Consider the following 288,358-nt stretch of genomic DNA (forward strand, 5'->3'; position numbering starts at 1 on the left):
GAATGTAGAATTCCAAAGAATAGAGAGATAAGAAAACATTCCTCAGTGATCAATGCAAAGAACTAGAGGAAAACAATAGAATGGGAAAGACTAAAAATCTCTTCAAGAAAATTGGAGATACCAAAGATGGGCACAATAAAGGACAGAAATGGTATGGACCTAACAGAAGCAGAAAATATTAAGAAGAAGTGGCAAGAATACACAGAAGAACTATACAAAAAAGATCTTCATGACCCAGATAGACACGATAGTGTGATCACTCACCTAGAGCCAGACATCCTAGAAGTCGAAGTCAAGTGGGCCTTAGGAAGTGTCACTATAAACAAAGCTAGTAGACGTGATGGAATTCCAGTTGATCTATTTCAAATCTTAAAAGATGATGCTGTGAAAGTGCTGTGCTCAATATACCAGCAAATTTGGAAAACTTAGCAGTGGCCACAGGTCAGTTTTCATTCCAATCCCAAAGAAAGCTTAAACTACTGCACAACTGCACTCATCTTACACACTAGTAAAGTAACGCTCAAAATTCTCCAAGCCAGGCTTCAGCAGTACATGAACTGTGAACTTCCAGAGTTCAAGGTGGACTTAGAAAAGGCAGAGGAACCAAAGATCAAACTGCCAACATCTGTTGGATCATCAAGAAAAGCAAGAGAGTTCCAGCATTATTGACTATGCCAAAGCCTTTGACTGTGTGAATCACAACAAACTGTGGAAAACTCTGAAAGAGACGGGAATACCAGACCACCTGACCTGCCTCTTGAGAAACCTGTATGCAAGTCAGGAAGCAACAGTTACAACTGGACATGGAACAACAGACTGGTTCCAAATAGGAAAAGGAGTATGTCAAGGCTGTATATTGTCACCCTGCTTATTTAACTTATATGCAGAGTACATCATGAGAAACGCTGGGCTGGAAGAAGCACAAGCTGGAATCCAGATTGCCAGGAGAAATATCAATAACCTCAGATATGCAGATGACACCACCCTTATGGCAGAAAGTGAAGAGGAACTAAAAAGCCTCTTGATGAAAGTGAAAGAGGAGAGTGAAAAAGTTGGCTTAAAGCTCAACATTTAGAAAATGGAGATCATGGCATCTGGTCCCATCACTTCATGGGAAATAGATGGGGAAACGGTGGAAACAGTGTCAGACATTTTTTGGGGCTCCAAAATCACTGCAGATGGTGACTGCAACCATGAAATTAAAAGACACTTTTTCCTTGGAAGAAAAGTTATGACCAACCTAGATAGCATATTCAAAAGCAGAGACATTACTTTGCCAACAAAGGTCCATCTAGTCAAGACTATGGTTTTTCCAGTGGTAATTTATGGATGTGAGCGTTGGACTGCGATGAAAGCTGAGCGCTGAAGAATTGATGCTTTTGAACTGTGGTGTTGGAGAAGACTCTTGAGAGTCCCTTGGACTGCAAGGAGATCCAACCAGTCCATTCTAAAGGAGATCAGCTCTGGGTGTCCTTTGGAAGGAACGATGCTAAAGCTGAAACTCCAATAATTTGGCCACCTCATGCGAAGAGTTGACTCATTGGAAAAGGCTCTGATGCTGGGAGGGATTGCGGGCAGGGGGGAAAGGGGATGACAGAGGATGAGATGGCTGGATGGCATCACCGACTCGATGGATTTGAGTCTGAGTGAACTCTGGGAGTTGGTGATGGACAGGGAGGCCTGGTGTGCTGTGATTCATGGGGTCGCAAAGAGTCAGACACGACTGAGCAACTGAACTGAACTGAGAGTACGTCATGATAAATGCTGGGCTGTATGAAGCACAAACTTGAATCAAGATTGCCGGGAGAAATGTCAATAACCACAGATATGCAGATGACACCACTCTTACTGCAAAAAGTGAGGAACTAAAGAGCATCTTGATGAAAGTGAAAGCTGCTGCTGCTGCTAAGTCACTTCCATAGACTCTTTGCGACCCCAAAGAATTGATGCTTTTGAACTGTGGTATTAGAAAAGATTCTTGAGAGTCCCTTGGACAGCAAGGACGTCCAACCAGTCAATCCTAAAGGAAATCAGTCCTGAATGTTCTTTGGAAGGACTGATGCTGATGCTGATGCTGAAACTCCAATACTTTGGCCATCTGATGAGAAGAACTGACTCATTTGAAAAGAATGTGATGCTGGGAAAGGTTGGAGACAGGAGGACAAGGGGATGACAGAGGATGAGATGGTTGGATGGCATCACCGATCAGATGGACATGAGTTTGAGTAAGGTCTAGGAGTTGGTGATGGACAGGAAAGCCTGGCCTGCTGTAATCCATGGGGTTGCAAAAAGTCGGACACGACTGAGTGATTGAAGTGAACTGATAAAAGAGAAATAGAATCACAGATGCAGAAAACAAATTTATGGTTACCACAGGGGAGAGAGGGAGGGATAAACTGGGAGACTGGGATTGACATATATACCGTACTGTATATAAAATAAATAACTAATAAAAACCTACTCTATAGCACAGTGAACTCTACTCAATGCTCTGTGTTTATCTATATGGGAAAAGGATCTAAAAGAGAGTGGTTTTTAGTGGTTTCTTAAAAAGAACCAGTTATGTATAATTGATTCACTTTACTGTATACCTGAAACTAATATGATGTTGTATTAATAAATCAACTATACACCAATAAAAATTAAAAAATATAACTTGCCCTAGAAGTAGGTTTATTGCTGGGGATTGTAAACTTCATTCAAGGTTCTCATATTATAGGATATGGTTTCTGTATGTGTGCGAAATCCTAAATATATAAAATATCAAGCTAATTTTTTTCCCTACCCACAGTGCTCTGACAAGGTAGGGAAAGGAAACTGAGAAAGACCAAGTCATTTGTCAGTGAATATATGGCGAAGTGGCCTGCAAATTCCCCCTGATCAGGATGGATGTGTGAGCTGCAACTCTCTTCTGAGGTACTCAGCTTGCTGAAATCATCCTGAATGATACAAGTTTCCACCTCATATTCTGTTTCTCATCAAGGGGGAGACCATGGAAGAGTTACTTACAAAGCCTTGTTCTGAGTGTGATCCTTTCTGCATGGACATGTCCTGTCAAGTCAGACATGTGTTCCACAGCAGTAGAGTCTTTTCAGTTGCAGACTGGATCTGTGTTATGGACTTCTGGACTAAAGGTGTTTTGCACCTGGATGGACTATGTACCCATATATCTCATAAATCTCTCAAACACTGTAAGCCAGAGACCTGTGAATTTGAAATCTTTACTATATCAAAATGACCGCAAAAAAAGAGGTGAATTTCTTTAAATTGCAGATAGAACTTAAGATTTGGAAAGCAGAAAAGGAATCTGAGTTTTTAAACACTTGGTGCTGGCCTCATATTTAAAATGGGAAAAGGCGAGCATCTTGCAGCCCTTGCCTCTGGCCAAGGGGAGGCCACAACATAGTCTCAAAGAGTCAGGAAATGATGGGCAGGATTACTGCTGCAAACTAGAAATCCACTTGGTTATTCTGCGGCTTTCAGTAGGAAGGTCTTCCTTTCTTGGCTTGACTGTGTTCACCACCCTCAAGGGACATTTAGAGATAATGAGCAATTACAAGCTTTGGAAAGGCAGATTTATAGCCCGATAAACAGCCAAGTAAAAATTGGCGGGTTCGTTTATCCTGAGAGGGTGTATGACGTGGAACTCACCCCGTCCACAGTCAACAGGAATTCTTGCCGTGTGCTCTAACAGTTCAAAGCGAAATCTCAGTTATCAAAAAAATCCTTGATTTTATACATCTCTGCACCAGTACTGTGATCCCTTGATGCTCAGCTGTGTCCAACTCTTTGTGACCCCAGGGACTGTAGCTCACCAGGCTTCTCTGTTCATGGGGTTTTTCCTTAGGAAGCCTAAATATTTTACCAGATAAATACTTTAGCAGATAAAGACCTTTCAAAGTCCATCTTTATCTCCCTTGCTGGACATCAAAGTGTCTCATTTGCTGTGTCTGACCAGCAAGAGACCCTTCCTCTCCCTGCTGACCCCAGGGCGATGTTGGAAGGGGTTTTCAGATGTAAATGAAACCCTTTTTTATACGTTGAGCTATAGGTATGTGGTAGTCTCTAGTCACAGGGTGATGAGACCTCTTCTTCCTTCTAGTAATAGAATTCTCAAGTGTAGTTGCATGTTGTATTAAAATTCTTAGTCTGTGATTTTCTTTTCTACAGCACTTGTCTCCAACAATAGTTAATAACTCCCCTTTTCCAACTCCCATCTATTGCTGTTACACTTCTGTCTCAGACGCTAGTAGATTTCATCTTTCAAACTCTCCCTTTCGGACTCTTCCTCTTTTATCTCTGGCTCATGTAAATTTTTTCTTCTCCTTCCAGATTTCCCTTCTAGCCTTTGATTATGGAAATCACCATGAAGTCCTTTTCCTCTAACAGCATATCAGCCCCCTTCTGTCCTTTCCCAGGGTGATTTTATTTTATTTTATTTTATTTATTTATTTATTTTTTTTAAGAGTCCAGGGTGATTTTAAACAAAACTCTTGGGACTTCCCAGAGATTGAGACTTTGCCTTCCAATGTGGGTGGGGTGGTGGTTGTGGGGGTTTAATCCCTGGTCTGAGAGCTAAGATTCCACATGCCTTGTGGCAAAAAAAAAAAAAAAAAAAAAAAAAGAAAGAAAGAAAACTGAACATAAACAACAGAAGCAATATTGTAACAAATTCAATAAAGACTTCTAAAATGGTCCACTTCAAAAAAAATCTTAAAATAATAAATAAGTAAAATAAACAAGTAAAATTCTCTGTTTGAGGATTTTTGGACTGCCTATTTATAAACACCTTGGGATGCAGACCAATGTAAGAACTGGTTATGGTTAAACCTGTCAGGAGTGTGTTTCTCCTTTAGAGGTACACTTCAGACAGGCAGTTTTTCTTGCAGATCTCTAAGGATATGGAATGAAAGTTTTATTTCTAGCTTATCCTTCAAGATGAGGCCTTTTGGGCTTCCAGCTTTGAGAGAGAGTATTTCTTACCATTCTCCTTACTTTACTTTTTTCCTACACTTGCAAGGCTGTGATAAATCAAGGATTCATTTTCTAGGATTAAGTGAATGCTCTCAGATGTAAGGCTAGCTCAAGTTCCATTGCTCAGTGGGTGTCCACCTTCTCTTAGTTTCTGGTCAGAGTGTTCCTTACTTTCCATCTAGTCCTTTGAGGCTTGGAAGATGATTTTAACAATCTGTTATCTTGAATTTTCAGTTGGTTTCAGAGGAAGCATCAGTTGGTGACCCTTACTACCTGCCTACCTGCCCAGCCCGCCATCTCATCAGAAATAATTCCTGACAAGATTTTCTGAAATTCAACCAAACTCTTATCCAAAAGAAAACCACCTTGGTCATGATGTTAGGGGAAGCACACTGATTGAAACCGCCCACCCTGACCAGGCACTATAGTAACCATTTGCATGGGTTGTTTTATGATAGGAGATCCTGATGAGGAATACAGAACTAATAAGCCATCAGCAACCGGAAGAGCTCAGAAAGGTCAAAAGGAGACACCGCGTGTCCGTCCACTTCCCGGAATCGCTCTCACTAGCATCCATCTTGGCTGATGCGTGCGCCACCAGGAAAGACTCTGAATTAGAATGATTGGCCAAAGACCACCCAGAAACTAATCCCATCACCATAAAACCTGAGACTGCTAGCCACGCGGCAGAGCAGTTCTCCTGGGTTTCCTTACCCTACTGCTTTCCCCTGGGTGCCCTTTCCCAATAAAGTCTCTTGCTTTGTCAACACATGTGTCTCCTCAGACAATTCATTTCCAAGTGTTAGACAAGAGCCCAGTTTCGGGCCCAGGAAGGGGTCCGCTTTCCTGCAACAATGATCTTTTTTTAAAAAAAATTCATTGCTGTATTTGATTTGCCATCATTTTGTTTGGGCTTTTGCATATGTGTTCATGTGTGAGACTTGTCTATTATTTACCTTTCTCGAATTGTCTATGCCTAGTATTTGTGTCAGTCATTTAAGCCTCACAAAATGATTTGGAAATTGCTCCCACTTCTTTTGTTCTTTCACAGATTCTGTGTAAGATTGAAGTAAAAATTTGAGAGATGATTACCGTAAAACTGACACAGTACTTCTTTGTGAGAAGATTTTAAATGGGTGATTTTATTTATTGGATTTAGGATCATTTAGACCTTCTATTTCATTTTCAGTCAGCTCTGTCTGATAATTCAATATTTTCTAAAATGTATCTTCTCACTTAAGTCTTAAAATTTGTTGGTCAAGAGTTTTTAAAACCTTGTGGTATTTTCATCCCTAATGCATCTGCGGTTGTGTCCCCGTTTAAATTTCTAGAATTATTTATCCTTTCTCTTTTTCCTGGACAATCTTTCCAGTGGTTTATCCTTTTAATTAATCTTTTCATATTGCTTACTTTTGGCTGAGTTATTATATATTTTTATATATCATTATATAATATTTTATATAATATTATATTTTATATATTTTATATAATATTATATTATTATATATTTTTCTACTTTACTAATTCCTTCTGCTATATTTGATATTTTCTTTTTAACTTTTTTTGAGCATATAGTTGATTTAAAACACTGTGTTAGTTTCAGGTGTACAGCATACTTTCTTTTTTAAAAAATCCTTCTGGGTTTATTATAGTCTGTCTTTCCTTTCTTATTTTAGATGCTTAATACCTACTTTCAAGTTCTTTGTTTTTCTAAGAGACTTGCAGTTGGGCTATAAATTTCCTCTAAAAACCACTTGAGCTATATACTTCAACTTTTGATCATTGGAAGCAGTATGTTTAAATGTTTATTCATTTCCATTTTTATTTCTTTTTCTTATTGTGGGTTTTATCTTAATTACATTCTTGTCAACTAATGCATCTTGTATGGTGTTGTTCATTAAGCAATATTTTATATTTGTTTTTATGATTTGGTTCCTGGGAACTTGTATAAGCATTTCACGTCTTCTCCAGTTGTTAAGTACAAAGTTTTACATGTATCTATTAGATCCAGCTTGCTAATTGTGTTGTTTAAATGTCCCCTACTCATGCAATTTTTTATTTTGTTCTGTTTTGTTTTGCCTACTTTAGGTATTGTGGGGGAGGACATAGCCTTCTCCTTCTACCCATCTTGGTTCCTTGGCTGGGGCTCTGTAAATTAGACTAACAAAACACAGATTAACAAGAGAAAAAGAAACTAATCAACATGTGCTTTATACACGTTCCCTGGTAGCTCAATGGTAAAGAATCCGCCTGCGGGTGCAGAAGACACAAGAGGTGACAGTTGACCCTTGGGTTGGGAAGATCCTCTGGAGGAGGAAATAGCCACCCACTCCAGTATTCTTGCCTGGAGACTCCCGTGGACAGAGAAGCCTGGTGGGCTATCATCTGTGGGGTCACAAAGAGCTGGGCATGACTGAGCCTGCACCACTGCATTATACATGGATTTGGGAGCTTTCAGAGATGAGTAACTTCAAAGGGTGGTTAGAATCTGGGGTCTATGCACCTAACTTAGTAGGGGAAAAGAAAGGGGGAAAAAGGGTACTTATGGAAAGGCAAATGATTTTTTGGCAGGATAAATGGGCCCTGGAAAATGAATAGAAATATGACAGCTTGTAACATGTCAGTCTGGGTGTGGTCGTCACTTTTTCTCTCTAAGGAGAGACGACTAAGAGTTACTCTGCTACTGCTGCTGCTAAGTCACTTCAAGGGTGTTTATGACACTTGAGCTCTTTTGGGAAGCTCTGCTTTTAGACATACGAGCTAATTGAAGAAACTCAAAAGCCTTCAGAACAAAATAATTCTTATGTCAAAGTGTCATATTTTGAGGTGACAAATCCTGATTCTCTTTACAATCAATCATTGAAAGAGATATTTTAAAATCTGTGATGGTATACTTGCCAATTTTGTAAGGTAGTTGAGAGATGTTATGGGGAGGGAGGTAGGAGGGGGGTTCATGTTTGGGAACGCATGTAAGAATTAAAGATTTTAAAATTAAAAAAAAAAAATAAAAATAAAACATTTTAAATCTTAAAAAAAAAAGTTCTATAAATCTTTATTTTTCCAACTACAATAGCAATACATAATTGTTATAAAAACTTCAAACAATATAGAAATATATAAAAGTTGAGACTGAGTATCCTCAGTATCTTCACACAATCATTTTAACCATTTGGTGTATAATTTTTCCATAATGTTTTCAACGTATGTGTATGTTTGTGTGTGTGTGTGGCAAGTGCTATTATTATTTTTTAATTGAAAGGCTACATTGTGACAATGTTTTAAAAGGAATGGCTATTGCCATTATTTCATAGAGAAAGGTAATTTTATTTTTAAATCAATTTTTATTGAAATTTAGTTGCTGTACAACACTGTGTTAGTTTCTGTTGTACAGCAAAGTGAATCAGCTATACATATATTAATACTTATAGCCCCTTCTTCTTGAATTTTCTTCCCATTTAGGTCACCACATAGCACTGAGTAGAGTGCCCGGAGCTGTACATGCCTGACCATAACACTCTCATCCCCAGGCCATGGTTCTCCTATATCAGCCCCTTTCCTTTCTCTTGGCCTCATAATTTCCACTGATGGCTTGCACTGCAGACATATTGTGAAGGGCCTGTTGACTTCTCTGATATTCTCTCACATTCTATTTCTGGTATAGGCATTTTTGTTTCTTAGTATCTGGGATCCTTTGACATCTAATGCTCTTCTGAAGTGACAAACAACAGAAAATTCATTTTCCTAATCTCAAAGAACAGGGCTTCCCATTCCACCCATGGAGTCTCATAGTGACTTTAATTCTCAGTCACAGAACAGTTTGTTCCAGAACACATAGTTTTGCTCAGTCACATCTTTTTACTAAGTTTGGTGGTGGACAGCACTCTGTCCTAGGAGGGGAAGGTGAACTTAAAATTGTGCGATTGGAAAGAACTGATGAGGGGTTTTCAAGTGAGAATAATATGTGACATAGCAACAATATGAGGCCAGAAAATTGCTGAACAAGAAAATGTACAAACTCTATAATAAAGATAAGGTACTAACATATACCTACAAAGTGGTTTCAAATGCATTATCTAATTCAATTTTCCAAATGTAAGAGCTCATTGTGTGGAGAATTTGTTTTGTGTTAAATTGGCTAAGTTGGAGCTATGTTTCCAGAATTTCCTTTCTGGTATGTGGCCCTGCATGGGTCATAATAGATTTACATTTTAATTTTATCTTATCTTTAATTGTGAGTATAAATACATAACATTAAATTAACCATCTTAAACTTTTTTTTTTTTTGCTGCAAAAAGCTTTATTGTTTCCATTTGCTCCAAGGCCTGAGAGAGGTTTTCAGTGTGTTAAAAAGCTGCCCAGTGACTGCAGAGAGGGATTTAGGCACAAGCTCTGATGTTAGTGGGGCTCCTCGAAGGCCACTGGGCCCCAGGGGCTCCTGATCATGCTTGAGGGTGCTTTCAAGGAGATATTCACCCAGTCCAGCCTGGGAAGCAGCCAGCCTGAGGAGGTTGGTCAGGTAGTTGCTCATCAATTTCACCTCCTTGTCTAGGAAGTGGCTCTGCAGGAAGTCACAGAGGTGGGGGTCTGTGCGGGCAGAGCGTAGGCCATGCAGATTCAAAAGGCCTGGTTTGGGGTCTTCTCTGTGAGAAGAATGGCTTCCATAGTGTACTGGGTTTTACCCCACTTATCTTGAGATGGCTTTTGCATGTCCAGAAAGAGGGCACAGCTGCTGCGCTGGTCTTGTATTTTCAAGAGAAGCTCCATGCCCTTGAACTTCTCCTTGGCCAATTTGTGTAAGAAAGTGGTCCATACCCTCCAGAGTCACATCGTTATGATTGAAATAGAAGCCCAGAGAGAGAGAGGTGTAGAAGGCCCTCAAATGAATGTTGACAGTGGCCTCACCTCGGTGGAATAATTCTGATGAATTTGGGAGCTCATGGTTGATCAGTAATAAGGAGTTAAGCTCAAAAAATGGTGTTGGCTGGTCCCAGTGATCTTGGACAGCTGAGTGGCTGATTCCAAAGGTTGCAGCTAGAAAACAGTTAGAGGGTGGTCGGAGGCTGGAGCAAGGTGTGTCCCTGCGTCTGTTCTGACCAAGCACTGTAGAAGCAAGATATGAAGCAAGAGACAGACCTCCGAGTGCACTGCCCACCTTAAGCTTTTTTAAGTGTACAGTTTAGCAGTGGTAAGTACAGATCTTCCTCCACTTATGATGGGCTTAACATCCTTGTAAACCCTATTGTAAGTTGAAAATGCATGTAATACACCTAACCTAATGAACATTCTGTTATTAGCTTAGCCTATTCTGCTTTAAAAGTGCTCAGACACTTATCTTAGACTATAGTTTGACAAAATCATCTAACACAAAACCTATTTTATAATAATAATGTGTTGAATATCTCATGTACTTTATGGAAACTATTATTGTACTGAAAGTAGAAAACAATGATCGTATGGATACAGTATGGTTGTAAGTGTATTGGTTGTTTATTCTCATGATCCAGTGGTTGCTGCTGTGGGGCATTGTGAGATAGGAAAGTAGTGCATATTGCCCGTCCATGGGAAAGATCAAAGTCCAAATTTGAAGTATGATTTCTGTTGGATGCATATCACTTTGGCCCCGTCATAAAGTTGAGAAATCATAAGTCAAACCATCATTAAGTTTGGGAACGTCTGTACATTCATCTTGTTGTACAACAGCTCTCTAGAACTTCCTCATCTTGTAAAACTGAAATTCTATTCCTTTTAAACACTAACCCTCCTCCCCTCCCCCAGTCTTTGGCAATTACTTTTCTATTTTCTATTTATATAACTTTGACTACTTTAGACATCTCATATGAGTGGACTCATACAGTATTTGTTCTTCTGTGACCAGAGTATATCACATAGCTTAATGTCCTCAAGGTTTATCCATGTTGTAGTATGTGATAGAATCTCCTTTTAAAGGCTGCATAATGTTCCATTGTGTGTATATAAGACACGTTATCCACTCATATATCAAAGGACATTTGAGTGGTCTGCCTCTTGGCTCTTGTGGGTAGTGGTGCAACAAACACAAATGTGCAAACATTTCTTTGAGAACTTGCTTTTGATTTTTTTTGTTATATATCCAAAAGTGGGATTGCTAGATCATGTGGTAGTTCTATTTTTAATTTTTCTGAGGAATCTCTGTACTGCTTCTGTAGTAGTTTGTACCATTTTACATTCCTAGCAGAGTTTGCAGAGAAGGCAATGGCACCCCACTCCAGTATTCTTGCCTGGAAAATCCCGTGGACAGAGGAGCCTGGTGGGCTGCAGTCCATTGGGTTGCAAAGAGTCAGACACATCTGAGCGACTTTACTTTCACTTTTCACTTTTATGCATTGGAGAAGGAAATGGCAACCCACTCCAGTGTTCTTGCCTGGAGAATCCCAGGGATCGCGAAGCCTGGTGGGCTGCCGTCCATGGGGTTGCACAGAGTTGGACACGACTGAAGTGACTTAGCAACAGCAGCAGTAGCAGAGTTTGAGGATTCCAATTTCTCTCTATCATTACCAATATTTGTTGTTTTCTGTCCTCTTGATGGTGGTCATCCTAATCGGTTTGAGGTGATGTGCTTATTTTGGTTTTGATTTGCCAAAAGAGAATTTTTGTGTGTAATTTGGAAGGTAAAAGTATAGTAGCAGTCATATTTTTATACTCTGGTAGCCAGCACAGGTAGAGTTACCTGTAAAATAGAGGATGCCAACTTAAGTTTGAATTTCAGATAAACAGAAATAATTTTAGTATAAATATGTCCTCATGCTGCATGGAATATATTTATATTAAAAAGGGATTTGTATGTAATATTTGGCACATATTTATAACTAAAAATTTCGCTATTATTTGCTATTTATCTGGACTCAAATTCAACTGGGCGCTCTGTATTTTACTTGCTAAATCTGGCAACACTAAATTCAGGGCACCCAGTACTGTTGTAGGTCAGGCACATTGCTGAGGTTACATGGGTTTATTCCTTGATGTGGGAATAGGTCAAATTTGCAGAACGTCTAACAACTGCCTTATCACTTCCTTCAGTTTTGCTGATAGGTGTCTACTGAGCTCAAGCGTTGAAAATTTCTTTCAGCTTCTTGGCTTGTACGTGTGGGTAATACGACACATTTGGGAGAAACTCTGTAAGTTCTTTCATATACGAGGTGTAGGATAGCAAGTTTTTTGTGCAGAGAACAGTTTAAATACCCTCACATTCTTCAGGGGCAGTTGTAATGCTACACACTCATATGACAGTGTAACTTCCAGTCCTACACTGTCTTATCTCTATTTTGTATGAGTCAGAATGGTGGGAAATCAGAGTATTTTGGTGGTCATTATTTCATTTGTCTGGCAGTGGGAGCTTGTTGTTTGTTGTTGTTTAGTCTCAAAGTCATGTTGGCCTCTTTTCAGATCCCATAGACTGTAGCCCACCAGGCTCCTGTGTCCATGGGATTACCTAGGCAAGGATACTGGAGTGGGCTGCCATTTCCTTCTCCAGGGGATCTTTCCCAACCAGGGATCAAGCCCCCCATCCCCTGCATTGGCAGGTGAGTTCTTTACCACTGAGTCATCTTGGAAGTCCCTGCTGCCCCCGGCAAGGAGGCTGTGCTAGCAACAGCTTAACTCTTCATGGAAGGACAGACAGTCCCTGACATATGTGTCCGTCAGTGGATGAGTGGAGAAAGACTATGTATCATATATAGCCAGTGGAATACTGAGGCAGCATTTTAAAAAGTAATAAAGGAGGTGGCTGATCCAGCAGGATATTCCTATCATTGATGCTGGAGTCTTGGAGACAGTGAAAGACGAATGTTGGTTCCAGAAGGTCTCATGGATTTCTCTCAGCCTCAGTGGTTCCTATATGTCCTTATTTCCCAATTTCATGCTTATCTCCTCTTCTAAACTGCTGACTTTGCAGACTTTGGGCTACAACAGCAGGCACAAAAGCAACAAACCCACTTAGATAGTCTAATCAGCTCCCACAACTGTATAAGATCAAATCTCTGAAATAAATCATTTGTCTATCTGTATATCTGTATCTACAGCTCTATCTCTATCTCCCTCTGGTAATTCTGCTTCTTGAACAAAACCTGAATGATACAGGCTGCAATGTGTTTGTATACATTTTTATATGAAGACACTGATCTTAAGATGTTAAATATCTTGTTCAAGGTTATATAAATAGCGAGTGGCAGAAAGAAGCAATATCTGATCTGGGTCTCTCTATCTCTAAAAACCATGGTCAGGCTAATCTATTTTAGGGAATACAGAGGGGCAATGACACATATGTGGAATATTAATTGATTGATGAATGTCACATTCCAAACAAGCAAGGTAATTAATCTAATTCAGCACTAGTGATTAGGTCTCATTAATGTTATATTTAGTAAGTGAGCATCTAATTTCTTTTAAGAGACATAGATAAATTGGAGAAATTTTACCAGAGAGGGCTTAAGAAGGAAGAAATGTTAATGAAATAACTCAAGCAATGAAGTATACAGCAAAGAATAGAAGTCCTGGTTGGAGCAAAAGAATCATAATACAGTTCACAGAACTGGGCAGAGAAAAGATTTAAATTCCAGAGCAATAATAAAGGATTTTTCAGAGGCTCAGGCTCTTTACACAACATCTGCCATTCTAGAGAGCTACAAAAGGTGGCTGCCTTGTACAAACTACCAGTTGAATACTCAAGTGCTTTAAATTATTTCAAACAAGTAAAATGGCCAGCCCCAATACCTGGTCCCACCACTTCCTTATTTTATCAGTTCTAAGATGGATTCTTGCTTTTTCATGGTTTTTTTTTTTTAATAGATTAATTTTGAGAGCAATTTTAGGGTCACAAAAAAATTGAGGGGAAGGTACAGAAAGTTCCCACATGCCCCCTCCCCCTACACATGCAAGACCTCTATCATCATCCCCCACCAGAGTGGTACATTTGTTGCAAGAGATAAGCCTACATTGTCACATAATAATCACCCAAATACCATAACCTACATTAGTGTTTATTCTTGGTGGTGTACATTTCCTAGAGCAGTTTCAGTGCCCTCAACTCCTCTGTGTTTCATCTGCTCATTCTTCTCTCTTAGAAACCGCCAAAGCATGAAACCATGAAAACTTTGTTCATGTTTTGACATCTTAGAAACTAGAATGTGTCTTATTTCAAATTGTACTCCATGTTTCTCAGTGGAATAGAAAATAATGGTGCCTCTTGCAATTGGTGATGTCTTAAAATATGTTAAGTATAGTCGTTTTGTGATCTTGGGCAAATTAAACCATCTGTGCCTCAGTTTCCTTATCTCTCTCATATAAGGCTGTTGTGAGGAGTAAATGAGAACACAGTATGAAGTGTTTGCAACAGAGTAAATTATCTATTGTCACAGTGATGCTGTAAGACAGACCACACCAAAAATTGGTGGCTTAAAGCAATAACCTACTATTATTTCAGCATAGTGGTTGTGGACAGCCAGACTCCTCAAGGCTCACTCCTGCATCTGTGGTGAGCCATGGGTGAGTTAGGAAACGCTGCTAATAACAGCTGGCCTATCTCACATTTTCAGCCTTGGCTAGGACAGCTCTCCATTTCACGTGTTCATTCATCTTCTGGCCGGTAACCTGGGCTTGTTCTCCTGGTGGAAGTGGAGATCCAAGAGTAAGCACAGAAGTCGAGGCTCAGAGGCGGCACGTCACTGCGCCTCTCGCAGTCTGTGGGGTAAAGTACGTCACAAAGCAAACCCAGATTCCGAGGGGGAGGAGATAGACTCCACTTTGTGACCAGAGCTCCAAAGTCACATCACAAAGAGCGTGGATATGTGGTAGGGTAGAGAAACGGGCCGTTTGGGGGAACAATCTATAACAGTCGGAGCCTGGCACATGAAGCGAAGTGAAGTGAAGTCACTCAGTCGTGTCTGACTCTTTGCGACCTCATGGACTATAGCCTATCAGGCTCCTCTGTCCATGGGATTTTCCAGGCAAGAGTACTGGAGTATGTTGCCATTTCCTTCTCCAGGGGATCTTCCCTACCCAGAGATCGAACCTGGGTCTTCCGCATTGTGGGCAGACACTTTATCCTCTAAGCCACCAGGGAAGCCTGGCACATAGTGAGTGCTGAATGAATCATACCTGTCATTACAATCGTCTTCATTAATGAAGGAAATCAATGATTATAAATCAAGCTGAACTGATTTAGTCCAACTTGGTCACAGGAGAGAGCACAGGTTTACCTTATGATGAGCTCTGGATGCAGCCCAGCCTGTTGAGGTGCCTGTCAGGGTCTCAGAAGCGTGTTGTTGCTGTTTATTTATTTATTTATTTTTTATTTTATTTTATTTTATTTTATTTTTTTTTTGTTGCTGTTTAGTAGCTCAGTCGAGTGACCCCATGGACTATAGCCTCCCAGACTCCTCCGTCCATGGGATTCTCCAGGCAAGAATACTGGAGTGGGTTGCCATTTCCTTCTCCAGGGGATCTTCCCAACCTGGGGATCAAACCCGCATCTACTGCATTGCAGGTGAATTCTTTACCACTGAGCCACATGGGAAGCCCCTCAGAAGCACAAGGTGTTAGAATATGAAAGATGGAAAGATATTCAAGTCCAACTACTCTCTCTTTACTTCATTGTGGGCAAAAAGGAGCTCAAAGGAGATAATGCACTGAAATGGCATAGCAGAAAAGCTTGGATGTCCAAGTCCCATGCCAATGCTCTTTATCATAAAATGCTGCTTCCTTTCCAAGTATAATGGTGAGAAACAAAGAGTTCTATTTCTTTTTAAATTCACAACAAAATAAAATGAGATAAATACAAAGTGTAATAAAATAAGATCTTAAACACACAATCACAAGTATATATTTGTTCTTTTTACCATTTGCAATGTAAGCTTTTTGTAGAAATTGTGTTCTTTTTAATGATGTCTAAATATCGTATAAATATAAAAATAATTTTCAATTTTAATGACAGTTATTTCCTATTTCATGTATATGCAATAAGTAGATTTTTTATTGGACTTCAATAAAAGTGGGTAGCAATGAAATTCAGACACACTTTTAGTGGAGGAGGCAGGGATAAATTTTTCTTCGTTTAGAGACAATGAAATGAACCATTTAGTATTTAAATACTTAGTAAATCTGATTTACCGTTTCAAAGGACAAATTCTATAAGAACACTTGAAATGATTGGTCATCAAAGACATTCTGAAAATACTTTTTGTTTAAAAATAAATTGGTTTAAAATTCACAAACCCAAGATAACACTAAAATGCTCAGCAAAATGCATTTATTACTTTGTCCCCTAATAAAAACCACACATACCATACTTGTACTTGTATGACTGTGTATATGTTACTTCCTTTACATATTCCTAAGTGTACATTAATCAGAGTTAATGGAGAGAACATTGGATTTGAATTCAAGAGACTCTGATGTGAAGTTGGCAGTTATAAAGCCCTGGTAGTCACATAAACTAGAGAAGCATATATTTTGAAGATTTCTTTGAAGGAGTTATGTGCATAGAGACAAACAGAAGTTCCTTGTCTTTCTATAAGATGTGTTTTGTTTTTGTTTTAATCTTAAATTTTTAAAAATTGTAGTAAAATAAACATGATAGAAAAAATATCATCTTAACTACTTTTAAGTGCACTGTTCAGTGATATTAAATACATTCACTTTGTTGGATTACCCTCACCATGATCCAACCATAAAACTCTTGTCATCTAGCAAAACTGGAATTCCGTACCCATTAAACAACAATTCCCCTTTCCTGTTCTCTTAGGTCCTGGCAACTACCAGTTTGCTTTTTATCTCTATATATCTGACTATTCTGACTATTCATATAAATGGAATCATACAGCATTTGTCCTTTTGTGACTGGCTTATTTCTTTTAGCATAATGCCCTTAAGGTTCCTCTATGTGGCATGTGTCAAAAATTCCTTCTTTTTAAGGCTGAATAATCTTCTATTGTGTATATTTATCACATTTTGTTTATCCATTTGTGGACACTTGGGTTGTATCCATATTTCAGCTATTGAGAATACTAAATATTTTTATCTGTGACATATTAAGAGAACTCAAACTGATGTTATTCTCAGTCAATATATCCATTTTTCAATTCATTGTGATGAAACTTCCAATTCATTTTAGCAAAACTATAGAGGCTTACAGACTGAAAACCACAACCACAGAAAACTAACCAATCTAATCACATGGACCACAGCCTTATCTAACTCAGTGAAACTATAAGCCATGCCATGTAGGGCCACCCAAGACAGATGGGTCATGGTGGAGAGGTCTGACAGAATGTGGTCCACTGGAGAAGGGAATGGCAAGCCACTTCAGTATTCTTGCCTTGAGAACCCCATGAACAGTATGAAAAGGCAAAAAGAAAGGACACTGACAGATGACTCCCAGGTTGGTAGGTAAAAGATTGAAGGCGGGAGGAGAAGGGGACGACAAAGGATGAGATGGTCAGATGGCATCCCGATTCAGTGGACATAAGTCTGAGTAAATTCCGAGAGTCAGTGATGGACAAGGAGGCCTGGCGTGCCTCCTTGTGTGACCATGGGGTCACAAAGAATCAGACACGACTGAGCGACTGAACTGAACTGAACTGCCGCTGTTGGCTGTTTAGTCGCCAAGTCTCTCAAGATCAAGAAACATTTTTGGAAGCTTTCACATGCTCCCCAGAGCTGAAGAAATCTCTGTGGGTTGACTTAAGTCTTCTCTGCCAAGAAATAGCCTGCCACCTTCTCGGATGCTGCTTTACCACACAGGTGCTGCCACCGGGTGCGGTGGTGACATCTTTATAAGTATCATCGCCAAAATGCGCTGCACTAGCTGAGGTCTTTTTACCCTAGTGAAAAGTGAAGGTGTTAGTTATTCAGTCAGGTCCGACTCTTTGTGACCTCAAGGACTGTAGCCTGCCAGGTTCCTCTTTCCACGGGATTCTCCAGGCAAGAATACTGGAGTAGGTAGCCATTCCCTGTGGTTCTCACTAAACCCACCGGTAATTTCTGTCATGCCTCGTTTCTACTTTCCCAGCTGTGAAAGTGAAAGTCGCTCAGTCATGTCTGACTCTTTGCGACCCCATGGACTATACAGTCCATGGAATTCTCTAGACCAGAATACTGGCGTGGGTAGCCTTTGCCTTCTCCAGGGGATCCTCCCAACCCAGGGATCAAACCCAGATCTCCTGCATCACAGGCAGACTCTTTACCAACTGAACTCTCAGGGAAGCCCCTTGTCTGCCCTAGTTCCTAACAGACATATACCAACTGTTGGGAGTATTTTCTTCTCTCAGAAGGACACCACACCTACTTATCCAGATTGGATTCTGGTTCTTCCACTACCTATCTTCCAATCTAGTGCTAGACATATAATCTGTGTCAATCTTTATGAAGTGCAACTTTCTATACCTAAAATCAAATTTCTGTGGGTTTTTTTTTTGGGCGGGGGAGAGAGAGAAGAAAAAATCCTGGGACTCATAAATTAAAAGAATATAATTTCAAGTGTGTTATTTAAACTGTGATGTTCAAAAAAAATAATAAAAATAAACTGTGAGGTTCAGGAGCAAATTCTGAAACTCCAAAACCAGGATAATTTTTTGTTCTTTGTATTCTTGTAATCCTCCCCCTCAGACAATGCATATGGTTGACTGCACAGGGGCAAGGTCAAAGGGAAAAAGAAAAATGGACCCAAGATTTTCACTCAGACCAGTAAGACCTATAGGTGGCTACAGAAGAGGAAGGGCAGAGATGATGAGAAATTGTGCAGCTGGGAATTTGAACTGGGTGACTGGAACTGGAGGTTGGGGAAGGCTGACTAATGCAACACGTGGGTGCAGCTCTTGTCTCTTCAGTGCAGTGAGGAAGGAAGTGGGAAGGAGAGCTGATGAGTGTATGTGTGGAGGGGGAAGGAGGCTGACTAAAAGTCATGTTAGTCTATGTCCATGCACACTGGATAAATTAGTTGATTAATCCTCATAACTACACAAAGCAGTATGAAAGCTGATGTCGGATTTCACATAAGGGAAATAAAAGGATTTTGAGTTAGAATCTTAAAACCCTAGCTAAGGATTCCTGCTTTGAAGCAGCTTAAGTATCCATTGACAAATGAATGGTTAAAGAAGATGTGGGACATACATACAACGGAATACTACTCAGTCATAAAAGAATGAAATAATGCCTTTTGCAGCAACATGGATGGACTCGGACCTACTGTATAGCACAGGAAACTATATTCAATATATTATAACAACATAATGGAAGAGAATATAAAAATGAATACTTATATGTATAAGTGAATTACTTTGCTGTACACCTGAAACATAATATTGTAAATCAACTATATTTCAATAGAAAAATTTAAAAATGAAGATAAAAGAAGAAAAGAATTCCTGTTTTTTATTCACAGAAGACAGTTCCAACACAGGGTTGCTCAGGAATAAAAGAAATCAAGAAGAAGGATGGATATTACTGATTCTTTAAAATGTGTTTATGGCTTCCTTATATTTACACCTCTATTTATTCAGAGGATAAACCAAGAGACAGGAAGGGCCAAAGGAAAAGACTTGCAACCTTTCTTTGGGCTAACTGGTGATCACCTGGTTTTTCCTCATGCTGCTGCTGCTCATCACAGGTTGCTGTGGAGCCAGAGACCAAACTCTGCACTGTGGGTCCCAGCTCCTGCTCTGACAGTCAGGGTGGGCTCCCATCTGCCTCCTTCTTCCAACTCTTGGCTCCCTGTATCCCTGCCTTGATAAATGGTTTTAGGGATGAAATTATATTCTGACAATTAGTTCAATAACTTGTATGTATAATAATATACAATATAATAATATAATATAATAATTATACATATATAATTATACAATATGGTAATAATATATGCTTGATATTTTAAGCTAACATTGTTATTTAGCTATCTATAATTTACAGTAATGAACTTAGAATATTTATACATATAAGCCTATAAATTCTTATTAGTACAATTATCTTTCTACTTTATAATTTTTACACAGACTGGTACTTGTTAAAAATATTTTCAAACTACCTTGGAAAAAAAATTCAAGTCAGATCATTGTATTAAAATTGTGAGAGGATGAGAGGAGGAAGAACAATAAAGAGTTTGAATCAAACCCCTCAGTTAAAAACCTAAGGTCCAGCTACTTAGTGGTGGATGCTTGGTCTGTCTGTCCACATTTGTGCCCAAAGACCATGTGTTCTCATAGTAATCCTGTAAGTTCCTAAGATGCTATATATTGGCCCAGTGGTCCTTAAGCAAATTGCTTAATCAGAATTTCTTTGCTGGTAAAACAAAGATAAAATAGTACCTAATTCTTGCCTGGAGAATCCTATGGATGGAGGAGCTTGGTAGGCTACAGTCCATGGGGTCGCAAAGAGCCGGACACGACTGAGCGACTTCACGTCACATCACATAACATCATCAACACAGAGTTGCTGGAGCATAAATAAGAAAATCTACATCAATTGCTTAAATAGTAAATGTTTTCATACAGAACAGGACATGAAGAGTATGGATCCTGTGACTAGACTGTCCATATTCAAATTCTGGAAACACTACTTACCCTCTGGAAAGACAACTTCTCATAGGAATTTACAATGATCAAATTAGCCAGTCTATGTAAAATGCATAGAAAATGGCTGACCTGTAGTAAATATTTAGTAAGTGTTAAGGGGACGGCAGAGCCTGGTGGGCTGCCGTCTATGGGGTCACACAGAGTCGGACACGACTAAAGCGACTTAGCAGAAGCAGCAGCTACTACTAGTCATACTATTAGCATTGTAATCTACCCCCCAGGATGTTTTTGGATTGTTTTTTACACCTATAATCTCTATTACATCATCGACACAATGTTCATAAGGTTCCATTACCAGAAAATCTTGCAACCTTCCCCATGCAGTGAAAAGATACAATTAGAGAATAGAAAATAATTTGAGGAATTCTTGGTATGCCCATATGTTAATTTCTCATTATTTAGTTCATTACTTGCAATTAACAGCATTTTAATCACAAGCCTCTCAGTTTCAAGCTTGTCCTTTTGCATTTGGTAAATGTCTGTTATTTCTAATAGATATTTGTATTATTTCATTTTTTCCCCTATTTAATTTATTAATGTACTTCACAAAATTGGTTCATTTCATAGAAGGCTCCTTAGAGTTTTATTAGTTGATGATTTCTTTGTTTTTGATAGTTGCTTTTTCATCCTTGGAGAAAGTTTCTACACTATTAATGGGAATCTAAATTGATCTTCTAACCTTCCTAGATGTCTAGGAACAAGCTTTTTGTAGAAGGATAGTGATTATAGAACCTTTCTCAATTTTGCTAGTCAGACACCTTGAAGAAATCAATTAGTAGGCAAATTATTAACTAATTGAGCATTTAGAGTGTTCTTACTTTTGAAAAATCAATTAGGCCTTTGCCCTTAGTTTCCCAGCATTACTTCATTATTAATTGTTTGAAACAGCAGTTCATCAGCTATGGACCCAGATCAGCTGACAGTTGTTTTTTGTTTATATTCTGTGCTTAATTGATTAATACAATGAGCTGAAAACCTGTAACATCGTTGATCATGTCACGGAATGCTGAGTAATTGGCTGGCAAAATGCGATTTTTTAAAATTAATGATTCGATGGTTCAAAGGTTCAATTCAACAGCAGATTGCAGTCAGCAAAAAGAGAAGATTTTCAGTATTTCTTCAACATGGATGATCTGAATGATAGGCCCACCTCATTCTTGGAGTCAATACTATTTTTCTGTCTTCATTAGTGATAATTTCTCGTTCTATATAAAGCCTAGGAGGTTGCATTTATTATCTTAATGACACTATTTCATTATCACTGGGTAAACAGAGCTTTCAATTCAAATTTTATAGAAATTGCCATTGCTGTCAGAGGTACATAAAAAGACATAAATTTGTAGAGTGCAATTCCATGCTTTATAAGATCTTCAAACGAAGGCAGTAGTTGGAAGTGGGTCTCAATTCAGTAATTTACTCTTCTAGAAAGTCTTTCATGGAGCAAATATATTCAAACTTCTGGGTCCCTTATCTCTGCTCCAATGGCTATCTAGACATACTGTTCCCTTTTTACCACCAAAGACTACAAACCCTCAGAGGTCATGGACTCACCTAAGTGCTTTTGTCTCTTTAGTGTTACTCCTGTTTTGAGAATAGAATTGGCATAGAAATGGTTGATCAATTGAAAGGAAAACACACATACATACACACGGTTTTTCATACAGTTAGGGAAATATATTTTGGTTATGTGTGTAAAATTCATTATTATCATTATACAAAATATCTATCTTTTCTGGACATATAAAAACAAAGTCCCTTCATCTGCCTGCAATGTAGGAGGCCCTGGTTCAATTCCTGGGTCAGGAAGATCTGCTGAAGAAGGCTACCCACTCCAGTATTCTTGGCCTTCCCTGGTGGCTCAGCTGGTAAAGAATCTGCCTGCAACATGGGAGACCTGGATTCTATCCCTGGGTTGGGAAGATCCCCTGGAGAAGGGAATGGCTACCCACTTCGGTATTTTGGCCTGTAGAATTCCATGGACTACACAGTCAGACACAAAGAGTCAGACACAGCTGAGTGACTTTCACTTTCAATTTTGATTTCCACCTTTCCTGGTGGCTCAGGCGGTAGTGTCTGCCTACAATGCAGGAGACCTGGATTCGATCCCTGGGTCGGGAAGATCCCCTGGAGAAGGAAATGGCAACCCACTCCAGTATTCTTGCCTGGAAAATCCCATGGATGGAGGAGCTTGGTTGGCTACTGTCCATGGGGTCACAAAGAGTCAGACATGACTGAGGGACTTCACTATCACTATCAGTCAGAGTCTTAGCTGCTGCTGCTAAGTCACTTCAGTCGTGTCTGACTCTGTGTGACCCAATGGACCCACCAGGCTCTCCCATTCCTGGGATTCTCCAGGCAAGACTTAGGGCAATGCTAAAACCATTTTAATAACCACCCTCTCTGTGTTGTCAAGCACTTTCTAAACTAAAAATTTAAACCAGTGTTCTCCGAAGTATTTTTGGTAGAAAAAATGCTCCTAAGATATTCCTAATAAAAAATGGTCAAACAAATTTGGTGAAACAGCAAATTCATCTCTTTTGGGAACGTACAATGTGCACTAGAATATTAAAGATTCTGAGAAGTTCAATCACAACTTTATAGAACCCAGGTTTTTTGACCCTAAAGCTTTTTTTTTGGTGGAGCATTCATTAACATATCTAGAAACTAATGGTGCATAGAACATGCTTTGAGAAATGCTACTTTAAACAATAATGTGAGTCAGAGAATGTGATTGCAGTTGTGCTTCAAAGTGGAAAAAAATTGTGGTGAGGAAAGTCAGGATCTCAGTGACTGCTCACAGGCATTCTATACCACCAGTGTGGCAACTTTAATTATTTCACTTTCTACGCATTTGTTGTTTTCTTTTCTACCAACAGTTTCTCATTGCAGAAAACTCAGAAAACAGATAAAAGTAAAAAGGGAGAAGTCTTTGTGGCTGTTTTGCTTAAAATATTTCATGCTCAAATAAATTTGGAAAGCAGTATGGAGTTTCCTCAAAAAACTTGAAACAAAGTTGTATGATCCAGCAATTCAACTTCTAGATATTTATATATATATAAAAAGATGAAAACACTAATTTGATAAGATCTACACACCCTTATGTTCATTGCAGCACTATTTACTAGAACCAAGTTATGGAAGCAACCTGTACAAATCTCTCGCTCTCTCTCTCTCTCACACGCGCGCGCGCACACACACACACACACACACACACACACACACACGCATAATGGAATATTACTCAGCCATAAAGAAGAATGGAGTTTTGCCATTTTTCATAGCATGGATGAAGCTGGTGAGTATTATGCTAAGTGAAATAAATCAGATAGAGAACAATGAATACCATATGATCTCACCTGTATGTGGAAACTAAGCAGGACAAAGGAACAAACAAAGCAGAAAGAGACTCATAGATACAGAGAACAAACTGGCGGTCACCACATGGCGTGGAATGGTGGTGGGGGAGAAGGATGAAGTAGGTGAAGGGGATTATGAAGTATAAACTTCTATGTATAAAATAAATAAGTCAGGGATGTAACGCAAACTTAGGGAATATAGTTAGCAACAGTCTTAACAAGGCTGAATTGTGACAGATGGTAACTAGACTTTCTGTAGTGATCATTTCATAATGTATGAAAATATTGAGTCACTGTGCTATACACCTGAAGCTAATATAATATTTTATGCTAATCATGATTCAATAAAAACAATACCATACCTAAAAATAATTGGGGAAACTTTGGTTTAAACGAAGTTAGACAAAGCTTTTCGTGCCTTCTCAGAGCCTTACTATGATCCATAATATGAAAGGTGAATCTATTTACAAAACAGAAATAGAATCACAGAGGTAGAAAACAAACTTATGGTTACCAATAAATTGGGGGGGGTGCTAAATTGGGAGACTGTGATTGACATACACACACTACTATATACAATATAGATAACAAATAAGAACCTACTGTATAGAACAAGGGGCTTTACGCAGATTTATTTTCTACATGGGGAAAGAATTTAAAAAAGAGTGGATGTGTGTATATGTAAAACTGATTCATGTTGCTGTATACCTGAAACTAAAACAAGCTTGGAAGTCAACTATGCGCGCCTGCTCAGTGGCTTCCATCGTGTCCAACTGTTTGAGACCTTATGGACTGTAGCCCACCAGGCTCCTCTGTCTGTGGGATCCTCCAGGCAAGAATACTGGATTGGGTTGCTCTTCCCTCCTCCAGGAGATCTTCCTGCCCAGGGACTGAAGCCATGTCTCCTGCATTGCTGGCTGATTCCTTAGCACTGAGCCTCCTGGGAAGCCCAAATCAACTATACTGCAATAAAAATTAATTTTAATAAAGTTGGCTCTCCGTTGGAGTTGTAGTATACAGCTCTTTAGGAAGAACTACTTCCTAAAGAGCTACATTGGACCATTAATTTTTAGGCATTTAGGGGCTAGTGTTATTGGAATTTACTGCCGATAGTGAGGAGACACATGAAAAGCCTTCATTGCTTGCTACCCAGTATCCCTCACTGAATGGAAGAGCACTATCCCAGGATGGTCGAGGTCTCCGAGAGTTACCCACTTACGCTTGGAACCCATTTCTCAACTTCCCATAACTTATTAGAGCTGTGTTTATCCAAGGGCTCAGGGCACAAGGACCTAGAGAGATTAGAGCTAAAAATAACAAAAATACAATTAATATGCATTTGGGAAACAATTGCTCAGGCAAACCAGCACACACAGATAATGGATTCTGTCTGAAACTTCATTTTCCAAACTAAGGAACAATAATATGCATATTAACCCAGGTGAATGTCTAAACAGATTCTTGGCAGCCTATGATTAGATAAAGGAGCTCATGTATCCTGAATGCAATTTATGTAGTTAAAATTAAGCTCTATCACCAAGCCAGGCATTTAAGTTCAACCTGAACAAATTGTTACTTTTATGATATCTTTTCTCCATCCTTTTACTTTAAATCTAAACATTAAACTATATGTATCTTTATATTTGGGCTTCTGTAGTGGTGCTAGTGGTAAAGAACCTGCCTGCCAATGCAGGAGACGTAAGAGAGGCAGGTTTGAGCCCTGGGTGGGGAAGATCCCCTGGAGGAGGGCGTGGCCACCCGCTCCAGTATTCTTCCTGGAGAATCCCATGGACAGAAGAGCCTGGCAGGCTACAGTCCCTAGGGTTGCACAGAGCCAGACAAAACTGAAGCTACTTAGCATGCACCCACACGTCTTTATATTTAAGGTGGGCTTCCTGTAGAAAACAGAGTTGGGAAGTGTTTGTTACTTAGTTAAATTGTTACTTAGAATTTTTCCTACTCACTTTCTTAATTCCAACTGGCTTTGAGGTTTAGACATAATTTCATTTTCTTTCCAAAATGTTTATTAAATCTGAGTTTTAACTAAATTGTTCATGGGCTTCTCTAGAGGCAGAGTACTGGCTCTAGAGTGTCAGCTCTAGTAGTTGGAGGGTGCCCTGTTACATGTGGGGTCTTAGTTCCCTGACCAGGGATGGAACCCACATCCCTGCAATGGAAGGAGGATTCTTAATCACTGGACTACCAGAGAAGTCCCTTAATTGTTGATTGTTCAGGAGGCTTAGGGCAATCGATGCTTTCAATTTCTTCAAAACAAAATTGAGGCATCTGCAAAGAAAATTAAATCACATAACCTTATGTTCTCATGAATTCACAGTTTAGGAAATATGCTACCGCCATTTGTAGATGCTGTAGTTGCTGGTAACATGAAATGACAAAGATCTTCCTTAAACAAAAGCAGTTGTGCATATGATGAAAAATTATGGTTAAAGGAGAGGAACTTGGTTTCAAAACATGTTTAGTGAATAAATAAAAATCTGAACACATAATTTTGGAATGGAAAGAAAAGAGTGCTTATGATTATAAATTTAAAAGCAAATGAATAGTAAAATTAAAAGGAATTATGGAAAAATAATAATAAATATTTTATTAAGTTAATGTATATTGTTAGCATTTTGCAGATGGGAACAAGGTATAAATTTTCAAGAGAAGGACATTTCTTGTGAGAGATGGTCAAAAAGTTATTTTTTCAAAGCTGATTTTTAAATAGGAATTATCATTTGCTAATCACTCACTAAGTAACAAACATTAGCTAAATATTTCATGTGAATTTTTTCACTGAGAACTGTCATCAATACGGAAAAAAGTATTTTCTTCATTTTATTTTTAACCTGAAACATGAGTTAAAGAAGGCACAGTACAGTAGAGAGAATTAGGATTTAGCACAGTTAGTGACTGGGTCTTATCCATTTTGCAACAAAATGATCACAGTATTACCATATCACGCTGTATTCTTCCTTTTGCATCAGTGAGTGAATCAGAATGCTGTATTTGATTCTTTGCAAGGAAGAATTTTCCTTGCCACATAATTCAAGACTTTTAATTCTTTATTTCTTAAAAAAGACATACTTCATCACTCAGAGTTCCCTTCTTTATGTCATCAGTAAAGAACAGAACAGATTAAAGCTTTTTTTATCATGTGAAATTATAATAATTCAAATCATAATCAATCTCTCCATTCTCTACTTAATGTAGCCTGGATAAATGAAGTTGAAAGTATTTTGTGTATAAAAGCACTGTGAAGAATACTGCCTTCTGGGAACACAAATCCATACGTGGAGGGTGATATGGTCCAGGTATAGTAGCTTCCATGATGGTAGTGGGCAAATGGGAGAGAGTCTGTATATTTTATTTTCTTCTAGTTCACAAGTAAGAGGAAAAAAATTAAAAAAAGAAACTAACTCAAATACAAAAAACATTTCTTTTATGTAGTTGTGTTTAATATATTGTCTCTCAATATCATTGTAATTTGAGGGGAAACCTTTCCCCCATAGAACCAGAAATGTGTGTGTGTAAACACACACACACACAGAGATGAAACTAAGTACACGAAAGAGCTAGAATATAATTATAGATGACCTTCATTTAAAACTCACATTTTATATTCACGTTTATGCAGGTGAGGTTTAAAAACACAAAAAAGCCATTCAATTCAGAATTATGGTTTCCTCAGAAATTGCAGTATAATTCTAACTCACATTTATTCATATGTGGATAAAACATATGACCATTTCCAAAACCTCTGGGTACCATAACATATTTAAAAATACCAGCACAATTACCAGGCTGAAAAAGACTACTAACCAAGCATTTCCCCATAGAAAACCTTTTCGCACAGCTACTCAGAATTATATATGTAGCCAAGGATTTAATATTGTAAATATGTAAAGAAATGAGTTATCCTTTCTTTGGGAGTCGTAACTTTGGGTTTTAGACTCCTATTTATTTATTATTTCCAACGTGGCATCTCATTTATGTAATGTTGGGGTGGGTACTGAATGTAAGCTTTGACAATAAACTGGCTCACCTTCACTTCCTTGAAACCAACACAGAAGTGTGTACCTGTTTTAATGTGTGTTGTGTTTTCTGCATGCAAATTAAGCATTACTGAACAATTCCAACTTTGTTTTTTGAAAGTCAGCACAGTTCAATGTTTCCCTTATTCTCTGAGTCTGGAGAACATAAATAATCATTCTAATTCTTGGGTAGACACCGAGTTACATATTCTATCAAGACTAAGGAAATTCTATTTTTTAAAATTTGCATATTCCTTTTATATGAAGAACCTGAGCTATGAATTAACTCAAAATGGTATTTAAAAGTTTTGACTAAAATTAAGTGTAGCACTTAAAATAATCCTTAATATTTTAAGGAAAAAGCTCTTGAGGCCGTTTGAAAAAGGGTTATATTGAAGAAGAGAGAGGCAGAGAGAAAGAAAGATAATTAATAGGATATTTGAGAGTTGAATTACTAAGTGAAAATATACAGATCTGCCAGAACCCAATGCAGTCGGAATAATATTAATCAAATCTTACCGACTCTCAGTTGGAATAATGAGAAAACATTCTTAGCCTGTTTGATCATGTTGGCATTTTAATTAAACTTTCTTGGATCCTAGAGAAAACAATAGTTTTTTTGTTGGAGCTCTTTTAAAGTGTTATCAAAAATACTTTTGAAGGCATTAACCAAGTAGTATAATTGGGGTCTTTATGTATAAAAACAAAACAGAACATGATGCCATTGATTCTTAACTTTATTTTTTTTAAGCTGTTTATAAATCTATAGGGCTTCCCTGGTGGTTCAGACATTACAGAATCTGCCTGCAATGCAGGAGATTTGGGTTCGATCCCTGGGTTAGGAAGATCCCCTGAAGAAGAAGACAGCAGCCCACTCCAGTATTCTTGCTTGGAGAATTCCACGGACAGAGGAGCCTGTTGGGCTACAGTCCATGGGGTCACAGAGCTGGACAAGACTGAGTGACTAATACTTTCACTTTCCTCATAAATCTATAACTACTAGAAATCCGAACAATGAAATGTAGACTTAATTAGAACAAACTTCTCCCATTTTCAGAAATAATGTTACGGTTATTCTTCTGTATCTTGTACCTAATAGAACAGTTCTGGTCTAGTGGAATAAAGATTTTCAGTAAATAAATAGTTGACAATTTAATATACTTATATAGCACACTTTGTGCCAAAGGTATCATTCTGAGTGCTTTGGAAATATTACCTCATTTAATCTTCATATCTACTTTATAATACAGGTAGCATATTTATTTCCATTTTAATGATGAGGACTTGGAGATACAGAGAGGGAAAACACTGTTCTGAATCATACAGGTAAATAGCTGCAGAGCTAGGATTTAAATCAGGTAATCTGATTTCAGAGTCTGTGTGCTCATCCCCTACACCAAATCCCCAACACTTTTCTAGATGCCTTTTGTAGCCTTAGTCCCATGATTCATTGTTAGATGTATCTCATCTTATTTCGTCCTCCGTGTAATTCTGCAAAGTAAGTATTATTAGCCTCATTTTACAGATGAGGAAAATGAGGCCCAAGGGAACTGAATAACTGGTTTGAGTTTAAATTACTAAGAGGAAGGGTATAAACTCACTTCTATCTGAATCTGAAGTCTGTGCTTTCCCGCAAAACTTTCTGATATACCGAAGTGGTATTTAGAGATTGAGGAATTTAATTCACCATCTTAACTTCAAGTTTTTTAATAAAGTTGAGCACCAAACATTTACTGAATTTTTATGAAGAACATGTCTGGATTTTATGGGGTCAGAACCTTATATAATTTTGGATATCTTTTTCTTAAAATATAAGTTTGTTTATTTTTGGCTGTGCTGGGTCTTTATCACTGGGTGAGCTTTTCTCTAGCTGTCGCGAGTAGGGGCTGCTCTCCAGTTGTGGTGTGAAGGCTTCTCATTGCAGTGGCTTCTCTTGTGGAGCACAAGCTTGAGGAAGCAAAGGCTTCGGTAGCTGGGACTTGTGGACTCAGCAGTTGCAGCTCCTGGGCTCTAGAGCACGAGCTCAGTAGTTGTGGTGCGTGGGTTTTGTGGCTCCACATCATATGAGATCTTCCCGGACCAGGGATTGAACCCCCGTCTCCTGCATTGGCAGGCAGATTCTTTATCACTGAGCCATCAGGGAAGCCCCGGGAAATCTTCTCAAGGATAAAGAATACAAAGAATACAAATTCATACATGTAAAATTAGGTATGTAAGTAACCACTCATCATGAATGAAAAGAAAACATCACAAATGATAATAACATCATTCCTTTCACGCAGTCTCTTGCTCTGACCTTTGTATTGATGTGCTGGGTGAGGTTGCACAGGGAGTGAAAGGAGCATTTGTTCACTGGAAAGCTAGTAAGAGACTGACTGTAGGTGGAGATGATTGCAAATCATGCAGTTATATCCCACCAAATACAAACTAGAAGGAGCCCGAGTCAAATTTTCCCTAGCTAGATTTTTGTTTTTCTTAAAGTCCATAGCTATTTCATCATCACCCTGTGTTAACAAGAGTATGTGCAATGGGAGAAGTCAAATTGGAGGGGTGGGGCCTCCCTTTTGCAAATTTCAGAAAAGCACGTCACCGTGAGCACATGTTGCTAGGGCCCCTTCTCGGGCTTCGTATTGGATGTGTGCAAGCGAGGGCTTCTGAAGCACGTTTCCTTAGCTTCACAGTAAATCCAGCATCTTCTGGCACCCACTCCGTCATGCCTCTCAAGAAATGTTAAACTTGCCAGCCTAAAGTAATACTATTAAACCAGCAGCATAAATGTGTGGGCACGGTGGGGTAGGAAAGTAGGTAACGAGAGAGAAAACTGTCCCTCATTCTTGGTCAGATTATACAGTTGTGGAAATTTGGAGAAAATTCACAATGAATTACACTTAAAATTGAGAAAATAAGTCTTTGTATTGTGCTTTCCTACCAGTTCATAAAGAACCTTGGTAGGTAGAAAGCCTGCTCAAGAATTTGATCTAGATCAAGATAGAAGACAATATTCCAAGCTTCTCTGAAAACCTTCTAGAATTAAGAATGGTGAGTAAGAATAAAGCAGAAGTTACTATAAAGGTCGCAATTTCTTACGAACAGGAAAAGCCCCATGGAACTTTTCAGCAAAATCACTAATTATATTGTTGTAATCAAAGTTATACATAATTTATGTTCTCTTGACAGTGACGGTCTAAAGTAACTTTCTCTTACTAAACTAAATATATAAGCCTTAAAAACTTTAATCATATAATGAACCACCTACTTCTTTTGTTGGCTTCTGTGTGTACATGAAAAAAAAACATTTTTCTGTTAATCTCTCTTTTGTCTAATTTGCAGGCCTCATAGACAAAACATAAGATGATAGAGGAAGAGTTTTTCCTCCTAGATGTGTGTTTACTTTTTCAGAGCTGAGCACCAGTTACTGAGTGGCAGACATACTCATCATTTTAAATGGAGTAAAATCTGGATTTGATAATTTTTTCTTAGAGTTAATTTTTTAATACAAACTCATTCAATAATGCACAACTTGGTATAATAAAATATAAGATTTAGGTGTAAAATTAGATGACTTTGGACAAATGTGTACTTTTATTTAACTACTATCTCACTCAAGATATTAAAAATTTCATCATCACAGAACACATTTTCTGTCTCTTTGTTTAGCTGATCCTTAGAAAGCCAGAGGCAACCACAATTTCAATTTCTATTTCTGTTGATTCATTTTATCTGTTTTAGTGCTTCATGTAAATGGTGTATACGATTTCATGTCTTTTTTTTTTTTGCTAGATGTAATGTTTTTGAGATTAAATCATTTTACTTTGTGTAGTTTGTAGTTGTTTGTATTGCTGAAAAACACATTGAAAATATATTTATTGTAGTTATTTAACCTTTCTCTTCTTGCTGAATATTTGGTTGTTTCCAGTTTGGGGCTATTATGAATAAAGCTGCTGTAAACATTCCCATACAATCCATTGTATGGACATGTGTTTCTATTTTTCTATGGTGAATACCTAGGAGTGGAATTATTTGGTCATAGGGTTGGACCCATAGGTTTAACTTTATAAGAAAGTTCCAAACAGTGTCCCAGAGTGATATTTTGTATGAGAATTCCAATTGCTGCTCATCTTTGCCAAAACTTGGAATTTCTATCTGACTTATTTTGACCATTCTTCTGGGTGTAAATTAGTATTATATTTTGGTTTTAATGTTCATTTCCTTGATAATAAATGACATTGAGACCCTTATTATGTGCTAACTGGCATTGCCTATTTTCTTTATGATGTGTTTTTTCAGGTCTTTTGCCCAATTAAAAACAATTGAGCTAGTTGTCTTTTATTCAATACTCAGTTCAATTCAGTTGAGTCGCTCAGTCATGTCTGACTCTTTGCGACCCCATGAATTGCAGCACGCCAGGCCTCCCTGTCCACCACCAACTCACTGAGTTCACTCAGACTCGCGTCCATCGAGTCAGTGATGCCATCCAGCTATCTCATCCTTGGTCGTCCTGTTTTCCTCCTGTTTGCAATCCCTCCCAGCATCAAAGTCTTTTCCAATGAGTCAACTCTTCGCATGAGGCGGCCAAAGTACTGGAGCTTCAGCTTTAGCATCATTCCTTCTAAAGAATCCCGGGGCTGATCTTCAGAATGGACTGGTTGGATCTCCTTGCAGTCCAAGGGACTCTCAAGAGTCTTCTCCAACACCACAGTTCAAAAGCATCAATTCTTCAGCACTCAGCCTTCTTCACAGTCCAACTCTCACATCCATACATGACTACTGGAAAAACCATAGCCTTGACTAGACGGACCTTAGTCGGCAAAGTAATGTCTCTGCTTTTGAATATGCTATCTAGGTTGGTCATAAGTTTTCTTCCAAGGAGTAAGCGTCTTTTAATTTCATGGCTGCAGTCACCATCTGCAGTGATTTTGGAGCCCAAAAATATAAAGTCTGACACTGTTTCCACTGTTTCTCCATCTATTTCCCATGGAGTGTTGGGACCAGATGCCATGATCTTCGTTTTCTGAATGTTGAGCTTTAAGCCAACCTTTTCACTCTCCTCTTTATAATCTATAGAAATTCTTAATACATTCTTGTATATAAGGCTTTGTCTGATATATGTATTATGCATATTTTCTCCCACTCTCTGACTGTCTTTTTGTTTTCGTAACGACATCTTTTAACAAAGAGAACTTTTACATTCTGCTGAATATGTGTTCTTTCAGACACTGTTGGGAGGATGAGTTTATGCTATAAGGGGTTCTTGAAAGTGGAGGGCCAGATTAGCAATCCCTTTTGCCCACATCTAAGCCTGTCCTGGCTCCTTTATTTATTGACAGTTCTCAGAGGAAACATCATGCTGTTGGAGAATCTCTAAACTCTGTTCTTGCTGATAACATGCTTTCATACTAATAAAAGGCTGTGTGTGTCTGTGTGTGTCTGTGTGTGTCTGTGTGTGTTAGTCATTCAGTCGTGTCTGCCTCTTTGTAGCCATATGGACTGTAGCCTGTCAGGCTCCTCTGTCCATGGAATTCTCCAGACAAGAATACTGGAATGGGTAGCCATTCCTTTCTCCAGAGGATCTTCCCAACCCAGGGATTGAACCTGGGGCTCCCACATGGCAGGCAGATACTTTACCGTCTGAGTTACCAGGGAAGCCAAATAAAAAGCCATATATTAATGTTATTTGATTGGCCAGAATGAGACTGGGGAAGAAGGAAGAATTTTTCTTGCTGTGATGGCTCCTTCTGGATATCCTCTGTATGGGGGTGGGGGTGGGGTGCGGGCGGTCAAGGTATTTGAGCTCTTGTACCTGGAGTATCCTTTCTTTACAAAGACCTGCAGTATGTTTTAGAGAAGGCACTGGTGACTCACTCCAGTACTCTTGCCTGGAAAATCCCATGGACGGAAGAGCCTGGTAGGCTGCAGTCCATGGGGTCACTAAGAGTCAGAAACTACTGAGCGACTTGACTTTCACTTTTCACCTTCACTTGGAGAAGGAAATGGCAACCCACTCCAGTGTTCTTGCCTGGAGAATCCCAGAATGGGGGAGCCTGGTGGGCTGCCATCTATGGGGTCGCACAGAGTTGGACATGACTGATGCGACTTAGCAGCAGCAGCAGCAGCAGCAGCAGAAGTATGTTTGGGGGCCTCATATCTGAGTCCTTTTAGTAAACAGTTTCTTAGTTTCCTCTGGAGCTGTTCTTCCAGAAGTCTCAGGCATGAGCAATTTGAGGGTGATCAGCTATCATTATTATCATTAACCAGGAAGCTAAGACCATTGGTAAAGAAGATAATGGTGACTGCCTTCAAAATATCCCATGCATGTACTGCTACACTCAGTGCCCCCAACCTTGCAGCAGGCCACCACCAACCCACGCTTCCGCTGGAGACTCCTGGACACTCACAGGCAGGTCTGGGGTCACTGCTCCTTTCTCTTGGGTCCTGATGCACAAGGTTCTGTTTGCACCCTCCAAGAGTTTATTTCCCAGTCCTGCCAGCTCTATGGTGGGGTTAATGGCGACCTCCTCCAAGAAGGCTTATGCCATACCCAAGTCTGCTGCACCCAGAGCCCCTGTCCCTTTGGCAGCCCACTGATGACCCATACCTCTACAGGAGATGCTCAAACACAGTTCTGTCTCAGTATCTGTGGGGTCCATTCAGGTATGACCTAAATCACATCCCTTACAATTATACAGTGGAAGTGAGAAATAGACTTAAGGGACTAGACCTGATAGAGAGAATGCCTGATGAACTATGGGCGGAGGTTTGTGACATTGTACAAGAGACAGGGATAAAGACCGTTCCCAAGAAAAAAAAAATGCAAAAAGGTGAAATGGCTGTCTGGAGGCCTTACAAATAGCTGTGAAAAGAAGATAATTGAAAAGCAAAGAAGAAAAGGAAAGATATAAACATCTGAATGCAGAGTTCCAAAGAATAGCAAGGAGAGATAAGAAAGCCTTCCTCAGTGATCAGTGCAAAGAAATAGAGGAAAACAATAGAAAGAAATACAGGAAAACAATGGGAAAGACTAGAGATCTCTTCAAGAAAACTAGAGATACCAAGGGAACATTTCATGCAAAGATGGGCTCAATAAAGGACAGAAAGGGTAGGGACCTAACAGAAGCAGTACATATTAAGAAGAGGTGGCAAGAATACACAGAAGAACTGTACAAAAAAGAGCTTCATGATGCAGATAAGTGTGATCACTCACCTAGAGCCAGACATCCTGGAATGTGAAGTCAAGTGGGCCTTAGGAAGCATCACTATGAACAAAGCTAGTAGAGGTGATGGAATTCCAGTTGATCTATTTTAAATGCTAAAAGATGATGCTGTGAAAATGCTTTGCTCGATATGCCAGCAAATTTGGAAAACTCAGCAGTGGCCACAGGACTGGAAAAGGTCAGTCTTCATTCCAGTCCCTAAGAAAGGCAATGCTAAAGAGTGCTCAAACTACTACCGCACAATTGCACTCATCTCACACGCTAGTAAAGCGATGCTCAAAATTCTCCAAGTCAGGCTTCAGCAATATGTGGACCGTGAACTTCCAGATGTTCAAGCTGGTTTTGGAAAAGGCAGAAGAACCAGAGATAAAATTGCCAATATCCGTTGGCTCATTGAAAAAGTAAGAGAGTTCCAGAAAAACATCTATTTCTGCTTTATTGATGCCAAAGCCTTTGACTGTGTGGATCACAATAAACTGTGGAAAATTCTGAGAGAGATGGGAATACCAGACCACCCGACCTGCCTCTTGAGAAATCTGTATGCAGATCAGGAAGCAACACTTAGAACTGGACATGGAACAACACACTGGTTCCAAATAGGAAAAGGAGTACATCAAGGCTGCATATTGTCACCCTGCTTAATTTACTTACATGCAGAGTACATCATGAGAAACACTGGGCTGGAGGAAGCACAAGCTGGAATCAAGATTTCTGGGAGAAATATCAATCACCTCAGATATGCAGATGACACCACCCTTATGGCAGAAAGTGAAGAGGAACTAAAAAGCCTCTTGATGAAAGTGAAAGAGGAGAGTGAAAAAGTTGGCTTAAAGCTCAACATTCAGAAAATGAAGATCATGGCATCCTGTCCCACCACTTCATGACAAATAGATGGGGAAACAGTGGAAACAGTGGCTGACTTTATTTTGGGGGGCTCCAAAATCACTGCAGATGGTGACTGCAGCCATGAAATTAAAAGATGCTTACTCCTTGGAAGGAAAGTTATGACCAACCTAGATAGCATATTAAAAGCAGAGACATTACTTTGTCAACAAAGGTCCATCTAGTCAAAGCTATGTTTTTTCCAGTAGTCATGTATGGATGGACTTCACAGAAAGTTGAGCACCAAAGAATTGATGCTTTTGAACTGTGGTGTTGGAGAAGACTCTTGAGAGTCCCTTGGACTGCAAGGAGATCCAACTAGTCCATTCTAAAGGAGATCAGTCCCGGGTGTTCATTGGAAGGGCTGATGTTGAAGCTGAAACTCCAATACTTTGGCCACCTGATGGCTGACTCATTTGAAAAGACCCTGATGCTGGGAAAGATTGAGGGCAGGAGGAGAAGGGGACAACAGAAGATGACATGGTTGGATGGCATCACCGACTCAATGGACATGAGTTTGGGTAAACTCCCAAATGACTGGGAGGCCTGGCATGCTGCAGTTCATAGGGTTGCAAAGAGTTGGACACAACTGAGTGACTGAACTGAACTGAAGAGCATTGGAGGCATGAAATATCTCGATTAGATGAGGGGAGGGCTGAAAAATGGAAGGATGAATTGGCAAGGTAGGACTCTTGAATAATTTTCTATCCCTAAAACACTGTCATTGTATGTGCGTGTTTTGGTGGGAGCTGAAGAGAGCAGCTGCACACGCCTCCCCTACCCTTATTCTGACTCGGGTGCTGAGAATTCCAGTGTATTAGACTGGGTCTTGGAAACCTTGCTGAAATGCCTCCCTATTCTGCTAGAATACTGTGGTCTCTCCTGGTGGACAAGAAGCAGTCTCCTTGCTTTTTGCTTCTCTTTAGTGCATCTTAGCCCTGATCACACACAGGGGTATCCCTTCTCTGTATTCCCAACTTACAATCATCAGAGCAGGAGAGGCAATGTGGGCAGTTTGCAAACACAGAGCATAATTACCAAACTTCGACAGAAGAATAAGGGGGAAAAAAGTCTCGTATCACAAACCATAGGAGGCAAAGGGAAAACTCGCCTGGCAAAGCTAATGGCATGTCGTTGCTCATCTAAGCAACTCAGACATTTGGGAGAATGAACACATGCATGCAAGCTCCAACGTGCATGAAAGGAGATTCCATTCCTCATTAGTGATGTTTTCTAGCTTTAATCTCTCATTTCACTTTAGATTCCTTTATTCTCATAGCTCCACTTTCCAGCAACCAATTAATATTTTTTCTGATAAGTGTTCCTTTTTAAGAGTAATTTGGTTTTGATGTTTAAGCTCAACATTCTTCTAGCTTCTAAGAGAAAAGAAGCTGCATAAGAGTAACGAGCTGGGGAGGAAAATTTAGGGTGTTTCCTGCCTGGATCCTGAAATATCAGCACCAACTAGTTGGATTTAAGCACTTTTAATTTTTTCTCTTTTATTTATGACAGCCCCTCACAAAGTTAGTCTGAATTTTAATGTATGCCCATATAGGGTAAAACAAAAAGGACGTAATTTGGAATCCACATTCATACATGGTTTTGCCTAGAGAATGAAGAATGTTTAGCTATGCTCAGTGTTCTCCAGGAAAATTTAAATAGAAATATAAAAAGAGATCTGAGAGGACACAGAATAAATCTGTGTGTTGTGCTGATTAAAATTAGTGCATGTTTCAGGGCAAACAGTGGGCTATAATACATCTAGCATTTAAAATAACTTATGGTTTTGTTAATTTTTGGAGACAGAGCTTGGTCTCACCATACTTCAGCCTCGAATTCAGAAAAGAGTTGTTAAAATCATTCCCAAATTAATTGTGAGATTTTCTGTTCTTTTCTATTTGAAGGAGGATGCCACTGCTTTATTTGGTTTTCTCTGCAAAGCAGGCACTGCTAGCCACTGGACTAGCCTGTTTATTGAAGATGTTGGGTAAGATGAATAACTTTGTTCTGCTCTCATTATGAGAATTTTAGTGGGTTACATCATTAGAGATAATGGTAACTCTGCTTAATCCACTGTAGTACAGATTACAGACCAGGACGGCATTCATTATTTTGTCTAACGATATGCTGTAGGAGTTATATCAGAACTACTTTGTAAAACCCTCTGTTCTTATCTGCTTTTTGTTAATATGCTTCTAGAATTAATTTTGCAGTTTATATACAGTCTTGACTTAGAAAACTGTGGAGTTAGACATGTTTTCCAGGCTATGAGACAATCAGGATGTGTCCCAGTGATCTTGATACAGATCTGTTTAGATTTTCCAGGACACTTTATCATTTGCATCTCATCAGAGACTTCTGATATTTACTTTCAATTGTTCTCAATGGACTCAAGAATAAAATCCTCCAATATTGGGATACAAAAGGTGAGTCCCCTCTATGATTTGGCCCCTGTGAGGTTCTTCACACATTTTAAAAATAAGATGCAAGTGTTTGTATATTTCAGAGCTAAGAAAGAAAAAAAATTAGACCTTCTTATCTTCTCTTTCATTCCTTTGACTTTGTAGTCTGCGGGCCCAAATTAAATTCTGTTTTTATATCTTTAATGATACAAGCATTCAGGGCACAATGAAAAATAAAGGCCTTATTACTTCATAATACGTTTGGAATTCTGCATAATTACGTTTAGTTGATTAGTTGGCTACAGTAATTGCAGGACCATAGAGTGACTGAAATTAGAAATGAAAAAGACCCATTGGGTGTCATTATCCTTCTTCCTGTCAAGACAAGATTGTTTTCTGACATGCAGTGTGTGTGTGTGTATGTATGTGTGCATGCGCATGCTTGAGAATTCTCTTAGCTACACAAATACACAATGCAATACACTTGTTTAGCAAAATTTTACAGGAACTGAGCACCACACCAAATACAATAGAACTGATAAAGTGCTGAGTTAAAGAACAGAAACCGACCATAATAGTAGTAGTAGTAGCAGGAAGGGGAGTAGTAAATATTTATATAACAACTATATACCATTGCTAATATAAATATCAGTTATTCCAGTCAGATATTATCGTTCCATTTTACACATAAAAAATGGCATAAATAAGAACACATGATTTAAATCAGCACAGGGAATTCCCTGGTGGCTGGGACTTAGCTCTCATTGTTGGGGACTCAAGTTCGATCCCTGATTGGGGAACTAAAATCCTATAAGTTGTGAGGTGCAGCCAAAAAATAAACCAGGACAGATGATTTGCAAAAGATCCTACAGCTGTTAGTAGCAGAACCCATATTCAAACTCTGGTCAGCCAGCCTCTAAGCTCTGTGCTCTCCCCGCACAATGGAAGTGAGGGAAAGGAATGACTTTAGCAGCAGTAGCTTCTAGGTAGGTCTACTAGCTAACTCAGGCAGAGAGTGAGAAACAGTGCAGCTGGATGGCGTCACCACGATGGCAGAGGAGGAGACCCCAGCCCCTGTCTCCCCACAAAGAACAATGATTGGGCAGCTACCCCTGAATGCAAGTATCTCTGGGAGAAGTCTGGAGTCCACTTAAGAAACTTCAGTGCCACAATGGAGCAAAACACCCGGGAATAGCCACACACATGAAGGAGGAAATGCCAACCCACTCTAGTATTCTTGCCTGGGGAATCCCATGGACAGAGGAGCCTGGTGGGCTACAGTCCATGAGGTTGCAAAGAGCCAGATACGACTGACTGACCAAGCAACAACAACAACAGCCACACAAAAAAGGCAGAAAGAACAGTTCCACTCTGCCTGCACCATCCCATACCCAGACCGGCACTATCCAGTGCCAAGAGGAAACTCCCTGGACAGAGAGACCTCCCCTCACCAGGGTGAGCATCCAGCCTCCCCAGTTATTTGGGCACTGCCTGAAACTTGCTTTGGCTTTACCATCCTCAAAGATTGGCAGACCGAGACATCTAGAGATGGACAGGAACAAGGACGGAGGTCACCGTTCGCCAGTGTCCGTCACAGGGTGCGAGTGACTGCAGCTCCCTGGGGCCCGCTCTGCAGAGCACCCGGCAGCCTTCACCACTGAGGACTTCAGCAGTCCCTGTGGCTGCTGAGGGTCCCTTGCAGATTTCACCCTTGAAGGCTCCATGGGTTTTTGCATTTGTAGACTTCAGCTACCTGGGTCCCTCTTTGCCCTCACCTCCTGCTAGAGCCCCCTGTCAGCCAGTGCTGCCAGAGGGGCACCTGGCTCTAGATCCTGGTATTTACTCTGTTGCAGCTAGCCAGCCACGCCTCTTCAGCAGTGTGTGTGTGCACAGTGCCAGTCCAGGCTCCCTGCAGCCAACCCTCACCATAACACGTGTGCCTGTGGCTAACCCCTACAGCCACACAGGTGCACGTATAAGAGCCAGACCCCCACGGCTGCTCATGAACTGGAAGCTGGCCGACTCCTGACATAAGCCTTCCCTGCTGTGTGCCTGAAGCTAACTCCTACAGCAAGAGACTTGCATGCTGTTGGCCCTGGCTGTCATATGATCGCATTTCTGGGTATATATCCAAAGGAAATAAAATCATGGAAAGATATCTGTTCTCCTATATTCATTGCAGCATTATTTGTGGTAGACAAGATACAGAAACAATGTTAGTGTCCACTGATAGATGAGTGCATAAATAATATATATGTTCAGTTCAGTTCAGTTCAGTTGCTCACTTGTGTCTGACTCTTTGAGACCCATGAAACACAGATTGCCAGGCCTCCCTGTCCATCACCAGCTCCTGAAGTTTACCCAAACTCATGTCCATTGAGTCAGTGATGCCATCCAACCATGTCATCTTCTGTTGTCCCCTTCTCCTCCTGCCCTCAATCTTTCCCAGCATCAGGGTCTTTTCAAATGAGCCAGACCTTCGCATAAGGTGGCCAAAGTATTGGAGTTTCAGCTTCAATATCAGCCCTTCCAGTGAATGCCCAGGACTGATCTTTAGGATGGACTGGTTGGGGATCTCCTTGCAGTCCAAGGGACTCTCAAGAGTCTTCTCCAACACCAAAGTTCAAAAGCATCAATTCTTTGGTGCTCAACTTTCTGTAAAGTCCATCCATACATGACTACTGGAAAAAACATAGCTTTGACTAGATGGACTTTTGTTGACAAAGTAATGTCTCTGCTTTTAATATGCTGTCTAGTTTGTTCATAACTTCCCTTCTAAGGAGTAAGCATCTTTTAATTTCAAAGCTGCAGTCACCATCTGCAGTGATTTTGGAGCCCCCCAAAAATAAAGTCAGCCATTGTTTCCACTGTTTCCCCATCTATTTGTCATGAAGTGGTGGGACCAGATGCCATGATCTTCATTTTCTGAATGTTGAGCTTTAAGCCAACTTTTTTACTCTCCTCTTTCACTTTCATCAAGAGGCTTTTTAGTCCTTCTTTGCTTTCTGCCATAAGGGTGGTGTCATCTACGTATCTGAGGTTATTGATATTTCTCCCGGCAATCTTGATTCCAGTTTGTGGTTCCTCCAGCCCAGTGTTTCTCATGATGTACTCTGCATATAAGTTAAATAAGCAGGGTGACAATATACAGCCTTGATGTACTCCTTTTCCTATTTGAAACCAGTGTGTTGTTCCATGTCCAGTTCTAACTGTTGCTTCCTGATCTGCATACAGGTTTCTTAAGAGGCAGGTCAGGTGGTCTGAATTTTCCACAGTTTATTGTGATCCACACAGTCAAAGGCTTTGGGTACATATATATATATATATGGAGTATTATTCAGCCTTAAAAATGTAGGAAATCTTGGCAATTGCATCAGCGTGGATGAAACTGGAAGACATTATGTTAAATAAGCTAGTAACAGAAAGACAAATGTTGCATGAATTTACTTATATATGGAATAAAAAAATGGTCAAATTCTTAGCAATGGAGGGTAGACTGGTGGTTACCAGGAGATGTTGGCCAAAGGCTTTAAACTTTCAGGTAGAAGTTAAATAAATTCTGGAGACCTACAGTATGGTGACTACAGAGTTAGTAATAATACGTTGTATACTTGAAATTTGCTAAGAGCAAGGATTTCAGATCTTCACCACACACACACGATAGTAAGTATGGAATGAAGGATATGTTGATTAGTTTGACTGCGGTAATTATTTCACAATGTATACCAGTACCAAAATGTCACATCATGTGCCTTAAATATCTATACTCTTCGTCATAATAAATACACAGAAATTAGAAGAAATAAAAAGGAGAGTGAGGAGCCCTTAACAGAGACTTGTTTTTGAACAAAGTTGAGTCAGGCTCCTTTCAGTACTCTTTTTGACTTGACTTTGTTCTAGGAATCTGTCCTTAGCCTGCATAGCCTTGTTTTAGCAAGAGTTCTCCTGGGTCAGTTTAGCAAAAAAATCCCCCACATTTGATAACATCACATTTCTTATTTCCCACCCTTAATATCTTATTACCTTGGCTTACCTTCCCCAGGGATCCTGTCAAGTTGGACTAGCTTTAATGTTTCCTGTTATAAGTATCCATCCACTGCCCTCCACTCTGTATGTGGGGCTGTCTCTGGCTGGTCCTATGTTGGAAGCAGGGGAAACATTTGGGAAGACATCAGTTATTAATCAAGACCTGGCCACTTGGGGCTGATTGTTACAGGTGTTTTTGTTTAGTTTCTTGGATTGTCACCAGAGATAACCATCTGGCTTTCTCCAAATCTGACTTACAGCAGGCTGGCTTCCTGGGCTGTTTATTGTATTAATAGATAAGGGGATTGACTCCTGGACTGATTGCTGAGGTGTGTGGGGTCAGAATTCTATTTTTATAGCTGGTCTGGCTGTTGTCCATTGGTATATTCAGTCTCTCAGTAGTAGGTCTAAGGAGAAGGGAAGCAAGGAGTGGCTATTTGTGGGGGTGTAGATGGAGCTGGAATGTGTCAGCTGTGGTGTCTACACACATTAGCATGAAAAGTTTCTTGGTCTGGGATGACACTAGAGGTGGAAAGAAAATGAGATCACATCACAGCTGGGAACTGGGGACCAGAGTTGGCAAGCCTTACATCTTCACATACCAGAGCAGAATTCTAAGATATCTTAGACTCACCTTTCAGTTGTAAGAAAGGAGTATTTTTTTTTTCAAGGCTAGAGGGTAGGACATATTTTATCTAAGAATTTGTTAACCTTTTCAACAACTTTTAATATTCAGCCATGTCATATATTGTCCTCCACTTCTACTCTTGTCCTGCAATCTGAAAATATAGGGAGTGGAACGATGCATAAGTCTCAGCCAAGGTCTTTGGTAAAAATCATGATATTGAGGCCCCTCTCATGTTACCAGTAACTGATCTCTCTTGTTGTTTGTGAGCAACACTGTCCTAATCAAAATGGTACCTTCAGGTTATGGCCAGGTCCATAATTTATGGGGTCAAATGAAAAATGAAAATACAAAGTCTTTGTTGAAAAAGCTAGGAAAAAATGTTAAAGGTGATAAAATAGGAAGTTTTTTCCTCACTTCCAGAGACTTTCTCTTGAACCTATATGATGTTTTTTATTTTCCATTTTATGTCATTTTAAGTAAGGGAAAATTGAAAAATTTAAAGTTCTTAGCATAGATTTTGCCATTCATATTGTGCAATATCATTTATATTGTATAATATCAATTTTAAAAGTAGCTATAAGAGCATTAATCTCATGTGTAGAATCACTAAAATGATATCACATTTTTATTGAAGTATAGTTGATTTACAATATTGTGTTGGTTTCAGGTGTACAGCAAAGTGACTCAGTTATACATACATATATATATATATTCAGATCTTTTCCCATTATAGGTTATTATAAGATACTGAATATAGTTCCCTGTGCTATACAGGGAAAGTGAAAGTGAAGTCACTCAGTCGTGTCCGACTCTTTGTGACCCCATGGACTGCAGCCTACCAGGCTCCTCCATGCATGGGATTTTCCAGGCAAGAGTATTGGAGTGGGTTGCCATTTCCTTCTCCAGAAGGAGAAGTGCTATACAGTAGATTCTTGTTATTTATCCATTTTATACATAGTAGTGTATATCTGTTAATCCCATACTCCTAATTTATCCCTCCTTCCCTGTTTACCCCTATGGTAACAATAAGGTTGTTTTCTATGTCTGTGAGTCTGTTTCTGTTTTGTAAATAAGTTCATTTGTATTATTTTTTTAGATTCCATATATAAGTGATATGGAAGCTGGGCATGCTGCCAGCCCATGGGGTCACAAAGAGTTGGACATGACTGAGAGACTGAACAACAATAAGAACAATAAGTGATATATATAATATTTGTCTTTCCTTTCCTGACTTACTTCACTTAGTATGGTAATCTCCAGGTCCAACCATATTGCTGCAAATGGCTATATTTAATTCTTCTTATGGCTGAATAATATTCCATTTGTGTATATATACACCACATTTTCTTTATCCATTCATTTATTGATGGATTTAGCTTCATGCCATGTCTCATAATTTGCTTCATAGCTCATACATGGATATTAACTAAAGGAGCTAAACAATGAGAAGAACACTGTCTTCTCAATGATCCCATGAGATGATTCTGTTTGAGAGGTTAGTTTATGATGTCAGTGAGATACTTGCATGGGTTTCTTGAATTAACTATGGAAAACTGCAGAAAGTAGGAAACCCCATAGGAAGAGATAGTTCTAAAATTAGAGACAGTGGGCCATCTCTTAGTATGATGTCCTTTTTACTCAATGGGATATGAAGACTAAGGGAATTTTGAATAAATGCGAGCAAAAAAGTCAAATAATAACCACTTCTTTATATTAATATTTCTTTCTAGATTCATTGCCAAAAACATCATGCTAGATGTCACATTTAATTTTTGTTCACTTATTTAATATGCTTTTTGGTTTCCTTATGTTTTAACAGCCTTATTGAAGAATAATTTACATATCATAAAATTTAACCATTATAACTATAATTCATTGATTTTTTAATGAATTTGTAGAGTTGTGCAACCATCACCACAATGCAGCTTTTGAACATTTTCATCATCCCCAATACTTCCCTTGTGTCTAATTGCACTGCCCCAAACCAGTCCCAGGGAACCGTTTATCTGCTTTCTGTCTCTATGAATTTGCTTCAAATATTATACAATATTGTGTCTAGCATTTGTGTCTAGCATTTTCCACTAAGCACATTGTTTTTGAGGCTCATTCACATTGTAGTATGTAAAAATAACCCATTCTTTTTTGTTAGTGACTAGTGTTTGATGCAACCCTGTGGAAAATCCCATCCATGGGATTTTCCAGGCAAGAATACTGGAGTGGGTTACCATTTCCTTCTCCAGGGGATCTTCCCGACCCAAGGATCGAACCCGGCTCTCCCACACTGGAGGCAGGTGCTTTAACCTCTGAGCCACCAGGGAAGTCCTCATATAGATATACCACAACTTATTTGTCTATTTATCATTGACATATATTTGAATTGTTTCCAGCTTTTTGGCTATTAAAAGTAATGCTGCTACGGTCATTTAAATCTTTGGGTGGATATAAGTTTTCACTTCTCTCAAGTCAATACCTAGGGATAGAAGCACATTACATTGGTTTCCAAAGTTTCCAGATTGTTTTTCCACAGCGAAGCATAGGAAATCCGTTTTTTCTGGTATCTTGGCTGGTATTCAGTAGTACTTTTGATTATAGGCAATCTATTTGCTCTGTACTAGTAGCTCATGTACCAGTACATGATGATTTGCTTTTCCCTGATGACCACTGATGTTGAGCACGTTTTCATGTGCTTATCAATCATGCATATATTTTTCTTTGTGTCTATTCAAATAGTTTATCTGGTATTTTTGTGGATTGTTTAGCATCTTATTGAGTTTCAAAATCTTTTTCATAACCTGAATAAAATTCCTTCATCATATATATGTTACAAATATTTTTTCCAGTCTGTGTGTTTCCTTTTCATTATTTAGCTGCCTATTTTGAATAAAGGTTTTAATTTTGGTGAAATTTATTAAAAAATACTCAATTCATCAGTTTTTAAAATTTTATGTATTCTACTAATGGTGTCATATCTAATCCAAAGTCATAAAGATTACCTTCTATGCTTTCCTCTAGAGCTTTTGTAGTTTTAGTGCTAACATTTATGTCTGTATTGCTTTCCTGGTGGCTCAGCAGTAAAGAATTTTGCCTGTAAGACAGGAGACTCAAGTTTAATCCCTGGGTTGGGAAGATCCCCCAGTGTAGGAAATGACAAGCCATTCCAGTATTCTTGCCTGGAAAGTTCTGTGAACAGAGGATCCTGGCAGGCTACAGTCCATGGGATCAGAGTCCAGTATGACTGAGCACACATACACATTTATGTCTGGGATCCATTCTGAGGTAGTTTTTATCTATGGTATGACTATGAATCAAAGCTTATATTTTTAGCATGTGAATATCCAATTGTCTTAATACTTTTCTTTCTCCATTGATCTGCCCTGATAGCCTTGCCAAAAAATTACTTGACCATAAATATGAGTATGAGAGTTCAGCTCCTTCCATATTACATTTAGTCTCCTTTCTTCTGCATTAAGAATTCTAGTTCGCAAGGACAGAGAAGATAGCTGAATATCCCACAGTACACTCATTCTTTATCCCGTACTATACCAACAGTTTCATATTAACAATACTTTTAAATTGAAGTATAGTTGATGTACAATAAATAAGTTACAGGTATACAATGTAGGATTCTCAATTTTTAAAGGTTATACTTCACTTCTAGTCATTATAAAGCATTGGCTATATTCCCTGTGCTGTGCAATATATCCTTTTAGCTTATCTTATACCTAGTAATTAACACTTCTTACTCACCTGTCCCTATATCAACTTCTATCCTTCCCTCTCCCCACTGGTAACCACTAGTTTGCTCTTTGTATCTGTGAGTCTATTTCTTTTTTGTTATTTCACTAGTTTGTTGTATTTTAGATTCCACATATAAGTGATATTATACAGTGTTCGTCTTTCTCTGTCTGACTTATTTTGCTTAGCATAGTACTTAGTACAAAAATAATAACAGTAATATTAACATACCAACACCAATATGATTTTCTGTTTATTGTTTAAAGTGATGCACTAAAATGCGGACTGAGGCTCTGGGGCAAGAGTGCAGCACCTTGATTACAGGCTTCACTTTTGTGTGATGTGGTTGCTGTGGTTCACTGAGAATCTCCCCCAATGCCCTGTCTATTGATCTTTCTGCTTGAGTTTCAGTTTACTCATAAAGGATTCTCCCATCTCCAGCCAAGAGGAAAAAGGGGTTGTAGCATAATAAACATGTCCACATAGCCCTCCTTTTGAGGGCTGCGCTTCCTTCCTATCTGAGCCTCAAGTCCCTGAGTCCTAGGTCTCTCTGGAATGTCTCCATAGAATAGCTGCCGAAAAAGAAGGCTAACACCTCTACTGCTTAATTGGTTCTAACCAGAGGTATACTGGAGCCTGCTTGAATCATCTCTCTAGAGACAGTGGGCTCATCTCATCCCAAGTCTATGTTTGGTAACATTATAGTAGAAGCTTGAAACTACCCATGGTGGGAGTGTTCATGCCATGGGCTGGCTTCTATGTTCCTGTTTTGCGAAGTTTGTTACGACCTGTCCATTTGCTCTCGTCTTAAAATTCGTTGGTGCTATCACTTTCCCCATCCCTTTTGACATTGTGAGCTTATCCCTACATTGTTATTTCATAGGATATTGAAAAGAAGCATGCACTGAGCACAAAGTAAATAAGTATTCACTGCACCAGATTTAAAGTCTTTTTTAGTTTTTTGCTCCCTTAGATCTACTCTGTAGTTATTAAAGGTAAGTTTAAAAAAGTCATTTTATATTTTATGGAAGAACACTGTGGAGAAAGATGTGAGGAAAAGGACTTCTTATGTTTAAATGAACAAAACGTAACACACTAAGGGACAAGATGTATTTTTAGAGGTTAAATGTTAACTACCTCCAGAAGTGGGATTTTTCTCTTCTTATTTCTATTTCTTTATTCTTTCTCATATATCTACAATAATGCTTTTTTTTTTTTTTTAGAAATAAGGAAAAAGTAAAAGTTATTTTAAGTTAGATGGCATCACAGATTCAATGGACATGAATCTGAGCAAACTCCAGGAGACAGTGAAGGAAAAGGAAGCCTGGCATGCTGTAGTACACGGGGTCACAAAGAGTCGGACACGACTGAGCAACTGAACAACAACAACAAAATTTTAAGTTCATAAACTCACACACACACATAGACACACATTCAGAAGAAACTGACAAATGTTAACTTAGAATTATTTGGGAGTTTATTGAGCTCAGACTTTATTTTTTGGGCTCCAAAATCACTGCAGATGGTGACTGCAGCCATGAAATTAAAAGATGCTTACTCCTTGGAAGGAAAGTTATGACCAACCTAGATAGCATATTCAAAAGCAGAGACTTTGCCAACAAAGGTCTGTCTAGTCAAGGCTATGGTTTATCCAGTGGTCATGTATGGTTATGAGAGTTGGACTGTGAAGAAAGCTGAGCATCGAAGAATTGATGCTTTTGAACTGTGGTGTTGGAGGAGACTCTTGAGAGTCCCTTGGACTGCAAGGAGATCCAACCAGTCCATTCTGAAGGAGAGCAGTCCTGGGTGTTCTTTGGAAGGACTGATACTAAAACTGAAACACCAATACTTTGGCCACCTCCTGAGAAGAGCTGACTCATTGGAAAAGAGCCTGATGCTGGGAGGGATTAGGGGCAGGAGGAGAAGGGGACGACAGAGGATGAGATGGCTGAATGGCATCACCGACTCGATGGACTTGAGTTTGGGTGAACTCGTTGGTGATGGACAGGGAGGCCTGGCGTGCTGCAATTCATGGGGTTGCAAAGAGTCGGACACGACTGAGCAACCGAACTGAACTGAACTGAACTGATTGAGCTCAGAAAGGCAGATGTAACATTAGAACATAACATGATTCTAAAAGGTTTAATTCCAAGGCATGTCTCTTGTTTCTGGCCTGACCCTCGCTCCTCACACATACACACTTTTGAAAGCTTCTGACAGTAGAATATTGTAACTCGGATCGTGGTGCTAAGTGACAAGTTACAAACTGCGGTCACTTTGAGTTTTGCATTTCTCAGAGTAAACAGAAGACGTTATTTCTCTTCCTTGCTGTTGTTTGGTTGCTAAGTTGTGTTCGACTTTCTTGCAACCCTGTAGATTGTAGTCTGCCAGGCTCCTCTGTCCATGGGATTTCCCAAGCAAGAATATTGGAGTGAGCTGCCATTTCCTTCTCCAGGGGATCTTTCCAACCCAGGGATCGAACCTGCATCTCCTGCATTGGCAGGCTGCTTCTTTACCTGCTCAGCCACCTGAGACACCCCATTTCTCTTCCTTGCCAGGTTAAAATTCCATGAACATTGAACACACATGTATACAGTAACACAAAAACTTTCCATGTGTTGTTATAAACTCTTAGGGTGGCAATATCATTATCTCTTTTTTTTTTTTGTAGAAATGTGGGGTTTTGAAACTCAAGACTTCTTGTTCTGAGGAAAACTAGGAAGAAAAACATGCTGAAACGGACCATTTAGTTTTCTGCTAATTCCAATTTTCTAGTCCCTGTCCCTTCTAGGGATGCCTAGTGTTTTAATTGCAGTAGAATTTTCAAAGCATTTCCTATTGGCTATAGTTCTACAAATGACTAGGCTGACAGCTTTCTCCTTACTTGTTAGTGTTAAGAACACATTAAAGTACGTTTGAACTGACCGAGAATGAGTAGCCAGAGTCTATTTTGAGTGACAGCTTTCAAATGCTGACAAAGATATAAAACAGACACAGAAGCATGAAGGATTTGTAGAAGTCAGGGAGTACAGATCTGTATGTCATTTGTCCCTAGAGGACCCATCCCTGACATCACCCCAGAGGAACAGTCTTGGTATCCTTTCTAGACTACACTCCTGAGACCAAAAGCCAGACCATCAGCTACTGGGCAGCACTGGCTGGAAGCATATTGTGTTTAGAGGAATCTGGACAGTTAGCCAAGAATGCCACCAACTAGGAGCTTGACATATAGTAGGTTAAGAATAATAATTCTCTTGTTTAAATGAGGTGGTTGGGGTGGCTACTTGTTCTCAGCAAATCTCTAAGGAGAGAAAAAATTAATTCATAGGGTTGAAAGGGTGCGACTAGGTGCTACGATTAGGGTCCAAGTCCTGAGTGGGCCAGCAAGAGGCAAGGTAAGCAGGGAGGCTGTGTGAGTCCACTGAGGACCTGCAGGCTCTAAAGAGGCTCCAAGTTTATTAAAATCACAGCTAACATGGGCATGCTTGGCCTTGGGCAGGCTGACAATGCACGCTTGTGTTGTGATTGCTATGATTAAAGGCATTGTCAGTATAAAGGCCTTGTGCTCTGTGCCAATGAGCAGCTGCTCTCTGCTCTTCTGGTGTCTTTGGGTTCCCTTTAGTGGCTCCCAGTCTTAATCTTTTCTTTTTCCTCTGAGCTTTTTTCTTTAAAGTCAATCTTAATCTAACTTCTTAATCAGGCTAGCTTCTCTTCTTTGAAATTACTTCCCTTTGACAGTATCTTAATAGTAACTAAGGCATCCATGCAGAAAATTAGAAATTCGTTGCCCACCCACTTCCCATATTCATCCCCCATGTAGTGGGTGGGCACTCCTGGCTGGAGCCGTAGGTTTTGAGAGAAGCATAGGGATGCCTGCAAGAAAGAAGAAATTATCATAGTCACTGTATCGTTCTTGGAGTCCATTTCCCCCTCTCCTTCCTCTGCTGCCTCCTCTTCCTCTTCCTCTTCTTCTCCTCCTCCTTCTTCTTCTGGTTATTAAGCAGCTACTAGGCAAGGAGCCTGGTAGGCTGCAGTCCGTGAGGTCGCTAAGAGTCGGACACGACTGAGCGACTTCACTTCACTTTCACTTTTCACTTTCATGCATCGGAGAAGGAAATAGCAACTCACTCCAGTATTCTTGCCTGGAGAATCCCAGGGACGGGGGACCCTGGTGGGCTGCCGTCTATGGGGTCGCACAGAGTCGGACACGACTGAAGTGACTTAGCAGTAGCAGCAGCAGGCAAGGGGTTCTATGCTGGGTATTAGAGATACAGAAATCAGAACAATGTATTTGTTTCTGTTCTAAAGAAAGACTCAGTCTGGTAAGAAAGCTGCTGAGACATAGGAATGAAAGATTTATGATTTGGAGTCAGAGAAACCGAGTTCCAATCTTGCTCTTGTACTTCCTGGCTATAGGTCCTTGGGAAAATTACATGCTGTAATAAACCTGTTTTCTCAGTTGTGAGATGGGGCACGTTCTTATATGGTTGTTCTTTGAAGTTACATGATATAGAGTGGTGTCTTATACATATTAAGCACTTAAAAATGATGGTTGTTTTTTAAGGAGATAGGTTGAAGGTATAAATCATTTAAATAATATAAAATTAACATTAAGTAAGTGAAAAATAATAACAATGAAAGAGCGACCATGTATCAGTTATTTAAGAAAAATTTCAGGAAGGCACACAGTAACATACATTTTTAAAAAATTGGTAATTTAGAGATTAAAAATTCAAAACTAAATTAAGTGTCCTAAAAGCTCTCCTTGCAAGAGTCAGTAATAATAATATGATTCTTCATTTCCTTTTTAACACTAAAACTCACTGTTACTTTTAGTGTTGCCATACTTGAAGCACGTGAACGGAGAAGTGTCCAAGACAATGTGGATGCAGGGAAAAAACATTAAAATCTGCAAAAGTGAAATATGTCAGAAGGTGACACCCTCTGGTAGGCTCTGTTTTACTTATCTCATATATGAGACAGCCCACTGAAAATGTCTTTCCTATAAAACTTGGTGTTGAAATTGAATAGGTGATGTTGCAATACACAGTGTTCCAGAGAATCAAGTTCCTGGTCATAATAAAAACCAGTGGCCCATAGTAAGTATATGCAATGTTTCTGGTCTTAAACTGAAAACCAAGAGACTGTCATTCTAATGAGCAACTCCTCTTTATTCCCTATTTAATTTAAAAATATTAACTCTGAGGATGTACTCTTTGAAGGAAGGGTACATGCCTCATACTGTGTCATCTCTCCATGGAACCCAGTCAGGTGCTTGAAATCCTAGAAGGACTCTTAGAGAAGAGTTCGTCAAAAGGTCTTGCTTTACAAATGCCAGACTTGAGACTTTCCACAAATATCTTGGTTGATTGTAGCACTGAAAAGCATACTTAGAAAAAAGTCTCCAGAAGAATATTAGATGCAACATTTTTTTGTTCTGGCCCATAGGAAGATTGCTGATAGAAAATCGGATAGATTATCTCATTGCATATCAATACATTTTGACTATCGGTCCAGGTATATTTTCCAGCCCATTTTGAAAAAAAGCTAGAATCTTTTTTATCTGCATCCTGAATCTTGTTCACAACGACTAGAGTAAATGATGGAATAAGATTTCCTACTCAAAGCTGAGAACAGGTTCTTTGAGCTGAAATAACCTCAGTAAATCAATAGAATAATTATTAATATCTGCTTAGTATTTTATAGACTACTCATTTCTTCAGTCAAGAAATGTTTATTTAGCATCTGCTATGTTCTATATTTTTTGTGTATAGAAATTTTATGTTCTGTATTTTTGAGCTTCCCTAATAGCTCAGTCAGTAAAGAATCTGCCTGCAATGCAGGAGAAATGGGTCAGGAAGATCCCCTGGAGAAGGAAACAGCAACCCACTCCAGTGCCTGGAGAATCCTATGGACTGAGGAACCTGGTGGGCTACAGTCTATGGGGTCGTAAGAGTTGGACACGACTTAGTGACTAAACCACCGTGTTCTATATTTGGGTTTCCTAGGTGGCTCAGTGGTAAAGAATCTGCCTGCTGATGCATTAGCCGCAAGAGACTGGGGTTCAATTCTGGTTCAATTACCGGTTAGGAAGATCCCCTGGAGAAAGAGATGGCAACTCACTCCAGTATTCTTGCTTGGAAAATCCCATGGACAGATGAGCCTGGCAGACTATAGTCCGTGGGGTCTCAAACGAGTCAGATATGACTTAGCGACTAAATAACAACAATGTTCTGTATTTAGCTACTATATACTATACTTACTTGTATCAGAGAAATAATAAGTTCAGTGTGTTGAGAAGTCCCCGTGTCCTATATTTTTTTCTGAGCTTCTTATTTCTCTTCAGTGGATCCTTAGGACACCCTTCCCACATAGCTAATATTACCTGCATATTATAGGTATAAAACTGAGGCATAACGAGATGAAGCATCTTGCTCAGTGACCACAGCTCATAAGTAATGGAGCTGATACTTAAACCCAGGTGGGTATTTGTCAGGCTCTAAGACTCTTTTGCTCCATGATAGCTCCCTTCCAGGGGCTCATAATACAGGGAAACATCAATCAGAAAAGCAATTCTGCTGTATTATGATAGGAACTAACACAGAGTTATGTGAAAATATATATGATTTATTTATTCCTTAAATGTGCATGTGCTTTATTCACAACGCTGCAAATTCTCGTGACTTTGTAAATTATTCAAGTAGTTGTTCCCCAAAATTAATATTCCCTTTTCAATCTCTTGCTATATTTTTGGGGGAGGAAACAAGTTTACAGCAGGTTTAATTGACAAAATTATCAGAGTACTAAGTGAGTGAGCTGGGATTCAAACACAGGGTTGTCAGTGTCAAAAACTACCTTCTATGGCTTTTTGAAGTGCTCAGGGTCTTTAGTGCTATGAGATGGTACAAAGGGTTTACTCATTCCTGTCTGGTGGAGTCCTGGCTGACAAAGCAGCTCATGGATTAAGCTTTGCAGGATTAGAAACCCAGTTAGTGAATGAGCAGATGGAAGGAATCTCAGATTGTAGAGTCAGCATACATAGACTCTCCCAGGAGAGAAAAGCAGAGCTGATTTGGGGAAGAGCATGTCATTTGCTACAGCTGTTGACATGCAGTGGCTTTGATTTCCCGTGACATCATGCATAAAGAAGCAGCATAGTTGAGAGAAGGAAGAAAGTAATGTTGACTCTAGGAGAATTATATAAGATCTCATAAGAGTGACATTTGAACTTGGAGGATGAGTAAGAATTGGACAGATGGAGATGGAAACGAAAAAGCATTCCACATGTCAGGAATAACATTAGAGAGAGAATAAATAAATATTCGGTCTGTGAACTGAAATTCTGACTAACCACTCAGTTTGACCAGACTTGGGGAAATAAGACTGAGAAGGATGCTTTGCCAGGGAAAGCCTTGACTATGGGTGCAGGAATTTTATTTTACTTGTAGAAACCACTGGCAGAGAGACATGATTAAAATGGCTTTAAGATGTTGGAAGTTGATATGTAATTAATTTATAACACCCTTTAATATAAAAACCATTGTCAGAATAATTTTGGTAAAAATTAACACTAAGACAAATAACAAAACTCTTTTGTTTTCCATTTTTTCCAGTTTCTGACCAGCTTCAACTAAAGATTCATTTGATCCATAAGCAATTTTGGATGCAGGCAGATAAGGAATCTCGAAAAAAAAATTTAGAAGATGTTCCTAAGCTCACTCTGTTCTTACAGAGTGTATTTGGATCTTCTGACTCCAAGCTCACCATCTCCTGAGTATCGTCATGGTAGGGACTGACATTTTACATTTCTTTGCCTTCTTCTTTAAATCATCTTGTTCTTCTCACACAGAAATTGATACAAGTCAGCAAGGTCTGTTTCAGCATAAATGATAAAAGCTAGTATAGGCATTATTACGGCACAGTGAAATACGTTCTCTGTGAACGAGGTAAATTAATCCTAACAACTGCTCAAAGAAGGTACCTTTTCCATTTTACAGCTAAGGAAATTGAAGCACAGTCCCACACACTTGCAGCTATTAAGTCTCAGAGCCTGGATTTGAACTCATGGTGCAGGGCTTGGGTGTGTAAACTTGTATCACCATGCTTAACTATTTTTCCAAGAGCAAGAGTTTTTTAGTGGGGGATGGTTAATATAAATGTAAATGCAAAATAAACAACATTTTAAAGATAAGAGAATTATTTCTGGGCTTGACAGAACATATATAACAATACTTTGCAAAAACAATCATAATGTAAATCTCTTCAGTGATGTATTTGAAAGTAACAATTTAGATTTACAGGTTTTCCATGGGCTGTTAAGATAATCTTTGTAGCATCCTAGTCCTTTTATGAGCACCTTCTAGCTAACCTTGAGTTGTGCATGGTGAGAGCAAACAGAAGGCAATGGTTATAGGATCTATTCCCGCTGGTCTTAGCAGTCGGTAGCAAGTGTCTTAAATGCCTTCTTTACAAAATAAGGAAAGCAGAAATAATTTCTATCTGATTGTAAAGAAAAGCAAGTGTAGTCTCTCTTTCTCTGATTTCTCTTAACATATTATACAACAGGTACTCACTGCGCTGATATTTGCCACAGGCATCAGATCCAGCTTGTGGGACTCTTTTACCAAAGGGACTGGCATAATCATGAGCAGGTCAAATCATGAGGTCTTAGGGTTTGGGCTTGTCCACTAACAGAAAATTTCATTTTGCTGATGGAGTACATTTGAGCCACATCTGAGTAATTGTCTGTCTAATTTATGGTTTTGGAAAGATAAAAGGAGGCATCAAGATGAAAAAGAGAACAACTAAGATGATTCATGGAAAATGAATTTGAAAATGTGGCAGAGCTCAGAAAGCTGGGAAAAACAGTAGTTTTTTTTTTTTTTTCTCCCTCCCATTAGCTAACCTTGTCTCTTTCCTTCTAATCTTCTCCCCTTCTCCTTGTCTACCTTTTCCAAGAGAATCATCAGAGTGCAAGTTCAGGTTCTTTGTAGATGTCAAGATAGTTAATACAGGGCCAAAGTACTTAATGAGCTTAAAACTTACCCTTAGAAAGAGACTGCAAACCTCTGTTACATAGGAAGATAGAGTATTTTTTTGTAAATGAAGGTGTTCATAGTCCAGGAAGTCAGAAGCTCCAAACAAAATGATCTCTGTAATAGCTAGTATCCAATAAAAAGGGAGGATGGAAAATGCCATTGGAATTCTGATAGGAATTACATTGAATCTGTAGATTGCTTTGGGTAGTATGGATATCTTAACAATATTAATTTCCCAATCCATGAGCAATAAATATCTTTTCATCTATCTGTGTACTTCTTCAAGTTCTTTTATCACTCTTGGTGGGCATCTAAATTGTTGCAGTCACTATAGAAAACAGTATGGAAGTTCCTCAAAGAGTTAAAAATTAACCTACCACGTAATCCAGCAATTCCTCTTTGGGGTATCAATCTGAAGAAAATAAAAATACTAATTTGAATGGATATTTGCACTCTTATGCTTATTGCAGCATTATTTACAGTAGTTAAACTATGGAAACAACAAATAAGTGCTCGCTGATGGATGGGTGGATAAAGAAGATGTGGTATACTTAAGCAATAGAATACTACTCAGCCATTAAGAAACTGAAATTCTGCCATTTACAACAACATGGATGGAACTTGAAGGTATTAAGCTCAGTGAAATCAGTCAGATAGAGAAAGACAAATACCACATGATTTTACTTACATGTAGAGTCTAACAATCAAAACAAAAAAAAGTTAAAAAACCAGGACTTATAGATGCAGAAGACAGATTGGTGGCTTCCAGAGGGAAGGGAGGTGGGGGTGGGGTGAAATGGGTAAAGGAGGTAAGTACAAGCTTCCGGTTATAAAATGAAGGTAATGGGGATGTAAAGTACAACATGAGGAATATAGTCAATAATGTTGTGATCACTTTGTGTGGTGACAGATGGTAAATAGACAATTCAGTGATCAGTTCACAATGTCTACAAGTGTTGAGTCACTATGTTGCACCTGAAACTAATGACATTATATGTTAATATATATGTGTATATGACATACTAGATATATATAGAGCTTCCGAGTTGGTGCTAGTGGTAAAGAACCCACCTGCCAACGCAGGAGATATAAGAGATGTGTGTAAGATGTTTGATCCCTTGGTTGGGAAGATCCCCTGGAGTAGGAAATGGCAACCCACTCCAGTGTTCTTGCCTGGAAAACTCCATGGACAGAGGAGCCTGGTGGTCTATAGTCCATGGGGCTGCAAAGAGTTGCACATGACTGAGTGTGCACACACACACACATTCACACACATACATATATACGGGAAAGTGACCTTTTTAGGTTTTTGGTTCAATAATTCCTATAGTGGAAATCAGGTAGAGTCCCCCCACTGAACATGGTTTTTTTTCACCCATCAATGTAAATACACAATCCTACCCCAGGGGCTTAGCCTTCTCCTTCCCAGCCATCATTTGTTTAGAAGAGTCTGGATTTTTCCAAGATGAAAAATATTGATATTCTAAGAATTCAGGTTCACAGAAAGAACAAGTATGGGCCCGAGGCTTGTCCTCCTGCCTAGGGGTGAAGAGCTAAAAATCACACACTCTTCAAACATGGAAGATAAGCTTCAACTGTCATGATTTGGGGCAAAGCCAACAGGTCTTATTTTCAAAGAAATCCCTCTGACACTCGTCTTCAACTTTGAATTGAGCAAGTTGCTAAACCTTGCTAGCCTTTAATTTCTAAGTCTTTAAAAAGGCAATAAGACTTATTGGTCTTCAGGATTGTTGTGAAAAAGAACTAAGTCTGCTTGGCAAAGTGGGTAAGATGAAGCCTGGTCTACACTTGGTGGTTCTATTCACCTTTCCTCATAAATACCTCATTTCATCATGAACAATGAGAAGAGTTTTAGAACAGAGTGAAGAAGTTAAAGTTGTTATAGGCCTGGGCATTGTGAACCCAAGTCCCATACATATTGCCAATGGTCATTGAAAGAATATCTCTATTTTTCCACACTCTTCTCCTTCCCTCAACCCTTCATAGTTTATGAACTTTTTGCACTTGTGTTAGGTGTTTGTGAAGAGAGAAAGAAGAAGAAAGGTAAATGGTCAATTCTTGATTTGGGAAACCTACTGTAGTCTTATCCAAAACTGATCTTGAGCTTCTAGAATTAGTGTGTTTTGGAACATGAGGTCCAAGTTGAAAGGGGAAACTCAAGTACTAGAACCAATCTCATCTTACTCAGCGAACTATGACTTTTCCCTCTCTGTTGAAGTCCAGCTATCTGGCTATCTTCAAAAAAGCATTATTCTAATCTACTTAAAGCCTTTCCCAGTCTCCTCCTAAACCCCCGTCCCATCCAGGCTGCCACATAACATTGAACGAGTTCCACATGCTGTACAGTAGGTTTTTGTTGGTTACACATCTTAAATATAGCAGTGTATTTATATATATTGCTGAGTCCCTTCACTGTTCACTTGAAACTATCACAGCATTGTTAATTGGCCATACCCCAATACAAAGGTTTTTGGTGTTAAAAAAAAAAGGCTTTCCCAGGTGGCTTGGTGGTAAAGAACCCATGTGCCAATGCAGGAGACTTGGATTTGATCCCTGGATTGGGAAAATCTCCTGGAGGGGAAATGGGAACTCCCATGGACAGAGGAACCTGGTGGGCTACAGTCCATGGGGTTGCAAAAAAGCTGCACATGACCGAACGATTGAACATGCACACACAATCTACTTAAATTTACCCAAGTATGGATTCCTTGTCTCTTTACAGAATCATTTAAATCATGGGAAATATTTTAAGCAGTTTTTTAAAGCATAGTGTTGATCCAACAAAATGGAGTGCCAGAACTATGGTTGTATATTGACCCTGGCAAGAGATATTTTTTCAAAATGTGCTGATGTTTTGAAATCTCCATTCTGGTTTGGAAACCCAGTTCCCTGTTTTTCAGTCAGGGTGCTACCACTTCATTTCAAGTGTGCTGTGATCTCAAGAGTTTCCCTTACTCCAGTGTGTGTAACCCAGTGCCAGACGTATATCAACATGTATTTTCAGATTTGTTTCTCTCTTTGCCATTTTTACTTTTGTACAATGGAGAGAGAGGGGAAAAGTAGCAGAGATGATTTTAAAGAAAAGCCTAGAGGGGAAAGACTTTGGCCAGAAGTGGAATTTTCATGATCCTTTGCATAAGCTTTAGGTATATGCCTATTGGAAAATCCAATGAAGATAAATGCCTGTAGAAGGCTTGAAAATTAGAGAAATTTTGGGAAAAGCTTTTCTGCTACAGGGGCTCTGTGGTAGAAATGTGTTGTGTCTTCTAGAGTAGTAATCAGCTGCGTCTCCACATGGAATGGGAGTGCTAGAAAGAGACAGCACTCGGCAAAGAAACACTGGATGGGAGTTCTGGCTTTGCTCACTTCTAAGGGTGCTTTTCCAGGCAAGTCTCTGGTGCACTTCTTTGTTTATAAATGATTGCATCTTCCTAAATGGCCTTTAATATCATTTCTAGCCCAGAAGACTCTATGACCCTAACTGAGGCTTTCTCCAAACTCCATGAATGGGGCCTTTTGAGTTATCTGCTTTGTGATTCTGAATGGTCTCACGTCAACTTGACCACTGTGTGGAAAGGGAGAAGAAGGGTCTGGAATGGGACTCTGGGTAGTTAACTGTGATACCATCTGGCACAAAGAACAGTTGTACTACCAGCATTTCTGCTTCCTAAAAAAAAAAAAAAAATACTATGTGTGGAAGTGGACAAAGGCAGAATAAGGGCGGGAGCCTCTGGAATGTTCACTTTGTTTAGCTCCCCATGATTGGCAGCCAGCCGTGACATTATCACTCAGTGCATCTATGTTGCCATTCAAAACAGTTGCTGCAACTGCTCAACAGAGAGCTGTGAGCCTGTGTAGCCCTGTCTTCTCTCTCTCCTAGGGGGTGGGGAGGATGTTCACAAAACTTGCTTTGAAGAGTATTAGTGGTTAGAATCAAGGTCTGGTGATGGTAGAATTTCTCTAACTCCTTATGTGGTCTCATTTTTATGAAAAATGTGTTCCTCCTTCTGATATATGTAGTGTATACATGTTGCCCAACAGATCATAACCTCAACACCAAGATATGACCACATTTTGGAAATGGATCTTGTAAGAAATATACCAATAAGTAGACAAAGAGGGGTGAGAGGTAGGAAATACATCCACATAGGGAAATAAACCTGGAGAAGCAAAGTAACCTTTGCGACTGGTACGGATTGTTATGTTACACTGCACCTCCTCTGGGGCTCAGCTAAATGTTTCAGAAGAGTGAAAGCATTGTTGACACTGAAAAGCTACAGTAAGGATTTGGGATAAGGCGATTTTGTTCTCTAGTTCTCAGAGAAGAAAAGAATCCAATGCACACCAGGAAAATAATTTTGGAAACTCACTTAATTGTGAAGGTGATGCTGAGCCAGCTTGTGGCTAGAGACAAAGGAATTATTGTTCGCTTCCCATAAATGCTTTCCCATATGTAAAGTGAGGCTGGTCCTAGCAGGTGACTTCAGAGATGTGGGAATATTTAACCACCAATGAATAAATCTTGAAAATGTTTCAAAAATGCAAAGTGTAACCTTTAAAATAAAATTGTGGCTGTCACATTTTGAGACTGAAAGCTCAAAAAGTAGAGCTTGTTTATATCAACCACAAAGGCCAAGGACCTGTGGTTTTATTGGATTTCTCATCCCAAGAAAATATTTACACTTGGAAGAGACGATGTGTTTTTAACTATAAAAGCCATACATAGAATATTTGTGGAGAATGTTGCAAATAAAAATGTTTTTCTTCCCCCCTTAGCTTGGCAAAATTGACAGTTCTGCTTAAGGCATCAAAAAATGGATGAAATAAAGAATCGTGCTCCTTTTAAATGGGGGAAGCTTTAAAATCCTTAGTGGGGAGGTATATGGGTGATTGCCCTGAAGGAAAAAGGATCTTTGGTGGGTGTCCTGCTTTTCACTACCACAAAATTCCAGTCACTAGAATTTTTGGAAGCTCAGATACATGAGAGGGAGAGAAAAGAAAACAGAACAGAATGAGAAGTGTAGGCGTAGCTCAACAGACGATAGGCAAAATGGAATAAATGAACACTGTAGGAAAATTAAGGCAATGTTGGGGAGTTTAACAATACTTGCCATTCAATCATTGACAATCTAATTAAAAAAACTATTAAAACAATTATTGATTTAGGGATCAATTGGTTTGGGGAAAGAAAAATACCCCAGACTAAATGTTTGCCTTTTGCATTAGCAATTATGCCATAAAAGGCATTTTTAGCAGAAGCCTCCAGGCTTCTAAATAACAGAGGCAGAAATAAAACAAAAGCTGTGATCTGGAGAAAGTGATCCAGAAAAGGCTGTGGCAGACACATGCTGGTATTTCGTCCTAACAAAAGGGATATCCAAACACATGAAAACAGAAGGGGCCAGGCCTCAGCCTTAATGTTCCCTATTGCTTTTCTCACTTTTATAGTTTCTGAATGCCTCTCTAAAGAACATAAGGCCAACCTCATGAGAACTACATAAAGAACTTCTTAAACTGTATTATTGGATTGATATTTAATTGTAGAAAATGTAGCAAATATTGCTTGGAGCACAGGTGAGTGATCCAAAGAATTCAGTGGGGTTTTTCTTTTTTTTTTTTTGATTACCCTGATGTGAATAAAAAAAATCACTGATGAAAAAATATCACTGATGTGATCGTATATACACATACCTGATCCAGTTCCTGGTACAGAGCTCCTAAAGCCCTTGTAATTTCCTGAGTTTCAGGACCATCTTTTATTCTAAAGGAGTGACTCTTGGGGGGCTTCTGGGTGGGGGTTGATCATAAGAAAAACCCAATCATGAGTAGCAGCTTGGAATTTTCAGCCCCACCTCTCATCCTGGAGAGGAAATGGCCTGGAAGTGGAGATAATAATCGATCATGCTGGTGAGATGAAGCTTCCATAGAATCCCAACAAGTTTGGGGGCTTCCCTGGTGGCTCAGAAAATAAAGAATCTGCTGCAATGCGGGAGACCCAGGTTTAATCCGTGGGTTAGGAAGATCCCCTGGAGAAGGGAATGGCTACCCACTCTAGTATTCTTATTTGGAGAATTCCGTGGACAGAGATGCCTGGTGGGCTATGGTCCATGAGGTCACACAGAGTCAGACATGACTGAGTGACTAACATGAAGTTTGGAGAGCTTCCAGGTTGGTGAGCACATCCTAGCTGGGGTGGTGACATGCCAAACTACATGGGCACAGAAATTCCTGTACTTGAGACCCTTCTGGACCTTACTCTACATGTCTCTTCATTTGGCTGCTCATTTCTACTCTTGATCATACTCTTTATTATAGAGTACACTGACATAAAGTTTCTCTGAGTCTGTCACCTGCTCTAATAAACAATTAAGCACAAGGAAGGGCGTGTGGGAACCCCAACTTAGTCAGGAATATGGGTAACACCTTGGGGCTTGCAACTGACCTCTGAAGTGGAGGTGGTTGGTGGGACTGAGCACTTGGCTCATGGGTCTGATGTTAACTCTAGGCAGATTGTTAGAACTGATTCATATTGGCAGCCACCCAGCTGGCATCAGAGAATTAGTCAATGAGGGAAAACCTCGCTTCTGATGTCAGAAGTCTTGTAAGAATCAAGGAAAAGTGCATTTTTCCTAGACAAGTGAGACATTCATTTTCATAGTATTTCTTGGACTACACAGGGATTTGATTGGAATAACAAATGGCAAAAGGCCACAAGACCAGTGAGAGAGGGGCCCCTAAGTTCCCATGCTAACTGGAGTTCGTGGAGGACATTTTTCCATATGCCCATGTGACTTCTGTTCTGGCTCAATTCTTTGGTTGAATTTGTATAAACAAGAGTTGCTGCTGCTGCTAAGTTACTTCAGTCATGTCCGACTCTGTGCGACCCCATAGACTGCAACCCACCAGGTTCCTCCGTCCATGATATTTTCCAGGCAAGAGTACTGGAGTGGGGTGCCATTGCCTTCTCCAATAAACAAGAGCAGGTACTTGTAAAGCTGGGAGAATCCATTTCATAGAGGCCATGACTAATGAGAGAAGCCATTCATTCACAAGTGTGAGCCGTGGAAACAAATTGCTCCTATGCATCTCATAATTGTACATCTTCACACTTTCTTTAAGTCTGGAGGCTGGCCCCATCCCTCAGCCCCCTCCCACTGCCAAGTTAAATTGACAGAGGGAATTAGCTTCTTTAATACAGTACATCTGAAAAGATCCCTGCCCAACCCAGCTTGTTGCTATCTTTATGGCCTTCTGAAAGTCGAACTGTTACCTTTTTTTCTTTAACATTTTATTTTGAAATAGTTGTTAAGATCCATAGAAAGTTGCTCAGAGATGTACAAGTTATTCCTGTGCCCTCTTCACCAAGTATACTCCAATGTTACATCAGACATTACGGTACAGTATTAAAACTAGGGAACTGACATTGTACAAATTCCATGTCATCAGTTAACACACGCGCTCTTCCTGAGTATGTGTGTAACTCTGTGCAGTAAACACCACCGTAATTAGCTACTTTACCTTTACCCCAAGGATCCCTTCTGCTGTCCCTTTATAGCCAGCCTCCCATCCCTAATCCCAGGCAGCCCTTAGTCTGTTCTGCATTGTATAATTGTTATTTCACAGATGTGGAATAAGAATGGAGTTATATACTATTCAAATTGCTACCTTGAATATATAGCAATGTGTTACCCATGACTGTTCTTGATGAAGCATCAGCTGTGGGCCTGGCACTTCTCTTAGTGATTCACATATGTCGTCTCACATATGCTCACCCCTCCCAACAGGGTTAAACTGAGAACCATCACTAGATTACAGATAAGGAAAGTGTTATTCAGAGAGGTAAGTGCATCCAAGCCTACACACCTATGAAACAGCCAGGCCATCCTCACAGGGGGCCGTTTGGTTGACACCCAAGCTCACATACCTCTCCTACTCACTGTTCTAGAAAAGAGAGGTCTGCCGTGGTTTGAAAATACTCAATACTCCAATTTCCTTCCCAATAAAAACCACCAAAGGGAAAGCTAATCAGCATCTTCCTTATTGTCAGAGATAAAATTATTGTTTGGGCATGGATTTAAAATGGATGAGAATAATGGCCTAAGACAGAGCTACACACATTTCAGACCTTTGGATGTCACTGTTAATACTGCTTCCATTATTTTGCTGTAGCTTTGTGATTCTTGAGTTACCACTTAATTTATATGGACTCTGTGTTTTACTTAAAATTTTTGTTAAGTTTAAAATTTATAAAAAAGAAAAAAACCTTATACCATGGTGGTATGTAGAAAACTAGACCATGTGTTACAAGAAGCATCATGTAGAAGGTACCTAGAAAAGTATATAGGGAAAGCATGGCGATTTCATTAAGTTTTAGCTCCCTCCTTTTTCAGATTTCCTCCCTTCCAGCTCCTCTTCTCCCTCAAGTTCCATTCACTCTCTCCCACCAAGCTGCAAGGACAGAGAGGTTTTTGGCTTGTTTTCCGAGGAGTGTCCTCAGGGTAAACATCTTGAAAAATGAGTGGCCCTATGGTTCACTTCTGTCTTTCATGGTTTGAATCGTCCCCAGTTTCCACCTGGAGAAGGCAATAGAACCCCACTCCAGTACTCTTGCCTGGAAAATCCCATGGACGGAGGAGCCTGGTGGGCTGCAGTCCATGGGGTCGCTAAGAGTCAGATACGACTGAGCGACTTCACTTTCACTTTTCACTTTCCTGCATTGGAGAAGGAAATGGCAACCCACTCCAGTGTTCTTACCTGGAGAATCCCAGGGACGGGGGAGCCTGGTGGGCAGCTGTCTATGGGGTCGCACAGAGTTGGACATGACTGAAGTGACTTAGCAGCAGCAGCAGTTTCCACCCACTTTTGCATCATCTTCAGTTTCTTTAAAAAGTTGTCTCTGGTGTTACGTTAAGACTTTGCAATTGGAATTTGCAAAAGGATAATTCTGACAAATGCTAGTCTGGCATGATCGGAGGCTAGAATTTTTGCTTTATCACAGTTAGAAATGGATTTTTGTGTTTTTGCTCGCTGGTTTGTGTGTATGTTTGTCTCTTCCATGAATCTCTAAGCACAGGGAATAAATGTTATAAAAAGGGGTCCCCAGGAAAAATTCTCATTTGTCACAAGCTCCTTCTCACTGACCTTAACTATTTTGGCATGTTTTAACAGCCTTACCTTGATTTCAAGAGTATTATTAATATATTGCTCACACTTTATGCATTTTGATTATATATGAAGGTTACAATGCAAGAAATCATTAGTCAGAATGAAACAACATGGAACACAGGAAATGAGAATAGAATAATAATATTTTATAATCATTTAAAATGAGCAGAGTACATTTTAGCTCTAAACGTTATGAACAGAAATGTAAGTTGAGGGCTGGTATTGCCCAAGGAAGGGGATCCCAAATAAAAGGAATGTGGGTTCTGTATAGTGTTGCCTTTTGGAAGGCAGTGGGGAGGGCTCCCTGACTTGTTCAGAGATGCCCCATACTGTTAGTGTACCACACTCGCTGGTGGATCTTTGTGCCAGCTACTCTAAGACCCAGAACTTTCACAGGCAACTTTTTGGATGGAGTTCTCTAAGGAATAGCCTTACTGTCTGCTCCTTGAACCTAAATCCTAAACCTACTTCAGCCAGTGGTCCCAGAGGACCACTTCCTTTCTCCCTTGATGACCTCACAGGCAAACGGAGCAAAAGTGTCAGGTTATACTCTTTCCTCCTCCGTATCCATCTCCTTTCTCTTCTCTGAATCTATAAGGCACGCGGGTGGGGTTTGGGGTGAGTGTGTGTGTGTAAGTCACTCAGTCATGTCCGACTCTTTGCGATTCCATGGCCTGTAGCCCACCAGGCTCCTCTGTCCATGGGATTTTCCAGGCAAGGATACTGGAGTGGATTGCCATTCCCTTCTCCAAAATAATACACCTAGGGAAACTACAAGTAACTCTCTATTTACTTTTTGATTCTTCTCTGAGTAATGTGGGATCAAAATCAGATGCTATTAAAATAAAGTTGGGAGCTTTAATTGCTAGATTGAAAGATGATTCAAACCTTGATGGCATATTCAGGAACTGATTTGGTTGGACTGGTTCTCTGCTTTCCACATAGGGTTTAGCATGATTCCTGGCTCCCTGTAAATAACGACTCTACATTTGGTGAAGAGTCACTGAGTTCAGGGGAAAAATATACCAAATGAGCTTTGGTATATTAGCTTGCCTGATTAAGGCAATTCCTGCTCTCAGAAAAGTTATAAACTGATGGAGAAGCCAGGCAGCTAAACACATTTTACAAGGGAATAACTATGAGTGTTATGATTAAGAGGTGCACAAAGTGCAAGGAACACAGGGCAGGCAGACCTAGCGTGTTCTGGGGATTGTAAATTTCAACTTGCCAATTGAAGAGCAGGAAGAGGTGGTTTTTAAATAAAGGGAGAAAACGTTCCAGCAGAGAAAGCACCGTTTTCCAAGAATCACTGTGGAGAAAGAGCAAGAAGCATGGTCGACTTGGAAAACTGAACAAAGTTAAAAGAGCTTATGTGTGGAACAGTGATGTGACTGTATGGGAAAGGGAGGTGGGAAGCAGGTCATGCGGGCTTTGCATAGATCAACAAGTTTGTACTTCTGGGACAGAATACAATCTCCGAACAATTAATGTTTTAGAAAGATGGCTCAGGCTGCAGTAGAATCTGTTGGTAGGGAGCCCATTTGGAGGTTTCCAGGCTAGAGAGGATTTCCACTGACTTTGCACAAAGAGGCTGGAGGGATGAAGGGAATTTTACACATGTCAGACATGTCAAGGAATTAGAGTCAACAATGTTTGGATGTGGGCTGCACATGACAGAAAGGAGGAGGACAAGAGGAAAGAATAGTGTCCAGGCTCTGCAGCGGTGCTTGGTTGAGGATCCAAGAGAGAGGTCTGGGCAGGTTTCTTTTGACCATCCATCACATGCCACAGAGAAAGCTGTGCTTGCTCTCCAGCATAGCTTGTCTAAAATAACTTGATGATCACTGAAATTATTGTTTCCACTCTGATTTTACATTTTATTTGGCTAGATTCCACCCTTTGATGCCTCCTTTCCAGACTGTGGGCCTCCAATGCATCATTCTTTTCACTTTGGGAAGAAAATCCTTTTGAAGTTCCAAACAAATCCCTGAAGCAAGACAGACAATCAAAGATGCTCTCAAACATGCAGACACTCGGGATTTAGGTGGATTAGCTATAGTCTAGTCCTGAGGCCTATGGCACACCTGGGCATTGCCGCAGTTTAGTAATAAAGCCTGTTGGTAATCATGGGGCTTCCCAGGTGGCTCAGTGGTAAAGAACCTGCCTGCCAATGCAAGAGATGCAGGAGACACGGGTTTGCTCCCTCAGTCAGAAAGATCCCCTAGAGGAGGGAATGGTTACCCGCTCCAGTATTCTTGCCTGGAGAATCCCACGGACAGAGGAGCCCGGTGGGTATGGTCCATGAGGGTGCAGAGTCGGACACGACTGGGCCCACACTGCACGCACACACACATGTGATCTTTAGCAAGGCCTTATGACCTGAATGTTCTCTTTCTGGTACTTAACACCAGAGCCCAAGTTGAGAGCGAGCACCTCCTTGAATTTTGCATCCTGGGCACTTCACTTGCTTCATGCTAATTCCAGCTTTAACACATCTCCAAATAGTCCCTAAGAAGGTAAGTGCAGTTTAGATTATTTTGATGGAGAGGTGTTTTTAGGAAGATAATCTGAATGGCTAAATCCAAGTTGATGGAATAACAATTCTGGTGAACTTAAATCATGTTGATGGACAGACAGACTCCCTGGCAGCTGGGCTATGAATGATGTCCCAAGTAGTGAAGCTAATAGAATCTGACACCACAGCTGTGGGTGTGCGCTGGAAGACTCCCAAAAGGCCTTCTAAGGGCTCTGCCTCTACTGATTGCCTTTTGTTCTTAGTGCTTCTAAGCTCAATGGTTGAGCTCTGAGTGATATTGAGTGGTTCCTGCGATTACTTGTATGCTGTTGCTAGTACCAGCCTGTCAGCACCTTGATGGGCAGACCATGTTTTTTTGATTTGTTTTGAAAATTACTCAATAGTAAATCCTTAATTATATAGCAGTATGGCTTTTTGAAATGTTGAGAGATACACTGCTGTTGTTTTATATTGCTTTCGTGCTAAGTCTAATGGCGTGTATGGCCGTCAATAAGTAAATGCAAATGATGTAATTGGATCCCATTTGAGCCTGCCATTAATTATCTCACAGATCTCTTCACTGCAGCACTGGTGACATGGGCCAACATTAAAAACAGGAGGAAAAAAATCCTGCCAAGTTCCTTTATTTGGAGGGGATTTATGATATACAAGAGGTACATATGAATTGCGTATGTATGTAAGGACATAATATATGTATATCGTGTCCCTGTATATAGGGACTTTCATGTCCCTATGTCTACATTCACCGATACACATCTACATAAAACCACACGTGTAGATAGACAAAAACATGAAAATAAATATTATAGATATGGACACATATACATATATAGATACAGATACAAGTACACACACAGTGGAAATACATACATATACTGTACATGAATCTTTTGGTTGCAATAACAGGAAACTCAACCCAATAGGCCTAAACCATAAAGGGAATTTATTGGTTCTCAAAGGTTCAGTTTCTTCCATCTTTCCTCCAGATCCCAAAGCTAGCCTTCTTTATGTTGTTGAAATGGTTGCCAAGGCCTTCCAAATTAGCAGGAAGAGCATGTCTTTTTAAATACCTTCTATGAAAGAGAGAGACACTTCTTTCTCAGAAACCCTAACCTATGTTTTCTTATGTCTCATTGTTTGATTGGATTTCAAGCCCAACTCAGATCTGATCCCTGTAACCAATGAGATGTGGCGATGGCCTTAAATTAATCCCTGGAAATGGTGGGCTGTTGGGTGCGGTGCAGTGCCAGTGTCTCCACAAGCAGACTGGCTGCATAGGGGAGAGGCAGATACCCACAGGCAAGTCAGACTCACTTACTGAGAGCACCCCGAGAACTGGCTGAGTTCTAGGTGGCCCAGATCAACCAACTGCCTCAACTGTAGGTGCACACACACACGCGTCATAATTGTCAGAATCTTCACAATTGAAGATTTCTTTCATAACTGATTTGCTTTCTGCACCTCATGTTTTGACAGATTCTATCTGTGAAGAAACTGAGAGCATTGTTATAACTAATTCATTTTTGCATTTTCATGCATGAGAAGCTGGTATTACCACAATGAGTTTATGCAATTCCAGCCTAAAGCAATAAAGTGGATGTTTTAGATAGCCTGAGAGACGCGCTAGAAAGTAAATGTACAATTGCAATTAGACATACTGAAATATTAAAATAGCTTGCTGACTCTCAGGAGTCCAGGGCCCTGTTTGGGATGCACTTTTGTAAAATATGCACCCTTAGATCAAGATTTAAGATCTTTCTTGGCAAAGGCAGAAAATCAAGATGCATAATCCACTGCACACACAACTGCGCATACACTTGCCCTGTGGTGTGCCTCATCCCACCCTGTCCTCCTTCACTTTCTGTCTCACCTGCTTTTTCCTCCCATGATAGGATATCACAACAGGATCCCCTGCTGGAAAAGAGTATTTTGAAGTCACCAGACTTTTTCCTTGGGCTTTTGTTGTTGTTTAAAACATAATCACTATTCAGTATTCAGAGAGTGTATTTATCAGTTTGTGTCTGATCTCAGTGGTTTAGCAAACATTTATTTCTAATTCACACCATAGTGCAGAGTGGGTTGCTTGTGGGGTTGGTATTGAGACCTGCTTCCCTTGATGATACAGGGAACCAGGCATCTTCTGTTGAAGGAATACCTAGGACATCAAAGTTTTTCAGTGGAACCTCCATATCCGGTGGCTGGATGAAGGATGATAATGACATATGGATAAAACGTGAATGGTTATGTGGGCAGATTTCCTCCACCTAGCTTGGAAGCAATGCATGTTCTTTCTGCCCACATTCCACTGGCCAGGCCACGGTCATATAGCCACGTTTAACTGCAAGGGAGCCGACAAATATGGTCTAATTGTGTGCCCAGATGGAAAAGGAACCAGGATTCGGCTAACCCATAGCAATCTCTGCTGCAGATAGAAAAATGCTTATGTAGAACCTCACTTTTCTCCTGACACAGCTACACAGGCACTTGGTGAATGCCAGGGTTTTTGAATCTTGGTCTTTCAGATTGGGGGGGTCAAAGTCTGACTGATGGTGCTGAATCTCTATTGAGTAACAGCTTGTTAGCAAAGAAGAATTTCTGTGAGATCTACTTTTACCTCAGAGGGTACAGCATTTATAGTCTTTGAGCACTCCAGGATTTTTAGAAAGAGCACAGCTGCAGCCAAACCCATAATGCAAGTCATATATTCATTTCCCTTCAGTTTTGAATGTGGACAGAGGTCAGTGGCTGTCCTGAATGGCAGGATTTGGTGTGCTGTTGTTCCAAGGTGGGACACTGGGAAGGTGGTAGGATCTCAGAGGGATTATTGTGCAGTTTTGAAAGTGAGTTGAACCTGCGGGCTCAGATTTACACCCTTAAAGGGTTCCTATGTCTCAAAAGCTGAGAGTTAGTGGCCTGCAGGGGGCAATGACAGGTGTAGAGACTAGACAGTCGATGTATTAGCATCAGCTGCTGCTGCTGCTGAGTCACTTCAGCCGTGTCCGACTGTGCGACCCCATAGACTGCAGCCCACCAGGCTCCCCCATCCCTGGGATTCTCCAGGCAAGAACACTGGAGTGGGTTGCCATTTCCTTCTCCAATGCATCAAAGTGAAAAGTGAAAGTGAAGTCGCTCAGTCGTGTCTGACTCTTAGCGACCCCATGGACTGCAGCCCACAAGACTCCTCCATCCATGGGATTTTCCAGGCAAGAGTACTGGAGTGGGCTGCCACTGCCTTCTCTGTAGCATCAACTAGTAGGGATTAAAATTGGGAGGTGGGAGGATAGGGACATCAAGCATTTAAAAAAATCATCTTCATAAGACCTGAATTTTCTTATTTGGCCCTACAATGGAGTAGAGGGGACTCTAACAAGTTAAATTACCAGACAGTCTTGCTAGATGGGGCCATGAAATCAGAATTCTTTCGTATAAAGAAAACTAAGAAATAACTTTTTTTCTTACTGAGAATGGGGGCTGCAAATTCACAGGTCTTATAGCCAGGAGGGTTTTAGTGTGGGAAGTGTTAGTGGAATGAGCTCTCTCTAAGGCAAGAATACAGAGAGATTGTGGGAAGCAAAGGGAGGTATTAAAGAGGGTGCCAGAAGAGCAAAGTTACCCCTGGGGCCTGAAGACCCCTTTGGGGGGCCCATACTTCTACTGAGACATGATTTGTCTTTTCCACTCTCATCTTTCTTTCCTCCATGAGTGTATAGAGGAGTTTGCCAGAGGCAACAGATCAAATGAAAGCAGATATAAACATCCAGCTGTCTTCTCTTAAGCCAGGCCTAAGAGAGATTTGCAAAGATGCAAAACACTCTTCTCACTAAATATTCTTTGTTTATATGATTACTTTTCATAAACTCTTTATGCTCACATGCTTTTTATTTGCTATTTAGATGAATTCATCAGTAAATATTTAAAAAATCTCAGTGTTAATTTCAAATAGAATAAATATTGATAAATACAAATCATATGTAAAAAAAGGCTCTTTAGGGCTTCAGTTCTTTTTAAGGATGTAAAGAGGTTCTGACACCAAGATACTTAAGAATGCTAGCTTGCAGAATGCCACCAGAGCTGAGAAAAATTAGATTCCGCCTTTTGTGGTCTAATAATTTCAGAGAATGTGAAGCACTGAGAAGGTAGATTTTTCTTTCTGGAGAAAAATCATTAGAAGCTAGGTGTTATGGTGCAGATGGCCATTGGTGGGATAAGTAAATGTTAGTAACACTTCACACAGCAATTTGTAAACCTAAAAAATTGCAATACTGCCATCTAGTGTTCTATAGTGAAAATATTTATATATATATTTTTCATTCAGCTTATGATTGCTTCAGACTGAAAGACTAGAGGGACTTTAATAGCATGCCCTGTGTTTTTTATGTTTATTTCACCAAACACATACCCTTTAAAAGTCTTCCCTCATTTCCTTTGATAGTTAACCTCTTCTTTTTTCCTAGGATTAGGATAACTAGAGAGGGTAGGATTTCAATCTAGCTATACTTTGATCCAAATCTTATGTTCCTGTCTTACATAGTGTAGGATGCATTATTGCTGTCTTGGAGGAACTGTGGGCTTCCCTGGTGACTCAGATGGTAAAGAATCTGCCTGCAATGCGGGAGACCCAGGTTTGATCCCTGGTTTGGGAAGATCTCCTGGAGAAGGGAATGGCTACCTACTCCAGTATTCTCGCCTGCAGAAGCCCAGGGATAGAGGAGCCTGGCGGCCTACAGTCCTTGGGGTTGCAAAGAGTCAGACATGACTGTGCGACTAATACTTGAACTGAAGAAATAACTTTCCTCACTTTGATTTTTCCTAACTCCTCTCTTCCCAGGCATTAAAAAAAACCAGCTTAATTTTGGATCCCTTTTAGATGTACAGGAAAGGTGCCTAGGTAGTAGAGAATGTCCCTGGGTACCCTTCGCCCAGCTTCCCCTATTGCCAGCACCCTCGTGACTGCGGGCCACACGCCGTCTCTGGGACAGTGGGTGAGAAGTTCCACATGAGGCAAGTGACTGTGAAATTCCAGAAATAGAAGCTCGGGGAGCAGTGAGAGTGAGCTGAGGCACAAAATGGGTGACGTATGAAAGATTAGGACTTGGCTTGTCATCAGACTTCTCAATCGCCACACCAGAAGCTACAAAACCATAAACTGATGCTTTCAAAATTCTGAGTGAAAATTATCTGTGTCATAAAATTCCAGAGTAGCCAAACTACGTATCAGGTGTGACATTAGAATGAAGATAATTGTAGGACTATGGGGTTTCAAAAAATATGCCTCCTATGCCCTTTGTTGGAGAAGGAAATGGCAACCCACTCCAGTATTCTTGCCTGGAGAATCCCAGAGACAGAGGGGCCTGGTGGGCTGCTGTCTATGGGGTTGCACAGAGTTGGACATGACTGAAGCGACTTAGCAGCAGCAGCAGCATGCCCTTTGCATCAGAAAGTTATTCAGGGGCTTGCTTCTCTAAAAAGGGAAAAGAAACAAAGAGGGAGAAATCCTAGAGCTGATGAAGGAGGCTGCAGAGCAGGTACATCTGTGGCTGCCTAAGAAATAAACAGTGCAGCGTGGAGCAGGAAAACAGGAGTGTCTGAACGTAGATTCACAGCCCAGGCAGACTGGGGATAAATTAGTGACAAGTATACAGGAAATTAAATATCAAAACCAGACACTTGATGAACCCTAGAGAAAATAAAAACTTTCACTTAAGTGTAGTATGCTACATGGTTTAGCTTTGAGCCATACTTGGTCAAATTCATGTAAACAGTGAATATTTATTTAAACAGAAATAGTAATCTAACCACACTGGGGGGAATGGAGGAAGGAGAGAGAAAGAGAGAACACACACATGCTGGGATCTTCCACCCTTCTATCCAGAAGTCAATAGTTACTATGGAAAAGTGAAAAACAAATTAAGAAGCACCAGCATCAGCCTATTGCTTAGACATATATACATATATATGCCGGGCAGGCTTCAGTCGTGTGGCCTGAATCCCAGGCTCCTCTGTCCATGGGATTCTCCAGGCAAGAATACTGGAGTGGGTTGCCATGCTTCCTCCAGGGGATCATCCATACCCAGGGATCCAACCGCCTTCCTTATGCCTCTTGCATTGGCAGGCAGGTTCTTTACCACTAGCGCCACCTGGGAATCAACATGAAAATAAAACCCAGCAGAAACAGCTGAGAATAGTTACCTCTAGGGCATGGGGATAAGGAATTGTGAGGAAATGGTCAAGGGAAAGTTCTAGGAGGATTAAAAAAAGAAAGTGAAGTCGCTCAGTCGTGTCTGACTCTGTTACCCTAAGGACTGTAGCCTACTAGGCTCCTCCGATAATGGAATTTTCCAGGCAAGAGTACTGGAGTGGGTTGCCATTTCCTTCACCAGGGGATCTTCTGGACTCGGGGATCGAACCTGGGTCTCCCGCATTGCAGGCAGACGCTTTATCAACTAAGCCACAAGGAAAGCCCAAAGTGAAAGTGAAAGTCGCTCAGTTGTGTCTGACTCTTTGTGACCCCATGGACTATACAGTCCATGGAATTCTCTAGGCCAGAATACTGGGGTACGCAGCCTTTCCCTTCTCCAGGGGATCTTCCCAACCCAGGGATCAAACCCTGGTCTCTCGCATTGCAGGCGAATTCTTTACCAGCTGAGCCACAAGGGTTTACGTGACTTTTAAAAGCAATGTCCATGTATTTCATTAAAAGGGGAAAGATTAGAAGGACGGGTACCCTGCCAAAGCAGGGACTAGGTCTGTGCCCAGGCTGGCCCAACTCTGTTAAGAATCAGGGAGTGTCCGCAGAAGAAACTATAGACACTCCCCCTGAACCCAGTGACTTGACTTCCTATCAAGGCTGTGGCCATTCAAGCAGAGTCGTTTAATCAGGCTCCCTTCTTGTTTGCATATTCGCTCACGATCCGAGATTTCAGTCAGGATGAGAGTTCACTCACTGTTTGCGCAACCGCGGGACTCTGCCTGAAAGGTGCCTCTCCGTTGTCAGGGCCGGCTGTCTCTGAAACACATGGCTTTCCCTGCAGGATTTGGATGGGGGGCAGCCACCTCAGCTTATCAAGTGGAAGGTAGGAGAAACTCCTTGTCCTTCTCTAGGGCTGGGCTGGATGCCTTCTCATAGATTCTGTATGTTTGCAGAAGAAGGTGGGGATAAGGAGGCAAAAAAAAAAAAAAAAAAAGAAGAAGGAGAAGGAGAAGGGAAAGCAGTGTGCTTGCGTGCTAAGTCGCTGCAGTTGTGTCCTACTCTGTGCGACCCCATGGACTATAGCCCGCCAGGCTCCTCTGTCCGTGGGAATTCTCCAGGCGAGAATACTGGAGTGGGTTGCCATGCCCTCCTCCAGAGGATCTTCCCAACTCAGGAATCGAACCTGCATCTCTTAGGCCTTTTGCATGGGCAGGCGGGTTCTTACCACTAGCGCCACCTGGGAAGTCCCAGAAAAGCACTGAAGAGGCCGTAACTGTTTAAATGAAACTACCCCTTTGCTCATTGAAGAGGTTCGCTTCTCATGTCCCTTTCCTTAGGCACAAAGGTGGTAGAGGTGACCGGCTGAAGACCCAGCAACAGCTGTATTTTTGGTCGGTTCCAGCTTATCTGAGACATCAGTGTACATTGAACGTGTTGCTTTCATCGTTTGTTTCTTGAACACATTGGCCATAACCTCCCTAAAAATGAAAACAGTTGCTCCTGTTGGTTGGAAAATATTGACTAAGTACCTTCAAAGATTTCAAGAGACGTTGAAATTTGAAAGAACCTTTCAAGGGATGTTCTTCAGTTGGGAGAGGTGCCCTGTTCTATTTCTGTTGAGCACACCCCCCTCCCCCATTTCCTGGGTGGCTGAGAAGTAAAGGGAAGCAACTGTGAGAGGTCAAAGAAGATCCAGAATGAAGTTGGTCTCCATTCACATCCATGGAACTGTCAGGTAGAAGCCATCTTCCATGGGGCCTCTGTGTTTTGACACACATATGCTCTGCTGGCTCAGATGGTAAAGAGTCAGCGTGCAATGTGGGAGACCCGGCTTCGATCCCTGGGTTGGAAAGATTCCCTGGAGGAGGGCATGGCAACTGACTCCATTATTCTTGCCTGGAGAATCCCATGGACAGAGGAGCCTGGCAGGGCTGCAGTGCATGGGGTTGCAAAGAGTCGGACACAACTGAGCAACCAATACTTTCATACTTTCATACTCTGATACAAGGCATGCTCAAAAGGTCTGGGAGTGTCCAGTTCAGCAAGATCCCACATCACTTTTCTCTCTCTCTCTCTGTAGTACCGTCTTCACATTTTCCCAGAAAATCTCCACTTGGTCAGCATGGGTGACTTGACAGGGATGACCCTCGGAGTAAAAATGAGAAATACCACACTGGCTACTTTCCTTCTCAGAAGAGAGGTCAGACAGAACTGAGAGGGGGTTGCAGAGTGCTGGAATGGAGTGAACAGAATCAGGTTCTAGAAGGAGCATAGCATGGAGACTAGGAAATCAGGCTGTCGAGCCAGACTCCCTGGACCTGGGGTCCATCTCTACTTTTTCCTAACTCTGTGTGACTTTGGGCAAGTTACTCAACTTCTCTGTGCCTTCTCATGTAAATGGGGATAATGATGGTACTATCAACCTTATATTGTTGCTGTGAGGTTTAAATATGATGATATATGTTAAATGCTGAATGATTAGTAAGTGATCCCTGAATGGTACTTATATTTAGATGGGGGTTGGTCACAAAGGGATTACTGAGAATGACTCGCTTTAGAACTCTACAGTAAACTTGGCTGAAACATGCAATCAGTTACCCAAGACAGTACAGTGGATTTCAGTTCCCAGCTCCAGATCCTGCTCACTCAGGTACCGGGGGTAAGCATATGGCTCCCTTCTGAGCATCTCCCTTCACAGGGCTTCCTCATGACCAGACCTCTTCTGTCTACACCTGGCTTGCTGCTGCCTTACTGTAAGCTCTTTATTTGTGATCCCTAGCCCGCTATTGGAGAAGGAAATGGCAACCCACTCCGGTGTTCTTGCCTGGAGAATTCGAGGGATGGAGGAGTCTGGTGGGCTGCCATCTATGGGATCGCACAGAGTCGGACACGACTGAAGCGACTTAGCTGCAGCAGCAGCAGCCCACTATTGGGCTGTTCACTGTCTAATAACAGCTTTCAGGAGGGAAATTGATCTTCCCTTCTCTCTCTGTCAATGCACAGATGCCTTTTATATGTCTGCTTTCTTTTCTTTTCATACTGTTCATGGTGACCTGCCTCTTGAGAAACCTGTGTGCAGGTCAGGAAGCAGCAGTCAGAAGTGGACATGGAACAACAGACTGCTTCCAAATAGGAAAAGGAGTACGTCAAGGCTGTATATTGTCACCCTGCTTATTTAACTTATATGCAGAGTACATCATGAGAAATGCTGGGCTAGAAGAAGCACAAGCTGGAATCAAGATAGCTGGGAGAAATACCAATAACCTCAGATACGCTGATGACACCACCCTCATGGCAGAAAGTGAAGAGGAACTAAAGAGCCTCTTGATGAAAGTGAAAGAGGAGAGTGAAAAAGTTGGCTTAAAGCTCAACATTCAGAAAACGAAGATCATGGCATCCAGACCCATCACTTCATGGCAAATAGATGGGGAAACAGTGGAAACAGTGTCAGACTTTATTTTTTGGGGCTCCAAAATCACTGCAGATGGTGATTGCAGCCATGAAATTAAAAGACACTTACCCCTTGGAAGGAAGGTTATGACCAACCTAGATAGGATGTTAAAAAGCAGAGATATTACTTTGTCAACAAAGGTATGTCTAGTCAAGGCTATGGTTTTTTCCAGTAGTCATGTATGGATGTGAAAGTTGGACTATAAAGAAAGCTGAGCACCAAAGAATTGATGATTTTGGACTGTGGTGTTGGAGAAGACTCTTGAGAGTCCCTTGGACTGCAAGGAGATCCAGCTAGTCCATCCTAAAGGAGATCAGTCCTGGGTGTTCATTGGAAGGACTAATGTTGAAGCTGAAACTCCAATACGTTGGCCACCTGATGTGAAGTGCTGACTCATCTGAAAAGACCCTGATCCTGGGAAAGATTGAGGGCAGGAGGAGAAGGGGACAACAGTGGATGAGATGGTTGGATGGCATCACTGACTCAATGGACATGAGTTAGGGTAAACTGCTGGAGTTGGTGATGAACAGGGAGGCCTGGCGTGCTGTGGTTCATGGGGTCGCAAAGAGCTGGACACGACTGAGTGACTGAACTGACTGACTGACTTTCTTTCCTTACCTATCCTTTTATGCTGGGTTTGAATCCTAGCTAGAGCACTTACTAGGTGAGTGACTTTGGACAAATAACTTAAGTCTCAGGTTCCTTATTTATGGAATTAAGAAAATGGTCATACCCACCCTGTAGCTTTGTTCTGAGAATTAAAGAGGTCTGCATATATGATTGGAGCACAAGAATGCCTGGTGCATCAGTTCAATTCAGTTCAGTCGCTCAGTGGTGTCTGACTCTTTGCGACCCCATGAATCGCAGTACGCCAGGCCTCCCTGTCCAACAACAACTCCCGGAGTTCACTCAGACTCACGTCCATCGAGTCCGTAATGCCATCCAGCCATCTCATCCTGGGTCGTCCCCTTCTCCTCCTGCCCCCAATCCCTCCCAGCATCAGAGTCTTTTCCAGTGAGTCAACTCTTTGCATGAGGTGGCCAAAGTACTGGAGTTTCAGCTTTAGCATCAGTCCTTCCAAAGAAATCCCAGGGCTGATCTCCTTCAGAATGGACTGGTTGGATCTCCTTGCAGTCTAAGGGACTCTCAAAAGTCTTCCCCAACACCACAGTTCAAAAGCATCAATTCTTTGGTGCTCAGCCTTCTTCACAGTCCAACTCTCACATCCATACATGACCACTGGAAAAACCATAGCCTTGACTAGACAGACCTTAGTCGACAAAGTAATGTCTCTGCTTTTGAATATACTATCTAGGTTTGTCATAACTTTTCTTCCAAGGAGTAAACGTCTTTTAATTTCATGGCTGCAATCACCATCTGCAGTGATTTTGGAGCCCCCCAAAATGAAGTCTGACACTGTTTCCACTGTTTCCCCATCTATTTCCCATGAAGTGATGGGACCAGATGCCATGATCTTTGTTTTCTGAATGTTGAGCTTTAAGCCAACTTTTTCACTCTCCTCTTTCACTTTCATCAACAGGCTTTTTAGTTCCTCCTCACTTTCTGCCGTAAGGGTGGTGTCACCTGCATATCTGAGGTTATTGATATTTCTCCCAGCAATCTTGATTCCAGCTTGTGTTTCTTCTAGTCCAGCATTTCATGATGTACTCTGCATATAAGTTAAATAATCAGGGTGACAATATATAGCCTTGACGTACTCCTTTATCCACTAAATAAAAATCGCACTACTATACTACTACTGCTGGTAATGATGATGAATGTTATTCTTTCTCCTGGTTTGATTCTGTCCCACTGCATCATCTGCTCCATTCACTGGGAATGGTCCTTTCTTCTTTGGACCCTAAATAAGAATACACTCTGTTCTTGCTCGTTCTTGTGCAGTTACTGGGAGAGTTACTGTTTAGCTACCCCTTCCACCGTTGTAGGGATCACATGTGCAGGATGTCAACACGTGGCTTTGTCAGATCAATGTGGCCTGGAATTTAAAAGCTGAAGTCACCTCGTCACTTTCTAATTTTGATAATCTTTGAACTTTTGAGCTTCCCTGGCCTCTGAAAGTTCACAGAGTCCTTGGAAGTCAGGGACATTTAGCAGAACTGAGGACTAAGCAGCAACTGTATTTGTAAAAAAAAAAGAAAAAAAATCTAGCTTGGTCTTTTATTCTAAAACATCATGATATTTCTTTTTATATTGATTTTTAAAACACATTGTCTGTGTAGGTATCTTTGTTTTCAGACACCCTCTCCTGAATCTGGAGAGATAGCTGTCATACTCTTATAGCCATCATACTCCATGCCCCCGCCATCCTCTACAGATCCATGCCCACCCCTACACAGAAACAGTGATATTTTGGCTCTGTTACTTGGAATGAGAGTCACTGTCAGGGTCTTTGCAAGTAGAGTAACCAGAAAGGGCAAAACAGGCCTTTCAGTCACTGGGCTTCCTAAGGTATTGCTTGCTCGTGTATTTCACCAGACCTGTGGCCTTCCTTCTTTCTGTCCTTGTCCACGTCTCTTTCACCTTCATGTTGGCCACTTCCTTGGCTATGGTTTTTAAGAAGAGTTTAATGTTTGTCATACCAGAGTTGCCTTCATGGTGCCTAGAGCTTTTTGGAGGAAAGCACCATATAAATCTAATAAATAAATAATAAACAAGTGATATAAGCAGGAGGAAAATTATGTGTTTTAGGTGAGTTGTAAATAACACTGTAAAACCTGTAAAAATGTATTCGTTAGACAAAGAGGCAGGGAAGAAAATGAAGATGATCATCATTTGTACAGAAGTGAATCTCATGCAATATTTTAAAGCACGAAAAAATCCCCATGATTTTTAACCCTTTATGAAACTCTTTGCCTGTGTTTCTGGCTTGGGAACATGAGGCACAAAATAGCAGATAGCTCAGTGCCACTGTTTACTTCGTTGGTAAGCCATGAGGGCCTTTGAAAATAACTTTTAGGACCTGATTCTACAGCTCTTATGAGCTTGTAACTCCCAGTAATTTCAGGGAAGGCTCTACAGGGGTGAATGTACTCTGCAAAAATCCTACGGGTCCTAAGTGAAGTCTAAACTACTCCACTAAGGCCTCCTGGTGGAATCCAAGTTTGTGGTTTTTAAGGAGGTGAAGCCCTCAGTTTTATGAATGCGATTACCAACCCTCCATGATACACTGGATATCCGTGTAATGTTCGGACTGTGATTTAACTTGGACTTTGACTTTATGTTGGCAGATATTGAGGCTGGCCTCAGCATTTGGCCTTCTGTTTGCTTTGGTGTATCAAAGGTGAACTCCTGTAGTTGAGAAACTTGGGGTTCTTTTGTGCTTACAGAAGTGGGAGAATGAACGAATTCTTTGGTTTTAGGTCCAGTTTTAAGTGATTCGATTTTTTTTTTTTCTTTTTTCGATTGATCAGTGTTTGGCTGCTCTGGGTCTTCGTTGCTGTGAGCAGGCTTTCTCTAGCTACAGTGAGCTGAGCGGGGGCTACCCTCTAGTTTGCAGTGCATGGGCTTTCCATGTGACCTCTCCTGTTGCAGAGCCTGGGCTCTGCGGTACAGGGGCTTCCGTAGTTGCAGCACATGGACTCAGTAGTTGCCGCTCTCAGGCTCTGGAGTGGGGGCTCAGTAGTTTCAAAGCCCCAGCTTAGTTGTTCCCAGGCCTGTGGGATCTTCCTGGCGCAGGAATCAAACCCATGTTTCCTGCAGTTCTTAAACACTGGGCCACCAGGGAGGGCCTGTAGTGATTCTATCCAGGCTGTTTCTTCTCTGTACCTTTTTTTTTTTTTCCTCTGTACCTTTTAAAAACTGAATTCAACTATACAAACTGAGCTAGATGCCCATTTTATCTACCTGCTTTGGATGTCAGCACAGGCCCCATATTTCTTTAGACCACTTCCTGTTTGCTTCCTCCACTCAACCAGTTTTGGCTGTGTATCTGGCTTCCTAATTTCTACTAAACTCCTTGGCGCAAACATTTTAGCTGGGGATCTGATCTTTTGGCTACCCTTGGTAGTCTTTTGGTACAGTGTTCACCAAACTGATCTGCCCTGTGTATGAACCATCTAAGAAAGGAGTGGAAGCAGACTTAAAAGCATGGACATTTGTAAAAAGGAAGAGGAGAGGTGAGAATTTATCCATGAAATTTCTCATACCTTGAGGTTGAGGTGAGAGAAACCACGCTTATTTTCCCCCCCAGTTTCAAATTTGAGATCCACAAAAACTCAGTAGTTGCCCCCGTTTTTGATTGTACCATGAAATTATGTAGGCATCATCAAACAAGTATGGGCTTTGGCCGGGATAGTATTCAGATATTCATCAGCTGATACACTGACCAATCAGATGCTAACTGTAAAAAAAAACTGGCATAGACTGGACTCGCACCTACATTGACTAATGAGAGGGAATTCCAACCATCAGCTGCTGGTATGGGACAGACTACTGGCAGCATCTTCATTGACCATTAAGAGTCAGCCAGCTGTCAACAACTGACTTGACTAGCCTGGCACTCACTTAACTAATCAGAGTGGGTACCAGCTGTAATCAACCACTGAGGCCACAATTTCATGTACTGATTGATTTTTAGCTTTAGGCTTATGAGTGGGACATATGAAGACTATATCAGACTATTTGTGAACTACTGGAGAGTTAAATCTCTTAATTTCTCCAAGCCTCAGATTTTTCACCTGCAAAATCCCATATGTTCATTGCTCTCTCTCTTTTTTAATTAAATTTCATTGGGTAAGTATTGGAGAGCTCTTTTTTACACTGTGTGCTTCTCTGGATCTGGGTTGATTTCCCCAATTTTTTATTTCAGATTACTAATTTGGGCATTAGCTTTGTTCATTCTATCTTTCAACCTCTCTATGAAGTATTTAATTATGGCAATCATATTTTTAAGTTTTAGGAACACATTCTTATTCTTTGATTGTCTAATTTCCAGGAAGTCATGTTTTGTTTTTTGGATGTAGTCATTCTTTAAATCTTTGTAAGAATGCTAGTTTAAAAATTGTCTTTTTTTCCCTTTTTTGTATCACTTTGAAATCTTTGGGTTATTTGTTTATTTGGGTCCTCATCTTTCATGCTATTTGTCTTTGTCAAGTGGTTTGGTGATCCTGGAATACCCATTTATGATTTTGAATGAAAGAATACATTGATATGAGTAACTGAGTTAGGCTTCCTTTGAAGTTAAGTGGTTTTGTTCAACTGAAACAGTCCTGACCCTGTAAGAAGCAGGGTTCTGTGTGAGTGGGACCCGTTGACAGTCAGTCTACTCATAAAGGACTATGTGTGTGAGGGAAGGAAGCCAACGTTTAGACCTCAATAATGGCCAGATAATGAGGACTTTAAAAAAGAATGTTTTCGTTTGCCTTTTAAAAGTGTTTTTATCAAGTCTTTCTTTTTTCATCAGTTTAACTGAGGTATAATTGTCATACAGCACTGTATAAGTTTAAAGGGTACAGCTTAATGACTTGACTTACATATATTGTCAGTTGATTACCACAATAAGAAAAAAAGTTTAAAAGCTTTGATGCAAATTTCTAGGATCTATTCTCTTAGCAATTTTCAAATATGGCATACAACAAAGTTTACTCTAGTCATCATGTTGTACGTTACCTCCTCAGTACTAATTTATCTTATAACCAAAAGTTTGTACCTTCTGACCATTTTGATCCAATTTGTCCTCCCCTCACCCCCATCTCTGGAGGATATAGATCTGATTATTTCTTCTCTATGAGTTTGTTTTTTTCTGTTTCCTTAGATTCCACTGTGAGAGCATGCCATGTTCATCTTTCTCTGTCTGATTGTTCACTTTTGACTTTTGTTTCCCATCTGTACTACCCTTCAAGTTCATATTTAGTTCTAGAGTTTCGTCTGCCTTTCTGGACTGTCTCAGTACCCTTGATAGCAATCTTTTCCTGTCACATATCTCACTTTTATTAAGCATATCTTGTAACTTCGAGGTGGGGTAAAGGCAGCACCAACTGCTCTGTTTGAAGGAACCAAACTGCTCTGTGGGAGAGGAACCAGTCAGGCCGGCGGCATGTTAGATAATCCTTTAGTTAATTACTCTGATGATTGCTCTGAGTCTGTTCTGCTCTCTGCAGTGGCTGACCCGTAGATTCTCTAGGGCAACCCCTCTTAATCCTTACCAGCCGTCGTGTGTGTGTGTGTCTGTGTGTGTGTGTCTCTATGTGTTGTAATCCTTTGCTTTAGTTTCTCACACAATTCCATTCTAGTTACTTTCTGTTTTCCACAAATACTTGAGTCAATGTGGCATTCTTTAGGGGCTTTTTTGGTTTTCAGTAATGTCATGGTTTTTTTTTTTTTTAAATTGGTTGTCATTTCAGTGGGGTTGTGGGAGGAGAGGAATTAAATATGTCCATTCCACTCTCCATCTTGAACTGGAAGTCCTTATTAACATGCCTTTATAGAACAAAAGTGTCTTACAAACCATACAGGATTATTCAAAGTTTAGCAAATGAATTCCCCCATCTTCTTTTTACCCTTATCTTCCTCCTTTCTATCACTAACACATCCAAGCTCTGGAAATTTTCTAGGCTTATGCTTTTAGAAAGAGGATGAGATAACATGGGATTGATGGCATTTCAGGCAATGAGAGGAAGTGAAATACCGAGGGAATGTGAGGAAAGCCGTAGTGGAGGATGAGTGCTTTGACCAAGAAAAGTGCCTGCCTCTGGGGTCAGCTGCTCTTAGCCACTTGTACTTTTCATCCTTCCTTGCATCCCTTCGTTCTGGACACAGATTCCCCATGTACCAAGTTTCCTGATAACGAGTTGGCTTCATGGGCAGTGATGAAAGGCCATCGCTGTTGGTACGTGTCGGGTATTTGCTGATAACAGTCTGCCTAATTATGTATTCTTTTCTATCAACGATGTTCTTGATATAGAATGAATGCTTATCACATATGTTTAGGAAAAAGCATTTTTATCTGTATGATGGAATTACTACAAAATAATTGTAGAGTCTTTAAAATATATAAACAAGCAAACGAAAAATCAGCCAGAGAGGTGTCTTCCAATTTTGAGTACGTACTTCAGTCTCTTTGTATACATTCACAGATTTTCATGCACTCATCTATTTTGTTCATCCTAATAGGAGCATTCTATAGATGGTTTTGGTTTCTGTAAGATGCTTAAAAATATCCCGATAGACTGTAACACATTCGCCTCTTTTTCTCCCTTCTCTCTTTCTATACACATGGATGTTGCATAGAAAGCAAATGTGATCTGTCTCTCTCTTTCAATTACGGTTTCCTCAGGGTATATACCAAACAGTGGGTTTGCTGGGTCATATTCTAGACTTATTCCTGATTTTTTCAGGAATCTACGTATTGTTCTCCATAGTGGCGATATCGATTTGCACTCCCACCAACAGTGCCAGAAGGTTCCCTTTCTCCACACCTTTAGCGTTTACTGTTTGTGTACTTTTTGATGGTGGCCAATCTGCTGGTGTGAGATGATACCTCATTGTGGTTTTGATGTGCCTTTCTCTAATAATGAGTGATGTTGAACATCTTTTCATGTGTTTATTAGCCATCTGTATGTCTTCTTTGGAGAAATGTCTGTTTAGGTCTTCTGCCCACTTTTTGATTGGGTTGTTTGTTTTTCTGCTGTTGAACTGCACGAGCTGCTTGTATTGCAGAAACCATCACAATATTGTAATTATCCCCTAATTAAAAATAAAAAGAAGCAAAAAACAAAACAAAACAAAACAAATGTGAATCAATATGCATCTTTGAAACTAAGAGAAAATTTGCTGTATCTCAGTAAATCTGTTACATCTCCTGTTTGGAGTAGAGTTCTATATCGTGTCCTACATATCTGTACATAAATTAATTTGTCACCACCAAATTCATCAGTTAAGCTGGGACATTTGTTTATTTGGATGAATGTGTGCCAGCATCATACTGAAAAAAAGACTGTTCTTTCTGGGGCCTGCCCATCTGGCAGGGGTTGCTTTCCAGGTAAGTTCACTGGTGCAAAGCTTAAGTGATTCTTCAAGAATTATTGGGTCATCACATAGTGTCCCAGACAGAAATATGGGACTCATGCTAGACTGTTCCTCTTGCCCTTCTTTATTTAATTAATTATTTTTTTGTTTTATCTCTTTTAAACCCCTTGATTACACCCATCTTCCCCATTACTGCTTCCTTTCTTTTAGTTCCAGAACTCATCATCTTTTGTTTTAAATTCTTCTTGTCTCCCTCCACTTTCCTCCAATCTCTCTAACACCCTGCTTCTAGCATGGTCTTAAAATTCTGACCACTTCATTCCATTTCTTTTTTTTTTTTTAAATGATTTTCTTTTTTTTGGTAAGAGAAGCTAAGTGGTCCTCAGTTTTTAGTTTTTACTTTTTGGTTGCTCCATGCAGCATATAGGATCTTAGTTCCCCAACCAGGGATCAAACCTGAGCCCCCTGCCTCGGAAGTATAGAATCTTAACCACTGGACCTCCGGGGGAATCCCTCCATTTCTTGAGAGATAGCATGAGCTCTGAAATCAAACAGACCAAGTTTGAACTCTAACTTCATCTGTTACCAGTTGTGTGACCTTCAGAGACAACTAAGCTTTGTACCTCATTTCCTCATGTGTAAAATGGGACTAGTAGGGGTACCTATCTTGGTTGTTGTAAATATGTTTATGAACATCAGCTGTTTAGATTTGCACTGGGCAAACTGCATGTGTTCAATAAAATTTAACAATTATTTAATTGTCTTCTTGCCTTCTATAGAACTATTTCTGAATCCGTGCATGGCATTAAAAAAAAAAAACTGTAATTTTACCTCTGACTACATCCCCAGTTTCATCTCTTGTTTCCTTTTCATTTGTATCTTATTCTTTGACCAAAATGAAGCACAAGTAATTCTTTAAATGTGCCATGACCTTCATGTACTGTTGCACGCACTGTTCCCTCTGCTTGAATGCATACCTGACTTCTGGCATGTGCAGAGACCAACAGAGGACAAAGATCCAGGCTTCTTAACCTCCAGCCTGGGTCTCCTTTCCTACTGCAGCATACTGCCTGTTTCGCCTTCATCCTTTATGCTACTCATCTGAGTACATTATGGGAGCTTGGTAGAGATAGTAAGGAGCTGGGAATGGCATATGGCAAAGGAAGCCTCCCAAAGAAGTTTTTAGTACCTATAACAATCTATTGTATTAACTCTTTAGAACAACATGGATAATATGTCTTTTTCCCTGAGAGCATTTGGACATAACTCCATGCTTTTAAGAATTTTTAATATCATGAGAGGGGCTTCTCCAGTGGCTCAGCAGTAAAGAATTCGCCTGCAATGCAGAAGCTGCAGGAGACGTGGGTTTCATCCCTGGGTGCGGAAGATCCCCTGGAGGGGAGCATGGCAACCCACTCCAGTATTCTTGCCTGGAGGATCCCATGGACAGAGGAGCCTGGTGGGCAACAGTCCAAAAGGTCGCAAAACATCAGACATGACTGAAGCAACTTAGCATGCATGCAATATCATGAGAAGTATTGATATGGATTGACATGATATTAACATGGCTATTACACTGAGTGCTAGTATTTCAGATGGCAAGGGAGCAGTTGCAGCCTGTTAGTTTCCTTCTCCTTTGCTGTGTGGTGTTCTGCCTTGAGCTGAGCAGATCTGTATTGGCTTTGGATCTTTCTCAAGGTGCCTGCTCTTCCTTTCATTAGTGTGGATAATCAGACTTTGATTGTAAAGTATGCCTAGGCCAAGTGCAAGGGCTTTTAAAATTGTCTGCTGTTTTAGATTATCCAGGCCACTGATCCTCCTTCCTTAGCATGGATAATTGAGAGTGGACTGGGCTGAAGAGTGCTAAGCAGAACCAATTGACAAAATAAATGAGATTTTAAAAATCCTTTACATTTTAATAATAGAAAAAAAACCAAGCTAGATTTTCTTCTCCTTTTTTTAATCAAAAAGAGCCTATTTTATATTTTGAAACAGTAACTGTTGATATATTTGGCTTTAAGTTGATTCAAAATAGGAGACTATTTCCTATGATGCACCAATTTAAAATGTATACTAATCATAATAGGTACTTAATGGAGTTAGGGGAAAAATTGAAAATATAGGCAAGAGTTTGGATGGTTTCATATTCAATGTCAGATTCACTTATAACCCTGTTTATGTTTCAACGTAGCAAGGAGTGGGTGGGAGTTACTTCAGAGTCTGAAAAGCTTTCTCTTGAAAATGGAAGCTATAGTTCCTTGTCCCTAATGAGCAGTAACCATGTGGAGAAAGGCATTTCATGAATGTTTGTGTAAGATTAACAGGATTCTGTTTTCTGGAAATATCTGATCTCATTTGCTTCTCAGTTTCATCCTTTCATCCTTCCCCATGCATGTCCACATGCAGAGAGAAGTGTATTTACATGTCACTTGACTGGGAATTTAGAGGACGTGTTCGCAAAGGAACGATGTTGTAAGTAGGGATTGGTGTCACTGAATGCCCTTCAGGTGTGTAATGATATAAATAGATTTTGGGGGTTGACCTGGGAATTTGGAATGTAATGTAAGAAGCAATGGTGAGTTTCTGGGCAGGTGACTCATAAAGATGGTTTTTGAAACATGACCCATTTTTATGCTGGGAATTGCCAAGCTAAGGCTTAAAGACTCGCATAACACCCATGAATAATCATTTAAATGCAGGCTTTGAGACTTGGGGGAAAAAGTGCATTATTTACTCTAAAGACAATAATCTTCCTTCAGAGTTATTGTAGTCCATCATACAGATGCATACTGGGGGATCTTTGAAAGAGCAGCATTTTCTCCTGACGGTCCATTCCTTCATATATCTTGCAAATTATTATCCAGGTTTGGGTGGCAGGCTCTGGTTAGGGAAGCACGGCAGCCATTCTGCACCAGAGTATAAGAGACTAAGGCTCTTTCACAGAGTGAAATATTACAAAGGGCCTTTGGTCACTGTCTATTGTGTTTATGTGAAGAGCAAGACATGGGGATGGAGGTGCTGTATCCTCTGGCTCTTTAAAAAAAAATGCAACATGATTATATTTTAATATACAAGCAGGGAGGGAGGTGGGAGGAGGGTTCAGGATGGGGAACACGTGTACACCCGTGGTGGATTCATGTTGATGTATGGCAAAACCAATACAATATTGTAAAGTAATTAGCCTCCAATTAAAATAAATAAGTTTAAATTAAAAAAATATACAAGCAAAATACAAAACACCATAGTAAATTACTGACAATAAAATACAGTATTTCATTTGCATTGCATGACAAACCCTTAACATCCTTAACCATAAATGAATTCTTAGAAACTGGTAACAAAGACATTGCTATAACAAGGGAAATGGGAAAAAAAAAACCACACACACAACAGAAGACATGAAATAACACAAGTGACTCATAAGGGTTAAACATGTATAAAAATGACTGAGCTGAACAACAACAGAAGAAAAGCAATTTCTTTGTAATATTTTATTACCAAAGATTAAAAATCTAACATTTGTACACTTTTAGGAAACATATCCACTTAAACACTAGGGAACAAGGTTGATGAAGTCCCATTTATGTAATAGGGGAAAATTTGGTTTGGACCCAAACTATAAATTTTGGATATTTTTAGTCCTAGCAGTTCCAATTCATTGGAATTATTTCAACAAATTAGTTGGCTAAATTTACAATGTACATATAAACCATGTTTACTGCATAGAAAATTTGTGACTAGTACATAGATCTCCCTACCTCCCTCCCCCATCCTCTGATTCTTTGTGGTGGCAAGAGCCTGTCAAATGTAGGCACACAATATACTCTTGTGGCTCAACTGATTAGATGAAGGGAAAACAGAAGAGTTCTCAGCACAGAAACAATACAGCTGGGCCAGATATCCTCTAGGGCCATGCTAGTACATGCTGTGTGGCTCAAAGAAAGATCAGCTACAACTATACTAAGCCTACAATATGATTGACTTAGATGATGATTTTTCTCTTGGTTGTAGAGAAATTAGGCAAGAAGATTCCAAAGATTCCAAAGAAGTCTATCTCCAGGTTGTACTTGGAGGGTTCCTGGGGATGAATTAGTAATTAAAGTAAACTGAATGAATATTTACTTGAATTACTACTGCATAGTTCTTCCTAGATATTTATTTACTGTGGGTACTAGAGTCTGGAGGTTTAAAAGTTCAGTAGAATGATCATTTGAATCCAAGATTCTAGTGAGGTAGAGGCAAACACATGACTATGATAGCATGTGACAACTCTAAAGCAGAAGAAACAAAATGCTAATGCTTTAGAATGCACTAGCATCACTTGAAGTTCTTGTTTCAAGATTTGGGGGCCTATACCAGGTTAGTTAATAGTGATATTTATAGATGGGGCCCAGGAATTTATATTTTTTAAAAATAAATGCTCTGTGTGGTTGTGTTGTAGATGGCTGATGATTCGAGAAATTCTGCCATAGGCTATGTTTTCTGATGACAGAGTAAATGGTAGGACCTAAAGCCAGAGAGGGCTTCCCTGGTGGCTCAGAGGTTAAAGCGTCTGCCTCCAATGCGGGAGACCTGGGTTCAATCCCTGGGTCGGGAAGATCCCTTGGAGAAGGAAATGGTAACCCACTCCAGTATTCTTGCCTGGAGAATCCCATGGATGGAGAAGCCTGTTAGGCTACAGTCCATGGGGTCGCAAAGAGTTAGACACAACTGAGTGACTTCACCTTCACCTTCACCGTCAAAGCCAGAGAGGTAGGTAGGGCCTTGTCATGATGTATACAAGGTGCCAAGCTAGGGAGTTGGTGTCAGGATCTTGTGCTCTGGTTCTTGGGACCCACAAAATATTAAGCACAGGAAGTGCTACAGTCAAGTCCATGTACTAGAAGAGCTTTGACATCAGAGTGGAGGAGGAACTGAAGGAAGAAGACATGGAAGCAAAGGAACAGTTATTCGGCTCTTGCAATAGATGAGGAAGATGGTGACAGAGGCCTGAATTTGGGTAGAGGGGACAAAATGGAGGAAAAAATAGAAAGAGGCGTCACTGAGAGAGAACCAAAAGGAAATGCCCGTGAACATAATGTAGTGAAAGTCTCTCAGCCGTGTACGACTCTTTGTGACCCCATGGGCTATACAGTCCATGGAATTCTCCAAGCCAGAATACCAAAGTGGGTAGCCTTTCCCTTCTTCAGGGGATCTTCCCAACCCAGGGAGAGAATCCAAGTCTCCCACATTGTAGGTGATTCTTCACGAACTGAGCCACTAGGGAAGCCCAAGAATACTGGGCTGGGTAGCCTATCCCTTCTCCAGCGGATCTTCCTGACCCAGGAATTGAATCAAGGTCTCTTGCATTGCAGGCAGATTCTTTACCAACTGAGCTGTCAGGGAAGCCCATGAATATAACGTATGGTGTGAAGGAAATAGAAGGAAGACTAAGGTGACTCTTGTGATAACAGTTTAGGTAACTTTCTGGCTGATGATTCTATGAATAGAAATACAATACACTGGAGGAGGAGAGGGATTGGAATTTGCTTGGTAGATATGTAATTTGGTAGATTCAATTTGGGGTTGAAATTTCCTTAAGGTGTTTAAATGGAAATGCCTAGGAAGTGACTGAAAATTCATATCTCCATTTTGGATGGGATTTGCTGGTAGTTATCAGTGTGTAGCTGATAGTTCAAGTAATAAAAGAAGAGAATCTTTGAGATAGGGTTATAGAGGGAAAAAGAAAATGAGCAGGTTGCAAAGTCTGGATTAAGTGCTGTAAAAGAATTCAGAAGATTCAGAAGAGCCCACAAGACTGTGGCATTCTTCCAGAAGATGAGAATGATTAGAAAGAACTTGAGGCATCGTCTAGACCAGTGATTTTATAACAGTTTTTAATGCAGCAGAACTCGGTTTTCAAGGGAAATCTAACTTAGAACTTTAATAAAACAGATCCAGATAGAGCATTTCTGGTTGAAGGGAAGAGAGGGAAAATGAGGGAAAATGTGTGCCTATCCACCCATGTTCCTTTCTTTACTGCTTCTTCCCCACTTGGCAACTCCCGACTCCTCTCCAGGGAACAGGGCTTTTAAAACATCAATGTGCATTCCTTATTTTATAGAGGCTGGGTGATGGATTACATGATCATCGTCATGAAACTCATTTGTGACTGAGGGACAACATGATGTGATAAAGCCCACAAGAAACAAAGCAACAAAAGGCAGCATGGAACTTGGAGCCTGCCCAATGGGGAAGACAACGCAGGGTTTTAAGGAACAGATGAGGGGTGTGTGTGTGTGTGTGTGTGTGTGTGTGTGTGTGTGAACATTCTAAGTTGCAACATTCCGGGAAGGAGTTGCAAAGGTGTAGATTTGTGAGTCCATGAAGACATTCAGGGATTCAGTTTCTTGCCCATTTAAGAGTCAGAGCTAAAGGTTTGTGCTAGGTTGGAGAAACAAAGAGAGTCTTTCCAGTTTCTACGAAATTGAGGCAGTTGTCATGGACACTGCATTGCAATTATAGTCCAGACTCCATCCAAATTCTGATAGAAGTGGAACCTTAATGGTAAGATGAACTAGAGAGTCAGTGAAGGGTAGCAGCGGCTTTCCTTTATGTAAGAGGGTCTTTGGCAGAGACAATCTTTTTGGGCAGTGAATTCTTGAAAATTTGTCAGAGTGAAATCTTGATGACTTGTCTTAAAATTCTATTTGTAAGACAAGTGTGCTTTCCTTATTAAAATGCATAGTTATTTAAGAAGACCCTTTTGGAAGGTTACTGATGAAATACCACTTTATGCTGCCAACTGGAAGACAGTAGAAACTATTTATAGCAACTGCAATCATTCTTTAACATGCAAACTCCAGAATACTCAGTATGAAGGGAGTTATTTTGAGGTTATCAGTGGAAATCTGCCAAGACTGAAGACTGACCCAGTGATTCCTAGGAGACCTTGAGGAAATTTAATTAGTTTATGAGTCAAAGGAACCTCAAATTATTCTAGGTGGCATCTACCGCCATTGGAAAGTTCTGTTCTGGAATTGGCAACCTGCAACAAGTTCCAAGCTGGTCTTTCTTCTTAGTAAGACCTTATGGGATATAAATCCTCTTAAGTACATTTTATTTTACCAATTGTTTTCTTCAGAAAAAGCCTATTGGTTTGTTATTTCACGTGGTCTATTTAATAGTGTTAATAAATTCTAAAATTGGAGACTGGGTATTGTTATTTTGGATGTTCTAACAATCTTGGTTGTCTGAGTTACTTGACCTTGGCTTGTTTGCTTGAGCTTTGTTTTCATAACTTGGGGAAAATTTCTCCACTGCACAGAGTTGATACAGTGGTTCTACATATATGTGGTGCAAATATGGAAAATATGTGAATATGTTAACAGTATTTGAATAATTGGATCAGGTCTATGTAACCCAGTGAAACAGATTAACAGTGAAAATTTTAGGCGAATCAGAAAGTTCAAGTGGAAATTCAATTTCTTATAAAAAAGACTTAACTTCTTACATTTATTATTTTGAGTATAATTATAACTGTGTAATAACTATCCAGAAGAAGGACTGGAAGATTGTACTGCAAAATTTTAATACAGAGAAGTAATATAATGTAGTAGTTACTGGCAACAGTGCTTCTATACTCCACTAGCTTAGGAAAAACAAGAGTTCAAATTTAATTTTCTTAAGAAATGTGGTCTTTGTTATTTAACCTTTTTAAGACTTACTTCCCTCAGGTGAGTAATATCTATGTTTTGGAGGTTATTGGGAGTAGTACGTGAAATAATTTAGGCAGCTTCTTGGGCACAGGACCTGATATTTTTTAATGGCTCACTGAATGTTGATAATTGTCATCATCTTCATTACCATCGTGACTGCCACCACCATCATCACCATCATCATCATCATCACCATCAGATGATGGGGTTGGTCTGCGTCCTCCAAGAAGCAGATGCCAGGATGGCACTGAACATGCAAGAAATTGATTAGGGGAAGTGCCCATGAGAGAAACTGGAGTGGGAGCCCAGAGAGTCTGGGATGCAGGAGTGAAGGAGTAAGGGAAGAAAGAAAGGAAGATTGTGTGAATCACTTAAACATAAGTGCAGTTCCAAGAAAGTTCACCAGGATCTTTGGGAGTCCTGGATCCAAAGTCACCTGTCAGAAGATTCCCACATCTTCTGTGCACATGTGCTAAGTCACTTTAGTTGTGTCCAGCTCTTTGCGACCCTTTGGACTGTAGCCAGCCAGGCTCCTCTGTCCATGGGGTTTCTCCAGGTGAGAATACTGGAGTGGGTTGCCATGCCCTCCTCCAGGGGATCTTCCTAACCCAGGGATGGAACTGTGTCTCCTGCACTGCAGGTGGATTCTTTAACCCTGAGCAGCCGGGGAAGCCCTCCCACATCTTCCAAGTCCACGATTTTCGTAATAGCCTTTCCATGCTCATCAGTGGCTGGGACCAACCTGGGGAACAGTGCCTTAGTGCCAATTCCAGCACAGATGATGGGTTTCAGAGCTCAGTCCTCAGTCACATATACTCCCTGAAGTTAGGGGTTTGTAAAATGTGTTCTTATGGCAGTCACAGTGGTGATTGATTAAAAAAATTTTCCCATTTTTTGGGTATTTTATTTTTTAATATTTAGCATGCATTACTTAACATTTGGGAGAAGAAGTAAAAAAAAAAAAAATTTAATTATTTCCTTTTGCTTGGGTAACCTGAACTCTGAGATTTGCCCAGATCTCACAGTAATTCCCACCTTTTTACTTTGCTTGACTATTTTGGTACAGTTATGTTATTACTTCAACTGGATCTTTTCATGAAAAGTTTTATTTTTGTGCTCCAAATTTAATTTCTGTTTAGAAAACTGATTTGATTAAAGAGTTAAAGTTTAAGTGTTTGTAACAGGATTCAATTAAAATAGGTCATTCTTGGGGCTCTGAAAATGGTAACTGGCCTTGGGCAAATTGGAAGAAAAGTTATAAAATTCAGTTGGATGCATCACAACATTTAACATCTTTAAGGAGGATGTTTTTACCTAATAGATTCAATTTAGAAATATTTAGTGTAGGTCATCAGCTTAAGTATCTAAAAAATGTGTTTATTTGTTTTTTGTTTTTTTTTCTTTTAGTTATAGGTAGGAACAGGATACCTGGACTCTATAAAATAAACAATTTCTGGTGGGACCTTGAAGAAAGTCAGTTAGTTTCTGTGACTTTACCAGTAGGTTAAAAAGGAGATTGTAATATTGGTGAATAATGTGCTTAGAGATGTTTGCATAAAAGATGCTTTGTCATTGTAAAGTATTATTGAATATTTATGCTCTACCAGACTGAGCCAAATGGCCCAGAGGAAAAAACAGTCAGATTTATGTAAACCTTGTTCAGTGTCCCAGATACTTCAGGATGGGTGCTCTATATATGAATGAATAAGTAAATGGTATAAACATTATTTTAAATTTTGAAAGTACATCAATATTATCTGGGGTGTTAGCCAATGTGCCTGACCTTTGACATTGAAATGAAATGTCTGTCTCCAGGTAACTATTTCAATCTCATAAATATTTTTAAAGCCAGAGGAATTGACAGCAAGTAATGTTTTCTTAGAATTTTGTGTCTGCAAATAAAGGTAAATTATATCTTTACCTAAAACCTACAAGAAATGATTGTCTCTCACCCGCAGAGTTGCTCTGAGGATTCCCAGACTGAAATTGCATATCTTATACTTCTTTTCTTTCCTTTCTTTTCAAAAGTGTTGTACTCACTGTCTGCACTGTAGATTTCTATCACTTTATTGTGATAAATTTGAGCCTCGAAGAAAAAAAAAAATTAGCCGTAAACACTGCCCAAGGACTTAATGGATCTTACTGAGCTACGCAATGCAGATGTATTGGGACATAAATAGGTAATAGGAGATAAGAGGCACAGAAGCAATTTGTTTGGATTGGGTCACTGCTTAATCCAAATGGGTTCAGCATGAGAATTCATGAAACGTGACAGTGGGCCAAAAGGAACTTGCTGTGACATTTCAGACTCCCCTACCTTTCCTAATTAACCATTTCAAGTATAACAAAACTTAAATCACATAAAGATTTAGTAACGCTCACCAGTACCAAGTATAGACCTGTCTGTGGGGGATGAATGGTTTTACTCATCTCAGGCAATGGACTATAACTCAATCATACCTCAAGCTGGGCTTTTAATTTCTATGATACATTGACTCTGAACAGCATTTTTCTAAAAGACAGAAACCATAGCAGAGTTAGCTTATGACATAGTCTGTCATTAAATGCATCTGAATATATTGCATGGATCTAAATATACCTTTGCAAGTTTAATGAGATATTTGAAAACATAAAAATCACCTGTAGAAAGAGCTTCCTAGGATGGGAATGATAATAATAATAATAAATGCCTTTTTAAAATAACTGTTATTTGTCACCATGCCAGACATTTTGTACATTTCCTGTATAATCAATAGCTTTTTAAAGATGAGGACACAGATTCAAAGAAACTGAATTGTCCAGGGTAAATTATTATGTGGGAATTTGATAATTAAAAAAAAAAGGTAAACAAAAAGTAATAAACCCACATTCCTATTTAGACAGGATGTCAGGAATTCTTGCCTCATCTGTTTGTGGGCTTGGCATTCTTTAGGTGGTACTATCTGGATATGCGGAGAAGGCAATGGCACCCCACTCCAGTACTCTTGCCTGGAAAATCCCATGGATGGAGGAGTCTGGTGGGCTGCAGTCCATGGGGTCGCTAAGAGTTGGACAGGACTGAGCAACATCACTTTCACTTTTCACGTTCATGCACTGGAGAAGGAAATGGCAACCCACTCCAGTGTTCTTGCCTGGAGAATCCCAGGAACAGGGGAGCCTGGTGGGGTGCCGTCTATGGGGTTGCACAGAGTCGTTCACGACTGAAGCGACTTAGCAGCAGCAGCATCTGGATATGATCTACCTCTCTTTGGGTTAAGCTCTCCAAGTCTACGTACCCCCAGCTCTTCTCTCTTCTCCTGGGAAATGGGAACTAGGATTGAAACCCCAGAGTCATGTCTTAGTATTTACAGCATTGTATGATTCATAAATATTTGTTAATATGGTGAAAAAAGATGCAGCTGACTCCGAAGCTTGTGACTTTTTTTTCACTAGTTAAGAAAGGATACCTATAGCCCATTTTCATGAATGCCAGGTTTATATAGGTATTCTTAAAACATAAATCAAAATGGAATTCATTGAAATAAGACATTTTTAAATTTAACTGACAAGCAGAATTGATTTACTTGGCTCAATTTATGGAATAAATTTAAGGAGCCCATTATTTTGATTAGTTATGTTGTACAATGAAACCCTTTAATTCATGGTTGATAAGAAAATAATGAAAATCAAATGACTGTTTCTACAATACTTGGGTTGATTTGCTTCTGGAATTTGGCCAGAATTCCCAGGAGTTGACGCTTCTTGGGGTATTTTATGTCTCCCTTGATGTCGCTAGGAAACCACAGATAAAAACACAGTGCTTTTTGTAATTTTCATGCATCAGAGGCAGGTAAGAGTTAAAGGGTTTATTTAAGTCTTGCAAAGGGTGTTTCTTCTGGGCAACAGTGGTTTGAATGTAGGGCACTTTTTGCATTTTAAGCACTGTCTGATCCCTTGTCCCATAGTTATATAATAAGAGAACTTTATTACTTTTAAAGGGAACAGAAAAAGGGCCACTGGAAAAAAAAATGCTTGCCTCTAGGGGAGCAGCTTTTATAGTGCATTGTGTCCAAGAGCCGTTCAGCTCTGTAGTTGTCAAGGAGGGCAGGAAGTCAAGGTGGGTTCCTAAAAGGACTAGTTACTCTGAGATCTTTTCTTAGGTGAGAGTGTAGCCTGGAGTCTTAGGTATAAATACTGTTTATCAACAGCAACAGGAAACACTGCCTCCTAACAAGTTTAAATGCCTCAACTCCCATAATGCAGCCAAGAAATTTTCTCAACAGCGTTGTTAAATAGGAAGACCCAGGTGTTATTATCATTCTTATTTTGATTTAAAAAACTGGGCATAGAGAGGCAAAGAAAGGTTGAATGAATTCTCTAAGGTGACAAAGATAGCAAGATGTTGTTGTTATTTAATTACTTCAGTCATGTTCAACTCTGTGTGCCCTATGAACTGTAGCCCACCAGGCTCCTCTGTCCATGGGATTCTCCAGGCAAGAATACTGGAGTGGGTTGCCACTTTCTTCTCCAGGGCACCTTCCCGATCTAGGGATCGAAGCCGAATCTCTTTCTTGGCAGGCAGATTCTTTACCACTGAGCCAGTTGGGGTGAGGTGCAGAGATGAATTAGTATACAGAAAATATGAATTGAAGAGCCATTGAATGTAGCGGGAGCACGGTCTTGGATGAGTTTATGCTGGCCTACAGTTTTAGCTTCACTCAGTGCCAGCTCTCTGATTGTCTCCAAATCCTTCAACTCAAGGAAACCTCAGATTCTTCATGTCGAAAAGGGGTAGAAACAGAAGGTAGAGAGGATGTGATGGGGCTCAGGACACGTTCTCACTCTCCCAAAACATGGCAGCTTGGAAACTGAGGCTGTTTGAGAAACTGGCAGAAATAAGAAGGTCTCTCTGATCATCTGCCCCTGAGACAGGTCATAAAAGCTTCATGTGAGAGGTGCTCTCCCCATGCGTGGAGGAAAGAGCACCCTTATCTCAGAAGACAGAGAGATACTGAGAAGAATCTGAGTAAGCAGACCTTGCAAAGTTTCCCTCAACTTAGCACATACCCACTGACATATTTTGTTCCTTCACAACTGTCCACTCTTCATCGATCCATCATAGAAATGCTCAGGTTTAACCATTTCATCTGGTCTCCATTTCCTTATGGTAGCTCCTATGTCATGTCAAACTTAGAGAAATTCGTATGCTTTTCTCCTATTAATCTGTCTTTGTCAGTTTAATTTTCAGGCCCAGCCAGGGAAACTTAGAGGGTCAAGGAAGATTTTTTTCCTTCCCTACACATGTAAAGTGCTTAGCAGAGTGCCTACCCCCTGCGAGGTCTTAATACATGATAGCCATTATTATCATCATGATGCTTTCTCCGGTACACCATTCCTGTCCTCCCAAATGGGGCTCAGATTAGCATAGTGACAATCAGAAGCTGAAGTCAGCCTAGATGAATGCAGGGCTCTGATGGATGAAAAGAAGGGGAGGGGTTTTCTTTCAAAGGCTGAGAAAAGTGTCTTTCACTAGATGGAAGAATTCTGTGCATAAGTGGCTGAATGCAAAGAGACTTAATTGAAAGATAAAAGAGTAATTGCGGTAGAATAGCAGAGGCAAAGGCAGTTAAGACAAAAAGCGCATGTGTTAAACAGGACTACAGTGAGTGCAGAGGGTGTCAGGAGTCTTTGCAGCTCAAGACATTGGGATCGTCAGGAAATTAGCAACACAAGCCCAGCGTTGGAGCCCAGAAGGTCGAGTCCCAGAGCCAGGGTTAAATTTCCTCTCACTCTTTCTTCCTAGAAGAATTTATCACTTTCCTGAATTACTAAATCAGAAATTAACTTACAATCATGTTCTGTTATACATTATATTTGTGTAGCCTGAAAGTACATCTCTCAGGGCACACTCATAAAAGTGACTTCTTTTTTCCCCTCACTGTCCCTTTACACTTAGCATAGTGGGGGTGTTCTTCCTTTCCCTTTAGAAGAAAGCACAGGTGGGCTCTGTTTGTCTGTTGGTCTTAAGGTTTTTTTTTTTTTTTTTCTTTTGACCATGCCACACAACACTGGGGGTCTCAGCTCCCTGACCAGGAGCTTCCCCTGCAGTGGAAGCATAGAGTCTTAGGCACTGGACCAACAGGGAAGTCTTTTAAATCTTATTGTGTAGCAGAAATTTTCTTTTCTAAAAAATTGAAGCATAGTTAATTTACAATGCTGTCGTTTCCGGCGCACAGCAAACTGATTTGGTTCTACATGTGCATACAGGCATTCCTTTCATATTCTTTTCCATTAGCGTTTATTACAGGATATTGAATATAGTTTCCTGTGCTCTACAGTAGGCCCTTGCTGTTTATCTATCGTACTGGACATTTTCTAGGTGTCCATTGAGATCTACTCTTCACCTTTCCCTGCTCTTGGCTCTGGGGACCAACCTATACGTAAGGTGCTGTCCTTTGGCTTCAGTTTGGACTTGATCAACAAGAAGCATTAGCAGGAGATGGTAGAGTCCGCATGGGAGGAGGGAGAAGGCAAAATATTTATTCTTCCTGTCCCCCCCTCTGCTGGGTTGCATTGAGTTGGCTCTACCAAAGGCCTTTTCTCTTGCCAGCGGCCCTCAGCAAATCACTACTCTCTTCAGGCTTTGGAGGCCCTTCTGCCCCCAGGTCCTTCCAGGGCACTGACAATAGGGAGGGAGCCTGGAGGCACTGCTCCCTCCGTGGCGCTTTCCCACATACAGTAAACAGCCGTTGTAGGAAACTCTCCTCTTTCACCCAGTTTGAGTGCCATCTGTTTCTTGCTAGGACCTTGGCTAATTCCTGTGCCCACTTCATTTGCAATACATAGTCTCATTTTGGTATTTAGCATAATTAATCTATGAAATAGTTAAAACTCCAAATGGGATTTAAGGTTAAGGCTCTCTCTTAGCTCTATTGGAAGAGAGGTTGTGGTCATCTACTTTTTTTGCCTGCTTCTCTTCTGAATCAATCAAACAATTGATTTTCAATTGTTTACCAAAGCTTCTGACCAGGTTGAGCCCAGTTGACCAGGTTGAGCCCAGTTGACCTGGTTGAAGGCAAGGCAATGAAAAGGAAAGTTCTTAAGTTGGTTTCGCAACATCTGATTTTGGCAGATACTTAGAGCTGAGTCTTTTTCTCATGGATGCGTCTGTGGCTTCCAGAGACCCCATGCCAGGCAGTATCTGAGCACCCCAGATGCATGTGAAGCTGTCTCCCCAGCCCATCACTTTCTCTATTCAGCCTCAGCTCCCATCTGTTGAGGAAAAGTCTGTTTGAAAGCACTTAGCTACATTATAGATGTTTGTTTTCAGGTTTTTCCCTTTTCTTAAGATAATTTTAATAACACATTTTCCCTCAAAAATCATTCTGCTTTAGTTTCTGTTTACTCCAAGATTTAGTTAGAATTTTAAATAAAGTCCAAGTGGATAGATTGGCTTATTCTTTGGTTGTTAAAAACTTTCCTCCCTTCCTTCCTCTCTCCTTCCCTCCCTCCCTCCCTTCCGTCCTTTCCTTTTTTTTTTTTTTTTAAATTGTCAGAGAATGTAGCCTTCATGAGTTCTGTTATTTGTGAGTACTTCAAGGGTATTTGAAAATATTTTCTATTGTTGAGTATCAGTCTTTGAAATACCCTTGAAGTAGCCACAAATAATAGAATTCAATGGCTCAGGGGGTAAAGCATCTGCCTGCAGTGCGGGAGACATGGGTTTGATCCCTGGGTTGGGAAGATCCCCTGGAGAAGGAAATGGCAACCCACTCCAGTACTCTTGCCTGGAAAATTCCATGGACTGAGAAGCCCTGTAGGCTATAGTCTATGGGGTCGCAAAGAGTCGGACATGACTGAGTGACTTTACTTACTTACTTTACACATATAATATATGCCTATATGTGTAAGGTCATATATAGACTTCTATCCATAAGAGAATAAGCTTATAAACTATGTTAACCAAATTCTAGCTTTGTCAATTTCTGAGGGAGTTTCTCACTCTCTTAATTAAGTTTTCAGCATATCCTTGCATTTGTAGTAGATTTTTTTCTTGTATATTAAAAAAAAATCTATATTAGATGCACAGAGGTTCATAATTGCTATACAGTTTTGGTGGGCTACATAAGTTTTATTAACATGAGCTTATTATTCTTAGTCTTATTTGATTTTTTAATTTGTATTCATTTTTATTATATTAATATTACTATATATGTTTTATTTTTATCAGTACTTTCATGTAAATATGCTTTTCCACTTAATCTTTACCTTTGTTGAAACAGGACTATTTTAATGGATGTATAATTTTTATAAATCCCAGTTATTGAAAATCCTAAAAGATGATGGTATTAAAGTGCTGCCCTCAATATGTCTGCAAATTTGGAAAACTCAGCAGGGGCCATAGGACTGGAAAAGGTCAGTTTTTCTTCCAGTCCCAAAGAAGGGCAAGATTTGTTGGATCACGGAAAAAGCAAATGTATTCCAGAAAAACATCTACTTCTGCTTCATTGACTACACTAAAGCCCTTGATTTTGTGGATCATAACAAACTGTGGAAAATTCTTGAAGAGATGGGACTACCAGACCATCTTACCTGTCCCCTGAGAAACTGGTGTGTGGGTCAAGAAGCAACAGTTAGAACTGGACATGGAACAATGGACTGGTTCAAAATCAGGAAAGGAGTATGATAAGGCGATATATTGTTACCCTGCTCTTTAACGGATATGCTGAGCGCATCATGTGAAATGCCAGACTGGATGAATCACAAGCTGGAATGAAGATTGCTGGGGGAAATATCAAGCACCTCAGATATGCAGATGATACCGCTCTAAGGGTAGAAAGTGAAGAGGAGCTAAAGAGACTGTTGGTGAAGGTGAAAGAAGAGAGTGAAAAAGCTGGCTTGAAATTCAACATTCGGAAAACTAACTCATGGGATCCAGTACCATTACTTCATGGCAAATAGAAGGGGAAAAATTGGAAACAGTGACAGATTTTCTTTTCGTGGGCTCCAAAATCACTATGGATAGTAACTGCAGCCATGTAATTAAAAGATGCTTGCTTCTTGGAAGGAAACCCCTGACAAACCTAGACAGCATGTTAAAAAGCAGAGACATCACTTTGCTGACAAAGGTCCATATAGTGACAGCTATGGTGGTTTTTCTAGTAGTCATGTACGGATGTAAGGATTGAACAATTGCCAATACATTTCAACTTTTTCCTGCCATTTTGTTATTTTATATATTCTAACGTGATAGTTCCTTTTTGCTCTGTACTCCCTCTCTTCTGTCCTCTTTCCCTTCTCAGTATAATTTTCTTCACTGTTTTCCCCATCTCTGTGTGTGTGGGTGTGCGTACATGCTCAATTGCTTAGGTGTCATGACTCTGTGGCCCCCATGAACTGTAGCCTGCCAGGCTCCTCTGCCTGTGGAATTTTCCAGGCAAGAACACTAGAGTGAGGTGCCATTTCCTATTCCCGTGGATCTTCCCGACCCAGGGATTGAACCTGCATCTCTTGTGTCTCCTGTATTAGCAGGCGGGTTCTTTACCACCAGTGCCATCTGGGAAGCCCCTTTTCCCATCTACTGCAGTGTATCCCAGCGGAGGTGTTGTTAGCAGTTGGTCTGGCCATTCCTTAGCATGTGTGGCTACTCTGTATTTGGCAGAACCTCTTACTGGTCTTGTCACTAAATATTAGCAGCATCCTAGTCCCTGGGACAATCAAAAACACGCATGCATGTTTCTGCCTGCTCCCTTCTGTTGTACACCCTCCTACCTGCGAACCAGTGCTGACTAGTTTGGAACCTAGGTCTACCGTTTTCCTTCTCTTGTGGTTATCTTTATTTCTAACATAACTTTTAGATTTATCTTAGTAAAATATACGCATAGTACAAAAACAATACTGTGAGCGTTATAATGTGCTTGTGCTTAGACCCTCCGTCGTGTCTGACTCTTTGTGACCCCATGTAGCTTGCCAGGCTCCTCTGTCCATGGAATTCTCCAGGCCAGAATACTGGAGTGGGTTGCCATGCAACTCCTCCAGGGGATCTTCCCGACCCAGAGACGGAACCCACGTGTCCTGCAACCCCTGCATTGGAAGACGGATTCTTTACCACTGAGCCATCTGGAAAGCCTGAAGAGTTATAATATTCAAACAACAAAAAAGGTGTTTTATATCACTTCTCTTTGCTTCTTTTTTGTTGTTGTTCAGACACTGAGTTGTGTTTAACTCTTTGCAACCCTGTGAGCTCCATCATGCCAGGCTTCTCTGTCCTTCGCTATCTCCCTGAATTTGCTCAAATGCATGTCCACTGAGTCAGTGATGCTATCCAACCATTAGATTCTCTGTTGCCCCCTTCTTTTGGCCTCAATCTTTCCCAACATCAGGGTCTTTTCCAATGAGTCAGCTCTTCACATCAGGTGGCCAAAGTATTGGAACTTCAGCTTCAGCATCAGTCCTTCTAGTGAATTTCAGGATTGATTTCCTTTAGCATTGACTGGTTTGATCTCCTTGCTGTCCAAGGGACTCTCAAGAGTCTTCTCCAACACCACATTCCGAGAGCATCAATTCTTTGGTGTTCAGCCTTCTTTATGGTCCAACTCTGACAGCCATACATGACTACTGGAAAAACTGAAGCTTTGACTAGACAGACCTTTGTTGGCAAAGTGATGTCTCTGCTTTTTAATATGTTATCTAGGTTTGTCATAGCTTTTCTTCCAAGGAGAAAATGTCTTTTAATTTAGTGGCTGCAGTCATGGTTCGCATTGATTTTGGAGCCCAAGAAAGTGAAATCTGACACTGTTTCCACATTTTCCCCATCTATTTGCCATGAAGTGATAGGACCAGATGTCATGATCTTAGTTTTTTGAATCTTGAGTTTTAAGTTGGCTTTTTCACTCTCCTCTTTCACCTTCATCAAGAGGTTCTTTAGTTACTCTTCACTTTCAGCCATTAAATTAGTGTCATCTACATATCTGAGGTTGTTGATATTTCTCCCAGCAATTTTGATTCCAGCTTGTGCTTCGTCCAGCCCAGCATTTCACATTATCTACTCTGCATGTAAGTTCAATTAGCAGGGTGACAATAAACAGCTTTGATGTACTCCTTTCCAAATTTTGAACCAGTCTGTTGTTCTGTGTCCAGTTCTAACTGTTGCTTCTTGTTCTGCATACAGGTTTCTCAGGAGGCAGGTAATGTGGTCTTGTATTCCCATCTTTTTAAGAATATTCCACAGTTTGTTGTGATCCACACAGTCAAAGGCTTTAGTGTAGTCAATGAAGCAGAAGTAGATTTTTTTTTTGAATTCCCTTGCTTTTCCTATGATCCAACATATACTGGCAATTTGATCTCTGATTTCTCTGCCTTTTCTAAATCCAGCTGGTACATCTGAAAGTTCTCAGTTCACATATTCTTGAAGCCTAGCTTGAAGGATTTTGAGCATAATCTTGCTGGCATGTGAAATAAGTACAATCGTATAGTAATTTGAACATTCCTTGGTATACCTTTCTTTGAGATTCGAATGAAAATTGACCTTTTCCAGTCCTATGGCCACTGCTGAGTTTTCCAAATTTGATGGCATAATGAATGCAGCACTTTAGCAGCATCATCTTTTAAGATTTGAAATAGCTAAGCTGGAATTTCATCACCTCCACTAGTTTTGTTTATAGTGATGCGTCCTAAGGCCCACTTGACTTCGCACTCTAGGATGCCTGGTCTCGGTGAATGATTACAGCATCGTGGTTATCTGGGTTATCAAGAGCTTTTTAAAAAATAGAGTTCTTCTATGTATTCTTAACACCTTTACTTAATCTTTTCTGTTTTTTTTAGGTCCTTGCCATTTTTCTTCTTTATCGAGCCCATCTTTGCATGAAATGTTCCCTTGGTATCTCTAATTTTCTTGAAGAAATCTCTTTTCCTTCCCATTCTTTGTTTTCCTCTATTCCTTTGGATTGGTCTCTTAAGAAGGCTCTCTTATCTCTCCTTGCTATTCTCTGTAACTCTGTGTCCAACTGGGTATATCTTTCCCTTTCTCCATTGCCTTTCGCTTCTTTTCTTTTCTCAGTTATTTGTAAGGCCTCCTCAAACAACCACTTTGCCTTCTTGTACTTCTTTTTCTTGGGTATGGTTTTGGTCATCACCTCCTGTACAATGTTATGAACCACCAACCATAGTCCTTCAGGCACTGTGTCTACCAGATCTAGTCCCTTGAATCTATTCATCACCTCTATTGTATAATCATAATGGGTTTGATTTAGGTCATACCTGAATGGCTTATATAGCTTATATGCAGAATGCATCATGTGAAATGCCGGGCTGGATGAAGCACAAGCTGGAATCAAGACTTCCGGGAGAAATATCAATAACCTCAGATATGCAGAGGACACCACCCTTATGGCAGAAAGTGAAGAGGAACTGAAGAGCTTCTTGATGAAGGTGAAAGAGGAGTATGAAAAAGTTGGCTTAAAACTTAACATTAAGAAAACTAAGATCATGGTATCAGGTCCCATCACTTCATGGCAGATAGATGGGGAAACAGTGGAAACAGTGGCTGACTTTATTTTTGGGGGCTCCAAAATCACTGCAGATGGTGATTGCACCCATGAAATTAAAAGACGCTCCTTGGAAGAAAAGCTATGACCCACCTAGACAGCATATTAAAAAGCAGAGACCTTACTTTACCAACACAAGTCCATCTAGTCAAAGCTATGGTTTTTCCAGTAGTCATGTATGGATGTGAGAGTTGAGAAAGCTGAGCACAGAATTGATGCTTTTGAACTGTGATGTTGGAGAAGACTCTTGAGAGTCCCTTGGACTGCAAGGAGATCCAACCAGTCAATCCTAAAGGGAATCAGTCCTGAATGTTCATTGGAAGGACTGATATTGAAGCTGAAACTCCAATACTTTGGCCACCTGATGCAAAAACTGACTCTTTGGAAAAGACCCTGATGCTGGGAATGATCGAAGGTGGGAGGAGAAGGGATCAACAGAAGATGAGATGATTGGATGGCATCACCGACTCAATGGACATGAGTTTGAATAGGCTCTGAAAGTTGGTGACGGACAGGGAAGCCTGGCATGCTGCAGTCCATGGGGTCGCAAAGAGTCAGACACAACTGAGTGTCTGAACTGAACTGAATGACCTACTGGTTTTCTCTACTTTCTTCAATTTGAGTCTGAGTTTTGCAATAAGGAGCTGATGATCTGAGCCATAGTCAGCTCCAGGTCTTGTTTTTGTTGACTATATAGAGCTTCTCCATCTTCGGCTGCAAAGAATATAATCAATCTGATTTCAGTACCGACCATCTGGTGATGTCCATGTATAGAGGAAGACGGTGTTTGCTATGACTAGTGTGTTCTTTTGGAAAAAACTCTGTAAGCCTTTGCCCTGATTCATTTTGTATTCCAAGGCCAAACTTGCCTATTATTCCAGGTATCTCTTGACTCCCTGCTTTTGCATTCCAGTCCCCTGTGATGGAAAGGACATCAGTTTTTGGTGTTAGTTCTAGGAGATCTTGTTTATTTTACCCAAATCCAACACTTTTGAGACTTTTTAGTCTTTCTAGGTTTTACTTCTGTGTTTCTAAAGAGCATGCCATTATGGCTGTTATTTGATGTCCTAGTTGAAAATATAACGTATTGACATCTGTTATGTTAGGTTAGATTTTTTTTTCAGTCTTCCTTATGGTATCTGCTCACAAAGCAAACTTTCTCTTCCCCATTTTCCAATGTGGGTATTTGGGTATTTAATCAATTTTGTTTAAATTACCATTTAATTTTTGCATCACAGAAAAATATTTACACAGTTTTATGTAAATATTGTGCACAAGTGAGTCTAACACCTTATGATTATCTTTTCTTGCATGGTTTTTATTTTGCTTGAGAGTTAATACTTGTCTTTGTTGTTGTTGGTTTCCTTTTTGTGATTCTTTCACAAATTCATCTTCACACTCTTTACTAAAAATGTAAATTACTTCTTGATACGTTCAAGCACATCACATACTTCCTCGATTTCTTTTATTTTGTTTTTTTGAAGACACCCCTTCTGGATTGCTCCATCCTCCTGTGCTATGATAGTGAAATGTGGTATGGTGGTTTTTCTTATCGCTTTTGGGGCCCTCATCCCTTCTGGATTAGTTTCTGGCACAGGGCACTGTTTCTAGATCAAGGAATTTTTGCTCTTCACAACCTCAGTGTTTCACATAGAATAGTTACATCTAATATGCTTAATGAATGTTAGCTGTAAAAATAAATGTTTTCATTTGAAAATACATCAGATCATAATTTATAAATGGCAATTACTTGGATTTTTTCCTCTTTCAAGTAAAGAATTTACAGTCATTTACAAACATAGAGACAGCTTTTCTGTATTTCTGTGAAGCAATGACACAGCAGATGTCAGTATTCTTATTTTATGTTACCCATATCACACAAAATCATTTGACTTAATACATACTGTTTCCATGTGCCGTTCTTGCTACCCAAGAAACACAGATAAGGAGTGAAACCTATGGACTCTGCCTTGACAAATTGGAGGATAATTTCTTTACAATGTTGTGTTGGTTTCTGCCATACACGAATGTGAATCAACCATAAATATACATATGCCCCCTTCCCTCTTAAGCCTCCTTTCCCCCTCCCATCCCACCCCTTTAGGTCATTACCGGGTACCAGGCTGGGCTTCCTGTGCTATACAGCAGCTTCCCACTAGCTAGCTATTTTATACATGGTAGTGTATATATATATATAGGGCTGCTTTCTCAATTAATCCTTCCCTCTCCTTCCCCTGCTGTGTCCACGAGCCCATTTTCTATGTCTGTGTCTCCATTCCTTCCCCACAAATAGGTTCAGCAGCACCATTTTTCTAGATTCCATATACATGCATATACTGGCAGCAACCTAGAAGTCCATCAACATATGGAATGGATAAAGATGTGGTTCATATGTACAATGGAATATCAGTCAGAAAGAGAAAAGCTACTTTTAATGACTCTATGCTTTGAGTTATTTATCCAGTGTGTACACTGAGGAGGGTGTAGTTATGGTGGAGAGTTAGAGAGTGCTACTGAGAAGCGGTTGTAAAGTAACATCATTTGGGGGTTTTAAAGGAAAAGTATAAATACATACACACACATTCATACTCTTACTTAGCATTTACTTGCCATGATTTCCTTTGTGTAGAAACTGAGGCCTATAGATCTGTGCCCTCACAAAGGGCATTGTCATGCTGAAAGGGAAACTGACATGATACTGTTTATAATGATAACTTCTAAACCAGGAAGCTGAAGACCCCGTAGGCCCAAGCATGCAGGTCCAGACACTGAATCTTCATCACAGGCAAGTTTACAAATAGTATGAGTTAGACTGCTTCCTACATGTGCACTCTGGCGTCAAGAGACGGTCACAGAAAGAAGGAAAGAGAGCAACTGGTCACTTTTTGTGTAAAGTTTTAGTTAGCATTTATGGTTTCTCTGGTGGCTCAGTGGTAAGAAATCTGCCTGCAATGCAGGAGACCCAGGATTGATGCCTGGGTCTGGAAGAACCTCTGGAGAAGGGAGCAATTACCTACTCTAGTATTCTTGCCTGGAAAATTCCATGGACAGAGGAAACTGGAGGGCTACAGTCCATGGGTTGCAAAGAGTTAGACTCTTTCACTTTGTCAGACTAACACTTTGACTTTTTTTCCCTTGCTATTGCATTGAGCCTAGAAGAGGAGAAAACTAACACTCGCTGGATACATACTGTCTGCCACATGCCCTGCTAGACATGTTTGCTTTGGCCCAGTTGACTTTGTGAGAACCCTACAAAGTGGATATTATCCTCTGATTTTTACATACAGAGAAATCAAGTAACGGGTAGAGACGGAACTGAAATTCTTCTATGCCAGCTTTAGAACCTGTGCTCTTTCCATAATCCCTTGCAGCCTTAGAAGTTTCTGATGTTTAGTTTTTGTAGGTAATATTAATATTTTACATTTTTATGGGATTCCCTTCTATGTCCTCATATGGTAAGAATTTCAGAAACATTGTTATTTTCTTCCAAATTACTAAAAAAATACAGGAATTTATAATTTCTTACCGAAAACGTTGCAGTAAACTGCTAACTGGTTAATGGACTTCTGGTGCCTTCTGTCTTCAATTCACCCTGGATTCAATTCCACTGAATTATGCATTTGCTTTTCCCTTGTCAGAGCCACTGCCATAACTCCTACTCATCTTTCAACACCTGCCTTGAAAATGGTTTCTCATGGGCAAGTCTATCTGCCTCCCAGTGATGGAGTAACTCTTGAGTGCTTGTTTCTTGGTTCTCCTGTAGTGTTTCTCCATGGTTTTAATGCAGCGCTTACCTTGACTTGACTTGTCTGATATCACTCAGACTGTGACATCCTCAAAGGAGAGTGGATACTGCAATTATTATTTGAGAAATTAGAGAGGTGGAATGAAACATGACTTCATAAAAAAAGATTTCCTTTTGTCCAAGACTCATCTAAGTTGATTTTAATAATGGTAGGACTGGGGTATCATGTTTGATAGTCACAGTCATTAGTTAAATGATCTTGGAAAGTTATTCAATCTTTATACATTTATTCTTATTAATAATCATAGTACACCTAAGGGTTATTGTGAGGGTAAGAATAGGTTGGTTGATGTAAGTTGCTGGTATAGGAGAGAGACAGAGAGCAATGCTCAGTAAATGGCCTGCCTTTACTATAAACAATAAAATGTATTACAAACTTTAAAAATAATAGATAAAACATTTATAATTTACCTATTGAATAAAAATAAAAATAGCTATATACTGACCATATTTCTAGGACCCCTTTCCAGTACTGTCTCCTTATCTCTTTTCCCAAAGGTACCCACTAAGATGAATTTTGCATTTGTCCATTTCCTGCTTTTCTTTATGATTTTAGCACGTGGCACTATATAGCTGAACAGTTTCTTACTTAACTTTACATATTTTAGACATTATATAAATGGAAATAACATTGTGTGTATTTTCCTTTTTTTTAACAATTCACTTCTTCCCTCTCAGGGTTATATTTGGGAAATTTATGCATGTGGGTCCATACAGAATTAGTTTGTTTGTTTTCACTCTCGTGTAGTCTTTCATTGTATGACTATTCTGTGGTTTATTTTATTCCTTCATTGATTTATTGTCCTGACAAAGGAAATTTAGGCTGTTTCCAGTGAGAGGTTTTGTTGTTGCAATCATGGTTATATACGTACCCAGGTCTATGTTTGTAGAAACAGGGTATACGATGGTATGTAAATTATGGGATTTTGATATACACACTTCTTCAGCTTTGCTAGATATTTCCTTGTTGTTGTCCTACCAGCAGTGTATAAACATTTCTGCTTTGTAACAATTTCTCTGATGCTTGATATTATCCAGCTTTTAAATTTGAGCCACTTGTGTGGTTGTAGAATGGTATCTCATTGTGGCTTTTATTTGCATTTCCCTATTTTTTTTTTTAATGATCTCCTATGTGTTTTTAAATGTTTACTAGCACTGTTTCTCCTTCTGTGAATGAACTATTCATACATTTTGCCCATTTTTTATAGTCTTGTTGGCCTTTTATTAATAATTGGAATATCCAAAAACAAATGTGGATTTGTCTATTTTTTGCAATTTTTTGCCTACTTTTTTGCAGTCTATCTTCTGTCAGTTTTTGCTACATGTATTTTGAATCTGTTATTAGGTAAATAAATATTTACAGTTATAAATCCTCTGGATAGATTGGCCCCCTTTTATGTATGAAATGTCTTTCCTTATACTTGGTAATGTTCTTGCTCTGAAATCTACAGTTATTTGTAGAGCTACTTTGGTTTTCTTTGATTAGTGTTAGCATGGTACCTCTTTTCCATTCTGTCACTTTTAAGCTTCTTTGTCTTTATATTTAAAAAGGGTTTCTTTTAGGTTATATAGCTGAGTCTGGTGTTTTTACCATTCTGATAATATCTGCCGTTCAACCGGGTCATTTAGACTCATTTACATTTAATGATATTGATATAGTTAGGTTTAAATATACCATTGTGCTATTTGTTTTCTCTTTGTTCCATCTGTCTTTATTCTCTTTCCCCTCTTTTTCTGTCTTTTTCAGATTAATTATTTAAAAAATAATTCTATTATATATTCTTTTGGCTTATTAGCTACGTCTTATATTAATTTATTAGCTGTAACTCTTGCTTTTTCTTCATTAAGGCTTTTCCTCTAAATACCACTTAAGGTAGATATCAATGTTTTGATTTTTTTGTTATTTAGTCTTTAATATTTTCTGGTGACCACCATTATGCCTTCTTTACTCCCAAACTATTGAGATGTTCTTTTTCAGATTTCTGAAAGAATGAATTAATGTACTGTAGTTCAATCATTCGATTGATCAGGGATTTCCATCTGTATCTCTCCAATCCTTTGGGATTTATGGTCACTTTATTTATGAACCAATTTGGGCTCAACTTTTATAATGTTTCTGTCTGCATGAAAATAATGTATTTTTAAAGTTGAAGCATTTATTATTATGCAGTGTCATATATATCAATCAGATCAAGCTTGTTAATATCTGCTATCCTTACTTTCTCTTGTTTCAATTGCTGAGAGAGGTTTTGGTGTCAAGGTTATTCTAGGCACATAAAATGAGTTGAGTAACTTTTTCTTATTTTTGGAATAATTCCTATGTGTGGAGTCTTTTGGTTTTATTTGTTAAATGTTTGGTAAGACTTGGGTAACTAAAATCTCTCATTATGGAGGTGGATTTGTCAACTTTACCTTTCAGTTGTATCAATTTTTGCTTCACATATTTTGAAACTAGATTCTTAGATGCATGCAACAGTTTTGTCACTGTGTGGTGACCCATGGTATCTCAAGTAATGCTGTTTTTCCCTCCTTGGAATCCTCTGCTTTTTTTTTTTTTTTTTTTTTAGGGGGAAGGAGGAATCTCTCCTTCTATATTTTGATTTCTATTTTTTAACATAGTCTTAGGTGTGTTGGTCAACAGTGTACCCCAGGATTAAAAAGAAAATTACAGTCTGACAATTTTTGTCTTTTGTCTGGGGAATTTAGTCCATTGACATATTGTTATAAGTGATCATTTATATCTTGTCATGCCACTTAACTTTATGTTTTTTTCCTTTATTACTTTTATGTATTTTAAAAAATTATTTTCTTGCCCTCTTTTAAATTTATTTAGTTTTTCCTATTTAGCACAATGATTTAAGAGCATGGGCTCTGGAATTCATCTCTCAGCTTTAGTACAAACTGAAATGGGAAATTTAATTAACCTCTTAATTTCTCAGTTTCCTTTCCTGAAAATGAGGCTAATAATGGCAGTTACTTAATAATTTTATTGTGAGGAATTAATATGTATAAACTGATTAGAGTAGAGCGTGGCACAGACTTGCTATAGATGTGTTGGACTCATCTTTAAAACTATAAATTATATTTTTTCCTTAAGTGCTTACCTTAGAAATTTTAATTTGAATACTATATATATATATATATATATATATATATATATAGTGGTGGTTTAGTGGCTAAGTCATGTCTGACTCTTGCAACCCCATGGACTGGCAGGCTCCTCTGTCCATGGGATTTTCCAGGGAAGAATAATGGAATGGGTTGCCATGTCCTTCTCAAATATATATCTATACATACATATATTTATAGTCTTTGGTCCAGGATTTTAATTCTATCTAGTTAGTCTTTTTAATTCTCACGAAACAGACATTTTGTTATTGTTCTGCATGTTAATAGCTTCTTTAGATTATCCACATAGTCTATATTTAAAATATCCATATTTAATAGTATATTTGCAATGCCATATTTTCTCATGTTTACTAGTACTTAAATTCATTTTCAAGCTAATCAAAGTTAATATAATAAAATAATTTGAAGAGTCAAAACAAAACTGTTTTAGAAACTATCGACCCCCTGTTGTCTTCCATGTACTTCTTTAGAGGAATCCTCTTTAAATTCTGTTGGTTAATCCTTTTGGCATTGACTTCTGCATCTTAAATGGTATGCTTATATTCCTAGGTTTTGAGTTTTTTGCCTGTTGTAGGCATAATCTATTGACTTCTCCCCATGAAAGATGAAGATTTACCCGTTTGTCCACTTTCTCTCCCTCTCCCTTCTCAATTTCACCACCCCCCAACACAATTCCAGTACTGTGGAGAATGGGAATCATTGCTGAGTTGGTACAAAGTTTCACTTTGGCACAATAAAGGGAGTTCTAGAGATGGATGTTAATGATTACACAACAATGTGAGTGCACTCTGTGCCACTGAAGTGTACTCCTTAAACATAGTTAAGGTGGCAAGCTTTATATTATGTGTATTTTACCCCAATTTAAAATATTATCAGAGAGTATACTGAAATGTTTACAGATTAAATGAAAAAGCATGGGTGGGATAGATATGAAATAAGATTAGCAAAATGTGGGAAACTGTGAAGCCCTATGTACATGATTGGGACTTTGACGTACTATTCTGCCTACTTTTGTGCATGTTGGCAATTCAGTAGGAAATATTTTAAAATTTGAAGACTATCAAACTAAATATTCTAGTAGATTGATATTTTTAAAGAAGTATTTCCCATAGCCTATGACATGTGCAAATTGTCCAGTTGCTCCTTGAATTTGCTGCACAGCTACATCATTCTGGAGATTTATCCTGCCAAATTTTTCATTTCCTGAATCCTAGATCTTTCTCTTTCTTGGTTAACATCATTGTTTTAGAGAAATTTATCCTCTAGTAATATCCAATGAGAGAGAAATTTTTTCCAATATCCTGTGAGAGCTTATATGTCTGCTAAAATCTTTCTCCATTCTCTTAATTAATGGAGAGATGAGTTGTGGTGACAAATGTGCACATGTTCAGTCTCTCAATTGAGGAGTAATTTCTCCCCCACAGGCTAGTTGCTTTGTTGTCTGTTTCTTAGGCAGAACTTGTTTCTTGTTTATTCTGGCTCAGTAGTGGAGTCCTTGCATCATCAGACTTGTGTGAACATCTTATCATCAGTTTCCCATCATTGGTGAGCTTTAGAACTTTTTTTATTCCCTTGTCCCACAGGCCATTAAAATGGAAGCTCACAACATCTGGGCTTCTCAGATGCTCTGAAGACAAAATCCTGCATCACTACTCATTTATGCTTCAGAATTTCTCTCGCTTTGATTTTGGGTTGCCTAACATCTTGCAAGATGGATGGCACATTTAACAATACATTTTCCATATTCTATTAGGCACTTGTTGTTTGAAGGAGAGCTCAATATGTAATCTGCCTGGAAACAGTAGTCTTGTTCCTCATACAGAATGGTCAGAACTTTTAAAGAGTAGGCATAATCACATCTTGAGAAAATGCCTGATGAAGAAATGAATTATTAATATCATTCATTCAGGAAAATTTACATTCAAGTACTAGTGAGTGGGCTTCCCAGGTGGCTCAGTGGTAAAGAATCCACCTGCCAATGTAGGAGATGCAGGTTTGATCCCTGGGTCGGAAAGGTCCCCTGGAACAGCAAATGGCAACCCACTCTAATATTCTTGCCTGGAAAATTCCATGGACAGAGGAACCTAGGGAGCAATGGTCCATGGGGTAACAAAGAGTTGGACATGACTGAGTGACTGAACACTGAGCACACTAATGAATACTGGCTACTATAGATATATTTTTTCTTTTTTTTATTGAAGGATAATTGCTTTACAGAATTTTGTTGTTTTCTGTCAAACCTCAACATGAATCAGCCATAGGTATACATATATCCCCTCCCGTTTGAACCTCCCTCCCATCTCCCTCCCCATCCCACCTCTCTAGATGGATATAGAGCCCCTGTTTGAGTTTCCTGAGCCATACAGCAAATTCCTGTTGGCAATCTATTTTACATATGATAATGTAAGTTTCCATGTTACTCTTTCCATACATCTCACCCTCTCCTCCCCTCTCCCCATGTCCATAAGTCTGTTCTCTGTCTGTTTCTTCATTGCTGCCCTGTAAATAAATTCTTCAGTACCATTTTTCTAGATTCTGTATATATGCATTAGAATACAATACTTATCTTTCTCTTTGTGACTCCCTTCACTCTGTATAATAGGTTCTAGGTTCATCCACCTCATCAGAACTGACTCAAATGTGTTCCTTTTTATAGCTGAGTAATATTCTATTGTGTATATGTACCACAACTTCTTTATCCATTCATCTGTCTATGGACATCTAGGTTGCTTCCATGTTCTAGCTATTGTAAATAGTGCTGCAGTGAACAATTAGATACATGTATCTTTTTCAGTTTTGGTTTCCCCCAGGGTATATGCCTAGGAGTGGGATTGCTGGGTCATATGGTGGTTTAGCATATTCAAAAGCAGAGACATTACTTTGCCGACTAAGGTCCATCTGGTCAAGGCTATGGTTTTTCCTGTTGTCATGTATGGATGTGAGAGTTGGACTGTGAAGAAGGCTGAGCGCCAAAGAATTGCTGCTTTTGAACTGTGGTGCTGGAGAAGACTCTTGAGAGTCCCTTGGACTGCAAGGAGATCCAACCAGTCCATTCTGGAGGAGATCAGTCCTGGGATTTCTTTGGAAGGAATGATGCTAAAGCTGAAACTCCAGTACTTTGGCCACCTTATGCGAAGAGTTGACTCATTGGAAAAGACTCTGATGCTGGGAGGGATTGGGGGCAGGAGGAGAAGGGGACGACAGAGGATGAGATGGCTGGATGGCATCACTGACTTGATGGACGTGAGTCTGAGTGAACTCCGGGAGATGGTGATGGACAGGGAGGCCTGGTGTGCTGCGATTCATGGGGTCACAAAGAGTCGGACACGACTGAGTGACTGAACTGAACTGAACTGATGGTAGTTTTATTCCTAGTTTTTTAAGGAATCTCCGTACTGTCTTCCATAGGGGCTGTATCAATTTACATTCCCACCAACAGTGTAAGAGTTCCCTTTTTTCCACACCCTCGCCAGCATTTATTGTTTGTAGACTTTTTGATGATGGCCATTCTGACCAGTGTGAAGTGATATCTCACTGTAGTTTTGATTTGCATTTCTCTAATAATGAGCAATGTTGAGCATCTTTTCATGTGTTTATTAGCCATCGGTATGTCTTCATTTGATAAGTGTCTGTTTAGATCTTTTTCCCACTTTTTGATTGGGTTGTTTGTTTTTCTGGCATTGAGTTGTATGAGCTGCTTATATATTTTGGAAATTAATCCTTTGTCAGTTGTTTCATTTGTTATTATTTTCTCCCATTTTGATGGTTGTCTTTCCTTATAGTTTCCTTTGCTGTGTAAAAGGTTTTAAGTTTAATTAGGTCCCACTTGTATATTTCTGTTTTTATTTCCATTACTCTAGGAGGTGGATCATAGAGGATATTGCTTTGATTTACGTCATCAAGTGTTCTGCATGTTTTCCTCTAAGAGTTTTATAGTTTCTGGTCTTACCTTTAGGTCTTTAATCCATTTTGAGTTTATCTTTGTGTATGATATTAGGAAGTGTTCTAATTTCAGTCTTTTACATGTAGTTGTCCAATTTTCCCAACACCATTTATTGAAGAGGCTGTCTTTCCTCCATTGTATATTCTTGCCTCCTTTGTCAAAAATAAGCTACCCATAGGTGCATGGGTTTATTTCTGGGCTTTCTATCTTGTTCCATTGGTCTATATTTTTGTTTTTGGTGCCAGTACCATACTGTCTTGATGACTGTAGTATACTCTGAAGTCAGGAAGGTTGATTCCTCCAGCGCCATTCTTGATTCTCAAGACTGTTTTGGCTATTTGGGGTCTTTTGTGTTTCCATATGAATTGTGAAATTTTTTGTTCTAGTTCTGTGAAAAATGCCATTGGTAATTTGATAGGGATTGCATTGAATCTGTAGATTGCATTGGGTAGTATAGTCATTTTCACAATAATGATTCTTCCTACTCAGGAACATGGAATATCTCTCCATCTGTTTATGTTGTCTTTTATTTCTTTCATCAGTGTCTTATAATTTTCTGTGTACAGTTCTTTTGTCTCCTTAGGTGAGCTTATTCCTAGATATTTAATTATTTTTGTTGCAATGATGAATGGAAAGTGAAAGAAAGTGAAGTTGCTCAGTCATGTCCGACTCTTTGTGACCGCAAGGACTGTAGCCTACCAGGCTCCTCTGTACATGGATTTTTCCAGGCAAGAGTACTAGAGTGGGTTGACATTTCCTTCACCAGGTGATCCTCCGGACCCGGGGATCAAACCTGAGTCTCCCACATTGCAGGCAGACTCATGGTGAATGGAATTGATTCCTTAATTTGTCTTTCTGATTTTTCATTGTTTGTATACTATATATATTTTTAAAAGGCCACTATACATATTTTCTTTTATCAAAATTTCAACTATAATGGTTAAGTTTTGATTCATGTTCTGGTTCTCATAGGAACAATGTTGCTTATACATGCTTCATCTAGTATACACCTAAAATAAACTACTCCACATAAGTGCATTTTCCTGCTGACATTGACCTCTTAAAATTGCCAAAATTTATTGCAAGCACTTAAGAAAGACTGTGTTCCAAAATGCATGTCAATTTATTCATATCTAATGCTTCCTACATTGAGTATCATGGGTGTCAGTTGACTCATCAGTCAGGCTTTATTACTAACAGCAGTGTGGTCCAGTGGAAGGACTTGAACTTCAGTATCAGACAGATCTGAAACACATCTTGGTTCTGCGCATGATGAGTTGCTTCAGTCACGTCCAACTCTTTGTGACCCTCTGAACTGTAGCCTGCCAGGCTCCTCTGTCTGTGGGATTCTCCAGGCAAGAATACTGGAGTGAGTTGCCATGCCCTCCTCCAGGGGATCTTCCCAACCTAGGGATCAAACCTGCATCTCCTGCGGCTCCTGCATTGCAGGTGGATTCTTTATCAATGAGCCACCAGAGAAGTCCCCATATCTTGGTTCTACCACTTAATGAAAAGTGTTGTCTTAGGGAAGGCACTTATTGGTGATATGTGAGGCCAGCTTGTACTGGCTCACCAGTGCCTACTATTAAATGTTCATTACTTTTACAAGCTGATTCTTTTTTAATGTCTGTTTATTTGGCTGCATGAGGTCTTAGTTGCAGCACATAGGATTTTTGTTGTGGCATGTAGGATCTTTTGTTGCAGTGTATGGGTTCTTCATTGCAGTGCTTGGGCTTCTCGCCAGTGGCTCTGGGCCTCTAGAATACACAGGCTAAGCAGTTGCAGTGCTCAAGTTTAGCTGCCTTGCAGCATGTGGAATCTTATTTCCCTGACCAAGGATTGAACCTGTGTCCCTTACATTGAAAGGTGGATTCTTAACCGCTGGACAACCAGGAAAATCCCTTATGAGCTGATTCTTAAATATATAGCCAGTATTAAAGATTCAATTACATAAACATAAATAAATAATTTACATTAAAAACAAAGATAATAAATATTCAAATCCTTATCTCCTAGTTATTTTAACACATTTTATTATTAGCTATACCCTTGAGGCTACTTCTTCCTGTGTAGAAGAAATACTGGCTAATGATGGGCCATTGTTCCTCTTGCAACTCTGCCTTCAGTGCTGTCCTATGGGGTGCTTGAAATTGGTCATATGTAAGTATTTACACCACAGAAATTGGCAAGTGCTACAAGTCAGCATTTGATTTATTATTTTGTTGGTTGCCTGGGCTCAAGAAAGTGACAGATAGAATATAAGTAATGCAGAGTAAATGAATGTGTAGAATGCCTGTAACTGTTATATTGTGAGTAGGACCAAAAAAAAAAAAAAAAAATCAAGGAAATATTCTTCCAGAGTTTGAAAACTATTACCGATTTAGCAAGAAAATTGCTCATGTCACTGATGAACAAGTGAAATTCTGATATATTATCATTTTCCTTTCATTGTACCTGTTAATTTAAGCAAAGATACCAGTCAACAGTCACATGAGAACTTCTCCCATTTGTCAGGTTGTATATTGTAGATCGGCTCCCCACATAAGAGTTTGGCAAAAATCTAAACAAGTATTCTATGAGAATCAATGGGCTATAAGGAATATGCAGTAAAGAGCATTGCATATTGTTATTTGGAAATTGTGTATTATACGTCCTTTATCCCAATATACCTCTATGCCAATATAATTTGTAATAAATATGTGAACCCAATGGTATGTACGTTTTAAAATATACAACCAATTGTTAATATTTACCAGCACACAACTGCCTAAACTCTCTGAGATTAAGCTCTTTCATTTATTGTAAATCAGTTATTCAAACTATGAATACCATGCTTGACTGAAGTTGTATTTTAGTATTCATACTTATTTCATTCTAAGATTGAATATCAGTATTCTTTTTCTTTTTCCCTCCAAACCCCATATATAGACATAACTTGAGAGCCATTGGGATGTATAAAGCTTTTTGCCTCTATATGATATGGCCCCAAAGTATAATAATTCGTAATATTCATAATTTCTTTGTATAGATCTTTACTACCCTGCCTTGATATCAGAGCTCCTCCTTTAAGTAGTCTTCCTGTGTCCCCATGGTTCTCTCCTGTAAATTATAGTGCTTGTTGTCTTTTTGTTGGTCTGGAGACTATGTCTAATCCTATCAGAATTGTGCACGAAATATGAGAAAATTAATGCTAGATGTAGACCTAAAAAACTTTCCTATAATTGTTTTAGTCTATTTACTCTAGCTGTGACTTCCTTTCTTGAGTGAAAGTCATTTTGAACTATTTCAGGTATACAAAAATGGTAGTGGATAATGTAATCAATAGCCTCTTAGATACCTGTTAGCCAGCTTAAAGAGTGAAATATAAGAGATGCAAAGGGCCCTCAGGCTCCTGCTTGTTCCCATTTCCCTCCCTGTCTACCCAAAGGCAGCCACCAGCTTGAACTGACCATCTCCAGGCATGCAGTTATGTGTTTACCTCAAAGGTATATGTTCAGAAAATCCATCTTTGGTTTTATATATTTTGTATAAAACATGATACAGTACTGTATATAATCTTTTTAAAATTAATAACCTTTATATTTTAGAGCAATTTTAGAGTTATAGAAAAACTGAGCACAAAGTACAGAATTCTAATGTATCCCATTCCCCCAATTTCCCCTACCTAGCATTAGTGTGGGTCGTTGGTTACAAAGGGTGGGTGAATATTAATACATTATTATTCAATAAAGTTTGCAGTGTGTGGGTTTTGACAAATGTGTAATGTCAGGTATCCACTATTATAGTATCACACAGAATAGAGTCCATCCTTGAACAACATGGGGTTAGGGGAACAGACTCACGCCCAGAGGAAAAGGCACGCACAATTTTAGTAGTCTCACTGCCATAAAAATCTGCGGTGCTCCATGTATTCATTCCTGTATATATATTTCAAATCTTGATTTTTTTCTTTAGTTTCACTTTATAGTTTTGAGGGTGTCTTAGCCCATTTGGACTGCTCTAACAAAAGACCTTAAACTAGGGGATTTGTAAGCCACACACATCTATTCCTCACAGTTCTGGGTGCTGTAAGTTGGGGTTAGGGCGCCAGTGCGGCCAGGTGAGGACCTTCTTCCTCATCAGAGGCTTCTTGTATCCTCACGGGCAGAGGAGGTAGGGAGTGCTGTGGGGTCTCCCTTTAGAAGCAGTAATCTCGTTCATGAACGCTCCACTATCCTGACTTAAGCTCCTCCCCAAATCATCACATTGGGTGTTAGGATTTCCACCTCTGAATTTGGAGGGGCACAAACAGTCAGAGCAGAGTAGAGGGTTATCTATGCTCTGATTCATTCACTGTAACAACTTATCTGTGTTTCTTCTCTATGAATATACCTAAAGTTAATTATCTGTTCTGTTGGTAGGACATAGGTTGTTTCCAGGATTTTGCTGTGACAGAAAACTGTGCCTCAATAATCTCATATAATCTTTTTTGTGAAAAGAGTCATGAGATTTTAAAAAATTAATCATTTGTACCATAAAATGGATTCTAACTACCATTTTAGACAAAATTTCTGTGTGAACAGATATTTCAAATCTAATGTGATTTTTGCTTTCTGTCCCTCTAATGGGTAATGTTCTTTCTTACCTCTGGGCTTATTCTGATTCTAGCTCCTCGTTTTTTTTGTATTTTCTCTCACCCCTACCTCCTAGCATTTCACTTTGGTGAGTCAACATCTCCTCTAGAATTCAGTCTAGGAGTGTCTTCTCTAAGAATTTTCTGACTCTTGCCCACATCTGGATAAACACCTCTTCCTGGCTTTCTTGCAGGAACCATTATGTTGGCTGTTTTATAATCTCATGTAATTGACAAGGACAAGAAATGCAGCAGAGTTCACCCTGGTATCCACTAAGCTTAGCTTGGAGCCTGATACAGAGCATGTATTGAAATAAGGGATGAGTGAATGAATGAATGTAGGATACTTTTATCATCTCAACAATGGCAGGAACTAACACCCTTCCCGCAGTCGCTGACTGGACCATCTCAGGCTCCATGGTTAGATGACAGGAAGATAGGATTCAGGTGTCAAGGGTCAAAGATAGAGTCCTGAGACTGCTTTATGCACAGTGAGGACAAGGTATGTCTGTCAGGGCCAGGAGAAATGTTCACAAGAAGGAGATGTTTTCAACTCAGACGCTCATAAGCTGAGCCCTGCCTCTGTCTACCAGCTGGGAGATCTTCAGATAATGAACCGTGAAAGCCTGCTATGCAGCGGCATTATGCAATAATTTTTCATTTGCCACCAGTCAGCTTCAGGGATCAAGGACAGCTGAACACATAACCCGCTCATGCATGTTATTTTAAAGACATATTTTAAAGTTATCAATATGGTACATTGAGTTAATGAGGGATGTTCTTTTGGTGACAAATATTTACATTCCACATATGCCTCTTGATGTCAAGAGTGTAACGGTTTCATTTTCTTCTTTTTCTCAGGAGGCTGGGATGCAGATGGAAAAGGCCCTTGTGTCTGGGACACATTCACCCATCAGGGAGGAGAGAGAGTTTTCAAGAACCAGACTGGCGATGTAGCTTGTGGCAGCTACACTCTGTGGGAGGAAGATTTGAAATGTATCAAACAGCTTGGATTGACTCATTACCGCTTCTCTCTTTCCTGGTCACGTCTGTTACCTGATGGGACGACAGGTTTCATCAACCAGAAAGGCAAGTGTTTCTTAAAAATAGAAGGTTGCAGCTTTAATTCAAGGTTATTGCTGCAGTCTGGCATAATTAATCCAGGATGCTATTCTGCAGCATAGCTTCGAGATTGCAAGTTTTTAGAGTGATTATAGGATAAATTTTTTGAAATGGGTTTCCATTAACTTTTCCAGTATTATTCTGGTTTCCCTCGACTGGAGATTTTTGTTGGGAGGGGTGGAAATAGATGGGCAGGAAGTGGGTTGGAAAAAGTGTTTTATTTATGTAAAATGTTACTTGAGTATTGACCTGAAGGTGAATTTCCAAAGGTTATGTATAACCTATTTTCAGTTGTGTTATGCTATGGTAAGTCATGAAAAGCCCTGCAGAACTTGAGAAGATTCCGAGTATTTCAACTGGAACTGAATTAGTGGAGTTAATTAGCTAGCACAGAGGTTGGCCCCAGAGGCCCTGGAATCTGTTCACTTTGGAGTAAGTGCCAGAGATTTCACTTACTATCTTTGTGAGCATCTCGTGGACCTCGCTTGGTGCCTCAGTTTCCCCATGAGGAGAGAGGGATACTGTAATAGCTCCTACTTCCAAGTGTTGGAAGAGTTAATGCAACAGTCTTTTAAAGTACTTTACACAGTAGCTGGTATAGCATAAAAGCATTCAATAAGTGTTAGTTATTATTCGTCTTATGCCTTGTAATGAAAAAGACTGTTGCCCTATTTGAAAGCCTATTATTTATGAAGCATTTTGCATACATTTTCTCTAAACCCCACAAATCAAAGAGGAAGGTATAAGTATCACATTTTACATAGGTGCATGTTCAAATCCAGATATTTTGTAAATTTGTATTTTTGGGTGGATCTGGAATTTAAGCCTAAGGTTTGGCTAACTCCTTCCACACAACAGGAGTTGGCAAACTATGACTTGAGACCCAAACTTGCCGTGATCCCTATTTTTATAAATAAAGTTTTATTTGTAATACAACTGTACCCCTTCATTATGTGTAGTCTGAGGTTGCTTTCCCACTACTATGGTAGCATTGAATAGTTGGGGCAAAGGCTGTACAGCCTGCAAAGCCTGAAATGTTTGCCACATGGTCCTCTATGGAAAAAGTTTTGTAACCCCTGCATGACAATGTAACGACGTCTTCATAAAGAACCTTTATTGCTCCTTTGTTCTGGGTAAGATTTCCCATGACTCCTAGGAATGGGACAGGGTGAGGCAAGGGGGTGCTTAAGGTGCAGGATTTGGGAGGCATGTTCTCTCAGCATCTCACAACTGTGAGGTTGCCTCACCACACCTGTGCTTCAAAGAGACAGCACTGAAACTGAGAGGTTCTCCTTGATTAAGTTATCTGCTTTCCTGTGTACAGCAACAACAAACGTAGTGAGAACAGCCTGTGCTAACAGCTCCTAGGAGGATCTGTGCACTTGCTTTCAGCGTAGAGGTGGGCGGAAACCTGTGCCTTGTGAAATGGAAGCACAATTTATGGAGGCACCACACCGTGGCTTTCAAGTGGCTTCCCCCAGATAAGGAAAATACAAGTTTAGCAGGCCCATGACTTGATTCTAAAGACATTAGGCCCTGTTTTTAACTGTTCTTGGTTAAAGGTCTCCTTTCTAGGCATCAGCGGCCAATTTTACTTTTTGACTTTGAACAGGAGGTAATTTGTGGCTCAGTTTAAAAATTAACTTGTAATTTTCCACCATCTTAATCCATCATCTGTACCCTCTCTTTTCTTTGGCACCCTCATAACCTTCAAGGTTTAAAAGCTACGAGTAATCTCTGAATCTTCTCTTTTCTTTTCTTCTTACATCTAACTAGTTGCCAAATCTGATCCATTCTTCTCATGCCTCTTTAACTTCTTCCCCCTGCCCGCTCCAGTCATCTTCTCTCTCCCTTCCCTGGTTTAGATGTTTATCATCCTCATCAAGGGCTTTTTGATATGCCCTTGATGGATATACCTACTCTCACTCTCTTTCTTTGTCCTTTAATTCTTCGTTCAAAATGCCACCACAGCAATTTTCTGAAAGCTTGGCCCAAGACATGCTGGCTTGCATCATCTCCTGCTAAAACAAAGCAACATAAAATTTTTTTAGTCATCTAAACTCCTTCATATATCATTTCAGGTTTTACTTGACTTAGTCTTGACTCACCTCTGAGGCATTCCAGGCTGAAATTCCCCCATGCATGTGGTCTATGCAGTTCCTCCACACAATGCCCTAAGCACATAACCTACTACATATTAAACATGCTATGTAATTTTCCACTTTTGAAGAAAAACTTTTAAGTTTTTCCTCCTGCCTGGAATGGCTTTAAAAAAAAAATTCCCAACTATACCTGTGAAATGTTTTGTATACTTTTAAGGTCTAGCACTGGTGGTTCAGATAATAAAGAATCTGCATGCAGTGCGGGAGACCTGGGTTCGATCCCTGGGTTGGGAAGATCCCTGGAGGAGAACATGGCAACCCACTCCAATATTCTTGCCTGGAGAATCCCCATGGACAGAGGAGCCTGGTGGGCTACAGTCCATGGAGTTGTAAGGAGTCGGACGCGACTAAAGGACTAAGCACAGCACACAGCGCAAGCTCCAGCACAAACGTGTTCTCTTCTTTAGAGTCCCTATTTCAGGACAAAAAATACCTTTTTTCCTTTAAATTCTCATAGTGCTTTGAAAACCTCTTAAAATGTTTCGTACATTCTTCACTCTTGGCATTATTAAACCCCCTGCTTGATTGTGAGCACTTTGTGTTTAATTCAACCCAGCAAACATACATCAAGTGTCTACTTTGTGTCAGGGACAGTGCTCCATACTCTTAACAGAAATATGAGAGAATCCCTGAAATTGTTTACAGGGTAATGGGCAGATATGTCCGCCTTGTTTACCCCTGTGATCTAGTACAGTGCCCTGCAGGGAAGAATTCAGTAAACACTTCACTGAACTAGATCAATAACCATCATAAATATTACTCTAAGGGTAGTTAGTTGCACAGTCGTGTCTGACTCTTTGTGATCCCATGGACTGTAGCCCACCAGGCTCCTCTGTCTTTGGAATTCTACAAGCAAGAGTACTGGAGTGGGTTGCCATGGTAGAGGTTGATTTTTATTGAGTATATAGTATGTGCAGCTCCCTGTACCAAGCACTGCACCTGCCTTTGCTGAGTCAATGCTTCTAACAGCCCTGTGAGTGAGGAGGGCTTTCCCTAAACAGAGGGAATCATGGTAATCTGAGGTGTAAGGCTGGGCATAAATTTGCCAAGACAATACATTTAGTTAGAGCTGAGTTCAGCCTAGTTCTGTCTCATGTCAAAAACGTAAGGTTCCAGAGACATTTACTATACTAACACATATATATGGAATTTAGAAAGATGGCAATGACGACCCTGTATGCAAGACAGGAAAAAAGACAAAGCTGTGTATAACGGACTTTTGGACTCAGAGGGAGAGGGAGAGGGTGGGATGATTTGGGAGAATGGCATTCTAACATGTATACTATCATGTAAGAATTGAATCGCCAGTCTATATCTGACGTAGGATACAGCATGCTTGGGGCTGGTGCATGGGGATGACCCACAGAGATGTTATGGGGAGGGAGGTGGGAGGGGGGTTCGTGTTTGGGAACACATGTAGGAATTAAAGATTTTAAAATTAAAAACAAACAAACAAACAAACAAACAAAAAACAAACAGAGACATTTACAACATGAAACCACATGCTGGGCTTCCCTGTGGCTGTGCTGGGCTTCCCTGGTGGCTGAGATGGTAAAGAATCTACCTGCAATGCAGGAGACCTGGGTTCAATCCCTGGGTCGGGAAGATCCCCTGGATAAGGGAATGGCAACCCACTCTGGTATTCTTGCTTAGAGAATCCCATGGGCAGAGGAACGTGGAAGGCTACGGTCCATGGGGTCGCAAACAGTCGGATACGACTGAGTGACTAACACACACACACACACACACACACTCACACATGCTTTGTGCTACACTATCCCTGATAGTAACATGAGGTGGAGGCCCTGCATTACTAAAACTCATGCCACTGCTCTAGCCTATGATTCTAGGAGTTTGGAGTTTTTACTAAGTTTCCATTTGGGTGGTAAACAACAACAACAAAAAACCCACCACCTTGTAATGTGGGTCCATAGTTCTTTACCTGAAATTCTAAAATCCAAAAGGTTCTAATATTGAATCCTTTTTTTTTACTAGTTTAATTCTAAAACAAAGTAGGCAGCAAAAGCTGACCTGAGTTGATGACAAAGTTTTAATGTTATCTTAGTTCATTTTGCTTAGAATATTTATCTGTTTTACTGAAGAAATATTAAGGGGTACTGACCCACCCCCAGTGGGGGTGTTAAACTTAATATACAATATTTACTGTGTTTCTTTTCTAAAAATCCTCAAATTCTGAAAACATGGCTGCCAAGATTTTCAGATAAAGGATTATGGACCTGTGGCAATACCTCAACATGCCTAGGTACTTAACACCAACTCCAGACACACAGAGGTTCATGGAGCTCACTGTAGATTAGACGTCTAAGAACAGGGCAGCAGAGAAGGTAGAGAGTGGTGGTGGCAGGAGGCTGGAGTCACTGAGGCCACCCAGACAATGTGAGGGACTCACTGGTGCAGTTCTCACGTGGGGATCACACTGTCTCAGCACTGAGCTTTTTATGTTTGGCACTAGCTTTTGTAGAGCCAAAGCTGATTAATATTACAGACTTTTCCATGAGCAAGAGGGCACTGGAGGTGCTTCCAGTAGGCAGAATTTCAATAAGTGATTGCTCATTCTTGTGCAGTGATCTGTTGAAGCAGTTGGAACTGTTTTAACTCAGAAAGGCCATCATTTGTTTTTTCTGTTTAAACATTTTCTCAAAGAGCATGTAAAGAATTAGAGAATCCTTGTCACTGTCTTTTCCAAGAAACTCAAGTTTTTTTATTCGACTTCCTATTTTAAAGCTTGATAAGAGGACATTTGGAAATGTGTAAATAAAATCCCATGTTCCCAAACTGGAAGAATATTTTACAAAGTGGAATTATTACACAGCTTTTCTCTTTCAAATGTCAAGTTTTTGAGGCTTAACAAGAAGAGATTGAGCTGGTAACTGAAATCACATATTTCTGTATTTCTCAACTGTTCAAGTACGTTTTCATATCTGTCTCAAATGTAAGTTTCAAGTGATTAGCAAAAGACCCAATTATTGGAAATAGAAAGGGAAAAGGAAAAGAAATGGTCATGCAGAATTTCTTTCACACTTTAAGATTTAAAATATTAGCACACTTAGAGGAATGTTAGTTAAGTAAACTAAAGGCGCACTTATTAATCTCCTCCTCTATATTGGGCAGCGTGGTAGACTGAATAATGCCCCCTCAAAGATGTCCACGTCTTCATTCTTAGAAACTGAATATATTATCTTACACGATAAAAGGGACTTTATAGATGTGCTTAAGTTAAGGATCTTTAGATGGGGAGATTATCCTGGTTTATCTGGATGGATGTCATCACACAGATCCTTAAAAAAGCTAAGTAAGAGGATCACAGTCAGAGAGAGAAGGTGCAAGACTGAAGCAGAGGTCAGACAGGAGACAGGAGTTTCAGTGCTGGCTCTGATGATGGAGGAAGGGGTCATGAGCCTCTAGAAGCTGGAAAAGGCAAGGAAATGGATTCTCTTTGGGAACTCCCAGAAGGAATGAAGCTCTGCTGACATCTTGATTTTAGCTCAGTGAGAACCATTTTGGACATCTGATGCCTAGAATGCTAAGATAAAAACTTGGTATTGGTTTAAGCCGCTAAGTTTGTAGTAATTTGTTACTGCAGCAATAGGGACCTAGCACAGGGAGTATGCCATCAGAAATTGGTGGTTGGGTCTAAGGAGGAGTGAACCTAGAGAATTATACGTATGACACAGGTAGGCGCTAGGTCAAAGTTCATTCTTCATTAAGACATTTACAGTTTGACTAGAAGAATTCCAGTATAGTTATTTTATGAACTGACACATTATCTTTGAAAGTTTCAGCCAGATGCTCTTTTAAGGGAATTTTCCCATTTCTTTCTTCTATATAACCCTGCTCCACTCTTGGCCACAGCTGACTGGATGGGGGAAAACTTATTTCCCTGTGACATATAAATTTTGTAACTTCATTAGAAAAGATAATCCTTTTCAACTGCCTCCCTGTCTCAGGGATGTTTGGAATTGAGGAGTTGAAGCCTGATTTGGTGGGTGGTTGGCACTAGGGTTGTGAGGTAGTCTTGGCAGATAGGATGCCCATTTTGAGACCATAACAAATTGGCTACACAAAGGAAACTGGTTTTTTGAGCAGGAGAGGAATGGAGTGGATGTGTTGAGGGAAGTTAGGGTAGGAGACATCAGTCTTTTTGAGAGGTTAAGATTTTCTCAGCTCCCAGCTTTAAGTTCCAGTTGTGATTATTTCCTGTCGTTTGGTATCTGATATCTCTCTGTCATTTCAAATAATGCTCACTGCATTCCCTACCAGTCAGCCTCCTGCCTCTAGTGCCACCTTTACATTTGAGTTAATCTGAGTGGGCTTTTCCCTATTTCCAAAAGACCTTTGACTTAAACATGCTTCATATTTTCAAAGATCAAATAAGAAGGAATGGGTTTAATTAAAACAAAGGTGATGATAGTAACTATGAAAGAAGGCTATGAAGGTTTTAATACTTAAAATAACACTGCCCTAAATATCAAGACGTAGAACAGAATCCATATGACTTCTTGGGGTTTCAGGCTCCCTAGGTTGTTAACTGACGATCATTTAAAAATACATATTTATGGGGATTTCCCTGGCAGTCCAGTGGTTAAGACTTCTGCTTTCAATGCAGAGGGTTCAATCCCTGGTTTGGGAACTAAGAGCCTACATGCCATGCAACCAAGAAATAATAATAATAAAAAAGTATTTATGGATAGAATGAGTTACCCTGAATTGTAAGAGTTTGGTAAAGCTAGAGAACTCTCTGACTATTTGTTCTCAATGCTTAAATACTCCTGAGGTGATGCTACTACTATTCCTCTTTTAGAGATGAGGATGTGGGTGTAGAGAGGCAGTTATGTAATTTGTCCATGATCCCTTGTCTGAATTGTCCGACTCTGGAGCTCTGCTCTTCAATGCCTCACTCCATTGCATCATGGAAAGGTTTCACTGGAGGACTGAATAGACCAGAGGTAAAGTTCTGGGATGATAAATATTAAGTATGCAATGCTTTGTTGCTCTGCCATGTTGATGAGTTAGAAAAAATTTTACTTAAAATTTTTAAATCTTGAATTCAATTGCACATCATCATGTTGTTTGAATTACATTGATTACCATCATTAATGATTGCATCATATTAAATGATGCTTATAAATCATTGATTCCTCCAGAAATAAGAAAAAACCATGATATTATGAATCAGATCCAAAGTAGGTGATTATTAAGGCTAGGAAAACAGTATCACTCTGATTTTGTTTCAGAAACATTAGTGTAAGAAGGGGAATGTCACAGTGGGAACAGCTCAGTCTTTATAGTGAGACAGACTGGCTTTAAATGTTGGCTTTGCTATCTGAAAACATTGTCACTTGAAGTCTGGAAGTCACTTTCTGAATCTCTGTTTTTTCATATATTTACTGAAACTAAAAATGCCTACCTCTTGGACTTAGTGCAGGGATTAAACAAAATGTGTGACATCATGTACGTATAGTATGAATACAAAAAACAAAAACTGATATTATTTTTATATTCAAAGCCAGTGGAAGGCATTGACTATGAAAACCTTAACACAGTCCAATATCAAGATGATTCCATCATACAGATCTTTGGATATTCCATTTTACAAAGGAGGAAATATGGGCTTACAGAGGCCCAGAGATGGAATGGTGGAATGATCTTTTACAGAGAGAGGAAAGCTTTATAAACTTTGGTGAGTGGATTAGTATTCCATGGCTGCTACAACAAATTATTACAAGCTTACTTGCCTAAAGTGACACAAATTTACTACCTTAGAATTATGTGGGTTAGAAGTCTGACACAGGTCTCTCCAGAATAAAAACCTCTGTGCTTACAGGCTGCATGTCTTTTACAAAGATCTAAGGGAGACTCTGTTTCTCAGTTCATTCGTGTTGTTAGCAGAATTCAGTTTCTTGGGGTTGTCAGACTGGAGTCTCCTTTTCTTGGATGACTGAGCTGAGGACCGTTTTCAGCCTCTGTAGGCCACCTGCACTTCTCAGCTGCTGGCTGCCTTCTTCCATCTTCAAAACCAGCAATAGTTGGCTGAATCTCTCTCATGCTGCCACCTCTTGTGCCTCTTTTTTCTGTTATTGCATCTTTTTGACCCATTCTTCTGCCATCCTCTTTCACTTCACAGGACTCATGTGGCAGAGTGGGTCCACCTGAACAATCCAGAAACATCTTTGCAACTCAGGATCCTTAATCAGAATGATATCTGCAAAGTCCCTTTGAAGTAACATAAGAAGTAACATATTCACATGATCTGTGGATTACAACTTGGACATCTTCTGGGTGGTGTAACTTATTATGTCTACCCAGTAAGTAATGGCATGCAAAAGGGTCTTCCAAGTATGGAGTTGCTATGCATGACCCACATGATGTTCATGCTTGCAAAATAAATGAGCTGTTGTTAAAAATTACCCATTCTTACAGACAGACAGATAACCCGTGACCTTGCATAATCTGGCTTCTGCTTATGCTGCTTACCTCTCACTATTCTTATTTCCCTTCTGCTGAGCTATACATTCTCCTTATTGTGAGCCTTCAGTTACCAGAAAGAGCCATATTGTCCTAAGAGAATGAACTTACAAATAAAGGCCATGCCATATATGATGGTAAAACTCTGACCCTCATAAAAAGTCCAGGCAGCCAAACCACAATTTCTGTATCAGTTGACCCAGAAAAGTCAGAATATGGTCAACAACTGCCCCTTCTTTGTTTTTGTTCCTCTGTCCTCTTGGAACTTAGGACCAATCAGAAAAAGGCAAATTTGCTCCCCAACCCAATTACCCAAGATGCCCTGGTTCCAGTTAGCCCACCTCCAGCCTCCCTGTGCCAACAGCTTTCAATCAAAAGGTACCAGGATCCTCCCCTCACTGTTTTTATTGTGAAGCTTTCCTGCCTCCCTGATAGCCTTTGAGTATCTGCCAAATGCTAGTGATAATGGCTGGCTCCTTGTTGCAAACTTGGAATAAGCAGACTGTTCACATTTGGCAGGTCTTTGTTGATTTCCATTCTTCTTTTGGCCTTTTGCACAATTATTTCCCTTTTTTCTCTTCCTGGAGCTCTCCTCCTTGCCTTATGTGGGTCATTTGTATCCATCTTTTAAGGATCAGTTTAGATGTCACTCAGGACAACAATAACAATAATAATCATTATTAGAATCATAGTTATCTGTGCCAAGAACTGTTCTAAGCATGTTCAATTTATCAACTCATTAAACTCTCAGAACAATTATTGAAATAGGTTTCTATTATTGCCTACATTTTACAGATAAGAAAAGATAACTCAGAGAGATAAAGTAACTCTCCTGAGGTCACTGAACTAGTAGGTGAAGGTTTGGGGATAGAACTTAGGCAGCCTGTCACCATAGTTCACTTTTGAAACCATACTGCTACTCTGCTTTCAGAGTAGATTTTCATATGCCCTCAGTTTGGGATGGGGGCTTACCTTTAATAATAACACTGTATGATAATTATTTATGAATTTATTTGTAGTCCCTACTTACATTTAAGGGGCTTCCCCGATAGCTCAGTGAGTAAAGAATCTGCCTGCAATGCAGGAGGCACAGGAGATGCAGGTTTTATCCCTGGGTTGGGAAGATCCCTGGAGAAGCAAATGGCAACCCACTCCAGTATTCTTGACTGGGAAATCCCACGGAGAGAGGAGCCTTGGCAGGCTACAGTCCAAAGAGTCGTAAAGGGTCGGGCATTACTGAGCAACTAAACATGCCTGGTTACTGCTACAATTAAAGTTTTCTTAGTACAAGAAGAGTGTTTATAATGTTTGTAATCAAGCATATAGTAGTGTCTCTCTAAAGGCATATTTGAGGAATGAACAAATTAATGATTGAATAAATGAAATGTACACAAAAATCTCAATTATTATTTAGAATTGGAAGATAATAACTTCAAGAAGAGATAAAGGGACCCTGCTTCTATGCAAACTTTGAATGCAACACAAGTTCTGCATATGAATTTACAATTATTATTCAGGAAATCATCTCTTAAAACAGGAATGCTTCTCTCCTCTTTGCTTAGTTTCTTTCCAAACTCTTATTTTTTTTAATTAAAAAAATTTTTTTTATTGTTTTAAGTGTTTACTGGAGTGTAAGTGTGAAAACATTAGTTGCTCAGTCATGTGTAACTCTTTGTGACCCCATGGACTGTAGCCCAACAGGCTCCGCTGTCCGTTAGTATTCTCCAGGCGAGTATACAGGAGTAAGTAGCCTCCTCCAGGGGATCTTCGCAACCCAGTCATTGAACCTGGATCTCCTGCACTGCAGGCACAGCCATTAGGAAATAGTTGCTTTGCAATGTTTTCTTAGTTTCTAGTGTACAGGAAAGTGCATCAGCTATACGTATACATATATCTCCTCTTTTTCCCTTCATACTCTTAAACATATAATCATGTGCTGTGCTGTGCTTAGTCACTCAATGATGTCTGACTCTTTGTGACCCCATGGACTGTAGACCACCAGTCTCCTCTGTTCATGGAATTCTCTAGGCAAGAATACTGGAGTGGGTTGCCATTCTCTTCTCCAGGGGATCTTCCCAACCCAAGGATCGAACCTGGGTGTCCTGCATTGCAGCCAGATTCCTTAACATCTGAGCCCACAGGGAAGCCCAGGTATTCCAATGGATTATGTCAGAAATTTACAGCAAACTCTCCAGTGGAAAGTTCTTTAATGTGTCAAGGCCCTGGCTTTCTGTCTTTGTATCTCACACCCTGAGACTGATGCTGAGCCCTTGTCCATGCTCAGTGAGTCTCTTTTCTTAGACTTGTAGGACTGACCTGTCTGGAGAAGCACCAAGGCAGTCACTGCATTCATCTTCTTTACTTTATGTTGAATATTGTTGAAATCTATTCATTCACTCAAGAGCCATTTATTGAGTCTCTACTAGGTTTCTGCTATTGTCCCAGGATTTGGGGGATCCAGAGGTAAATTAGACAAGGCTCATGACCTAACCGAAGCAGAAGACATTAAGAAGAGGTGGCAAGAATACACAGAAGAACTATATAAAAAAGATTTTAATGACCCAGATAATGATGGGTCATACGATCACATGACGGTGTGATCACTCACCTAGAGCCAGACGTCTTGGAGTGCAGTCAAGTGGGCCTTAGGAAGCATCACTACCAACAAAGCTAGTGGAGGTGATGGAATTCCAGCTAGCTATTTCAAATCCTAAAAGATGATGCTGTTAAAGTGCTGCACTCAATAGGCCAGCAAATTTGGAAAACACAGAACTGGAAAAGGTCAGTTTTCATTCCAGCCCCAAAGAAAGGCAGTGCCAAAGAATGTTCAAACTGTCACGCAATTGCACTCATTTCGCATGGTAGCAAAGTAATGCTCAAAAGTTTCCAAGCTAGGCTTCAATAGTACGTGAACTGAGAACTTCCAGATGTTCAAGCTGGATTTAGAAAAGGCAGATGAACCAGAGATCAAATTGCCAACATCTGTTGGATCATTGAAAAAGCAAGAGATTTCCAGAAAAACATCTACTTTTGCTTCATTGACTATGCTAAAGCCTTTGTGTGTATCACAACAAACTGAAAAATTCTTCAAGTGATGGGAATGCCAGACCACCTTATCTGTTTCCCGAGAAACCTGTATGCAGATCAAGAAACAACAGTTAGAACAGGACATAAAACAATGGACTGGTTCAAAATTGGGAAAGGAGTACGTCAAGAGTCTTTATTGTAACCCTGCTTATTTAACTTTAATGCAGAGTACATCATGTGAAATGCCGGGCTAGGTGAAGCACAAGCCGGAATCAAGATTGTTGGGAGAAGTGTCAATAACCTTATATATGCAGATGACACCGCTCTTATGGCAGAAAGCTAAGAGGAACTAAAGAGCCTCTTGATGAAGGTGAAAAGAAAAGGAGAAAGCTACCTTAAAACTCAACATTCAAAAATTGAAGATCACAGCATCTGGTCCTATCGCTTCATGGCAAACAGATGGGGAAACAATGGAAACAGTGACAGACTTTATTTTTTTCGTCTCCAAAATAACTGCAGATGGTGACTGCAGTCATGAAATTAAAAGATGCTTGCTCCTTGGAAGAAAAGCTATGACCAACCTAGACAGTGTATTAAAAAGCAGAGACATCACTTTGCCAATTAAAGCTCATCTAGTCAAAGCTATGGCTTTTCCAGTAGTCAGGTATGGATGTGAGAGTTGGACCATAAAGAAGGTTGAGCACCACTGAAGAACTGATGCTTTCAAACAGTGCTGTTGGAGAAGACTCTTGAGAGTCCCTTGGACTGCAAGGAGATCAAACCAGCAATCCTAAAGGAAAACAATCCTGAATATTCATTTTAAGGAGTGAGCTGAAGCTGAAGCCCCAATACTTTGGCTACCTGATGCAAAGAGATGACTCACTGGAATAGATGCTGATGCTGGGAAAGATTGAAGGCAGAAGGGTATGACAGAGGATGTGATGGTTGGATGGCATCACAGACTTGATAGACAAGAGTTTGAGCAAGTTCCAGGAGATGGTGAAGGACATGGAAGCCTGGTGTGCTGCAGTCCATGTGGTGGCAAAGAGTTGGACATAACCAAGTGAGTGAACAACAACAACAACAACAACAACAACAACAACAACAACAATTCTAGTGGAACTGGGTAAAAAGTCAAACATGCAAACAAGCAAAGAATAATTTCTTTTTAAAATATGAATATGTAAATTTAAAATTTTAATATAAGTATAGTTGATTTACAATGCAATGTTAGTTTCAGATATATGGCAAAGTGATTCAGTTACATATACATATATGTATACAAGAATATATATATGTGTGTTTTATATATATATAAGAATATATATATTCTTTTTCAGATTCTTTTTCCTTAGAGACTATTGTTTCCTGGACTCTACAGTAGATCCTTTCTGGTTATCTGTTTTATATAGAGTAGTATGTATATGTTAACCCCAAACTCCAAATTTATCCCCCCACCCAACAAATAAAATAATTTCAGTAAGTGTCCCATTGGCACAAAGTTACGTGATAGCAATCTGTCCAAATGAATCCCTTTCAGAATGTAACAGCTTCCATAATTGTGTTACCCCATCACATTCTCTTATCTCTGATCTGCCAGTCTTCCTTGGACTTCACGTTTTCTTCCAACCTTTAATTGATTATAGGTAGGAAGTTATGAAATTATTTTGGATTAAAGTTTTTTAGGAAATTGTTATTCCCAATCCTCTCCCAATCCTTATTTATTGTCAGCATAATGAAGATGACTTTTCTTCTCATACTTTCTTTTCTTTTTCTCCTAGGAATCAGCTATTATAATAAGATCATTGACGATTTGTTAGCAAATGGGGTCACACCCATCGTGACCCTCTACCACTTTGATTTGCCTCAGGCCTTGGAAGACCAAGGAGGTTGGCTCTCAGAAGCAATCATCGAATCCTTCGACAAATATGCCCGCTTTTGCTTCAGTACGTTTGGGGATCGAGTCAAGCAGTGGATCACCATAAATGAGCCTAATATTTTTGCTGTGATGGCATATGAGTTTGGTGTATTTCCTCCTGGTGTGCCTCATGTTGGAACTAAGGCTTATCAGGCAGCTCATAATTTGATTAAAGCTCATGCCAGATCCTGGCACAGCTATGATTCCTTATTCCGAAAAGAGCAGAAGGGCATGGTATCTCTATCAATTTTTGCTGGCTGGGCAGAACCAGCAGAGCCCTTCTCAGTGTCTGACCAGGAAGCAGTTAAAAGAGCCATGGCATTCCAGTTGGACTTCTTTGCTAAACCCATATTTATTGATGGCGATTATCCTGAAGTTGTCAAGTCTCAGGTTGCCCTCATGAGTAAAAAGCAGGGCTACTCATCATCACGGCTTCCAGAATTTACAGAAGAAGAGAAGAGGATGATCAAAGGCACTGCTGATTTCTTTGCTGTGCAGTATTACACAACTCGCTTAGTCAAGAACCAGGAGAACAGGAAAGGAGAACTGGGTTTACTCCAGGATGTGGAGGTTGAAGTTTTTTCAGACCCATCTTGGATAAGTTTGAATTGGGTCTGTGTGGTGCCGTGGGGAATACGTAAGCTACTGAAATACATTAAGGTAAATGCACTATTTGTTTGCATCCATGTGTACCCAAACGTGGAAAGAGGGGAAGATGGGCCTATGTCCATGTGTATAAAGACTTGAACAATGAATGCTTTAGGTAATAGCATATACATTTGTTGGCCTGGGAAGAGGTGGTTAGGATTTACATCAGTGAAGGATAATTAGCTGATAGTAGTGTTAGTTGCTCAGTTGCCAACTCTGTGACCCCATGGGCTGTATGTAGCCTGCCGGGCTTCTCTGTCCATAGAATTCTCCAAGCGAGAATACTGGAGTGGGGTTGCCATTCCCTTCTCCAGGGATTCTTCCTGACCCAGGGATCAAACCTGGGTCTCCTGAATTACAGGCAGATTCTTTATGGTCTGAGCCACCAGGGATAAAGGGCGTCAATGCCATAATTAGACTTAGGATTTGCTGTTAAATTCAACTGTAGCTACAGTAGTACCTTGGACATATTTTTCAGGCTGGGGTCACAATTGAGTTACTAAAAGGCATAATAGGGATTTGAAATAGCTGAATCCTTTCTGGGTCTCTGTTACACTGAATGGCATTTAGGTAGCTGAAATGAAAATTTTAAGTTATCAGTTTTTTAGGATTCCTGCTATCGGGTAGGGGGTGGGAAGAAGGCAATGGCACCCCACTCCAGTACTCTTGCCTGGAAAATCCCATGGATGGAGGAGCCTGGTGGGCTGCGGTCCATTGGGTCACTAGGAATTGGACATGATTGAGTGACTTCACTTTCACTTTTCACTTTCATGCATTGGAGAAGGAAACGGCAACCCACTCCAGTGTTCTTGCCTGGAGAATCCCAGGGACAGGGGAGCCTGGTGGACTGCTGTCTATGGGGTCGCACAGAGTCGGACATGACTGAAGCGACTTAGCAGCAGCAGCAGCTATCAGGGGAATAGAGAATATAGCTACTGGGGAGGGGGGGACCAAGGGGTTAAGGAGCAATGACAATCGGCAGATGCTGATGGAAGAAAGATATTTCTGTCTTCTCATTATAACAAGAGTCATTTGACTGTCTTCATGGATATTTGCACAGTTTTTCTTTTCCATTGTTAGTTATAAAAGGTCAGTGTGCGGAAAATTAAGTTAATAGGGTCAGTGCAATTTGATGAAAACTAGTTTTGGGGTTGTATCTTAGAGAAGATAGAGGGTAATGCACCTGATTTTATGAGATTTTTTTTTTCTCTTACATCTGTTTGGAATAAAACTTCTGCTTTCTCATTCCAGGATACGTATAATAACCCTGTAATTTACATCACTGAGAATGGGTTTCCCCAGGGTGACCCCACATCTTTTGATGACACTCAGCGCTGGGAGTATTTCAGACAGACATTTCAGGAACTGTTCAAAGGTACCATTTGAAATGATGAAAGATCAATTGTGCAAACTTGATATGGTTTTCCCATGTGCCTATTTGCATTCAGCAAAGACCAATGATTTTGAAAGCTGAAATTCATGTAAATCAGTGTAAAGCTATGTAATTAACAGAGGGGAGGAGAAAAAAGTATTTAGGAAAGAGGAAGGTGAAAATTTTGGCCTAGCTTCAACCTGCTGAAATTTAATCAAGTAAAAAGCGACAGTCTTCAGCATTTTGTGATTCCTGGGTGAAGGTGACATGAATAGAAGGAGTGGTGGCTGTCGGGAGAGAGCATTAGTTATTACACATGGATCAGCACTGACCAACTAGAGCATGCTTATTTGCATATTTTAATATCCTAACTATCAAATGAATTGGCAGAATTCTTAAAGGACCCAAATCAAGCATTTGTGTAAGAAACTTTCAAGTGGTATGTGTCTTCAATCAATGCATGTTTCATCTAAAGGGTAACCAAACAGCAGACATTCTTTTTGCCATATAGAATCTGTGAATTTTATTTCAAGACAATATTGTTATTCTGGTAACTCCTTTTACCCAAAGGAATTCTTTTCATATTTGAAAACAAATGTGAAGGAATAATCTTTAGCTGGTAACGCATATTTCTGCCTCAGTTAATTTCTCCCTTTTAGCTACCACTTGGAACACTGTTGCTTCATAAATTTAATTTCTCCTCCCTATAAAGAAATCATATCATAGCAACAAAATTCAATGAAAATGAGACTTTCAATTTCCTTTTTTTAAAAACCATGATAGGCAGTTATTTCTCCTCATTCTGTTTGAGAGGTCCTGGAATTATTCTTTCCAAACTAAATCAGTAATATACTGGAGTCAGTGAGAAGGAATTCTGGAAAGTGACACAAAGTGGTTTCTTTCCAAAACCTCAAATATATTGACTCAATTCCTCACCCAGCCCTGGGGTTTATTGACAGAGGGCAATTGGATTTCTACAATTTTACACAGCAAAATCATTCTTTTGTGTTACACACCAAAAAGATTCATCCTTTGTGTGGGAATTCACCTTCTGATAAGAAAAGAAAATCTCTAGTTTTCTGAGATTCTTCCCCATTTCTCCCTGTAAATGACCCTGCTGTTGCTATTTAATCATTAAGTCATGTCTGACTTTTTGCGACCCCGTGGACTATAGTGCACCAAAGTCTTCTGTTCATGGAATTTCCCAGGCAAGAATACTGGAATGGGTTATAAATGACTCTGCTCATAGTTAATACACCGATGTTCCCAACTTCACCTCGAGAGACAAGTAGGCTAGTTATGATCATCAGATTTATGGATGCCCTGGGGACCACAAAGGACTTGTTCAAAACTGTTCTGTGTATTTTAGCGAAAAAAGAGAAAAAGTAGAAATTGTCTTTCTTCATTCCCATCTTGGTGCTCTGTTTAGTGCTAACATATAAGGACATGTCTTTGTTCTCTGAAGTCATTTTTAGTACTTTGTACAGTGCCTTAGATCTGTAACACTAAAAATTCACCAATGGATCCTCAAACTAAGATAACTTAAAGATAGAAAAGTAATTGAAGGCAAGAGAAGAAAATGTGAGAAGATTTGGGTTTGTGACGGATAGGAGAGAAGATAAAGTTAGGAACAAAATCCTGCTTTTGAACTTATTGAATTCCTCTTATACTGTTGAATTAATGTAGAAAGTGTGAACTTATACTGTTAATTATTCACAGCATCTACATTCTCCTCTGATTCTTAACGTTATGATTTTTATTCTTTGTAATTAACAAATAATATTGTATTTTTTGAAAATATAGTTTTTCAAAATGTGTAGAAATCTACACATTGACCAAAAACGCTATAGTAAGTGTATCTATTCTGGACTGGATATAGTGATAGCTATCTTTCATATGTTGTTGTAGTGAACACCAGTTCTCTCTTCTGCAGTGAAACTCTTTTCTAATAACTAGTCCCTTTTCTTTCTAGGAAATACCCACCTTGCCCCTATTCTTAGACTTACCATAGGGATAGCTAAGTAAGCAGAATAAACAACTGCTCTTTGTCAACAGATAATTGATCGATCTAGACGTAGGCACATGACGTGAGGTGGATCAACCCCAATTCTTCCCTGGGATTTAGAATTTGGACCAATCAGCTTGCTTGTCTCATAGCATGGATTGGCAAGGTGATGTAACTTTGTGGGCCATTGGTGGCTATGCTTTTTCATGTAAAGCTTAGGGGTAATAAGAAGGTGGGTGGGGAACAGCTACCAGTGCACCCAGGGAAATGGAGACAAGAAACCAGGGAGAGATCAGGGGGACAGTTGTGCTTCTAATTCCAGTTTGTCTCAGACTCAGCTCCAAACATGTTTTCGAGAGACATTACTTTTACTTATAATTAAGTGCTCTTTCTGGTTCACCTGATTCTGATTGGATTTCTATCACTTGGAACAAAAAGAGTCTTAATTGATGCCATCACATTATTTTATTTTCAAGACAGTGAGATGAGGTCATTGCTCCTATCTTACAGATGAGAAAACTGAGTTTCAAAGAGGCTAAGTCATTTGCTCAAGATCACAAAGTTACTAAGTAGTATTTGCTGGAACAAGGCAGAATGTGTATAGTATTATTATTACTACCACTATTTTGGTGTTTGATAGGATCCCTGAGTCCAGGGCTTTCTGACTCAGAGCACTTGCTTGTCCCACCACACTTCTAGAAACTTTGCCTCACGTTTGGGGGTCCTGGGCTTTCATAAATTCTTTGAAAGGGTTTCATGCTGCCTCTGCAGGAGCCAGCAGGTCCTATGACCTTGGACAAAGCTCAGATGCCGCATATCCTGCCTCTCAGCAGAGGAAGGGAGCTGAAGTAACTGATCAATTTCCTGAGACTCCTCCAAGGTAATGCCGATGATCTTGACTGGCGAGCACTTTACTGGGAAGAACCACCCTGTGAGCGATTAAAAGCAATAACAAGCCGAGGAAGGTATTTGTGGGAAGCTCGGCAGGTGAGAGGCCACCAGAACCCAGGGAGTCAGATGGATGATGGCTTTGTGATTCTCAGGAACAAAGCCTTCCCTCCCACATCATGCGTATGGACAGGCACATAATGACGCTATAGTTGGATCAATGGCGTCTGCCTGAAGGCCTTACTAATCTCGTCAGGTAAAATCCCACAGCAATTAATTGAGCTGTAAAAAGAAAGCTAATGTTTCTATTTCCTTATGAGAAAAGGAGAAAAAAAAAAAAGAGGAAAGTGTCATTTCAGGGAAAAAAAGGGAGAAATCAGAATGCCTTTTTGATCACTGCATTATTTAAATGCCTTTAAACAGGTTTTATTTTAATTAATGTAGATATGAATAAGAGAAAAGCAACACAGTAGAGACACAAAAACTTGAAATGATATATAACGGCTTGTATTCCAGGTCCAGTTATTCAACTAGGGGCACATGATTCAACTCTCAGTTTGTTCATCTAAGAAATGGGGTAATGCTTTCCCTGGCAGAGTGGTAAAAATTTCATTTAATAAGCTATTGTGCTAAACACCCCAAGCAATTGCCTGGCACATAGTAAGCCCTCAAGCAATGGTAATAACTGTTATTATTGCCAAATGTGCACTTTTAAGAATATATCTATCAACCCAAGTTATTTTCCTTACTATTTAAAAAACAGAATCTCAGGACATTAAAAAAAAATTTCTATCCCCCTTCATGTCTCTAAGTTATGACAGAACATTCCCTGCCATGTCTGCAATTTTTCCATCATTTTTTCTGGGAAACTTCCTAATGAATGCTGATAGCATTGGCCCTCTGGCTATTTACGATTGAATCCTATGGAGGACCTAGCAGCCAGGACCTCCCTCCATTAATTACTTCCTTTGGAGAGGTTGCCACATTAAGTGAAATATCAAATAATTGGCAGCAGAAACAACCATTAAACAACTGGGTAGCTGGAATTGTTTTGTCACAGGGATTTTTGTAAAAACTCAAGAAGCAGTGATCTTCAAAGAGTTAGGCTATTATCACATGATTTGAATCTATTATATTCATAAAATTTACACCAGTCTTGGATGCTCTGGTGCCAGCAAGCAAGTTAAAGTATATATTGTTATTGTTCAGTTACTCAGTGGTGTCTGACCCTTTGTGACCCCATGGACTGCAGCACACCAGTCTTCCGTGTCCTTCACTATCTCCCAGAGTTTGCTCAAACTCATGTCCATTGAGTCAGTGATGCCATCCAATCATCTCATCCTCTGTGTACCTTTCTCCTCCTGCCTTCAATCTTTCCCAGCATCAGGGTCTTTTCCAATGAGTTGGCTCTTCGCATCAGTTGGCCAAAGTATTAGAGCTTCAGCTTCAGCACCAGTTCTTCCAATGAATATTGAGGGTTAATTTCCTTTAGGATTGACTAGTTTGATCTCCTTGCTGTCCAATGGACTCTCAAGAGTCTTCTCCAACACCATAGTTTGAAAGCATCAATTCTTTGGTGGCACTCAGCCTTCTTTATGGTCCAACTGTCACATTCATAGGCCTTCCCTGGTGGCTCAGAGGATGTCACATTCATACATGACTACTGGAAAAATCATAGCTTTGACTATATAGACCTTTATTGGCAAAGTGATGTGTTTGCTTTTTAATACATTATCTAGGTTTGTCATAGCTTTTTTTCTAAGGAGCAAGCGTCTTTTAATTTCTTGTATATAAAGTCTATATATCAGTTCAGTTCAGTTCAGTTCAGTCGCTCAGTTATGTCCGACTCTTTGCAACCCCATGAGTTGCAGCACGCCAGGCCTCCCTGTCCATCACCAACTCCCGGAGTTCACTCAGAGTCACATTCATCGAATCAGTGATGCCATCCAGCCATCTCATCCTCTGTCGTCCCCTTCTCCTCCTGCCCCCAATCCCTCCCAGCATCAGAGTCTCTTCCAATGAGTCAACTCTTCACATGAGGTGGCCAAAATACTGGAGTTTCAGCTTTCGCATCATTCCTTCCAAAGAAATCCCAGGGCTGATCTCCTTCAGAATGGACTGGTTGGATCTCTTTGCAGTCCAAGGGACTCTCAAGAGTCTTCGCCAACACCACAGTTCAAAAGTATCAATTCTTTGGCACTCAGCCTTCTTCACAATCCAACTCTCACATCCATACATGACCACTGGTATAAGCACACATAAATGAAAGTGAAAGTCGCTTAGTTGTGTCCGACTCTTTGCGACCCCATGGACTATACAGTCCATGGAATTCTCCAGGCCAGAATACTGGAATGGGTAGCCTTTGCCTTCTCCGGGGGATTTTCCTAACCCAGGGATTGAACCCAGGTCTCCCGCCTTGCAGGAGGATTCTTTACCAACTGAGCCACAGGGGAAGCCCAAGAATACATAAAGGGACACCTTAATAATCTGGATGTTGAGGGGGTAAGAAAGTGTGAGAAACCAGGCAAGTTATTCTCAATGGGTGATACTGGACCCATGCTGTAAACTCTCCTAAAAGCGGATTTCAGTTGAGTTCAACCTCTTCCTCACACCTACTGAACCTGTGCCTCCCTGTGGCTTGGCTCTCAGTCTTTCCTCAATTGAAATGTCATGGTCTTCACCTTCTTCCTGGCCCAATCCTGTTGTTTGGAGAAGATCAGCTAGCTTGAAGTCAGGCAAGATACAGGTTTGAAACTTGGTTCTTCCACTTCATGTTCAGTGATTTTGGGGGGAATTCTTAAACAAATAACACTTCAGTCATTTAATCTTTAAATGAGGATAATAAAAATATCTGTCTTCTAAAGCATGATGAAAAAAGAACACAATAATGCTTATAAGGCCTAAATACAGAGTCTGGCATGTTATGAAAGATTCCATAGGTGACAGTTAATTTTGGGAGGGGAATATCTCTGTACCCTTTGAGAGTTGGAGCTGTGTCTATTTTATATCTTCAGCCCCAAGCACTGTTTCTGTCATGTAGTAGCTTTCTACACGTTTGTCGAATTTGGTTGTGTCTTTCAGAGAAGAGTTAGTCAATGGATAATGAGAAATAAATAATGAAATGAAATGATTGGGAACTGTATTTCCTTTTTTTAAAGAAATATACCCCACATGGGAAAAAAAATGCAGCCTTCTGGAAAGTTTCTGAGCCAGCCCAACTTTCCAATGAGATCCATGCCTGAGTTAGCACAGCGGTAGATGATTGCAGAGAAGGTTTGTTAATGACCAGCTTTAGGCTTTTAATGACAAAACCCCTCAGCAAGATGTCATCGAAGTTATTGAAGACTTCACTGAAAGTGTCGAAGCTGATGCATTGTAACAAGAAGGTTATAAATCTTGCAGCTTGGGTATACCACCAAGATAGGATGCTGAGCTCAGAATCACCCTGCTGTTGTCTGTCAGCATTCTCCCTCCCTCCCTTCCAGCGGAGAGCCGGGAAGGGAGAAATACATCCATTTCCCAAAGTGGTACAGACCTGGCAGCCACCTGCCTATGTCAATTTCAGATTGCAGAGGCCCATTTAACTGGACAAAATGTGTTAAGCACCTGTGTTTTTCTAAATGTGTGTTAAAAAATATCCTAGGAATTAAGGAAAGGGCTCAAAGTTTGACACATTGACCTTTTGGAAAAACGAACCAATTAAAAATCCATTGCAAGCTCAGAATAGAGACTCAATTACCTGAATATAGAGTTCCACTTCACGTTTATTGTTTTATTGCTTCTCAAGATAAACCTTTGTCAACTCAGCCCCATGGAGCAGTTCATCTCATAGCTCATGGAGAACTCACAGCTTTGGGTACGTGGAGGCTGGGATGTCAGATGCACTTGGTACTGTTACTCCTGGCAGGACTGAATGGAGCCTGTGAAGAGGAGTCAAGGTCAGAATAGAGAAGGAAGAATGAGATTCAAAGGCTGTTCACAGAATTGTTTGAGCATGCTAGTGTATAGACTTGTGGAATTTGAAAAGTCATGAAGAAAACAATTTCCACTGTATTTGTATCCCACCAACCTGCAAGGCTACAGGGCTTCCCTGGTGAGTCAGAGGTAAAGAATCTGCCCGCAGTGCAGAAGATGCAGGTTTGCTAACTGGACTGGGAAGATCCCCTGGAGAAAGAAATGACAACCTGCTCCAGTGTTCTCGCCTGGAAAATCCCATGGACAAAGGAGCCTGGAGGGCTGCAGTCCGTGGGATCACAAGAGTTGGATATGACTTAACGACTAAACCACCACCAATCTACATACTCAGACTACTCATCAACTCAGAAAATCAAAGATTATAGAGTAAACCTTGAAGAGAAACATGCCAGATGATTGTCCCCTATTGCTTCTCCCCTACTTCTGTTCAGTAGCCTGCTTGTCGTCCCTCTCCCATATGAAGGGTAGAAGAGTAGAAAGTCTGCAGAGTCTGAAGAGAGAAGACTAAGTCTTGTGTTCTACGGGTGTGCCTTTGGGGAAGTCCTCATTAGGACTCTCTGAAATGTCAACTTCCTCATCTGTTAAATGAGACTGATGCTAATTGCCATTCTGCCTAACTCAAAGTCAGTTGTGAAAATAAATTTATGTTTTCATATGCCCAGAACACCTTAAAATGTTAGATATTAGTTTTATATTTGATATAGTTACTTTATACCTTTAAGGATATCAACCACTCTGGCTAAAATACATAATCTGGACCTTCATACTCTCCACTGCAAAGGGAAGGGTTTGGTGCTCATTATCCATATCCTGTCTCAGAATCTATGGTTTTCATTTTCTTGCATGTTTCTGAAGGGCTATGATAGTAGGATCAGTTCAGGGGTTTGAGAGAACGTGTTCTATGACCAAGTGACTGGTGTGGTGCTTGACAGACTTCAAAATCACTCAGACACAGACACACACACACACACACACACAGACACACACACACTCTGCCATTGTTGAGCTACTTCATCAGACTTGACCCAAGTGAGACCATACTGATATGATGAGGGACATACACGAGTTAGCAGGCACACCCTCTTTGAGACTTAGAACCTGGTACATCTGCTTCCTGGAAGCAGGTTTCAAGGAGTTTCCCTGTGAGCAGCAGCTCAGTCACACATCAGAGAATCTGCCCTTGTGCTTCCTGATTAGAAACCATTCTTTATCTTCTGTTCCCATAGCATTCTCTGCCCTTACAGAGAAGTCCCTTGGACTTCTTTTTAATTCAGTTCCAACTGCTTCAAGGGGATGATTACTTAAGGTCCTCCACTACCTCATACCCAGTGAATTTTATACTACTATACAGTCTTTAAAAATTTTTATTTAGATGATTCTAAACTCACGCTCCATTGTTAGGGCAGCCTGTCCAGTAGTTTTTGTACTGATGTGGCAGCAAACAGAAGTGCAATTGCATTTTTATAGCTGTAAAAGATCTGTAAAATAAAGTATAATTTGTCTGAAGAAGACTTATCTTTCCAAAATAAGGAATAGAGAGTCAATAGAATCTCAAAAGGGGGACAAAAGGAAGGATTTGGTAATACTTTTAAAATGAAAACCCAGTGGCTCAAGCAGTAAGGAATCTGCTTGCAATGCGGGAGATACAGGAGATGTGCGTTCTATCCCTGAGTTGGGAAGATCCCCTAGAGGAGAATGTAGCAAGCCACTCTAGTGTTCTTATCTGGAGGACAGAGGAGTCTGGAGGGCTACTACAGTCTATAGGGTCTCAGAGTCAGACATGACTGAGCACACACATGCTTTAAATGAAACATAACTGAGATATAACATTGTTTAAGGTTATACCACGTTGATTTGGTGGCTCAGAGGTTAAAGCGTTTGCCTGCAATGCAGGAGACCTGGGTTTGATCCCTGGGTCAGGGAAGATCCCCTGGAGAAGGAAATGGCAACCCACTCCAGTATTCTTGCCTGGAGAATCCCACGGACGGAGGATCCTGGTGGGCTACAGTCCACGGGGTCGCAAAGAGTCGGACACGACTGAGCAACTTAACTTTCACTTTCATATATTATAATATCATTACAAGCTTAGTGTTAGCTAGCACCTCTGTTATGTTACAGAATTATCATTTCCTTTTTTTGGTAGTAGAAACAATTAAGATCTAGTCTCTTAACCACTTTAAGGTTTATAATACTATATTGTTGACTATAATTATACTGTGCATTAGTTCCTCAGAACTTATTTATCTTTTAGTTTGCAGTTTGTACCCTTAAGCAACATCTCTCTTAATTCCCAGACTCTGGTAACCACCATTCTACTCTCTGTTTTTACAAGTTAGGCTTTTTTAGATTCCATAAGAAAGTGATTTTATACAATATTTGTATTTTTCTAACTTTTCACTTAGCTTCATGCCCTCAAATTCCATCCATGTTGTTACAAATGGCAGGATTTCTTTTCCTTCGTCTCATAGTTCATTGTGTGTGTGTGTGTGTATACCGCAACTTCACTATTATTCACGCATCTGTTGATCATTTTCTGATGGACATTTAGGTTGTCTCCATATCTTGGTTATTGTGAATAATGCTGCAACAAATAAATAAACATAGGAGTTTATATATCTCTTGGTTATCATCAAGGAAACAGGGGATAAGCATTGAGGAGGATGTGGAGATAAGAGAACTCTTGTACACTGTTGGTAGGAATGTAAATTGATTCAGCCACCATGGAAAACAGTAGGGAGGCTCCTGAAAAAGTTAAAAATAGAACCGTATGATCCAGCAAAATCCACGTCAGAGTATATATCCAAAGGAAATGGAAATGAGTTTGAAGAGATGATGACTTTTCTCACCTGTTCAGGGAGAGAGCAATGCTGGAATATTCAGGTGCCGAGCGGAGTCTTGAAAGTGGGAGAAGGTGCAAGTCTCAGGTTTTCCCCGGGGCCCAGGTGATGTGGACCTCCACGTGTCTGCCCGCATTAGCTCTTGTTTCCTGATCTGCAAAATAACCTGATTACTACCTGGCTTCTTAGTTATCTAAGAACTTACTTTAGAACATGGTAAGTAGAATTTCTTAGTGTGACTGGCAGGGGATGTCTTGGTAACTGTGTAAAGACGCATTCCGTTGGACAGCTGTGGGCTCTTGGAAAGAAGAGAGAGAAGTGCACGGCCAGGTGTTAGCCATTCCTACTCAGGGAACTTTTGGAGTTTTCCAAATCTTGGAAGAGGATATTCCTCACTATGAATTATTATTCTGACATTATGTCTTGTAAATCAAAGTCTTGCGAGTTCAGCAGTGGGTATTAACTCTGGGTACACTGAGAAAATGAGTCTCTGGATTTGCAGCATTGCTAATTAGACCTTAAGCAGTGTTAATCTCACCTATGGTCTAGTCTTATCTGTTTATAACTTCAACATATGCTGGACAGTTGCTCTATATTTATTATATAACTTTGAGATTGCTTATGCTGGACATGTTTTCTATAGTGACATAAATATGGTTTCTGACAACTTTCCCAGGCTTGTAATTGGATAAATTATTGATTAGCTACATTTTATATATATATTCCAATAGAGAGCTTGACACTGTATGTAAGAAAATCAACAATATTATGAAAGAAATATTAAACAATGATACTGTAACTGATTCATAGGATCCTTGCACAACCGTAGCCCTGTAACAAATAAACATTTAATAAGATGATTGAATAGATGGAACTTGAGAAACACTTTGATTCTTGAAGACAGTGCCTACTATAATCCTTGAAGGAAGAAAGCCAGTTTTATAAGAAAATGGAAGTTTTTAAAAGGTATAAACACTCAGAGGCAGGAACAGGAACAGGAACGTCGCTCAGTCGTGTCCGACTCTTTGCGACCCCATGGACTGTAGCCTACCAGGCTCCTCTGTCCATGGGATTTTCCAGGCAATAGTACTGGAGTGGATTGCCATGTCCTTCTCCAGTGGATCTTCCCGACCCAGGGATCGAACCTGGGTCTCCTGCATTGTAGACAGACACTTTACAGTCTGAACCACCAGGGAAGTCAGAGGCAGGAAGAGTATATAGTAAACTTTAAATCACCATTTTTTTTACAGACAAATTTCTCACCAGAACACAGTTTTGGAGTTTTGAGCTCCATACTTAGCATTCTGTAAATGCTCAGTAAACATTTAATGAGTGACTAGGAGATTGAGTCTAGATTAGTAGGAGAAATGAATTACTCCTGGGAATTACAATGAAGTATTAGATTTATTCCACCATTTGGCTTTTTAAGAAAATTTTAGAGAAATGATAGATTGTTTTTACTGTTCTTTAGACAATTTTCATGCATTGGTATTGTGCATGGGTGCTAATTATACCCCTTTGACATTAAACTTGAGTTTGTTGTGACAGTAATTGAAATCTATGCTAAATTTTTTTTGACCTTTCTTTTCTGTAAGTATACTTCACCTCACTGTGCCTCAGTTTCTTCGTTTGAGGAACAAAAGGGGTGAGCTAGCTATTCATTTGGGACCCTTTCAGTTTAAGAATTATGTGACCCTCCAAATATTCTTTCTAAGCGTGTATGTCAAGGATCATATTTTATAAGAACTCTTGGTAATTTCTTAGGCTATAAAATTAAGTCTAAGGAAGTATAATTAATAGTCTTTAAAAAAGAACTTTCTTCATTCTTCTTATCCAGCTACTTAATTTGAAATGTGAGCACCTTTTTTATCTGGACATAAAATTAGCCCTTGCTCTTCAATGAACTGTTTCTCTTGATATTGATTCAGTTCCAGGTAACATTTTCTTGACCTTCAGTCTGGGTGTTTCCTCTTTTATCCATTCATATTGAAAATGAACCTTACTTTACTTCCCCTGAGAAAGTTATCCCTTGGAGTTCAGAATCAGAAGGGTGACCTCAGATTCAAGTTTAACAAAGTTACTGTGGAGGGTATAAAATCTGAGAGAGGAAATTGAATGAGCAAATCAGTTCAAAGCATTAGAGTAAAATTCCCAACTGAACAGCTCCACGGCAGTTACAATCACGAGCAGTGAAATCACCTTTCAAAACACGATCATGGCAAGCACCACCTAATCTATCAAGTTTTAAGACAGTTAAGTATGATTTTCAAGCTTCACTATAAATGTGTAATTTAATTCAGTTAGGCAGTGCAGTAATTTTAACTTTCTTTAAATTTTACTTGAGCATGAAACTTTTGTCTCTGGGCAAGATCCTGATTTAGAAGGAAGGATCAAATTTCAGAATTACCTTCCCACCATAATTCTGTGTGCTACTTCATATATGTGAAGTCTGTTTTGCTATTCTGAACTTTTGAGCAAAGAGCTAACTCTGGTCAGGGATCCTCTGACCCCAAGTTACTGTTTAGGTAGGATTTTCTTCAACATGATGGAAATATCAGTGTGGTGCAAGAGATGAAAATAGTTTCTTTTGGAATAGAAAGTAACTCTTAAGGCTTATCTGGAAATGCTATATGGAGAGGAGGGGAGGAAGGCCAGCCTCTTTGATGAGGGTCATCTCAGAACTGCCAAGTCTCCTGGGTGTGAATGGGATTAGCTAATGAAACAGTATCATGGCCAGAGATGATTCCCTCCACTTCCAAAGTTCAGCCACTTTCCCCCCTTGTTTGTGAAATTCCATTATGGGAGTTACTGCCTGTTTTAGAGATAAGTGAAACCATTGTGGGTGGAGGAACAGAAGGCATTTGAACCCAGAAGAATTTTAATTGGTGCTTGTGAATACAGGTGAACGAGAAGCCATAAATGTCTCAGGTGAAACTGTGAATGTTTGGGATGCAAAAGTAGATGATGGGAGAAGGGATGTATCACATCTGTTGATGAAATAACTCTTTTCTTCCATCACAGATTGAATTCATTTCCTTTATAGATGTAAATTCAGCTCAAAGACTTTAAATAATTTTAAATGTTCTTTTATGAAAGTGAAAGTCACTCAGTCATGTCTGACTCTTTGTGACCCCATGGACTGTAGCCTGCTAGGCTCCTCTGTCCATGGAATTCTCCAGGCAAGAATACTGGAGTGGGTAGCCATACCCTTCTACAGGGAATCTTCCCAACCCAGGGATCAAACCCAGGTCTCTCACATTGCAGGTGGATTCTTTACCATCTCAGTCAAGTCAAATATGTTTCACAGTTAAATATGTGTGGATTAACACAGAAATTCGGTCATTGCATAATATGTGAGTAAATGAGTGTATATTAAGTATATACATTTATTGGTAAATCATTTTGTTCTGTGGCTGAGGCTATGCTAATTTAGTTCAAAGATGTTTGAGCTATATTCTTGAGGCTTTGAATGAGCAGTTGACCTTTTATTTAAAAAAAAATCTACAAAAATATTTCATGGCCAAAGTTTTCTGCCATTATGAATACATGGTAGCAATCTCAAGAATGGTTCAGAAGAATTCTTCAGCATGTCTGGAAAAATGAGCAATCTGACCCACTGACTATGCTTAAGTTTTATGCATACAAGCAGTAAATCTTATGAATACTTTTATGCAATACCTTGCTTGAAATAGTGAAAGAGCATATTCCTTAAAGACACAGTTCTGCCCTCAAAACCTGGATCTGACATTCTTTCCTGTTGTGTACCCTTGGACAAGTTATTTTAACTCATAAATTTCAGTTCATCATCTGTGAAATTTTATTTTTTGTGAAGATTAATGATATACTTCATATCCTAGAAAAATGCTTGGCACATAACTCCCCCAAATCATAACGAATGCAGTGAATTCCTTTTACCCAGCATCTATTAACCAGGATTCTAGAAAAACTGTGACTTCCTGCACAGTCATCAAGCACTGATAATTTATGCTTTTCTTGATGACCCTGAAATGCATTCTGAATAATTAGAGAAAGATTAAATTATAATCAGTTTAGTTTCAGTGTTAAGTGTATTTTAATTTATTCTCATTCTTTAAAAATTTGTAATCCTTCTGCATGTGGTAACAATTAACGGAAAATATTTGATTAGCTGGAGCACTCTATTTCCTGACTATCTAACTAATAACAAATTTATTGTATGTTGCTGGAACCCAAACTCTTTATGGATCAACTGGGCATTTGCTGTGTGAGTTCACTTCACACAGGCCTTATATCCATTCTCAAAGTCAGTGTGTTGATGTTACTCCCTGGTGGAAATTATAGAACTAACCTTTAAATATTCTCAAACAATAGTCTGAGTCTACACAAGGCTCTTTGTGTGTTTCTGATCACAAGCTCATAATACTGGTCATCCAATCTGATTTTGTGCAGATGAGTAACTAAATCTTCTCACCTGGAGGACTGTCCGTTCTTTTTCTATGGATTTCTAGAGATGGGCACCTCAACTGACATTAGTATTCAACCCGTCTTGGTGTTTCGTCAGCCTTTATTTTTATCCAATTATGTTTTAGACTTATCTTCACCTGACTTTTTAAGGCTACATAACCCTTCTGCAGCCATGAAATTAAAAGACGCTTACTCTTTGGAAGAAAAGTTATGACAAACCTAGACAGCATATCAAAAAGCAGAGACATTACTTTGCCAACAAAGGTCCATCTAGTCAAGGCTATGGTTTTCCAGTGGTCATGTATGGATGTGAGAGTTGGACTGTGAAGAAAGCTGAGTGCCAAAGAATTGATGCTTTTGAACTGTGGTGTTGGAGAAGACTGTTGAGAGTCTCATGGACTGCAAGGAGATCCAACCAGTCCATTCGAAAGGAGATCAATCCTAGGTGTTCTTTGGAAGGAATGATGCTAAAGCTGAAACTCCAGTACTTTGGCCACCTCATGTGAAGAGTTGACTCATTGGAAAAGACTGATGCTGGGAGGGATTGGGGGCAGGAGGAAAAGGACAGAGGATGAGATGGCTGGATGGCATCATTGACTTGATGGATGTGAGTTTGAGTGAACTCTGGGAGCTGGTGATGGACAGGGAGGCCTGGCGTGCTGTGATTCATGGGGTCACAAAGAGTCGGACACAACTGAGCGAATGAACTGAACTGAACTGAACTGAGCTTTCCTGATGAAAACTTTACTATGCATTTAATCATTTTTGTGGTTATTCTTTGAACTTTTCACATTTCTTCCATTTTTATCTTCCCCCATGTAATATCACGTGCTGCTTTAAAAGATGGCCTAACAACTGTCTTAAGAATTTATCAATGTATTGTTTCTTTGTGATCTTGTTAAGGTAGATTTACAGGCAAGCAGACTGATTTTAGAGATTTAGTTGATCACCATAGAACATAATATTCATCTGTCCTCCTCTGTCTGGCCTTGTATTGCCTTATTTTAAGTATCTGCCTTGGCCTGAAATTGCCTCTTCCAATTGACAGTCTTTTCCCCCACAGTATCCTCTACATCCCAGCTGACACTCCCAGGGCTGTCAGTGACACTCCCAGGGCTGTGAGTACAGTGGCGGCTGCAGAAGGAGGTGGATTGTTTCCTTTAAATGAGGAACAAGGACAGGGTAGCTGGTGAAGAGATGATTTTGTTTTCCAAGATCAGGCAACTCTTGGCCCTGGTGGAAAGCCAGGACTGGTGAGGGTGCTCCTGTCAACGTATAGGATCTTCCTTGATGCTGTCTGGGTACATGCTCGGTGAAGACAGGGAGCCTGGGTGCGTAACCAGGAAGCAACAGTTAGCACTCTAACCCTGCGCTGTCTCTGAGACTACTCTCACTAGGTAACATTTTTTCCTTGTTATATAGACATGTGTTAAAAGCAGGCAATTTGATGGGAATGCTGTCATTGTTTCTCTAGCCACAGTAGTTATATCTGTTTGACTATTGCAAACATGTTTCATATTTGACAGACCGTACTTACATGACTGGGCTATGTTGAATCTTCTGGGAGCGACAGTTTTGAACTTTGGTATATTAGAATGATCAGCTGCAATGTTTTATTGAGGAGACTTCTTTAAGAAATGTGAAATCTTCAGAAGAACAGTATCTGATCTCCTTGTCAGAACAAATAAATTTATCTTAATATAAAAAGTTAAAGCCGAAGAAATATCTTTACTAGATTTTTGTACCATAAATGTGGTATTGAGTATCTGTATATTGGTCAGTAGTTGAGGGAAATTTATATTATGTTTCTTATTCTTTAATTTAGAATTTTTCTGTTCAATTATAATTGACATATAACATTATATTAGTCCCAGGTATACAATATAATGATTCAATATTTGTATATATTGTGAAAACGAGTCTATTGTTTTTTAACTTTTGACATTCCTAATGCTGGATTCTCTTATAAATATGGGTAATTGCATTCAATCTGAGTCATTTATTGCTTTCATTTTATTTAAGGGAGATTTGCTTCTTTAGAAAATCATCTCTTTTTTTTGTATTTCTATTTTAAAAAGTATTTTTGAATAATATAAACACTGTTAAATCTTGGTTATTCAGAGAATAACAGTAGGGAGGACAGTTAGATGTCAGTTTAACTTGTTGAGAGGTATTAATTTTTGTCAATTATTGAAGATAGGCCATTTTATTACATTCAGGTTCTTGATGAAAAAAAATGCCAGCTAGCAAGTCAGAAACAGGAGGGAAAGGGAGACTACAAATGTTCTGAACATAGATGTTGACTAGAAAGCTTGAAAACTGGCCCATAGCTTTCTGACATCAGGGTTAAAGGGGATTCACCATTCGTTGTATAAGTAGTGTTCAGATTGTGTGCTCTGGAGCCCTGGGTACTGTGGAGATATCTTTGGGGACTCTGTTAGGTTGCATTGAGAGAAGGTGAGAAATTAGGGCTCTGGGGCACCTCAGCTTTCATTGGGTATATATATTAGAAATCCATAAAAATTTTCATTTGAAAGGAAGACTGTTGCTAAAAAAAGAAAAAGTGGAAAGCCACTGACTAATAGGGATCTCATTATCAGAGGGGAAGAAGCATAGTAGCTCCTTTGGGGAAATGAAGCCTCACTTCTTTTCTCTTTCACTTAAAAAAAAAAAAGATATTTCAAGCATACCAAAAAAAAAAAAATACAAGTATCCATACAACTATGACCTAGATTTAACAAATATTAATATTTTGCCACATATATTTTACATGAAAAAGATATGATTGACCCAGGTGAGGCCCTTTTGTGCCCTTCCTAAATTGCCTTTCTTCCATACCTCACCTGGGATAACCCTGATCCTGAAAATGATAGACATCAAATTGCACATTAGATGTACATTTTGCTACAAAATGCATGGACCCATAACCTATTTGTATATTGTTTGTGCATCTTAGTATTTATATAAGTGGTGTCACAGTAGCTGCTTTCAACATTACATTTTTTAAGGTTTATCCATGTTGATACTTTTAGCTTGAATTCATCTTTTAAATGGCGCTATGATATTCTGATATGTGATCAGACCACATTTAATATCCATTTGCTTGTTGATAGATCTTTGGAGTCAAAATGATGGATTTTTTTCTCACTTTTATAAACAGTGCTGCACTGAATGTCACTGAGTAGCTCATATATATATATTTTAAATTAATTTATTTTTGGAGTAGCTCATATGTTTGAAAGGCATTTCCTACATGAGGGTTTATGAAGCAGTCCCACATTTAGCCCCTGTGGTATCTTTGTACCATATAGAATGAGGCTTCCTTCCCTCCAAACATTGTTTGGAAAACGTTGATCACAAAGACTAAACAAATCTACAGTGGCTTTCTGTCAAGGGTGTTTTCTAGAGCTGTGCGCAGTACAATCTGCATAATCGTAAGCAGCAGTCTTGAATGTTGGGGATGCTCTAGGTATGAAAAAGGGTATACAGAGTTGGGTGAATTCATGCCCTTGCAGGTTAGCAACTGGAATCTAAATAGATTCATGCTTGATATTTACTCAAGGTAATTCCAACTAAAGGTAGCGGCTGGGGAATTTTGTCTTCTTTGGAGATTTTTGTTGTTGTTGCTCAGTCACCAAGTCTGATTCTTCATGACCGTGGACTGCTGCATGCCAGGCTTACCGGTCCCTTACCATCACCTGGAGTTTGCCCAAGTTCATGTCCAGTGAATTGGTAATGCCATCTAACCATCTCATCCTCTATCACCCTCTTCTCCTCTTTGGAGATAATATGTGGAAAATGGAGAACACCAGGAAGATGTACAAGGCTTTTGCTGGACTGGTGGTTGGGCCAAGCAATAACGTGAGGAGTCATTATCCATATTTCCCCCTTTCCAGAATAATGCCCTCAAGCCCCTTCTATGTAAACACATATACAGTGCAGGCTTCATCTGCTAAGTCAATGGTATGCTACTAAGGAAGGCAAGTTGTGCAGGGAAGGTGTATCTGTGGTTGCTTCTGGAAAGGAAGTTTGACTTGTATTGGGCTGAAGGTACCAAGCTGTGAAGCTCCCACTGGGGCTGGTGCTACAAGTATCAATACACTGCAATGCGTTCATCTAGAGTCCCTTTGGTTCTCACTAGGTAGCTTTGCCTGGAGAGGAAAACAGCCCCACAACAGGCAGTATGATGTCCCCTCTGTTATTGATGGGAGTTTAGTAGGGGAGGAATTCTGCCCAGCTTTGGAAACCTTGCAAGTGTGTTATTTGCTTTGCAAAGTCCTTCTAATTATTCTTTTTTCCTTTTTTTTCTTTTTTTTTTATTTTATAATTTTGTTTTATTTAATATTTAGATAAAAATAAAATGAAAGTCTAGATATTATTGAAACTAAAATATAATAAGTATTGTTAATATTTTAGAATCTTGAAAGTTTTAAGTTTTGTAGATTTCAGAGATCCTATATCCATGCAGTCCATATATCCCACTAATAAAGAAAATTGAGTTCGTATATTTCAATCAAATATTTTCATTGAGGTACAGGTTTTTTCTCCTTTTTAAAATTTTAGAGTTGATATTTCCTCTCTTTTTCATACCTTTTCTTACTCCCATAGTTGTCATGAACAATCTCAATAAACAATTATTTACTTTATTTTCTTTCTTTTTTTTAAATTTTTTTTATTTTTTATTTTTTTTTAATTTTTAATTTTTTTTAAATTTTAAAATCTTTAATTCTTACATGCGTTCCCAAACATGAACCCCCCTCCCTCCTCCCTCCCCATAACACCTCTCTGGGTCATCCCCATGCACCAGCTCCAAGCATGCTGTATCCTGCATCAGACATAGACTGGCGATTCAATTCTTACATGACAGTATACATGTTAGAATGTCATTCTCCCAAATCATCCCACCCTCTCCCTCTCCCTCTGAGTCCAAAAGTCCATTATACACATCTGTGTCTCTTTCCCTGTCTTGCATACAGGGTCGTCATTGCCATCTTCCTAAATTCCATATATATGTGTTAGTATACTGTATTGGTGTTTTTCTTTCTGGCTTACTTCACTCTGTATAATCGGCTCCAGTTTCATCCATCTCATCAGAACTGATTCAAATGAATTCTTTTTAATGGCTGAGTAATACTCCATTGTGTATATGTACCACAGCTTTCTTATCCATTCATCTGCTGATGGACATCTAGGTTGTTTCCATGTCCTAGCTATTATAAACAGTGCTGCGATGAACATTGGGGTACATGTGTCTCTTTCAATTCTGGTTTCCTCGGTGTGTATGCCCAGCAGTGGGATTGCTGGGTCATAAGGTAGTTCTATTTGCAATTTTTTAAGGAATCTCCACACTGTTCTCCATAGTGGCTGTACTAGTTTGCATTCCCACCAACAGTGTAGGAGGGTTCCCTTTTCTCCACACCCTCTCCAGCATTTATTGCTTGCAGATTTTTGGATGGCAGCCATTCTGACTGGTGTGAAGTGGTACCTCATTGTGGTTTTGATTTACATTTCTCTAATAATGAGTGATGTTGAGCATCTTTTCATGTGTTTGTTAGCCATCCGTATGTCTTCTTTGGAGAAATGTCTATTTAGTTCTTTGGCCCATTTTTTGATTGGGTCGTTTATTTTTCTGGAATTGAGCTGCAGAAGTTGTTTGTATATTTTTGAGATTAGTTGTTTGTCAGTTGCTTCATTTGCTATTATTTTCTCCCATTCAGAAGGCTGTCTTTTCACCTTGCTTATATTTTCCTTTGTTGTGCAGAAGCTTTTAATTTTAATTAGATCCCATTTGTTTATTTTTGCTTTTATTTCCAGAATTCTGGGAGGTGGATCATAGAGGATCCTGCTGTGATTTATGTCTGAGAGTGTTTTGCCTATGTTCTCCTCTAGGAGTTTTATAGTTTCTGGTCTTACATTTAGATCTTTAATCCATTTTGAGTTTATTTTTGTGTGGGGTGTTAGAAAGTGATCTAGTTTCATTCTTTTACAAGTGGTTGACCAGTTTTCCCAGCACCACTTGTTAAAGAGATTATCTTTACTCCATTGTATATTCTTGCCTCCTTTGTCAAAGATAAGGTGTCCATATGTGTGTGGATTTATCTCTGGGCTAATTAACAGTATTGTGATGATTTTTGCAGTACATCAACATGAATCAGTCATAGGTATACATGTATCTTCTCCCTCTTGAACCCCCCTCCCACCTCCCTCCCATCCCAGCCCTCTGTGTTGTCACAGAGCGCTGGCTTTGGGTTCCCTATGTCTTACATCAGATTCCCGTTGGCTATCTATTTTACATATGGTTATGTATATATTTCAGCTCTATTCTCTCAAATCATCCACCCTCTCCTTCCCCCACTGTGTCCAAAAGTCTCTATGTCTGTGTCTCCTTTGCTGCCCTGCAAATAGGTTATCAGTACCATCTTTCGAGATTCCATATATTTGCATTAATATATGATATTTATCTTTCTCTTTCTGACTTACTTCACTCTGTGGAGAAAAGAGAACCCTCCTACACTGTTGGTGGGAATGCAAATTGATGCAGCCACTAGGGAGAACAGATTCCTTAAAAAACAAGGGATAAAACTACCATATAACCCAGCAACTCCACTACTGAGCATATATCCTGAGGAAACCATAAATGAAAAAGACACATGTACCCCAGTGCTCGTTGCAGCACTAGAAAATCCCATGGACGGAGGAGCCTGGTGGGCTGCAGTCCATGGGGTTGCTAAGAGTCGGACACGACTTCACTTTCACTTTCACTTTTCACTTTCATTCATTGGAGAAGGAAATGGCAACCCTCTCCAGTGTTCTTGCCTGGAGAATCCCAGGGACAGGGGAGCCTGGTGGGCCGCTGTCTATGGGGTCGCACAGAGTCGGACACGACTGAAGCGACTTAGCAGCAGCAGCAGCAGCAGGCGTGGAAGCAACCTAGGATGTTCATCGACAGATGAGTGGATATGGAAGTTGTGGGACATATGCACAATGGAATATTACTTAGCTAAAAAAGCTACTGTATTTGAGTCAGTTCTAATGAGGTGGTTGAACCTACAGCCTATTGTACAAAGTCTTTGTAATTAGATATTGCTACAAGAAGGTCTAGCAGGAAACTTCTGGGTGCCTCAAGTTTGTCTCCTTGTGACCCTGCCCCAGGTAACATTGTAACCAATGATCTGGGTAAAAAGCTGAGTGAATTCATTTCAAATGTCATCAAAAAGATGAGGAAAATCTCACTAGGAGAGAACAAAAACATGCTGCTCCTTTTGTGATGGTTTGTTTCTTTTTATCAAGTAGGTCTTAGCTTAAATTTCACCTGTTCCCAGAGGTTTTCCCTGTGCATCTAATATATGGCCTCCCATTTCCAATCAATTTTTACCTGTTTTCTTCATCTGAAATTGTATTTCTTAGTTGTTTACTGGTTTCTTGATGTGTTGTCCTAGACTGTGAGCTGAATGACAGAAGGGAGAGGGCTTCTCTGCTCATTTCTGGCACCCCGGGACATAGGATAGTTCCTGGTACATAATAGAATTGGAGAAGGAAGTGGCAACCCACTCTAGTATTCTTGCCTGGAAAATTCCATGGACAGAGGCGACTTACGGACTATAGTCCATGGGGTCGCAAAGAGTTGGGCATGAGTGAATGACTGAGCACATACGCACATAATAGGAACTTAATAAATTTCAGTTGATTGAAAGAAAGTTGTGTGAACCATTGAAGAATATTAGGCAATACAATGACGTGATCAAATGTCTGATTTAGAAATGAAACTTGGAAGAAGTCAAGCTAGAAACTTGATAGAAATTGATGAATATACTCCATGGAAGCAGACATGTATATTTTAGTCATTTAAAACTTTGCTTTGCTTACATCCATAGTGTCAGATTGCCTGATTATAAGATATAATAGCATCACACTCAGTTTATATCTGGAATATTATCTTTTATCCATGGCACCATTAAGCATTAACATTAATAATCTAAATCATATCCAGAAGAGAACAGCCAGGATAATCTCATATAGGGAGAGGCCTGTAATTTTTGTTAAAGCTGTTGAAGAGCTATCATGCAAAAGAAGACTCATTTTGTGTTGTTGGGGAGGGCAGAGCTCAGGCCAGTGGGGACCCATTACAAGAAAGCAAGTTTCAGTTCAAAATAAGCCGGAGCTTTCTAACAGTTAGTGAAGCTGAGGAAGGGAATGGATGTCCTCAGGAGGTCATTAGATACCTGTCAATAGATGGCATGGAAGCAGATGCCAGATGCCCATCTGTCAAAGACACGGTTCAGAGGATGTCTGCCCATGTGGGATGGTCATTCCACAAGTGTGTGCAATCACCTAATATTTATTGAGTACCCGCGGTGTGGCTGTTTCTGTGGGGGATACAGAAATATATAAGGCACAGCTGCTGTCTGGACATGATCACCTTCCAGTCCTGAATTCCATGAGTCTCAGGGAGTTTTAGCCAAAGCTCTGATGTAATTCTCACAAATTCCTCATTAGAGCAGTCTGAAGTTATGAGGTCTCCAAACACTGCCAACCTACCAGTGACACTTAACTTTATGCCCAGCAGGGAAGAACATGGTTCAGAAAACCACTTCATAGCCAACTTTTACTTTTGTACCCCAGATGAAGGAAATTGAAGTCTGTGTGACATACAACATCGTGTAAATTTAATGTGTACAACATGTTGATTTGATACATTTATATATTATATTATGGTTGCCATGGTAGTGATAATTAGCACCTCTATCATCTCGCATAACTATTTCTTTTACGTTTTTGGAAAAATTAAGATCTAGTAGCTTTGCTTTCATGACATGAAAGATTATAACATAAAAAAAAGAGTTTCTTTTCTTTGGTTCACATCTCTTCTGGTCTTTAAAATTAATATGAATTCCGAGCTCGGGATAATGTGTGTTGGCTTTATTTAATCAAACTCTGTCGAGATAAATATTTTTGCATTAGAATTGGATCTCAGAAATTCTCATTGATAGTAAAAACATGAATTATAAAGTAGAGACTTTGCAGAATTATAAGTAAGCACACTTAATTCTTTAAACTCAAGTCTGCCCCAATCAATCACAATGTGTTTGACTTGGAAACCTCCTTCAGTGCACTAGAGAACATTAATAAGTAAATGTCTGGTTGGAACAGTTTGGTGGGTTAGATTTGGATATCACATTATGAATCTAACATTTTGGTCTGAATTCTCTGGACTGTGCCAAAGACATGACCTTGGTCGTTGTGTGGACCCAGCCTTTCGGTCCTTCATACACTTCGGAAAGGAGTGTTAGAATATCATTAACTTGTTTCCTATAGTCACTGGTCCTCACGGCATCACAGTGACCTAAGAGATGAACATACTTCCTCAGGGTACTTGTAACATTGGAGGCCACTCTGACCGTGAGTAGACTACAGCCCCAGATTTTTAATGTTTGCTTTCATTTCTACATTAGTAAATACGCGAGATACTTGGGCAGCCTTTAAAAATATTCCTTTGCCATATAGTTTGGAGACCTCGTCAATTCCTCTACTGGCCCATGTCCCTTTCTATGTGTCTCCTTACCATTTGTTGATCTTGAAATTAATCCAGGTTTAAGTTATGTTTTCCGAATGTAGTTTAGATTAATATGCTGTGAGTAAGGGCTATAGTACTGAGGGAGTGAGTGATGGAGACATCTTTCCCAAGTCTTTGTTTTGGAGCCACTAAGAATGTTCAGTCAACAGGGCCTAAAGTTTCCATTGAGGCTGACATGCCAGTATTTTGAAAGGATCTCAGATGGAAAAGCAAAAAAATCTGGGAAATTGAAAATATTAATATGGAAGTTTGCCTATTCTGACATTACTCTTTCTTTAATACTCTAATTTTTGCTGTATACAGAACAAACATTTAGAGTACTACTTCTCAATCTCGGCTGCATGTTGAAATAGCCTGGCAGGTTTGAAAAATACTTGGTTCTATCTGGGCTCCCCCTTGTCCTCCCCTAGTGATTACAATTTATTTTTTCCATGTTTTTTGAGATATAATTGACATTTAATGTTGTGTAATTTAAGGCGTACAAGGTGATGTTTATATGTATGTATATATTCAGTAAAATGATTACCACAATAAGAGTTAATTAACACTTCCATCACCTCATATAATTGTCTTTGTGTGTTTGTGGTGAGAATATTTCAGATCTACTGTTGTAGCAACATTCAAATATACAATAGTGTTATAAACTATAGTCACCTTGCTATACATTAAATCCCCAGAACTTATTCATCTTATAACAGGAAGTTTGCGCCCTCTGACCAAACTTCCTTTCCCCATCCTGCCCTACTCTCTTCTTGGCCCCTGGCAACTAACGTCTATTCTGTTTCTGTAAGTTAGGCTTCTTTTAGATTCCACAGGTAACTGAGAGCTTGGCAATAATTGTCTTTCTTTGTCTTTCTTGTTCCACTTAGCATAATGGCCCCAAGGTCCATTCATGTTGTTGCAAATGGCAGGATTTTCGTCTTTCTCATGGTTGAATAATATTATATTGTAGGTATATACAAATAATAGTATGTGTATATATATGTATACTCTCTATATATACATGCTCAGTAGCTCAGTCATGTCTGACTCTTTGCAACTGTATGACCTTGGCATGCCAGTCTCCTCTGTCCCTGATGTCCTCCAGGTAAGAATACTGGAGTGGGTTGCCATGACTTCCGCCAGGGGATCTTCCCAACCCAGGGGTCAAACCCATGTCTGTTAGTCTCCTGCATTGGTGGGAATGCAGTAGCACCACGTGGGAAGCCTACGTATGTATTAGTATGTGTACTCAATATATGTGCAAGTTCAGTCACTCAGTTGTATCCTACTCTTTGCAACCCGATGGACTGTAGCCAGGCCTCTGTTCATGGGATTTCCCAGGCAAGAATACTGGAATGGGTTGCCATTTTCTCCTCCAGGGGATCTTCCCAACCCAGGAGTTGAACTTGTGTTTCCTGAGTATCCTGCCTTGGCAAGAGGATTCTTTACCACTGAGCCAGCTGGGAAGCCCCATACTCTATATATACAGTGCACATATATACACATATGTTATGTTATCTGTATCTTTATCACATATGCTTAATCTACTCAATTTTGTAGACAGGTTGTTTCCATTTCTAAGCTACTGTGAATAATGCTGCAATAAACATGAGAGGGCAGAAACAGATTCTAATTTAAATGCAGGGGGTGTGACCTGGGCATTAGGGATTTTTACAAGTTCCCCAGGAGACTCTAATGTGCAGATAATGCTGAGAATCACTGATTTAGGGGCTTTGATCTCCTAATATTAAAGAGAAATCTAAAAATTTCCATGTTATTATTTGTGGAGCATCGTTTGCATAGAACATAGACTCTCTGCGGATCTGAGAATTTAAAACGACCTAGTTTCTAAGAGACACTTTAGACCAGTGTTCTCATTTATGCTGAGCTATTGTGAAATGGTAGGATTTTTTCAAAATTACTCAGGAAGAGTTTTATACAGGTGTAATGTTTTCAGAGCCTTCCTGACAGGTATGTTTGAAAGTGCATTTCTGTTGCCCTTGCAGGTAAGTAGCAATGTGAATGCCTCTAAAACTCTCCTCTTCTTTTCCTTTAAGTTATAATTTTTAAAAATTTTGCTTACTTATTTTGGGCTGTGCTGGGTCTTCGTTGCTACACTGGCTTCTCTGTGGTTGCAGTGAAGAGGGGCTACCCTGCAGTTGGGGCGTGCGTGTTCCTCATTGCCGTGGTTTCTCTTGTTGAGGAGCACAGGCTCTAGGGCCCTTAGGCTTCAGTATGCTGTGTCTCTAGGGCACAAGGGCTCAGTAGTTGTGGTTCCTGGGCTCTAGAGCACAGGCTCAATAGCTGTGGCTCACGAGCTTAGTTGCTCCATGGCAGGTGGGATCTTCCTGGATCAGGGATCAAACCTTTGTCTCCTGCATTGGTAGGCAGATTCTTTACCACTGAGCCACCAGAGAAAGCCCTCTTTATGGAATTAAGAGTCTGATCTGTATTCTTCTGGATGTTACTGTTGTGGAAGTGAAGTCTCTGTTTCTTTGTAGGTAATCAAGTATCCACAAGAATGCTTATGAGAATAGCTGTTTATCTTGAGTTATGTAATCCATGCTTCCTGTCTTTTCTTTATTTAGCCTGCCAATAAGCTATTTGCAATAATTGTTTCATTCTTTATTAAGCTCACAAAAATTTTATGCCATTATATCTTTGAGAGTTAGGTGTGTCTCATCTGTACTGTAGCCTCTGAGTATTCTAATTTTTACAGAATCTGTTCTCCATGTCTTTAGTTTTTCTCTTATACTTAAATCTTCTTGCCCTTCTGTGAGATTTAGACAGATTTCCGATCATGTCTTCCACTGTACTGATTTTGTGATTGTGCTTGGTTATCCGATTTCTACCACCATGGTGATTTTTGGTTCCGTAGTTTCACGTGTTCTTTCCTGATCTCATGACTACTTACTTTAGTTTCACAGATACAATAAACCCTCATATAATTTTGAGACAAAAGGGCAGAAACATTTTAAACATGCCTACTTTTCTTAAAATAAGCCTCTTTTAGAGTAAGACATTTTCTATAGTTTTTCGGAGTGTTTCTTATGAGAGGCAGTAGCTTTTCAAGGGTCTAATTGTTTTCCTCCTCATTTGGGTGGAATCCAGTCTGTGGTTTTCATGCTGGGTGTCCATCTTCCACAGGGGTGTTCTGTATTTACTTCTCATCTACCCCTGTCTACCTTCTGTTCTTCCTTCAGTCTGGTGCCATCTGCCCCTCTCTACAGCAGACAAACCAGAGACCTTACATTTTTTGGCAAATCCTTTATGGTTTCCGAGTTAATGCAGGTTTTATCTATTGTATATTTTGAAATGTTTATAGGAATACAGAAATTGAGACAATTGGATACTTGGGCTTACACTGACTCATTACCTAAAATCATGATAAATCATTGGGAAATAATTTTTTGATTAAGCTTCTGTTTATGTCCTTAAAATAAAATTCTAGATGGAAAACTGAGTCAAAAAGTATGCACTTTTAAAAGTGTTTAAATATATATTTTCAAATTGACTTCTAGAAATTAATTTTTTTCTTGATACTTATTAAAATTCCCATTTTGCCACTTGTTCATCAATAGTAGATATTGTGTTTAAAGTGCACATATACCCACAACATACAGCTTGCTAAGTTGATATGATGTTTACATTTGCATGTATATTTCTCATTTTCACCTACATTCATTTAATTTTAGAGAACATAATGTTTTATGTACTTATCTGAATTTCTTCTGTAAGGCGTCTGTTCAAGTCTTCTAAAAGTTCTATTGTGGTTTTCACATTTAGCATATGTTTTAAGAAAATACTAGCCATTATAATAGCTGATTGTCATTTCCAGTAACAGTTCCCAGAAAGTACATAGAGAATGGGACAGCAATCCCACTACTGGGCATACACACCTAGGAAACCAGAATTGAAAGAGACATGTGTACCCCAATGTTCATTGCAGCACTATTTATAATAGCCAGGACATGGAAGCAACCTAGATGTCCATCAACAGATGAATGGATAAGAAAGCTGTGGTACATATACACAATGGAGTATTACTCAGCCATTAAAAAGAATACATTTGAATCAGTTCTAATGAGGTGGATGAAACTGGAGCCTATTATACAGAGTGAAGTAAGCCAGAAAGAAAAACACCAATACAATATACTAATGCATATATATGGAATTTAGAAAGATAGTAACGATAACCCTGTATGTGAGACAGCAAAAGAGACACAGATGACTCTGTGGGAGAGGGTAAGGGTGGGATGATTTGGGAGAATGGCATTGAAACATGTATATTATCATATATGAAACGAATCACCAGTCTCCATGTTCAATGCATCAGACGGGGTGCTCAGGGCTGGTGCACTGGGATGACCCAGAGGGATGGTATAGGGAGGGAGGCGGGAGGGGGGTTCAGGATGGGGAACACATGTAAACCTGTGGTGGATTCAGGTCAACGTATGGCAAAACCGCTACAATATTGTAAAGTAATTAGCCTCCAATTAAAATAAATTTATATTAAAAAATAAATAAATAAAATAAAATATGGGATAGTGTTCAATTTTCTTTATTTTAAACTTTCATTATATTCCATTCATTCCATTCCATTCCATACATTCATTATATTCTTAGATGCAATGTTACATGTTTTTTAAAGCTTCAAATGAGATTTTAAAATGTAATTATATTAGTGACATCCTATGAAAGTGTCCAAAAGAGGGTAAAGTGAGGGGGAGAGAGAAGGAGAAGGAGAGATTTACCCATGACTATGATACCATAGTTCCATGAAGTGTATTTTACAAAGCAGAATTTAGAAATTTTCCTTTTCTGTTTATGCTAATCGGACACTCTGGTATCATTTTACTGTAACTTCTTTTGCTTTCAGTGTTAGCAAATCAAGTGATATGCCCACTAGCCTCCTTGTGCTGCAGAGATTCCTACATTATTGATGCCCATTATAAACTTAGTGATGATGAGGAAGAAAAACACGTGGCTTGTTACATTACAGTTAAACCCAAAGTTAATTTTATGATTCCTTAAATCTAGGCAAAATTTTAGTTTAATCTCACAGACATATCTCATATTGAAGGCGAACTTAAATATACTACATTATCTTTTCCTGGCTGTTTATGATTTATGTCCCTTCTGAGTAAAAATATGCTTATATGATTTTGCTATTGTGATAAATTGAAGATGTGATACTACAGACTGGGATTTGGCACAACAAACACTCTGAAAATTAAAGTTTCTGTTAACACTCAAGATACTTCTTAAGTTGTCACGGAACTTTTTAGTCAACAATCAAGATGTCTCACTATAAACGATATAAAAGTCCTTCTGTTTTCTGGAAAACAATAATTTTCCAAGCCTCATTTTTATTTCCCTTGCTTATTTTATGACAAGGCCTTTATTTCCGTGATGTGCCTTGTCCTTTTCCTCATTTATCCTTCTGTGTTCAGTGTTATTCTTCCGCCCTTAATGGTTTTCTATTTCAAAACAGGCAAACTGTAAGGCTTGAGGCTCAGTTCAGCCCAGCATGGAATAGGTTTGTGTAAATAAGAGAATTATGTTATATGCTGTTCAATCTTAGGGAATAAAAATGACTTTCACTTGACTGAAAAAAAGCATCACTATGTTTTTAAATTATAGGCTTTTAGAGCTGAGAGGAACCATGGAAATCGTTGAGTCTAACCTTCTTGTTTTATGGATTAAAAGCAATTGTGCAATCATTCTGTCATAGGTAAACTGCTACCTTTTCTCATGGACTTGCTTCATATAGCCTGCCTATCTTATTTGCTCAGATTAGGTCGAGTCAGAATTAGGCTCAGGTATATAAGAGGTACATAAGAGGCTCCCCAGGTAGAGCTTGTTATAAAGAACCCACCTGCCATTGCAGGAGACATAAGAGATGCAGGTTTGATCCCTGAGTCAGGAAGATTCCCCTGGAGGAGGGCATGGCAACCCACTCCAAGATACTTGCCTGGAGAGTCCCATGGAGTCTCCAAGATACTGTGCCTGCAACAGTCCATGGGGTCGCAAAGATCCAGACATGACTGAAGCGACTTAGCACACATGCATAGTACGTAAGTTTGAGGATAAGCAGATAAAGGTTTAAACCAATTCTTCATCTTTCAGCTCTGAACTCATTTCACTCTGCTGAGTTTCAGTTTTCTCATCTATAACATAGGGCAATTACATCAACCACATGAAGTCATTACAAGGACTGAATTATGTCATATTTATAGAATGTTTACTTCAGTGCCCAGTACAAAGTAAGTTTCTAAAATATGGGATTACTTCAATTGACATCTTTTTTTTTTCTTGCCCGTCTCCTCATTTAGACTGTGGATTCTCAATACCACTGTATCTTGTTCATCCCTACATCCCCAATGCCTTGGTGCAGCATTTCGTTTAAGCTCCAAATCATGGAGCCATTTTTGTCTCCTCTCTTCTTTTTGTGTCCTCTTAGCCAATAAATCTCCTAACATCTAGTTTTAAGCCACTGTCTCTTTGCCTGAACTAATGAACCAGGCTCTTACCTGGTTTCTCATTTCTCCATCTTACAGAAGCCAGAGTTATCCTTTTAAAGTGTAAGTCAGATCATATGAATAATCTGCTTAGAGCTCTTCAGTGGCTTTCCACATCACACAGAATAATGGTGAAAACACTTAACTGATTGACAGTCTCCTGCACAACCACCTTATTCAGACTGTTGGATCTCATCTCCCATTACTCTCTCTGCCTCATTCTACTCCAGCCACACTTGCCTTTTTCCAGTTTTTCAACACTTCAGAATCATGACTGCCCAAGTTAGGTTCAGCACCATATTTTTAAAGAAAAGTGGCTGCTAACATATCCACGTATAGTGTGTGCAATACCAGTTAGCTCCTGTGGGGCTTCCCCGGCGGCTCAGCAATGAAGAGCCTGCCTGCAGTGCAGGAGGTGCAGGAGACAAGGCTTGGGTCCTTGGATCGGGAAGATCCTCTGAAGGAGGGTGTGGCAACCCACTCCAGTATTCTTGCTTGGAGAATCCCATGGTCAGGGCAGCCTAGTGGGTTACAGTCCATAGCGTAGCAAACAGATACAACTGAAGTGACTGAGTGTGTGCACACATACACACACACAGTTTCTGTAACCATCAGGGGTATTTTATTTTAAAAATTTTTTTATTTTTTAAAATAAATTTATTTATTTTAATTGCAGGTTAATTACTTTACAATATTGTATTGGTTTTGCCGCACATCAACATGAATCCACCACAGTTATACGTGTTCCCCATCCTGAACACCCCTCCCTCCTCCCTCCCCGTACCATCCCTCTGGGTCGTCCCAGTTTAAATGGGTAGTTTACTTTGTCTCCTTGCTTTCATACAGGAATGGATAGGGTTTAAAACAAAATTTACATATACAATTAGATTAGTAACAAAAGTGTAAAACTAAAGGAAGATAGCTCTTGAGGAATCTAAACTGGGCTGGGAAACCAATCAAGATGATCACAAGGAAGATGGCAGCATGCTTGTGATGAAGGCATAAGAGATGTGCTCTGACTAGTTTGTTTCTTCTCTGGATGTAGCCACACTTTCATTATGGCTTGGTCAGCCTTGTTCTGTACCAGGGTTGGGGAGAGACCTAATCTGAGGAAATAAGATAGGCAGGCTCTATGAAGTGGGTCCTTGAGTCCATGACAAGATGATTGCACAATCACTTTTTGTCCATAAAACAAGAACATTTCTGCAGCTGTCTTTACTCACCCCTATTTACCCAGTGGTGCTTTTCTAGCTCACTGAGCACTGGGCATGCCTTTTGCACCCTCTATGTTCTGCCCACCTCATACTGTGTGGTTCTCCCTTCAGTCTATTTTGGCAGAAACAAGAGGAATTCTCTCCAGGATCTGCATTCCCATGGTATGAGATATCTCTAGGCCTAAATACAAGGGGAGGGGCAGGAAAATTAGATGGAAGGGGATGGTGGGAAGGATGAGGGGAGGAGTGGCTACTGCCACTCAAAGCCAGATAATTTGGCTTTGCTTTGTCCTTGCTGGGCTCCAACCCTGCAGTTTGAACGCTTGGTACTCGTTAACACTCACAGTTGTAAGGGACTCTCTTTTTGCAGACCTTGAATATTTTCCCCCCTCAGGGAAAACTGGATTCTCAAGAGTAAAATGAATTATCTACTTGGCTAATTAGCTGGGACATAACAGAATTCTCGGGAGGATCATCCCAACTGAGAATTTCTGTAACGTATGCTTGTTTTTGCAGAGTCAATTTCTTCTCCTTTGGTAGCCTGCCTGTCCAATAGTTCATGCCTCACAGAGAGGGAAAAAATTGTCAAGTAGGCAAAACTTAATTTTCTTTCCTGCACCTATCTGCCTTCCTGTTCTTGCTCTGCCTTGTAGCTTCTGGTGCTCACTGCTAACCTAAGGCACTCCATCCTCTCAGTTTGACTTGGTTCTTGCATTTGCTTGCTCTGCCAGTTTCCTGCTGCAGGAGATGAAATGCATTGTCCCCCCCACCTCCACCCTTAACTCCCACACAGACTGACACCCCCTGTACACTCTTCTTTCCATGTACCAGGCAAAATGCCACAATTGACAATCAGTGAATATACCAATATCCTGATTAAGTATTAACAACTTAAAATGGTTTTATAGCTTACTCTTTCCTAGTAGGGTTTTCCCAGGCAGCTCAGTGGTAAGAATCTGTCTGCCAATGCAGGAGACGTGGGTTCAATCTCTGCCTCGGGAAGATTCCCTGGAGTAGGAAATGAACCCAATCCAGTATTCTTGCCTGGGAAATCCCATGGGCAGAGGAGCCTTGTGGGCTATAGTCCACGGGGTCGCAGAAGAATCAGACATAACTGAGCAATTGAGCATGCATACACACACTTTCCTAGTGGACATAGGCTACATCTTCTGATATTGTCCCACAGTTTCTCTGAGCAGTTTATTTGTTTCCCATTACAACTCTCTAGTTTTGGGAAGAATGGTTCCACCCTAGCTTCAGAGAAGACCAAGAGCTCTAATTAATTAAAGTCCATAAGAGAATCTCATTCCTGAGACACTCTGATTGGAACATGGAAAAGGATGTTACCCAAACAGAGATAAAGGGATGCAGGAAGATATTGACTGGCATTTCTGAAAGATGGTTTTAGTCCCTTCCATTGGAGTAGTTAAAGGAGCAGCTTCATCTTTCTCTTGTGGTGTGAGAAGAGGAGGCCGGAAGTTCTGGCTGTTGTATTACATTTACAAGGGTAGAGCCTGGAGCTCTGGGGGCACCGAGGGAATCCTGAATTTGAAACAGATATTATGGATGTCAAAACAGACAGATAGAGAGAACCAAGATCCTTGGAGCATAGAATAGTAGAGATAAAGATTTTGGAGAGTAGACGGGAATTCTCTCATTTGCTGTGTTACCCAGTGTCTCCTAAAAGGTCCTTCCCACAGTTCAATGAAGGGGACCATGCTGACTTCAGAAAGTGTTTGGCAACTAAATGAAATAATGTGCCAAAGGTGTGCACTGGGCTGTGGGCTGTGCCTGTTGCACGGCCCACTCAGAAAGCAGGGTTTCCTGCGGTCATCAGATCATAGTATGTAGATATATCATATCATTACACTGACATCTTAAAGTTATGCAATGGTCTATATCAGTTATATCTCAGTAAAGCTGGGAAAACATCACATTTCCTTCTCTCCTCCAAAACAGTTAGACACAGTCTAATTGAATGAGTGTGGGTTTGGAGTTAGGGAAGACTGCTTGGTTTCAAATTCTGAGGTCTCTCCACTTTGAGGATTCATGGGAAGGGCAAAGTAATGAAACCGTTCCTCAGTTTCTTCATCTGTAAAATGGGGGTAATAAAAGCATGTACTTCATGGGGTTCCTGAGAGAATCAATGAGGTAAAGCAGTGGCAGGGAGACCAGATATACTGGGACTAGAAGTTGGGCTGTGTTGTGTGTTGTCGCTTCCATAGTGTTCAACTCTTTGTGACCCAGCGGACAGTAGTCTGCCAGGCTCCTCTGTCCATGGGATTCTCCAGGCAAGAATACTGGAGTGAGTTGCCATGTCCTCCTCCAGGGGATCTTCCCGACCCAGGAATCGAACCTGCATCTCTCATGGGTCCTGCATTGGCAGATGGGTTCTTTACCACGAGTTCTACCTGGGAAGCTACCTGCGAAGAGGATGGGGGGCGGAGGTCAAAGGCTGTTTGCAGTCTATATCTCATTGAGGAAGAGTCTTGTGAGGGCTGGCTTGGAGGAGATGAGCGTATAAACAGCTGCCAGGCTGCAGGGAGATCCAGCATAGAATCTCTGAGTTGGGATCTGGCCTGCCACAGCCCAGGGGCAGAAAGGGGGGTGCCAATGGGATTGGAATGACATGGTTGAGGGGAAAGAAGTCACTGAGGGAGAAAGGAAACCTCCATGAACAGTTTAAGTCTTTAGTGCCGTTGGCTTCTACTTTGATGGAAATCAGAGTCCTTGTAAGGTTTTGTGCAGAGCATGGACAGAATCTGATGCCTGTTCTCTTGGGTCCCTGACTCCTCCAAGTCCCAATCTGAATTGCATGGCTTCAGAACCACTTCCATAGCTGTCTGACTTTGTGTACATATTGGCAGCTGTACTACCTGTTTTAGAACACCTCGGAAAAACAGATCCAATACGATGTGTGTGTGTGTGTGTGTGTGTGTGTGTGTGTGTGTTGGAAGGAAGGGTGGATGTAGAGAAACAGGTTTATTTTGAGGAGGAACTGGCTTACATAATTATGGGGACTTGAGCCCAACCAAAATCCACATTGGGACTTGGAACAATGATCTGTTAACTGAGATCACACACATGGTCTTAGGACCTCATGAAGCTCAGATTCTTGATGTCTTATCACAGAAAGAATTCAGAGAGAGACAAAATAATAGGTAAGAAGTAGATTTATTCAGGGAAACGCCCTCCACAGACAGAGTATGGGTCATCTCAGAAGGTGAGCGTGGCCCCAGGGTATGCAGCTGTCAGTTTTTATAGGGATGGGTAATTTCATAGGCTAATGAGTGGAAGGAGTATTCCAGCTATTTGGGGGAAAGGGAGGGGATTTCTAGGAACTGGGCCTCCACCCACCTTTTGACCTTAAAGGTTGGCCTGATGGATGTGTCGTTTAGCTTGCTGATATGTTACAATGAGTGTGTATCCAGGCTGAATGTCTTGTGGAAGTCAACTCGTCAGCCATCTGGACCTGTTTGGTTTTCTTCAGCTTATGTTTTGACATGTGGCTATGTTGCTCTTTTGAAGACTATACCCTGCCCCTTCCCTCCTGTTTCAGTTCATATAGACCATGGTCAAGTGAGATGTCTTACAACACTATACTGAGCTAATATGTATGACTTCTTATGTAAAATAATATGTCTAGATTTGGATTAGTTATTATAATGTGTAATTATATAAATATGATATTGCAATATGCATATCATATTATAGTCTGGGATATTTACATCTGCTATGGAAGATGTTTTATAATGTTCATACTATAGTATACAAAAGCAGTAGGATTCCCAACAGGAGAGAACCAGTGGTCCATTTCATCACAGATGGCATGCACAGGCTTAAAGACATTTTGTTTTGAAACTTGTCCCATCTGAGAGGTTTTAAAGTAGACTATGCTTGTAGCTGAGCATTATATAGTGAGCTCATAGTAGGTGCTCAATACATATCACATAATATTATATGTAAATGGTGGGATCAAGTGCTGGTTAGAAATTAATCTCAGGGTACTAAGAGCTGCTGGTGATGTCTCCTTGGCCCATTGTATGTGGTCTCTTCAGGATAGGTAGGGGATCTGGTCTATTTTATTGTTTTTTGGGTCCCCATGGCACACCATTTAGCCACTCTCTAATCCCTGTATTCATAGCACGTTTATTCATTAAGTAACTGTTTCAAATCCACATAGCTTAATTGTTTTCAGGCAGGAGAGAAAATCCCAACTCAATTATTCTTACCAGTGAGAACTTGGACAAGTAATTTCCCCTCTTTTAAGACTGGATTTTCTTTTTGAAGTAGGAGTGATACAGAGATAGATGAAGACTGGTGAATGCCAGGGGCTGGGAGGAAGGGGGCAAGGGGAGAAACTGCTTAATGAATGTGGTTTCCCTTTGGGGTGATGAAAATATTTTGAGACTAAATAGAGGTGGCGGTTGTTCGACATAGTAAATGTACTAAATGCTTCTTCACTTTATTTTTTTATTTTTTTTTTAAATTCTAAAATCTTTAATTCTTACATGCGTTCCCAAACATGAACCCCCCTCCCACCTCCCTCCCCACAACATCTCTCTGGGTCATCCCCATGCACCAGCCCCAAGCATGCTGCACCCTACGTCAGACATGGACTGGCGAGCTTCTTCACTTTAAAATGGTTAATTTTACATTATGTGAAACTCACTTCAGTAGAAAACACTGGAGATGAAAATAATATACCCCTCATGGGGTTATAATGAGACTATAGATACTTAGTACAATAGCTGGTACTCAGCACCTGGTAACCAACCGAAGAATGTGAACCTCTCCTTCCTCTTTATTTTCGTGTTCTTTTCCATCATCCTTGTTCTCATCATTATCACAGCCCTTCTAGAACCAATTCCTTCTCAGACAAAATACTAATTTATGTCCAAGTCACTCAAAGGGGAATACTGAGAGATAAGGCTAGAAGCTTAGGATGTCTAATCTTGGTGCCCACCTGCGACATCCAGAATGTATTTCAAAGACATTTGGGAGCCACTGAAGATCCTTGAGCTGGACAGTGAAATGAATCAGACTGCGCTTTGAGTCCATCAGCCTGGGAGCCACATGGATAACGATTTGGTAGGATGAGGCTTAAAGAGTGGGACACAGTTAGCAGGTTACTCTCTACAGGGTCCTTAGATTTCACATTCTTATTTCCTCCTCAATCACATTGGATTTGGCTGGCTACATAGCAAACACTTAATAAATACTTGTAGATTAGTTATTTTACACTTGTTTAATGCCTTCCTTTGAAGTACTTCCAGTGGAGATTACTTCTACAAATCACATAATGCAAGATAAAATACCCCATATATCTGTCAGTTTTCTCTAAGACTGTTTTCTAAGTATTATATGTGCACAGTTCATGGACTGGGTGTTCAGTTGCTGGAAAAATAGAAATCACCCCATTAGTCATGCCTCTGCAAATTTCACATTTTATATTCCAGGTTTTGTGGTGAGTGATATTTAAAGCCTTATTTTTTGCTGGCTATTGTATCACTACAACTGTATATAGCTTGTGGACATTTTGTGATCTGAGATCTAAGGGAAATGATGATGTTCCATTTGTTATCACTTTGAGGGAAGCACAAAAAGACCTTAAAGTGAGAAACACAGCTTAATTAGCACATTGGTGATTTATATTACCCAGTGTGAAATCTCCACTGGCACCAAAAGAAAGATCAAAACAAAAGGCATCTTTTTGGATTTAAAAAATTTCTTGGTCTTACTCAGGATCCACAACCTTATTTCCACGTGTCTAACCAGCAAAACCCACAATGTAACATCATTGTCTCAAAGTTCTCTCATGTCACATTACCAGGAAAGGTGCTTATTGATTAATCTCTGAGGACTAATGTCCTGTATCATCATTTTATGAATGTTTATGCTTTAACTTATGTAATACAAAGACTTCTAAATATTATAGGGTTTTAGAACCCAAAAGGACTGTTGAAATTTTCTGATGGTAGCTTTACTATGTATTAATTGAGAAAATGGTAATAAAACATGTAGAAAGTGATTCTATGCTGATTTATATTTTATTTGGTTCATAATCTATGTATATTATAAAATATTTGTGTACTACTAAATTATAATGGATAAATAATTCAACTTATAGACTATGTACATCAGATACCTCTCTTTCAGTTACAGAGAGATATTGGTTTCAGTTACAAAAAAACTTAATAGAAATAAGGGGATTTACTTGCTCAAGTGACTGAAAGGTCCAAGGACAGTTTTTCAGATTAATTGGACTTAGAGGCTTAAAGAGATCTGTTTCTTCTCCACCTCTTGGCTCTGCTTTTTTGTGGACTGTCTTCATCTCCCAGGCTCTCTCCATGTGGTGGTTGCTAGCAGACTCAGGCTTGCATCCTACTGGTTCAGGATTAAAGGGAGGAGAATGACATCCTCTTGTTTCTCTAGCCAATGCTTGGCTTATCTCTGATCACAGAACTTGAATCAGGATTTCACCTGTGGGCCAGAATCACTATGACTTAAGTTTGGGAAAATGTTGACTGGCCAGAAATAGATCTTGTGTTCAGACTTGGATCTAGGAGATAGGGCCAGTCACATCTGAAGCATGTGCACTGAATATTGACAGTACTTCTCCAGGAAAAAGTGAGGTTTTTTTTTTTACCAGTGGCTGGTGGTGATAGATGAAAGGTAGTCTCGGTGAAACTAACAGGCTCTGTGAGAAGTTCATGGTGGATTCCTGGCTACCTTGCAGTAAGAACAGGATGGGAGGTAAGAGATATCAGGGGGAACCCTCCCAAAAGGGCTGAAAATGTATGCAATTGGAACACTTTCTATATACCAAGTCTTTAAAGAGGATGTTATCTCTGCAAAAGGAAGTGACTTGTCCATAGAATCACAATTTAAAAGGTAGAGTCAGGCTGACACCATTCTAATGCTCTACCTGCAGACCAGGCTACTTCTTAATCATACACATGATTTAAAAAGTCAGATTTTGGAAATTATTTTTTTACTTAATTTCAAAAATTTGGAAAACTCAAGAGCTAGCGAATACCACTTTAGGAGAGAACTATTAAACTTTTCTGTGTTGAGTTGTTTTGAATTTAATACTGTAAAAGGAGACTATATGTAAAGCTCTATTTAATCAGCCTCTTGTGATGGAAATTTTTTAATATGGAAAATTTTCACTGGAGTGTTTCCAAAATTTAAACTGTGTGCGTTTGCAAATTCCTCAATGAGTTATCACCAGAATCACAGTATTATCACACAAAAGGCAACAGTTCGAGGGCAAGGGGCTTTTCAGGCTTCCTTAGAGCCCTTTAGTCCGCTTTCCTGTATCAGGTGGCTTTCACTCTTCTGTGTGACAGTTTCCTCAAGAGTTACCTCCTTTGGGTGCTCATGGGAGAGCTCTTGTCATACTTGTCATATTCTACACAGTCACCTGGCCCAGGAGACCTTTCTTAGTTTTGATGTCTTCCCGCCAGCTTCAGTCCAGACCATGGGCAGGCCACTCACCCCATTAACTCTTGCACAGGGTTCCCTCATTTAATGAGTGGCCCTTTCAGAAGTGCTTAAATCCCTCTGTCTTCTGGCATCTGGTCTACCCCTAGGAGTTTTCTATATCTTTGCTTTGGTAAACTGTGGTGATGCAGGCTGCTCCCCAACCAGCAGCCTTGTCTTTCTTACCTCTACCATCCTGCTCTTGCCTTTGCCTTTAGTCGCGAGCAAAGAAAGTCACCAATTCCTGACTTACCAGGGGTGAGGGAGAACATTTGGACCCCATCAGTATCATACAAAGGGATGATAGGTCTAAGAAGAGAGATTGAACTTCTCTATGAACTGTAATAAGATGACGTCTTTCCCTTTTGGTTCTACTCGTATCTACTGGGTCTGGTGGAGTGATGGTAGTGATTGTGGTCATGGGTGATGAAGTGAAGTCTTGAATGAAGCCAGCTCCGTGGGGAAGGGGCTGATAATGCTTAGAGGCATTAGGCTGTAATACTCTGTCCTTGCTTTCTAGTAGTCTGTGTTTCACATAAAAGCCAAGTCATATAATGTCACTTCTTTCCTCAAAACACTGATGACTTTCCATCTCACTTAGGATTAGACCCAGTGTCCTTGTTGTGGCTGCTAAGACCCTACCTGACAGTCTTCACTTCTCTCCCTCCTGCTCCACTCGCCCTCTGCACATTCCAGTCTAGCCTGGTCTTCTTGTTCCTTGTATGTGTCGATGCCTTCTCCTGAGAAACTTGTACTTCCTGTTTCATTAGTCTGGAATGCTCTTATCAAATGCTCTCAGATTTGTTCCTTTCTTTTGTAAATCTTGTCTCAAATATCACCTTATTAGTGAGGTTTTCCTTGACCATTCTATATAAAATAGCATCTATAAAATAGACCATCTTCTGATGGTCTCAGCTCTTACCCTGATATCATTTTCCTTGACCATTCTATATAAAATAGCATATATAAAATAGACCATCTTCTGATGGTCTCAGCTCTTACCCTGATATCATTTTCCTTATATCACCTATTACCAGTTGATATATACATGCGTGTACTAGTTTATTGACAGCTCTCTCCCAGGGACTTTCTCTGCTTGGTTCATTGTTCCACCCCTTGCAGCCAGGGCAGTGACACTCAGGAGCTCTCAGTAAATATTTGTTGACTTAATAAGTGAAGCCTAATGAATTAATTAGGATGTATAAGATAAGACTGAGACAAAATAAAGAAATGTACTTTGATGTTTCAGCTGACTGGTTTTAACTAAATGCAGATTTCAAATCCCTGGCTGAAAAGCCAACTCCTCTCTTAATTTTGACATGATAGTTTTGACTGTTTCCATTTTCGTGAAGAATAACTAGATACCTGTACAAATGTAGAGAAGCCCTATGGGCATTTGGCACTGTATGTTCATTTCTTCTTTGCTAGTGGGGAAAGTTTTTGCATCCCACATTTTCACTCCCACACTCTCATGTGATAGAAATTATAAGACCAGACTAGGTAATTGGGAAGGTCTCTTTCTGCTCTAAAACATACACCTTTTGCCTTTCTTTTCCTTCTTTTCCATTCTGCATGCACTTTAGAGTGGCTGCTGTTCCTCCACTCATAGCTTGCAAGTAAGGCTGTTCTGGTCCATGATTTGGAAGATGGGTCCTGACTCTGTCTTTCAAATGTGAGCTCATCAGCACATCAGTGGCTGTGAAGGATGCTAATTTAGGAATATTATTCAGGTAATGTGGATATGCAGTTATTGCTCAAAGTGGGACTCTGCTTGAGGCTATCCATTTCCATCTGTAGAGCTAGGTAGAGTGTAGCATTTTAACGGCCATTAAAAATGGCTTCTCTCTCGTTAGTCAGGAAGATTTGCTGGTGTGATTTTATACTTCGTTTCTGAAGCTGTTGATGAGAAACATTTCTTTTTCTGTAAACACTTCTCACCAGAGTTTTCAAACTCATTCTTGGCATAGGATTTGAGTCCCACTTTTGCCTGAAATCAATACAGTTAAATTTTTCTGGTTCTAGTAGGATTATATGTCTCTATGTGTGTGTGTGTGTGTGTGTGTGTGTGTGCGTGTGTGTGTCTGTTTTCTCCTTTTAATTCATGCTGGTGGGAGAGAAAGGATTTTGTGGCAAGATTGACAGAATGTGTTGTGTACATTCCCAGCAAAGAAAAGAATGTAAAACAAAAGCCCAACTTGGAAGGAGAAAGTCTGTTTAGAACTGGAATTAACCTGTCTTGAACATGATGAATGCCGTACTTTACAACAGTTTGTTATAGAATTGATTTCTTTCCATATGTTGCTGGTGGTTTAATTTGATTGGCATAACAAAATATTGCTATTTGACATGAGAAAAGTTATTTTTAATGCACAGGACCGTAGGTGTAAATTTTATTTGTGTTAATAATGTTGAATAAACTGTATTTATGTGTTGGGTTTATTTCTGGCTACTGTGCTACTACATAATTTGATTGTCCAATGTTCAGACATGGATTTAAAGCTTTATACAGCTGGGAATTAGCTGGTCATATTGTATTTGCTTCCGCTTTGTGGGATCAGGAAAATGACCATACTAAAGAAAAGAAGCTATTTCAAGGTTTTCTTCTCTTTTTTAGAGTACAAAGTTATTTCCATAGAAACTTGATAATTAAGAGTAATTTAACTCTTTACCCAAGTCTGAATGACAAATTTGCAGGTAAACAGTTCTTACTTTTCCACTCAGCAGCTACTTATACTTATCAAAAGATGTGACATACTTTTTCTTATTTTTCCTTTAAACAAATCAGCATAGTATTTTTATGCTTTTAAAAGAGATTAAATTAAAAACATAAAAGACATTGAATACCAATAATTGGCTTTTACCACATTATGAAGTTATTATTTTTAATGCTTACCTCGATAACTATAATTTTCAATAAATAATAATCAGGTATTCAAGCCATAAAATGGTTACTGGGTTAATGTTGTTTCAATAGTACCAAGCATATTATTTTCATGTATACGAAAATGGACTTCAGATTTTGCAGGCAATAAAATTATTTGATCAGGTTTGCACAGCTTTAGTGACAATTACAGTTAATTCATGCAGAACTTCAATCTACTTTTTAGTCTTCTACTTCTTAGGCTAACGGTTGTCCAGCTCCAGTGGCATTAAGACCATGAAGACTTTTGCATTCATCTAGTTGAACTTTAATATGAAGTCTTCATAAAATAAACTACCTGTGACTCAGAAATATAAGTTCTTGCCCTGGCTTATTTTATTACCATTTTATTCTTTGGGTCTTAGTATATGCATGTCTAATTTGACACCAAAACATGGTGGTTTGGTTAAAAAGAATAGAGGTTAAATTGATTGGAATCTTTCAATCTTAAAGAATTAAATATTCATGGTAATAAAGCAAACATACCAGTATTTGATTTTTTATAAGGAAGGACAGAAATTTACTCAAGAACATAAATCAGCAAGCAAATAAATATCTATTGAATATTTGAATGATACTGGCAGATATGAAAGTATATAGAACCTGTCTTCAAGGAACATAAAATCAAATTGATGAGCTAATTAATACTTAGGTAGAAGAAAAGTCACTTAGCAACACAGTGATACAAACTAATCATCAAGTATATTTTACTGCCAAATGAGGGCTGTAGCAGCACCACATTTTGCATTAGTAATTTTACTTACTCAAACCTGAGTAATCAAACTGAAATGAATTTATCCTCTCTCTTATCACTTTTTAATATTGCATCCTTTGGAATAAAGTGGGCTTTTCCCACACAAGTAAACAAGTGCAATAAATACCAGCTGACATTGATTGAAATGGTTTTTATGTGTTGAGCACAAGGGCATCATCACATTTGAGAGCTCCAGATCCACTGAAATGGGTTCCAAGATCCTCATTTTACAAATGGGGAAACTGAGACCAGAATGCCTTGCTGGAGGAGGGCACAGCTGGGCCAGACCTGGGATTTGACTCTGAGCATCCCAGGCTGCTTCCCGAATAGCTCAGCAGTAAAGAACCTGCCTGCAATGCAGGCGACACAGGAGATGAGGGTTCCATCCCTGGGTTGGAAAGATTCCCCTGCAGGAGGAAATGGCAACCTGCTCCAGTACTCTTGCCTGGAGAATCCCATGAGGGATCGGTGGGCTACAGTCCATGGGATTGCAAAGAGTTGGACATGACTAAGCAACTGAGCACACAACACAGCCCAGGCTGAGAGTGTGTGGCTGCGGCACTACACCATCTGCTCTCTAGGACCCCTGAATCTGTGGTGCATGGAGAGAGATCTTGCTACAGAGAGCTAACTTCTCATTGCAGGTTCGCTTTCACGGCACTCCAGTTAGTCCATAGAAAGCTCATTTACTAAACCGACTCTGAGTAATTGGCTAATGGGTTTTTGGTGAGCAGGGTCCTCCAGAGGACTGTTCCCACAGCCTGATGCATGGGGCAGTCAAGCCTGGGTTGTTAATTCTGCTCCAGGAGAGCACAGCCCTGTGCACTAAAGCTGCTGGAAAATTGTTCCCTACTGAAGATGCAAATTGGATCGACAGAGCCTGGCTCTGGCTTCTGAAAGGCAACGCTGGCAGCCTGGCAAGGAAGGCCTGGATATTTGCGCTGGTAGACTCAAGAAATTGGTGGCAGAGGGAGCGGAGCGATGGCTGTCAACTTTCCTATGTGGACTGAAACAATGACGACCTGTGTCTGGATTTGCTCCTAGTTCACAGGCTTTGAAGAAACCATGGTTTCTGTTGAGGAACATGAAGATGGTCCCTGACTTACTGCTGTGTAGTTCTGTTCGCTGTGGCACAAGACCCATTCATAAGGGAGATGGCAACAGGCAGATTTTGTCCCAATTGATACCGCTTATTGCTGACACTTCTTAGTGCCTCATTTGCTCCAGCTATAAAATGGAGCTAGCACATGGAACTCTGCTCAATGTCACGTGGCAGTCTGGATGGGTGGGGAGTTTAGGGAGAATGCATATGTATGACTTGAGGCCCTTCGCTGTTGACCTGAAACTATCAAAACATTGTGAATTGGTTATACCCCAACACAAAGTAAAAATTTAAAAATAAAATAAAATGGAGCTAACAATAATACCTACTGGGTGGAATTTTCATGGGAATTAAATGAGTTATGAAGTTAAGAAAATTTAAAAAATTAAATATGAAGTTCTCAGAAGAGGGCCTGGGCATTCGACATACGTTCCATATCCTCATTATTATTTTGCTACTATTATTGCATGGGTCAGACTTTGTAGTGGAGAGAAAATGCGATTTAGAAAGGGTTCGACTTCTAGTTCTTCCCTCTGCTATTTGTGGGAGCTTGAGCAAATCACTTGATCTCTCTGTTCAGGACTCTCATCTGAGATGAGGATGGGTAAGACCAACCTCATAGGGTTGTTTAAAGAAATGATAAAACACTATCGTCAGTTTTATTTTATACTGTAAAGCCTCAGGTACATTATAATGTTTAATTCTCAAACCTGATTCTTCTCTTAAATTCTTTCTTTTTAAAAAAATTGAGTTATAATTCATATACCGTACAATTCACTTGCTCTACTTGCACAGTTCAGCGCATATGGAATCTTAGTTCCCCGACCAGGGATTGAATCCATCCCCCCTGCATTGGAAGCAAGGAGTCTTAACGGCTGGACCACCAGGGAAGTCCCAGATTCTCTTTCTTTTTTAAATCCAATTGACACATCTATAGAACTGGGAGTCATATTAAACCCTTCATCTCAATGAATTGACTGTAAGATTTGATTCTTTCTTAATATCTCTAGTATCATGCCCCTCCCTCTGAGCCATTGCAATTTCCTCAAATAGAAGGCTTTAGCAGCCACCTCCCTGGCCTCCCAGACTCCAGTCTTTGGTCTACTACCAAAATGATTGTCCTAAAGTACAATTCATTCTTCCCACTCTCCTACTTTAAAATCCCTCGTGGTTTCTCATTGCCTTCAGCATAAAATTCCAATTTATTAGCATGGTGAGCAAGGTCTCTCATGACATGGCTTTTTACATACTCCTTACATACTCCCCCAGGTCATTCTTGCCCTTTTGTCTTTATTGATGCCTTGTGTCACATTGAATTAGATATAGTTCCCCAGAACGTGTCCATGTCTTTTTCTTGTGCTTTCTGGCCTTTTCCTCCCCATTATATTCTATCTGCCCTTCAAGGTTATTCATTCTAGCATCAGCTAGTCTAAAGAAACCTTATCTGACATCGTTTTGCTGATGCCTTGAGTTAACAGTTTCTCTTTTATGCCCCCTCCATGCCCAGTGTTTGCCCTGATTGCGTCTATCCCAATTACTCCTTTATGTATTTCTCTTCCTTAAAAGAAAGAGAAACACTTGAGGATTAGGATCTCATCATATTTGTTTCTGTATTCCCATTGGCTTGAAAAAAGAAGCCAATAAATTGAAAGATAGAATTTGAATGAAAGAATAAATATTATGCCCAATGAAGATAAGATCATGTAATTGTCCTTTAAGAATCATCTCCAAGTTGCTATCCGCTTCACTCTACCAGAGGTTTACAAAGATCATCCTTGATGTGTGTTATTAGATGCAGTGACCTTGGGGCAAATGACACAGCATCTCTCAGTCATTTTCCTCATTTTGTAAAGTAGGAATAGTGAGTATCTACCTTATATAATGGTATTGTTGGAAAGAGTAAATTAAATATGCATATAAAACTTTAAAAGTGTGCTTGGTATTTGGTAAATGGGAATTACTACTATCTTATTAGCTCCCAATGCAAGTGAATTCACCCCATCCTGCATTCAAGAAAGTTGCTCTTAGAGGTCGTTAATGAAAGTTGAGGTGAAAGAGGTGGTCCATAGGTTTTCTTGACCTCAGTGAAGTAGCTAAAATAAGAGTGGACTTATTATCATCTAAACAAAAACACCATCAAGAGAAACAATAGAGTTAAAACACTTGTAGAATTCTTGCATAAGCATGAGAAAAACAAAAATCTGTTGACCCCATTCTCCTTGGTTTGATGACTTTCTTTGCCGTGCAGCTCACAGTGAAAGGTTTTCCATTCCCAATGCACATGCTCTGCTCTGTCTCTGTTTCTGCTGATGTCTCTCAGGACTTTATTTTTTTTTTTTAAATACTCAGAACCAAAGAAGATTAACTGATACTCGAGAGACAGCAAGGTCAAATGAAGAGATACTGGTTAGACTGGTCCTTGCCAGTCACATGCTTGGTATCAGGCACCTGTCCAGAATTCCTTTGACGCTTCATCTGTTATGGCCACCTACACGGCTTTGATCAGCAGTCTTTCAAAGCATAAGTAAAATGGAGAAAAAATGGATACCTTCCTAAGCAGGAATGTGAATGTTCATTAACAGGAATCAGGAAAAAGGTAGGATAGGATCTTGGGAAGAACATGAATTTTGGAGGCAGATAGCTGGGTTTTAATCCTTTCTCTGTTACTTGTTGTCCTGATCACCTTGAACATGCTTACTTTCTTTGAGATTCATTTCCTGTGTCCATATAATGGACAGAATAGCATCAGTCTTTAAGAACTGTTGTGAACAGCATGGTTTTTAGCAATAAATCATAGCTGTTCCTTTTCCTATGTGTCTAGACAGTATCAGGTGTCATCTTTGGTAATCCTTTGCTCTTTTCCTTGATTCTAAAAAGGCTTGAAAGCTAATGTCCTGGCTACATATTTGTGAATCATTCTTGAGAGTCTGGAGATAAAAGCAGTTTAGAGATGCCATTGATTGTAGAAAGTAAATGTTTATTCCTGCCCTCCTGGCTCCTTCCCTCTTTCCCTCCCTTCCTCTTGTCTCTTCCGTTTTTCTTTGCCTCCTCTATCCTTTATTCTCATTCTCCCTCCCTTCCTCCTTTTGTGTATTTCTCTCACCAGGATCTCCTGCATTGCAGGTGGATTCTTTACCAACTGAGCTATGAGGGAAGTCCATGAAGTAACAACCCCTGGTCCAAGAAGCTCATGTATGATGGCATCATTACACCCCTGCTGCTGCTGCTGCTAAGTTGCTTCAGTCGTGTCTGACTCTGTGCGACCCCATAGACAGCAGCCCACCAGGCTCCCCCGTCCCTGGGATTCTCCAGGCAAGAATACTGGAGTAGGTTGCCATTTCCTTCTCCAATGCATGAAAGTGAAAAGTGAAAGTGAAGTCAGTGAGTTGTGTCCAACTCTCAGCGACCCCATGGACTGCAGCCCGCTAGGCTCCTCCATCCATGGGATTTTCCAGGCAAGAGTACTAGGAAGACACAATTACTTTTTTTCATATGTCTCCAGGTTTACCACATAATCTCATAGTGAAGTATTTGTATCATCTACCACTATTGGTCCTACATTCTTCACATTGATGTTTGTATGATGTAATACTTCTATGATGTAAATCCAGTGATATAATTCCCCATGGGTTCAAGGGGAATAAGAAACGATCTTAGAAAGATGGGACCGTGCTAACACTCTGCAAAATGATTAGGCTAAGCCATCTTACATGAAATCCATTTCTAAAATCCTAAAATGTCTCAAGTGTACTATTTTAGGGTAGAGGAATAAAAGAGCTTTGCATTTCATGTAGACTTTTGGTTTGTCCTACCAGTGTTTCTTCGTATTCTCCAGCCAGTTCTTTTTGGATCTGTCTTCCCAATGACACCATCATTTCTTTTTCTTTTTTTAAATTAATTTATTTATTTCTGGCTGTGCTGGGTCTTCGTTGCTGAGCGTGGGCTTTCTCCAGTTGTGCTGAGTAGGGGCTACTGTCTCGTGGTGCGTGGGCTTCTCTCGTTGCAGAACTTAGGCTCTGGAGTACAGGCTCAGCAGTTACGGCACATGGGCTTATTCACTCGATGGCATGTGAAATCTTCCCAGACCAGGGATCGAACCTGTGTCCCATGCATTGGCAGGCAGATTCTTAATCACTGGATCACCAGGGAATCCCTGTTATTTCTTGAGGGCAGAAACTATGTACCGTTGATCTTTGAATCTCTATACCTGACCTGGATTCTGACATATAAGAGCTGCTCAGTCGATATTTGTTGAGTGAATAATGAACAAGCCAGACTTCTCAAATGTTTGGATCAAATGTGGAATCACAGGGCTCACTTTGTGAAGGGAAACTGTTCATGTCTTCTCTGCCCTGGCCATTGCTGATGAAGGACGCCCTTCCTCAATTCATGTCATATGCGCTCCTGTGCTTGATTAAACTGCTGCTTTTCTTTTCAGACAGACTAGAGGGTTCTATGGACAGTAATGCTGGAGTCCCCAGAATTTTAAGAGAGGTATTTCATGGCTCTCACTGTGAGGTCTATAAGAAGTTTTATTTTCTGAATAAGTATCGATCGTAGCTTATAAAATACTGCAAACCTATATAATTAAAAAGAATGAGACCAGTCATTGGTGGGCAGTACATGGCTAGGTGTAAGAGAAGACAAATTCTTCAGGTTCCTGGGTTTTATAATTGTACTTGCTAGGGAAGCTTATTAAAGCCTTGCAGGTGCAATGTTTCATCACAGAGTAGTGAACCTTTGAAAGATATGCATAATAAACAGAGTTTGAAATATGTTTTTATTCCGGCCATATGGTCCTGTCTGGAGCTTTCCTGGATCTTTGGGTCAGTTCATTGTTGAAAGATGGGCTCGCAAGCACCCACCTCTTGGAGCAGCTGTCAGAGCCCTATCAGAACGAATCTGCTTTTGCATGATTATTTATTTTATGTGGCTCTCTGAAATGAACCCAGCCTTGCTCAGGAGCTGAAATGTGCTGAGCAAAGTCTCTTCCCTGAACAGCTTGTGGCCACATCACCACGCAGTGTCCTTCCTTGTCCTTAAAAAGCAGACTAGCGAGACTTGTGCAGTAGGCCAGGGCAGGCAGTCTGGGTGAGGTGTACCCACCTGAGCTTGAACTTGGTGCCAATATGAAAACGTTCATGGTAGCGTTTTAAAGACATGTCACTGTTCTGTCTTCCCAACTCTCTGTTGCTCACTTTCCTGTATCTCTGAACTCTGTGCAATTACAGTGGTCACCAAATGCAAGCACTTGAAATGTTTTTGTGGTATCATTGTGATGAGAAGGCTAATGCTTACTTTTTTTTCCTTTGTCATTAACAAAAGGAGATATTAACTCCTCTGAGAATGGCATTTTAAGGGGTTGTTGTTGTTGTTTAGTTGCTAAGTTGTATTTGACTCTTTGGTGACCCTATGGACTATAGCGTGCTAGACTCCTCTGTCCATGGAGTTCTTCAGACAAGAATATTGGAGTGATGTGCCATTTCCTCCTCCAGAGGATGTTCCTGACCCAGGGATCGAAATCGCATCTCCTACACTGGCAGGTGGATTCTTTACAGCTGAGCCCCAGGGAAGCCCTTTTAAGGGGTACTTAGCATAATTTGTTCAACATGTACTGAATAGGTATAGAAATACCAGTAACTGACAAGAGACATGTTCCTGAAGCCAAGTGATCATAGAAAAATATTTCAGCATACAAAATGCCCAATGAGTTGATCAGATTGTAAGGAGATATTTCTTCCTCTTTATTTGGACAAGCTGAATTTGGAGTTGAAATTTGTCATCTTGGTCAAGAAGATGCTCTTGCCCTCCTGAGAATGACCTTTTGTCTACTCTTACCTTGCAAACTTTTTGTTCCGTGTTCTATATCTATTTGTAGTCATTCACTCATTTAAGCGATATTCACTAGAAAATTATCCTTCACCAGCCACTGTGCTAGGTTTTGGGAATATAAAATCTTTGTGCTGCCTGCCCTCATGGAGCTCTGAGTCTGGAGTAGAAGATAGCACTGAACAAATAGTTATATCCATGTCTTATTCGTGTTACAAAAGGGAAATGAATGGTGTTGAGTGAATGCATATAGCAGAGAGATTAATGGGGTCTTTGCTCTTCTACCTCACCTCTAGGGCAAAGGTCTGCATTAGATTCCTCCTCCCCACCCTCAGTGAGAATCACTCTGCCTAAAATAGTAACTTGTATAGAATAGATGCTCTATGGTATATTTTGTGGATTTAAGAAAGGATTGACAAATTATGATTCTAAAGCCCTGAATCAGTTTTAGAGCAAAACTATACATTTTTTTTCTTTTGCTGTCACAGTCAGTTTTATCTTTTTTTATTCACCTGTTTTTCTACCTCTAGAGCCACAGGTTTGCCTTGGAAACAGATATCATTCTGTCATTTTTTAGATTGCATCCAAGTACTGCATTTTGGACTCTTTTGTTGACCATGATGGCTACTCCATTTCTTCTAAGGGATTCCTGCCCGCAGTAGTAGATACAATGGTCATCTGAGTTAAATTCACCCATTCCAGTCCATTTTAGTTCGCCGATTCCTAGAATGTCGACATTCACTCTTGCCATCTCCTGTTTGACCACTTCCGATTTGCCTTGATTCATGGACCTGACATTCCAGGTTCCTATGCAATATTGCTCTTTACAGCATCGGACTTTACTTCTATCACCAGTCACATCCACAGCTGGCTGTTATTTTTGCTTTGGCTCCATATCTTCATTCTTTCTGGAGTTATTTTTCCACTGATCTCCAGTAGCATATTGGGCACCTACCGACCTGGGGAGTTCCTTTTTCAGTATCCCATCTTTTTGCCTTTTCATACTGTTCATGGGGTTCTCAAGGCAAGAATACTGAAGTGGCTTGCCATTCCCCTCTCCAGTGGACCACATTCTGTCAGACCTGTCCACCATGACCCTCCCGTCTTGGGTGGCCCCACAGGGCATGAATTAGACAAGGCTGTGGTCCATGTGATCAGATTGGCCTGTTGTCTGCGATTGTGGTTTCAGTCTGTCTGCCCTCTGATGCCCTTTTTCAGTGCCTACCGTCTTACTTGGGCTTCTCTTACCTTGGACATGAGGTATCTCTTCACAGCTGCTCCAGCAAAGCACAGCCGCTGCTCCTTACCTTGGACGTGGGGTGTGTCCTCTCTGCCGCTGCTCCTATGCTGCTCAACTGCCGCTTCACCTCTTTATTGCTTTGTCAGTCAAGGTCAGCTTCTATGACTTAAAAGTAAGAAAGAACCTTGGAGAAGGCAATGGCAACCCACTCCAGTGATCTTGCCTGGAGAATCCCAGGGACAGGGGAGCCTGGTGGGCTGCCGTCTATGGGGTCGCACAGAGTCAGACACGACTGAAGTGACTTAGCAGCAGCAGCAGCAGCAGCAGCAAGAAAGAACCTGACTGGTAGCATTTGATAAGTCTGGCTAGTCTTTGAGCTCTCAGCTCTAGTTCATTCCAAGAAACTGTTTTCATTTCCCTCTGTCCTGTTCTCCCACCCTTCCTGACTAAGACAGATCTTCCACTATAGCGTATTGTCAAGACATAGGATAGTAGTTCTATTTTTAGTTTTCTGAGAAACCTCCATACTGTTTTCCACAGTGGCTGCACCAAGATACATTCCCACAAACAATGAAAGAGTGTTCCCTTTTATCCACATGCTTGCTGCCATGTGACTCAGCAATTCCACTCCTGGGTATATATCAGAAAAAAGTGAAAACCACTAATTTGAAAAGATACATGCACCCCAATGGTCATAGCAACATTATTTTCAATTGCCAAAGAATGACCAAAGTATGGAATCAACCTAGTGTCCATTAATTGATGAATGGATAGAGAGGAATGGATAGAGAAGATGCGGTATGTAACACACACACACATACACATACACACACACACACACACACACACCATGGAATACTACTTAGCCATACGAAAGAAGGAAATTTTGCCATTTACAGCAACATGGATGGACTTGGAGGGCATTATACTAATAATTCAGACAGAAACAAATATATGCTACTAATTTATATGTGGAATCTAATTCTACAACAAGCCAGTGAGTATAACAAAAAAGAAACAACACTCACAGATATATAGGGAACAAATTAGTGGTTAGCAGTGGTGAGGGAGGGGCAGTATAAGAGTGGCGGAGTGGGAGGTACAAACTACTGGGTGTAAGATAGGCTCCGGGATGTATTGTACAACATGGGAAATAGAGCCAGAATTTTGTAACATCTGTAAATGGAAAGTAACCTTTAAAAAGTATATACAAATTTAAAAACTAAAAAAAAAAAGAAACTTGGCATTTTAAACAAAACAAGGACAGACTCAGTATAGTGTTAGAGCTCCATCGGTTTCCTGCCTGAGTTCCAGTCTCAACTTCCCTAGTTACCTGATATTTGAATTTTGCAAAGGTTACCAAACTTCTCTGTACATCACTTCCCTTCTGTGTAAAATGAAGACAATGGTGATATCCATCTAACTCACAGGTTTACTGTAAAGATTGAATGAATTAATGCATACCTGAAACCCTTACAGGGGTACCCAAATGCTCAATAAATGTTAGCTAATATGCTGTTCTTTCCCATAGTTCCCATGTCTTTCCTTTCATAATGCTTTTCACAGATTGTAATTAAAGGCTCACAGGGTGGTAATTTGATTAAGATATGTCTTCCATATAGGCTGTTAAGCTCTTTAAAAGAGAGGCTGATTATTTTGTTCACTCTTATGGTCCCAGTTCCTAACACAATATATATTTATTGAATAAATGTGGGATGGATGTGTTGTTGCTGTTTAATCACTAAGTTGGGTCTGACTCTTAGGACCCCACAGACTACACCCCACTAGGCTCCTCTGGCCATGGGATCGACTTTTAGGACCCCACAGACTGCAGCCCACTAGGCTCCTTTGGCCATGGGATTGACTTTTAGGACCCCACAGACTGCAGCCCACTAGGCTCCTCTGGCCATGGGATCGTCCAGGCAAGAATACCGGAGCGGGTTGCATTTCCCACTCCACGGGATCTTCCCAACCGAGGATCGAACCTGCATCTCCTGTGGCTCCTGCATTGGCAGGTGGGTTCTTTACCACTGAGCCATGAGGAAGCCCCAAGGATGGGTGTGGATCCCTGAAACCTAAAGTGATGCTGTTCCCGCCTCCAAGTGTACTGCAGGGAGGCTTCAGCAGCATCCGGTGTTTCTGGCAGCTTCACCCTAAAGCCCCTGTCTTGAGTGATTTATTTTTCGTGACCCACAACTGACCCTTTCCACCAGGCACAAACCCAGCCCCAGATGCTGCTCTTCCCTTGATGCCCTGCTTTCTCTGGTTCTCAGCATTGAACAGTTTTGTGCTGACTCTACATGCTCTGAAAGCTGTTTGGAGCCAGATGGGAGGAAGAGAATAAACAGATTTCATTCATTGCCCTTCCAGACTCTGAGAAAAATAACAAGAGTAACAGTACCAACAAGTAGTGTATGTTGAGTATTTACTATAAAGTAGGCATTATGCATAGAGCTTTATATTGATTTAATACCCACTACAACCCTTGGAAGAAAATGCTATCATCCTCATTTTACAGGAAGGGAAAGTAAATCCCAGAAAGAAAGCAAAGAAGGCAGGAAGAGAGAAAGGGAGGGAGTGGGACATGGAAGGCAGCTTTTCTAATAGAAGACAATTTTATGTGCTGAGAACTTTGGTTCTTACAATTTATGTACTGTAGCGGAGGTGACTGTAAAAGTAATATTGATGGAGAAACTACAGAAGGTGACTCCAAATGTGTACCTATCCACCCATCCACTTTATAAATAAATAAAAATACAGCTTTAAATGATACCTTTCATCTGCTTGCTATTTACTTCCACCCCCACCCTAATCTAATATAAGTAATAGGAACAATGCAGATAATTAAGAAATCTTTAAGCTCATTTCTGGTTAATTGTAATTTTCCTATAAAATATTTATAAATTAGACTTTGCTTTTCAAAGACTGTTTTTCAGAGAGTCATAGTTTTTGCTTCGAAGAGTTCCCATGTGCAGGTGGGGCTTCCAGCTTCAGGATTATTTGGGCATTTTCACAGATGCTGTCCGCCACTGATACTCACCTGGAGTTGGGGGTGGGAGGGGACGGCTTATTATGCATTTTCTATGTTTAGATCTTCCTGATGTTTTATTTTACTTTTTTAAGGAAAGGGGAAGCGGCTGGCGTGCCAGTTCTCTCGGGAACTGTTTAACAGCTGAAGCTGTCCTCCAGCTGTAGTGCTCTTGTGCACATCCACCAAACTCTGAGAGACACATTTTCAAAGTTAGTGTGTGGGATGAATGTCAGAAAATCTGCTTTGAATTGTGTCCCGGGAAGGCTTACTCTTTCCAGTTTTGTGGGCCTTGAGAGGGATTCTCATAAGCACTCAGCAGAATCAGGTGGGTGGTTTGGGACTTGGAACCCAGTTGGCATCTACCCCAGAGAGTCTGTTGTGTCTGTTTCCTGTCCCTGCTGAAACAAATTACTACAAACTTTGTGGCTTAAACAGCACAAATGTCTTCTCTTAGAGATCTGGAGGCCAGAAGTCTGAAATGAAGGTTTATCAGTAACATCAGCAACTTCTGGAGGTTCCGAGGGAGAATCATGCTTCTCCTGCATTGGCAGGCAGATTCATTACCACCAGCGCCACCTGGGAAACCCCTGGGTACAAGCTGCTCTACCAGCTTCTCTACTGGTGGCTGCCTTGGCGTTCCTTGGCTTGCAGGAGATTCCTCCAGTGTCTGCCTCTCTTCCATGTATATTGCCCTTTTCCTTGTATAACTTCTCTGTTTCTCTTTTAAGGGCACATGTCACTGTATTTAGGACTCACCATTATGCATGACAGAGGCTTCCCAGGTGGCTCAGTGGAAGGAATCCACCTGCAAATACAGGAGAGCCAGGAGACATGGCTTTGATCCCTGAGTTGGGAAGATGTCCTGGAATAGGAAGTGGCAACCCATGCCAGTATTCTTGCCTGGAAAATTCCATGGACAGAGGCACCTGGCGGGGCACAGTCCATGGGATCGCAGAGTGGAACATGACTGAGCATGCACAGACACATTATGCATGGTGATCTCATCTTGAGCTCCTTCATTTACATTTGCAAAGGCCCTTTTTTCCAAATAAAGACACACTCATGGGCTTTGGATACACACATCTTTTGTATGAGCATCCAATCAACCCATCCCACGTGGTGAATTGAGATGATTTCCCACGATTTGCTGGGATAAGGCTGCTGCTGCTGCTAAGTTGCTTCAGTCATGTCTGACTCTGTGCGACCCCATAGACGGCAGCCCACCAGGCTCCCTCGTCCCTGGGATTCTCCAGGCAAGAACACTGGAGTGGGTTGCCATTTCCATCTCCAGTGCATGAAAGTGAAAAGTGAAAGTCAAGTCGCTCAGTCGTCTCCGACTCTTAGCGACCTCATGGACTGCAGCCTACCAGGCTCCTCCGTCCATGGGATTTTCCAGGCAAGAGTACTGGAGTGGGGTGCCATTGCCCTCTCTGGGGATAAGGCTAGGTATGGACTAAGCAGTGGGATGAATAGGCATTTGACACTCCTAAGCATGCAGCATTTTCCCCTCAGTCTCACAGTGGTTTTCCATGTCTGAAAGCTATGGCCCACACATGGCTGTGTCTCTCCACAGAGCTCCTCCAGCTATGACTGTTGAGGAGAGGGGCTGATGAAGATTGTCTAACATATGCCTCTAGAGGATGGCTCTGGGGTTGGAAGCTGGGTTTCAAAAATTGTGGTTACCCATCAGAGCTTATGAGCCTCAAACTTGATTAAATATAAAAATCACTCAGGGAATTTATTAAGAACAGAAATTCTCCATCCTCAACCTATATTAGTTTGCTAAGGGCTGCTGTAACAAAATGCTATAGGCTGGGCACCTTAAACAACAGAAATTTGTTTTCTCACAGTTCTGGAAGTTGGAAGTCCAAAGTTCAGATATCAGCAGGTTTGACTTCTCCTGAGGTCTCTGTTTGGCTTTTGGATAAGTGCTTTCTCACTGTGCCCTCTCTGGTTTTTCCTTTGTGGTCATGCGCCCCTGGTGACTCTCTCTCTTCTTATAAGGACATCAGTCATATTGCTTGACATTTTCTGAACCACCAGGTGACTTGTGATTTTCCAGTGACCGGTTTCCTTCTGGCTCACCCTCACCCTGAAGTTTTAGTCTTTTGGAATCTTAGCTTTCTGTGTGAGAGTTCTCAAACTACAATTCTTTGACACCTATTCTCACTCCAGAAAAGAGATAAAGTTTCTGATTTTCTAAGACTGGAAAATTTCATCGTGCAAAAGTAGCTGCCATGCCCACCAATCTCAGTTCTCACTTCCTGCTTTGTCCTGGTAAGTCACTATGAAACTGTCAGCTTTCCATTGTTTTGAAGATTTGTTTAAAAAAAAGTGTATTCAGCATGTTTACTTATTTTCACTACTTTCTTGGGGAGCGTAGATTACCATTACTTGACACATGAAAATCTAGAAGCCTATAATTTTTTCTTCTCATCCATTCTTGGGCTTTATCTCTTTTTTCCCTGTGAAGTTGCTGTCTTTTGCACTGTTGTGGACCTGTCCACCAATTCTTTTCCTGGCAGCTTGGCTCTGTGGATTAGTTTGTTTTGTAGCTTAATAACTGTGTCACTTTCATGGATGTCTTACAGAAGTCCTAGGCAATCTTGAAAACAAAGATTATCTCTTTATAAACTGTGGGGAAATAAATCCCATTGATTCTGAGTGCCCAATTTCTAGTCCTTTGTAACATGAGATACACAAGCATGGGCTTCCCAGGTGGCTCAGCAGATAGAAGAATCTGCCTTGCCAATTCAGGAGACCTGGGTTCTATCCCTGGATTGGGAAGATCCTCTGGAGAAGGAAATGGCAACCCATTCCAGTATTCTTGCCTGGGAAATCCCCTGGAAAGAGGAGCCTGACAAGCTACAGTCCATGGGGTCACAAAGAGTTGGACACAACTTAGCAAATAAATAGCAACAGCAGCAGTTTAGTTCAGTTCAGTTGCTCAGGCAAGTCTGACTCTTTGTGACCCCATGGAGTGCAGCATGCCAGGCCACCCTGTCCATCGCCAACTTCTGGAGCTTACTCAAACTCATGTCCATTGAGTCTGTGGTGCATCCAACCATCTCATCCTCTATCATCCCCTTCTCCTCTTGCCTTCAATCTTTCTCAGCATCAGGGTCTTTTTCAGTGAGTCAGTTCTTCCCATCAGGTGGCCAGAGTGTTGGAGTTTCAGCTTCAGCATCAGTCCTTCCAATGAATATTCAGGACTGATTTCTTTTAGGATGGACTGGTTGGATCTCCTTGCAGTCCAAGGGACTCTCAAGAGTCTTCTCCAACACCACAGTTCAAAAGCATCAATTCTTCCACGCTCAGCATTCTTCATAGTCCAACTGTCACATCAACACATGACTGTTGGAAAAAAGATAGCTTTGTCTAGATGGACCTTTGTTGGCAAAATAATGTCTCTGCTTTTTATTTTTATTTATTTTTTTTAGTGTCTCTGCTTTTTAATATGCTCTCTAGGTTGGTCATAATTTTTCTTCAAAGGAGCAAGCATCTTTTAATTTCATGGCTGCAATCACCATCTGCAGTGATTTTGGAGCCCAGAAAAATAAAGTCAGCCACTGTTTCCCCATCTATTTGCCATGAAGTGTTGGGACCAGATGCCATGATCTTAGTTTTCTGAACGATGAGTTTTAAGCCAACTTTTTCACTCTCCTCATTCACTTTTATCAGAGGCTCTTTAATTCTTCTTTGCTTTCTGCCATAAGGGTGGTATCATCTGCACATCTGAGGTTATTGCTATTTCTCCCAGCAATCTTGATTCCAGCTTGTATTTCATCCAGTCCAGCATTTCTCATGATGTACTCTGCATATAAGTTAAGTAAGCAGGGTGACAATATACAGCCTTGATGTACTTTCCTGATTTGGAACCGGTCTGTTGTTCCATGTCCAGTTCTAACTGTTGCTTCCTGACCTGCATACATGTTTCTCAAGAGGCAGGTCAGGTGGTCTGGTATTCCCGTCTCGTTCAGAATTTTCCAGTTTGTTGTGATCCACATAGTCAAAGGCTTTGGCATAGTCAATAAAACAAAAGTAGATGTTTTCCTCAAACTCTCTTGCTTTTTTGATGATCCAATGGATGTTAGCAATTTGATCTCTGGTTCCTCTGCCTTTGCTAAATCTAGCTTAAACAACTGGAAGTTCATGGTTCATGTACTGCTAAAGCCTGGCTTGGAAAATTTTGAGCATTACTTTCAGTTCAGTTCAGTTCAGTTCAGTCCAGTTCAGTCGCTCAGTCATGTCTGACTCTTTGCGACCCCATGAACCGCAGCACGCCAGGCCTCCCTGTCCATCATCAAGTCTTGGAGTCCACGAGTCGATGACGCCATCAAACCCATGTCCATTGAATCGGTGACGCCATCCAACCTTCTCATCCTCTGTCATCCCCTTCTCCTCCTGCCCTCAGTCTTTCCCAGCATCAGGGTCTTTTCCAATGAGTCAGCTATTCGCATCAGGTGGCCAAAGTATTGGAGTTTCAGCTTCAACATCAGTCCTCCAATGAATACCCAGGACTCATCTCCCTTAGCATGGATTGGTTGGATCTCCTTGCAGTCCAAGGGACTCTCAAGAGTCTTCTCCAACACCACAGTTCAAAAGCATCAATTATTTGGCACTCAGCTTTCTTTATAGTCCAATTGTCACATCTATACATGCTTTACTAGCATGTGAGATCAGTGCAATTGTGCAGTAGTTTGAGCATTCTTTGGCATTGCCTTTCTTTGGGATTGGAAAGAAAACTGACCTTTTCCAGTCCTGTGGCCACTGCTGTGTTTTCCAAATTTGCTGACATATTGAGTGCAGCACTTTACCAGCATCATCATTTAGGATTTGAAATAGCTCAACTGGAATTCCATCACTTCCACTAGCTTTATTGGTAGGATGCTTCCTAAGGCCCACTTGACTTCACATTCCAGAATGTCTGGCTCTAGGTTGGTGACCAACCTAGAATCACACCGTCGTGATTATCTGGGTCATGAAGATCTTTTTTGTATAGCTGTTCTGTGTATTCTTGCCACTTCTTCTTAATATCTTCTGCTTCCGTTAGGTCTCTACCATTTCTGTCCTTTATTGTGCCCATCTTTGCATGACATGTTCCCTTGGTATCTCTAATTTCCTTGAAGAGATCTCCAGAGTTACCCATTCTATTGTTTTCATCTATTTCTTTGCATTGATCACTGAGGAGGAATTTCTTCTCTCTCCTTTCTATTCTCTCTGCTGTGAATAGCAGCAGTACACAGGCATAATCATGGCACCACTTAGGTCAGTAAATTGAGGAGAATCTGCACAATACCATGAAATGGTCAGCTTCTAAAATAGGTGTGTGTGTGTAGTAAAGAATTTGATTTTGCCCAAAGAATAGATTGCCCTTTGTCCTCAGCTTCTGGGTGAAAAATGTATTGCTATATGACAGAATGTCTTTGTTTAGGGTAAGGGCTAGTCTCACTAGAAGACTGACTGTGTGCCTGAGTGGGGGGCTTTGGGTCATACGGCGCCACTTGACCTGGGGACTGAGTTCATTCACATGAACAATCAGTCAATCGTGCCAATATGTTAATAACACAGTTACGGTGAAAACTCTGGACACTGATGCTCAGGTGAGCCTCTCTGGCTGGCAGTCCTCTGTATGTATTGTCACATATCAGCACCAAGAGGACAAGTTGTCCTGACTCCTAGGGAAAAACACAATGAAAATTTCTGTTTGAAGCCCATTGGTTTCTGATCTGTGTGCCTCTTCCTTTGGCTTATATTAATATGTATCCTTTGCTGAATAAACCATAACCTTGACTATAAGAGGTTTCTGTGAGTTCTGGTGAGTTCTTGTAGCAACTTACTGAACCTGAGCATGGTTTTGGGAACACTTTGAACTTGAAGTTGTGTAGAGAGAGCAGTCTGGTGAAGGACCGCCTCCTCAACCTTTTCATTTTGGTCAACACTGGGCAGTGAGTGTGTGTGTGCGTGTGTGTGTGTGTATGTGTGTGCATATGTGTGTGTGTGTATGTGTGTGCATATAACGCTGGAGTTATAATGAGAACAGCCGGAGGCTATAATATATTAATAAACCTTAGATATTTTTCTCCTTGCCTCTTTTTTTAATTGGGGTATAGTTATTTTACAATATTGTGTTAGTTTCTGTTGTACAATGAAGTGAATCAGCTACATGTATACATATATCCCTTCCCTCTTGAGCCTCCCCCACATCTCGCCCATCTAGGTCATCACAGAGCATCAAGCTGAGCTCCCCGCGCTATGCAGCAGGTTCCCATTAGCTATCTGTTTCATACACGGCAGTGCATACACATCAATCCCAATCTCCCAACTCAACCCCCCACCACCAGTGTCCACCCATCATTTTCTACATCTGTGTCTCTATTCCTGCCCTGCAAATACGTTCTCCTATACCATTTTTTAGCTTCTATATATATAAGTGTGTTAGTATACGGTATTTGTTTTTCTTTTCCTGACTTTCTTCGCTTTGTATGACACAATCTCAGTCTATCCCCATCTCTGTAAATGACTCAACATCATTCCAATGCTATGAGATAAGAAATCCTTTCATCTTTATATTCACCCTGCTGACCGTGACACCTTTCCTACTGGTCTTTTAGTTCAAAACCAAACTCTGGTTATTCTGGGATGGGTGTCTTGTTCACATCCCCAGGTACTCGGTACTCATCTGCAGTTCTTGTCAGTCTGTGTTTACTTGGCCTGAAACCCTGCTTAAAGAAAGAGAGTGGATTCACAGGAGTATATTTTTCCTGCATAGATTTGGGACTTCATAAATCACAGTGACAAGCAATGCGATGATGGTTTCTTTCTGTTCTTGAGGAGATTGGAACAGGAGAGGCATGCAGGTTCCAGTACGGTGTTGTAATTTTTCCCAGTGGTAGCACCATGAGAAGGACTCCAGCAGGGTGGCTCCTCAGCCCTAACTAGGTAATTCTCTACTTGAGCGTCCCTGCAATGAAAACGGAGAGATATCCACCAGTGTCACTTGGGCCATTTAGTGCCTGCTGTGGAACTCCTGGCAGATAATGATGAAATTGTCAAGATTTCCTTTTTGTTCCCTTCCAAGCAGGCAGGGCATCGTTTTTATCCCCCAGCTTAGTGCATGAATCAATCCTTTTGTACATGATGAGTGGGACTGTGCATGCTTTCAGAAACTGTCTGGCTTCATACCTGGCAGACTGGCTTGTAGAGCAGTAGATCTGCAAATGAGAAAGAAAAAGTGCTGATTTTCACATGTCCCCACATTGAATTATAAAGTAGTCAAAAAAGATTGCTATATTCTTGCCTGGTGTTTGGTTTTGGTCATTTTCATTCTTAGATATATTCCATCCAGAAATTAAATACAAAAAGATTACTTAAAAATTTGGTATTTGCAGATTGTGGTTGATAGGGGAGGAGACACATGTGGCAAGGTGGACAGGTAGAAGGAAAAGGAATACCTAGTAAATGTTTTAATTCCTGTAAAGCTTGCTGTGCTTGAATGGTATATATTTCATTTTCCAACAATACTTCATTGCAAAGGAATCTGTCCAGTTTGGTTTTATTCCTGCCTTGAGGCCATTCACAGGGCACTTTCTAGGTAAAGCCCCTTGCATTCCTCCATGCATAAAGGTCAAAGGGTTATGCATCAGTTAACCTGTCGGAAAATGTTTGTCAAAGGAATATCTATAGTAAAAACAATTCCATTTGTCTATGGAATATCTACAGTGAAAAAAAAATTCCAAGATTTGGAGATCACCACATGTTCATGGGTATAGTACCTTCGAGAGACCAGAAAAATACAGAAATATAACAGGAAAAATTAAAGGTAGATCTTATTTTGCTGAAGTTAGAAGAGTCATTTGGGTTGAAAGCAATCTCTGGTGCATCAAAATAAAAATTTGAACAATTACTTAGTTCTTAACTGAATAAAAAAAAAGAAAGCAATCCCTGGTAAAATTAAAATTTGATTTATTATATAAATGCTCATTTTCATCTAACTTATTTAGGAAGAAATTGTGTTAGTAGCTCAATCGTGTCCAACCTGTTGCAATCCTATGGACTGTAGCCTGCCAGGCTCCTCTGTGGGATTCTCCAGACAAGAATACTGGAGTGGGTTACCCTTTCCTTCTCCAAACTTATTTAGGAATATGTCTATCTTATAAAGAAAACCTGCCCTTTAATTTCTGCACCATAAAACAAATATTAGTGAATCGCACAAATAAGGTTTGTTTGTTATTGTTTTAAGGAAATAAAATGCTCAATGCAAAGATTCATATAACCAAAAAAAAAAATCATATAACCTAAAAAGTTGGCTTAAAACTCAACATTCAGAAAATGAAGATCATGGCATCTGGTCCCATCACTTCATGGCAAATAGATGGGGAAACAGTGGAAACAGTGTCAGACTTTTTTTGGGGGGGGGGGGCTCCAAAATCACTGCTGATAGTGACTGCAGCCATGAAATTAAAAGACGCTTACTCCTTGGAAGAAAAGTTATGAGCAACCTAGATAGCATATTCAAAAGCAGAGACATTACTTTGCCAACAAAGGTCTGTCTAGTCAAGGCTATGATTTTTCCAGTAGTCATGTATGGAAGTGAGAGTTGGACTGTGAGGAAAGCTGAGCGCCAAAGAATTGATGCTTTTGAACTGTGGTGTTGGAGAAGACTCTTGAGAGTCCCTTGGACTGCAAGGAGATCCAACCAGTCCATTCTGAAGGAGATCGGCCCTGGGATTTCTTTGGAAGGAATGATGCTAAAGCTGAAACTCCAGTACTTTGGCTACCTCATGCAAAGAGTTGACTCATTGGAAAAGACTTTGATGCTGGGAGGGATTGGGGGCAGGAGGAGAAGGGGACGACTGAGGATGAGATGGCTGGATGGCATCACGGACTCGATGGACATGAGTCTGAGTGAACTCCGGGAGATGGTGATGGACAGGGAAGCCTGGCGTGCTGTGATTCATGGGGTCGCAAAGAGTCGGACACGACTGAGTGACTGAACTGAACTGAACTGAAGAGTTTTCCAAACTTAAGATGCCAATTAAAAATGAACTTAATTCGCTGATTAAAAGATAGGAATTAGTGTACTTAGAGAATTCTCCACCCTTTGTTATCTGACCATGGAGTCCATGGATGGGCTCTGGAGTATCTGCAGATGAAATTATATAGGATGTTTTGCTTGTACATATGTGCATTTGGAGCGGAGGTGGTCTAGGTCTTTGGCACCACTCTGAGTTTAGACATGGGGCAGAGAGAATGCCCTAACATTTCTGTACCTTCTTAGTCTGGGGTAAAACACAGCCAGAACCCTGTGCTGGTCCTTTTCATCTTGGAGGTTCTACTTCCAGAATTATAAAATATATATTAATTTGGTCATAAGGACACAAAGTGAGACCTGGGCCCTCCTCAGCTATGTTATCACTTTTTTCCAGTTTATCATTGAGCTTTCTAGATTATCTTGGAGTTGAATTTAGAAGCTAGTAGTGTTTTTACTGAGTGCAGTTCTAGGGTACTAAGGAGAAACTCTGTATATGTGTGTTTCATATCTGAAAAATAGTAGGTATTGAAAAGACATGCATTGAGTAAATGGATGAATGAATAAAATGCATTTCAAAATGAATGAATAACCAAATATTTATTTTAATTTCTAATGTTTTAAAGTTACTGTATTAAAAAATATTTAATTTTGTTTATTTATTGTTGGCTGCACTGGGTCTTTGTTGCTTTACCCAGGCCTCTCCAGCTGCGGCAAGCAGGCTCAAGAGTGCAGGCTCAGTAGTTGTGGCACATGGGCTTATTAATCGTTGCTTTCCAGCATGCAGCATCCTCCTGGGCCAGGGATTGAACCTGCGCCCCCTGCATTGCGCCACCCTGCAGATGGTCTCCTATCCACTGTGCTACCAGAGAAGTCCCCAGATGTTTAGAATTATGTAATTTAACTTTTTTTAGTGTCGTAATTTCTTTATTCATTTATTTACACTTTTAATAAAAATTGGGTCTTTTATATACTTGGACTTGGCTGAAATTCAGAGATTAAAGAGCTCCCCCATGTGATGCAGGGGGGCTGACAAATAACAAGGTGTGTAATCTAACTTCCTAAATGAAGCCCATGCTTGTTTAAAACAGGAAATTGGAAAAGAGGATTGAAACAAGGCTTCTTCTGTTTCCACTATGAGCTTCAGCAGGAGAAAGCTAGCTACCCACCCATACTGGTCATCAATGATTTTGTCTATTTTCCATAAAATCTTTGAGTAATTGGTTAATTTTTGTTTTTGTAATTTTAGCTATCCAACTTGACAAAGTCAATCTTCAAGTATACTGTGCCTGGTCTCTCCTGGATAACTTTGAGTGGAACCAGGGATACAACAGCCGGTTTGGTCTCTTCCATGTTGATTTTGAAGATCCAGCAAGACCCCGAGTCCCTTACACATCAGCCAAGGAGTATGCTAAGATCATCCGAAACAATGGCCTGGAGGGACCTCCATAGAAATTACCCACAGCTGGGTAATTTCACCTGGAGAAGGACTCTGCCCCTGGAAACGGAATCTGCTTTGGTGATCCTGCAGACATCCTCAAGTTGCCTTGGTAATCAGTGTGTCCTACCAGCTGATCTGTGATCGTGAAGTCTGAATATGTAGTGCCTGGAAATTATTTAATGATGGCTTTTACTCTATTTGTATTTGATCAATGAGGCTTTTGAAAAAGTAGAAAACCACTGCAATTGATTTTTGTATTAAGAAATCAGATGGACTTGGTAGCTTCAATTTAAATCCTTAGATTTTTTTTCTAGAAAAAGTAATGCAAAATTTATAAACAGGGTGTGCTCATGATTTGCAACCCTCTAAGAACAGATCGCTTAATTTAAGAAGGCTTGTTTATGAATCTATTTTTTTTGTTTACATAAATTGTTATTTGCCTTAGCAGGTCCACTGTCCATAACTTTCTGCTATTTAATCTAGTGTAGATATAAAAATTAAAAGTTAGACACATTATCAGAGAACTTCAGGAGAGAGTTCTGCAGAGCTGAAAAGAAAAAGAATTGGCAGAGTATTTGAAATTATATTTGAACATTTGGAAAACTTATGAATAGACTTGATAGAGCTGATGAAGCATTTTAAAAAATTAATAAAGGGCACATTAAAAAAGTCACATTATATCTTTATACATGCTGTTCACCAAAGGAATTAATTAATAACCTACTTAATAAAGGTGATTGGTTCATGTGTTTGGCACATAGCTATGCATGAGCAAGTACATGTCTCTCTTGCTTGATAAACTTTTGGAAAATAATAAATGAATAACACAAATTAGAATGTGAATAGCAAAGAAGTATTTGAGCACTGTCGTTTAATAGCAATTGGATTCCTACACTTTTACTTACTTAGTTCAGTAGCTCAGTCGTGTCCGACTCTACGATGCCATGCACTGCAGCGTGCTAGGCTTCCCTGTATATCACCAACTCCTGGAGCTTGCTCAAACTCATGTCCGTCAAGTCAGTGATGCCATCCAACCATCTGATCCTCTGTTGTCCCCTTCTCCTCCTGCCTTCAATCTTTCCAGCATCAGGGTCTTTCCCAATAAGTCAGTTCTTCACATCAAGTGGCCAAAGTATTGGAGTTTCAGCTTCAGCATCAGTCCTTCCCATGAATATTCAGGACTAATTTCCTTTAGGATTGACTGGTTGTATCTCTTTTCAGTCCAAAGTACTCTCAAGAGTCTTCTCCATCACTACAGTTAAAAAGCATCAATTCTTTGGTGCTCAGCTTTCTTTATAGTCCAACTCTCACATTCATACATGACTATTGGTAAAACCATGGCTTTAAATAGATGGACCTTTTTTGGTAAAGTAATGTCTCTGCTTTGTAATATGCTCTCTAGGTTGGTCATAGCTTTTGTTCTAAGGAGCAAGAGTCTTTTAATTTCATGGCTTCAGTCACCATTTGCAGTGATTTTGGAGCCCCCCAAAATAAAGTCTCTCACTGTTTCCATTGTTTCCCATATGTTTGCCATGAAGTGATCGGACTGGATGCCATGATCTTAGTTTTTTGAATGCTGAGTTTTAAGCCAGCTTTTTCACTCTCCTCTTTCACTTTCATCAAGAGGCTCTTTAGTTCCTCTTAGCTTTCTGCCATAAGGGTGGTGTCGTCTGCATATGAGGTCATTGATATTTCTCCCAGAAATCATGATTCCAACTTGTGCTTCATCCAGCCTGGTATTTTGCATGATGTACTCTGAATATAAGTTAAATAAGCAGGGTGACAATATACAGCCTTGAAGTACTCCTTTCCCAGTTTGGGACCAGTTTGTTGTTCCATGGCCAGTTCTAACTGTTGCTTCTTGACCTACATACAGATTTCTCAGGAGGCAGGTAAGGTGGTCTGGTATTGCTGTCTCTTGAAGACTTTTCCAGTTTGTTGTGATCCACACTGTCAAAGGCTTTGGCATAATAGTGACACCACATTAAAAACAACAGAATGGCACGTGTGTACCAGTGGTGGACTCGTGTTGATGTGTGGCAAAACCAGTGCAATACTGTAAAGTAATTAACCTCCAATTAAAACAAATAAATTTATTAAAAACATAAAAACAAAAGAATGAGCAGGGTATATCTCTACTTTGGGGTATTTTTAAAAATTGAGGATCCCTCAGAACACTGATGACAACCAGGAAATAAATATGAGTTAACTGACTAACATGAGCATAAGCGAAGGAGGGTATAGTTTGTTACCTTGGTGTTTGAATTGTCTAAGATGTATGTGAGGTTGGTTGGACTTGGATATTTTACTGAGCTTCCTCAGTAAAGCCTGAAGGAGATGTAGGGCCCCCTCTGGACTTCATGGCTTCACTCCCGTGAATCGTTTACATGTGTACAGTTTGTGCCTTCACATCCATGTTCAAGTAATACTTACTAAACATTCATGTATCAGGCTTGAAGTGGTGAGATAAGTATTATCATCCCATTTTGCAGACTGAGAAACTGAGGCCACACCAATTGTCATCTTCCTTAAGCCACATCAATGTTTACTGGCCCTGGCTCTTCCCTGGCATCAGCTCTGTTTCTATCCAGCACAGTCTAGATCAGTTCAGTTCAGTCACTCAGTTGTGTCCAGCTCTTTGTTACCCCACAGACTGCAGCATGCCAGGCCTCCCTGTCCATCACCAATTCCCAGAGTTCACTCAAACTCATGTCCGTTGAGCTGGTGATGCCATCCAACCATCTCATCCTCTGTCGTCTCCTTCTCCTCCTGCCTTCAATCTTTCCCAGCATCAGGGTCTTTTCAAATGAGTCAGTTCTTCGCATCAGGGGGCCATCAGTCTAGATCAGGGTGTCGTAGAAGTGGTCTCTGCATATTAAAAAAAAAAAAAAGTAAAAAAGAAACAAATGTGTGGAGTTACTTTATGCAGCAGGAAATGGGAAAGTTGGTTTTCTGTACTCTCCTTCTGCTTCCTTGAGGTAATGGCAGATATTTTGTGATTCTCCTAAGGCTTGAGGCCTGAGCAGACATCCTGTCATTCTTAAAAAACACTATGGTCACTGCTATATTTAAAATGTATAACCAACAAGGACCTACTACTGTAAAACACGTGGAACTCTGCTCTACGTTATGTGGTAGCCTGGATGCAAGGTGGGGTTTGGGGGAGAATGGATACATGTATATGTATGGCTGAGTCCCTTTGCTGTTCATCTGAAACTACCACAGCATTGTTAAGCGGCTATGCTGCTGCTGCTGCTAAGTCGCTTCAATCGTGTCCGACTCTGTGCGACCCCATAGATGGCAGCCCACCAGGCTCCACCGTCCCTGGGATTCTCCAGGCAAGAACACTGGAGTGTGTTGCTATTTCCTTCTCCAATGCATGAAAGTGAAAAGTGAAAGTGAAGTTGCTCAGTCGTGTCCAACTCTTCAAAATAAAAGTTAGTAACAACAAAACACTGTGGTCGATTTCTGAACTGTTTTCATGTTCATAATCAGGAAATTATTTATATCAAAGTACATTCTCTCAGTAACTGGTCAGAGTGAGAAAGAAATGGTCGTAGCAGTTCAATAAATGTGGATGCACTAGGGAAAATTATATTAAGATTAAAATGGTATACATAGGAAATTCTATTACATCTTTGCCACTGGTTTGTTATTTTTATTGTTCAATGAGACATAATCTCACAATTTGTGTTCATTTAGACAGCAGGTTTCCAAATCTTATTTTATTCCTTTCCTATCCAGCCTTTTTCATTTTTACCATGTATCTTATTTACAATTTATGTGCCTTCCTTATATTATCTTGCAAGATAACTGAGCTTTCCTTTTAATTAGGACATTGCTTTGAATATTACTTATCCTATAGGACATATTTATAAATTTTACAACAATACAGATGAGCATTGTATTTTCGTTACCAAAACCAGAAAATTGTTACTCGCACTGTGATAAAATGATCTGTCACTTTTGGTCTGCCAGGAGAAACAAACGGTCTAGCTGCAGTGGCCATGTAGCCTGACAGTGCGGTGGCCTCACAGATTTCTGCTGTATTTGAAAGGCCAGCTCTTTGTCCCAGAGATGGATCAACCAAAGTGTTTCCCTCATTAGCCCTGTAAGTAAAAATTACAATAGGTTAAAAAGAGGGGGAAAAAATCCCCCAGCACAAACCGTAATAGCCTTGGTAGTATTTTAATTAATGTTATTTTAAAATTGCTTGTATTAGCATTTGGGAACAAAATTGATTGGCTTTTGCCTGTCAGAGAAACAGAACTTGGATTCTTTAGACGGAAAAACAGGAGTTGTTAATTATACTTACAAATCCATAGATACTGGACTTCAGATGTCTTGAAGGTCATCTGAGGCTTGTAAAGCACATGTTTTATGTCTGTTTTATCTAAGGAGAAACTTGAATATCACAATGATGGATTGGATTCACTTGTATTTCTCTTTACCCTCCTTTGATTTTTTTTTTTTGTAAGAGATTGTGAACACATTATTAGCATCCTCGGGATCACTTTTAGAGTTTTTTTGGATAGTTTTAGGGTAATTAATTTCTGAGTTCCTAAAAATATGCAGAAGGTAATAGGATTCCCTTTTCATTTTGTTATATGGGGCTTGTTTTAAAACTCCTGTGAACACTAGGAAATGTCCACTTAAGTCCTTTATTGAATGAGCAGTACAAGTTCTCATTAAGAAACCCATAAACTAAGACACTTGCAACCTTGGTATTTGGCAGCGGAGTGCCAGACAGGCTTTTGTGGTCTGGGAATTTGTGTTCGGCCTGTTGGTTTTAATTATTTTTGTGAATGAGAGAATAATGAATACATTTGTAATATATTGAAAAAATTCCCCAGCACTGGCTGACCAAAAAGTAGATTTATAATGGTAATCCTTAAACACCAACTCTATTGCGCAGTGCTAGGCAGAAAGAAAACAGAAGATTGAGCTTCATTATTGAGAGAGCAGAATAAATCAAAGCTGATGGAATTAATACTGTTTAATTACTAGCAGTGTTCCCTACCTGGAGAACACATACTCATCACTGATCATGATATTTTAGGCTCTAGTTGTCCTGGGAGGGATACAGTACAGAGCACAAAGCAGGATGAGCCGCAAAGAATGAAATTAGAAGACATTTTGATGTAGAGGCACTCATGGTGGCCTTATAGTTATGGGTTGTGGCAGCAGGAAGGTAGAAGAAACCTTATAGATGGTGGCAGTAGGTGAGAGCATTGCTTTGCTAGCATGTGAGATGAGTGCAATTGTGCAGTAGTTTGAACATTCTTTGGCACAAACTACTGCATAATTGCACTCATCTCACACGCTAGCAAAGTAATGCTCAAAATTTTCCAAGCCAGGCTTTAACAATATGTGAACTGTGAATTTCCAGATGTTCAAGCTGGATTTAAGGCAGAGGAACCAGAGATCAAATTGCCAACATCCACTGGCTCATTGGAAAAGCAAGAGAGTTCTAGAAAAACATCTACTTTTGCTTTATTGACTGTGGAATACTACAAACCATGGAAAATTCTGAAAGAGATGAGAATACCAGACCACCTGACCTGCCTCCTGAGAAATCTGTATGCAGGTCAAGAAGCAACAGTTAAAACTGGACATGGAACAACAGACTGATTCCAAATTGGGAAAGGAGTATGTCAAGGCTGTATATTGTCACCCTGCTTATTTAACTTACTTGCAGCATAAATCATGCAAAATGCTGGGCTGGAGGAAGCACAAGCTGGAATCAAGATTTCCGGGAGAAATATCAATAACTTCAGATATGCAGATGACACCACCCTTATGGCAGAAAGCTAAGAGGAACTAAAGAGCCTCTTGATGGAAGTGAAAGGAGAGTGAAAAAGTTGGCTTAAAGCTTAACATTCAAAAAACTAAGATCATGGCATCCAGTCCCATCATTTCATGGCAAATAGATGGGGAAACAGTGGAAACAGTGACAGACTTTATTTTGGGGGGCTTCAAAATCACTGCAGATGGTGACTGCAGCTATGAAATTAAAAGACACTTGCTCCTTGGAAGAAAAGCTATGACCAACCTAGAGAGCATATTAAAAAACAGAGACATTACTTTACCAAAAAGTCGGTCTAGTCAAAGCTATGGTTTTTCCAGTAGTCATGTATGGATGCGAGAGTTGGAAATATAAAGAAAGCTGAGTGCCAAAGAATTGATGCTTTTGAACTGTGGTGTTGGGGAAGGACTGCAAGGAGATCCAACCAGTCAGTCCTAAAGGAAATTAGTCCTGAATATTCATTGGAATGACTGATGCTTAAGCTGAAACTCTGATACTTTGGTCACCTGATGCGAAGAACCGATTCATTGGAAAAGAACCTGATGCTGGGAAAGATTGAAGGCAGAAGGAGAAGGGGATGATAGAGGATGAGATAGCTGGATGGCATCATTGACACGATGGACAAGAGTTTGTGTAGGCTCCAGTAGTTGGTGATAGACAGGGAAGCGTGGTGTGCTGCAGTTCATGGGATCGCAAAGAGTAGGACACGACTGAGCAATTGAACTGAACTGAACTGAGTAGGTGAGATGGGGAGATGGCAGAAGCTCTGGGTTAGATTCCCAGTTGTGAGAGTTAATGTCTCCTGTGGAGAGTAAATGGAGCCCAGTTTTCCAGGATTTCCCAAGGTCTCTAGGTAACACCTGACCCATAACTGGTTTATGTGACCTTGCCTGAGTGGTGCTAGTGGTCCCTGATACCAGGCCAGTATAGTCTTTTCAGGTGGCTCAGTGGTAAAGAACTCACCTGCCAATGCAAGAGATGTGAGTTTGATCCCTAGATTGGGAAGATACCCTAGAGTAGGAAATCACAACCTGCTCCGGTATTCTTGCCTAGAAAATTCCATGGACAGAGGAGCCTGGTGGGCTACTGTCCATGGGGTCACAAAAAGTCAAACATGACTTAGAGATTGAGCACACACAGAAACACCAGGTCAATAGAGTGTAATCATTAAGAATCTTTAGGAACCAATTCACCTGCATTTAAATCCTATCATCTCTGACATGGGATACCTGGGTTTGATCTCTACGTAGGGAAGATCCCCTAAAGAAGGGGATGACAACCCACTCTAGTATTCCTGTCTGAAAAATTCTACAGACAAAGGAGCCTGGTGGGCTACAGTCCATATTGTTGCAGAGTCGGACACGACTGAATGACTAGCACTTTCACTATCTGATATGTGACATGAAGTACCTTACTGAGTGTCCCTGAGCCTCAGTTTCCCTGTCTGTAAAATGGACTCCTCCTAAGGCTGTTGTGGAGGTTAAACAAACTGATAGATGTCGCATGTTCAGAGATGTTAGACATGATGAGTGTGAACCATTATGTTTACTTCCTCTGGTGCCTGCAAAGGTTTTTGCTCTGGAAACTTGTGATTCACTGTCTCTCCAATTTTTGTGACAGCATTTTTCTCCTGTGACCTCAATTCTCTGACAGATCTATGAAGAACTGTTCATTTTCAGTTTGTTTGGCTTTCTTCTTGTCCTTAGGACTGGAGCAACGACTTACAAGCTCCTTACACATTGGACTGGCAACTGAAAGTTGCCATTAGTTTCATAGTAATTAGAAGTGGTTTCCAGCAGCCTAATCAGTACATATTTATCAAACTAAACTGTGCAGTGCATTGTAGAGATGCAAGACTCAGGCATCTCATGGTCTGGTTTGGGATAGAAGAGAGACATGAAATGATGACAAACGATGCTGGGTGAATTTTCCAGATGCTAAGAGGGGGAGAAAATCAACCCTGAGTATACATTGGAAGGGCTGATGCTTAAGCTGAAGCTCCAATACTTTAGCCACCTTATGCAAAGAGCTGACTCATTTGAAAAGACCCTGATGCTAGGCATGATTGAGGGCAGGAGGAGAAGGGGGTGACAGAGGATGAGATGATTGGATGGCATCATCAACTCAATGGACATGAGTTTGAACAAACTCTGGGAGATAGTGAAGGGCAGGGAAGCCTGGCATGCTGCAGTCCATGGGGTCACAAAAAGCTGGACATGAATGAGCAACTGAACAACACCACCGCCAAAGAGGGGAGAGAGTTCTTGGCTAGGTAGGGTGGTCAGATATGACCCCATTATGTTTAAAATAATGTAATATAAACATAATGTATTAAAAATATGAAAGTGGAAAGTATAAATTTTGCTGGGGGTAGGAGGCAGGGTCTAGGCCAGTTCTCCTTAGGATAGAAGATGGGCAGATTGGGACCGATTTATTATCTCTGTCACAATAATGTTTTTTGTTTGCCCTTCTTGATGGCAATCAACTTTGAGGTCTTAATATTTCTAGTATGTAGTGTGATATCTGGTATAACTAAGCAACTTATAACTGTGTATTAAATATTTGACCTCTGATTTTTCTTTCCCTCATCTGTATTTAAGAATTAAAGTGAAACTGCCTATTGGGAATTCCCTGGCAGTCCAGTGGTTAGGATTCCAAGAGTCTACTGCAGGGGGCACTGTTTCTATCTCTGGTAGAGGAACCAAGATCCCAAGCACAAAAAAACCACCATAAAACTAACACAAAAAAGTCCTACCTTATAGGACTATAGTGAGAATTTATTTATTTATTTTGCCACCCTGCATGGTATGTGGGATATTAATTCCCTGACCTTGGATTGAACTTGTATCCCTCGTATTACAAGTGCTGTCTTAACCACTGGGCTGCCAGGGAAATCCTCATAGTGAAAATTTAGATGAGATGGTACAGTTAACATAACTTAGAACACTCTCCACTTAGTGATCATTACAGTGTCCTTTAAAGTGTAGCTATTACTGTTTTTTCTATTACTATTAGTGCAAAGACTCTAAAATTAGGGAAATAATTTCAGGTCATCACCTCTTGCTACATGCTCGCTTTACTTCCTTATCCCTTTCATTGGTACTAAAGCAGTGATTTGGTGAAGGGCTTCCATTGGCAGATCTAAGAAAGCAGCAGCTCGTCCTTTTGGCCATGGAGGGTTATTCTTTTCTGGACTAGAGTTCCAATCCAGTGCTCCATTTCTCCATTACTTTTCCACATCCACCCTGCCCAGGGGATGGAGGGCTGCCTTCCAGAGAGTGACTTGCTTTTCTAAAGCTGCTGCCTGCTGAGTGAAGATTTGGGAACCATCCTGCTTCCCAGAATCACTGCAGATGGTGATTGTAGCAATGAAAAGACGCTTACTCCTTGGAAGGAAAGTAATGACCAACCTAGACAGCATATTGAAAAGCAGAGACATTACTTTGCCAACAAAGGTCCATCTAGTCAAGGCTATGGTTTTTCCAGTGGTCGTGTATGGATGTGAGAGTTGGACTATAAAGAAAGCTGAGCACTGAAGAATTGATTCTTTTGAACTGTGGTGCTGGAGAAGACTCTTGAGAGTCCCTTGGACTGCAAGGAGATCCAACCAGTCCATCCTAAGGGAGATCAGTCCTGGGTGTTCATTGGAAGGACTGATGTTGAAGCTGAAACTCCAACAGTTTGGCCACCTGGTGTGAAAAGCTGACTCCTTGGAAAAGACCCCGATGCTGGGAAAGATTGAGGGCAGGAGGAAAAGGGGACGACAGAGGACGAGATGGTTGGATGGCATCATTGACTCGATGGACATGGGTTTGTGTGGACTCTGGGAGTTGGTGATGGACAAGGAGGCCTGATATGCTGCGGTTCATTGGGTCACAAAGAGTCGGACACAACTGAGTGACTCAACTGAACTGAAGTGCTTCCCAGGTGGCTTAGCTGGTAAAGAACCCGCCTGCAATATGGGAAACCTGGGTTCGGTCCTTGGGTCCTAGAGAAGGGAACAGCTATCCACTCCAATAGCCTGACCTGGAGAATTCCATAGATGGAAGAGCCTCGTGGCCTACAATCCATGGAGTCACAAAGAGTCAGACACAACTGAGCAATTAACACTTTCGCTGCTTCAAGTATGATCCTTTGTTGGGCTCCATGACCCTTTTGGGGGTTCAGTTCACATGTCAGGCAGAACCGAAAACATTTTATTTGCATAGCCACAGAGAAGACTGGTGTAGAAACCACACTTGTTTTCCACTCTCTCTCTCTCTCTTTGTCCTCCCCATAAATGACAATCTATGGCTCTTAGCACTTTAATAGACTGCGAATTGATTCGTGTGCAAGATGGAAATAGTGAAAGGGTTTGACTGAGAATAATTTTTTTCTTCTCTTTTCTGTGTTTCATTTTACAGTAGAATGGGCTCTGAACACCTTCCAGATTCTCTTCCTTCCGATCACACTGTCTATTATAATTCTGCCCGATGGCAAACTTCTCCTTATTGACTCTAAATTACATTTAATCCTGTTAGGATCACTTTTTATTGAAAGGCATGCATTGTGATGGCATTGACAGGAGTCCAGAAGCCAAGATGCCCAGCTAGAGGAAAATAAACTCTTGGAGTTTCCTAATGCTTGTCATTTTCATGCTGGGCCCAGCTGTGTAGCCTCTTGAAGGATGTAGAGGATTGGGGTGTTCAGTGCCGATAATGGTGGGCTCCTGGGTGGTGTGGAAAACTCTCCACCACAAGGAAATAATCTTTTGAGCCCAGTGGACTAAGAACCAAAGGCCATTTTGTGCTAAGATAGTATAATTCTATTAGTGAAAGGCCCTTGCAGGGGGAAATTGCCTGTGCTAAAATCTGTGCACAAATTAAAATAACTGGGCTAAGGGGGGGGGGGGAATATCTCTATAAAAGGCTTTATAACTCTAGTGGATAATAATATCCTTGTCACTTTCGGAGTTGGGTACCTAAAGATACAGGAGCTTTTTTAAAACAACATATGGGCCTTCTCTACTAAACTTTAGATTGGACAATACATCCATTCTTGGGTACTTATTTGACAAATTTGAATGCTATGCCAAAGCATACTTTTATTCTTATCAAGAAAAAGGAAGACCAGAAATCTCTGAATATTATTTCTGTGTGTTGATACCTTATGTCATCTAAAAGCCCTATTTTGGCTAAATGTTTTGTGTCTGTAAGTTCCCTGTAATTTTGCATAGGATATTTTTTTTTTTGGGCAAGGAGTATTATTAATATTTCTGTTTTGATATGGCTTGTAAAATTTATTTAAATGCACACCTCTGTTTGGAATAGCTTCATTAGGAAGAGGTGAATTGGGAAAAAGAAAAAGCTGTCAGCATAAATGCTGTTCCTTTTCCAGGGTGACAGAAATTGAAAGTCCAAAGGACTATAGCAGTTGAATAGCTAACTCCCATGTATCACAGGGCTGTCTGCATGGCAGGCCCTCCTCACTGATTGGATGACAGCTGCAGATTTAAAGTTTATGCTACATTTCTCTAATTCTATGACAAAGACAATGTGATCAACAGACTGTCACATATTTGAAAATTATGTCGTGTAAGTAAATACACAGTTCATAATTCTATAAAAGGATGAAGGCAACATTTATTCTGGAATTAACCTGTAACAAAACAGATAATTCTTTGAGCTCTTGCAATGGACTACAGTATCTAGTCCTGGTACATCTTTTTCTTAAATTATTGCAAAATTAAGATAGTAACCAACTGGTTTTACTTTCTCCTGCCCTTCTGTCTCCTTTCATTCTCTTCCTCCTCCCGACCTCCCCCTTTTCCTTCCCTCCCTTTCTCCCTTTCACTTTTTTCCTGTATCTCATTCTCTTCCTAACTCTCCATCTACTCACGTATTCACTCACCCGCCTGTTCACTTAGTCCTCCTCTTATCCTTTCATGAGACATGCATTAAGGACCTGTTTTAGCTCAGGCATGGTATGACTACATTTCGATCAAGACACATACAGCTTTAGTCCTCATGAAGCGTACAATTTGTGTGGAATGGTGCTGGATTCCCCAAAGAAAGACCTACCTGCTTAGGCACCCACCAGAGATGTGCCCTCCCCCTCCTATTTAAAAATTGAGCTTGGTATATGATACTTGGAGTAAAGTGTTGGAGCAATCATCATGGGAAATAAAATTTTGCTGGACATCTTAAACTTATTTAAAAGTTTTGATTTTCTTCTTAATTTCAAAATCCATATGGTGTTGGAAGAGGCACCATTATCCTGTCAGAGCTTAGGGCCTCTAGAAGTCTTAATTGAGAACATGTGGGGAACAAGTAATTAGATAGTGACATTGAACAAGTAATTAGAAGTGTGATGAGGACGGTAAAGGAGGAGCACAGAGTGCTATGGAGCATGTGACGGGGGGCCTAACCTCCCTTCATTTTTCTTGATGAAATCCAAGACATGCACATTTCAAACTCCAATGGCATCAAGCCCTTGAAAGGGTTTCTGTTTACAGTGCGCCTGCAGTGGGTAAGGGGTGGAGAGAAGTAATCACTCTTACTGACTGCCTATGAATTGGATACAAGCACAGTTCTGGGCAGACTAAGAAGGAATTGAAGACCCTTGAGAAAGGATTTGCAGGGCTAAGACAAAGATCTGTTACCCTGACAAAACTGAATGGTTGAACGACTTGACTTCAAAAAGTAAAAATCATTTTCTTTACCTGCAAATGGTAAGGAAACAGGTAAAGGGAAGGTACATGTAGCGGACACATCACTGGCGTTGCATCTATAAACTTTCAACATTCTGCTCCTCGTGGCTTTGAGGTCTTCTGGAGGCATAATATAAAATCTGTTGACATAAAGACTAATTCCTGGGGTGGCTTTACAATAAACCGGAAGTAGGAACATATTACATGGTCCTTACAATGTCTGATGGAAAATTGTATGGGAATCATAGGAAGAAAGCAGTGCAGTCTATTGATAGGCTACAAATCAGACATTGCAGAAAAATTGGGTGACAGCAGTTCTGTGGTGTTTCTGAAAGTTCCCGTTTCTGTAGCTTTTGGCAATCTGTCATTTTTGGGGGGGAATCAGAGCTGCCAGTTTTCTCAGTTCCAATTCTGGCTGGATGGATGAAGTCTTTTGGTCAAGAGTGGCTGTACCTCCTTCAAGAGTAATAGAGTCTCAGGGAAAAATGGTATAGTTTAAGTATTTAATTCTGTAAACAAAAGAGAAACAGGAAACGAGATATCTTCCTACGAAGCAACCCATTCCTGTTAGGGAATCCCACTCATCATTTTTATTTTCTGGTATTTCCCCACTGTACAGTTCTTATTATTCAAATTTATTAAGGCTTTAAAAATTTAGACCTTAAACAAAAAAACCTTTCTGTCCCCATAAGCTTAAAACTGAGGACGCGTATTATATTGATTGTTACTTCCTAAGATGCTTTATCTTTAGTCTCATCTGAGCTCCACCAGTGTGAGCTGTTCTAAGAGAAATAGACTATGCTGAGCCCTGGTGAAAATTTGAACGTCGATGTGTCCTCGAAGCATACCTATGAGATATACTGAGAGCACAGTAAAATTGAGAATCCCCACTGTGGGGTATCCAGAAATCCTTTATTTGGCCGTTAAACTGTTCATAGAGCTTATTACTTTCAAGTGGTGACAGAAAATCATTGAGAAAGGTCCTTCCTGTCCAGCAATGAATGACAAAGAAAACATCCCTGAGTATCAATTGCCCTGGTGGTGGTTGCTCTGAGCTCTGGGCACATGCAAAATGGCTTGCCAGGCAGCCCTGAAGGTTTTACTTGAAAATATCATTTTCCCTACAGTTTTGGGGGGTATGGGTTTACTTGTGTTTTAATAATTATTATTGGAAGATTTCCCTTATGAGGCTGAACTGTCCTTCTATAATGCTTCTAAGGGAGAATCATAGATAAGGGAAGAAAGCATACTGAAAAGAGGCCAAGACTGAAGGACTAGCAGGAGATCACTGAGGGCATTCCTTAGCTTGCAGAAGAGTGGAACATGAGCAGCTGAAAGATGCAAATCCTAGTTAATAGCCTGGCTTCCAGAGCCAGACAGACAGGGCTGAATTCTTTGCTCCACACTTTCTAGATCTCTGAGCTTGGCTGGGCAAATTACCTTTTCAGAACCTCAGTTCCCTCATTTACAAAATTAGCTGCAAAATATTTCCTTCCTTACAGATATTATGAACATCATTAGTTGAGAGAATGTTTGTTAATCCCAATTAGATTGTATGTTTCTTTAGGTAAAAGAATAAGGACTTTACAGAGCTAGTTTAAAAATACTGTATGAACAGCTGCTGTATGCTGGTCACGTCTTTCTCCAGTGTGTTACCCCATCCCACTGTGGTCAGTTTCATGTTCACAATGCAGTTAACACTTAAATATGCTTTCTTAAGTATATACTTAAATATACTCTCAATAAATTTATTGAATTAAAGTGACCTACTTAGTGTGAGTCAACCTTTCTTCACCTGTCACACCCTCCTTAAAATAATGGGACTTTTAATTTGGACAACCTATTATTAAAAAGATGGAACGATAAAATGTCTTCCCAGTCTCCCACGGCATAGTTTTTCCTAAGGACATGCTTGATTAAAATTTGACACAGGGAAGTTTTTTTTTTTATACAGGATGAAATATATGCAAAAGACCATGACTATGTTACTATCATAGTTTGTATTCTTGAAGTTTGGATCTAATTTTTGATTTAGGCATTTTGCCCCCAATGAAATATTATATGTTATAATGTAGCAGCTAATAAGATCTGATACAGTGACTTTAAATTGAATTTCATTAAAAAAATAAGAGCATAAAATGTCTTCCTAATAGTCTTAATTAGGGAAAATGGAAGATCATAGTATTTCTGTATTAATGCACCAACTTAGATAATTGGGGTAATATGAAATGTGCAGTGAGAAAAATAGGAAGTTTGGAAGCCAAGGGAAAAATAACCCACTACTTTTCAGTTTCTAGGGTTTTTTGTTTTGGACCAAGGAAGCTCACCAGATGTCAAACACAATGTCTGAAAGTAATTATTCTTTTTCATGCATACGAGTCAGTATCGTACTACCGCAGCCCTTGTTTCATAGCGCCTACTTCCCTGGGAAAGGCATTGTTCCCAGCTCACTGCTTCACAACTGCCTCTCGTCTCTTGATTAGGACATTGTATGAAAACAGTGCATTCGGCGCAGGGTTCTCACTAATCTCTCTGCTTTCATCCGAGCCATCCCGTTTTTCAGAGAGCTCTGCCTTTGCATTTTTAATTGAACGCTCCTAAAAGTTGATATTCATGAATTCCGCTCTCCTGAAATCTCTGTTCGCACCTCACTATGAAGGTCTTATCTGTCTCTTTTATATTTCAGTCTGGCTGGAGAGTAAAATTAGTTGTGATTTCCTAATTGGAAGCTACATGGGGCATCCACATGATGATAACTGTACTGAGAACTCAATCTACCCAAGCACTCTGAAACAGAAGGTCGCCATTTTGTAAAACCATAGAAAATGCTACCAGGCATTTTACAGAATTGTCAATCAGGATAGAATGGACACTAATTGCTTCTCCCACAGCTGTTAACATTCCTCTTCAGTGGCCAAGCAACCCTTAAGACAGGAACAAACTCTTCTAGATGTCTGAAAATTTTCTACAAACTGAAGTACAGGTTTCCAAGGTGACTTCTGTGCCCAGCTGTCCATTGATTAACATGAATGAAGAGCTAACATTTCTGAACAAATAAAGTATTTTAGAGAGAATGATCTGAGTCTCCCAAAAGGATGTAGTGATCAAATAAATTTCTAGTTTATAATTTTGAGGAGTGTTTGTGATATTATGGTATTATACTTTACTTTTAACAGTGTTTTCCAAAGTCGATATAAAAAGTGAGCATATCAAAGGATGGATAGATCAGTCCAATAGGGTCCATACTCACAATGAGTTATTAAGACTTTCTTGTATATTTTTATCTAAAAATTTTAAAAAAGTAAGCTTTGCTAGTATTAAAGTAAAATTTTGCAGTAAGGAAAAATTTGCAGTAGGACAAGTTTATAGTTCATAAATAGATTAAAATATATTGTGATTGCATGCTCTGAAAAATTAATGGGAGTGTATGTTAGTTATTTATATTGGTGTATAACAATTATTCCATAACATAACATCTTAAAACAGCAAGCATTTACAATCTCACAGTTTTTATGGGTCAGGAATCTGGGTATAATTTAGCTGGCTGCCTGTAGCTCAAGGTCTCTTATGAATTTGAAATAAAGCTGTTGACTAGGGCTGTGGTCACATTTTAGGCTGAACTAGAGGAAATTCTGTTTTAGGTTCACTCACCTATTTTATCGGTAAAATTCAGTCCCTGTCAGACTGTTTGAAGGCTTAAGTCCTGCACTGGCTGTTGGCTGGAGGCCTTTCTCCTTTCCTTGCCTTTTTATAGGGTAGCTCACAATATGGCAGCTGGTTTTCCTTAGAGAAGATGAATGAGAGAGGTAAAGTATCCGTCAGAAGCCAGACTCTTTTACAACTTAGTCTGAGACGAGGCATTCCATCATGTTTTCCATATTCTGGTTAGTGAGATTCCAGGTTCTAGTCAGTGTTCTGTGCTTAGTTAACTACTCAGTCATGTTTGACTCTTTGTGACTCTTTCGACTGTGAGCCGCCAGACTCCTCTGTTCATGGGATTCTTCAGGCAAGAAAACTGGAGTGGATTGCCATGCCCTCCTACAGGGGTTCTTACCAACCCAGGGATTGAACCCATGTCTCCTGTATCTCCTGCACTGGCAGATGGGTTCTTTACCACTGTTCAGTAGAATAGAATGATAGAATCAAGTCAAACAAAAATGAGTTGCTGAACCTAGCAACTCGACAGGAGCAGGTTATTTGCTTGCTTGCTTGCTTTACTTCAGTTGTATCTGACTCTTCGCAACCCCACGGACTGTAGCCTGCCGGGCTCCTCTGTCCATGGGATTTCCCAGGCAAGAACACTGGAGTGGGTTGCTATATAAGGATTTAAATACAAGGAGGTAGAGATTTGGGGGAACTACCTTAGAGACTACTTACCACAGAGCACGTGATAAAAAATTCTGGAGACTTTTTTTTAGAATACAGGTCTGTAGACGCTTTTGTAAAAATTCAGGTTGCAAATAGTTTAGGTAGCATCGGCCAAATATGATCAGCACTGTATATTCATCTTCTTTTTACTCTTTAAAAATATAAAATTTTTCTTAGCTTGAGGGTCATACAAAAGTAGACCATGAGGCAGATTACTCCTTCTGACTATTGTTTGCTAGGAGGTACTCTAGTAGACTTTGAGGTAGATTTTGGCTCAAAGCTCGAGATTCTTAATGATTAAAGCTATCCAATGATGGACAGGAAAGCCTGGCATGCTGTAGTCCATGGGATCACAAAGAGTCAGGCATGACTGAGTGACTGAACTGAACTGAACTGAACTGAATGATAGAATGGATTTGCTCAAAAAATTGGATGAATCACTTACTCATTGAATTCTTTAGACAGAATTAAACCATTGTCTCTCACTAGGTTAAGAGAGGTTGAGATTGGGAGGGAAAGCAAGGAAAATGGATCAGTTCAGCCCTTACCAAAGTCAGAACATTAATTTAACAATAAAAGAGCCCCTGAATGAATAAAGTTGGAAATGATATGTAGTCTTTGCAATTTTGAAAGAAATACAAAATTTTAGCACATCCAAGTCTCTGAGAAGTAAAGAAACTTGTGTTTTTCTGTTTCCTTTGAAATTATTTGACTCAAGAATCTCCTATCCCCTTTAATAATATTTGTTACTTTTATTCCATAGAACAAACCTAGGAAACATAAGATTAAATGGCTTATACTATCTCTTCCAACTTTTTAATTTTATTTTTAAATTTTCATATATCTTTATTTTTTATTAAAGTATAGTTGATGTACAATATTGTATATATTACAGGTATACTATATAGTGGTTCACAATTTTTACAGGTTTTATTACATATATAGTTATTATAAAATATTGGCTATTATACAGAAACATTGTATTATATAGTCTTATAGCTCAATTTGTACCTGATAGTTTGTACTTCTTAATCCCCTACTCCCACATTGCTCCTCCTCTCTTCCTTCTCCCCACTGGTAACCACTAGTTTATTCTATATCTGTGAATCTGCTTCTTTTCTGTTATATTCACTAGTTACATTCACCAGTTTTATTATATTCACTATATTTGTTAGTTTTGTATGTCTTCGACTTTGCATGTAAGTGATATTATACAATATTAGTCTTTATCTGTCTTATTTCTGTCTTATTGATTTGACTTATTTCACTTAGCATAATGTTTTCCAAGGCCATCCATGTTGCTGCAAGGCACAAAATGTCATTCTTTTCTGTAGTTTAGTAGTATTCCATTGTGTGTATCTGTATTGATGTCTGTCTATCTATCTATATACTACACCTTCTTTAATTCATCTGTTGCTGCACGCTTAGGTTGCTTTCATATCTTCCTCCAGCTTTTGTAGTTCATGACTGTATACATTGTTAAGATATTATTTGTTTTTCTTTTTTTAGCTTATAGTTTTATGTATATCTGTCTTCCTAAGAGGATTAGGTCATTTTAACATTTATCAATGCCTTATATCAGGCCTGGTCCTCTTGTTAGGCATGGAAAGGTAAAAATAGCATAGCTCTTGTCCTCAAAAAACATTAGTTTCTTCTAAGCTCTGAACGTTAGCACAGTGCTTTTCACACAGAAGCTACTTCGGAAAGGTTTGTTGGATGGATGAAGAATGAATAAAACCTTTTGAGCCATCTGGGATTATGGACAAAGAAAAACTCAATAAATGTATATGAAATAAATCAATGAATTCTGGTAGAAATGTTACAGCGCATTCAGTTATCCTGATGTTGCCATATACCTGCCATATATGTTCCTGAACAATCAAACTATGTTTATCACCATTATAAATTAAGATGCTTAAAGGAAACTTGGAATCCAGAAATTTGGATTCATATTACAAACTGCCACTTTATAAATAATTCTTGCAGATTCAGTTGACGTCTTTTCTACTAGATGGTTTGATACGACTGTGGCTTTCATCTTTGTATAATAGAGCATTATCTGGTTACAACACATAATTCAATTAACATTATCCTTTAAATTTCTCTATCCTCTGTCGATATGCTTAAATTTATTCCCTTTATCCTTGCCTCTCCCATTTCAACCTTAGAAACTACTGTCATTAATCTATATCTTTTGAGGCTATCATTCCACTTTAGCTAGGAACCATTTCATTCTTATCATCCACAGTGCATCATCTGGGCTGTTCTTCTCTATCCTGCGTATTGCCATCAATATTCCATCCTTATATATTTTTAATCTCAGCCAAGAATATTGTATCATCTTCAATTCTGGTCAGATAAAATAAATGTTCCATTGGATATGTAAATGATCCTCTAAGCCAGATAAATTAGGAGGTTTTGCTTTCAGTGTTGAAAAAAGATCTTTATCCTTAAATCAGACGTTAGGGAAACAAACGGAATGTTACATGCTGGCATATTTTAAATGCTAATTTTTTTACTTCCCTATGAAGGAAAAAAATGGCATTTGCAACTCAAGATTTGCTCTGGAAAAAAAAGTTTTTTCATTTATTTACCAAAAAATAAGAAAAGGAGAATCAGGAGCATCTAGGGAAACTTTTTTTCTTTGCCTGTCTCTCCAGCTGTCAGGTTATAATAGCATTGGCCTCTGTTGCTGGGCTGGAAGCAAATGGATGCCCCTCAAATTAGCCTGGGAAATCAAATTTCATAATGTTTTAACTGGAAGTAATCTAAAATTATACCTGATCCAACTCCGTTTTTATAGTTGAGGAAGCTGGGAGGAAATATAGTTGAGGAAGCTAAAGGAAATTGCATGTATTATTAAAGGCCACATAATTCTCAAGACTAGACTGGAGGCCAAGTTTCGTGGCTCCCAACTCAGTGCTCTTTCTACACTCGGCACATTGACTGAAACAAAGCAAAATGATGAGTTTGTTGCAAAACTTCCCATCAGCAAGTCAGAAAACTTAAGATGAAAGGAGCAATGTCTTCCAAGTTGCTCACAGACTGGGGGATTTCTATGGGGTAAATGCAGAAGTCTTTTTTTTTTTTTTTTTTTTTTTCAGTTTATTGGCTGCCTAGGGGTCTTCTTGCCTATGGATCAAGGACTCTGAGTCAGGGGAACAAGGAAGCCCACTGAGATGGCATGGACATACTTGGTGTTTGGCGAGTGGCTGGCATCCTCTGCTGGTTTTGAGATGAGCTGTTAAGTTCCTGTGCATGTGCCCTCAGTTGAGACCCCATGGACTATGTCTTACCAGGCTTCTCTGTGTCTGGAATTTTCCAGGCAAGAATACTGGAGTTAGTTGCCATTTCCCACTCCAGGGGATCTTCGCTACCCAGGGATCGAACCCAGGTCTCCTGTGTCTCCTGCATTTGGCAGGCAGATTCTTTACCACTGAGCCACCTGGGAAGCCCTTTTGGCAGTAAAGAATCCTCCTGCAATGTGGGAGACCTGGGTTCTGTCCCTGGGTTGGGAAGATCCCCTGGAGGAGGGCATGGCAATCCACTCTAGTATTCTTGTCTGGAGAATCCCCATGGACAGAGGAGCCTGGTAGGCTACAGGTCATGAGGTTGCATAGAGTTGGACCCAACTGAGTGGCTAAGAACAACACACAGGGTTAGTTTAAGCTTTCATTATACCCCTGCACTGCCATCTCCATTTTGTCCCTGACATAATTGACTTCGTTAGTTTGGCTCTGTATACTTCATCGTATCATACTTCATTAACTTTGATGAATATTTAAGTGAAGACTTCATGAGCAAATCAGAGCCCTGAACAATAGGAAATATTTTTATAGTCTGGTCCCTGAATTTTCACTAGCCTTCTCTCTGGTCTTTCTCATAGAATACACAAAAGGTTTTCTTTGTTTAGGGATTTTTGCAGTCCTCCCCACCGCCCTGCTTTTATAACTGTGTGTCTCTGTTTGAAATGCCCTTTTGCTTTTTTTCCTGTCTGGCTAATTATTTCTACGTGCAGCTTGGGATATAGAGGAAAAAGTCATGTATATCTCAGCGGATTTTCCAGTTTTCCTGAAGAAAATGGTATGCAGTACCATGTACCTACAAAATTACCTTCCAATACAGCAATTGGTTCCATTAAAATAGCCCCTCTTAGCCCTAAGAGGAGACTGTACAAATATTTCAAACACAGGGTCTGTAGTTGGTAGGCAATACAGTGCAAGCCAGCTCTTCTTTTTAAATGTTATGCCCAGAAGAGATCTTTGAAATTTATAAACAGATGGATTCTTTTTGGTTGATTCACTAATGTTTTACAATTAACTAATTAACAGGTTTATTGCCAAAATTAGCAATAAAAAGTGTTCGGGAGCTTCGACCAAAGCAGTCTTTTGCAATTACATAGATACCAAAACAATCTGCATGATAGTTTGAGGCTAAACGTTGCTCAAATCAGAATTTCACCTGCTGTTTTCAAATAAAAGTTGACAAATACAAAAATGAACCCTGCAGATTTCCACAGTCCTTTCATATACACCAGTCTCTGCCTTAATTAATAATAATTACAGGTAACACAAACTATAGTTGGAAGGTCTAAATGGACCCAGATTGCTTTCAAGTGTGCAAAATTGCTTAACCAACACAGTGCTGCAGGACTATTAGGAAGCATTTTTATGTGAAGTCCATCTGCTCTCCTCTAGCTGGCAGGACCTTATTTGACCTATTCATCTTCATCTCCTACTGTTCCTCACCACCAGCCAGGTCAGTGTCCTGACCTGTGAGTCATCATTGCATGGCTCCTCAGATCCCACCCCTCATCACTCTCTAGCACATCCCAAGCTTTGGCTATATTGAAATCTTTGTATTTCCTTGAATATGCCACACTCTGTCTTTTGTTTGGTGTGAACTATTTTTCTGCCTTGGGTACCTTCTGGGCTCTTTGTGATTTAGTTTGGGCATCACCTCTTTGTGGATGTATTCCCTATCAACCCCTTATTCCTGACTTTGGAAGATGGAATTAGATTTAGGAGGGGAAGGAGGGCAGGCTATCTTCACCTTTTTTGATGTCCTTTCACTGAACTGTAAGCAATTTACAGCAAAGAAATACTGGAAAATTTTAAAATTTGATTTTTAAAATAATTCTAGATTAGATAGATAAATATCTACTGGAAGAAGGAAAGAAAGAAAGGAAAAAAGAGTGAGGGGGGAATAAAGGGTGGGAGGAAAGAAAGTGGGGAAGGAAAGAAAAAAGAAAAGGGGGGAAGGAAAGAAAAAAGAAAAGGAAGGAAGGAAGAAAAGAAAAAGAGAAAGCCACGTTTTTGTTTATTCCCAGGCATTGTGTTTAGAATACTCCCTGTCTGGAATTTCTCAGTTCATCTCTTAGAATCCCCATGAAAGCTTCAGTTTGCACCATACCACTTTTTCCTACATTTTTGTAAGGTTTGTTTTAGACCTTTGTTTTTTCTGGCATCAGTTAGGTTATAAACTTCATGGTGGCAGAAATGGAACCTCAGTATTCAAAGGGACTTCGTGAAATGTGACCTATTCTAAGGTCACATTCTAAATGTGATCTAGTTTTTCCCATTGTGAGAATCCCATTGGTCACAGTTCTGGTACTTCTGAAAATTCTCCTGAAGCTTTTTTAGTGCCTAACTCTTGATAAACACTCTCTGCGCATGATTAATCAATGAAACATTCTTTGTGCATAATAAGATTAAACAGTGCCCTTATTATTTTATTGATTTATTACATTAATTTCTTTTATATTTCTACCCTGCCATGTTCCCCAAAATACACATGATGGGATAAGAATTAGTTATGGTGTCTTAACCTTATGCCACGCTGAGCAGTGAGTTAAAGTACAGCTTATGTGCCTTTATTTCCTGATTTTCTAGCTTCAGCTCAGCTGACACTTCCTCCTGGAAGCCTTCCCTGACTTCACCATAAGATAGGTAGTCCTGGATATGCCAAAACACGACTGAGGATAAATCCATCATAGCGCTTAGCCTTTGAATAAAAATTTTCTTGTTCCCCTGATTTTACTTCCCTTGTTCACGAGGCATCCACTACCTGGTAGGCAATGACAGCATCTTCTTTATCTTCATGTGGTCACTAACGCAGGGCCTAGGACATGGCATTCCTCTCCTAATCCATCCTCTGTTCTGCATTAGGAGATCTCGTTACAGGGACAAGTCTGTGTGTACCCTCCCCTGCAGAACAGCCTCTGAAGTCTCCTTTTTTGTAGCAGAAAGTACAAGCTTTATTAAATGTCATTTTTCTATATGGCTCACTCTACCTCCCTATCTCATCTGTACCTTCATACTTCTGTTCCAGGCTTCCTCTGAATCTTTCATTTACCCCCGCATTACTTACACTTTGAATGGAGAAAGCAATCTTTCTTTTTATTGTGCTCTTCCATCTGAATATTTCTCTTCTTAGAATGCCCTGTCCTTTCTTAAAGATTCAGCTCCAACCTCACCTACTCTTTGGTATTCCGAAAGCACTTTGACCCAACGTACTACATAGCCGTCATTCATATAATATTTCAATAAGCACCTGCTAAGAGATGGAGAACCAGGAGCCGGAGACTCGCCACGTGAGCATGGAATCTCTTGACCTGTTGCCTTCATTCATCCCCTTAGGCAGGAATCCTGATTGTTTTGTCTTTGTATTTTTAACTTTGGCTCTGTTTTCCTAAGAGTCTCTGGCCAATGATGACAGTTTGAATGAATATGTTTTCAGGCATTTCTTGGTTGTTGATTCTTTATCAATCTAAAGTCAATATTACATTTTAACAACTAGTCATTTTACATACCATTTATGAAAATATAAATGACTGTAGGTAAAACTTCCAGAAATAATTTTTTTCAGAGTGCTACATTAGAAAACTTTATGTCTTAATTCTAGAAGCTGAGACATCTTAATGCTACCATCTCTTTTAATCTGTTCATTTAGAATTCTGTTCTTTCGCTTTTGTGCTTTCCTGTAGTTAATTTTTGCATTAATATTGTCTTTGACATTGTGTTAGATATAATGCTTTAATTTTTTGGTATAATGTATGGAGAATTAGGTATACAACTTCTCTACTGATAATGGTAATACTGATAACGACAGTTTTAATGTTCAAACTCCTTGCATATTTTATTAAAATGTGTTTTATTATTTCATCCCAGTTTCTTCAGGAAGCTGAGCAGGCATTATTTAAGCAACTTTATAAGAAATACAAAGCTTATTAACTATTATCTTTTTGTTGTTGTTGAACAGTAACCTATTGCTGTGCTTTTCATGGAGGAAAAATATGCAGTATAGAAAGATATAGCCCATTAAAATGCAGTTAACACATATAGAGTCTTACCAAAGCAAGCATCACAGTCAGTTAAGTCCACATCCAAGATCCAGAACAATTTCCAAGAAATCAAACCAGGAGCAATAAATTCTGCTAGGTTTTCTCTCCTCTTCTCTTCTCCCCTAGGAACGCACATCCAAACAGTTGCATTTACCCAGAGTGGAATCACTCTTATCTGATCTCTACTTAATCACATTGCTGGATTAGAGCTTTTCTGGATTGATTTATTGCTTTAATTGGCACTCCATTCCTTCTCTAAAACATATGCGCTGACAACTCACACTGACTAAAAGCTCATGGCACTTTGCATACTCAGAGTCAGTAGTCCACATTTTCTAACATATATTTAATTTTTGATGAAATATACATGTAGAAGAATATTTGAAACACTTATGACTCTTTTGAAAAAGGATAATAAGATAAATTCCTGGGTACCCATCGTCTAGTTTAAAAAACCAAAATGTATGTGCCCCTCCCTCACAGCCTCCCTCTAGCACTCTTCTTCCTCTTGCACTCTCTAAACAGTAGTCAACTTTTGAATTTTCTCTAAATCACTCTCTGAATTTCCTCTGTGATTTTATATATATCCCTGAAAATATATTGTTTTATTTTTATCTATATGTAAGTAAAATAATATGATTCTATATTCTATATTGATTCTATATTGATATATCTTCTTCTGTGACATACTTACTTGGCTAAATATTATTTTCTTTCGCTTGTTTTATTTTTTTTCCTTTTGTATGTTTGGATACTATGTGCTCAATGTTTTTTTTTTTTTTTTTGTTACCCAAACACTTTTAACCCATTTATTTAACCACCCCCACCACCTTATTGTCCTACAAGATATTCAAAGGCCTTAAATATTTTAAATTTAATCACCTCTCTTTCCAATTTAAATCTTAATATTATTCTGTATTTTAATTCCCTGGTGGCTCGGAGGATAAAGGGTCTCCCTGCAATGCAGGAGACCCGGATTTGATCCCTGGGTTGGGAAGATCTCTTGGAGAAGGAAATGGCAACCCACTCCATTATTCTTGCCTGGAGAATCCCATGGACAAAGGAGCCTGGCGGGCTACAGTCCACGGGGTCGCAAAGAGTTGGGCACGACTGAGCGACTTCACACACACTCATACTTTTCTGGACGGTCAGTGTTGATTTAAATTTACCCACATTTCCCATCTTTTTAAAATCTTTGTGTCTCAGATACTTTATCTGTGATTGTTTTTCTTCTCTTTAAACTACATGCCATAGATTTTACTCCAAGGAGAAGCTAGGTTGAGCTTCTCATATATTATTTGTCTGAGAATGTCATTACCTTCTTTCTTGAACAATACTTCAATTTTTCTGATAACATTGAAGATATTATTCCAATACTATCTGGCTTTCATTGTTGTTGTTGATAAATCATAAATTGGTCTAATATCCATTTCTTGGTAGATAATTTATATTTTAAGATGTTCTTTTTTCATTTTTTGTGTTCTTCAGGATTATTATTATGATTGAGGTATCTATTTCTTTCTCACTTATTCCCCTTGGGATTTATTGTAGCTCCTAGTCCTGAATGTTGATATCTTTAAATAGTTCTGGAAAATTCTCAACAATTTTTGAACATTATTTTTTCTTTATTTTCTATTATCTCCGTGGCAGAGACAAAGCTTTGAACATTCCAGACAGAATACTCTTAGCTTGTCTGCTGCTGCTGCTGCTGCTAAGTCACTTCAGGCGTGTCCGACTCTGTGTGACCCCATAGACGGCAGCCCACCAGGCTCCCCCGTCCCTGGGATTCTCCAGGCAAGAATACTGGAGTGGGTTGCCATTTCCTTCTGCAATGCATGAAAGTGAAAAGTGAAAGTGAAGTCGCTCAGTCATGTCCTACTCTTAGCGACCCCATGGACTGCAGCCCACCAGGCTCCTCCGTCCACGGATTTTCCAGGCAAGAGTACTGGAGTGGGGTGCCATTGCCTTCTCCGTTAGATGTGGCAAGGGATAGTAAGTAAAAGGAATAATTTTATAGTGTAACACCAGCAGGGCATAAAACCTGTGGAAAGGATTCTTCCAAAAGAGAAAATCAGGGCTTAATTGAGGAAAATCTCTTCGAGTAAGGAGCATGCATGCGGTCTGCTCCCTGTACTTCAGTGAATATTATATTATGTTATATTACACTATATATCTTCCCTTCATTTCCTTTCAGAATGGGAATATTTATTGCCATTATTTTTTCCTCTTTCACCATTATTGATGTTTTTTGGATGGAACATAATGCTGATTTTTAGTTCACAGATCTCATGAAAACAGAGGCCAGGTTTAAAGAGATTAGTATGATTATCAAGATCCAAGGATTTTGAGGTAACGATAGTAACTAAATGGGACTTTGGGTTGAGGCTGAGTGTGTTCTCTGTGTGGGTAGAAGAACGGAATGGTTTGATGACCAAAGGGGAATCAGAGGCAGAGATAATGCTGTGCATTTACCTTATACTTGTTGATTATTCTGTGGCCTTCTAGCTTTCTCTTCTGCTTTGGCAGAAACTGTGGAGACCACTCATGGAGACGGAAGATCCACAGTACCCCCGGGGCTCTGCAGGAGAGAATATTTCCCTGAACAGCTGCCTGATTCACACTGGACTTTATGTGAATGAGACATACACTTGTTTTTTAAGCCACTAAAAGGTGGCTATGTCATAGATTAGCCTATTTTGACAAATGCATCCTCTGTCTGGACCACTAATTAGGATTATGCTAGACATTTCCCCTCTATTCTCTATAACTCTTAGCCCTTTTTATGTTTCCAATCATTTTTCTCTCTGGATGTATTCTAGACAACTTATTTGGATCTGTCTTTCAGTTCATTAACACTCATGTCAGTTGTCTCCAGTTTGCTGTTGAATTTACCCATTGTATTTTTAACTTTATTTATTTTCATGTCTAAGAGTGAAATTTAGGTCTTTCCAAATCAATTTAGTTGCTCTTTATAATCTCCTTTCTGTTTTACTTTCAAGCTTCTCTTTTGTTTCTTTAAATATACTGAATTTGTACATTTTATACTCGGCATCTGATATTAGAATTGCTGAAGACTTCCAGTTCTAATTTGCCATCTCTTTGTTCCTGCTGGCTGTTACTTTTACATTTTGTGATTTTTGGCTGTGGTCTGCTAATTTCCCTTGGCACTTTATCTGTGAGAATTTTTTGAGGCCTAAGTTATAGTTGATTCCTCCAAATTATGTTTGTGTTTGTTTAGGCTTTTCAGCAGAGAAGGCAATGGCACCCCACTCCAGTACTCTTGCCTGAAAAATCCCATGGATGGAGGAGCCTGGTAGGCTGCAGTCCATGGGGTCGCTAAGAGTAGGACACGACCGAGCGACTTCACTTTCACTTTTCACTTTCATGCATTGCAGAAGGAAATGGCAACCCACTCCAGTGTTCTTGCCTGGAGAATCCCAGGGATGGGGGAGCCTGGTGGGCTGCCATCTCTGGGGTCACACAGAGTCGGACACGACTCAAGTGACTTAGCAGCAGCAGCAGCAGCAGCAGCAGGCTATTCAGTAGCATTACTGACACAGGATGACTTTACTATTTTGGGCATTTATTATTATTCAGTGGGAGGATGGATTTGGATTGTAAACTTCTATCAGTTCAGTTCAGTCGCTCAGTCGTGTCCGACTCATAATGATGGTCTATTGACAACAAATTCTTTTTTTAAAATTTTATTTATTATTATTATTATTATTTTTTACTTTACAATATTGTATTGGTTTTGCCACACATTCTTGAATGAGCTTTTTTCTCTCTCTTGATTCAGCATAGGATCAATAAATGCAATGAATCAATAAATGAAATTTTCCTTGTGTCCCTTTTTATCTTGAGTAGGCAGTCCTTGGAAGCTAAACCTAGTGAAGTTTGTCTTCACAGTTCCCATCCTTGGGTAAATCCTAGATTTTAACTCCAGTCCTCTGTACCTTTCATAGCATAAAAGTGGAGCTCAGGAACTCCAGGGTCTACCAGAAACCTCTACATGTAATCTAATTTTGGTATCTTTTATCTTTCAAGGTTCCTGTTTCCACTTTTACCTTGACCTCTGTGAATTACTTCCTTTATGCCAACTCAGCAGTTCTTTTTAAAAGACTGAATATATATATATGTATACCTTATCCAACACTTTAGCTATTTTAGTCAGGAAGGTTGTTCAGAAAGATCTAGTCTATCATACTGCTAAAATAGAAACCATTATAGGCTATCCTCTAGAACTTCACTCATGCACAGGCACCAGTCAGGTGGTATGCTTAGTAATATTAGAGATGTCTGTTACCAAACTGGCTTACTACATACATCTTTTAGTATAACTAATTAATTTATAGAAATATTATCCTAACTGATTAAAAAATTAAGTAAAGGCTTTTATCCATTATGAAATAATAATGGCAAGTCTCAATAAAGATGAGCTGTTTAAAAACAGTTAAATTAAACCTGGGAAAAATAACAGTAAAAGATTTGTAAAAAAATTGGAAGACTCCAGAATGATTCTGTACTCAGATTATTTCACAAGTGTCTTTAAGTTCTTGTTCCACTTTCACAAAATAAAAATGGAAATTAATGCTGTATTATAGGTATGATTTATGCAAGAAAGATGGCTTGGCAGCCAGCTGAGAGAATTTTACTTGAACAGAAGGTATTAGATTCACAAGCAAAAATTAGTGGATAAAAATATTTTAGGTATATATGTAACATCTTTTGTAATTCCTATACCTAATATACTTTTTCCATAAACAGGTCCTGAGTGTGGGAGAAAAGAGAGCTGCTAGCAATCTTAAACCCTCATATGCATATTAATTAACACACTTTGGTACTAGACTATGTGTGTAGCAAAGTTTTTTGGAGGTATATTTTTTTATTCCCCAACTTTGCCTGTTTAGTTCTCAGTCGTGTCTGACTCTTTGCAACTGCATGAACTGTATGTAGCTTGCCAGGCTCCTCTGTCCATGGGATTCTCCAGGCAAGAATACTGGTAGTGGAATACCTAAAGTGTTTATTAAATAAAATAATTTAACAGATCTTAATGCCAAAATTCAAAGATTTAAAACATCCAATTTTAGTGAGTAGAAAAGTCACTTTTTCCCCACTTCATTGAGGTATAATTGATTATAAACATTGTACATATTTAAGATGAATAGTATAATGATCTGATGCACATATACTTTGTACAATGATTGCCACAGTCTAATGAACACATTCATCATCTCACATAGTTCCTTTTTTTGTGTATGAGTATTGAGTACATGGAAGACTCTCAGCAAATTTCATTACACTCTTAGCAAATTTCAAGTATTATGAACTGTAGACACCAGACAACAAACAATTTTTAATTGGCTGTTTTATATCCTTCATTGTTAAAAAAGTTGTTGAGACTGTTTATTTCGAAGCACTTTTTTTTTGGTTACTACTTTTTACTTTCATCATAGTTTCTATCTTCTAGAGCCTTTCCTTCATTTTTATTCTCTTGTTTTAGGTCTATCTTTTTTTTTTCCACAGTTTAATGTGACATTGATGTATTTTACATGGCAAAAGTATACTTCTTATCCTCAGAGGAATTTTGTCTTTGACTTTAAAAAAGCATTAACTTTTTTTGCTTTATGATTTTTATCAGTTTTCTGCTTTGTTCCATTGAGTTTGTTAGAGTATTCCATACCCTGTTTAATTTAAAGTCACATAACAAGTGTTTCTTATAATATCATATTATCATTTACTCCACTTGGTATCACTTGAAACTTAATCCAGTTATGTTTAGTTCTAAACCACTGGCTTTGTTTATTTTCTTTCATAGCTAAACTAAATGCAGTCCAAACAACGTACTTTTCTTAATCTAAAATGTGAGAATTTGATGTGAGTTTTCTCTTTCCAGTCAAGCCCTTGTCTAGGATGACTGTAGTTCGGCCATTCAGTTTCCCCTTTAGCATGGTCACTAGAGTATTAGCTCCAAGATGACCCTTTCTACCTTTTTCTTCTTTGACTCTTCAGTATTTTCTAATGTGCCAGCATGTAGTAGGCACCATATTTGTTTAATTGAAATGTTCCTTTTTCTTCTTCTTCCAACTCAAAACTTCTCATAGATCTCCTCTCCAACCTCATTAACCTAATGGTCATCTCCTAGTGTGATCTGGCTTGTGGCATAGGGTATGTGTAACAGAATTTCATTAAATTCTGAACAGTACTGTTCTTCCATAAGACACAGTTTCCAAAAGATGAAATGCTTCAAATAAAAGAAATGCAAATTAAAATAAAAACATGTTCAACTTCCCAAATTACCAGAAATACAAATGAAGATAATATTCAGTGCTGGCAAGGTTGCCGTAAAAGAACAAGTTCATAAGGCTATAATTTTCAGACAGAAACTGGCCAATATGGTCAAAACTTAAAAAAAAAAATTCTTATGTTTGAATCACCAATTCCATTTCTTAAATGAAGAAAAAGCTTTGCATGTGAAGACTGACATAGTTTTATTTGTAAGATTAAAAGGGATAAACCACCTGAAAGTCCAATAATATTAAAATTATTCTATATCTGTAGTAATTCATGTTGATAGAATATTATACAGCCATTAAAATTGTTTTAAATAATTTATAATAATGTATAAAAGTTACATTTTTCTTAGGCTGAATTTCCATGATGCAGAATCCTAGATGAAGGCTTTTTGAATCTTTAGGACGGGTTTCCCTAAGGGTGGCTTGCAGAGCAAAAGAGAAGGAAGAAGGGAGAACCAGAATAAAAATGTGTTTTCATGTTGTCCTTGGCTGATGAACTCAAACCCATCTGGACCTTCAGAGGGGTTAAGATTTCTCCACTGGCTCCTGTCATTGGTCAAGGGTGGCCTCATGGGCACACCTCCAGGTTGTGCACAGGTTTCCCATGAGTGTCTCTAGGGAATGAGAAATGCCTTCAGGCTGGAAGCAAAAGTCTGTGGGAGGCATTCACCAGCTGCATTAGGGCATACAGGTATCTGCCTCTTCGGTAGTACTTGGATAAATAGAGAAATTGGAGGGATTGTGTCATAATGAACAAGATTTGCTTATTACTCTGTTGTAGTGTTGGGAGAGAAATATAAGATCTGAAGTTCCATGTTCAGTAGGATCTCAGTGAATTGGTGCACTCACTGATCTGTTGGGTGCATTCACTAATCTGTTGGGCCCGAGAGAACCTGGGTTCCATGAAAGCAAAAATAGGACAAAACTCTTTTCCTTTCAGAAGCATACTTTTCAGGGCAGAAGGAACATTTCAGGGTGGGGGAATTACAGACAATAAAACAAAATTTGGAATTAGGTCAAGGTTAAAAATGAAGAAGTATAAAACAAAGAGACAATGCAATATAAAAATGCTTATAAAGATTCAGTTAAAAATATACCAAAATCATATTAGTGGCAGTCTCTGAGTGGTAGAACTTATTCCATAACATTTCTGTATTTTCCAAATTTCCTATAGTGGGCATAGATTTCTCTCAATTACTGCAAAAAACGCAGTAAAGTACTATTCATCATGTGAAATGCTGGGCTGGATGAATCAAAAGCTGGAATCAAGACTGCCAGGAGAAATATCAATAACCTCAGATATGCAGATGACACCACCCTTATGGCAGAAAGTGAAGAAGAACTAGAGTCTCTTGATAAAGGTAAAAGAAGAGAGTGAACAGGCTGGCTTAAAGCAGCATTCAAAACACAAAGATTAAGGCATCTGGTTCCAACACTTCACACAAATAGATGGGGAAATATGAAACAATGACAGACTTAATTTTCTTGGGCTCCAAAATCACCGCAGATGGTGATTGCAGTCACAAAGTTAAAAGACGCTTGCTCCTTGGAAGAAAAGCTATGACGAACCTCAGTTCAGTTCAGTTCAGTCGCTCAGTCATGTCCGACTCTTTGCAACCCCATGAATCTCAGCACGCCAGGCCTCCCTGTCCATCACCAACTCCCCAACCTAGACAGCATATTAAAAAGCAGAGACATTACTTTACCAAAGAAGGTCCATCTAGTCAAAGCTATGTTTTTTCCAATAGTCATGTATGGATGTGAGAGTTGGACTATAAAGAAAGCTGAGCACCAAAGAATTGATGCTTTTGAACTGTGGTGTTGGAGAAGACTCTCAAGAGTCCCTTGGACTGCAAGGAGATCAAACCAGTCAATCCTAAGGAAATCAGTCCTGAATATTCATTGAAAGGATTGGTGCTAAAACTGAAACTCCAATAGTTTGGCCATCTGATATGAAGAACCGACTCATTGGAAAGGATCCTGATGATGGGAAAGGTTGAAGGCAGAAGGAGAAGGGGACAATAGAGGATGAGATGGTTGGATGGCATCACCGACTCAATGGACATGAGTTTGAGCAACCCCTGGGAGATGGTGAAGGATAGGGAAGCCTGGCGTGCTGCAGTTCATGGGGTTGCAAAGAGTCAGACATGACTGAGACACTGGACAACAGTAACAAAAAGTACTATTAAAAATTATTAACAAGAGGGATGGGGGATGACTTAATCACCTAGGTGGTTCCTGGAAGTCACCCCATAGCCCATTCTGTACTTGGTCTTCCTTCTGATGGCTTTGGGCTTTGGATTCCCTTTCTGCTTATTTTTCACAGCGTTTCTGAAATTTCACATAGGGGAAACAGATGTATGGGTCTGTGTGGGTGGGTATGTGTGTAAATGAAAAGAAAATTGCTGAAAACAAGGACATTTCCAAAATTGCCATGCCCTTAACAAGAATTTGGTGAGCCAGTGCTTCCAAAATATAACTTACCCACTCGCTACTTGTTAACAAGGCCAGCCATCCATGAACTTGATTTCCTTTTTGGAGTTTGGGTGTCTGAACATTGTAATGGATGGACTGGAAGTACAGTCTAATACTGTAGGCAACATAGCCAGCAATTGTTTAAGTTCAGGATAAACTATGGGTAGACCTAGGCTTTCAATCTTCTAGGCGCCTACTTAACACTGCGATGGGCAGCTCAGCGTCGCTTTCCTGCCCCATTACACGGTATTGCCAGAAACACAAATCTATACGGGGCTGTGCCGCTGACCATCTGCTTGGTGCTCAGGTCTCCAAATGGCCCCAAAAGGTGGTGGCTGTTTGCAAAGCTCAGACGTTTGAACTGCATTAAGTATCTGTCTGAATTTTGTTTGGCTGACCTCTAAAGAATGGCAGAGGAGACCAATGCAGACGTCAAGTGCCCAGCAAAGGTACCTTCTGGGACAGTCTTGCTCCCGTCCCGGATGCCAGTGTGACCATTTCAGCAATTGTGCCTTTCCCCAGGATAAAATGAATATTATGTCAGTGAAGCCAGAATCAGAGAGTGATGATCTGAGAATCAGTGAGAAGGAAGATGCTGACCTTGGAGAGGTTTAAGAATGCCTTACGAATAGCTATCCGGAACATAATTAAAGGCATTTTAACATTATAAGCCTTGAAGAATGCGAACCATCACCACTGCACACTGGGGAGTAAAAGATATTGCTTTTATAGCTGCAGAGCTTATGGTCAGAAGTGATATGAAATATTAGAAATGTGACAGTTTTATAATAATTTTATTCTTGCTCATTGTGATAATTTTCATTTGCAGCTTTTTACCTTTGCATATCTTGAATTGCATTAAGCCTTTCTCACTCCATCCTTGTCCTGTAATATTAGAAGCTGAGGTTTTCATCTGAGGAATTACAGTAAATGCTACAGGCACAAGCAAACAGATAATGGTGTTTATGATGCCTGTTATTTGAAGAATTAAAAGTTCTGAGTGAATCTGTCTCACAGTGAATAAAAGCAATAGAGCCCTGAGTGAAATATTGCCTCTTCGTTCTTTTTATAGTGTCGCTATCTCTTCTTGTATCCTGTTCCTCCTCTCAGCTGCTTTTATTTTGGGTGTGAGAAGGGGAGGCAGGATGCTTTCTGTCAAATAATTTACTCTGCTTGGTTTCTTTTTTCTTTGTCTCTATTTTTCTTCCGATTACCTTGTGCATTTTCTTTTCTGAAAAGAAGAATATGAATAATGTGAATATAATCACTTAGGTTAGAATTAGCACTAGAGATCATTTGGTTTAAATACTTAAATATTTCCATTTCTCAGACAAGGAAATAGAATCAAAGGGTGCAATAGCGGCAGAGCTAGGACTGCCGTCTCCTGACGCCACAAAAACAATAGCTAGGATACACTGAGCATTGGCTACAGGGCAGGGAAGCTCTAAGCATTCACATGCATTAACTCTTGTGTATGCGTTCCAAGAGAACTTTATTTATATTAAAAAAAAAAAACAGGTAGTAAGCCAGATTTCAGGTATGGGAGGTAGTTTCTTTGTGCTGTGCTAAGTTGCTTCAGCTGTGTCTGACTCTTTGGACCCTATGGACTATAGTCTGCCAGGATCCTCTGTCCATGGGATTCTCCAGACAAGAATACTGGAGTGGGTTGATATGCCCTCCTCCGGGGGATCTCCCTGACCCAGGGATCAAACCCACGTCTCTTATGTCTCCTTCACTGGCAGCCAAGTTTTTTCCCACTAGTGCCACCTGGAAAGCTCCACCGGTGTTAGTTTGCCAACCTCTAATTCTTTCTAGCTTCAGACTGATTCTATAAGAGGTCCTGCTATTATTGTCACCTCCGTTTTACAGGAGAGTACACTGAGGCACAGAATGACTAGGCAATGTACCCAAAGTTGAATACTCAATGAGTGCTTCCGTGTGAAGAAGGTCGTTTGACCTGGACCTACATCCTCTGTGGCACAAAAGTATCTGAAAATCTCCACTTTCTTTCCTTTCTTTTCCTTCCCTGGGATATTTTCTTGGAGGAAAAATACCCATGTTAGTGTGTAGCTAACATGTAGCTTACACACAAGTACGTACTGTGGGCCTATTTTGGATGATGGTTTTAAAGTTTGTTCTCTTTCTATGGTTGGCAGTGCTATTTAGCACCGCGTTTGGTCTTCGGAGGCGAATGCAAAAGAAGCAGCTGATAAGGTGCTTGCCTTTGAAAAGGGTAAAAATTTAGTTGTGAAGCCAAAGAAATTAAAATCAGATAAAAATTTACTGAATAATTCCTCCATGCCAGCAAAATCTTCTGTAACTTATGATCAAGTCAAGATTCCAAAGGCTGTTCATTAGCTTATTTGTTCAGAAGTCCCAGGATACCTGACAAGCAATCTCTGTCAGCATATTTCTGTCAAGTTTTGTAAAAGAACTGTGATTATTTGACAGTTATGATTTCTAAAAACTTCTTAAACATTTTCCCCCAATATGCTTGCATTTTAATTTTTTTTAAATAAAAAATAAGTTGATAGCATGGTACTGCCTCAGACATGCCATTAATTAATGAAAGACTTGATCCCCACATCTCAAGGGACCATGCTCAACCATCTGTTGATGGCCGGCAGATTGCTTCCCTTTCACCTGAGTGAAAATCTTTGTTACAATGCAAGTTTGTAAATTGACTGTTCATAATTGAGGGGATTTCTAGATTATACATTACAGGTGATACAAAAGATTACAAAAATATTTGAAACAAAAATTCTGATTCAGGAACAAGAGAACCTAGTTACAGAGAGGAGGCATGATCACACTTCTGAGACTCCTCCCAATTATTCTATGAATTCATACAAGGGTTAGCTTACTTTCTTATAAGTGAAGTCATTCACAATCTGTCCATAAGTGAGCTGGTAATTATCAGATGGTATAGATGTGTGCCATTTGATTGCAGAGAAAGAGTTACCTTCTTGGGTGTCAGGCAGAAGAATGTATTTGAGCTGAACCCTAAAAGTTGAGTAAGATTTAGGAAGGTAGGTAGGATTGAGGAAACAGATTGCCAATCCATTTCAAGGTCAAAATCAATTACGGAGACAATCACCACTGGAGCAAACTTGGACTTTCCTTCCACTGCCCCTGCCCTGTCCCTCTGTATTTGCTGTGAGGTGGTGGTGGTGGTTGTTCAATTGCTCTGTCATGTCTGACTCTTTGTGATCCCGTGGACTGCAGCATGCCAGGCTTCCCTGTCCTTCACCATCTCCCGGAGTTTGCTCAAACTCATATTCACTGAGTCGATGATGCTATCCAACAATCTCATCCTCTTTTGCCTCCTTCTCTTCTGCCCTCAATATGTCCCAGGATCAGGGTCTTTTTCAATGAGTTGGCTCTTCACATTAGGTGGCCAAAGTATCGGAGCTTCAGTTTTCAGCATCAGTCCTTCCAAGGAATATTCAGTGTTGATTTACTTTGGGATTGACTGGTTTGATATCCTTGCTGTCCAAGGGGACTCCCAAGAGTATTCTCCAGGACCCATGGGAAAGGAGCAGTGACCCCACAAGGGTCTGAGCCAGACTTGCTAATATGATTGTTCAGATGAAAGCACAGCTTAGAGCCATACCATTGTTACAGGCAGGCTTATGGTCCTTAAAGGTGGGAGTGGCTTCTTTCCTTTGCCGTGTTGATGTCTCTTGATTTGATAAGCAGATCTTGGCAGAGCCTGCCATTCTAGTGACTCCTGGTTTCCCAGTTAATTATTTTCAATCTCTCAGAGTATTATAAGGTAGGCAACTTAGGCCAGGGCCCACCCTCTGGATTTCCTCCTCATTCCTGGTCTCATTCTCTCTTCTCTGTATCCTGCCACCTCTCTTCCATCCCTCTCCATATAGATTTGACAGTGTATAACTGCTGCAGAATTTAGACTTACAGGAAGAGAGCAGGAGTCTTAGACCCTGCCTAGGTCTCCAGACAAAAGCAAACTTGCTCCAGTTCTGCCATGTAACAGAGTAAAGTAGGAGGAGGATCCGTGCTCTATTAATTTAGTGTTCTTTTATTCTAAACATCCTGCTTCTGTATTTCGCATAAATGTCTCCTGGGAACCTAATGGGGAAATAAGGATATTTGTTAGACTAAGATTTAATGTGTCTTAATTCCTTGACTATCAAATCTTTACTCTTACTCCCTAAAATGAATATAACTGTTTATCCTGGAAGAGGACACCTCAGGTTGAACCTTGGTGCCAATAGATTTAAAACTATTAGATAACTTAATCTTTACATTTTATTTCTGATAAATTTGACAGTTTATTTCCTAAATGATGGAGATTAGATGTTTTAATAGCTCTGATTCGGTTAGTCACTGGCTATGCATGCATGCGTGTACATACAAATCTCACTCGGTGAACATGGTAATGCCACGTTGATCTTTATGGTGTCTGATCATTGCACACTTGACCTATGTGATTTCAGTTTTAAAGGGATCCTACTTTAGGCCAAATTCATAAAGACTCTAAGTTGTATAACTCAAAGTTGGAAGAGTCCATGCCAACCGAACAGCATCTAGACCATGTTTCTCAAATTATGGTCTGTGATCCGGTCTACCAGGTGTATCAGAGCCACCTGGAACTCATGTCAAATAAGCAGATTCACCTACTTTAGCCCTGATCCACTCACACAGTTTGGAATAAGATACAAGAATCTATAGGCTTCCCCAGTGTTTCAGTGGTAAAGAATGCCTACTATGCGGGAGATGGGGGTTTGGTCCCTGGGTCAGGAATGTCCCCTGGAGGTCCTCCTCCAGGGTAGGTCAACAATAGAGATCAATAATGGCAACCAATGCCAGTATTCTTGCCTGGATAATCCCAGTATTCTTGCCTGGATAATCCCATGGAGAGAGGAGCCTGGCGGGCTCCATAGGGTGGCAAAGAGTTGGACACGATTCAAGCGACTTAGCACATATAATCTATATTTTAATACACTCCTTAGCTCCAAAATCACTGCAGATAGTAATTGCAGCCATGAAATTAAAAGACGCTTACTCCTTGGAAGAAAAGTTATGACCAGCCTAGATAGCATATTCAAAAGCAGAGACATTACTTTGCCGACTAAGGTCCGTCTAGTCAAGGCTATGGTTTTTCCTGTGGTCATATATGGATGTGAGAGTTGGACTGTGAAGAAAGCTGAGTGCCGAAGAACTGATGCTTTTGAACTGTGGTGTTTGAGAAGAGTCTTGAGAGTCCCTTGGACTGCAAGGAGATCCAACCAGTCCATTCTGAAGATCAACCCTGGGATTTCTTTGGAAGGAATGATGCTAAAGCTGAAACCCCAATACTTTGGCCACCTCATGCGAAGAGTTGACTCACTGGAAAAGACTTTGATGCTGGGAGGGATTCGGGGCAGGAGGAGAAGGGGACGACCGAGGATGAGATGGCTGGATGGCATCACGGACTCGATGGACATGAGTCTGAGTGAACTCCGGGAGCTGGTGATGGACAGGGAGGCCTGGTGTGCTGCGATTCATGGGGTCTCAAAGAGTCGGACACGACTGAGCGACTGAACTGAACTGAACTGAATGTGATTATTATGACCACACAAATTTGAGAACCAATTATTCCAGGCTCTGTTTGTGTTGATGCTGCACATATAGAAGTCTCGATGTTGTCAAGACATGAGATTCTGCACAGCTCGCTAAACTGCAGTCCTGACTCCAGCCTTGAGCTGTGCTCTGCGATGACGAACCCGCCTAGTCTAGTCTCATTGGACAACTCTTTCTACACGTTTCTTCACTGCATCTACCATATCTGCAATCTGACCATTTGTTTGAAGGTGATGGGATGTGAGAGTGGCAGTTTTAATAAAGTCTCCAAGCATTAATTTCTTAAATTCAGCAGATTTAAAGGCAAGTCCACAGTCTACATGAGAATGTATAGCAATTTATGCATTGCAAGTAACTAGCAGAGTGCACAACTGTGGCAAATATTTAAGCAGATTAGAAGAACTTTGAGACTTTTTGATAAGTCCTGGAATAACCCTGGTGAGTCAATCTAAATTCTTGACCAATGTCTCATTTCCCAGGGAGTGGTTGGTTTCTTTGACAGGAAAATGCCAGATATGTTTTAGTTTTCACTGTGTTTTCTGTCACCATTATCAGAATCGATTTGAAACCATAGCTAAAAGCTAAGCCAACACTTTACGTAGTTTGGCCAAGATAATAAGATGTCTGCTTTCTGCAATGTTGATTCTTGAGCATATTGAAAATTGATTCACAGTACCTTCTATCATCCAGCTTTATTTTATTCATACAAAAACACAGTGCTTTGGAAGGTAACAAGCAGATGACCAGCAATTTTCAGAAACCACACTTTATTAAATGATATAATGTGTTTCAGGTATTCAGCACAAAGCCTGATGCACGGCATAATTGAATTAAATAATAATACAGAAAAAAAATTGGATTAATTAACCTTACTTTATTTCCTATATAAGGTGGCAACTCAACAAGACAGTAAGGTATAAATAAACACATTTGGAGAAGAATTTCAGCATTAACCTATCCACATGAAAGTTACAAAAAGCAAAGAATGGTTCCTAAAAAGATTGATGCCTAACAACACTATAATCCTACTTCTTCCTTTCCTGAGAAGTCCACCTTCCAAAGCCTGTAAAAGCTAAGAATGCCAGGTCCTTGCTGGCCTGGCCTCTCTAGCTGTTATGGCGTTGGCATGTGTTCCGATACTAACCAGTGGAATCTAAGACCAAAACTGATACGGACATTTGTTAAAGACTTTCCATTCTGATGGAAAAGAAGGACAAAGAGGGACCATTTTTCTTGCTTTACATATTTTTGTGTGTGAGGATGTGACGTTTGGTGCTATGGCAGCTATCTTTACACCATGAGGACAGGTCCAACAGCATTACAGAGAAGCTGACACAGAATCCTGTTATTGGTGAGCTACTGAATGAACCCTAGAGCCACTCGAATTCCTTTTTCTGTGAGACAAACAAACCTTTATTTCAAAACCTCCTAAGTTCTGATTATTCTGTTTCTTGAAATCAAAAGTATGCTCTCAGATACACGTTTATAACAGCTACACTTTCCTTTTAGAATGAAAGCTCCATGAATACAGGGATCAAGTCTATTTCACTCCAGATTACAGTGACTTTAATACAATGGAAGTTTATTTCTCTCTTACACAAAGTCTGAGCTACTGTGATGGTTGTGTGATGTTGTCATGTGAACAGGCTCCTTTTATGCTGTTGCTCTGCCTTCCCTAAGGTACTGCCTTCATCCAGAAAGTCAAGAGGGCTCCTTGGGATGTCTACATTCCAGCCAGGAGTAAGGTAGCAAAGAAAGAGAAAGACAGTGCCCTATTCTTTTAAAAACAGCACTCAGAAGTTGCACCATCACTTCTCTTATTATCCTATCGGTCAGAACTTAACCTATGAGGCACAGGTACAGAGATAGCGGAGAAAGAAGTTGTTACTCTGTGTAGCCAGGTGCCCAGATAAAAATTCCACTATTATGCTGAAATAAAAAGTGAGTATTGGGACACAAAGAGCAGTTTCTTTCATAACATCACAAAAGAGAATAGCGAGTGTGAATAGATTTGAAATATGTTAAAAAAAAAAGCTACACAATACAATGAGATCTTGGTTTATGCCATTCACTCTATTAAGCCCTTTTACAAAATTATCTCATCCACCGTTCACAGTAACGTTACAACATAGCTAGTGTTATTATTCCTACTTTGCAGATGTGGACAAAGAAACTCAGAGTTTGAGCAAGTTGCCCAGGGTCCTACTCTAAATAACTGATGTAACTTGTATTTAAATCAGAGTTCACGCTCTGATGTTAAGATCTGTCTGGCTCACTGCCACCTGTCCCTGCCCAACAGCCTTGCCTAACCTTACATTCTGTGTTATGTTTACTCCCTCTTTATATTTTTCTTGTGAATTCCAAAGGCTTGCATTTTCTACTGATTACTTTCGTTCCAGTTTTTTGCTTCTCTCGTCTTACTCTCTACCCTTTGTCTTTATAGCACCAACCCCCAGATGGTACATATCTCTTTCTCTCCTTATTTATTCCCTAAGGCCAGTTATTAAGGAATTGTCTTCCCACTCCAAACTGACCCTTCTCTTTTCCCTCATGTGATGCAGGCACTGGGACTCTACACCCACCTATCTGCTTTGCCCACTGCTCTCTGTTAAGTCTTGCTGAAAGGAAACACTAGAGGGACACTGTGAGCAAGACAGGAGGGGAGAAGGCAACTCTTCCTGTTTTTTCCTTCTTGCTTTATTCAATCTCCAGTTCCTGTCCTTGTTACTTAGGGGCTGCTTCTTCACCCCAGCAGCTGAAAGCATGTTGAAGTTTTTCAGACTTTTGTAGGACCAGTCCCATCACATCCCCTAAGAAACACCAGCTTCAGCCATGCAGCACACCCTCTTGGGAAGCCCGAGCTGAGTTTCAGCCTTATGGGGTCTTTGTTCTGTTTTAATGATGCTTATCTGTCCCCTTAGTTTTCTCAGCCCTATGGGTGGTAGCTACATGGTGCAATGGCTACCTTCCTAACACTTTACAATTAAGTTATGCTAAGTCAGTTTTGGTATAACTTTTTTTCCTTCTCAGTTATTTATTGGCTTAGTCTAATTTTTCTGATTAGACCTATGTTTCCGTTTTCAGGAAAAAGAAGAAGCTTCATAGACAGTCCTTGATTGAGGGCGGGATTCCATTCCTATGTCTTCACGCAGAGGTGGGGCCATTCTAGGGAACAGAGTGGGAAGCTGAACATGGGGAGTGAGTGGTGCTCTTTCTGTGCGTTCCTCTTAGAACAGAGTGGGGCTTCCCAGGTGGTGCAGTGGTAAAGGACCCGCCTGCCAGTTCAGGAGACCCGGGTTCGATCCCCAGGTTGGGAAGATCCCCTGGAGGAGGAAATGGCAACCCACTCCAGTATTCTTGCCTGGAAAATTCCATGGCCAGAGGACCCTGGACGGCTACAGTCCATGGGGTTGCAAAGAGTCGGACACGACTGAGTGCACGGGCACACAGACCTCAGAAGCAAGCCCAGTTTTTTCTGACTGAGTTGCTGTCACACTTATGCTCCGGTGAACTCAGAAGCACTTCAAACCTGAAAGCACCTTTGTCTTCAAGTATTTCTCTGAGGAAGAAAAATCTGACTGACTCTACTCACTCAATGGAAAGGAAAACCAAGGTGGAGCAAGGAAGCTGGGCAAGCTGTCTGATTAGACTGAAGCCAGGACAAGAATCCTCTATTTGGACGGTTTTCTTCTGACCCCTCCTAAAGGGGATGGGGCGGGGGGCGGTGGCAGGAAAACTGACCATTGAGAGCAAGGTTGTTCCTCTTCTTCGACCTTTCTCGCTGGCAAGTACAACCCTTCATTTTCCTGGCCTGCTACTCTGGTACTTTCCACAGGCAAAAAAATTCACTTCTGAGAAAGAAAATAAAGTGAGATCAAAGGCTTGTATAATAATTTCACTTCTCAGGGAGGAGAGAAAAACCTCGCCTAGCAGCCTGCTTCTCAGGAGTTATCCGAACCACCCTGTCTCTGTGGTCCACAGTGATTTGGAAGCAGCAGCGTGGTGTTGGCGCTTCTTTCTGCAGTCACTAATGACACCGGCGGTGGCTTAGGCAGCCAAGATAAATACCCACTTGGAGGATCCAGGAGGCGAGAGTAAGCCACGGGACTCCCACCAAGACCACGGGAGCTGCGCATCTAGGTTCTTTCACGTTGTGGAGAATCGCAGCCCCGTGTTTATTTGGTGCAGAGTACTTATTTGGATATTGCTGGCCAAATGGCTGTGTGAGCCTGTCACCAGGTGACGTTTCTTTGATGATGCCCAGCACTACGGCCACCGTGGCTCGGTAACTGACTGACTGCATCTCTAAGCAACTGTGTTTTCTTTTTCTTTTCTTTTTTTGATAAGAGTTGATCTTGCACAAAAGAGGCTGGATGATATGATAAATTGCTTGGAAGATGGAGTGATATTTAATATTTTGAGTGACTGCTTCTTGTTGAAGCAATTGGGTTCTTCAAGGACATGCTCTACATGTTTAAAATGAGATGACTGGGGCTGCCACAGGATAATCGACTGTGAAATAAGCCTGTAGGAAAGGACAATTACTCCCGGGGCCTCAAATGCAAGAAAGGCCTCCCGAGGCAGAAAGGGGAGGGTCCTGTCGGGTTCTAGTCAGGAGTGAAAATGACAGTTGCTTCACTGCTCAGCATGGGCTGGAGTCTGCACTATAAACCCACTCCCTGGCATTACAGAGATGTAGGTACAGCCCAGTCGACCAACGGTTGTTCATGGTATGAGTGACCGTTGTAAACAACCCACTTGTCCATCCTAACATTTACTAATTATCCAGAAACCAGTTGTCAAGAACCTACTATGTACCAGATGTATACATAGGTACTAGAAACAAGGGAACACCCAGTATTACGCTCTTTAAGCACACAGTTAAGCAGCAAAGGAGAGAGAGACAGAATGCCCTGATATTTATTAAAGCTAAAACTACACTTGTATATAAACTATGTATGCATGCATGCATGCTAAGTCACTTCAATTGTGTGACCCTATGGTTACATAGGGTCTCTTTGTGACCCTATGGACTGTAGCTCTCCAGGCTCCTCTGTCCATGGGGCTTCTCCAGGCAAGAATACTGGAGTGAATGGCCATGCCCTTCTCCAGGGGATCTTCCCAATCCAGGGATCGAACCTGTTTCTCTCACATCTCCTGCATTGGCAGATGGGTTCTTTACCCACTGGCACCACCTGGGAAGCCCAAACTATGTATTATAGGCCAGAAATTACTATCTTTTTAATCTCCTCAACCATTTTAGAAAATAAGTGTCATGTCCATTTTACAGAAGATAAAACTGAGACTTGGGGCAGTGAAATAACTAGCGGGTAGAGCGCAGCATTGAGATTCAGCCTAGGCTGCCCACACGTGTCCCCACTGCCCAGCGGTGCAGTGGAGAGCAGCCTGGAAGCTAGCTGTGATGGGGACTTTTTCTCTCACAGCCACATATCTCGAAAGCCTCATGACTAATGTGGCCATTTTTATTTCTCTCTTTTAATGGAGAAACTTTTTTTTTTTCTTTTCCTAAACTAATCAAGGATTCTAAAAGCTGCTCAGGAGGTTTTAGTGAGAGGTACATACTGAAGTCACATCAAATTAAATGCACAATTACAATGACAGTTCGCCAATACCCAAACCCGAGGCACCATATTGAACAAACCCCACAGAAATTTAAGCCAACGCTTGACCTAAAACTGCAGCTGATATTTGAAATGCCAAATGAATTCAAGAAATCCTGTGGATGGCTCCAGGATTCAGCAGGCTACAGGGTAAGATGACAACAGTAGGCAGTCCTTCTGAGCTGAGGGACGCTTTTTCTTTATCAGTATTTCATTGTTCCCTACTGATAAATGCCCTTATCAGTCATAAAACAGTTTCCTTAAAACACACACGCACACACACACACACTCACCCCCACACACACACACATTCTCCAAAGCAGGAAAGATATTTTCTTTAAAAATATTTTTGTCATCAATAAAATCTCTGAGTAATATTTAGTACATGTTATAAAATAAATTTTTCATTTGTTTCTATTAGTTTTTCTGTGTTCAGACTGTTTAATCCTGGAAAAGCTTCTCAAACCATCACTTTTACCATCAGCACTTTAATCCTGTAACAGGTTTTCTGAATGCTGTGGTTTGGATCACTCAAACCACCAACTTCCTTCTAGTTGAAGTTAAAAAGGTGAAAACTACATGAAAATTACATTTCCTAGAATTCTTAATGGATGTTGTTGTTCATTTGCTAAGTTGTGTCTGACTCTTTGCGACCCCATGGATTGCAGCATACCAGGCTTCCCTGTCCTTCACCATCTCTCAGAGTTTGCTCAAACTCGTGTCCGCTGAGTCAGTAATTTCATCCTCTGTCACCCCTTCTGCTCTTACCCTCAATCATTCCCAGCATCAGGGTCTCTTCCAATGAGTGGTGGCTCAGATGGTAAAGAATTTGCCTGCAACGCAGCAGACCTGGGTTCCATCCCTGGGTTAAAAAGATCCTCTGGAGAAGGGAATGACTACCCACTCTAGCATTCTTGCTTGGAGAATTCCATGGACAGAGGAAACTGGGAGGCTAAGAGACCATGGGGTCACAAAGAGTCGGACATGACTCAGCGACTAACACGTCTTTATGGATAGGGCTTTGGGTTTGAATTAGGGGCTACCAATGAGTGATTTTGTGTGGTATTTGGAAGGTGCTGTCTTCCTGACCTTCTTGGACAAGAGCCTGGATTGGTGGGTATTTCTGCAGAAGTTTTCCATTGGCCACCACCAGCTTCTGGGGGCATTTGGAGGCAATCATGGTGCTCCAGCTTCCTGATTCTGGGCTAGCTCCAGGGGTCCAGATATAGTAGCTCTCCTGATGGCTCATCTATGTAGATTGGGAGATGTTCCCAGAGGTACAGTCCATCAGCTCCAAGTATCCTATAAACTCCCAACTCTCTAGGCTAAACCACTTCCTGACTGAGACACCTAGGGTGGTTTGTGATTCTGGATTGAACCCCAGCTGACACTGAAGTCTGGAAAGATAGTCTGGGATCAGTTGCATGTGGCCACTGTGTGTCTCCAGCTAATTTTTTGGTCTTAACTTCAAATTTTCCATCTACCAATTTTTACATCGTGATTTCCTCCTTCCATGCCTTTGTTCATCTCATTTTCTCTGCTTGGAATGTCCTTTTATTCTTTCTTCAAACCTCAGTTTGAAGGTCATGTTCCCCAAGAGCCTTCTCTCCTAGAATTAGGGCTAAGTGAGATATTTGTAAATTAGGTAAATTCATTCTTTGAGTTTTGATTAAACACTGGTCCAGGCATGTGGATATGAAAGACATCCCTGGCTTTAGGAGACTTTCAGTCTAGAGTGGGAGATAAATGGGTAAATATATAACACAGAGACATACAACTACACCAGCATATTGAATCTCTCTCAGAGATTGGTACAGTGTTGGCGCTTCTAAATGTCTGCTAATGTGGTTTGATATGACATATGTGGGTGAATTATGTATAGTGAAATTCACATGACAGTACTTGATGCCGTGGAAGAAACACCGTCGGTTCCACTTTATGGATTCAAAGTGCACATTTCATCTCACGAGCACTAGTATAATGATTTGCCTGCAGCTTTGATCCCTGAAAGCCACTGTGATTTCTTGTGGAAAGAGAACATTCCAGTTCTTTCCTTTCCACACAAAATTCAACATTCCTTGAATTAATTTCTTTCAGAAGACATCCCATGAAGCTCCATTTGAATATTTCTTAATGTACCCAGTTAATTCCAGAATTAAAACCTCTCTCTCCCCCAGCTGAGAAAGGAAAACTATTAATAAGTTGAGATTATTGCTTACTTTTTCAGTTTAGTGGAATTAAGCATATATTCATGAACAGTTTAGAATTAAATATTAAAACAAAAATCCAAAAGGAAACTGATAAAGGACAATTTATAAAAATTCTGTCTTATCTGCCTAGGAACATGGCTTCCTGCCAGACTGAGCCACCATCTAACACATAGACAGTTCAGAGTGACTTCCAGTCTAATTTCTTTAGGGCTTCCACCTGTGCTCAGTTAGTGACCTGCAGAACCTGAAACCTACTTTCTTTGAATCATTCTCTTTGTTTCTTATTGGGTAACACTCTTTACCTGAAAAAATGGGATGCTTTGGCCATGTCCCTTGTGTGCGGCGACTGTGTCCTCCACCCCGGTTGTACCAGTGTAACTCTTTCTTTTCCCATAACAATGCTCGCTTATTCTCTAGACCCTTTTCCTTAGTTCTTCCAACTTGACAACCCTCCTTAGGGCCACCAGATGGCTCCAGTTTAATTTTTAACCATAACATCAAGCATCCCATTTTATCCTGTCTGCTCATGGTCCTATATCCTGGATTCTTCATTTTGCCTTTTTGCAAAGCTATGTCTTGCAACTCTAAACTGGACATTACTCTCTTGTATAGTAAGATACCAGGATGGTTCAAATCTGCACATTTTCTTTTTTGTGTTCCTTGGAGGGATACGTTAAAGTCCCAGTCTCTGCAACCTGGTCCCTTTGTTTAAAAATAGAGTATTTGCAGAAGTAAGGAGAAGGCAATGGCACCCCACTCTAGTACTCTTTCCTGGAAAATCCCATGGACGGAGGAGCCTGGTAGGCTACAGTCCATGGGGTCGCTAAGAGTCAGGCACAACTTCACTTTCACTTTTCACTTTCTTGCATTGGAAAAGGAAATGGCAACCTACTCCAGTATTCTTGCCTGGAGAATCCCAGGGACAGAGGAGCCTGGTGGGCTGCCGTCTATGGGGTCGCACAGAGTTGGACACGACTGAAGCGACTTAGCAGCAGCAACCAAATTAAAGATGTGGTCATATTTGATTAAGGTGGGCCCTAATCTAATATGACTGTGTCGTTAGGAGAAGAGAAAACAGCCACATAGGGACGATGCCTTGTGAAGACAGAAATACACAGACATGTAGGAGAGAGGCCATATGAAGATGGAGGCAAAGATTGGAATAATGGTGTTACAAACCATGGAACACTCGGAGTTACCAGAAGCTTAAAGAAGCAAGGAAGGGCACTTCCCTAGAGTCTTTCGAGAGAGCATGGCCATGCCAGCACCTTGCTTTTGGATTTCTAGCTTCTGGAACTGTGAGAGAATACATTTGTCTTATCTTAAGCCACCCAGTTTGTGTTAATTTGTTACTGCAGGCGTAGGAAACTAATATAGAAACTCAAACAAGATGCGGCCCAGTTGGCCCTGTGGTTGGGCACTGAACATCAAGAAAAGCAGAAACCATCTGTTCCAGCTCTCTGTTTGGAAATACTTTCTTACATTTTAATACCACATTAAAGTTCACGGAGCAGTTTCTACATATATTATCCTCACCAGTCCATGAGTTTGGAATTCCCCCTCACTTTGCAGATGAGGCAACAGCTGAGGCTGGATGTTGACTGTCTTGATCAAAGTGACACATCTGGTAGGTGGTCGAGCACAGCTCATTCTTGGCCTTTTTGACAAAACCCCAGGGCACTTTCTACTACTCCATCCTGCCTACTTGCTGTAGTGGAAAAGTCCCCTGAATACACCTTCTTCCAACCCTCTTCACTGGACTGCTGCTGGACAGGTGATCTCAGGACTGAAATTCAGAAACTCAGCTTAATCAGATCAGTGAAAGTAAGTGCGTGCCAGGCTGATGGAATATAGCTCAAATGCCATCTACCTCTCTCCATCTTGCTTCTTCCACCAATGAGGTCACAGCACCAGTCTGCTATTGGCCTGCTCCTGCTTAAGCTCATGACAGTGTTCCCCAGGCAGCCAGACTGAGCATTTAAACGTGAAAAATTACATGACTCTAGTTACTTACAGAACCTTCCACAGTGTACAAAAGAATACTTACCTTGAACTACAGGGTCCTGCCAAGTCCTCTGATTTCATCTCACATCTCTCTCGCCCCTTGTTCACTATGTTCCAGCCTCACTGGTCTCCTTTTTCCTCTTGAACATGTCAGGGTCATTCCCACTACTGACCTTCGCCCTAGCTCTTTTCTATGCCTGAGCTTTCAAGTTGCGATTCAGATATTTCCTCTTTAGGGAAGTGAAAGTGAAAGGGAAAGTGTTAGTCACTCAGTCGTGTCCAACTCTTTGAGACCCCATGGACTGAAGCCCGTCAGGCTCTTCTATCCATGGGATTTCCCAGGCAAGACTACCGGAGTGGGTTGCCATTTCCTCCTCCAGGGGCATCTTCCTGACCCAGGGATTGAACCCGGGTCTCCTGCATTGCAGGCAGATTCTTTTCTGTCTGAGCCATCAAAGAAGCTCCCCTGTTTGGGGAGGCTTTTCCTAAATTCTATCCAAGCATATAGTCCCTATATTAGTCTTTCTCTACTTCTCTTGTTTTCTTTTCTCTTTTTTTTGAAGTACAGTTGATTTATAACCTCATGTTAATTTCAGGTATACAACATAGTGATTCAGTTATATATGCTCTTTTTTGGATTTTTTTCCTTTATAGGTCATTACAGAATATTCAGTATAGTTCCCTGTGGCTTCCCTTGTGGCTGAGCTGGTAAAGAATCTGCCTGCAATGCGGGAGACCTGGGTTCAATCCCTGGGTTGGGAAGATCCCCTGGAGAAGGGAAAGGCTACCCACTCCAGTATTCTTGCCTGGAGAATTCCATGGACAGAGGATCCTGGCGGGCTACAGTCCATGGGGTCGCAAAAAGCTGGACACGACTGAGTGACTAAGCGCAGCACAGTGCCGCATCTTCTTTATTCACTCAAATGTCAGTGGACATTTAGGTTGTTTTATTTTCATCGTAGAAATTGTAACTATTTCAAACAATCTCATTTACTAATTTATTTCCTTGCTTTACTGCCTGCTTCCCTTACAAGTCTCTAAGATTCATGACTGCCAAACATTGTCTTTTCCTATGTTGTATATCCAGAACACAAAAGAGTGCCTGATAGATAGTAAATACTCAATACCGGTTTGTTGAATGAACACCAAATATAATAAGTAATAATAACCAAGTGATACAGAGCTTACTATGCTTCAGATACTGAGGTAGCTCTTACACGAACCATCTCGTTCACAGCAATCCAATGAGTTAGAAATGATTCTTCACCCCCATATTAGAGATGAGACCCCGAGGCTGAGATTAAAGGACGTGCACAAGGTCATACAGTTTGTGAGGATCAAGACTCAAATCCAGGTGTGCGAATGACTAGTTTATTCTCTCATACTCCCTGCTTGGAGTACGCACAAACTTGAGAGGCTTATTTCACGGCGTCAAGGACTATTTCAGAAAGCAAATGTTAGGTATTAAGGCAATGATTTTTTCCTTTTTTATGAAAGCCGTCCGGCTCAGTACTCATATCCAGAACCACAGTTTAGTACGTGGAGTCAGGTAAATAGCCCTATTCTTGGCAGTACCATTGTTTTTAGGGCTCCATCCTGATGTCATTTACTTTGTGCTTTATGGACTGGGGGGGACACTTTCCAGACAAATCAATGGCTCCCTTGACAGCAAAGAATTCTTAGAAACAAAGAGGTCATGGTAGAATATTGTTCAATGCTTCCCTCCTCTTCATATGGCTCCCATTAATTTCTCCTTCTGCGTTAGCAAAGCTGGCTGGGACACAGGCTCCATTTAGCAAAACGATGAAACACAAACGTTTATTGAGCCTGTGCTTCGAATCAACAGGGTTTTCCTCAGATTGAGTTGCCGCCAATTATCCTCCATGCAATTATGGCGATCCCAGAAGCAAGCAGATGGGGAAGAGTTTTGTTTTCAAATGGAGGAGAAACCAATATGTAGGAAGAAAAGGCAGCTTGTTCATTTGAACAGACTCCAGGTGGCTGGTCGCCAAAAGGCAGAGAGCTGGGGAGCCAGGTCTGGCCCTGGATCAGTCCGGCTGCCCGCAGACCAGAGGAACCAGAGAGGCGACAGGCTCCGCCCCCCGCATCACGCTCGTCTGCCGGCGGCCAGCTTGGCTGGGAGAGTGGAGGCCGAGGGAGAGGCAGCCCGCAGAGGCCCTCGCAGGCCAGACATCCGACCTTGATGCCACTGGAACACCAAGCCCTGCTATTTTGTTGTCGTTCAACAGTGACATGTTGATGTGTTTTATTAGAGAAGAAAATTCAAGAAAAGACATGCGAAAGCCCAAGCCATATGGCAAACCTCCTGGGAAAGATTTGATCATTTGGAGTTTCACAAAACCTAGAAGATATTTCCCCTTTCTGAAAGATCACATTGTCCTAAACTTCTTGCTGGACTCTGCCTCTTGGGGGTACCATTCACAAGAGAACCAAGGACACTGTTGAGTGATTACTGTAATTATTTCTGTCTGGGTTTTTATTTACAATTACATAGGGTGCCTAGGGCTACATTAAAAAGAGTCAATATTGTCAGTTCCATGATCATCAGTGCTTAGAGGGGATTTGTTCCCTCTTTGACCAGAAGGGACTACACTCAAACTGAAACAAATCCAGGTCACATGACATGAACTGTGGGAATGATTTACTCAGTACATTAATTGAGGTGGAAAAAAGTATAATTAAATGAGGGAAATTTCCCTGCAAACATCAGCCCAACTTATCAGTCAAAGAAAGGTAGTTTGAATTTTAGTTATCATCCACATAGCAAATAAGGACTTGTGATCCTGTTTCAAAAGAATCGGCTTCCCAAGGGGTACAGTACTAAAGAATCTGCCTACCAATGCATGAGACTCAGGTTCGATCCCTGGATCAGGAAGATACCCTGGAGGAGGAAATGGCAATAAACTCCAATATTCTTGCCTGGAGAATTCCAGGGACAGAAGAGTTTGGCAGGTACAGTCCATGAGGCTGCAAAGAGTTAGACATGAGTGAGCACACAAGAAAAATAATAAGATCCTGTTTCAAAGAGGAGCTTATTTTTCTAGATTAAATAGGTAAGAAAGCATTGTATATGACCTCAGTTTTAACCCCTGTTCAGCCACATATAGCTGCATAGCTTTGGTCAAGTCATTTATACTGTCTGGAACTCAGTTTCTTCCTCTAGATGAAGGTAGCACTCTCAAATTCTAGGGTGAGTTTCACTCATGGATCCTGAAGTGTGCATTTTTGACTAGAGGAAAAAAATAGCCTGATAAACTTTGAGCTTTTTAAAAGGTAGATTCAGTCTGTAAGGACCTAAATAATATTACCAGAGAGCATGCTGATGGTTTCACAAATGATCACAACAATTGCACGTCTTTCACCTAACTGAATATCATGGCAAAACGCAGGGGTATGTGAAACCAATTCTGCCCATACAACATGTACGAGATGGATGGTGTCTATTTTGAGGGTAAGGGGAAAAAAGCCCAGGAAACCTCTCAGAGGCAGGAAGCAATTTTGGAAGTGCTGCAAAAGACAGTGATATTGTTCTTGGTTTAATAGGTGATCTGCCCCATGAAATAAAGCTGCAGGGCCACGTTTGTCTTGGTTAATAATGTCAGCAGAATGAGGAGGTTTAGCTGTAATAACAGTAATAACTGTGTCGATGTAACTGCTGGGGCTGAATTTCCATCTGCAGCCTCATAATATATGACCTTTGTTATGCCTCTACCTGTTGATTTTTTAAAGCAAAATTGGCCTGTCTGTTCTGCTCAGGGAAGGGAGGCTGAAATAGTCCATTTTCCCTGGATAAATCAAGGTCTTGTGGGTGGTGATTTAATCTCACAAGTGTCTTTTAGGGCTTGATTAAAATTGCAGAGAAAAGAAGTCGGACATTAACAAATACATTGTTACCCTGATAGTGAATCAGGTGGGTTTAAAGCTAGACTGGACATTTTTATTTACTTCTTGTCTTTCCTTTCATCACCTTCCTTTTTTTTTCTTTTTCATAAAACAAGGACTGATACCTGTATTATCTTCTATGCTGTCTTCCCTGCCCTCCCCTGATAGAGTTAACCGTTCCCTACTCTTGGGATGTATTTTCTTATTACACTTGTAATGTGTGTGCTCAGTCATTTAGTCGTGTCCTACTCTTTGTGGTCCCATGGACTGTAGCCTGCCAGGCTCCTCGGCCCATGGAGTTTTCAAGGCAAGGATACTGGAGTGGGTTGCCATTTCCTCCTCCAGGGGATCCTCCCCATCCAGGGATCGAACCCATGTCTCTGGTGTCTTCTGCATTGGCACGTGAGTTCTTTATCACTAGCGCCACCTGGGAAGCCCCACACTTGTCATGAAAGTGAAAGTCACTCAGTCATGTCCGACTCTTTTTGACCCCATGGTCTGTAGCCTGACAGGCTCTTCTGTCCATGGAATTCTCCAGGCCAGAATGCTGGAGTGGGTAGCCATTCCCTTCTCCAGTGGATCTTCCCAACCCAAGGATCGAACCCAGGGGTCCTGCATTGTAGGTAGAGTCTTACTCTCTGAGCCACCAGAGAAGCCCAAAAGAAAGGCAGCTACCAGGTGTAACGCTAAAGCCATCCTCGCATTGTAAGTGCAGAGTCTTAACCACTGCACCACCAGGGATGTCCCAACACTTGTAATTCATTTGTTAATCCATCTTGTCTCCATCCCTGGCCTGTGGGTTCTTTGAGGGTGAGGTGAGGTATTGCTCATCTTTGGATCTCTAACATTCATCATGAAAACTTCTACAATATTTTCTAGAAGTGCAATGTAATATTCTGCCAAATACATTTTCCCCTCCAAATGTTTTCACACAATGTGAAGTCACTTAGTTCTTCCCAGTCATCTCATGCAGTGGTCAGGAGAGGTGTGAAATGTGTTGATTGGAAACTGGCTGAATGGTTCAAGATTTTCCAACTAATTAGTAGTGAACACAGGGTCAGAGCTTTTGTTTCCTAACGGCTAGCCTTGAGCTTGGGCCAGCCCATGTGAGATGGGTAATCCATGGGATATACATGGTAACAGACACCTGCCTCATTGTTGTTTTCTCTCTAACACACCCAGGCTAACACACCACTTGTATTTATTTTTCTTTCTAACCCATCTTCCTTTCCCTCTACTAACTTTATTATTGTTATTTTAAAAAATCTTTTTCCATTTTTTTCCTCTTACTACCATTTTATTTTATCTCTTTTCCCTCACTGGAGGCCTTCAGGCTGTGACACAGGATGAAGCCTATTATTATTGTTCAGTCACTTAGTCATGTACAGCTCTGTGTGATCCCATGGACTGCAGCATGCCAAGCTTCCCTGTCCTTCACTATCTCCTGGAGTTTGCTCAAACTCATACATACTGTCCATTGAGTCAGTGATGTTATCTAACCATCTCATCCTCTGCCATCCCCTTCTCCTCCTGCCCTCAGTCTTTCCTAGCATCAGGGTGTTTTTCAATGAGTCAGCTCTTCAAATCAGGTGGCCAAAATACTGGAACTTTAGCTTCAGCAACAGTCCTTCTAATGAATATTCAGGGTTGACTTCCTCTAAGATTGGCTAGTTTGATCCATCAAGGGACTCTCGAGAGTCTTCTCTAGCAGCAAAATCCAAAAGCATCAGTTCTTCAGTGCTCAACCTTCTTTATGGTCCAACTCTCAAATCCATACATGACTACTGGAAAACCCGTTGCTTAGCTTAGACAATATTAAGAATTTCCTGACAGGTCTAATCATGTAGATCTGTCCTTCGCAAACTTAAGTTCTTAGGATTGGGAGTTCTAGAAGCCCCAGTGTAAGCACATTGTAATAAATATGAATGCCAATATACCTGATAACCTAAGGAGGATATGATTACAGAAGGGGATGGATGGTAAATGCCATGACTTCAGGGGACACTTAGCTCATAACGGGGCACATGGAGAGATGGGTACAGGAGGAGAAACTTTGGATGGTTCTTGAAGGATCTAACTGAGCTCTGGAGTCAGCCAGCTTGGGTTTCAATCTTGCCTTCAGCACTGATTGGTTGAATGCACTTGGGCAAAGTATTCTTTCCAAGTCTTAGTTTTTCCACCTGTAAAAGGGGGGCGATGGCAATATAATCACACTGTTGAATATTTTAAAAAATAATGAAAGTAGAGGGCATAGATCACTGCCTGACTCATGATCAGTATTCGTATAGTATTCTTAAAATGTTTATTTATGTTAATTTTTGTTGCACATGTAGGTGCAGGTCCATTACGGAGTGGAACATAACATTTGCCCAAGTATGGATCTCTGTGATAAAACATAGAGCCTCAAGGAAGCTTTGAACCTTGATGATAGGCAGCTTCAGGCAATCTTCAGACCTGGACGTTCCTCTGCTTTGATGGGCACTAGCTCCATGGGATGGTTTAGAAGCAGAGACCAGGATGGGCAAATGACAGCTGAAGATGCTGAAAGGAGACTGCAGAGTTCCCGAGCCCTAACTGGAGAGTTAACTAGGTTTTCAGGAAGAAGGCAGTCATGCTGAATAATTTCTATTGGCTGTAACAGACACTTTCCACAAAGCTACGTACAGCGGTCCTTCTTTTAAAGACAAAGTAGTGAACACCAGAAGCTTGAGCTCAATGGTCCCCTCCTTGGTTCCTTTTAGAGTCTCTCATATTGGGAATCTCAAACACCCAATTCTCTCTAGCTACTCTAACTGATGCCATCTTCCTCACTATTGCGCTAACCCACCTGCGCTTGTCCTAGTTCTAAACCCTCTCTGTCCTTCCCATTCTACATCTCTGTCCCTGCCTCCAACTTTACTTTCCATTCCCAAGAGGGGTGAGCAAACCCAATAAATGAATTTGTGATATGTAACCAGTGAGAGATACTGCAAGCCACAGGCTGTGTTTTCAAGGAAATAGACTTGATTCCTGTTATTTGTGGTAGTTACGTTCCATAAAGTTGCTGTGAACATTGAGTTAGAGGATATTGAACCATTACTCCCAGGGGAAAAACAGAGTTAGGTCCTTGTGAGTCTCAGGTCACATTTTTGTCAACTGTTCAGTACATAAACTTGTTTTATGTGTGTTTCTGTCTAAAGACCCCCTTATTTAGTATCTATTGTTGATTCATTAACATTGAACTCAAGGCCAACAGCACTATAACTCATGCATGAGTGAAGCTGGTCTAACACATTCTTTCCCACATCATAGCTTTCTTGCGCTTCAGAACACTAGACAGAATTTTAGTACTACACTCTGGGGCCATTTTCAGTGGCGAAATCACCAACTAAAAGCACAAAAAAATGTGAAAAGAATGGCACTAAATAGATTCTGAAAAGGACACTCATTTATAGGATGAGAGCTAAAGCAGAAAGCAAAGCATTGCCTTGTTGGACCTCAGCTGGGAGCATGCATGTCCAGTAGCTCAAAATTTTTTGTCACTGTCTGCAAATGACCACAAAAGCTCGGCAAGTATTGATTTTGTCCAACAAACTTTAGCAAGTAGGTAAATTCATAAATATATTGTATTCTGCAAATACTCAAGGTTGGTTCTCTTTGCATTTTCACAGAGCTCAGACTACAAAAGAGCATCCTTTCTAGGATGTCAAGACTAAACATCCTCCAAGGGTTCAAGAACATCTTCCTGTCAAGTGAATAATGGTCTTCAGTTTCCAAACTGTGTGCACATCTACTTTGCAGTGTGGTTAAGGATAGAGTGTTTGGCGTCAGTCATACTGGCCTCCCCATGATTAGCTATGCAGTTTCAGGCAACTCAACATTTTTGAATCATGGTTCACCTATGAAATAGAACTTACTGGAAACTTATACTAATATTTACATTAATCCCTCAGAAAGTTTTTGGAAAGACTAAAGAGTACATCTAAAGGGCTACCAGACCATCATATCTGGATGTATCATAAGAATTGGATTAATTTGCCAATTATAGTTTTCTCCTACCTTTGGATATCTTCTCTTCAACAGTTATCTAAATCTGATCTATACTTCAAAGCTCAACTAAAGTTTCTTCTCCACAATTTTACTCCAGAATCCTTCTGGTGGGTCCCATATCCTCTGAAATTATAGCATTGACTATTCATACCCCTTGCTATCATATGTCTAATACCTTATGGAATTATATTATCATTTATGTTATTGTGTGTTTTTACCTTATTTTCTCTGTGAGGTATACATAAAGCACATTTGAATATCCACAATGTGCAATGCTCCATGCAATGGTCTCTGGGGTCTTTAAAGACCTCCCAACCTAGAAATCTTTCTCATTAGTTTTATATTTGCTTCGTGGGTTCTCATGGCTTTCTTATGCATTTCGTCTCACTTCTTTTTCCATATTTATTTCTCTTTACAAGGTGGGCAGGGCCATGTTCAATGTTTCCATTTTATAGATGGACAGGCTGATCTAGAGAAGTGAAGTAAGTCCTTGGTCATACGGCAACCCAAGTGAAGTGTTGTTGTTGATGATGATGATAACACATTACTTCCAGCGTGATTCTTGTTGGTACCCTGATGTTTGTGTGAATTCTTTTGATCAATGAACTTCAATTTCCCTGAGAAAGAGTTTGAAACATTCTTCTCTGTTCCAGGTTAGCCACCAGCTGAAGAGTTGACTCATTGGAAAAGACTTTGATGATGGGAGGGATTGGGGACAGGAGGAGAAGAGGACGACAAAGGATGAGATGGCTGGATGGCATCACTGACTTGATGGACGTGAGTCTGAGTGAACTCTGGGAGTTGGTGGTGTACAGGGAGGCCTGGCGTGCTGCGATTCACGGGGTCACAAAGAGTCGGACACGACTGAGCGACTGACCTGAACTGAACTGATATGTTTCTAGTTTATCACCACCCCCTGATATGACAGTTATCACTCCAGAAGGAGGATCTGCCAAAGATGCCAGCCAAAACGTGATGCTAACTGTTTGAAATTCCAATTCTGATGCTGATTTTAGCTGTAAAACAACTCCAACATCATGGACCATCACACATGAAGAAAGAAGAAGGCTGGAGAAAGAGAACAGGAGACACAGCAGGAAACAGTTATGATGTAAAATACTTGTATCCGATGCTTCTGGTCATCCCTTTTGGAGTTCACATTGACAGGGCTCTCTCTGTCTCTGTGTTCAGAGTTTTGTACTCTTCTAATATCAGACATTTAAACCTTTGTTCCAATTTAGGTCAGAATCACTCAAGCAGAACCCTGAGTTAATGTGTAAATTTCTCCCTAGGGTAGCCTTCATTTTGGAATAAAAGGCTTAGTCCCATCTTTAAAGAATTTCAGGTTTTAGTGAACAGGTTTGGAGGTATGAGTTAGCAAGGAGAATTTTCCAAGTATTATTCCAAGAAAATATAAATATCAATAGACTATTGATAACCCCTGGTTTGTCCTTTTTGCATCTCAATGTTTGTGATGTTCTGTATTATTATTCAGCCATCTGTCTCTTAGTCTGTTGTTTGTAAAGGAGGTGAGTAGGGAAAAGACCGTTCTCCTGGGTGTCTTTTAGTCCTGACATTCTAGGATTCCAGACTCCTCTTTCCTGCTCAGTATTCTTTTCAAACTCTTGACATCTTTGTGTTCATATTATGATTAATTTTAAGTCATCACACAGATGGGTTGAATAAAAATAGACAATTCTCTGTCTTTGCCCCTTCAACCCTTCCCCCATGTCTACACCTTGTATCCATTGTTGATCAATGTCCTGAACTATCAGTCTGGAGCAATATCTCTTGCTGTCTCCTTCCCAGCACCTTTGGAAAGATGAGACATTAGTTCACTATCCACTCCCTCTGCACTTCTCTTCCCAGTTTTAAATTTGTAAGATATTAAATCTCCAGTTTGTCTATTGGTTACCTTTGTAAATTTACGTATGTGTGCGTGCTAAGTCACTTCTGTCTGGCTCTTTGAGACCCCATGGAATATAGCCCGCCAGGCTCCTCTGTCCATGGGATTCTCCAGGCAAGAATACTGGAGTGAGTTGACATGTCCTTCTCCTGGGGATCTTCCTGACCCAGGGATTGAACCTGCGTCTCCTGACGGTCCTGACTTGCAGAAGGATTCTTTACCTTTGAGCCACCAGGGAAGCCCAGATTTATATAATGTGCTTAAATTTTTACTTCTTGGTCCATCCACTCTAGTGAGATAGAGATCTTATTTTTTTTTTTTTTTAGATGCCACCGAAAGAGACTTGTCCCTACTAGGGTCTTCTTGGTGAAAGATTTAGCCTCATTTTTGCACCTTAAGAGCGGCACATCCAGGAAAACTACCTGCCACCAGGTTGCAGATAAAAACTTTGGTACCAAGATGCATTGGAATCCAATATCATAGAAGGTTTAGTAAAGTTAAAACTGATAAACTCAGTGTCAAAAAAATCAACATGATAAACAGTAATTGGGAAAATCGCTCACTTAAAAAAGAAACACTATCCAACAATTAGCCGAATTAGCACCTCTATTGATTCTCCGAAGTATTTTCTCCCATTTAACCTACTCAGATCAATTAGCTTGGCATCTGCCTCCAACTTCATATATCAATATAACTGTTTTCTCCCCAGCCTAACTGCTACTTAGGAGATAATGGGAGGGATGGACCATTTTACAAGACAATAACACAGTTCCTGGAGAAATAAATCGAGAGGCTGCAGAAATAAATCGAGAGGCTGAAGAAATCAGATTTATTTCCAAAGAAAGTGGTACATCCCTCCCATGGTGCCTAATACACTGGTGGTTAAACAATTAAGTTTATTTTTGGATACAAAGTTAATTACTTTGAAAAGTCAGTGAGACTAGCGTTGACAAATACTACCCGTAAAACCCTCAGAAATAACAACGCAGTCACTCAGAACTGCTAAAATGGCAGCATTTGACATTTGTTATTGCAGGAATTATGGTCTTCCTGTGAAGTTACCTGATCATTCTCATCTTAATTGAACCTCAGCAGGGCAGGCTTTCGAAGTTACCTGGAGGTGGAGACTGAGAACCCCTCTATTTTCCTTGTTAGACCCGGTGAGTATTCCCCAAATGCCTCCATTAGCTGTCAAGCACCATTCTCTCAATTCTTAAATCCTTTGATTTTAAATTCTATTTAGGACTGAGGCTGGCCCTAAATGTCAAAGAACACTATCGTGATGGCCAAAGAGTGAATTGAAACTTGGTTTGCTTTCTGCAAAATATAGCTCGGAATGTAGTTAGAAGCCACAGATCACAAACAATAGGGAAGTAGTTGAACACATGTGCTATACAGTGTAAGGCTTATATGGCCCCTAAAAAACCTCTGTGAATAATATTTAATGCTAATGGAACTTCTGCAATATATAATTAAGTGTAAAAAGGCAGAAAATCAAACTGTCCTATTTCTTTAAAACAGTTGCATAAAGCTGTTCTTTAAAATGGCTCCCCTTAGTTCCCCTGGTGAGGTGGAGGGAGAGAAGACTTAGGCTACATTTATCTCAAGAAAGTGGATTTATGAATGGTTTCAATTTTTTCCTTATATTTTTATTTGATATCCATATTTTTTAGACTATTTTAAAATAATTAAATAGACACTGAGGTTTAGAAATTCAAGGGCACCAGACTCTTTTGCCCCCACTTGTTTCTACCTACTATTTCACGACCTACTACAGGCAAGGAGCTGGGTATCTCCACACTCCTCTGCTCTTTGCAGTTACAAAGGCTGACATCTACTTTTATTTTTGCCGTAGAGGGACACAATGAAGATGATAAAATGATGTCTCTTCAAATGTTCACCACTTTAGAGAACAGAAGTTTACATACTATTTTTTCACTTAAAAATTGAAGTGTAAGTTGACTTAAAACATATTCAGTTATACATATATATATATGTGTGTGTATATATATATATATATATATATATATATATATATATATTCTTTTTCAGGTTCCTTTCCCTTATGGGTTACTATAAAATATTGAGCATAGCTCCCTGTGCTACGCAGTAAGTCCTGTTCATCTATTTTATATATTGTAATGTGTTTCTGTTAATCCCAAACTCCTAAGATATTCCCCCGTCCCACCTTTCCCCTTTGGTAACCATAAGTTTGTTTTCTACATCAGTGAGTCTGCTGCTTTTTTGTAAATAAGTTCATTTGTATTATTGTTTTTTAGATTCCACACATAGTTCAGTTCAGTCGCTCAGTCGTGTCCGACTCTTTGCGACCCCATGAATCGCAGCACGCCAGGCCTCCCTGTCCATCACCATCTCCTGGAGCTCACTCAAACTCACGTCCATCGAGTCCGTGATGCCATCCAGCCATCTCATCCTTTGTCATCCCCTTCTCCTCCTGCCCCCAATCTCTCCCAGCATCCGAGTCTTTTCCAATAAGTCAACTCTTCGCATGAGGTGGCCAACGTACTGGAGCTTCAGCTTTAGCATCATTCCCTCCAAAGAAATCCCAGGGTTGATCTCCTTCAGAATGGACTGGTTGGATCTCCTTAGAGGAAAACAACAGAATGGGAAAGACTAGAGATCTCTTCAAGAAAATTAGAGATACCAAGGGAATATTTCATGCAAAGATGGGCTCGATAAAGGACAGAATTGGTCTGGACCTAACAGAAGCAGAAGATATTAAGAAGAGGTGGCAAGAATACACGGAAGAACTGTACAAAAAAGATCTTCATGACCCAGATAATCATGATGATGTGATCACTCATCTAGAGCCAGACATCTTGGAATGTGAAGTCAAGTGGGCCTTAGAAAGCATCACTACGAACAAAGCTAGTGGAGGTGATGGAATTCCAGTTGAGCTGTTTCAAATCCTGAAAGATGATGCTGTGAAAGTGCTGCACTCAATATGCCAGCAAATTTGGAAAACTCAGCAATGGCCACAGGACTGGAAAAGCTCAGTTTTCATTCCAATTCCAAAGAAAGGCAATGCAAAAGAATGCTCAAACTGCCGCACAATTGCACTCATCTCACATGCTAGAAAAGTAATGCTCAAAATTCTCCAAGCCAGATTTCAGCAATACATGAACCGTGAACTCCTTGATGTTCAAGGTGGTTTTAGAAAAGGCAGAGGAACCAGAGATCAAATTGCCAACATCTGCTGGATCATGGAAAAAGCAAGAGAGTTTCAGAAAAACATCTATTTCTGCTTTATTGACTATGCCAAAGCCATTGACTGTGTGGATCACAATCAACTGTGGAAAATTCTGAAAGAGATGGGAATACCAGACCACCTGACTTGCCTCTTGAGAAATCTGTATGCAGGTCAGGAAGCAACAGTTAGAACTGGACATGGAACAACAGACTGGTTCCAAATAGGAAAAGGAGTGTGTCAAGACTCCACACATAAGTGATATATTTGTCTTTCTCTGATTTTCTTCGCTTAGTGTAGTAGTCTCTAGGTCCATCCATGTTGCTGCAGCTTCATCATTTCATTCTTTTTATGGCCAAGTAATATTCCATTGTGTATGTGTACCGCATCCTCCTTATCCACTCATCTGTCAAAGGACATCTAAGTTGCTTTCATGTCTTGCCTATTTATTGTAAACAGTGCTGCAATGAACATTGTACATACTCTTTCCATATTGTGTTTTCTAAGTGATGTTGGGGCAGTTAGAGGCACAGCAGGAGACAGACGGCATATCCACAGGGGATCATGATGACAGTGTCATCAGGGAGCTCTTTACAAAAATGGAAAAGACTTAAGGGAAACCAACAAGCATAGTGGAACTAGGGAAAATGTCAGTTGTAGGAAAGCCTGTAAAAAAGTAGCCACTGTCTGTCTTTGTCCATGGGATTTGCCAGGATAGAATACTGGAGTGGGTCGCGGTGCCCTCCTCCAGGGCATCTTCCCAACCCAGGGATCAAATTCAGGCCTCCCGCATTGCAGGAGGATTCTTTACTGTCTGAACCACCAGGGAAGCCTATGTCTTAGGTGCAGGGAAGTACTATGCTCCAGGGATTGCTATGGAAGTATTACGCTCTGTGGACTATAGATAAACTCAAAAACAGAGACGAACCTCAAAATAATTAAATTGAACAAAAGAATTCATACCTTGTGATTCCATTTGTATTAAATTCTATTCAAGGTAAAACTAACCTGTACTGACGAAGACAGATCTGCGGTGGCCTGGGCTGGGAAAGTGCGGGTTGACTGCAGGTCCGTGCATAAGTGCTAAGCCGCTTTAGTCGTGTCTGACTGTGCGCCCCTGTGGACTGTAGCCCGCCAGGCTCCCCTGTCATATCACCTTCTGCGGTGATGGAATGCTTTCCGAATTCTTGGTTGTGGTACTGGTTACACAAGTGTGTGCATTTTAAAAATGCATCGAACAGTACAAGTAAAAGTGGTTTTATGACAGGCAAATAAAAGTTGATGAAAAGAAGGAGGGAGAGAGAAACAGGGAGAGACCGAAGGAGAAGGACAAAGAGAGAAAGGAAGAGAGAGTGAGGGAAGGAGGAAGGAAGCCACATCTAAGAGTTAGTCTGGCAGAAAGGAAACTAGGGAGGTAAAATGAAATGTTCTCCCTTCCTACTGTCTCTTATAGATGCGGTAGCTACCCAGAAGCCAGAGAACCAGGGGTTCTGTCAGGCAGGCCTTAGAGGTCAGCTCTTTGGGGCCCAGAGCAGAATGGGGAGAGGGATCGTAGGAGCAACTGTTGAATATAGAACACAGAGCATTTTCACTCCACGTGGGGTCCTCGAAGAACCGCTGGGGAGAAAAATGTTAGGTAGGAAAATAGCTCTTGGCTAAATGACTTGCAAATGGGACAATCGACAACACAGGGCAAATTGATGGAGGGACCCTGTCGATACTGGAAAGTATAGTGTGATGTTGTAAAAGGGTCATCACTGCCCAGAGAGTGAGAAGTCCAGGCACTGCAGTTGGCCGTCTTTCTCAAGCGGTTATCTGCTCACCTGCTGAACCCTCTGCTGATAGCCCCAGGTGACATGGGGACATGGATGTGCCCCTTGTTCCGGATGTCAGAAGCAGAGATGAAGGGCTGCTTTCCATAGCCCAGTGTCCCTCAGTGATTCATTAGGTGTCTGAGATCCTTCTCTGTGCATTTATTCCGTATTTTTATTTACCTGCTGTCACTAAGTTAGGGGGATTTATACTTGAATTCAATGGATGACTGAAATGTGACATCATATATAATTTTTAATGCCAAATAGCAATAAAAATTTATGAAGTTATGGCACACTTTCATGGTTAGAGAGAGAAAATGTAAAGTATAATTTTCTGCATCTTTGGAAAGATTTGGTTTAATCAGAATACTTAGTATGTCTATAAAATAGGGATGCACTGATGCCGCCGCACTATGTAGGACTGCCTTCCTCTTCATTAAAAGGCCTCGGGGAGCTCTTATCATTGTTTTTCAGGTTTCGTCTAATTTTTCTGTTATTTATCTTCTTTCTGTCAAGCTAGCGCTTGTTCAATAACTGAGCCTAATCTAGAGGAAGTAGGAAAATTAAATTTCCATACTTGTTAGAATTGTGTGTAAACAAAAGGTGAATAGACACTAAGAGACTAAAAGACACACGTTTTGATGAATAAACGTTGTAACAATGATTTTGCCTTTTCCTGGACTTTTCTTCTCTTTTTAAGAAAGATTTTCAGATAAGCTCTGGGTTTTAAATCCCCTTTCAGTTCTATATTTCTGTGTTTCCATTTCATCTCATACTATATCTCAGGTTTACTAGTTTCTTATGTTTATTACCTACTTTATGCAGTCATTTTTTAAGTTTATTTTCCTCAATAAGTGATTCCTGCTTCCATGTGGGCTTTGAGGATGTAGAGAAAAAACCTGAGATCTAAGCACGCCCTTACTGGTTTTACAGGTTCAGTTATAATTATGTTCCAACAGGCATTCCTGCCGGTTGGTTTTCAGTCTTCCAACATGAGCACTTGCTTCTCTGTGGAATCTTCATAGTTGACCCTTTCTATATTTCTCCTGTTTGATAATCCTGTTTTTATTTATGGCAAATGAGACCATAAATTTTTTTTTTAAGTTTTTTTGGATTAAAAATTCTGAACCTGGTGTTTGGACAATATAAATCCTTAACAAGGTAGATACCATGGTGTCTGTTTTACTATGAAAGAAACTGAGGTCTTGGAGAGATTTCTTCACTTCCTCCAGATATTTCTGCTAGTCAGTGGAGACTACATAGAAGACTTATATACAGTGTTTTTGCCTTTTATTTGTTCAATACTTTTATCCAAATAAAAATGTTTCTGGATCTGTTTTAAGGCCTTGGAGATACAGAGATGACCAAGGTAGGAGAGTGTCCTGATGTCTGACAGTTTACATTCTAGTGGGAAGGCCAGTGGACTGGGCAGACAGTTAACCAGAGTAAACCAGGAAAACATCAGGTGAGGATAAGTCACTTATCTGTCTTTCCCCATTGGGAGGTAAACTTGAGAACAAAGACTGTCATTCCACCGCGGTATTCCGTAATACCTGGAAGAGTTCTCAACACAGAGTACGGGTTCAATCAATATTTTCAGTTAATGAAACATGTTTCCAAGTAATAGAATGTGCCTGGTAGAAAATAAACTGAAGATGTGATCAGGAGGAACTAAGGGATTCTTTCAGATTGGCTAGTCAGGGAGTGCTTCACTGAAGCGTTCAACATTAGAGCTGAGGTCTGACTGAGAAGAGGAAGCCAGTCAGGTAAATATCTGGATGAAGAACATTCTATACAGAAATGAACAGCCAGTGCAAAGGCCCTGAGGTAGGACTAGGCTTGGTGAATTTTAGTAATATAAAAAGGTGAGCATAAGAAGAAGCATAAGAAGCATAAGAAAAAGATGGGTAAGAGAAGAGGCCTGCGCAATGAGCAAGACAAGGTCATGTGAGAGCCAGGAGGCCCCTAGGTGGAGTTTGGGTTTTACTTTAAATGTAACGGAAGTCATTGGAAGGTTTTAGCTTCCCTGGTCGCTCAGATGGTAAAAAAATAAAAGAAAAAAAAAGAAAATCTGCCTGCAATGCAAGAGACCTGGGCTCAATCTCTGGGTCGTGTCAGGAAGATTGCTTGGAGAAGTGAATGGCTACCTACTACAGTATTCTTGCCTGGAGATTTCCACGGACAGAGGAGCCTGGTGGGCTACAGTCTTTCGGGTTGCAAAGAGACGGACACGACTGAGTGACTAACACTAACAAACAGGGAACCAGGAGAATAACAACCTTTTGCAACAATCCAGGCAAAGAAGCGGTGCAAGTTTAGATCAGAGGATAGCGGTGAAAATGGAGGGGGGAGCCAATGTTACTCATTGACAGGCTGCTTGTTGATGGTTGGAATATGGGAGGGTGGTGGATATTGAAGAAAATGGACAAATCAAGCATGACTCAACTTTGTGACCTTGGATTTTTGGAAAATAGGGGTGATGTTTCTTCAGATATGGAAGACTGAGACCAAAAGCTGCATGAGTTTGCTAGGGCTGCCTTAACGAGGTGCTGCACACCAAGTGCCTTAAAGAGCAGAAGCTTATTGTCTGGAGACTAGAAGGGCTAGGTCAAGGTCAGAAATGGTGGGTCCTTCTGAGGGCTGCAAGGGAGAATTGGTTCTGGGCCTCTCTTTTGACTTCTGGTGGTTTGCTGACAACCCTTGGCTTGTAGGTGCATCATCCTCATCTCTATGTGTGTGTCCACATGGTGAGCAGGCTAGGGGCAGGGAAGAGATCTCACAGTTTCTCTTTGGACCATGTTAACTAAGGGTTGACTATTCAGTTCCATAGTGATGTCAGTTACTATAAGAGAGCAGAGAAAGAAGGGGCAGATCACAGCTGGCAGGGTTTCATGAAAAAGTGTCTCGAGGACAGGTAGAATTTTGGCAACATTAAATCCCAGATTCTCTGGGACTCCCTTGCCACTGGGTAAGTAATCGGATTAGCAAATGTACTGTAACCACAGAGAAGTGTCTCTACTTTTTCCTTTCACAGAGGGGAAGATCACTGAGGAACCATGACACTTGTGTTTCCAACAGGGCTTCAGCCATTTCCAGGAGGAGCTGACATCTCCCCAGGAGGAAATGCTGACTTACAAATATCCCTTACTTACCAGTGAGACCATCCCTCCTACAGTCCCATTAAAGGAGCAGGTCTCTTTTGCTATTGGTTTAGTCAAGCCCCTGTCCAGGAATATGAAATGAGGATAATGGGGAAAACAAACCCCCTGTATTGGGAAGGACTCCCAGTTCCAGCATGGGATAGATAGGATTTAAGGGACTGGCTAAAAATTCTAGTCTGATCATGCCATTTCCCTGACTAAAGACATTTAAGTGCTGCCTATTGCTACTGGACAACAGCACCACTCCACCCCCACCCCCTGCCCAGGCCTAAACTTTGCCTAGAAAAGCTTGCATGTGCTGGTCTTGCTAATTCTCTGCTGTGAATTCTAGCTTCACTGGTTTTTCTTTTAGTTCCCCCACCTTCCCCACACAGCTTACTCCGTTTTGCATCAGGGACTTCCAGTGCACCTCTTCCCAGGTGGCTCTGAGATAAAAGATCTGCCTGGCAAAGCAGGAGGCACAGAAGACACAGGTTCAGACCCTGGGTCGGAAAGATCCTCTGGAGAAGGAAATGGCAATCCATTTCAGCATCCTTGCCTGGAAAATCCCATGGACACAGAAACCGGGTGGGCTACAGTTCCTGGCGTCACAAAGAGTCGGACATGACTGAGCACGGCCGCACACACTTTGAATGCACTTCCCTGGTCTCCCCTGTAAATCTGAGTTTTCTTATTCTCCCTTCAGGCTTCCCAGTTGGCGCTCGTGGTAAAGAATCCACCTGCCAGTGAAGGAGACGCAAGAAACACCGATTGATTCCTGGAGTAGGAACTGGCACCCCACTCCAGTATTCTTGCCTGGAAAATTCTTGCCAGGGCCGAGGAGCCTGGCGGGCTACAGTCCACGGGGTTGTAAAGAGTCAGACGCGACTGAGTATACACACAGCAGCCTCCCTCTACTCCAACTTATTAATTCCACGTAGCCTCCAGATGACTGAAGTACCTGAGTTTTCAGGGCACCTCAGAAATCCTCATTTGACAGGCTACACTTGTCTACTGCTTCTTTTTTGTAATATCTTTCAAAGAAGTAGGTAGGTTTTTAACAAAAGTTATTCATTTGTAATGCAAGCAAATTGAAGATATTCCCTGCATCACCACTAGGGGGAGGGCTGCACTGCCCAAGTTTACTTCCGAACTTCGGTTATAGGTTATTTGATGGAATCAAGTACAAAAGAGAAAGTTCAGGGCATATGCCCAGCTGCAGTGTGAAAGTGGGGAATGAAGGCAATACTTGTGCTAGAGGAAAATAAAACAGGACAACACAAGACAAAAATCCAAGAGAAATGGTTGACAGTTACTGGTGTTGAAGAGATGCGGCACTCGGTGCTACGGACTTCATACTGACTGCACGCGGGAGGAGAAAATGGCTTTGTAGAGGGCACTGCTAGGGAATTTGGTGCTTAGGGGCTCTTTGCTTACTATCCCTCGTTGCCCCCACTATGCAAGAACTGGAGATAATCAAGTAGAAGCCTCAAATGGGAATTTTAGAAGACTCTTGCTAGATAATCAGCAGATTTGAATTTTATTACATACAAGTCAAAAGTGAGACTTAAAAGCTTGAGTTGTGGTATCTCTGACTCTCAATCCCAGGCCTGTCACCTACTTGTTGGGTTATCCTGGACAAGTGACATTGCTTCTATGGGCCTTGGTTTCCTCATCTGCAAGTTGACAATAATGTTAGTCCTAGGAGAGTAACTGTGAGAATTATTAGCAATTCAAACAATAGTGTGCTTGTTATGTGTCTGGTGTTAGTCAAAGTCCTTTATGTATGAATCCTTTGGTGTGCAGGGAAACCTATGACAGAGGCACTACTGTTATTATGATTAGTGTGATCCTTATTTCAGAGCTGAAGAATCGGAGGCATAGAGGAGTTTAGAAATATGCCTAAGGTCACACAGCCACAGTCAGGATTTGAACCCACCAGCTGCTTAAAACAATTCCTGGCTTACATCAAATGCTCGGAAAGAGTGAGTTGTTCTACGTCTTGGGAAGCCCCTGCCTGGCTGTAGTTGTGCAGGAACTGTTTTTCATAACCTGATTTTGCGTGAGGGGAGCTGGGAGGGAAAGAAGGGTGGTGGGGGAAACGCTCAGTGGCTGGTGGGCTCGACTTTGTGGACTATTTTTTGTTGATTTGTGAGAGTGCTCTGGATGTCAGGGTTCCCAGCCGCACTTGCGTGGACCTGGCTGGGGGATGCTTCTCTTCGTTTCTGTGCGCAACATGGCATGGTGTCTCCTCCCAGGTGAGGCCTGAGAGGGGGCAGCGATGTTTCGGGACCCCTCAGCCCCTTGGCTCACTATGTAGGGAGGATGGACATTCTGATTCAGACCCCTACGTGGACATCTTTGATCTTACTGAGGACCCTGGAGGAAGCAGAAATGGAAGAAGCTTCTTGAATAGGTTTTCAACTCATGAGCTGGAGTAAAGCAAGAAAACACTTCAGAGGGCATGTCACATTGCCAGGAGACCTCGAGATATAATCAAGAGAGACTTTAGGGGAAGGAACATGAAATACCTTTAACACGTAGGTCAGGTCATCAGGCATCCAAGAATGATCACTCTCAAAGGGAACACATTCACACTTAATCTGTTATGTCCGGGGTTAAGGGAGAAATAGGGATCTATTTCCTTTCAGCTAAACAATTCTCTCTACATTATAAAAAGGATATGTCTGATGTATTGTATAGTATTTATTCCCTGGGACATCCACCCCAGATCTCTCAAAAATCTGCATCTTTGTACCACAGTTTGATTGATGTGAGAGGAAGAGGCTGTAGACAGGCACTGACTTATAATTCAAGTTCAATTTATGGCTCCATCTTGAAGCAAAATGGTAGTCAACACAAGTTTTAAAAATATACTCTCTTAGGAAACTTAGTTCCATTCTACAGGATTTGCTTCGTGAATAGAGACCACAGTAATAAGTGCTGTTAAAACCCAATATTTGTATATTATATAACTGAGTGCTGTGTCCACCACATAGAAGCAGAAATGTATGCTTGATGCCTCTACGTATCCACAGAATGGATATATATTGAAGCTCCTGGAGGGCAGGGCAGCCTCTACTTATCTGGTTTTATATGCTACCCAGACCACTGCTGGGGATAGAAAGCTACTCCACTGATGCTGTTTAAAGATACTGGTTCTGATGATTTCTCTCTGTTCATTCACCAAAGCGCATAATTGGAAAATATATCTAACCCTCCTAAGAACTAATGACCCCATCAGATGGGAAGGATTTAGATTCCTCTGCTAGAGATATGGATCAGAAGGACTGGTAACCAGCCTCAGAGATTAGAGAGATGTCAACGTGTACAGAGGTTGCTACAAATTAACATTATTTCCATCAAATTTATTACTCTCTGGTCAAGGTTAATAAATTTGTAGTTCATTTCTCATCAGCGAATTAAAGATGTAGAACAATAAACGATCATTTCTGCCACCTTCTTTAGAAGATATAATCACAATAATTGATTTTGGAAGGTGACAAGAAATAGAGATGGTGAGGAAATTGAAGGAAACATGGTGGGAGTAAGCTGCCACAAAGATGAGTTTGTAAATATTCTTTCAAATTGAAATGACTTTACTGGGGAAGGCATTTTAAAATGCATGTAGGGGTGGAAGGGGGGAGATATATGTATACATATAGCCGATTCACTTTGTTGTACAGCAGAGACTAATGCAACATGGTAAAGCAGTTATAGTCCAATTTTAAAAAAGGAAAAAAAAAATCACTCCTCCCCTAGTGTTGCACAGAGGCTCACTGTTACTGAGAGTGGATAAACAGGAAGTGATGCTCCCAAGTTTGAAAAGCTTTATTAGAGATATACAGATGTTTGGTAAAGTTTGATCCAAAATGCTTAGAGGGTTTCACTCAGCTTACATGTTTTCCCAGAGTGGTTTTTAAAATGGTAAAGTCCAGTCCTAAGTACAACGATAATATCTAACGTGGACCAAGGGCTTAGATTTGTGAAAGGAGACAAGTGTGACTGAGAAATTAGCCAGACTAGATAACTTTGATTTGTATAACACTAGGCAGGTGGATTTGCAGCTCTGAAATAAAGTGACCAATTTTCCATTGGATGCTGAAAGGTCAAGCCTTGGGGAAAGGCAGTTTGCTCTTTTCTGCTCTAAAATTTGGAGCAAAGGAAGGCTTGGCTATGGGACAAGGGTACTATTTAAAATAGGGTTAGGAGATATACATAAAGAGTAATATAGATAATTAGATAGTAATATAGATATAGTAATATAGCAATGTAGGCAAAAAAGTAATAATGGGTTTCAGCCACAAAAATTTTAATATTGCTTTGCTTTCCCTGGATTTTCTTTTCTTGAATAGAACTTTCAATTTAAAAATAGGATTTTAGCTATTTATTAAAGATAATTAAGCTTGGAGTATAGACTAGTGTAATATAAAGAACATAGGATTAACTGTAGACCTTAATGGCCAAATAGTTATATGAAAGTGAAAATCAGGTCAAAATCTTTCTGGGGCAGAATTATTTTATTTATAAAATGTAGAAATGATGATGGTGGTGGTGGTGAAAAGCATAGAAGTTGGATGATGCCCAGTATGCTGTTTAGCGCTGGATTCTCTGTCTTTTGCTGTAAGGTGATGCGTGTTACTGTCAGTTTGGAGTCCAGCAGCAGCGCTCTGTGACTGTTTTGCCTGGACATCTGACAGTCAGTGACTGCAACTTCAGAGGCTCCTCCATGGCAGCACGAAGCCCCTGTAATATGTTAGAGAAACAGTAACACACCACATCTTAATTTACAATTAAAAGTACAGCAACATCACAGAGATGGTTTTGATAGAGATGCTTAAGAAAAGTTCAACAGTTATTTGATCCACTGAACTAGACATTGCTGGAAGAAAAAAAAAATGTATTCACGTCTGAAGAGGCGCCTTGAAAGTGATTGGAGAGAAGAGAGAATAAAAGAAAAGGAGACAGAGGAAGGAAGAATAGGATGGGAAGGAGGAAGGGAAAGACAACAGGAAGGAAAGGAAAAAGGCAGGAAGGAACAAAGCCACGAAGGGAGAGAGGACGCTGGCAGACTCAGGGCTGTCGTGATCGAGAGAACAACTGAAAACGAACACACTTGACGCTCAGCTCTGTCTCCTACTTTGGGGCTTTGGGAGATGACTTAGCCTCTCTGAGTCTCAATATTCTCGTCCGTAAAGTGTGTCTAATGATGCTTTTTGTCTCCATTTTCCTTACCAGTGAGGCTGTAAGGTGACACAGTGAGGCACTTTGCTTAGTGCCTGGGTAAGTCTCTACAAGCTGCAGCTGTTACCATCTTTGTGGTCACGGTGGAGGACTGAATTGTACAATGCCTCTGAAATTCGTTGAAACCATCCCTGGCACCTGCTAAGCAGCAAACTGCAGAAAGCAAAAGGAATATGGTTGTGTTTATGGAGACTGTTAATAATGACCTCTATTCGTTGAGCCCTGTGCTGTCACCATGACGACCTGGCAAGGCTGTGTCATCACTTTCTTTTGTGGGTGAAAAAAATTGATGCTGGGAGGTTACCTGACCCAAAACCATGGTCCTGGGAAGAGGCACATATTCCAAGGTGTTGTTCTGTCCAGTGAGACAAATTCAAACTCTTTCTTCTACAGCATTGCCAGGCATTACCTTTGACCCTTTGAGAGCTTATTTATTTATTGTTTACAGTAACTCTGAGAAGTGAGTATTCTGATTTTCATTGATAGAAAATCCAAGAAAGAGGGTCTAAATCCTTGATTCTCAGATTCCTAGGTCTACTCTCTTTCTGTACTAAGAACATACAGAGGTGGAGTTTGTAAAATATTGAGTGTATAGCTCTCTGCATACCACTATCGTCCAATAGAAATAGGATGTGAACCCTCAAAATAAGAGACAGGTGTGATTTAATGTTATCTAGTAGTCACTTTAAAACAAGTTAAAAAAAAAATAGAAGTGAGGATTTCCTGGTGATCTAGTGGTTAAGAATCCGCCTGCCAAGGCAAAGAAAATTTCACATACCTCGGGGCAACCGTGCCTGTGTATAGCTACCTAGCCTGTGTAGCTAGAGCCTGGGCTCTGTGGCATGAGAAGGCACTGTGGTAAGAACCTCCCACGCAGCTACAGAGTAGCTCCCACTTGCCACAACTAGAGAAGCTGGCACAGCAGTGAAGACCCAGCATAGCCAAAAATAAATAAGTAAATAATAAAATTATTTTCCTTTAAATGTTGGTGTTTTTTAAAAAAAGGTGAAATTCATTTTATTTTTCAAACTTGGTATATCTAAAATATTTTTTACTCAACCATGTATAGGAGATAACTAATGAGTTTATATACTGTTTTTTCCTCTTGTGCTTGGTCTTTGAAATTCATTATGCCTTTTATACTTCTAGCACATCTCAATGGTGGCTGGTGGTGGCAGTTTAGTTGCTAAATCATGTCTGAATCTTTGCCACCCTATAGACTGTAGCCCGCCAGGCTCCTCTATCCACAGGATTTCTCAGGCAAGAATACTGGAGTGGGTTGCCATTTCCTACTCTAGGGGATCTTCTCTGGCTCAGGGACTGAACCTGGGTCTCCCGCACTGCAAGAGGTCTTTTAGAGAGTGAGCTACCAGGGAGGCCCCTAAAGGGAGCTGGCCACATTTCAAATAGTGATTGAAATCCACAAGAGGCTAGCGGCTACCACATTGGATTGGGGAGCTTTAGACAACAGCTCTGTCAATTTGGATAATTCTCCAAGCTATGGAAGGCATTGAAGTTGCTAGCCACAGCAAGATTGCCACAGTATAACTAACAAAAAGGGAAATGTGATCAAAGATTTTATGAATCAATCCTGTCAGTGAAATTCTGGACTACATTGGCTAAATCTGCAAAGAAAAGAAGGGTCTATATTATTTTGCTTTTAAGAAAAAAAAAAAAAAACTGACTTGTTCACTCAAAATAGGAACTCGGTTGCTTTTACCTTTTTCAAAGCGAACTTTTAAAAGGTAGTGAGGATTTTATGGAGAACAGGAGGAAATATTTAGATTTCATTTACTACATATTTAGGGTATATGAAACTGAGAGATGGGGGAGTGAAAAGTGTAAGGATGCCATCAAAGTGTTTTATCGGCAAAGCTGTCACTTTATAGAGACGTAATCTGACAGGCACTACCCTGAGTTTGCTTCGGTTGAAAGCTTCCACTTGTAGGGTAATTTTATGAACTCTACTCAGAGATTCACAGGAAAAGGCAGGAGGCTGTATCACATGCTTCTGCCTCTTAAGTCACACGAACCAGATGTCAGAACTCTTAAATTTGGAGATTTTAAAGTCCCATGATGAACTAGATAATAGTCAAAGCTGACAGCAAGGGCCAAGGAGTTTCAAGGAAATGCTAAATCTCTGACATTCAGAAGCCACAGTTACATAATACTTCACTGGGGTGCCAGGGAGTTACAGTGGTGTTCTCAGAGCTTTCTCTCCAAACCTAGACCACAATTGGCAGCATCGTTTTGTTTGTAGTTCACCCAACCAAACTACCTGTTTGTGCCTGCTGAGTATATAATAATTTAAAGTGTGTTCACATTTAAATGTTGTTTTTTCATTTCCTAGCCCTTGCTTGATTTTTCTCATTGGCACCATTGCTTTATCTGGAGAAGGAAATGGCAACCCACTCCAGTATTCTTGCCTGGAGAATTCCATGGATAGAGGAGCCTGGTGGTCTACAATCCATGGGGTCGCAAAGAGATGGACACGACTGAGCAACTAGCACTATTGTTTTATCAAACTCTCTTTATTTTTATTATAATTCTAGAACAATTAGAAATACTAGTAATTAAATTGCTGAAATCTGCATAGGTAGAGTAAGAACATTTCAATTCTATCAGTATGAGTGTTAATTATTTTAGGCAAGCTGTCATTTAGGCCTTCTAAAGTGGATTTTGTTCTTGCAGTCAAGAACATTGCTTAGTGCAGAATTAATTAATCATTATAAATATAAAACCTGCAGTATCAGCTCCTGTGTTCAGAAAGGTTTCAAGAGGCAAGGTTGAAAGAGTCAATAGGCTGCTGAAGGGAATCTTATCAGGCACACCCACCCCCAATCTGATAAAAGGACAATTAAACTATGTACTTCATTTTATATGGGCTTTTACTTCAAGACTCATTCCAGAAACTGGAAATGTCTACTTTTTCTAACACAAAGTTTTTTTTTTTTTTCTCCTAAATATCTTCTTTTAAAGAGATTTTTAAGAGCAAGATTGACAAGGTGATGTCTGAAAATTGAAATTTTCTTTGGTTGAAGGAAGATTTCTCCCATTCCTTCACAAAAATCATTTTTGTAGCACTATGCTGGGTAGAAGATACATCTTCTGTGGGCTCTGAATTTTCTCAGATACCCCGTGGCTACTTAAATGTTCTACACAATGATCATAATAATTGTATTCCTCACATTAAGGCTCACAGTCATCTGCTACAAGAGAAAAAGTTCGTGTTTCCATTGCCTTTTCCGCTGGTTTTTAAAATAATGATTCTGCAATATTGTGTCATTTCCCTCCTTTTAAAATGAAAGCAAAATTCAACCAAGTTATATTGGAATACATCGACCAAAATAGGGAGATCATGCCTATATGGGTAAAGAAACCAATTGGCAAAAGAGTCCAGATAATGATGTTATTAAGTAACATTTAATAAGCTCAATGATAGGCACTCTAAATGCTTTAAATGTAATTGCCTTGTATAAGCACATTATATGTAATTGTCTCATTTAATTCTTACCACTCAGAAGCAAAGGATGCCCTTAATATAGGAAAAAATGGGCTCATTTTTTAAATGTAATTTTGCTAATACATCAGAATTTAAAAAGAATTTATTTAAAATTGTACATTGAGAATTAGTTCTTTCCAAGGCACTCCGCTAAGGACAAGGCAAAGTATACTACTGCTTCTCGAACTTTAATGTCTAGACAAACCACCTGAGCATCTTGTCATACTGCTGTTCTGATCCAGGAGAGCTGAGTGGGGCCTGAGACTGCGCATTTCTGGCAAGCTCCTAGGTGCTGCTGCTGCTGCTGGTGTGGGACCACCCTTTGAGAACAAGGACCAAGTCTTTGTTAAAGAGAATTTTGAAGTGATAAAAGCCAAAGGACTGTATCATCCTTGTTCTAAAGAGCCAACTGATAACTGCAGCTGAGGAAAGCGGCTTAGCTTTGTTGAAAGAACAGGATGTGAGTTGGATCTTGAATAATGGATAGAAGTAAGTAGCAGAGGGTGTTGCTCAGTATGTTCTTACTGGTTAATTAGTTGATAGAAAGGATGTAGAATGTGTCCAAAACCATGATGAAATATCTGCAAGGTTTTTGATTTTCTTACATGTGAACCAGTGGGGATCTATACATTTTATTGGTGCCCACATCTGCAGCTGACACACTTTTCCAACTTTTCCTTCTTCAGTAATGGAAACATCTACCTGCATCTGGGCAGGTGGTGACTGAAAAGTATGATGCTGTCTATGTGTATCAAGCCGTAATTACACCAGAACTCCCCGGATTTTAGTTTATTTTAAAAGATATCATTTTATGATTTGTATCTCTACAATTATGTTCCTAATGGGATTTTAATTGATTTGGAATCCAATTAAAGAAAATCTATTTTTAAAGCACATCTCAGCTGCTGCCACTCGGAAGTCACGCCAGGCTGTCAGAGTGTAAGTCATCGAAGCATAACTTGAACACATTTGGTGTGATCAGTCAGGGGAATTTGTGAATGACCTATATTTAATATTCTTAAAAAAAAAAAGTCTTGATGTGTCTTGTACTTCTCAAGACTATGTGTATGCCTAATGATATAAATAACAGTTTTTACTTGAGAGAGTTCTATGGTCTTTTGGGTAAAATTTTTTAGTTCAGGTTTTGGAAAGGGATATTTTCTAGATTGCAGTACTCCCTTGTCCATATATTATTTCTGTAAATTATTATTTTTTTTCCCCCAAAGTCACATCTATTCTGAATTCCTATGGGGGACTGTTTCAGTAAGGTTTTTCCCCCGGACTTGGTTCAGTTACATTGCTCACAAAGCTAAACATTTTAATAGTTCCTCCTAGTTTATTGAATAAACTCTATAATCATGGCTCTTCATAGTATTATTTAAACCTAAACTGAAGTCAAACTCTAGTTCTTACTCTCCCTTCATCCCACCCGCAGACAATAAATGCTGAAGAGGGTGTGGAGAAAAGGGAATCTTCCTACATTGCAGGTGGGAATGTAAATTGGTACAGCTACTATGGAGAAAAATACAGAGGTTCCTTAAAAAATGAAAAATAGAGCTACCATATGACCCAGCAATCCCACTCCTAGGCCTATACCCAGAGAAAACCATAATTTGAAAAGATCCATGCATCCCAATGTTCATTGCAGCACTATTTACAATAACCAAGATATGGAAGCTACCTAAATGTCCATCAACAGGTGAACGGATAAAGAAGATATGGTACATTTATACAGTAGAATATTACTCAGCCATTAAAAAGGATGAATGCTATTTGCAGCAACATGGATGGACCTGGAGATTATCAAATTGAATCCATTGCTACCCAAAAGGTAGGAATTGGGGCTTTAGAGCAAAATAAGTTGAATTATAGAGAAATAGTTACATGAGTCAAAGAATATAAACTTCAATCCACCCTGTCCTATTTCAAATGGCCCCTTCTCCCTAATGTCTTGTCCACACCTATGAGTAACAGAATGAGTTCTCTTACTCATAGAGAAATTTCCAAGGTAACCTAATTGTTAATTGTCTTGGTTCAGAGAAATTGATAACCTTAGATTCATATATTCTCAGAACCAAAAAGGGCCATCATTTAGAACTATTCTCCTTCCTGCAAGATAAATCTTGAGGGAAGAAAAAGCCTTCCTTTGTTCTTGTTTATCTCTAAGTACCAGTGCAGATCTTTGCTCATCCTCAGTAAAATCAGTGTGGTTCAGCCTGTGATGCAAAGGTTCATGGTTTTCTCACCTGTAAAACCACAAGAGACATTGTCATGACGTAAGTGGACAATGCTGACTATTTCTTCAACCTCTCTTTATTTCTTTGGAAGGAACTGAACATACCCCCACCCGCCACCCCCTCTGCCACCACACCTCTTTTTCTTGTGTGTGAGAGTAAGGACCAGAGAGAACAATGAGCAACGTTTTAAAATTGTGTATCTTTAAAATTGTTGTTTTTGTTGTTGAAACTCACCTGGGCTGTGCTGAGCCTAGTCACCTGGGGATTGAATGAAATGACTTTTAAAACTGGCTTTGACCTTTCAGGCTTAACTGAGAAAGTGATTAGATTGTAAGGAAAAGGCTATGTTTATTTCTCCTTAAAGCTCACTTCAAATGAGCAGATCTGCAGCATGCTGACTTTTTCTCTATCAGTATTTGTCTCAATATCTTCATTGTTGTCGCTTTTATTGTGTTCTCACCTAGAACTTCAGAACAGGACTCGAAAATGCAAAGGGCAGCTAAGTTCTACTGGAACAGGCAAAAGACTGATTTTTAGATTTGAGCCTATAAAGGATAATAAATTAGCTGCCCCTATTCCGTTTCTTTTCTCTCTCACTCTCTTTTCTATGCACTACCTGTAAAGAGGGTTGATTATGGGACTCTGAAAGACACACATCTTGGTTGTGTGTGGATTTTTCACAGAGTCATAGAGCAATTAATTCTACCCACCTTTCCATCACATTACTCCACTTTCGCTCTAGGCTTGTCAATTATGAAAACTCTGACACTGGTTTTTATTCAAGATGCCTGGACACTTGCTTCAATCCTGGAAGAGTAGTGTGTTTCATTGATAAACAGGTCAAGATTAGAGGTGTTCTTGATCCATGGGAAAAGTTTCTGTGAACAAAGAGGAGAAAAAGTTGCCATCACAAATCTAAAGGCCACAAATTTACCAAAGATGGATTTTATCTAGACTGTCTTCTCTCAGGAGGCAGGTGAACGTGGGAAGAGTGCAAAGACCTGAAAGAGCAAATTAACCAAACTGAAGATATTTTAGATGAACTTGGAACCAGAACTCAGACGAAGTGTGTAGTAGCTCTGGAAACAGAGGGACTGAGGTAGATCCAAAAAGCTGAAAATAAATTAGAGGAACTGCTGAGACTGACTCCATGATCACAGGGTTCAGGAGAAAAGGGATGCCCTGGGGTCTAATGCTCTCAAAAAGATGATTAGAATAAGAATACGGAAGAGTCTGAGAGTTCTAAATTCTAATTTGACTTCCAGGTTATATTTTTGTCTAGGTAGGAGGATGGAACATATTGTATTTCATAGCTTCTTAACTTGATCTATAACTTGTGAACGTTTAAACAATGGTATGAAGGCCTCCATTTATATGTCTTCTTGCTCCAGGTCCCATAGTTATAAGTAGTGGACCTGCTGGAAAGCATCAAACATAGACGTAATCTACCACTCACTCTCCTCCTTCACTTGGATGTCTTCACTTACTAGGATTTTTGCTTCTTTCTTAGGATTATACCCATGCTGAGTTGGGAGAATTAACCTTGCTTTTGGTACTGGGGTTTGTCTTGTTCTCTAAATTATGTGGACTTGAGGGTATTGTAATTATCTGTGTGTCCTACAAACTCTTCAGACTTTTGAGAAAGGAAAACATGAAAAAAACTGTATTGAACTAATTCTTTGTTGTGAACAATTCAATGGAGGATCACCTTCATTCCTGGTTGTGCTGGAAGACTCCTGGAGGAACACAACATAGATGTTCTGGTGGAGATGCAGCAGAATGAGATAAATTTGGGACCCTAATTTCAGGAGTTTTGCATTGTCATATCATTGAACAAAGCAAGAACATTTGATTTTGAAGCCTTGATTTTTCTCTAGGAATGTAAATATTTGTTCACATCTGGATCTTTTGGATGGGTTGCTGATGTTGTATTGTCTTCACTCCAGTACTCTTGCCTGGAAAATCCCATGGACGGAGGAGCCTGGTAGGCTGCAGTCCATGGGGTTGCTAAGAGTCGGACACAACTGTGCGACTTCACTTTCACTTTTCACTTTCTTGCGCTGGAGAAGGAAATGGCAACCCACTCCAGTGTTCTTGCCTGGAGAATCCCAGGGACAGCAGATCCCGGTGGGCTGTCGTCTATGGGGTCGCACAGAGTCGGACACAACTGAAGCGACTTAGCAGCAGCAGCAGCAGCAGTAGCAGCAGCACCTTTAGGTATTCATGCGATGACTTTGTATTATGGGCTGAATTGTGTCCCTCCAAAATATGTGTTAAAGTTCTAACTCTCAGTACTCAGAACACAAAACGTATTTGGAAATACGGTCAGTGCAGATATGGCTGGTAAGTTAAGAAGAGGTATAATACAGTGAAAGAAAGTAAAAGTGAAAGAAAGCGTTAGTCACTCAGTCACATCGGACTCGTTGCAACCCACCATGCTCTGTAGCCTGCCAGGCTCCTCTGTCCGTGGGATTCTCCAGGCAAGTATACTGAAATGGGTTGCCATTTCCTTCTCAGGGGATCTTCCACCCCCAGGGATTGAACCCAGGTCTCATGCATTTCAGGCAAATTCATTACCATCTGAGCCACATGGAAAAGAAATGCAAAAAAGCAAAATGACTGTCTGGGGAGGCCTTACAAATAGCTGTGAAAAGAAGAGAGGTGAAAGCAAAGGAGAAAAGGAAAGATATAAGCATCAGAATGATGCAGAGTTCCAAAGAATAGCAAAAAGAGATAAGAAAGCCTTCTTCAGTGATCAGTGCAAAGAAATAGAGGAAAACAACAGAATGGGAAAGACTAGAGATCTCTTCAAGAAAATTAGAGATACCAAGGGAACATTTCATGCAAAGAGGGGCTCGATAAAGGACAGAAATGGTCTGGACCTAACAGAAGCAGAAGATATTAAGAAGAGGTGGCAAGAATACACAGAAGAACTGTACAAAAAAGATCTTCATGACCCGGATAATCACAATGGTGTGATCACTCATCTAGAGCCAGACATCTTGGAATGTGAAGTCAAGTAGGCCTTGGAAAGCATCACTATGAACTAAGCTAGTGGAGGTGATGGAATTTCAGTAGAGCTATTTCAAATCCTGAGAGATGATGCTGTGAAAGTGCTGCACTCAATATGCCAGCAAATTTGGAAAAAACAGCAGTGGTCACAGGCCTGGAAAAGGTCAGTTTTCACTCCAATCCCAAAGAAAGGCAGTGCCAAAGAATGCTCAAATTACCACACAATTGCACTGATCTCACAAGCTAGTAAAGTAATGCTCAAAATTCTCCAAGCGAGGCTTCAGCAATACATGAACCATAACCTTCCAGATGTTCAAGCTGGTTTTAGAAAAGGCACAGGAACCAGAGATCAAATTGCCAACATCCGCTGGATCGTGGAAAAAGCAAGAGGGTTCCAGAAAGACATCTTTTTCTGCTTTATTGACTATGCCAAAGCCTTTGACTGTGTGGATCACAATAAACTGTGGAAAATTCTGAAAGAGATGGGAATACCAGACCACCTGACCTGCCTCTTGAGAAATCTGTATGCAGGCCAGGAAGCAACAATTAGAACTGGACATGGAACAACAGACTGGTTCCAAATAGGGAAAGGAGTACGTCAAGGCTGTATATTGTCACCCTGCTTATTTAACTTCTATGCAGAGTACATCATGAGAAACGCTGGACTGGAAGAAACACAAGCTGGAATCAAGATTGCTGGGAGAAATATCAATAACCTCAGATATGCAGATGACACCATCCTTATGGCAGAAAGTGAAGAGGAACTAAAAAGCCTCTTGATGAAAGTGAAAGAGGAGAGTGAAAAAGTTGGCTTAAAGCTCAACATTTAGAAAACAAAGATCATGGCATCCGGTCCCATCACTTCATGGGAAATAGATAGGGAAACAGTGGAAACAGTGTCAGACTTTATTTTTTGGGGCTCCAAAATCACTGCAGATGGAGACTGCAGACATGAAATGAAAAGACACTTACTCCTTGGAAGAAAAGTTATGACCAACCTAGATAGCATTTTCAAAAGCAGAGACATTACTTTGCTGAATAAGGTCCATCTAGTCAAGGCTATGGTTTTTCCAGTAGTTATGTATGGATGTGAGAGTTGGACTGTGAGGAAGGCTGAGCGCTGAAGAATTGATGCTTTTGAACTGGGGTGTTGGGGAAGACTCTTTGAGAGTCCCTTGGACTGCAAGGAGATCCAACCAGTCCATTCTGAAGGAGATCAGCCCTGGGATTTCTTTGGAAGGAATGATGCTGAAGCTGAAACTCCAGTACTTTGTCCACCTCATGCGAAGAGTTGACTCATTGGAAAAGACTCTGATGCTGGGAGGGATTGGGGGCAGGAGGAGAAGGGGATGACAGAGGATGAGATGGCTGGATGGCATCACTGACTCAATGGACGTGAGTCTGAGTGAACTCCGGGAGCTTGTGATGGAGTCCTGGCGTGCTGCGATTCATGGGGTTGCAAACAGTCGGACATGACTGAGCAACTGAACTGAGCTCATATCCTTATAACAAGAAGAAAAGACTAAAGGAGAGAGATCACCATGCAAAGATACAAACCTACAAGTTGAGAAGACAGGTATGTAGTGATGGAGAGAGTGATTGGGGTTGAGCATCTGTAAGCCAAGGAACTCAAAGGATTGTCAGCAAACACCAGAAGCTAAAAGAAGCAAAGAAGGATTCCCTGCATAGGTTTCAGATGGAGCAAGGCTCTGATTGTCTTCAGACTCCCATCATTAAAACTTTGAGAAAAAAAAAATTATTTTTTAAAAATCACCCAGTCTGTCTGTGGTTACTTGTTTTGGCAGCCTTAGGAAGCTAATATACATTGTATAGTTCTGGGAAGCCATGTAGAATAATTTACTGGGCAAAATTTTGGATGATAAATAGACTAAGAAATGAATTTGCAACCATGGGTGGCACTTGACTTTGGTGCTTAATTAATCAATTTTTTAAAAAAATATGTAATTTCAAAGCCTTCTCTAAGGAAAAGCTTAGCTGTCCTCCTGCTCTTCCAAAGAGGAAGTGGTAAGGGGAACCACCTCATAAAAGTGGGGGTAAGATTGTCCCAAATGAAATGCTACTCCTCCACTGCTCCCTTATCTGCATCCAGTAAGGTGGCTACATTCTGATTGACATTTTTGAAAGATATTAGAAAGGGCCTCAACTCTCACTGCTTACATTTCTGGAACTAGCAAGGTGAGAAGTGCTGGTGGAGTGGGGCTCCACCACTCTTACCCGAGGGGACATTTCAGAAGGTATGCTTCTGATCTTTAAGACTCACTCATGCCTCTCCTGTGGAGAAGTGTGACTTTTTTTTTTTTTAATAAGGAAAAGTATTTATTTGTGCCTTGCACAATGTTTGAAAGCCATTATTGCTATTCAATTTTTGGTATCTACTATAGTACTGGGTGCAAACCTAACAAAAGAAAAGCTTACTGAATAAACAAATTACAGGATGAATGAACCAATAATCAGTGATTTCTCGAGAGCTCAAATTCCATTACAGTGACCCTTCCAGGCAGCCCCAGAGGGGTTCAGCGCAAGCCACAAACATGCTTGATCTGATGCAAAGTACATCCATTTTTAATAATGTAATGCTCACATGAGGCAAAACTTGGAGGTCACCATCCCAAACTATCATATGCCAGCCTACACTAGGTAAGTATCAAAAACTCAAACTGCTCAATGTTTAATTAACCAAAGGTTCCTTTTAGGTCCCTCAAAAGAAAAAAAATGTGTGTGAGGAGTATGTGGAACACTCATTTTTAGATGAATGAAAAGACAGAAATCACAATCAGTACAAACTAATAACAACAGTAGAATAACAAAATGTCAATTTCCCTGTTTTGGCACAGAGTGGTCCAAATGGTTTGCTCGTATTTGTTAAAATCAGAACTGAAATACATGAGGCTTACAAAAGAACAGATAAAGTGGTTCTTGCACAACAGCCCAGCGTATCATAAAGTTCTGACCCCTGCGTTACACTGATCAGGCCATGTGGCCTCAGGAGCGCAGTTGGGTAGACCTGAAATAGTTCTCACTGGAGGGTCCCTCCACTTGACATGTTCACTCCACATCCTGGCACAAGTGGTCACTGTGGGACTTTATGACTTGCTGTCTCCTTTTTCCTCTGGTGTTGTTTCCCAAATTGGCTTCTTGATGTGTTCTGGTAACTGTTCTAATCTTGTCTTTGTAACTTCCATGGCAACTCCTTCAGGTAAGTTTCGCTGAATATATTCCAAGTAGACATCTGCTGTACTTCCAGTGAGATGCTCTAACTCTAAACATCTGTAAAGTGTTCTCATTTCATACTGAACCCTGTGCTTCTTGAAAATATGCACTGATTTGAGAAGAGTAAATCGTTCTATTTTCCTTGGAGGTTCATGTACTTTAATAGAGATACCAAGTTCTTTAGCAGCAAGCACTGCAAAATATTCATAACTGTCCAATACAGCCTTATCATGGCCTTTTACTAAAACTGACAGGCGCTTATATAATGTGTCCGGTTCATCAGAAATGGTTATCGTAGGCTTGGTCAAATCCTTGGGGACATCAACGTGTAGGTTTGAAAACTGTACCCACTTCATACTGGTGCTGAGAAGAAAGCCATCGTTTTTGGCTATACTGCTCCTAGAACTGCTTACAGAAAAATTCCTTGAACCCTGCCAGAGACGCCGGCCCAGGGCCCCAAACACCGCTCGCGCCGCCATCTTGCCCAGAAGTGTGACTTTGACTGCTGGGATTGGAAAGAGGGTGGATATTCAGAGTTGAATCCATTTCCGGTTTCTCCCTTTGGCTCTGCCTGCCAACAGGATGACTGTTTCTGCTTTGCTCTTCCATTTGGCTAGCACATGTGAATCAGAGGCTAAGCCTGGTTTCTGAAGGATGGGCTGGAGTTCTGACTCTATCTACTAATAAAGCAAAAGGCATGTGAAAGTTCTGCGTAACAGTGTCTGATCTGCTTGTCTATACATTATCCCTTATGTGGTCTTCCCATATCCAGATTTGGGGGTCAGAATTGGGAAACCCTAATGTGGATGCCCATTTCAGCTGGTTTCTCTCTTCCATTTTTACTTATAATAAAAGGGATACCTGTTCTCCATCTAACTTATTTTTCTATTTTCTTAAGAGATGAGCATGGGAAATAGTGTGTGGTTTTTTGTAACACCTAATCCACATTCCCCAGTGGCTAAACAGTAAAAAGAAAGATTCCACCTGCAATGCTGGAGACCCAGAAGACACAAGTTCTATCCTTGGGTCGGGAAGACCCCCTAGAGGAGGGCCTGGCAACCCACTCCAGTATTTTTGTCTGGAGAATCCCATGAACAGAGGAGCCTGGCAGGCTATGGTCCATGGGGTCGCAAAGAGTCAGACATGACTGAAGCGGCTGGGCATGCGTGAGTCTGCAACCCAAGCATATATTAAGGAGTTTATCAAGTATAAAGTGCAATGAAATGCAAGGAAAACATTTACACAGTGAAAAGAGCATCAACCTCAGAGTCAGCCCTGAATTCACATCTTGTCTTTTTAACTAACTGGTGGTTGTTGTTCAGTAGCTAAGTCGTGTCTGACTCTGTGATTATCGTCCCAATAATTCAACCTATCTAAGCCTCATCTGGGAAATACCACAAGCAAAACCTATCTCATGGGACTGTAAAGATTACATGGATAAAATGCATAACTTATTTCATTCTCTCTCAATATCACCAAGGTTGTCATATAGTAGAACTCTACTGTGAATTATTTTCCTCATTTCTCTTTTCTTGAACAACATTTATTTATCTTCCACACCCTCACACACACATCTTCTGCACATTCATAAGCCTATTTCACTTTATCACAATCACTTGACCTCTTGTTGAAGGAGGATATTTTTGTTGTGAATGCAAGCCAATCCAGGGCAGCATCTATGACATACACATTCGATGGAAATTATACTATTTTTTTTTTCTTTCTTACCAACACAGTCCCTTTGAAACTCTAGGTTTTCCCCTGACGATACACCTGCATTTTAGAGTGTGATAAGAAATTAGTCTTATTTACAAAATTATGAATTTTTATCATACAGTTGGAAAGAAAGCTTTCTGCTACAAAAGTATATAGTTATATAAAATGTCACAGTGTTATTACCCTTGAAACTATTTTATTTGTTGTGCTTGCTCCATGTAATTTCCCTAATAATTAGCTGAGGCTTGTGTTTATAGTGCTTTTATATTTTTCTTTCATTCCACAGAAAGATAGAGAAAAATAGAATTATTTTCCTTTATCAGCAAAACCACAAAAATATGACCTCAGTGGGTTATTATAAAACCATACAGAGGCACAGAAAAGCCTATTTAAATGTCTTTGCCATGGGTTTGGCCTATGTTGATTAATTACTTCATTCAGTGTATATTTACTGAGCTCTAGTCTGCCAAGTCCCATGAGTACTGGGCCATCAAGATGAATGAGACTTGCTCCCTGCCCTTCAAAGTCTCCTGATCAAAAAAGGCAAAATAAAGTGTAGGGTGGCCGTCATAGAAGACGCATTACCTTGGGATCAATCAGTGCTTATTCAGAGAAGCAGAACTGGTAGGAGATACATACTAAAAGATTTATTGCAAAGAACTGGCTTATGCAATTGTGGGGATGGTCTAGGCCAGTCTCAAGTCCATAAGATGGGCCATCAGGAAGGCCCTGCTGGAACCCATGGGCTCAAGTGGAAGCTGATGACACAGGTACAACCTGCACTTTATCAGGGAGGCCTCAGCTGCAATTAAAATCTTTCAGTGGATTAAATCAGGTCCACCCAGATTATCTAAGACAAAGTCTCTTACTTAAAGTCAACTGATTATGGATGTCTATCTTATCTACAAAATACTTTCAGAGCAACACCTAGATTAGTGTTTGATTGAATAACCTGGGGCTAGAGCCAGTCAAATTGACAGTCAAAATTGATTATCACAATCATCATTTGCAAAATTCTCATGAGTCAGAGATCTAATGTAAAGCTCTTCCAAAATCACAATGTCTGCTG

At 40.2% G+C, this 288,358-nt stretch overlaps 2 protein-coding genes across 2 annotated transcripts; one reads left to right on the forward strand and one right to left on the reverse strand.

The window, feature by feature from the left end:
• LOC102180474 (cytosolic beta-glucosidase) lies at nt 74,510-202,711 on the forward strand. Its single transcript, XM_005681471.3, has 5 exons — nt 74,510-74,680; nt 121,806-122,033; nt 135,523-136,319; nt 137,559-137,682; nt 201,760-202,711. The coding sequence occupies exons 1-5, from the start codon at nt 74,623-74,625 to the stop codon at nt 201,960-201,962; spliced, it is 1,410 nt and encodes a 469-aa protein (XP_005681528.2). The 5' UTR covers nt 74,510-74,622; the 3' UTR covers nt 201,963-202,711.
• On the reverse strand, nt 284,664-286,055 carry LOC102168617 (28S ribosomal protein S10, mitochondrial). Its single transcript, XM_018049338.1, has one exon. It carries the CDS (start codon nt 286,050-286,052, stop codon nt 285,447-285,449), a length of 606 nt encoding a protein of 201 aa, XP_017904827.1. The 5' UTR covers nt 286,053-286,055; the 3' UTR covers nt 284,664-285,446.

This window comes from Capra hircus, chromosome 6 (assembly GCF_001704415.2).
Source record: "Capra hircus breed San Clemente chromosome 6, ASM170441v1, whole genome shotgun sequence".
Lineage (NCBI taxonomy): Eukaryota > Metazoa > Chordata > Mammalia > Artiodactyla > Bovidae > Capra > Capra hircus.

Coding starts and splice junctions, on each gene's coding strand:
- LOC102180474 (XM_005681471.3), top strand. CDS start 74,623: ATGGCTTTCCCTGCAGGATTTGGATGGGGGGCAGCCACCTCAGCTTAT. Junction 136,320..137,558: donor AGCTACTGAAATACATTAAG/GTAAATGCACTA, acceptor TTCTCATTCCAG/GATACGTATAATAACCCTGT. Junction 137,683..201,759: donor ATTTCAGGAACTGTTCAAAG/GTACCATTTGAA, acceptor TTGTAATTTTAG/CTATCCAACTTGACAAAGTC.
- LOC102168617 (XM_018049338.1), bottom strand. CDS start 286,052: ATGGCGGCGCGAGCGGTGTTTGGGGCCCTGGGCCGGCGTCTCTGGCAG.